We start from the raw sequence: 288,358 nt of genomic DNA, 5'->3' as shown, positions 1-288,358 counted from the left end.
TAGTTTCAAAAGAAACTCCATTTCCCCAAATTCTAATTGTTAGAGAAAAGCCAGTATTCCTCAGGAACTTGTGAAGCTGGTTCCCTTCTACCAAAGGAGCCATTTCCCTTATCACTGGCAGAAGGGACAAATGCTATCTGTGGTGCCTATTAGCATATTAAAATACATGCTGGCCCCCAGGCTCTTTCTGTATCACAAGTACCTGTCACAGATTTTAGGGTCCATGCTGGCATCCTGGCTCTGCTCAGCTCTTCTCCCCTATCCCAAATACTTCCTCTAGCCCTGGAGCTCCCCTTCCCACAGCTTCTCATTCTCCTTATAACCCTGTTATTTCATCTTTGCACTTTCTTAGTCCTTTCTTGATCTTCATCTTTCATTCTCCCCACCCCTCTCCCTCTATCTCTCTGCTCCTTCCTGCTTCTCTCACAGCCAGGACCAGTTTGCTGGCTATGTTCAGTCTACTACTTTGTCTTTGTGCTCTGGACTCTTCTGGATGTCTCTGGCTGTACTCTCCCCTATATGTACAACAAAAAAAACATCCCCCTTAACCATACCAGGGAGTTGTCATGTCATTAATTTATATAGTCATGAGGCAGATACTACATACTTCCTTTCCAAGATACTGCCAGTTGAAACAAAATGCAGGTTTTAAATCTAGGGGCATTCTCAAAAGCAGTAGATGCTGTGCAGAATATTAGAGATTTCAATCAAGACACAGACTGGGCAGTCAACCATCTCATTTGTGGGAGATGCAGTTTGATAAATAACACAGCTTGAAGGAATTAAGAAAGATACAAACAGAGAAGAGGGAGTGAATACTTACATCAATGCTGACTCCAGAAAATATTCCATCCTAAGCCTGAGAGCCTAACCGATCAATCCAGGAGGAATTTATTTATTTATGTTTTTAAGTTTTAAGATTTTAGTTTCTGAATGTCTATATATGTACACCACCAGTATTTTTAGGCCACAAAATGCAAAAATAACATCTAGTTAACTACAATTAACACCTAAAGTTTAGGTAGTTTTAACAAGTTATAATAAACAACATATTTATAATAACATTTTCACATTTAAAACAAATTTTGTATCCCAGAATACTTAGGAAGGAAATGATATCCTGAAGAATTCCACATTATAAAACACATACTTACACATCACAGATAGTAGTGAAGTCACAAACGTTTACCGGCTATCTTAAGTTTCTCCAGTCTTGATAATTATAAAGCCAAGGAATGGCCACGACCAACCTATAAAATAATCAAACAGCTACAAAGTGGTCTTCAAAAGGACTGTAAACAAAAGTGGACTGCAAAGTACACAATACGGCCTTTAAATTCAGAATGGTTTTTCACAGAGATGACACAGATGAGAACTACCTGGGAGGGGTTTATACATGATGACTCTGCTGAGGATCAGTGCCTGTCCAGAATTTAGTAGACCCCAACAGCTGGAAGGAGCCCAGTAAAGGCTAGAAGAGGAACCCTCAGCCCTTCCGGAATCTCAGGCTCCCTGTACAATAGAGTCAAAGCTGTGGGTCCTGGATAAGAGACACCAGAAGTTTACCATTCTACTTAAGAAGGACAGGGAGCAAAGTATGCAGAAGAGGCTTCAATAAAATGACCCACCATTAACTAAACACATTGTTTTAGTTAGGGTTTCTATTGTTGTGAAGAGATACCATGATCATGGCAACTCTTATAAGAAAAACATTTAATTGGGGCACTCCTTTACAGTTTCAGAGGTTCAGTTCATTATCATGGGGGGGCATGGTGACATGCTGGACAAGCAGCTGAGAGTCCTACATCTTGCAGGCAACAAGAAGTTGACAGAGACTAGGAGGTATCCTGAGTATAGGAAATCTCAAAGCCCAGCCCTACAGTGACATACTTCCTCCAACAAGGGCATACCTCCTAATAATGCCACTCCCTTTGGGGGTCACTTTCTTTCAAACCACCACATACATCAACAAGAAACTTGTAGTAACAAGCCTTGGGAAAGGACAAGTTCCCAGAATGACTTGAATATGACTTCCTATGAGAGAGAACTAAACAATTAAATCAGAGCTGAGAGGCTTCAGCTGGAATTTTAAAGAAAGCAGGGCCCAACCATTCCTTGTACAAAACAAAGACACTTTAAATACAGACATGCAGATAGACTGAAAGTCAAAGGACATAAGAGCATTAGTTGCTAGCTAGAAAACCCCACACAGCTGAATAGTAGGCAAAACAGCTTTCAGCACAAAAATATTACTAGTCATAAGGAGGGGACTTCCTAATTATAAAAAGGTCAAACCTTCTTAGTTATAAACAAAGATGCATTTATATGTGTATATGTATACATGTGTGTATACATATACACATATTATATATATGCACATATATTCTCCCTAATATGAGAATAACAAAAAATACATAGTACAGAAAAGAAGAGAAGTGTAGGGAGAAATAGAAAATCCAGTATTGAAGACTTTAATATTCCAGTTTCTTGTAGGTGTGTAGCCCATGGGCTGCATATATTCCAGGACAGTTAGGAACTCAAGCCCCACAAAATCATAAACCTATTGCAAACATTTTATTATTATTGTTTTTGGTAACTTTATTCCATGCTTTTCCCATGTAACCTTTGCAGACCACAACTTATCTTATGATGTTAAAAAGTTGGGTCGGTCTGCAAGAAGGAGTAGTCAAAAGGTCAATAAAAAAAAGTAGAACTCAAACAATAAAGTAGTTGGATAACCCAACACAAGTAGAAGGGAATGAAATAGATTAAAGCAGAAGATAAAGAGTATAAAAAATTGAAAACTTAATGAAATCAAAACTTGGCTACTGAGAAGATCACCACAAGGAGCTACTAAAGCTGGCACAAGATAAAACAGATCGTCTATATACCTTGATTTTTTATTTTAAAGTATTTAAAATTATTTTATTTAGCCTGGTGGTGGTGGTAGTGCATACCTTTAATCCTAGCACTTGGGAGGCAGAGGCAGGCAGATATTTGTTGAGTTAAAAGCCAGCCTGGTCTACAAAGTTAGTTTTAGGATGGCCAAGGCTACACAAAGAAATCCTGTCTCAATGCACACTCCCCCCAAAGAGATTTTATTTCTTTATTTGTGTGTATATCTGCATTAATGTGTGAATACCTCTGTGAGCTCCTGTGCACCCCATTACACTCACAGAGGCTAAGACACTGTTGGATCCCCAGGGCTGTAGTTCTAGACCTGTTTGGATGGGCTGAGTAGTTTGTTTTTGTTTGTTTGTTTTGTTTTGTCAACTAGACACAAGGTAGAGTCTTCTGGGAAGAGGAAACCTCTGCTCCTATCAGATTGCCTGAAGGCAAGTCTGTACAGAACATTTTCTGATTAATGGTTGATGTAGGAGGCCCAACCCACTATGGGTAGTGTCACCTCTGGGCAGGTTGTCCTGTGGATTTATAAAAGCAGGCTGAAGAAGCCATGATGATCAAATCAGTAAGAAGCACTCTTCCATGGTCCCTGCTTCAGTTCCTGACTTTTGGTTCCTGCCTTGAACTCAAGGGCTAGTGATAGACTGGGATTGGGATGTATAAGCCAAACAAATCCCTTTTCTCCCCAAGTTGCTTTGGGTAATGGTGTTTTTTTTTTTTTTTTTTTTTTTTTTTTTGCACATCAATATAAAGCAAAGTAAGAGAATGGGACAGACACCAGCTTGTTATGTGGGTGCTGGGATTTCAAACTCCAGTATCTATTGTGCAGCAAATGCTTTCAACTGCTCCAGGCCAGATACTAATCTGAATAAAATGGTGTATCATTCTTGTTGGGCTGCTCACAACTGCCTGTAACTCCAGCTCAAAGGTCCCAACACTCTCATCTGATCTCCGCAGGCACCAGCACACATATCTACCCCAATGTGTATGTACATAGAATTAACAATAAATCTTGTTTGGCTAAGGGTTGCCTTGTTCTTAGGTAAATTGTAGCATTGGAATTATTGAAAAGAATTGTCCCACAGGTGGTCCACCCACAGGCTATACTACAACTTTCCATTTTGATCTATTTATTTATTCATTTACTTCCGTGGCCAGCTCAGTGCTACATTCAATAAGAAACCAAAATTCTCCAAACCCAACACTATCCACTGTACTTTTTACATGTTCCTCACCTCTTATAGCTGACAATTTTATTCATTTTAAAATATCTTGTTAAAACATAAAAAACTTAAAAATAAATTATCCACAGTGAAAAACCCAAAAGAAATGTCTTAACTACTTACTAATATTTACTAAGTATTCAGAAGTTAATATTCATAATTCTTCAAAAACTCTTGAAAAAATAGAAAACAAGGGAACAAATCCTGAGTAATTTTTTGAGGTCATTTTAATCCTGATTCCATTATCAGATAAAGATATATAAAAAAGGAAACTCTGGATTAATATTTTTCATTAACATAGGTAGGAAAATCTTCAAGACAATATTTACAAATGAGACCAATCATCTAAAAAGAAAAAACACATTATGAAAGAAAATATATACTATTAACACGTGGAGTTTTACTCAGAGATCCATGTTTGGTTTAATATCTGAAATTGAATTAAATATTAGTAGAATAAAAACAAGTGATATGATCACTTTAACACATGCATAAAAACATTTCACAAAACTAACACATTTTTAAATGATTGAAACATCCACAAACGTAGGATAGAGAAAGATTTCCTCAGTTGATAAAGGATACTCAGAACCCACATCTTACTAATGACAAGAGGCTGGATACCTGTCTGTTGAGATCAGGAACAATTCAAGGATGTCTGCTTTTCCCCGATCTATTCAGCCTGGCCTGGAAATCCTAGCCACAGCACTGAGGCAAGAAATAGAAAGAAAAGACATCCACACTTAAAAATAAATCTATTTTTAACAATATCTATTTGCAGAAGACATGATCCTGACTCAGAAAAAGTCCAGGAAAAGTCATTAAGTCATTATTAGAAGCAGTAAATATGATAATGAAATGGCAGGATAATAACCCATATGTAAGAAGATAATGTTTTTCTATGTACTTTCAGTAATCGACCTGACAATGAAATTAATAAGAGAATTATTCCATTAATAATTCAGCTTACAAATTTCGCTATGCTGTGTGGGACACCTTTCCAGAAAAACTACAGAAATTGACTAAGATCAGTCAAAATTAGGAGATACCATTTCCAGAATTGGCTATGATAAAAAAGACAGAGGATAACAAACAATAACAAGTTCATGGCAGGGCCTCAAAAATTAAATAGAATTTGTTATATGATTTAGCACGTTAAATGGTAAAACAATCCCAAATGAGCTGGAAAGGGAGAAACAGAAGTGTGAAAAACACAAATGTGGAAGAAAGAGGAATAAAATGACAGCTCCAAGTGGAAGTGCAAACTTGATAATTGCATTAAGTGTTTTTGTTCAAAACATACTAAATAATGAGTTAAGGGGAAATGTCACCATAAATCAGATTGATGTCATCTATAAAACTGTTATCTCAAATGCAATGATAAGGGTAAGTTAATATAGAGACATAAAAATAGTTACATGAAAACACAATCTTAGATAGATACATGTAATGGCCACATCACCAGCAGATGCAAATTTCACAGCTAAAGAAAATATCGTGGAGAAAAAGAATCAGCAACAACCACAATTTAAATCATAAGTATGGAAAGCTACTAACATGAGAGGAGAAATAGGCTAATATACAAATATAGATGGAGTATCGGATACTCCTTTCTCTAGCCTGCTGTTAGTTAATTTTATTGTGACTGTTGAGCAGGAGACTGGACAGAGACCACTCAAGGAGGAGCTAATCTTGGCTCCCACTTCCACAGGGTCCAGTCCTTCATGATGAGACCATCCCACAGAGCAGCACAGTTCACTAGAACCCCACTGGCTTTCTCTTTCTTACCTTTTTTAAAAAAAATTATTTATTAGTTCTAGCTAGGGAACAAGCTTGTTTCAAGTCCCTTCTCCCTCTCCCTCCCTATACCCCCATCCCTCCTCCCCCACCCCCAGCCTACCCCCACCCCATCCACCCACCACTCCCCAGGCAGGGTAGGGCCCTCAACGGGGGCTCTGCAAAGTCCACCAAATCTTCCTGTGCTGGTCCTGGGCCCTTCCCCATGTGTCCAGGGCCAGAGTGTAACCCTTCACGTGGGATGGGCTCTCAAAGTCCCTTCTTGCACCAGGGAAAAATACTAATCCACCACCAGAGGCTCCCTGGAGTGCAGAGGCCTCCTTATTGACATCCATGTTCAGGGGTCTGGATCAGTCTTGTACTGGCCTCCCTGACAGCATCTGGTGTCCATGTGCTCTCCCTTGTTCAGGCCAACTGTTCCTGTGCGTTTCTCCAACCTGGTACAGGCACCTTCATTCTTCATTCCTCCCTCTCTTCAACTAAATTCCCGATTTCGGCTCAGTGTATATCTGTGGATGTCTGTCTCTGCTTACATCAGCCACTGGGTGAGGGCTCTAGGATGGCATAAAGAGAAGTCATCAATCTCGATTTACGAGAAGGGCTTTTAGGTTATCCTCTCCACCATTGCCTGGATTTTCAGATGGTGTCATCCTTGTAGGTCTCTGGAGATCTTCCTGGTTCCAGATCTCTTCTCAGACCTATAGTGGCTCCCTCTGATATGGTATCTCTCATCCTGCTCTCTTTCCTCTATTCTTCCCCCAACTCAATATTTCTGCCCCTCCATTTCCTCTCCTCTACTCCTCTTCTCTTGCTCTTATTGTAGCAGCTCCTTCCCCCCTACCCTCATGTTCCCAATTAGTTCAGGAGTTCATGCCACTTCCATTCCTGGGGACCATTTATCCCTTAGAGTCCTTCATGTTTCCTAGTTTCTTTGGTGAAGAGGATTATAGGCTGGTAATCCTTTGCTCTATGTCTAAAATTCATATATGAGTGAGTACATACCATGTTTGTCTTTTTGTGACTGGGTTACCTCACTCAGGATGGTTTCCTCTAGTTCCATCCATTTGCCTGCGAATTTCAAGATTCCATTGCTTTTTTCTGCTGAGTAGTACTCCATTGTATAAATGTACCACATTTTCTCAATCCATTCTTCAGTTGAGGGGCATCTAGGTTGCTTCCAGGTTCTGGCTATTACAAACAATGCTGCTATGAACATGGTTGAACATATGTCCTTGTTGTATGAACATGCACTATTTGGGTATATACCCAAGAGAGGAATGGCTGGATCTTGAGGTAGACTGATTCCCATTTTTCTGAGCAATGCCATACTGATTTCCAGAGTGGTCTTACAAGTTTGCACTCCCACCAGCAATGGAGGAGTGTTCCTTTTTCTCCACATCCTCTCCAGCATAGATTGTCATTGGTATTTTTTATTTTAGCCATTCTGACAGGTGTGAGGTGGTATCTCAGAGTTGTTTTGAGTTGCATTTCTCTGATGGCCAAGATTTTGAGCACTTTCTTAAGTGTCTTTCAGCCATTTCAGATTCCTCTGTTGAGAATTCTCTATTTAGTTCTGCACCCCACTTTTTAATTTCATTGTTTGGTGTTTTGGTGCTAGCTTCTTGAGCTCCTTATATATTTTGGAAATCAGTTCTCTGTCAGATGTGGGATTGGTGAAGATCTTTTCCCATTCTGTGAGTGGTCGTTTTGTCCTACTGACTGTTTCCTTTGCCTTGCAGAAGCTTCTCAGTTTTAGGAGGTCCCATTTATTAATTGCAGACCTCATTGTCTGTGCCACTGGCGTAATGTTCAGGAAGCAGTCTCCTGTGTCAATTTGTTCAAGGGTAATTCCCACTTTCTCTTCTAGAAGATTCAATGTGGCTGGATTTATGCTAAGATTTTTGATCTACTTGCACTTAAGTTTTGTGCATGGTGACAGGTATGGATCTATCTGCAATTTTCTGCCTGTCCGAATCCAATTGTACCAGCACCATTTGTTGAAGATGCTATCTTTTTTCCATTGTATAGATTTAGCACCTTTGTCAAAAATAAGGTATTCGTAGGTGCGTGGGTCAATATCAGGGTTTTCAATTCGATTCCATTGGTCTATCTGTCTATTTTTGTGCCAATACCAAGCTGTTTTCAGAACTATGGCTCTATAGTAGAGCTTGAAGTCGGGGATGGTGATGCCTCCAGAAGATCCTTTATTGTAAAGAGTTGTTTTGGCTATCCTGGGTTTTTTATTTTTCCATATAAAGTTGAGTATTGTTCTTTCAATGTCTGTGAAAAACTGTGTTGGGATTTTGATGGGGATTGCATTGAATCTGTAGATTGCTTTTGGCAGGATTGCCATTTTTACTATGTTAATTCTACCTATCCAAGAGCATGGGAGATCTTTCCATTTTCTGGTATCTTCTTTAATTTCTTTCTTTAAAGTCTCAAAGTTCTTATTGTACAGGTCTTTCACTTTTTTGGTTAGTGTTACCCCAAGATATTTTATGTTGCTTGTGGATATTGTGAAAGGTGATGTTTCCCTGATTTCTTTCTCATTGGACTTATCATCTGTATATAGTAGGTCTACTGATTTTTTTGAGTTAATTTTGTATCCTGCAATCTTGCTGAAGGTGTTTATCAGCCGTAGGAGTTCCCTGGTAGAGTTTTTTGGGTCACTAATGTAGACTATCATGTCGTCTGCAAATAGTGAAAGTTTTACTTCATCCTTTCCAATTTGTATCCCTTTGATCCCCTTTTCTTGTCTTATTGCTATAGCCAGAACTTCAAGTACAATATTGAAGAGATATGGAGAAAGTGGACAGCCTTGTCTTGTTCCTGATTTTAGAGGAAATGCTTTGAGTTTCTCTCCATTTAGTTTGATGTTGGCTATTGGTTTAGTGTATATTGCATTTATCATGTTTAGATATGTTCCTGTTATTCCTGTTTTCTCCAAGATCTTTATCATGAAGGGATGTTGGATTTTGTCAAAGGCTTTTTCAGCGTCTAGTGAGATGATCGTGTGGTTTTTCTTTTTCAGTGTGTTTATATGGTGGATTACATTGATGGATTTTTGCATGTTGAACCATCCTTGCATCCCTGGGATGAAGCCGACTTGATCATGGTGGATGATTTTTCTGATAAGTTCTTGGATTTGGTTGGCCAATATTTTATTGAGTATTTTAGCATTGATGTTCATGAGGGATATCGGTCTGTAGTTCTCTTAGTCTTATCTTTGTGTGGATTGGGTATCAAAGTGATTGTAGCCTCGTAGAAAAAGTTTGGCAATATCCCATCTGCTTCTATTGTGCGAAACAGTTTGAGGAGTACTGGAATTAGCTCTTGTTTGAATTTCTGGTAGAATTCTGCAGTGAAGCCATCTAGCCCTGGGCTTTTTTTGGTTGGGAGGCTTTTGATGACTGCTTCTATTTCATTAGGGGTTATAGGTAGATTTAAACTGTTTATCTGATCTTGATTTAATTTTGGTAAGTGATATTTATCAGAAAGCTGTCCATTTCCTTTAGATTTTCCAATTTTGTGGAGTACAGGTTTTCAAAGTATGACCTAAAGATTCTCTGGATTTCCTCAGTGTCCGTTGTTATATCCCCCTTTTCATTTCTGATTTTGTTAATTAGCATGCTCTCTCTCTGCCTTTTGGTTAGTTTGGCTAGAGGTTTGTCTATCTTATTGATCTTCTCAAAGAACCAACTCTTTGTTTCATTGATTCTTTGTACTGTTTTCCTAGTTTCTACTTTGTTGATCTCGGCTCTCAAGTTGATTATTTCCTGGCATCTACTCCTCCTTGGTGTGTTTGCTTCTTTTTGCTCTAAAGCTTTCAGTTGTTCTGTCAATTTTCTAATGTGACTTTCTTCCAGTTTCTTAATGTGGGCACTTAGTGCTATGAACTTCCCTCTTAGCACTGCTTTCAGAGTGTCCCATAAGTTTGGGAATGTTGTGTCTACATTCCCATTAAATTCTAGGAAGTCTTTAATTTCTTTTTTTTATTTCTTCCTCAACCCAGGAATGTTGCAATTGGGTGTTATTCATTTTCCACGCAAATGTAGGTTTTCTGCAATTCGTATTGCTGTTGAATTCTAGCTTTAATGCATGGTCTGATAAGATACAGGGGGTTATTTCAATTCTTTTGTAACTGTGGAGGTTTGCTTTGCTGCCAACTATGTGGTCAGTTTTTGAGAAGGTTCCATGTGGCGCTGAGAAGAAGGTATATTCTTTTGTGTTTGGATGGAATGTTCTATAGATATCTGTTAAACCCAGTTGTGTCATAACTTCTGTCAGATCCTTTGTTTCTTTGTTAAGTTTCTGTCTAGTGGTCCTGTCCAGTGGTGTAAGGGGGGTGTTGAAGTCTCCTACTATAAGTGTGTGTGGTTTTATGTGTGGTTTGAGCTTTAGTAATGTTTCTTTTACAAATGTGGGTGCTATCATATTAGGGGCATAGATGTTCAGGATTGAGACTTCATCTTGATGGACTTTTCCTGTGATGAGTATGAAATGCACTTCTTCATCTCCTTTGATTGCTTTCAGTTTAAAGTCTAATTTGTTAGATATTAGGATTGCTACCCCAGCTTGTTTCTTGAGCCCATTTGATTGGAAAATTTTTTCCCATCCTTTTACTCTGAGGTATCGCCTGTCTTTGAAGTTGAGGTGTGTTTCTTGTAAACAGCAGAAGGATGGATTCTGTCTTCGTATCCATTCTGTTAGCCTATATCTTTTTATGGGTAGGTTAAGACCATTGACATTTAGGGATATTAATGTCTATAGTTCATTGGTTCTTCTTTGTTTTGGATTTATTGTTGGTGGTGTCATTGTGGGTGGATTTCGCCCTCCTGTTTCTTTTTGTGTTTGGTAAAATTAGATTATCTATTGCCAGTGTTTTTGTGAGTGTAGTTATATTCGTTGGGTTGGAGTTTTCCTTCCAGAACCTTCTGTAGTGCTGGATTTGTGGATATGTATTGCTTAAATCTGTTTTTGTCATGGAATATCTTGTTTTCTCCATCTATAGTGATTGAAAGTTTTGCTGGGTACAGTAGTCTGGGTTGACATCCATGCTCCCTTAGTGCTTGTAGGGTATCTATCCAAGACCTTCTGGCTTTCAGAGTTTCCATTGAGAAGTCGGGAGTGATTCTGATAGGTCTGTCTTTATATGTTACTTGGCCTTTTTCCTTTGCTGCTCTTGATATTTTCTCTTTATTCTGTAGATTTGGTGTTTTGATTATTATGTGTCGGGGGGACTTCTTTTTGTGGTCCAGTCCGTAAGCTATAAGCTTCTTGTACTTTCATAGGCATATCCTTCTGTAGGTTGGGGAAGTTTTCTTCTATGATTTTTGTTGAATATGTTTCCTGTATCTTTGAGCAGTGTTTCTTCACCTTCTTCTACACCTATTATTCTTAGGTTTGGCCTTTTTACAGTGTCCCATATTTCCTGGATATTTTGTGTTAGGGATTTGTTGGACTTGAGGTTTTCTTTGGTTGATGAATGTGTATCCTCTAGCGAGTCTTCAGTAGCTGAGATTCTCTCTTCCATCTCTTGAATTCTATTGGTTATACTCACATCTTTAGTTCCTGATCGTTTATTCAGCCTTTCCATTTCCAGCATGGTCTCATTCTGTGTTTTCTTTATTGTGTCTATTTCAGCTTTCATGCTTTGAACTGTTTCAAGAGCTTCCTTCACTTGTTTGGATGTTTTTTCTTGGCTTTCTTTAGATTCTTTAAGAGATTTATTTATTTCTTGAATTTTTTGGTTTGTCTTTTCCTCCATTTTGTTTAATTTTTTGTTTGCTTTTTCTTCTATTTCTTTAAGGGATTTTCTTGTTTCCTCTTTAAAGGTCTCTATCATCTTGCTGAGATAATTTTTGAGGTCCATCTCATCTTCATGCATTATGTTGGGCTTTTCAGATCTTGCTGGAGTGGAGTCCCTAGATTCTGGTGGTGTCATATTGATCTTTCTGTTGTTGAGTGAAATCTTATTCTGTCTTCTTCCCATATCTCCTTTTAGTGGGTGCAGGTGGGGTCTCTCTATCTCTTCTTGTGACCCAGTGGTGTGTGGGGGCCAGGAATTCAATGTCCACAACTCTGGATGGTCTTGACTCTCCTGGTAGTCTCCTCACTAGTTCCTGGGTCAGTTGGCAGAATGGAAGAGTGGGGTGCTAGCAGATTCAGGGAGCAGGGAGCTCCTCCCTGCCTGGGTGTGTCTACCCCAAGCTGGCAGGGGCAGGTGGGGGTGGGGGTGGGGAGTGGGTTCTGGGTGAGTGAAGTTTTGGGCGGGAGTTGGGTAAGGGCAGAGACTCACCTAGTTCCTGGGTGGGTAGCAGAAAGGATTGAAGAGTGGAGTGCTAGCAGATTCAGGGAGCAGGGAGCTCCTCCCTACCTGGGCATGTCTACTCCAAGGTGGGGGGTGGGGGTGGTCGGGGTGAGTGATGTTTTGGGTGGGAGTTGAGACAGGGTAGAGACTCACTCACCTAGTTCCTGGGTCGGTCGGCGGAATGGAAGAGTGGGGCAACTTTTTTTTTTCTTCATTCAGGCATCCAGCCCAGCTGGTCGTATTCCCCTATCATTTAAACTCCGGAAACCTGCCAACCTACTTTTCAAAGGTATGCACACTAATCTAGATAAGGACAAATATAGTCGACAATGAAGACTAGCTGCCACAAAGTCTATCCCTTGTTAATTTGACACTCAAATACTTCACTTTAGATAATAAGTGGACAAGGCACTTCCTACCTATGGCCCACCAAAAGCTCATGTCAGTTTCACAATGAAAAATGCATTCAGTCTTTGTCCATGAATGCTCAACAACTTAACTCGTTCAACATTGCTCAAAGGTATGAATTCAAAGGATCACCCGAGACTCAACAAACTTTTTAAAACTGAAAATAGATTCTTCTCTCATATAATTCATGCAGACCACAGTTGCTCTTCTTTCCATTCCTCCCAACCTCCTCTATCACTCAAATCCACTTCCCCTCTGTCTCCCATCAGAAAAGAGCAGGTCTCCAAGAGACAACAAATAAACACAATAAAATAAAATAAAATACAGTAAGACAAGGCAAAACCCTCACACCAAAGCTGGACAAAGTAACCCAAGTGGAGGAAAAGAGCCCCAAGAGTTTCCATATTTAGGAGTCTGACAAGAACACTAAACTAAGAGCCATGATTATATACAGAAGACCTGGTGCAGACCCATGCAGGCAGGCCCCGTACTTGCCCTTTTAGTCTCTGTGAGCCCATGTGCACCCAGCTTGGTTGATTCATTGGACCATGTGCTTCTGGTGTCCTCCAGCCCCTCTGACTACTACAATCTTTCTGGGCCCTCTTCCATGGAATTTTCCAAGCTTCTAGGGCTGGGAACCAGTGGAGACATCCAATTTAGAATCTCTCTGCATGAGGTCTGGCTGTAGGTCTCTGCTCCTACTCCCATCTGCAGCTAGAGGAAGCCTCTCTGATAATGACTGGACATGGCACCGAATCAGTGGAGACATCCAATTTAGACTCTCTCTTCATGAGTTCTGGCTGTAGGTCTCTGCAGCTACTCCCATCTGCAGCCTGAGGAAGCCTCTCTGATAATGACTGGACAAGGCACCAATCTATGTGTACAGAAGAATATCATTAGAAATCATTTCATTGACTTCTTTAAAGATCAATCCTGTTTGTCTCTGTCCTAGTCTCTGGGCTATCTAGTCTGTGGTTTCTGGCCATCAAGCAAGTGTAGGACTTGGACTCCCTTTTACAGCATGGGCCTCAAGGTAAACCACACATTTGTTGGCCACTCCCACAAGTTCTGTGACACTACTGTCCTAGCACATCCTGCAAGCAGGACATATTGTTGATCAAAGGTTTTGTGGCTGGATTGGTGTCCATGTTTCTCTTTCAGTACCATGCAGGGTACCTTCTTGCACCAAAGAGATTAGAATGTAGGAGTGAAGGCTCCATGCAGGCACCATCTCAACCTTTCCATGTTCAATGAGCTGTGTGGATGTTGTTCTAAGCAATAGGGTTCCACTGCAAGTTTTCAGAGAGCAATCCTCTGTCCCAGCATCAGCTTGGGTTGTTTGGGGATGTCCGAAGGACAAGAATGCAACTGAATGCAACACAGTACCACTACAGGAAGCCTTGCCTGGCTATAAGACAAGGCCAGTTGAGACTCCATATTCCCCATTATTAGGAGTCCTCACCACGATCATCCTCATAGATTCCAGGAAGGTTCCACTGCACTAGGTTTACATCCCTCAAATGCCCCCTTATCCCAGATGTCTCTCCCTGCACTCTCTCCCTCTCCCCAACTCCCCTACCCCATCTGATTCTTCATACCCCTATCTTCACCCACCTCCAGTCCCCTTCCCAGGGAAATCCATGTGTCTCCCCAAGACCCCTCCTTTTTATCTAACCTCTCTGGGTCTAGGGATTGTTATCATTTACTTAAAGACTAATGTCATCAATACATACCATATTTGCCTTTCTTGGTGTGGGTTACATCACTCAGGATTTTTTTCTAGTTTCATTCATTTGCTTTCAAATCTCCTGATGTCATTGTTTTTAACAGCTGAGTAATAATCCATTGTTTAAATGTACCACATTTTCTTGATTCATTCTTCTATTGAGGGGAATCTGAGTTGTATCCAGTTTTTGGCTGTTATGAATAGACCCAGAATGAGCATGGTTGAGCAAGTGTCCTTGTGGTAGAATGGAACATCCTTTAGGCATATGCCCAAGAGTGGTACAGCTGGGTCTTAAATTAGATTGATTTCCAATTTTCTGAGAAACTGCCATATTTATTACCATAGTAACTATACAAGCTTGAACTTGAACTAGAATTGGAAGAGTATTCCCACCCTTGACAGCATGAGCTGTTATTTGTAGTATTGACTTTAACCATTCTGACAGGTGTAAGATGAAATCTCAAAGCAGTTTTGATATTAATTTCTCTAATGGCTAAAAATGTTGAAAATTTCTTTAAGTATTTCTCAACATTTGAGATTCCTCTGCTGAGAATTCTCTGTATAGATCTGTACCCCATTTTTTAAATTGGATTATTTGGTTTGTTGATGTCTAGCTTCTTGAGTTCTTTATATATATTTGGATATTAGCCCTTTGTCAGATGTGGAGTCGGTGAAAATCTTTTCCCATTCTGTGGACTGGCTTTTTGTGTTATTGATGGTGTCCTTTACTTTACAGAAGCTTTTTCCATTTCATGAAGTCCCATTTATTAATTGTCAGTCTGAACTATCAGTGCTCTGTTCATCAAGTTGTCTCCTGTGCTAATGTGGTTAAGATTATTTCCCTCTTCTTCTTCTTCTTCTTCTTCTTCTTCTTCTTCTTCTTCTTCTTCTTCTTCTTCTTCTTCTTCTTCTTCTTCTTCTTCTTCTTTTGAGACAGGGTTTCTCTCCAGGCTGGTCTCGAACTCACAGAGATCTGCCTGCCTCTGCCTCCTGAGTGCTGGGATTAAAGGCATGAGTCACCAACATCTGGCTCCCACTTTCTCTTCTGTCAGGTTCAGTGTATCTTGTTTTATTTTTTTTTATTTAGGTTTTTTGAGACAGGGTTTCTCTGTATTGTTTTGGATCCTGTCCTGGAACTCACTCTGTAGACCAGGCTAGCCTCGAACTCACAGAGATCTGCCTGCCTCTGCCTTCTGAGTACTGGGATTAAAGGCAAGCACCACCAACACGTGTTTTATGTTGAGTTCTTTGATCCACTTAGTTTCGATAAGAGTTTGTCTATCTTGCTGATCTTCTCAAAGAACCAACTCTTTGTTTTTATTGATTATTGTATTGTTCTCTTTTTTCTATTTTATTGATTTCAGCCCTCAGTTTGATTATTGCTTTCTGTCTACTCCTCATAGGTGTATTTGCTTCCTTTTGTTCAAGAGCTATCAGATGTACTATTAAGTTGCAATTTCTTTACAAAGGCACTTAGAGCTATTAACTTTCCTCTTGGCACTGCTTTCATTGTGTTCTATAAGTTTGCTTATGTTGTGCATCCTTTTTCACTAAATTCTAGGAAGTATTTGCTTTCTTTATTCCTTCCTTGACCCAGTTGTAATTCAGTAGAGGGCTGTTCAGTTTCCATGAGTTTGTAAACTTTCTGTTGCTGACATCTAGCTTTAATTCATGGTAGCCCGGTAAGACTCAAGGAGTTATTTCAATTTTCTTGTATCTGTTGAGACTTGTTTTGTGTCTGAATATGTGGTCAGTTTTGGAGAAAGTTCCATGAAGTGCTGAGAAGAAAGTGTATCCTTTTTGTGTTTGGGTGAAATGTTCTATAAACGTTTGTTAGGATCATTTGATTTATAACATCTGTTAAATTGCTTCTTAGATCACTGTGCTTAGAATATCTTTTTCCAGCCTTTCTCCTTATGGTAATGTCTATCGTTGATGTGTAGGTGTGCTTCTTGAAAGAAACTGGAGGATGGATCCTGCTTCTGCATCCATTAAGTTAGTGTCTTTTTACTAGGGAATTAAGACCATTGATATTGAGAGATATCAATGACCAATGATTATTGATTCCTGTGACAAAAATACCTGACAGAAATAACTCAAGGAAGGATGGGTTGACTTTAGTTCATGGTTTCAGAGGATTTAAGTCTGTGTAGTGAGCAGAAAACTGTGACAATTGGAGCATGTGGCAGTGGACAGTTGTTCATATTGTAACAAAAAGGAAGTGGAGAGAATGAACCAGGAATTTCCTAGGGATATAAGTCTTCACTGGTGCATACCTTAGTTACCTAGTTCCTCCAGCTAAGGCTCCACCTCCACCTCCAAATAGTGACACCAGCTGGGGCTTAGGCATTCAGAAAACAAGCCAGTTGGTGCAGGCACTTCAGATCCAAATCATAGTTTTGTTTTGCTCTGTCGTTTTAGACATGTTAGCATTAAGTAGCCTCGATTAGCCTGGGACTTACTGTGTACACTAGGGTAGTCTTGAACTTACAGAGATATACCTGCTTTTGCATCCCAAGTGCTGGGGTCAGAGGTGTGCATCACTGTCTTCAGGCTTGTGTGCGATGAATATATGTAAAATCAAGTTAAAATGTTTTTCTTTACTTTTGAGAATTTCCTACATGCATACAATGAAATATGATCATGTTTATCCCCATTTCTCCTTCTAATTCTCCCTGCATTGCCAGAAGCATGCTCTGCCAACTTTATGTCTTTTTAAAAATAAAGTCCAGTTAGTACTGTCAACATGTGCATGGGTGTGGCCATCCACTGGAGCATGGGGAACCTATCAGTGGCCACACCCTCCAAACAGAACAATCTTTCCTTATTATTATTGATAATCAAATGTCAGCAGCTCCTCAGTAAAGCCCCCCCCCCCATCAACGCTGTAAACTTGATTGGCCTTGTCTTGTACAGGTAATCCCAGCTGCTGGGAGTTTATGAGTGTAATAGCCATGTCTTGCTCTCAAGACATCATTTCCCAGCACCTCTCCCCACTTCTCTGGCTCATACATTTCTTCTGTCTCCTTTTCCATTACAGAGAAAGATGTTCATATAAATGTTCCATTTAGTCCTGAGCACTGTCCCTTATTCTCAGCACTTTAACCATTTCCACGTCTCTACAGGTACTGCTTGCTGCAACAAACAAACAAACAACAAAACAAACAAACAAACAAACAAACAAAACAAAAAGCTTCACCAATCAAGTTTGAGATCAGCCCAGCTCCATGGGTATAAGCATAGATACCTACAAGCACTCGGAGAACATGACCATTTAGTTAATAACAATGGTAGGTTCTGTGGGTCTGTAACCTCCCTAAAGGGCCTTTGACTAAGACTACCATGTTAGGCATGACGTTTTCTCCTGTGGAGTATATCTCAAATCTAATCACAAAGCAGTTAGTTGCCCTCTAGCAGTTATGCCACTATCACCATTGGGCACATCTTTTCTGGCATGTCAGTATTGCAGCATGCAGAGACCAGTGGCGAGCAGCAGGGAGGAAGATGCCTTTTCAGTTTAAGATTGATTTGTTTACTCCCTGAAGCCCAAGTGCTTGATATCTTCAGCAATAGGGTCTTATAATATATTTGTAGTGGGTAACAAGGGCAATAGGAATAGTCAATTGTTTTGGAGACCTGTTGAGGCTCCCTGACCAACAGCCCACGGGGAGGTTTCTCATGCCTTACACTGATATGGTCATTTAATAGCCCATGTTTTCTGGGAGTGAAATTGTTATCCCATGCAGGACAATTCTGCCCAAGCTCTTTCTCTTAAGCTGGTATTTTGAAAAATGGTTACTAACAAATTGGTTTCCAAAGAGCTTTTTCGTGCACTCTTAACCTACCCACTACCAATTTTTTCCCCATCCCCCAGCCTCCAACCCCGTACTTGCAGCTACAAAAAAATTCCACTACACAGTGCTTAAGTGCTGATTACAGTCAACATGCTGGATCTGTCTTGGAACTTGGTCCTGCTCTTTAATTGAAACTTAAAACCCCTCTACCCTCATGTAGACGTTAACCACTGTTCTACTTTCTACCTCACAGGGCTCCATTTTTACATTCCTTGTCTGAGTGAGATCAGGCCGGGATTTTCTTTGTCTATTTGGTTTTTTACACTTAACATAGTGGTCTTCAAGTTTGTCTACAGCATTGTAAATGATGGAATTTTCTCCTTAAGCTTGAGTACTGTTATATTGTGTATATATACACCTCCCTTTTTTCTTTATCTTATTCTTTTTGTTCATCTGCTTGGCTTTGAGGCTGGGGATTGAACCCAGAGTCTTATACACACTACACAAGTACTGTTCCACTGAGCTACCTTGCATTCTTCAATATTTCTTTATCCATTTATCTCTTGATGGATGCTTAATTGGATGCTTAATTCCATATCTTGCTGTGATGAATAATGCTTCCATGAATGTAAGAGTGCAGAAACTACTTCCACATTGATTTCATTTGGTTTGAATATATACTCAGAAAAGGAACTGCTGGATCATGTGATAATACCATTTCATTTTTTTGCTGAAAACTCCATTTTCTTCATACTGTATCTACTTATTTATGTTCTCACCAAGAGTACATAAGGATTTCCTTTACTCTATACCCTTGTCAGTTTCTACCATCTTCTATCTTCTTGATAAAATTCCATTCTAGGAAACTTGAGATGACATCCTATCTTAATATTCACTCTTGAGTTGTGTGAGTTCATTATTTGGACATTAATTCTGTATCAGATGTATGATTTGCAATTATTTCCCCTATGTCATAGGTTATCTCGCCTTACTCTGTTGTTTATTTTGTTATGCTTAAGCTTTTCAGTTGGATATAATTCTTTGTCTATTTTTGCTTTTCTTCCTGTGCTTTTGGGGATATGTCCAACATTTTTGTTGCTGTTGAGATCACAGCTAAGAAACTTTTTTGCTAAAATAGCAATTTTACATTCTGAAATCTTACATTTGAATCTTTAGCTAACTTTGAGCTGATTTTCCTTTAATGGGGTAAATAAAATTTTAATTTCACTTTTTTTTCATGTTACCAACATTCATTCTTGGTTAAAAATTCTAGTGAACTTGAAATAAAGGAGATGCTGTCCCAGTTAATACAGGCCTTCTGTAATCTGAAGCTAATATTGTACTCACTAGTATTAGAGTGAAACCTACCCAGTGACTTAACAAGCAAAACTACACACTCTTCCTGCTGCCATTTATCTTCATCCTGGAATCCTAGCCATCAATAACAAGGACATACATGGCAGGAAGGAGGAAATGTCCCCTTTTTTGCAGATGACAGAATTTCCAATATAAAATATTCCCAGGTATAGGGGTTTGAATGAGATGTCCCTCAAAGTCTGGCATTTGAGTACTTGGTCCCCAGTGGATGATCTGTTTAGGGAGGCATAGGAGGTGTGGCCTTGCTGGAGGAAGTGTGTCACTTAGGGTAGGCTTTGTGGTTTCAAAAGTCTCTTGCCAACTCTAGTTTGCTCTCAGCTTCCTGTTTGTAGTTTGTGATGTGAACCCTCATCTGCTGACACTCTTCTTTGATGTGATTGATGGTGATGAACTTTATGTCTCTGAAACCAGAAGCCCCAGATAAAACCCTTACTTCTATTAATGGCCTTTATCACAGCAATAAAGACCCCCTGGGACTTCAGGGAATGGGGATATTGTTTATTTATAGAGTACTTGCCTTTCATGAAGGAAGCTTGGTTTGAAATTATATTTACATTCACACACACACACACATACACATATATATATATTTCAAGAGAACTATGCATTATGATAACAAAAGTTCATAAAGTAAACACACAGAAGAATAACTGTTCCATATAAAGACAATGTAAAATTTGATAGTAATTGTTTTGCTAAAAATGCAAATTTTTTAATATAAAGATGAATATCAATGAACTTGAGATAATTGCTGCGATTTATATAATGCTGATAAAGGAAATTTAAGGATATATAAATCACAAAGAGATAGGGCTAAATATGTGTGTTAGAATACTCAGCATGGCAAAATTGTCAATTGACCCTTAATCTACTGATAGCACACCTGCACAGAGTTCTCAAAAGAAGAAATAAAAATAGCTAATATGTTTAAAAATAAAAAGTTCAACCTTCTCTCAAGCAGGGAAGTGCAAGTTAAAACTACTTTTGCTATTTTATCTCACTCCAGCCAGAGGTACTATGAAGAGGAAAACTGGTGTGGTTGGGGAGGGGGACAGGTGGGGAGACAGATAAGAGTAGAGCAGGAGAGTGGAAAGTCATAAATAATCCTAAGGATATTTGAACATGACATAGAGAAACCTATTAGTTTCTAAACTTTCTTAAAAAACATTTATGGAAAATATAGTTTAACTAGAATTACCCTGCTCAGGGGAAAACGCTTCCTCAAGAAGCCATAGACCATCAAACAAAAGCCCAGTGCCAAGTGTAGGATATCCACTTCGACCTGTAGGTCCAAGATATCTCCCAAACAACACAGGCTGTTCCCGATTCTCTTGGGTGATTGTGGAACTCGAAGGTAGGAGTACTGCTGAAGACATCATACATGTTGCATACAGGACTTGGAGAGATGAGTAGATCTGGAAGATTGCTCCCTAGTGCCTAGCTCTCACACAGTTGGAAGATGTTATGTAGACCACCAGAGAAGAGAAGTCATCAACACTTCATCTCAGCTCTGAATTCTGACTATGGCAGCAAAAAAAAAAACCAAAAAAACAAAAAACAAACAAACAAAAAACCCAACAACATCAACCAAACAAACCAAAACAACCCACTCAAAAAACCCCTACATTTAATTGAACAACAAATCAGCACATTTTCCCTTTGTGAAGGCCACTGTTGCTACAATGAAAAGGCTTCATGCCAGAAGAAAGTATTGTCAAGTTGTATATGCTAAACTTATAATGAAAACATAGAAGAACTCTCAAACTGGATGGTAGGAAGAAGAGTCCAGTTAATACACAAGTGACTAATTTGAACAGACATTCTTCAGTGAGAATGGGGAGAAAGAGATATTCAACAACTGGAGTCCTTAGGTGGATTCATTTGTGGAATCCTTAGAATTGCTTGGAGCCCTGGGAAACTCTGAGAGCTGGGGCAGATGCCTGGGATCTAGGACTCACATTTATCAGTTATGGTGTTTAAAGAAGCTCAGTTCTTTTGAGATGGTTTGGTAGTGGTTTCTGAGAGTATATGCTTTATAACCCAGCAGTCCCATGTCTTGGGTATTTACTTTGGATAACTGAAACAGTCACAGAATCATATCTGCTGCTGTTCACAACTGTATTCATAATTGCCTAAACTGATAGCAACTGAAATATCTTCTTCAGGAATACATTTGATTCATTGATACAGTGGAATACTATTTACCAACAAAAATGGGTTTATTAGAAATGTGTAGATAAACACTGACAGAGAAGCTAGGAAACAAGGAGGACCCTAAGAGAGACACACATAGACAAGATCTCCTAAGCTATTGGGGATCATGGGGGAAAGGGAGAGGGAGTTAGAAGAAAGAGAAGGGGAGAAAGGGAGGGGAGAGGAGGATATGAGGGAACAGGAAGATCTAGTCAGGGGAGGAATGGAGGAGATCCAGAAAAGGGATACCGTCATAGAGGGAGCCATTATAGGTTTAAAGAGAATTCTGACACTAGGGAAATGTACAGAGATCTACAAGGTTGACCCCAACAAACAATCTAATAGTCGAAGGCTACCTTAAAAGCCCTTCTCCGATAATGAGATTGATGACTACCTTATTTGTCATCCTAGAGCCTTCATCCAGTAGCTGATGAAAGCAGAAGCAGAGACCCACAGCTAAACACTGGGCTGAACTCTGGAATCCAGTTCCAGAGAGGGGGGAGTGATAAGCAAAGGGAACAAGACCAGGCTGGAGAAACCCACAGAAACAGCTGACCTGAACAAGGGGTTGCTCATGGAGCCCAGACTGATAGCTGTGAAACCAGCATAGGACTATTCCAGACTCCCTGAAGGAGGAAGTCAGTTTGGAGGTCTGGACAATCTATGGGGTCACTGATAGTAGATCAGTATTTACTCCTAGTACACAAATGGACTATGGGAGCCCTCTCCACTTAGAGGGATACTCTCTCAGCCTAGACATACTGGGGAGGGTATAGGCCCTACTCCAAATCATATGACAGACTTTGAAGATTCCTCCATGGAAGGCCATACCCTTCCTGGGGAGCAGAAAGGTAATGGGATACAGGGTGGGGGGCAGGGGAGGAGGGGAGGGAGAGGGAACTGAAATTGACATGTAAAAGAAGCTTGTTTCTAATTTAAATAAAAAATAAACTACAAAAAGAGAAAAATGTGTAGATCTAACTGGTGGATCTTGAAAGCATTAAGCTGAGTAAGACCATCTGAAAAAGTTGCATGGTGCTGTTTTCATTTGTATGACATGGTTGAAGAGATAAAGTAATTGCACAGGGAAGTAGAGGGCTGCTGTGACAAATACCTTCAAACCTGGGAATGGCTATTCCATTTTCTTGTCTGGAGAGAGGTTTATGTGCTGACCAAGGAAAAGGTATTACCAAGAGATAAGAAGACCACACAAAGACACTGGCAGGCTTTATCTGGACAAAGTTACATAGTATAGGAAGTCCTTCACACCATGGCACTGTCCAGAGGTTGTGATGTAGGCTCCCTCAGAAGTCGGGCATGAGGGAACTCATGAGGGAAACAGATGCATGTGTTGAGATGTCCCTTATGAGTATAGGAGATTGTCTAGTCAGAAGGTTCTGGAAGCTACCAGCAGCTTAAAGTCTTCATGCTTTCAGTCCTTCTCTTATCCACAGCTAGCAATTAGCTCATCAGCACTATATATAATTTCACGGGATTATGCAAAGAAGACAGGTCCGAAAGTAGCTAACAGTCTTACTATTGGGGTTCTTTTTAAAAATGACTGGTTCTATGAATGTTTGAGTTCACTGCTGGCAGACTTTTTGGTTAATGGGAAACTAAATAACCTGGGGGCCGATATAGAGAGATGTCTCTGACTCGATTATATAACAATTAGGCAATTAGTAGAGCCTGCAAGACATTTAAATACATCATAGAAAAAAAACTTATTGCCTTAAGGGGGCTGAGTAGAAATAAGAAGGTGAAGAGATCTCAGGTGGGAACTCAGATGTGAATGGGGACTATGTTGAAAACTGAAGGGATTTATATACTTGAGGAACTGTTATATGGTAGCAGAAAACTTAGCTATATTATATTCCACACTAATGAGGAGAGCAGGAAGTGAGGAAATGGAATCTATAACTAAAGAGAATCTCAAGGAAGGCATGGAAGATGTGGTCCCCTTTGCCCTTTCCTTTTCTCATTCTTGCTCTTAGGGAAGACATAATTTGAAGAAGGAACTGTTAGCCAAAAAGACTTCAGTACTTGATGGTTTGAGAGGCACTTGCCTATCTGGACTGCAAAGTGTACTAAGATGAGTAGATTCACTTTTGGGCAACTATTCTCTCTAGAAAAAAAGCCTAAGGATATAACTGGAAAAAAAAAAAAGAAAAACCTTTCTCAAGCAATTAAGCTTGTGACTTAAAGGTCAACTCAGCAATCTAGGTAGATATCTGGAATAGAGATACAGTGATCCAGAAAAGCTCTGTGAAGGATTTTGTCTAATGCCATGTACCCCTGTGATATATTTCACAAGAGTTTTGATAATATTGCATCATATGGAACACCAATAGTTGGAACTTCAAAATATAAGGGACAAAATGTGAGAATGAGGCTGAGGCCTCAAAACTACTCAGGCAAGAGACTGTAAGCAATGTTCCCCAGGAGAGAAAACGAATAATGTCTCCAACATGGCACATCACAGGTGAGGGAGGGGCTATGCACAGCTCTCAGTTGGCCTGGGATCGAGATGCAGAAACTTACTCACAGGCAAACTAATGGAATTCCTGCTGTGCTTTTCAAACTTACTTGGAAAAGGTAACACCTTTATTCCCTTCAATTTCTCTCTTTTTGAAAGAGACTTTCTCCCCTGACTATATCTAATGTCTGTATCTGTTTTTGCCACCAAAATTAGGAAGAGTCATTTGTTTTCTCAGTTTTTGTGTACATACATGGAGATCAAGTTTGTCTCAAAATGGATCACACCCAGCATCTAACCCATACCTGGCTCACATAATAAAGTTGAGTTATTTTTCAGCTGATGATATTTGCTTAAAGCTTTGTACCTAGAAATTGCTACTGTACTGATATGAAACTTGGGAGCTGCTAGGGTGGTAGTAATATGATTTCCCAAGTATGACAGATAAGAAAGGATAGATAACAGAGGGTGGACTCAAATGAGTTGAACAGGGTGATTATCCAAATATTTGCCTACATTCCAGTTCCCAGAAATAGAAGCCATATAATGACTTGTGGTGATACATTGTTTATGATCTAATAAAGCCACTGAAGATGAGAATGCAAAGCTAGCAACACCAGTTAGCAGTGATGTCACACACCTTTCTTTAATCCTAGGACTCAGGGGACAAAGGCAGATAGATGGATCTCTGTGAGTTCAAGGCCACCCAGAGCTACATGAGAGTGAATCAGTCTAAAACAGAAACAGAGCTCATGCCTTTAATCCCAGCACTAAAGAGGTGTATAAGATAGGAGCAGGGCATTCAGTATTCAGTCATCTTGCAATTAGTCTCCAGCCACATTGAGGTTAGGATCGCCCCAGCCCTGGTAGAGGTAAGAGTTCTCTGATAGCTTGCCTGCTTTGCTTTTCTGATCTTCAGTTTGAACCCCAATATCTATCTCTGTATCTGTGCAGCCATGACTTAATTTGGAAAATGTGTTTTGGCTGATACAATTAAGGATCAACATGAAATGCATGAATTAATAAATGTCAACAAGAAACATCCTAAAGAAGACACAGGAGAATGACTCGTACAAAGATGAGAAGAACTGTACATTAGGACAAAGGTAGAAACAGGAGCCACAGGAACAGGCTAAGCAATCCCTGGAGTCCAGAGGGCAAAGCAAGGCAGGATGCTCTTCTGGAGCTTTCGGGGAGATCTTTTTTTTTTTTTAATCATTTTTTAATTTGTATTAGAAACAAGATTGATTTACATGACAATCCCAGGTCCCTTCTCCCTCCCTACTGCCCCTACCACCTCCCCCCAAATAAAACCCTACCTATCACATACCCTTTCTTCTATTCTTCATCAGGGAGATCTTTGTGATGTAACTGTAGATGCTGTTCTTTAAGGTTCTTTAAGGTCTAAAGTGTCTGATCATTTGTTAAGGTAGCTCTCAAAAGCAAGCATATCTTCTGTGCTGTAGACTTAGCATTCTGAAAGGGGGGCTAACACCAGCACAAGCTACAGTTGGTTTCTTGTGCAGACTTGACAGCTTGAGAGTCTTGATTTTGAAGTGACTGAAGTGTAGAAAATACAGCCCCAAGCTTATCAAACTCCATAACTCCCACGAATAAACTTGTAGGAAAAGCTTAAGGTTGTGTATCCCATATAATTGTGCACCATACAGAATAATTCCTCTGCAAATACATCTTGCCGTGAACCTCTTTCCTATCTGTCGGGAGTGAGGTTATTTCCACAATGCAGCATAGTTATAGTATCCAGACAGGACACAAGGGGAAAAGAGAAACCTTTCTGTGCAGACTTTATCTGTGAAATGGGAAGGCACTAATATGTTCGTGCAATTGTTTCCATGAGACCCAACATGACTATATGAATGAGTTTTTTTCCCCCCTGAGACAGGGTTTCTCTGTGTGGCCCTGGCTGTCCTGGAACTCACTATGTAGACCAAGCTGGCCTCAAACTCAGAGGTCTGCCTGCCTCTGCCTCTGGAGTACTGGGATTAAAGGTGTCACAGTCTGTGGTGAATGAGTTTTTCAGGCTGTAAAGTATTGTAATACCAGGGTAGCTTAAAACTACAGCTTTTTTTAAAAAGTGATTTAAAGCTGAAATACTACAGCTTTATGCACTAAATAAATGTATTTTTCTAACTATTATTTCCTGCTCCTTCAGACTCATATATTCAACCACTGAGTCAACTATTCTAATACCTTATCAAGTTCCACAATTTGAATTACATGATCATCCCAGGTCATCATTCCCATCCAGGCTGGACAGTTTGTGTTTGAATTTTGGCATTATTAAATGGAGGAAACTACATTTGGAATGCAGAGAATATGTAGGGTTTTTTTCCCCCTCCAGAGATGAAAACATTCCGGTTACATACCAGTCCTATCCAGATATTTTGATATTTTTCTTATTGTTAAAGGTTGGCCTGGGATTTTTGTTGTTTTTGTTTTGATAAAGCAAACAATTTAGTCATGCTGACTTTGTTTTAGAACCTGTCTGTATTGAAAAACAAAAAGACAAACCCCCAAACAAAACAAAACAACAATAATAAAAAAAATCCACCTACACTGTACAAAAAAAAAAACTCTGTTTAAACCAGAATAAATATTGGAAAAGTAATTCCTGATATTAAATTTTTCTTTTTTAACCTGAATCTAGATGTGCCAACTGTAGCCCTCTTGCTAATTAACTTCAATCAAATGAAAATTTGATTTTAGCAAGAAATGTCAGACAGAATAAGGTAGGAAAAATATGTTACCCCTCAATCTTCCTGCTGTAGCTCTTAGCTCCAAAAACAATGGAATGAAAGGCTATGTAAATTTGTTCATGCAAAACAATTACTTCTCATATCTGACTCATTACCATATAGTCATGTTAACTCATGATAGATTCATTTCCTTTATTTGCTTTCTCTGAAGGGTTTTTTTTTTTTTACTTTACTGTTTACTGCTTGTCCAATATTTTGTTTTTCCGACTATTCTTTGTTCAAACTGCAAAAATCTGAAATAAAAATATAATATAGAAGTATAGGCATCAGCTAACATTTTCTATGGCATATGGTACTTCAGATGCCATATGTACCAGTGTTTAGTGATTCTGGCAAAGAGGCGTAGAATGGTGAAATCCAACTGCCAGGATTGCTGAAAACAAATATGTAAATGCTCCAGGGCTTTTGTTATTCATAACATACCTCTAGCATAGCACATACAATATGCTGTTCATTCTGCAACTAGTGCAACTTAGAAACCACATTTTCCTTTCTCATTTTTTAAAAGGCTTATCCAAGTTTGTGTGCTCCGCTGCCTCTGACCTTAAGCTCCACGGCTGAACTCTGTATTTCATGAAGTTTGTGCTAATGAGTGAGGCTAGGGTAACATATCCACTATCCTTTCTCAAGGGCGCTTTTTTATTTTTTCAAATTAAAATCCATGCTTTTCTGGAGGCCTCTTTTGTGAAACAAAGAAAATGCACTAGGCATGTTCTCTAGATAACACACAGTCTAGAGGCACAAGCAGACCCCACCAGGACATACTAATCTGAGAAAAAGACAAGGTTTCTTTGCTGTGGGGCTGGGGTCTCCCTAGTGTTGGAGTTCTATAGGGTATGGTGTCTGAGAATGGGGGTCTCTGATATAATGACTTTGATATGAGAAATAATGGTCATTTTAACGGCTTTCATGCTACTATGAGCATTCGAGCCAATGTATAAAACTCAGAATGTAGAGCTAATTACAATTTGGGGAGGAAAAGCTAACCTTGTTTTGTTTAATTTTTCTCTGCTACTTTGAACGTAGCTGATGGAGAATAGACCTCAGCTCTGGTTTCTGTTTCGTAGACAGACAGTCCTCACAAAGTGGAAAGGACAGCAGGGGTACTCAGAGGTCATTATTTTCCACTTGTCATCACACAAGCTGTTTAACCTCTTTGAGCCTGTTTCCATATGTGTGATGAGGATAATATCTTCCCTGGGGATATTACTGTGAGGATAATATGCTATAATCGTTGTGAAAGTGCACTTATCTGGCATTATTATTATTAAAAAGAAAGCATCTGTAGACTTTCTGGTAGTCTGGAGACGTAAGGAGGCTTGTGGTATTTATCCCTGAGTGTTTTTCTCTACTCACAAAAACATCCAAGGGATATTGGAAATTGTGAAGTCCTAGGGAGGCAGTCAGTAAGGAGATGGATTTAAAGGAAACTGCATTTCCATAATTCTAAAATTATCTACTATAAGAAATCCATTTGACTTTCCTTAGTTGCTTTGAAAAATCTCCCTCTTTCCCTCCTTCCCTCCCTCCCTCTCTCTTTTCCTCCCTCCCTCTGTCTCTCTCTCCATCCTTTTGCCCTCCCCTTCCTTCTCCCCTTCTTTCAATTTACTGCAGTTAATGAAGAACTAGAACAGCAGTCTGATTCTATTTCTGTCTATCGTCTTCCTTTTTAAAAATTAATCTCAACGATTAAATTTTATTTTGCATGTGATCTGGAAGTATTTGTCAAATGTGAACTTCTCAGACATTCGTTTCATGTTAGGGCTATTGAACCATGGACCACCTGGTATTCTGTGGCCATAGCAGTGATCATCTGAGGGGGACTGCAAAGGGGAGTGAGAATCCAGTCTGCAGGGACAGTATCTCCTGGAGTTCATGTGAGATCTTGAACAGATAATAGGAACATTTAGGAAAAATGATACATAGTACACTAACTACTTTTCTCATTGCTAAAACAACACAGGGAAGGACTTGTTTTATGGTTGGGAAGTGCAGACCAGCTCTGTGGGGAAGGCATGACACACTGAGCACCCCAGCTGGAGTTGTAACTGAGCTGGTCTGGTCCAGCTGCTCTGGTCGGAAGGTAGAGGTAAATGCTGGCCCTCCACTCTCCTTCCATTTTATTTAACTTGGAGCTGCAGTCATTGAAAGGTGTGATCTACATTCAGGGTGAATCTTCTCATCTCGGTTAAATCTTTCTCGAAATGCCTTTATAGCATACCCTGAGGTTTTTCTCCTGGGTGATTATAAACCTCCCAGGGCTGGAAATTGAGAAGAACCATCATGCTTATGAAAAAGTCTGAAAGCTATTCCAAAGGGAAGATAAGGTAAAAAAAAATTAGGGTACTCTATTATAAGGTACCTTCCATTAGAAATGCTATTAAAGTTTCCCAGGTATACATACTTTCATTGCCAGTGATTGGAGTCGGGGGGATAAGTCTTTTTTCTTTTTCCTTATCTTTTTCTTTTTGTGTTTTCAAGACAGGATTTCTCTGCCTAGCCTTCCTGTCCTGGAACTCACCCCTTAGATCACACTGGCCTTGAACTCACAGAGGTCTGCTCGTCTCTGCCTCCCAAGTGCTGGGATTAAAGCCATCCACTACTACTGGCCAGCCAAGTCTTTACTTTAATGTAGGAAAAAATGGAAGGATTGATTCTTTGGGATAGTTTAGGGTGTGGATCTGGCTTTTTAAAACTCTGTGTTTTTTTTTTTTTTTTTTTTGAGACAAGGTCTCACTATGAAGTGCAGGCTGGTCAGGAGCTCTTAGTCTCTGCTTCAGCACAGGAACAGGTATGTACCACCATGCCCAGTGAGGGCTTTAGATGACTATAGCAAATGTAGATGAAAATTGTTATGGGGGACTCTATGGAAAAGTTCTTACCTGGGGTCTTTGGTCTTTGAAACTCTATTAGGTATTAATAATTTTTCCTTCCATGGTTACAGACAATACTGATAAATTCTGATTTTCTTAAGCAAGGAAGTTCAAGGTTGCTGAGCAGTTTCTTGTAGTGTACTATCACTGAACTGGAAAAAAAAGTGAATAAAAATATTCTCATGGAATCTCATTTTGTTCAGGAATTATATGCCATGAACATTTTGATACGTTTCAATCCACATATTAAATAGGGTAAAACTTGTCTTTGAATGTCAAGCAAGACAAAGGAAGTTGTAGATGAGTTGTATGTACAGGAAGCTGTAGCCACGCCTTCTTAGGGGCTGGCTACAGGTGTGCCTGACCAGGCTTGTGAGGGCGTGGTCAGAGTGACATAGTGTGACTGCATTTGCTCTTTCGGTTTCTCTTTTCGGCTTGCATACAGGCTGCTGCCACAACGGCTGGCTAGGTAGCTCTGTAAGTAAGGCTTTTCCCTATTAAATACCCTTATATTTCTATCTGACTCCGTATTGGTAATTTCCCACTATATCTGGTTGTCAGAAGCGGGATATTGGAAACCTACACCCCATTTGGGACAGGCTGTGGGTTCCATCGGGGCCCGAGACCTAGGCCCGGAAAGCGCCCTCTCTCCACAGGCATTCCCGGCTAGCAGCCAACCCACTGCAGCTGAGCTACTCAGAACCATCCACCCAGGTCAGAGACAGTTTCTAGCTGCCTAGAGTCGAGGTAGGCCTCGGCTTTCAGCAGAGGCTTCCCCTGGCCGCTGCTTCAGGAAAGCCGCATCTGTTTCAGTGGTTGCGGCCGCAAGGCCGTATACTCTCTAAGATAAGCGCAGCTGCTTTTGTGACCTCTCTCCACCGCTGACCGACTGCTGTCAAACGCCTCAGAATAACTGAGCGCCTGTGCTACCTGCTGGTCAAATATATTTACTGCATCTGGAGTAGAAATCAGGTAAATTATGGCGGAATATTTATCATTTGCTAAAATTGGTAATATTTTTGCTTATTACATGAATTCACTGTTTGAGGAGGATGTTAATGTGCCAATTACTGGCCTATATGTCATAATGACAGTTAGCTTGCTGGTACAAATAGTATTACTAGCCAGAGGACTCAGGAATAGGGATAAGGATAACCTCACCACCTACTTACAGGAAATAACAGCTTTACGATTAGGTCAGACCACAATTGTGCAGCAAGTGGAACAGAAATTGGATGATAAGCTTGGCTCTGTGTCCAATACACTAAAGACAGAGCTGTCTGATGAGATGCAGCGTATTTATGATAAGATAAACACAGAGAGATCCTCCATGTCTAAGGCCTTAGAAGCTAGGCTGTCAGAAGACCATGACCAGCTAAAGAATATCTGTAGCCAGCTAGAATCTCAGATAGGCAATGTTACCCAGCAACTAGATACAACAGTGCAAAATACCCAGCATAGGGTTGAAGAATTGGACAATGCCATTCAATCAGTTATTGAAGCATCCAAGGTAGCAGATCAGAAATTTGAGTCTAGATTTGAATGTTTGGAAGATAATTTACAGTACAGGGCTGACAGATTACATAGATCCATACGGTCAATTGCTGAGGACTCAAAATCAGCAAATCATGACCTGGAATCTAGACTCCAATACCTAGAAGGCAGTTTCCATGCCATCCAGATGCTGCCTAGGGATGATCGTATTAAAGACCTAGAAAAACATGTAGATGAGCAGTTAGAGCAATTTACAGATTCACTAACATGCTTGGAATCTTTTATGATTAAGGAGATTGAAACTTTTCAAAAGGATATCATTGCTAGGCTTAAAGATCATTGGGATGCCTCAGAAGCAGAATCACTCCAATCCCAGGCACCTACTCCACCTAGGTATCATGACTATTCTTCTAAGGTTGTTATTCGTACCATTAGTGAACCCAGCTACCATGATAGAAAAGCCAGCTTCTAAGAAACACCCTCATGGACAGATGGCTTATGAATGGCAACCTATACAGCTGAAGGATCTTAAGAATATTAAAGAATCAGTTGTCTCATATGGTCTCCATAGCCCATACATAAAACAGCTATTACATTCATGGGCAACCTTTAACAGGGTGACACCCACAGATTGGGAATGATTGGTAGCAACTGTACTTGAGAATTCATGCCAAATCCAGTGGAAGGCATTAGTAAGGGAAGAGGCAAAGCTCCTCGAGCGTCAGGGCATAAAGGAAGGTTTTGAAGCCCCTCTAGATAAGCTTCTGGGTCAGGGTATTTATGCTGACCCATAGGTTCAGGCTGAATATGATGACGATATACTGTCTCTATGCAGGAAAGCAGCATTAAATGCCTGGGATAAGGTTCATGAGCCAGGAGAACGCCTAGAAGCTTATACCAGAATAGAACAGAGACCTACAGAACAGTTCCAGGACTTCTTACAAAGGTTAACTAGGGCAGTAGAATTACAGGTAACAGATCCAGAAGTGAGACAATCAATTATATATACAATAGCTTATGAAAAAGCAAACCCTATATGCAAAAGAATACTTTTACCTTTAAAGATCAGATCAGCTCCGCTAGAAGAATGTATGCAGCCAACATTAACTATAATGTGCAAGATACTGGACCTTGGGTAGGAGAAGCCATCTCCAAAGGTTTAAAACGACAACAGGAAATTAAAAGGTCTAGAGGTGAGGATGTAAGGGCTTGGTATGGAGAAGCACCTTACAGAGGTCAACATAGATACCAAGAGGCTAGAGGTTACTACTACTATGAACCAGAACCTTGGGTAGGAAGAGCCTTCCCCTGGAGACCACGAAGGCTCCAGGAACCTAGATGTTTCAACTGTGGTAAAATGGGACATACTAAGAGAAATTGTAGACAAATGAATTCTAACAATGCCTCATATGGAAGGCCACTGCCTTCTGGATTGTGTAGAAGATGTGGTAAGGGCAGACACTGGACCAATGAATGTAGATCGACCAGGGACATACAAGGAAACCCCTTAAGGTCAGGAAACCCCGAGCGGGGGGGCCTCAAGAAGGTCCCCACATGGAGATAGGTCAGGTCATTCCCAATAGCAGTGGAAGACAATCTCTCACAGGAACAATAGATAGTTCTTTGCCTATTGTGAAAAATGATACTACTCTAGATGGTAGTTTGAATAGTGCTGAAGAATCAAGTGTGAATGGACAAAATGAGAAACACATATTTTGGCAAGCTTCTATTAATGATAAAAGGCCTCAGTTGAAAGTGAAATTAATAATAAAGTTATTCCTGGCTTAGTGGACACTGGGGTGGATGTAACTATTATTACTCAAAAGTCTTGGCCTCAGAAATGGCCTCTTAGAGAGGCAAATGTACAATTTTGAGGAATTGGAACTCTAGAGTTCAACAGACTGTTAACTCGGTGGTCTGCATTGGACGGGAAGGACAGAAAGGGATACTGAAACCATACGTGGCAGATATAGCTATAAATCTCTGGGGTCATGATCTCTTACAGCAATGGAATACTCAGATTAATATTCCTCCAGTGTCAGATACAAATTATGTACAGTCTTTAGATAGTAGAAAAGATCTGGTAAGACACTATGGAAAACGGTTACCAACCTTCCAGGCTGTACAGCAACTAGGTACAAATGATGGACCTTCAGAGGAGCCAAAGACCCTGCCATTGAAGTGGCTTACAGATGAACCAGTTTGGGTAGGACAATGGCCAATGACCTCTGAGAATCTAGAGGCTTTAGAAAAGTTAGTACAGGAACAGCTAGATGCTGGACATATAGAGGAATCTACCAGTCCTTGGAATTATCTTGTATTTGTTATAAAAAAGAAGTCAGGTAAGTGGAGAATGCTGACAGACCTGAGAGCTATAAATAAGGTAATTCAACCAATGGGCTCGCTGCAACCTGGAATGCCATTACCTTCCTTAATACCTAAAGGATGGCCTATCATAGTCATTGATCTAAAAGACTGTTTCTTCATAATACTGTTACAGGAAAATGATAGAGAAAAATTTGCATTTACTGTACCAACTCTTAATAATTCACAGCCAGTTAGGAGATATCAGTGGAGAGTTTTGCCACAAGGAATGCTAAATAGTCCTACTTTGTGTCAGCACTTTGTACAGCAACCTTTGGGAATAATTCGTAAGAAATTTTCACAATCTCTTGTTTATCATTACATGGATGATATTCTTTTATCAGATTCTAATAAGGAAACTTTGGAATGTATGTTTGAAATGGTGAAGGAAGTTCTGCCTCGTTGGGGATTACAGATTGCCCCAGAAAAGATACAAAGAGGAGATTCTATTAACTATTTAGGTTACAAGATAGACTTACAGAGAATCAGACCTCAAAAGGTACAAATTAGGAGAGATCGGTATCAAACTCTTAATTCTCTTCAGAAATTATTAGGGGAAATTTCTCAATTACAGATGATTATTGGTGTAGAAGGACATGACTTAAAGCATTTAAAAATGGCCCTTAAAGGTGATAAGGACCTAAACAGTCTGAGAATATTATTTGCTGAGGCAGAAAAAGAGTTACAATGGGTAGAAAACAGAATATAGGATGCACACGTAGATCGGATGAACCTTGATTTAGACTGTATTCTGGTTATCTTGCCATCCAGAGAATACCCTTCTGGAATTCTGATGCAAAGGGAAGACACTATATTGGAATGGATATTTCTGCCACATAAATAGAATAAAAAATTAAAGACATATATAGAAAAGATTTCTGATTTGATTTTAAAGGGTAAATTAAGACTTTGTCAGCTGACTGGAAAAGATCCAGCAGAAATTATAGTACCTTTAACTAATGAAGAAATTTCCTCCTTGTGGAAGGATAATGAATATTGGCAAATAGCTCTTACTGACTTTTTGGGAACAATTAGCAACAACTATCCCAAAACTGACAGAATTAAATTCATAAAAAAGACAGTCTGGATTCTTCCACATATTGTAAGACAAACTCCCATTTCTGGAGTTCTTACCTTCTACACTGATGCCAACAAATCAGGTAAGGCAGGTTATAAAGCAGGTGAGGTAAGTAAAGTAGTTCAAAGTCCATATACATCTGTACAGAAGGCAGAATTGTATGCAATTCTCATGGTACTTAATGATTTTACAGAACCTCTTAACATAGTTACTGATTCCCAATATGGAGAGAGAGTCGTGTTACACATTGAGACTGCAGAATTTGTTCCTGATAATACAGAATTAACTTCTCTGTTTTCATAATTACAGGAAACTATCAGAAACAGAAGTAATCCTATATATACTACACATATCAGATCCCATACGGGTCTGCCTGGCCCACTAGCACAAGGCAATGATGAGATTGATCGTTTATTAATTGGAAGTGTGCTAGAAGCCTCAGAATTTCATAAGAAACATCATGTAAATAGCAAAGGTTTGAAAAAGGACTTCTCCATCACTTGGCAACAAGCCAAGGAGATAGTGAAAAACTGTCCTACTTGTTCCTTTTATAATCAAACTCCATTGCCAGCAGGTTGTAATCCTAAGGGCATTCAGAGAAATGAGGTTTGGCAGATGTATGTCTTTCACTTTGCAGAGTTTGGAAACTTGAAATATGTGCATCATACTATAGACATTCTCACGGTTCCAATGGGCTACTGCTCTTAACTCTGAAAAAGCTGATCTGTTATTACACACCTTCTATAGGTGATGGAAGTTATAGATATACCTGCACAAATAAAAACTGACAATGCTCCAGCATATGTCTCTACAAAATTGGAACAATTTTTCAAATATTATAACATAAAGCATGTTACCGGTATACCACACAATCCTACAGGACAAGCAGTGGTTGAGAGATCTAATAGAACACTTAAGGAGATGCTCAACAAACAAGCTTGGAAGACTAAACCCCCCAAACATAGGTTGCATAATGCTTTATTAACACTAAACTTTCTTAATGCCAATGAAAAAGGACAAACAACTGCAGAAAGACACTGGACTATGGAAAAAACTGCTGGACTCAATCAGCCGGTATACTTCAAAGATGTACTAACCTATGTTTGGAAACCAGGACATGTGTTATGTTGGGGTAGGGGTTTTGCATTGGTTTCTACAGGAGAAGAAAAACTTTGGATACCATCAAAGTTGGTCAAGATTCGAGTGGAAAAGGAAAAACCTCTCGACGAGGACAAATGACAGGTATTCTACTAAGGTATATCTTATAAACTAAATAGAAACCTCCCAAAGGAAAGGGAAGTGTTTTGCTTTTATCTTCACAGGAAAACTCATCTCCAGAAGGCAAAGGACACAGCATGGGTAGATGCTTAAGAAGAAAAAGGTAGCTATAACTATCAAACAAAAGGAATGTGCCATACGGAAACTTCACAGCTGTCTCTCAGAGAACTCTATCTCTCTTCATTTCCTAGTCCCTATTCAATTAAACCAATGTGGATTTAGAGGTGGATTTGGCTTTCCTCCTCTAAAATCCAAGCACGTTATTTAAATAAACTTTAGTGTTTCTGTATTGTATCAAGAAGCCAATTGATGTAATACAGAATAAAAGAAGAATTTGGGGACTGTCTTTGTCTTTTCTTGGATCTTTCTCTCAAGGTGTACACCCTCTCATAATTGTTATGCTCTTATGGTTGAATTCCCCAGCATGTGTACATACACAAGCAAACATTTCTCTGCTAACTGTTTATGTTTGAATCCAACACAGCCAATGAAGACCTGCCTGACAGCAATCCCTGGACACCCTGGAAAGAAAATGGGCCACACTTCCTCGACTGCACTGGATCCAACTTGCTCCATTTCAACTGACACTCCGGCCAGAGGTTCGGGTACTGACTTCAATCAAGTTGAGGATTTCAAGTGAGATCTTCAATCAAGTGAATCCCATCTAACATGGACTGGATACTAACATTTTCTTCCTACAAGACCCCACATGACTATCATCGTCCCATTTCAGCAGGAAGTAACTTGGACAATGCTACTCCCCCTTTCCCCGTTGTTGTCACTTAGGATAGTGTATATACCTAGTTAGGGAGCTTCCTATTGTTTATGGTTGGGATTGGAAGGAGGTGTTCAGGCTTGGACACCTCTTTCAGATGACTTTAGGGTTTAGTTAAAATAGATAGTTAGGATGTGACATAAGCAGATTGTTGTATCTTCTTATATTTTACCTTTATGATTGTTAATTTTGGATACTTTAAACTGTTAAGTTTTAATCTTCTTTTAGACTAAAAGGGGAATTGTAGGGGAAGCTGTATCCACGCCTTCTTAGGGGCTGGCTACAGGTGTGCCTGACCAGGCTTGTGAGGGCATGGTCAGAGTGACATAGTGTGACTGCGTTTGCTCTTTCGGTTTCTCTTTTTGGCTTGCATACAGGCTGCTGCCACGCCGGCTGGCTAGGTCGCTCTGTAAGTAAGGCTTTTCCCTATTAACTACCCTTATATTTCTACCTGACTCCGTATTGGTAATTTCCCACTATAGTTGTACAACAGGTAGATAGTGGCAAATACTTCCTGGAAAAATAGTGTCTGTATGAACATTCATGTGCAGCAGACCAGGGAATCAGTAGTTAAGAATTACCCTACATGGGCTCCAGGATCTGAGAAATTATAGTCATGTAGGGACCACTAACATTTGTAAACCTCTAAACAGACTTTTCACTGATGTGTTTTCGGGCTACTGGATAGAGCAGAAAGTTGATACCCTGATTTTACCATTGATCTGAATGTAGTTAGATGATCTAGTAGAGAAGTCTGCCAACCAGGAAGAATATTAACAGCAGCGACAAAAGCTTTTGAAATAGTTTGCCTCTGACGTCAGAAGGACCCAAGGCAGTTCAGAGGACACCAGGACACACATGATCCAATGTAATTCTCATATTCCCATTCAGGATGAATGGCCTCTTCTCTTCCAGCATTGATGCCACCTTGGAAGGCAGAGGCAGACTGGGCCACTGTGCCTATTTCTCAGGTAAAGAATAAAGCCTTGAGGAGAAGTACAAAGTAACCTCATGAATGACACTGACTACAGTTTGAAAAATTCAGACAGGGCAGAGAAAAGTACCTCCAGATGAAATAGGGCTCCAAGAACAATAGAGAACATCAAGGCAGTCATATTGATTGAATAGATCAATGAAGTGAATAATCTATTAAAACTTAGAACCAATTTCTATAAGAGGCATGGAGGACAAAATATAAATATCACACAGTTTCAATTTTCAAGAACTTTCAATTTAATGAAGAAGGAAAAAGAAATATTAAAAGACCACTCAAGGCTCATTCATGGTGTGAGGGAAAAGACTCATTCATAGTTGTAGAGAAAGGGATTCACTTTTCTTGGGTTTCCAGATGATCTCATAGATTTATCTTAAGTTTGGTCTTGAGAGTTGCTAATATCCTAAATAAGGAAAAGCATAATTAGGGGAGACAGTATTAGGCTTATGTAAATAGCACAAAAATATCACACTGGCAAGAACAGAGCATAAAAATTTGGGATCTATAGAAAGAATGGGTCATAACAAAGATGAACCTTAGAGATGAATTTAAAATAGAGATCTCTAGAACTAAGAATTACAATTACTGAATTTTATGTCTACTACAAATAATAAGAAAATCATGGACATTTGAATTCTTGTGCTGAACCAACTAATTTATGTAAAGTATAATTTAATTTAAGAGAAAATACTGGGCACTTTCCAATGACACATGTTGATTCGTTTGTACATCTAAAATCTGAATTTACCCTCATTGTCTTATGCATTCAATTACTTTGCCCTATAATTCCCACCTCAACAGATGTCTTCATAGCTTGTCTTCATGCCAGTGTGGCATAGATGGGTCAGGGATTTAAGAGCAAGTAACTTCACCACAATACCCTATGAATGACTCTAGGGGATTGACAGTAGCGGCATTTCTTGGATACCAAATTTGCAGGGTAGTGGTTTCACTCCTCACTGATTTTTCTCATTCATGAACTGACCAAATGAAGTGAATTTGCTGATAAAATCTGATGAGAGCAAAATATAAAGATGGGCAATTGTGTTTCTCCTTCAGATGTAAAGAGAAGTGGATTGAATAAACCTTTTGGTCATCTCCTAGAATAAAAAGTTATTACTACCTTTACATTTTAAAATATATTCTTTTCCACATTGACTATTTCTATTCTTGTGGAATACATTTTGGGGCATACAGACCTAGTGTGTATCTTAAATATAGTTGAGTTCTGTGGTAAGGAGGAAGACTGGTAGAACCATTCCATCAATATGGCATATTTCTAAGAAAAATTACTTATTATCGTATAGCAGCTAAGCATAAATGTTGCAAAATTGTTTAAGAAAGTATATAAACCCATCCATGTATATATCTTTTATAGAATTAAATATATGTGTCTAGTACAGGAAATGTAGCCAACTGCACAGGGCCAGGAAGTCATGGATCTTGGAGGAACACTTAGAACCCTCACTTCAGTAAACCAGCATAATCCCTAAATACACTCTAAATATTTGTACTTATACCCACAGATAGATGCAATTCTCATCTCTCATCAGTCATACTTCTCTTTGCAGCAGACCCAGACCATTACAGAAAACCACAACCAATCAAAATGCAGAGTTGCAGAGTCCAACTGATACATCTACAACACACCCCTTCAGCTAAGGCCCAGGAATCATCGTGGAACAAAGAGTAGAAAGGTTGCATGAGTCAGAGGATCAGGCATTTTCCTGTGAGATTTTAGCTCCTAGAAATGTCAGAGAAGCTACACTCATGAAGTCTTACCACCACGGCCACATAAACATGACCTGAACAGGGATAACACCCATAGACATGCAGACATGGAAGAGGAAAGCTCATGAGGCCTCAACCCTACTACACAAAGAACTACAAGCAACTAAGGAATGCTGAAAGCACTAGAAATAGTCTTCCCCAGGGAAGAGCACACCAACTGGTTATCCAATACCAAATGGTCAGTCCTGAAAACATAATACATACAAGTAACATCATACAATCAGAGCAGGTTGTATCTATGTGCTTAGGAATTAATATATGTATACACATAACAACAACAACAACAACAACAACAACAACAACTCATGAAAGGGCTGTACATTAGAAAGAGAGCAAGGAGTGGGTATTTGGGAGGATTTTTGAGAGGAAAAAGAAAGGGGAAATGATGTAATTTTTTATGATCTTAAAGAATAAAAAATTAAATATATATGTTTATACCCACAAATGCTTTAGAATAAAGGGACAAATCCTTTTTATCAAGAATTTGCCAACAGAATAAGCAATCTTGGCAACAGCACGGAGCCTGCCAAGTCCTGTCAGAAAGCTCTTGTGGCTCAATGCAATTTTGAGCTGGTGAAGAACCAGTAAAATAACCCCTTCACTCAAATTCCTATGATTCCCTGCAGGAAGCTTTCACTGCAGTCATCACTGTGCAAAAACAACCCAATGTAACATATAGGCACAGAGAGAAGGCACATGAGAGCAAGTGTCTGTTCTCACGTCTGTGCATATGTGTATAGGAGAACTGCTGACATTTTCTCCCACGAAGGGCATATAAGGAATTGGGACCAGAAGTCTGATCAAATCATAATGACTTCTTTCACTCTGTAGAGTTTTAAAATTTACTGTAGATAATAACGATTTTCTTTTAGCTTATATTCATGGATTTCAAAAATCTACATCCAGTAAGACAATATCCCATAGGACAGTACTTTTCAAATGATAGACTTGATCCATTAGGAAGTTAAGAACTTGACTTAGAGGGTATGACCAGTATTTTGTGAAATTGACTAGTAAAGGGAACTATAAGAGTGCATGGCAGGTTAAAAAAAAATCGTTATCTTTTGTTAAGTCATGGGCACATATGTATGCATGTGTGTGACTGTGAGCTTTGCTTTAAAATGTGGATTGTAATAAAAATAGACGCTTACTAATGTAGAATTGATCTCTTATTTTATGTTCAGTATGATAGTCTCATAATGTAGATAGTGAGCTTCCAGAAGACAAGTATGGATATAAATTATCTTTATACCCACACAGTCCCAGGAACTCCATGCACTTAGTGAAATATTGCTAGAAAGCTACCTATCAAATATCAAGAACTCCCAATGCCCCTTCATTTAAAAGGGTATAAAGGTGGCAGTCGGCACTGAATTGGCACTTATTCTTTTTCTAAGTGTTTCCCATCAATGGTCTCATCGATAATTCAGAACTACTGTGGGAAGGAAGTATACAGAATATTGCAACTTTAATAAATTTAATTATCTACTAATGTGCTTCACAATTTAGTGGCACACAAGACATTATTTAAGTTGATCTCAGATTTGTGTTTGGGGAGAAGCCAGGTATTGAGAGGCGAGGCACCTAGAGTTTTGAATACTTTTTTGGGGGAGGGGGAACAGAATATGAAATGAATAAAAATTAGAAGCAATAGTGCATATTTATTAGTAAAATGATATTCAAAAAAGTACAAGATTTAAAAAGTTGACAGATAACACAAACATGAAATCTCAAAAATGTGTAACTTAGTTTCAAAACTAGTGCTTGGTCTCTAGATATTATATTTTATTCATTTTACTTTCTCATATTTGGTTTCATTTCTTCATGACCCTATGGATAATGTAGGGTCATTTTATTTATTTTTAATCTATTATATGTGTATAACTAGATGTAGGGATCAGATGTCAACTTTTTGGCGTCATTTCTTGCCTAATACCTTATTGAGGTGGAGTCTTTACTTTTATTTTTAAAAACTTTATTCATTTTATGTGTGTGGATGTTTTGGCTGCATGTATACCTGTCCACCATGTGCATGCCAGGTGCCTTCAGAGACCAGAAGGGGCACTGAATCCCACTGAAACTGGAGTTACAAATGGCTATGAGCTGCTTATGGGTGCTGGGAATCAAAGCCAGGTCCTTTGGAAGAGCAGCCAGTGCTCTTAACCACTTATCCTTCTCTTGAGGCCTGGAAAGGATCTTCCTTGCTTTCATTGTTACACTACATATCTCAGGCTACCTAGCTGGACAATTCTTCTGCCTTTGCTCCAGTCTCACTACAGGAGTACTGGGGTTACAGATGCACACTATTTCATCTGGATTTTTATGAGGGCTCCAGGTATTGAAGTCAGATCATTAGACTTGTGCCCAAATGCCTTTTCCTGCAGAGCCCTCTTACTGACCCAAGAATCATTCTAATAGAGGAAACAAAATACTTCATTGAGAGAGATTTACCTACTGAGAATAATTGACATCTGTTTGCTGTTTTGGTTATATATTTTTCCTGTGTGTGGTTTTATGTATCTGAGATTTTGTAGTTTCCCACAGACTAGCTTCCTGGCCAATTTTATATTTTAATTTTTCTTTCTGTTCTCTGATCTACAGTGTTAAATCCCACAGGGACAGGCTCATTTCCTGCTATAAACTCTAGCATTGTGTTTTCAGATCACAGTCTCAAGTATGTCAGCATATTGAAATATGATGACATGGGAAGGCACCCTTGAACGTATGAAGTCTAAATTAACAGAACTGTACCAGGAGCATAAACATCTCAGCAAAGTCAAACTGAATCTATCTCCATTCAAAAAATGCCATACTCCAAAAGGCCAACAATTGTACCAACCATGGAAGTTCCAGGGAAGGATGGAAGGCTTGGAGTGGAAAGAGGCAGAATAATAATCATTTGTACTTATAATACCTTATTTTCACTATATATATTATATAATATATATATATATATATATATATGTATACACACACATACACACACACACACACACACACACACACACACACACACACAGTGGTTTGAAAGGAAATGACCCCCAAAATGAGTGGTGCTACTAGGAGCTGTGGTTTTATTGAAGTAGATGTGGTCTTGTTGTAGGAAGTGTGTCACTGTGGAGATGGGCTTGAGGTCTCATACATACTCAAGATACTGCCCAGTGAGATAGATCACTTCCTGTTGCCTGCAAGATGTAAGACTCTCAGCTACTTCTCCAGCACTATGTCTGGCTGCATGCTGCCATGTCCCACCATGACAATAATGGACTGGACCTCTGAAGTGTAAGTGAGCCAGCACACAAGTGTTTTTTGATAGGGAATGTACTCTGTATGTTTATCTTATTGATTGTTAAATAAAATACTGTTTGGCCAATGAGACAGCAAGTTAGACGGGACTAGGAGTCAAAGTGGATTCTGGGAAATGTAGTAAAGAAGTGGTGATCCGGGGAGGAAGTGACATAGCAAGGAGACTCATATTTAAGCAAAGGAGAAACAGGAAGGGCCCTCTTTTCCCCTCCGATTCTGCTCCAGCCGCACAATATGATCCACTGGCAAGGAGGGATGCCAATAAGGCATCCGATAAGATAAGTCTTATAAAATATATAGATGTATGATAATTAAGACTGAGCTAGTAGATGAGAATCCTAGTCATTGGCCAAACAGCATTGTACCTAATATGTCTCTGTATTATTTTGTCCATCCACGCATCGGGAGAACTCAGGCAGCTGGCAGAGTCCACCCACTTGGCAGTTGGGCTCGGGTGGCTTTTGGCAGAAAGATTTATCGTAACAGTTTTTATTTATAAGAGTTGCCATTGTCATGGTGCCTCTTCAAAGTAACAGAAACTCTAACTAAGACAGAAATTGGTACCAGAAGTGGGGAATTACAGTGATAGGCCTGACCATGCTTTTATTTGGAGGAATTTGGACTTTTGGAAGTTTGGGTTAGGAAAGCAGTGGAATGCTTTAAGCACTGCTTAATGGACCACACTAATGGAAGCACAGAAGACAGTGTTGTTAATAGTTATTTGAAGCCTGGGGGGCTTACTCAAGAGGTTTCAGAGTAGAAGAAATTTAGTTTGTTGCCAAGAGATCATTCTTATCATATTTTGGCAAAGAAAGTAGCTGCCTTCTGCTTTTGTCTAAAGAGTCTGTCTAGAGTTAAAGTGCAGAGTTTTGGATTAATTATTTTGGCAGAGGAAATTTCAAAACACCCAGTATAGACTCTGTTGTGTGGTTACTGGTATTAACTCTAATGAAGATCTATAATGAAAAAGATCTATAATTTACAAAATGTAAATTTTGAGGAAAGAGCACCAAGAAGTGGAATGGAGCTAAGTCCTGTGTTCCAGGAAATAAATGGATTAAGAAATGAAATAAAGGGAGTGGTGACCTCAGGGCAAGATCCCATCCAGCTAAGTGTCCAACTTGTGAAAGGGAATTACAAAAAATGCTTAGAGCAGGTTTAGGCCTGAGGCTGGAGGATCTCTGACTTTGAGGGCAGCCTGATCTACAGAGCAAGTTTCAGGACAGTCAAACTTGGGCAGTGAAAGACACAAAGCTGGTAAGGATGAAATGGGCATGCTCTAATCCCAGCAAACAGCAGAACTTGCCAGCTTTGGCCACCACATGATTTTGAAGAAAGGGGCTATGGAATTTTCCCCTGGGACTAAGAAAAACCACTGATGCTAGGGTGTGCCCCTGAATGGAGCCCTAGAGAGACTAATGCATGAATCTCTGAAGTTGAAGCCTGGGTTGTCTTGGAGAACCTAAGATGTTCGAGATGACAGAGTTGTGGGATACCTGCCAAGGAAAGCTGTTAACAGGAAATGGAACCAGCGCAAGAGAGAGAAGTCTGTAATGGCCAACAAAGCTGAATGGAGTTGGAGATCTGAAGAGTGTTTTGATATCAGACATGGAGTTGTGGAGTTTGGAGTTTTCCCAGCTGGTTTTTGGTCTTGCTTTGGTCCAGTATTTCCTCACTGTGCTCCCTTCCCTACGCTTTGGAATGATAATGGATATCCTGTGACATTAAATGTTGGAAGTATGTGATTTAGTTTTTAATTTTGATTTTACAGATTATACTTAAGGGATTGCATGAATCTCAAAAGAGACTTTCAACCTTGTACTTATAAACATTGTTAAGACTGTTATATACTATAGGGACTTTTGAAGTTTGACTGAATGCATTTTTGCATTATGATATGGCTACAAGCTTTTGGGGTCCAGAGAGCAGAATGTGGTGGTTTGAAAGAAAATGGCCCCCAAAGTCAGTGGAACTATAGGAGATATAGCTTTGTTAAAGTGGGTGTGGCCTTGTTAGATGAAGTGTGTCACTGTGGGAGCAAGTTTTGAGATCTTTTTCCTCAAGCTTCACTCAGTGTAACACTCAGACCACTTCTTGTTGCCTATAAGATGTAGGACTCTCAGCTACTTTTCCAGTTCCATGTCTACCTGCACAATACCATGTCCCACTATGATGCTAATGGATGAACCTCTGAACTGTAAGCAAGCCAAGCATAATTTAAAGTCTTCCCTTATCAGAGTTGCTGTGATTATAGCTTCTCTTCACAACAATAGAAACCCTAACTCTCTCTCTCTCTCTCTCTCTCTCTATATATATATATATATATATATATATATATATATGAATATATTTTCTGTACTTCACTTGGGTGCAATGAATGCAGTTTATGCGCATGAGGACCATTGAAGCTTAATATGAATTAACATAACTGTCAATGTATTTCTTCTCTTGCTACAGTAATGGAAAATTCATTCTTTCAGTGACTTGTGTATTATTAGTTGTCTTGGTTCCTTTTCTCACTATTGTGACAAAATATTCTGACAACAATGACTTGAGGAAGGAAGAGTTTCTCTGGCTGATGATTTATGGTAGATCATGGCAGTGAAGTCAAAGCTGAAAGAGCTTGAAGCATGTAGTCATATTGCATCTGTAATCAGGAAAAGAAAGACATGAATGCTTATTGTCAGACACTTTCTCCTTTTTATGTGGTACAGGATCCCAGCCCAGGCACAGTGCCACCCACACTAGGCAAGTCCTAATCCAATTGACATAAACAAGATCACTTCTTATAGGAACAATAGAGGTTGCAGTTCTACATCTCATCAAGGGACAATTGATATTACTCATTATATTAGTTATGTGGATGTATGACTGCTATATTCTTGTTGGCTTTGTTTGTTTGAAAAAGAGTCTCACTATGTAGGCCAAGTTGACCTGGTGTTTGCTATGTAGACCCCATTGACCTTGAATTCCAAGCGATCTTCCTGCCTCAGCCTTCCTAGTGCTAGGATTATAGGCATGCATCACCATGCTGGGCTTGTCCTGTCCCTCTTATGTTGTGAAAGGAAAGAGTCTGTGTCTACTGGGGTTTACATGGTTATTAATGACTTAGCCTCTTTAGCATAAGGATTATGACTGTAATAGTTATTTGTTCATTAAATGAGAGTAGCACATTCTTCAATATTATGGTTTAGACCTGAAGTTTCCCCCTCAAAAGGTGTATGTTAAGGCTTGGCCTCCAGCTGTTATGCAGCAGAGAAGTGGCTGAACCATGAAAGAGCAGCTGCATGTCAACTAACCCATTGATGAGCACATATTGAATCGGCACTTAGGAAGTGGCTGAGAAGACTAAACTGATACTCCTTACATAAAATGTTCATTTCTTGGGGTGAAAACTCAACAAATGTCAGTTGTTAACTCCTGTTATCACTGTAGAAATTGTCCCAACAGTAAACAATACAAGAAACAGTGTTGGGAGCAGAGGGCCTTGCACTCACAGAGAAGCACTAGGGAAACAGGAAATGTTAAATAGGAATAGTAATCTCTTCGAGAAAAGGTGTATGAACTGCTTTCCACCCAGAAGGCTGTAATGGATATGGTCAATAACACAGCTGACCTCTGCATTGTCTGTGTAGCCAGGGGCTCCCTCAGGCTCACACAAACAGGACTGGAGATGTTTAATAGACTAGGTGACTTCTACCCTATCTGTATGACTGAGACCACACAAGATCCTCCCTCATGGCTTTAAAAATAACACGTGTAGCCTATTTGTAGCCCCATCTTCATGGAAGAAATGGCATGTACTTTGAGAAGAGTTTCCATGTAATTATGCTTTATTGTACACACAGGATTATGTTATAGAGGGGAACTGTTTCCCCCCAAATTGTTCTGTACTTAAATATGCCTAAAATAAACTGCCCAGTGTCAGACTCTTGAAGTTTAAACCAACACTGGCTCCTGAGTGTTGAACCAGATTTCCCTCTTGCCTCATGTAGGTAGCTACTCTGCCAACCCTTGTGCTTGCAGATACCTCCATAAACCATTAGAAACCTTTGGCTACCTGATCATTCATAAAGAACTACTAACATTTTGGCTTTTGGAAATTTCAAATAGAAAGATTTGGTGGCAAGTTACCAAAAACAGGCTATAAATTGTGTTACACCATCCACAAACGTATTTGTTTACATAAAACAAAATAGATTGTGATACAATGTTTCTGATTCCACTTTTCTATGATTTGTATTCAGTTTCTCATTGCCTTCCCAGGAAGAGAATGTGACAGGCAGAGCTCATAATCCATTTACATTAACAACAACCAAGAAGAGAGCACTTCCTTAAAAGTGTTTCTAGGTGCACTCGAGAGCCTGGGTTCAAAGTGAGACCTTGTCTCAAAAATAAAAATAATTTAGAGGTAATGTTCAATTTACCATTAAAAAGATTTACCTATTTTAGTTCATGGGTGGTTTTGCTTCTCTCTCTCTCTCTCTCTCTCTCTCTCTCTCTCTCTCTCTCTCTCTCTCTCTCCCCCTCTACCCCTGTGTGTGCCTAGTGCCTGTGGAGGCTGGAAGAGGGAGTCATACCCCCTTGAACTTGAGTTACAAATGGTTGTGAGCCATTATGTGGGTGCTGGGAACCAAACCCAGCTCCTCTGCAAGAGCAGCGAGTGCTCTTACCTACTCATTCATTTCTCAAGTTCCATCTTCATGTTATTATTTTGCATTTCCATAGTTCGATTTTCAACACAGTGGCACTCATATTTTCTTATTTACACATTTACCTCATAGTTTTTTTTTCCTTTTCAGACTTCTCTGTGTAGTTCTGGCTGCCCTGAATCTCATTTTATAGATCAGGCTGTCCTTGACCTCACAGAGATCCTCCTGCCTCTGCTTCCTGAGTGCTGAGATTAAAGGCTTTGTGTCACTATGCCTGGTTTACTTCAGAATTTTATTAGATGTCAGATACTATGAATTTACTTTGTTGATAGCACATTTACTCAATTACATTTATTAAGTTTTAATATTTGTAGGCACAAAGAACATATTAGTCTAGGACTAATTGATTCCTGTTGTCTTCATGATGTATTTGTGAAACTTCTACCTGATGTTCGACCTTACGTTGTTAGATCTTCCCATCCCAACTGACTGATGGAGAGTTAAACTGTCCCTAGCTTTCTGTGGGCTCAGAAAACATTTTTTTGGCATTAGTATTTTCTTACTTTTTGTAACTTCCTTACACATTTGTGGATAAGCACTCAGTTAAAGACTCAGTAGTGTCTGTCTGCAGATCATGAGAACTCTCTTACTGAGATTCCGGAATTCATTCCCTTGCCTGTCAGATTACACCCATCTGGAGCTCCAGTTTCCATCTTCTCCCAGGATTCTGGGCAATGTCCCCTGCTCCCCAAGTGCAAGGTGGCCTTCTAGAATAGCCAATGGAAGTTACATCTGATGGAACATGTGGTCAGGCCTGAGCATGGGCCAGTCACCGTGAGCATCCATGTAGATGTAGACATCTTGAGTCTTGAGTCTTGACATCACTGTCAGTCCCCAGGAGTCCCAACAGCGGCATTGCTTCATCTCCATTACTTTCAGGAGGGCTTTGGACTCTCAACTGATTTTTTACATGATAAACTCTTAAATCTCATGTGAAAGAGAAGGACTAAGAAGTTGTCACCTTACAACCATTCTTGGTGCCTGACTGACACATAACAATCTAATCTCCATCAGCTGCTCATCCTTGGTGATGGACTGTGTCAGAGTCAGGATAAGAAAGCTTTTAACTTCCCTTCCTCTTACTTGTGTATCTTAACATTTGTTCCTTTGCAGAAAACATAACTTTGACATGTTTACTTAGTGTTCATGGGGGAGGATTATGGAGACATCAATCAGGAGGAGAGTGAGGAAGTGAGAGGAGAAGGGGAAGCAGGGAAGCATGAAAAGGAGAGGATATATTTTATCATTCTACTTATGGTATGAAAATGAATAGGATGTAATCACTGGGGTTCTTCCATCTAAGAAAGAGGGAAGTGTGTGTGTGTGTGTGTGTGTGTGTGTGTGTGTGTGTGTGTGTGTGTGTGTGTGTGTGTATCCTACCCAGTAGTCTTTGGTTGAGCATTGACCTTGTAGGCATTTGTTTTCAAGGACCCCTCCCCTCATCTGCACTGGATGGAAGGAGAGCAAGGTTGGTAGGCAGCGAATGCTATCAGGAAAAGATGGGAAGATGCTTCAGTTGGAAGCCAGGCTAGCAGGAACAAATGGTTGGGGCTAGAGGGCTATGGCTGTAGTATTGGTGGCAATCTGCCACAGTCCCTTTGTGGCACCACTTAGATGCATTCCTGACCTGTGATGAGTTTACTCTGCTCTGTTATGTATTCTTCAAATGTTTGGTTCTGGTTATAGTGCTGGATAAATAAAATATTAACTACCCCCCCCAAAAAAAAACCCAAACCCAACCCACCCACTGAATGTGAGCAAGTTAGTGGAACAAAGGATGGACCCTGTTCTTGTTGTTAGTGCTGTTATTATGAGTGAAACTGGTCATCTTTCCCACTGTTGCAAATCTTAATTGCTCTTTACCCATAGCTAGCACCTCTGCTGTTCTAGGTTTCCTACTCTCCTGTGTCTCTCAAACCTTCCCTAAAAGTTTTTTTTTTTTTTTTATTTGAGTCCTTATTTACTGTGGCCTTGTCTAGCTGAAGCTTTTGCAATTTTCAGGCTTTTTTCCATTTGTGGTTATCTGAGTCACACCTGTTCCAGGTACTTCTCTAAAAGCACTTAAGTCAGCAAATACAACTAACTGATAATGATCCAAAGGCAGCAACATTGCCTTTGGCTGATACAATCAGAGAGCAACTGCAACTTCATTTTATCGGAAAACTTATGATGCTTCCTGTAAACACACCTTGATGTCAGTTTTGAGCAATGAGAACTGACTCAAGGAACCTTGATGAAGAATCCTGACTTTTCACTATGCCATCTGATACCAACCTTCTACTTACTTTTGGTCTTTTCTGGTTATGTGTGTGGTATGGTACCCATAAGTCTTCCCCATCTAGTTTGCTTCTTGGGCCTTCAAGATTAGCAGTTGCCATATACCTCCAAGGGTGAAGACTGCTTGTCATTCCAGCTGTTACCCATAGTGCTTCAAGTGCTATGACTAGTCATTTCTTATTTTTAAATTCCACCTTTTCTACTGAAACCAGGTATCTTGCCTCTTATAGGAATTGTTTATGTTGCAGTCTGACTTAGAGAGGGCAGATACCTGTACACGCTGACTTGTCTCCTTCCTTAATAAAAGGAGTTTATTTGGATATTTCCTGAGGGACATAATTAGTGGGTTTTCTGGTAACATCTTCCACATCTATTTTAACAAAAGCCTCTGAATCCATCATCAATACACTATCTACCATGGCCATTTTTAGGCATTTCTACTTCACTTAACACAGCACCCCATAACCTCCCTGCTTCTAGAATTATCATAGCAACAACGTGAGACTAGCTCAGCTATGTGGGTTCCGAAGCATGGGAGAATGTTTGAAGTTTACTGATCAACAGATTAACAAGTCACTTAATATCTGCCTCTCTCCCCACTAATCTATACCTCAGATTCATTCTTGGTCGTGGCTGTTTAAATTCTGTGACATTAGCAGTTCTGAAAGTATGGTTGTTGGACCAGACCAACTGCCTGAGGCTTGTTAGAAATGCAAGTTCCAAGGTTTTGTCCTTTAACGGAAGATCTCAAAGTGTGGACCTGTCCATTTGTGATGTGACAAATATTCCAGGTGATACAGATACATGGTAAAGTTTGAAAACCACCTACACAGATGCTATGAGCCAGGGTGGAGTGCAGATGTTGAAGGGGTCAGATGTTGTCTTGTAAGCAAACTGTTTCAGATGCAACTTTTTCATGGTCCAAGATTATGATCTTCCACCATGTAGGATGGAGGGACTTTTTCATAGATCAGGTTATCATCTTCCACCATGGAGGACAGAGCTGGTTCTGCTATGTAAGGAGTTTCAGGAGATTATTGGTTCAATATTTAATGTGAACACACCTAGTCATTCTTAGTCTAGATTTTAGAAGGAATCCTTTTCCTACCAGGATCACAACTTTGGCAGAGGGAATTTCCAATTTTACACATTCAGCCTTATCAGCTGTTACATTCACAACATGACCTATAGCCTGACTAATGTTGGTTGTCTGTCTTTTGGCTGTGGAGGATGAGGAGGTCTTTAAACATGGGGGTATAATGGACCAATGGCACTGAGATTTGAGTTGATAAGAACTGTTGGACCCTTGTCCCATTGGGGTCTGCTGACCATATCGTGACTAGGAGCTTACTTCTTGTTTCCCTCCTTCCGATAAGGCCTGAATGCAAGTTCCTATTATCTGCCCATCCTTATTGTCGGGTGGGGGGGGGGCTGGGAACATGAACTTGCAATCTAGGTAGTTTTCCACTGTGCCTGCTGACTGATATATAAGCCTTCCCTCCTTTGCAATAAACGGCATTCTCCTTGTCTTTATTGAATCCTCAGATCCCTCACCTGAATCTGTGAGAAGTGTTGTAGTGCTGGCACTATAAACAACCTGAAATGACTTCATGATTTTGTTATTTTTTCATGTCAGTGGCAAAGTAATTTGATGCCATTGTTGATACGATTATCTCCTTGCCTCTTCAGTCCTCTAAGTGATGACACACCCTGCATTCTTTTCCTTCTACATTTGTACCAGTTCACCACAGTTAAGGCTCTACCAGAATCTACCTTCCTGTTGTTGTCGTCTTGGTCTGAATTCCTCTAGAATAACATTCTAACACAATAGTTCTCAACCTGTGAATAATAACACCTTTGGCAAACCTCTGCCTCCAAAAATATTTACATCATGATTTGTAATAGTAGCAAAATACAATGAAAATCATTTTATGGGTGGGGTCACCACAGCATGAAGAACTGTATTAAAGGGTCACAGTATTAGGAAGGTTGGGAACCACTGCTCTAGAAGAACATTCTAACATCGGAATTCAATTGCAAGTAAGTTAAGCAACTTCATGTCACACGAACCAGTGGTTTTGTGGATCATTTGATATGGAACTTAATTTTCCCCCTACTAACTATAATATGAAGCAGCAAGAACAGAGGTGATCCCACAGCAATGTTTGTCATAGAAAGTAGATAAAATGACATCACTTAGCCACACACACAACCACATGCCGACGCATATGGCAGTGAATATGTTTTTATTGCAACTTCTGCTTCTATAATGCTGTCTCCTTTCAAAGTATAGAATGAGTAGTGAAGTGGTGGTTGGTAGAGGAGATAATAGAAGTCATGGGAAATGCAAATATTTGTCTAGATTTGAGGAAGGTCTGTGGATTTTCCAATACCAACGATCAGTGTTAGAGTTAGGAAAGTTCCAGAGAATTTTCTCTCTACTTAAAAGTAGTTATGTTGTGTGTGGTGGAAAATGCCAGCAATGTCAGTAATCTAGGCACTGGATGGCCTGGGATGGTATGATTGCCAAGAGTTCAAGGCCAACCAGGACACGTAGTGAGACATTTTCTCAACGCACCCCTGTTCACTGTTGGTGGAACTGTGCAGCTGTCATTGTGGCTGTTCCTCAAAAAACTAAAACTAGAGCTTCCATGATGAAGCTTCATCACCCCTAGGCATAAATCCCAAGACCTTTAAGGCCTGCCAGAGGGTACTGCTCTATCCACTTTGTGGCTTCATTACTCACACTAGCTATGATGTGGGATCAGCTTACAGGTCCTCCAACAGATGAATGGATAAAGAAATGTAGCACATACACACACTGGAATTCTATTCAGCTGTAAAGAAAAAGGAAATGATGGCATTTGCAGAAAAACGGATGAACTGGATGTGGATTTGCTAAGCAAAATAAGACAGATACAGAAAGATGAGTTCTGGCCTTCTTTCTCTGGAATTCAGGTCCTAGATTTACACACATACATGGTACAGGCTATGAAAACAGACCATGTTAAACTGGGCCGAGGAAAAGGGATAATAGAATGTTTGTAACATGGAAGTAGAAGGGGGCCTTATGTGTGTGTTGGGGGACCAGGCGAAGTCACAGAGGACCAGGGGAAGCTGGGTGGAGGAAGAACAACAGGGGCAAAACATGTATGAAAATGCATGGTTAAACCCACTACTTTGAATGTAGTTAAAAACAAAACTAATAAAAAATATGTGGAAATATAAGAAAAAAAACAAATAAAAAGGTAAAAGCCCCAAGCAAGCAAACAATACCAAAATGGTTCTAAGTAGGCAGGCATGTAGAAAGTGGAGTGTCTGAATAATTGGAAACCAAGAAGCTGATAATCAAAGTTGAGAAAACAACAACAGGAATGCACAATTTTATGAGAAACAGGAGGTTCTCATAAAGATTGCTCAACAATGTTTATTGACCTGGCATAAGTTTTACAATTTTGTTGTCATGGTCACTTGGACTAAGTCAAGAAGCTTTTTATTTCCTCATTAGGAAACTCAGAACAGTTAGGCTCACTTGCTAGACTACATTTCATGTGGTAGGCATTGTTTGTGAATTGCAAAACATCATTTAAAAAGTAGGATAAAACATCATGTCAAATGATGTAGATTAAAATGTCAATTTGAGACTTGACCCTAAAAACTAAAAGTCATCTCACACCATTCTCAAACATTTAGGATTCAGGAGCTACTAGCATTCTCTCCTAAAACATGACCAGTATGTGCATCCCTGAAGGCCAGACTTCCTCCTCCTCCCCTTCTTCTTTTGTATCATTTTCAACTGAAAAGAAACATAACTCCTCAGAGAGCAAGTGTTTCACTATCTTTTTTTAAATAGATTTTATTTAAATTAAAACAATCTTATTTTACATATCAATCCCAGTTCCCTCTCCCTCCCATCCTCCCATGCCCTCCACTGACCCCCTCATCCCATCCTTCATCTACTCCCCAGGGAGGGTGAGGCCTTCCATGAGGGATCATCAAAAATAAATCTGTCAAGTCATTTGGGGCAGGGCAAAGGCCCTCCCCTGTGTATCTAGGCTAAGAGAGTATCCCTCCATGGGGAATGGGTTCCCAAAGCCCATTTATGCACTAGTGATACATCTTGGTTCCACTGCCAAAGGTCCCATAGACTGCCCAGTGCTCCTAGCTGACACCCACGTTCAGGGGGCCTGGTTTGGTACTATCTTGGTTCCCCAGCTGTCAGACTGGAGTCCATGAGTTCCACTTGTTCAGATCAGCTGTTTCTGTGGGTTTCCCCAGCGTCTTGACCCCTTTGTTCATCACTCTTCCCTCTCTGAAACTGAATTCCAGGAGTTTGGCTCAGTGCTTGGATGTGGATCTCTACTTCTGCTTCCATCAGCTACTGGATGAAGGCTCTAGGATGGCATTTAAGGTAGTCATCATTCTCATTATAGGGGAAGGGCATTTAAGATAGCCTCTCCACTATTCTTTAGGGTCCTAGTTGGGGTCATCCTTGTGGGTTTCTGTGCAATTCCCTAGTGTCAGATCATCAGTGTCTATTGATGGGTCTCTTTTCTTGCTCTCCTCTATTCCTCTGCCCACTCAATCTTCCTGATCCCTCATATTCTCCTCCCCCTTCTTCTCCCCTCCTCTTTCTCCTACCTCTCTTCCCCTCCCCCATGCTCCCCATTTGTTCAGGGGCTTTGGTCCCTTTCACCTTCACTGGGGGATCGAGTATGCCTCTCTTACGGTCCTCCTTGTTGAATTTGGAAAAAAGTTAAGATGTGGGAGAAGCATACCATTTTCAACAAAAGCAAGCAGTTTTAGGAATGTCAGGAGGAAAAACCCAATAAAGGTTCTATATAGCAAAAGATCCATCCACTATTAAAATTGGGAAAAACCTAGGCAGCAAAATGAAATAATTATTGCTCATTGATGTGAATTGAATGTGGAAAAGTCTGAGTTCATAATGACACATCAACAAGAAAAATGTATGTATATAAGTTTTTAAGACAAAAAATAAAAGGACTGTAACAGAATAGACATACTAGCTTCCTTCTTTATTGGTGTGTATTACTTGTCCAAAATAATGAGGTTCTTTGTGACATTCTCATACATGTATGCAATGTACCTGATTCTATTCACCTCTCATGACTTTTCCTTTCTTCGTTTGGCCTGCCTTATCTCTGTATTATTCTTAATATTAAACTCTCCTTTCTCTTTATTTTGTGTGAATAAGTATGTTGCCTGCATGTCTGTCTGTGCACCTCATCCGTGGCTAGTGGCTAGGTACTCAGAAGAAGGGCACCAGATCCCCTGGAATGTAAATTGCAAACAATTATAAGCTCTTATGTGGGTTCTGGAGATCAAAAGTATGTTCTCGGGAAAAGCAGCCAGTGTTCCAGGCCCTGTCATGTCTTTTACAAACTATCTCTAGCTTCCTCCATGTACGAGAGAAAATGTGTGATATTTATCTTTCTGAATCTGGCTCATTTAGCTTAGTATGATGATCCATTTCATTTTCAGTGACATTTTTGTTTCCTTCATGGTTGAATAACATACACACACATCACACATATACATATTTCATCATTTTTCTATTGATGGGCACCTAGGCTGATAGCAGCAGCATTTGGGTATTGTGAATATTGCTGCAATAAACATGGGTGTGCACGCATCCACCTTGTGTGATGATGATTTTGACTCATTTAGGTGTCTATCAATAGTAGGATAGCAAGGGCATATGGCAACTCCATTTGTCGTTTCTTGAGAAACTTTCATGCTGATTTCCCCAATGGCATGACTAATTAAAAACAATAGTGATACTTTTAAAGAAGATAAAAATCAGAAAAAGTTTTGTGGTTCCTGTTAAGCATATTTTATTTATAAATTGTGGCTATATTAATTTCTCTTTGATAGAGCAAATGAATAGTATAAATAAGAGTGAATAAAACAAATGGTTTCTGAAAAAGCAGCCATGTACAGAGAGAAAGCCATGGCCAGTGCTGGTGGTCACCCCTTGAAGGCAGCCATAGCCACAAACGGTAACAAAGTAGAAGAGACTCCAACTGGGCAAACTGAGGTAGATTAGTCAAATATATTTTGAATAGTATTTTACAATTCACTCTTTGAGAATTTGATTGAGACAAATTGATGAGAGAGAATTGAGAATGAATGTATACAATGCATTTTTATCACAACCACCCACCGTTTTTCCTTTCTAACTTCTCCAGACCTATACCCCTCTATGTAACCCTTCCAATTTCATGACCCCCTTTTAAATCTTATTGATTCAATATGGTTCATTCTTTTTTTCTAAAGAGATGGGGCGTCTAGGTCTACCAATTATAATAAGATGTAAAGATGATGTCAATTCATCTCCAACTGCTGTAGACTACTCTTTTTTTCCTCATACCCATGTCCTCATGTGTTCTCTCCCCTTGAATTAGGGCTGGGTCTAATTTTTAACTGAAGAATGAGGGAGTAGTGGCATCATTTGCTAGAGTTTGGTGTGGAGAAGTTATGGGTTCCATGTTCTAATGCACTTTTCTGAGTTTATTCACTTCTTTGCACTCATGGCTCATTCTGTGAGCACCCCTGAAGTCCTGTGGCAGAGAGTCAAGGTTGGTTCCTGGTTGAAGAATGGAGACCTGTTCCCTGTAGACAGAGGAACTCAGTTCTGCAAACAGAGGCCACGAGCTCACCCAGGAGCCCTTGTGCTGAGTGTCTGTGTGAATGGTAACTTGATGAAGAATGGAGAGAAACCTCAAATTCAGCTAAGCTCTGCCATGGTTCTGAACACACATAAATTGTGAGACAATGAATAGTTTTATTTAAAGCCACTAGCCTCCGGGTCAATTTGTAGCAGTAGCAGTGACAGCACATCATTGATGATAATGCCAGGGAAATGAAACTGAGTGTGTCTTTGTCCCTCAGCCCAATCAGGACTCTAAGGCAGGCAACACAGAATTCTCTACTATTCATTTACATTTATTAATGTTGCTGCCAGAAAGGTATGAGTGCTAAGCTCATTGCAATTCATATTTATAAACAAAATACATAACAGGATGAAAATAGAAACAAGATAGGAAAAAGATCAATCAGTGAATATAAACTCCAGAAATGTTTGATTTTTCTATAATTGCAATAATAAATATAAATTATTGTTATTTTGTTCATATACTTTGCCTAACTTTTCCTTTTAGATTTATTTTCTTTTTATTTATGTGTATATGAGGGATGCCTGAGGAGGCCAGAAGAAAACACTGGAACTGACGTTACCGGCCATTGTAAACCACTCAAAATAGGTGGTAATAGCTGGGTTTTAGTCCTATGCAAGAGCAGCAAGTGTTTTTCTTTTCTTTTTGAGAGACTTTTTCTCTGTGTAGCCTTGGATGTCCTGGAACTTGCTCTGTAGATCAGACTGTCCTCTATCTCACAGAGATTCACCTACCTCTGCTGATATTAAAACCCTGGGTTACCACAGCCTGACTGTAAGCAAGTTTTTTGTTTGTTTGTTTGCTTGTTTTGTATTTTTTATTTTTTAAAACAGTCTTTTTTAAAATTTTACATGCCAATTCCAGTTCTCCCTCCCTCCCCTCATCCTGCTCTTCCCACCTTCCCACCATCTTACCCTTCCCCATCCACGCCTCAGAGAGGATGAGGCCTTCCATGGGGAGCCAACAGAGTCATGTCAGACTTGGTCCTGAGGCAGGACCAAGGCCAAACAAGTGTTTTTAACTGGCAAGCCACTTAAGGCATTTAGACACTAGAGCATTAGAAAATTATAATATAAAAATTTATAAACTTAAATTGAATTTTAAGATAATTTAAACACATTTGTAGTCAATTTCCAAATGCTTAGGGAAATGTTGATTTATTATGTAAATACAGCATGCATGATTACAGTAATGATAATTTTTAATGCCTAAAGGTCTTTTACATATTTAATAGTTTCATTAGGTAAATAGATTGAACATTAGGGATTTTATTCTTGATTTATGAACACTCCTTGGGCAATACGATGTATCAGCCCTGAGTGTTTACTCTGAGAGAGACACACAGGTTTTACTGCCGGGGAACTGTCCAGGCATCTTTTCTCCATCATAAAAGAGACTAACTTCTAATTTGTGTGTGTGTGTGTGTGTGTGTGTGTGTGTGTGTGTGTGTGTGTGTGTGTGAGAGAGAGAGAGAGAGAGAGAGAGAGAGAGAGAGAGCATTCTAGTATGAACATGTGTGTGTGTGTGTGTGTGTGTGTGTGTGTGTGAGAGAGAGAGAGAGAGAGAGAGAGAGAGAGAGAGCATTCTAGTATGAACATGTGTGTGTGTGTGTGTGTGTGTGTGTGTGTGCTTTCATGGAGGCCAGAGAACATCTCTTGTTTTGTTTTTCTAGAACTCTCTACCTTGTTTTTTTGAGACAGAGTCTCTCACTGGCCAGGAGCTCACAAAGCAAGCTTGTCTTGCTATCTAGCCCAGTAATCTGTCCAACTCAGCTTCCAGAGTAACTGAAACCACAGGCAGACAATACCATGCCTGGTTTTCTTCTAGTTTGATTTTGAGAGTGTTCCTGTAGAGTTCAGGCTGGTCTGGGACTTACTATCTTCCTGTCTCTGTTTCCTGAATACTAGGATTACAAGTGTCTACACTCACACCCAACCTTCTAGTCACATTGAATGTTCTATTTTCATTTCCAAATAGTAACTTAGATTCTTTTTTTTTTTCGAGACAGGGTTTCTTTGTGCAGCTTTAGAGCCTATCCTGGCACTTGCTCTGGAGAACAGGCTGGCCTTGAACTCACAGAGATCCGCCTGCCTCTGCCTCCCAAGTGCTGGGATTAAAGGCATGCGCCACCAACGCCCGCTAGTAACTTAGATTCTAAAGCAATTCCTAAATTATCTTTTAAATTGAAGTATAGTTCCACTGACAAATAAAACATATATTCAATGTATGAAGAATAATGACATATGTGTATGTAGGTATTATGTAGTTTATTATTACCATGATCAAGATAATCAAATTTATCATAACACACAGTTATTCAAACAGAAAAAGATAAGTGGGGGAGGAGTATGGGGACCAAATTATCTTTTAATACTGATTGAAAATAGATAATATTAACTACTAACCAGAAATAGAGGGTGAGTTTCTTGTATTGGGGGTGTTTTCCCACTAGCTACCACCACTGGTGACTGAAACTCACTCACTGGAGATCTGCAGAACAGTGCAGGATGGTTGCTTCTTGAAAGGATGGGGAACCAAGCGTTTTATCTCATGATTCTTTTTTCCCCCAAGACAGGGTTTCTCTGTGTGGCTTTGTAGACCAGGCTGTCCTTGAACTCACAGAGATCCAACTGCATCTGCCTCTCTAGTGTTGGGATTAAAAGCGTGCCCCACCACTGCACAGCTTCGTGATTCTTTTTCAGTGGTTGAAAGTTGCCCTTGAGACTCATACTTCTGGTCCTCCCTGTTTGTGAGGAAGTGCCTACTCCAACTGAAAGAACCCAGAGTAAATTTTTCTCGGATGCCATTAGGCAGATAATAGTGTTCTGTACTTTTGATTTCATGTCATAGTAAATTCCACAGTGACTGAAAGTGCTTGGCACCCTCTCAGGGAAGAGAAGTAGAAAATGACTGGAGTTGTGGGAGGCTGTGCTAATTCAGACAGCACCAGAGTTTCAGCAATTGCTGCCCGACATGGTGGGAGTCTACAGCTGGCTTTCCCACAACTCTGAGGCTCATTCTACACAGAGGGAGTCTGACTGGTGGGATGTACATGTCCTTACTCCTAGACAGGAAGGAATGACATTTGATGGCTGAATTTGGAAGGAGAAACTAGACAGCTCCAGACCACTCACTCATTTCTATTCAGTTCCAGTTGCATGGTGAGCACACACACATTCTGACACCAGCATCCCCAGGTAAGTGATGCACTCAGGATGCCTAGGCTGGTTCATCAGTCAGTTGTGACAGAATGAGTCCGCAGAAGGACAGCTCCTGGTCTGTAAGCCAGCCTAAATCATAAAGGAATACCTTAGTAACTGTCTCCTTAATTCCTCTGCTTTCTTCTTAATTAGTCCAAAATAAAGTTATGGGGGCAGAATGGTGTTATGCCTACCACAAATGGCTCTGCCTTTAAGCCACAGGAACCATATTTTAAATTTACTCATAAATTTTTCATTTTTGAATACAGTTACTTATAAATGAAGACTAGTTTAATGTTGTGTCATTTCTTGTCATATACAAAGTCCCTCTTCTTCAGGTCTGTCCATTTTACCACACCAGCTATGTATTCCCACAACTTTGATGACAGTTTAGTATCATCTTTATCACTTTTTCTGATTTCACTTCTTCACCAAACTGTTCTTAATGAGCAAAAATTATTTTTTCTTTTGTTTGATAATAGCAGAACATGGTTATCATTGTTAAATGCTATTGCCACAATTTTCCACTTTTTAAATAGAGGTGAAATTAACAGTTCAATAAGTGTGTTGGTGAATATGAAGGGCAGGTAGTGTGCAAGCTTGGGTCCTTTTAAGACAGAGCTTGAAGCCTTGATATAGTGGGGAGGGCCTTGGTCCTGTCTCACAGTAAAGTGCAAGAGTTCCTTGACTCCCCACAGGAAGCCTTACCCTTCTAAGGAGTGGATAGGAGGTGAGGTGGGGGGAAGGAGGGGGTGGCAGGAGGAGGAGAGGGAGTGGAACTGGGATTTGTATGTAAAATGAGAAAAGATTGCTTTTAAAATAATAAAAATTGTAAAAAAAAGAGAGACAAAGACTGTGGTTTATGTCTGTTTATTTGGTGGTGATGAGAAATAGTGCTTAGGGTAAAAATTAGGAAGATGAGGTGAGAACGGAGCAAAAGTATATGGAGTGAGATGGTGAGATGGTACATAGACACGAAACTCAATCCTGTCATGGATGCTCTGGGGACTATTGAGGAATGACCTTGCAAAAAACTTTCCAAAGGGCCAAGACTCCGAGGCTCAATGTTGTATGCCACTGACGCCTTTTGATTTGTGGAGTTCTTGCTTTAGGAGAGTTGGGGCTTGCTGGATGAAGAGGTTTGCAGCTGGCATGACATCTTCCATAGCAGCTGCTGCTAAAACCCAAATGAGGAACTGAAAAGCTATGCCACAGGGTTCAACAGATTTCTGTTTGAAGTATGAACCAAGGAATGTCTAAAGCACAGCCATTGGCTATATATGTCCATGCCACTAATAAGTGTCTCAACTATTGACCTGATATCTTAGGTTTTTTTTTTCTTGTTGTTGGGATAAACTACTTTAAGGAAAGCAACTTAGGAAAGAAAGGGTTTAATTTGGCTCAGAAATCGAGCTTACAGTCCATTCTAATAGAGAAATGACAGCAGCAGGAGAGTGAGAGAACTGGTCACTTTCCATCCATAACCAAGAGCAGAGACCAATGAATTAATTCATGCACAATGGTACAAACTCTGTGGAAAAGAAAGTGTTCACAATGGAATTCCCAAGTTCCCACTGATCCTAAACTCTTCTAGAAAAACAAGTGCTGAGCCAGTAAAGGTAAACTGTGGGAAACATCATGAAACTGAATTAGTGGACAGAATTAAAAGTGATCCTTAGAGATAAAGTAAGGATCCTATGCATTTGGAAAGAAAACAATCCAAACTATGCCTTCAATACATGGGCTCAGAGCTATTAATTCCAATTCAGAAACTATAGACTCCTCTCTGAGGACAGTGATGAGTCCAGTGATGAGGCAGATGGAGTTCTGGTAACCACGAGGAAGGGAATGAAACAAAGTATAACACAAAATCCTCATGAAGAAAATCATAGTTCAGATATGTTATTATTTATGGTCTGGTCATAGTATTTAAGAAAACAATGGAAAATAATGTTTTTAAAGAGTAAGAAATCTGCTAGAAAATGAAAGATACAAGAAGAGTAGCAATGCTGCCATATAGAATGAAAAGATTTAAACTCCAATATGCAATGGTGAAATTTGAAAGGAAACAGAGCTCAAGCCTTAAATATGAAAGGAAGAGGCAGGACAAAAACCAAACTAAAGCAATTTTAAATTGTTAGGTACAGCACAGACTGGATTTGTGAAACTCATTTATTGAAGAAACAATATTTGATGAAAAATAAAAATCCTCCCAAAATATAATAAACCTAAAGTATACACTAAAGTGGTTATTCAAAGGAAAACAATACTACAGATTTATTTTTAAGTCTCTGAGCTTGCTATCAGTTTTGTGTTACCTGAACAGAATATTACAGACTGGGAAACTTATAAGAAAATTTATAACTCATAGATCCTGAGGCTGGAATTTTAATATCAAGGCTTTGGCATTTGGTGAGTGTGTATGTATGAGGGCCAGCAGAACAACAAGCCAAATGAGGTAAGAAGCAAGTTCAGTTCAACATAACTCAGTAGCAGGTGTTGGCTCAAACTTCAAAGTTTGACACCATGCTGTTTATTTTAGTCATATTTAAGTACACTACAATTTGGAAACAAATTTCCTGGTATAGAACCATCCTGTGTGCACAATGAGGCATAATTGCATTGAAGCTGCTCTCACAGTACATTACTTCTTCCGTGAAGATGGGCTCTATAGGTAGGTTACATGTGTTATTTTAAGGGTCCTGGGAATGATCTGGTATGGTCTCAGTTACACAGGTAGTGCAGAGGTCACCTAGATTATTAACCACCTCCAGTCTTGTTTGTGGGATCCTGGGAGTACCCTTGGCCATACAGATAGCACAGAGGTCATCTAGACTATTAGCCATCTCTGGTCCTGCTTGTGAGAACCTGGGGGAGCCAGATATGGCTTGGACCTACAGATAGCATAGGGATCACTTAGGCTACTTGCCACCTTCATTCCCAAACTCCTGGGTACAAAACATGTTATATATCTCTTCCTTTGAAGAGACAACCCTAAGTGCTTAACCCTGGTTTCCCACTATAGTGCTTATCTGTGAGCACAAGGACCTTTGTGCCCCTTTTTTATTGTGCCCTCCCATGATGGAAGGCTCAATGATAAGAAAGCAAATGAGCAGTGGGGATGAACTTGCTTTCGTAACAGGCTCAATTTCATGATTACCAACCCACTCTTGTGATAATAGCATGAATCTCTTCATAGGGCAGAGACAGGGTTGCCTCCTGAGATTGGGACTGGTAGAAGTGAAATAGAAATAAAAGAAAGTAGAGACCAACTTCCACACTAGCAGAGTTTGTTCTTTAATCAGAATAGCTGAAGGATTCGATTCCAGTCTCTCTGCAGAAATGTGGCACAGGGGGCTTGGGCTTTTTAGGGCAGAAAGGATAACTTTTGTGATGGAAGATTCCAACTGTAAGAGAGTTCTCCTGTAATCTCAATGCAATCTAAAGTGGCGAATCCTGGCAGAGGTGGGCGAGTTGACCGTCTCCTCAGAAGCTCCCCAGATTCTAACAGCCTACTTGTGTTATCAGTCAAGTTAACTTCCCTTTGTGGAGTTTTTCAGCTCAGGGGAGGCTTTTAGATCCTCAGTCCTCTACTTTCACCTAGTCCCTCCTCCTAACACACTGGCATAGAGAACTAAATTTCCAGCACATGAGTTCTGGGGCACAAATGCATCTGTATGCATTCTTACTTATCCTTCTAACTCCATGGAAAAAATAAGCAGCTCTTTAGGACCAGCAGTTTTATTAGCTGAGAAAGTGAAAAAATGGAGATGAATAATTAGTACACAAGTTTCTCCAACATCTGTCACATCATACTGTTTAGTTACTATTGAGACAAGACAGTGAACATCCAACAGATTTGAGCTCTGTAAAACATAGAAACATTTCTCAATATTTTCTTTCTTAAGCAAACCACTTAATTCTAGTCTAGAGGAGACTAGCCAATATCAGCTAAATTTCAGCTGAAAACAACCTGGAAACTGAAAATTTACTATGTGAGTTCATTTGCTTGAAATAGCTAGACCACACTTTAACCATTTCAATACTCTTGATATTCAGTAGCTAAACAAAGAGAACTTCAGGGTAGAATTATTCAACTAAAAAGTGATTGACTAGCACTTGATGTTACTCAACAGTTATCTGAAAATGATTACTTTGGCAGCCATGCAAAAATGCAGTCTGCTTAGTTGGAAACTCCCTTTAGTTCAAGCCATGTATATGATATAAGGCCTACTGTGTGCCCAGAGTCATTTGTTAGAACATCAATAAAATTGAGATCTGGGGACCTTAGTTCATGTCCTATTTTTACATTTGCCGATGGTGTGACTATGAGCTTAGTTTGGGCTTACCTTCTCTTAGTCTCAGTTCATTCTTAGAGAGCAGATCTTTCATAGTGACTATATGTGAGAACTAAATCATATGGGTGACAATAGCATTATGAAAATCATCTGTGGCTACCAGGTATGGAGATTACTACTTTTGGTCACTGTCCTTTGGATCACTGGTTGACCAGGCTGCTTCCTTCCATGTGGACATCTGTAACATAAGTAATAAAAGACCTTGAGACTGATATCAGGGTTCAAGCTTCAAGCTGATGATCGAGAAGCAAAGCAGCCAGCCAATACCTCTTACCTGAAACAGATATAAAACAGGATACTAAGTAAGAATGATATTGTTATTTTATTGTGGAAGATTACTTACACGGAAGACCCGGGTTAGTTTTGGTAGCCTTTCGAGACCGTACCAGAACCCTGAAAGAGGCCGAGCTCCTCCTTCCCAGCTCTTTTATCCCATACCTTCTACATACCTGTGACCATGCCTAGGCAAGAGTGGTTAGCACTACAGGTATGTGGGAATTCTCCCTACACTTACCTACCTCAGGCTGAAAGGGCTGATCCTGTCTCCACGAACTCTCCACCAAGCCTCAGATTGCTGCCTCTTCTCAGCCTGGCTGGAGAGAGTCAATCTCCACATGAGACACTGCTTTTCATACCTCCCTAGTGTTGGGATTAAAGATGTGTGATTCCAAATGCTGAGATAATATGTGTGAGCTGTTTCTCTTTAGGACTGGGTCAATTTCATGTAGCACAGTGTGGCCTTGAATCAACAGAGATCCATCTCCCTTTACCTGCCAATTGGTGGGATTAAAGGTGTGTACCACCACCACCCAGCTTCTATAACTAACTAGTGTGGCTGGCTTTGCTTTCTGTACCCTCAGGCAAGCTTTAATAAATCATAAATAATGTATCACCACAGACATCCTCACAGACTAGCTCTGTGCACCTTCCCTAAATGAGAAGTAAATTAATGCAAGAAGGCTCTGGTGGTATTAGCTACTTCATGTAAGGAATTGAATTACTCAAACCAGACAGTGGTGGCACACACCTTTAATCCCAGCACTTGGGAGGCAGAGACAGGTGGACCTCTGTGAATTCAAGGCCAGCCTGCTCTAGAAAGTGAGTTCCAGGACAGTCAGTGCTACAAAGAGAAAACCTGTCTTGGGAGAAGAAAAAAAGTGGAAAAAAAAAGGTTTGAATTACTCATCAATCACAAGGATTGAAGGAACGGACATTTACAGAGGAAAAATAAGTCCTAATATATAAAAGAAAAAAAAAACATGAGAGAAGTCTCAGTAGCTGACATAAAGGATAACAGGCATGAAAGAAGAAAGAGGCAAGGAATTAGAGAAAATTAACAATTAGAAGATGAAAGGTAAATCAAGAAAACCCCAAATGTAACCAATAGTAGGGTTTTAGGGGGAAACCCAGTAGGATGAAATTAATGAAGGTATCTGGGCCAAAGGCAGTGCACAGAACAGGAAGCTTGCCTGCCTGGTATAGCTGTCCCTATTGCCAAACCGCACTTTAAACTCCTTTATTTTGCCTTGGATATTACACCTATGAACTTGGTTTTACTGATAGACATTCTGTGTCTCAAGACAAGATCTAGAGAAGCAGTGTAGATAATAGCTCTCAGATCTATTGGTTCTGCCTTTCCAATCTAGAGAAGCAGTTTGGATAGTAACTCAGATCTATTGGTTCTGCCTTTCTAATGAGAGAAATCTTGAAGAAAATGATGCCCGTGTGCCCTGATTACAGAATGAGGTAAGATAAATAACAGACTTGTTAATAGCGATTTGGGGTGGACTTACATTTTCACAGTCCATTTTCTCGCTCTCACTCTCTCACTCTCTCAAGCCCGAATTCCTGCTTATACATCCTCACAACACACACCCACACCCACGCACGCCTGTCAAACTTTCTCTACCCAGATGGATAAAACGGACTGGAGTTGGGTGCACCAATGCTTCTTTTATATTCAGTATTCACAGCCTCAGAGTCAGACAAATGAGAAGAAAAGGAAAAAGCACAGTTAGAGAAAATTCAAGAGACACCACAGCCTTCCTTTTCTTCTGCTGTGAGTCGTATTAGCCTACCTAGGCACGGTGTTCTCAGTCATGAAGAACAGTTCTACCAGCATACAGAGGGTTACAATAGGATGGTCTAGGGGGAAACAAACAAGAGCTTTTCTTGCTTTTTATCATCTCCCAATGGAGATATTTAAAACATGTCTCCCTACCCTCAAGCATGGTTATTTTCAGTTGCTGGATTATATATGGACTTGGCTATAGCCAGCAAAACTATAAAGCCACACTTATGAATTGTATCCTTTGTTAATTTGCAATTTTAATTGATTTTAAATTAATCTTGGACTTGCTGGAAAGGGGACAGTTAGATCTGGTGAACAAGTGGAATGGGGGAGGGCTTAAGAGAGAATGGGACTGATTGCTTTACAGAGAATAAGTTTGTAAATTCTATGGAATGTTCTTGGTAACCCCAAAGGAAGAGCATCATGTCAGAAAACAATTAAGTGCAGCATAGTAACGATGTTCTCATTTCTTTATTTACACATTCAAAACGAGAAAGGTTGTACCTTCCAATCTTCCTAAATACCCAGGGCAGAAGGTACATGGTTGGTGGTGGTACTATGTGTCATTGCTTTTTTTTTTTTTTTTTAACAATTCAGGTATTATTCCATAATGCAAAACAGAATTGATTAGGCACTTATCCTGGTCCCAAACCTCCCTTCTTAAGAAAACAAACAAACAACCCTCCCCCCAAGTTCTATTCTTCTTTTGTAGGACTTGCCTGCATCTGGATGACTTTCCAGTGACGCCGCGCCCCCCCCCCACTCCCCAGTCTCAAGCATTCCAGAAGCCTGGTTTTAATCCAGTGAGGAAGAAAGTGATTTGGAAATGTGTTATGGAGTCTCAGAACTCTTTTCTCCTCCAGTTAACTGTGGTTCTGTTATGAAATGAAACCAAGGAATGCAGGTCCATGGTTGGAACTTTTAATTTGTTTTTTTTTTTTTTTCTCAGCTTTTCTCTACTACTCCAGCCCTGTGCCAAGGGGAGCTGTTTGCAAGCATTCCAGAGCCCTCATTTTAACCAGTCTCTACAGGCAGGAAGCCTTGAAGGAATGACCTGAATTGGATTGAAATTGGTTCTATCTCCATTGCTTTTTAGATAATTATAGGTACCTGACTCAATCAGAAGCATGGGCTTAGGCTGAGCTGGGCAGCTGGTCAAAGCTTGCTTGTCCATGATTTCCTGGCTTTTGCTCTTTTTTAAAATTCATTACAGAAGAAACATTCTACTGTGGTAACATATGATGAAAGTGACACTGATTGGAAATGTAAATATATGCAGGGTGTTAGAAACCCACAGCATTTTGTATGCAGAAATGCTTTTTAAAAGTATATACTATCTTTGAAATTTAATTGACAGAATGAAATAATAACCATTCTACCCCATTTTTTAAAAATATTCATTGGAAAAGTATGTTCACTCAGGACATAATTTTTTTTTGACTTGTAAGAAAATAGTGGGCCTTTTATACTTTAATACTTGGCAACAAAATGGAGCTAGTTAGAAAATTGATTGGCATTAGTCAAATTGTGAAAAATTGTTGATATTTGATCATTTAACCTTTATAGATGATATTCTGGTTCAGTCTAAAACACATGGCTTTTCTAAAGAGACACCATCTCCTTCAACAAAGATACCCCAAAATAGCAATTTTCATGTTTTATCTATTTTTAACAGCATTTGAAGATTTTCAAAGCTCCAAATAAACTGTGCTTTCAGTTTCTCGGTACTGTTTCTCACATGAGGGAGCATTGGAAAACCACATGAATTTAACACGTTAGTGTATATTAGTGTCTTTACCATTTTTAAGGTCTATATTATGCTGATAACCATTCAGTTAGCTAGGACAATTTAGTAAGCACACACTTGAGTATCTATCACCACAATTAAAATATAAAATATTTCTTCCATCAGAGCTTATGTCTCTTTTTAGCAACAGCTGACATTCCTGTGAAACCATTGATCTGATTTCTATCAATGAATTAACTCCTCCTTGTTAATGTATATAAATGGAATTATATAGTAGGCAAACTTTGTCCAGACTTCCACCAATGGCATGAGACCCATCCTTATTAATATATCAGTAATTTATTTTTTTGCTATCTTATAGTATTCCACAATATGCATATATAATACATTTCAGTTTTTTCATTAATCATTAGTCCACATAGGTTGTTATTAGTTTGGAGTTATTATGAATAAGCTGCTCTGTGCTTATACATACTACCTACATATAAATCCCATGTTTCCTTTCTCTTGGAATGTACATAGGCATGGCATTACTTGATCATATAGCAATTGTTATGTTTAACTTTTACTAAATTATCAAATTGCCTTTTGTAGTACTAATATTTTGATTTTAGTTTCATGGTCTTTGTATTAATTTTCTTGCTGCTGCAGTGAATTACTATGTATTTACTGTCTCAACACACAACTATTGTGAGTCTGGGAGATCAGAAGCGCCAAGGAATGAATTTACTAAGAGGCCTGGCTCCTATGGAGCCTCTGAGGGAAGATTCCTTTTCCTTCTCTCAGTTCCAAAATGGCTACTGTGCCCACTCATGACCCCCCCCCCCCCGTCCATATGTGTGATGTGTGGATATGTGCAAGTGTCCTTGTGTATACATGCAGAGTCTGGAGGGGAAAATTGGATATCTTCCACTATAGCTCTCTTTTATTCCTTTGAGACAGAGTGTCTAACTGAATCAGAAGCCAGCTGTTGAGCTAGGTTGGCTGACCAGGGAACTCCCAGAACCAGTCTGCCTCTGCCTTTCTAGTTCAGGAGTTGTAGCTTTTGACCGTCTTCCCCAGTTCTCTATCACCTTTTATAAGGATTCTCATTACCTGAGAACTACATGTTTAGTCTCATATCTCAAGATCTTTATAGTTTTTGTTTGCTGGTGACATGGTCTAGTTGTGTAGATGAGGCTGGCCTCAAAATCATGATCCTCCAGCTTCAACTTGGTGATCACATATATCTCAGTAGACTTATTACATGTACGGGTATCCTTTTTACATATAAGGTAAGAGTTACAAGTTTTGGTGAACAGGACATATTTAGATTAATCATTTCAGCTACCACAGTCTCTGATTTTCTATCCAAAGGATTTCAACTAGAATGATTAACCTAGCCCAAACTCAAGGGTGCATGCTATCAGTAGCTATTATTAACTCATGGCCATTATATGCTGGATAATGTGCTAAGGATTTTTGTACATATTTTAATCTTCATAGCCATCTTATCACAAAAGTAAAAATGAGACAGCCGGGCAGACATTTGTACAGGCCACAGCATGATAATTTGTGATTTAAGTCTATTGTAGTTTTCTTCAATAACCATGCTATTAAGCAATGGTCTTTATTGCACTTTTGCAGGTTTCTTTAATCCAATTTATCTACATCTCACATAGATGCATTTAAGAATTATATAGAGCAGCATTTACTTATATTCTTCCTTATATAAAACATAGTAGACATCATCAGGAAAGGAAAATAAACAAAAGTCAGTTATGTAGACAGTGAGACTAGACAAGGCAAAGAGTTAAAATAACACAATATGTAAGAAGGTAATGCCACAAAAGGAGCAGAGGCAATCAACAGACTTCAGAAGAAAGAGATCACTTTTAGTTTTATGTGAGGTGTTGGTGAAGGGTGTTGCAAGTACACATGAAAGCATGGTGTTAATTAGGAAGGAGCTCATGGGGTAGGTTGAATTTTTGAGATGAATGTTTTATTTTAGATCTACTGAATATAAATCCAGATGCATTTGTAAAAGGTAATCCTGCTTTATCAGTCTTATCCACTGCAACAATTTGATTTATCTTTAGTATAATCTAAGCGGGACACCATACTGGTTAGAAATACATTAAATTTTATTCATTGTAGTGAGATTATATGTCAGGAGTTTCCCTATGTAGGCTGTGGGTCATTGCATTAAGATGACCATGCAAGGGTGCTTAGTAGGACCTACATTCAATTCTTGAATTTTGGCTCCTAAACAATAAGTTTTGATGAATTTAATATTAATTTAATAATATGCTTACTGCATGCCAGATATAGTCCTGAAAAATACATGCATGTTTACTTAGTTATTAGAACCCTTTGAGACTATGTTAACTATGACTGATTTGTATCAGAAACTGAGTACTTCAACGCCAGTGTTTTTGTTTTATACAACATTTGTGGGAAAAAAGTTAAACTCAAATGTGTTGATGGGAAGAAAACAATTTGAGAGGTTATTAGTGGAGGTTTAGTGGGTGCCAGGAAGGATCTTGCTTATTTACATTCCATGCAGTCTTACTTCTCAAAGGGAAAGCAAAGGAGAGCCTAGTTAAGGATTTTAGAACCCCAGGGAAATGGAATTGTCATGGACATCCGTAGGTGTAGCATCCAAATTAGGTCCTCAAGCCCAACTAAGTGGTAGGTTAACCATGGCCAAAGAAGTATCTGCTAACCAGTTTAAGGACAGCCTTTCACAGCCCTGTGCATCTTAGTAGGGTGACAAGTAACTTTACACCATAATGGGGTGACAAGTTACTTCACACAGGGCTGCTGGCTTTCAAAGTGGTGGCCCTAGGCCACTATAGGGTGTGGCTGCATGTCAGGACAGATACCAAGAAGCAGAATTGTACTCATTGATCAAGAGAACCAAACAGTATTAGCCAATGTGGACCAAAGATGACACATTTCATATCCATTATCTGACCCTGGAGACAGCGAGCAACACAGAATTGTCCTCAGTAAGGAGAAAGGGGAAGAGCATGAAATAATAGATTTCTAAACCAAAAGAGACTGAGGCATATCTAGACCAGGTTGAGATGCTTTGAACTAATGAGTTGAAGCTTCTACTAGAATAAATATAGCAATTTAAAACTAACAGTTAATGGAAAACCAAAGTCACTACATCACAGCAAAGTTGACATTTGTATTTCATCAAAGAAAAAGAAAAGAAAAGCACAATAAGGAAGCTCATGTGATTACGAGGCTTGATGAAGAATATGTATTGTGTCAAAAATATCTTCCCACATGATTGTAGAGTCTTTCTTCTTGGGATCAAGAACATAGACTATGTAGGATATTTGTATAGAGATTAATGTAAGAGGATAATTTGCTTTAAGATCATTGAGAAATTAAAGTGGTCATGTGTGTGAAATTATGGGAAATCCTGTAGCTTACATGTAAAATCTATTGTTTTCATTTTTTTTTTAAAAATGACAACACCATGGTTTTTGGCAAAAGCAAGGCATCTAGACTGTAGTTCATTTCACTGTGTTGAATCTTCTTGTCCTGCTCCCACTGATGAAAATGACAGAGTCAGATGTTGAAGGAGTGTACACAGGTTCATCAGCCTTCAAGCCACCTTCAGCTAGATAGTAGGCATCTGACTAGCTGTTAATAACAGTTTCAATGTGTGGGTGTCAGTGGGCTATATTTTCTAAAGTTTATTATTTTGGCAGTTTAATGTGAGATATTTTAGAGGGGAGGGGAGGTGACAATGTAGATTACCTAGATTCCATTTCTTGTTGGTTGTAATCAAGTCTGTCACTCATCTGTTTGAACTGCTGAAGTCCTTAAGGAGCCTGACTGTAGACGCCTCCTGCTAAGTGGAAAAACGTCTCTACTTCCTCTTAACAAATCAGTGTAAACATGTCAACACATAATGGGATTCGGCACACTTCGGAATATCTGAATATCTGATGAGATCTTTTCATTAGAACTGTCCTGTGGGTTTAATAGAACTAGGTGGCTCTTAGTTTAATCTCAGGTGCCTGAGACAGGTATTCAGTGCTAATGCTAAAATGTGGAGAGATCTCTTTGGGAAGAAGTGTATGGAGCACAGTTAAACACATAATTTTGAGTCTGTTCCAGATCCCAGTGTTTTAAAATAGGATGTCCTGCTGTTAGGATGGTGACTGAATATTCTAAAGCAGACTAAATCCAGCATAAAATGTAGTTAGATTTCTTTCTATCCATGTTTGCATCACATTTGTGTGAGTTGTGAAGAGGTTTGTTTGGCTGAATTCTCTTTAGCACATTCTCAGTGAGATGGTAACATTCAGCATCTCTGAAGAACGCATTGCCTGTCTCTACTCAGTGTTTTCCTAGTGATTGGATGTTGTAGGAGTTAGCAGAAACTGTAAAATGTTGGTGATATAAGAAATGTAATGATTACTGTTATTATTCTAATTATAAAAATAAGTATTTCAACTAACAACCACAGTGATGCTTGCTAAGCACTGAAGTTCTGAAATTGTCCACAAAACTTTCCACACAACACAACACTCCTGAGAGGTAGGCAAGTCAGTTTTCCTCATTATGAAGATGAGGAGAGCAGGCATGGAGGGGAGACTTGACTGCTTGCTCCAGGCCACAGCCAGTGAATGTTGAAGCTGTCCTGTGAGCAGTCCCTGGAGTTCTGCATGTCCACTCAATCACTGGGTGAATTCCAGTCACTTTCTTTAGTCTCTAGTTGGTTTTTTTTGTTTTTGTTTTTTTTGTTTGGTTTTGTGCTTTTGTGTAACACAAAAAAATAAAAGACTCAGAGACAGATATTGGGGTTCAAGCTTCAAAGCTGAAGATCAGAAAAGCAAAGCAGCGGGCCACTAGGTCTTACCTCTTTGCTCTCCTAAACGTGACTGGAGAATTCTGAGACTCATTGTCTTCCTATCCTCAATATGGCTGGAGAATCCTGAGACTGAATGCTATCTCTGAGACCTTGCTCCTATCTTATATACCTCCCTAATGCTAGGATTAAAGGCTTTGATCCCAGGTACTGTTACTCTTCACTGTTGTGTAGGCCATGGTGGTTTTAAACTAACAGAGATCTGTCTACCTCTTAATCCTGAGTCCTGGGATTAAAGATGTGTGCCTGGCTTCTTTGGTTTGTGGATGTCTTTGTTTTCTGAATCCTCATGCAAGCTTTAATAAATCAAAAATAATATATCACCACATTTCTGTTTTTGGTCCCCCCCCTTTTCTCCATTCATCTCCCTGATTCTCTTTCTTACTCTTCCTTTCTCTTTTCCTGTGTGATTACTGACTTTCTTGGTTCTTGTTGGCATCTCTTTCTTTTCTTCCTCCTTTTCTTTCCCCTTTTCCATGTTCTTTTTTTCTATTTATAGTTACATTCCCCAAGTCTTTTCAATGTAGAACATGTATTACCTAATCAAGGTAAGTGTCTGTATGTCAAGTTTTGATTAGAGACCCTGAACAAAGGCATGGGTTAGACTTGCAGGTTGTAATGGCGTAAGGTCATAGAGGAAGTTCTTCTACCAACAGGAGATTTATTTGAAAGTATTCCTGGCAGAGTCTCCCCAGGTATCCACTGTTCTCATCTCAAGTGCTTTTTGTTCTTCCTTGTTTTGTTTCCCAGGGGAGTTAGTGGCAGGTGCTGGGGGAGAGGAACAGACTGGTGAAAAGTAGAGAAGTGATTCACTAACCTTCAGGAGGTTTGTAATGTGGAGACTAGGAAGTGACTCACTGAAAGGCAACCCCAGGGAAAATATCTACCATGAAAGAAGGAATAAGTAGTTGAATGTTGGGTAAGTTTTAAAACAAGGCCTCCAGCAGATAGGTTTCCTTGGGGTTTTGATCTAGGCATAAAGGAGGGTTCTGCTGTTTTCAAATAGCTCCCTGTTCAAACCAGAGGTTTGTAAATAACCCTTTCTGTATTAAAAAAGTAAAAACATTTAAGGAAGCATAAGCCACTAATATGCAACAGTAACTTTTATTGTTTTCTCTTCATTATACCCCCATCAAACAGACACAAATATTATCTGAATTTTTCAACTGATAAAATTGAGTTGATTCTCCTATTAAGGATATGGCAGAGCCATCACTTTCCAGAGTCCACCAACCCAACCACTTTGCACCATGGCCTCCCATTATCCAAAACTGCTAATGTCTTACTGATGGCGTGTGTAAGAGTTGTACTATGTATTATTTTCTTCTCACTGAAAAACCCCATTGAAAGAATGTGCAGCTGCTGACTAGAAGAGAAAAACAGTGACAGTGATGATTGAAATGCAAGCAAAGAGTTGGACTTTAAAAATAACATTTAATAATAAAATGTCTTCAGGACTTGCTGTGTGGTGGAAGCTTTATAGGTAAACATCTGCACATATGTAATTATTATGTAGACATTTTATGAAATGCTCACAGGAATGTTGTAGATGTCTGTGTATGAAGAAGTATGCACAAAGGTATCATACAGCCTCAAATTGATCCAGGACAGACCCAAGGACCATAAGTACACCATACTGGGGGGAATTAAAATATTTTCCTCATGATCATTTGGTATAAAGCTATCTCTGTGTCAATGCATCCAACTGAACATTTTTGAGTCTTCAGATCATGATTTGCATTTTTAACAGTTACAGTCTTGATGATCTGTATCCTTCTTAAACACCATTATTGAGAATCACAAGGTCAAGCCTAGATCAGGAGGTGTGATGGAGAAATCTCTACATTTCACCAGAAAGGTCTTAAAAGTAAAATTTAGGCAGCCTAAGTCACTGAAGTCCCTCCTACTGCTCATGCTTGTATAGTGTAAGTGCCTGAGCAGGGCTGTGGGCTGAGAGTCAGGTAGACTGCTTTGTGGAAAGTGGGAAGGGCAACACAGAGCAGCATAGTAGATGAGTCTTCTGGAGAGGAAAGATGTTAGAAGTAGAAAAGCTTTAAAGCTTAGAAAGAAAAAAGCCTGGATTTTGGAGGATAGGAGCTGGTGGTAGATGTGGCTATAGGATCATGATGGTTTCTATCCAAGTCACATCTTCATGTCTTTATCTGGTGCCAAAGATGAAAATACCTTACATTCCCAAAGACCTAGAGGATGACAAGTCAGACACAAAATGTTAAGATAAGCTGGATGTGGAAACAAGGAGCTGGTAGAAGTGGAGTGCTAAAGCAATCATGTTCATGAAATGAAACTGCATTTTGAAGAACAGTAGAATACAAGATTGGGAAGAAGGGAGATAGGAGCTTCAGGCAAGAGAATTGTGAACATCAATACTAGAATTTAAAGTTTAAGTTCTAGATAGTAAATAGTCATTGAAGATTTGGGTCAGGTGATGGGAAGGGGGATAGAAGCACTATATTAAAATGTTAGAAAAATGTCAATGATGGTTGAAGATAGTCCACCCCAAACTTCTCCAGTCATGCCTGAACTAAAAACACTGGAGAGTGTCTCTAACTCAGAGAAAATTGCAAATCATCTTTGGAGAAGGCTACCACTGTTAGGGCTTGAATTATCTCTATATAATTATCTCTATAATGTTTACGTACAATTTTAGTCTTGAAGTCCAACTTAGAGGGGAGTAAGAGAAACGGATATCCCAATCAAAACTGAAAGTATAAGAGAGTCAAGATCGTCACAGTAACTTTCTCACCACTGTACTTAATGAATTAACATAAATAAAAGTATTTGAGGGAGCAGCTCTATTTTTGAGCATATAGGAAACTGTTGAAAGGAAATATAAAGGAAATTCAAAAATCCACAGAGGCAATTAGTGCAGGTAATTTCTCAAATAGTGTATTGAGAAAATAAAAGAACTAGAAAATGGTTTAGAGGAGAAAGATCCAGACAGGGCATAGGCAACAAAGCATGGAGACACTAATGCATAGAAGGGACACTGAGGAAACTCTCAAATAGGAATTATCAGAGACCAATGAAGGAGGAAAGAGAGAGAATTGAGAAGGATGGACAGAAGTAATGGTAGAAGACCACACAGCAGCTTCAGACTAATGGAAGAAAATGACTGCCTACGTGAAGTTTGACATGGAGGCAACTGTCATATACCCTAGGGAGAAGTCAGATTGTCTTTAAAGATAACTATAAACAGAGAATTTATGTAGCTCCACACTTAAGAAAATTCACAAATGTGTTCTTCTAGCTGAAGGCATATGACACCAGACATAATTTTAGAGCAGCAAAAAGTAAGTGTGTGTGTGTGTGTGTGTGTGAGTGTGTGTGTGTGTGTGTGTGTGTATCTCTGTCTCAGTATGTAAATAAACATTGAGTATAAACTAAAATCCTCTCATGTTCATACCCTCTGTCACCTATTTTCTTCTTTAGAGCTTTCTATAATGCTGTGGGAACCTGTTGCGTGTCCCTTAAACATGGTGATATTAACAGGTACATCCTTAATCAGTGGACTTGCCCTAAGGGTAAATCCTCTACTCCCTGCTGTTCAGGATGTGGTTGTGCTGTCTGCACACAGCTTTGAAATTCAGGAGGAGTCAAGTTCCTGTCATCTACAATAGCTGCCTAGATTATGACACCTTCTGTTGGTTTTCTACTTCACACTCATTCCCACTTCCAGAAATCGCCTGACGTATCACCTACCTCAATTGAAGGCCTTATCCCATGCTATGCTTTCAAAGCAAGGTAGTTAGTTACCTTCAGTATGAGCTTGAGAATGCACAACTAAATTCATGTAGCTAACGGGGGCTAACTGCTGTGTCCTCAGCTCTGTATTAGAGGTGCTGCTAGAAATGAGGGAACAAAGAAAGCATACTCCTTCCTTGTCAAACCCGGCCGGGTACCATATGTATCACAATCAAGTCCCCAGAGACTTCCATACTGCATCTGAACTACCATATGGAGAAACACAGTGGGTAGGATGGGGAGAAGACTGGAGAGAAAGATCTACAGATTACACCTTGAGGGACCAGAGTTGGTTCCTGATACAAAGAACAACAGGAAGCTGGGATAAAAGAGACACAGTTCCAATTTGTCAAGAGTTGAAGACTGAGTTATTTAGCTTTTTTTTTTTTTTTTATAAAGCAAAACCACTGAAATGGTAAAGAGAGGGCAATATTTATTGCCCTGATTTGATCATTATACCCTTCATTCATTCTCATCATGTTCCTGTACATCATGCATTTGTACAATTACAAAAGAGTAAGACTTGGTGGAGGGCATCCAAACTCAAGGTTTTCTTCATCATTATATTTTACAATGATCGAGCCCAGTTAATTAGTAATTATTTTCCAGGTGTGGTGCTGCATGCCTGTAATCTTCACAATCAGAGATTGGCGGTGGATTACTAATGTCAGGCCAGGCTGGACTATATAGTGAGACCCTGCTTCAGACAGTCCTCAGTTCCCCCCCTCCCAAAAAAGCAATAAATAATGGTGACCAACGTACATGTTGGAATTTAAGTCTTGGTTGTTCTACTTACTTGCATTATTGAATAAGAATATTGGTCTCACAGGATTACCATTCAATATAAACATAGAATTTTAAGTGAAATGAACATTTTAAATTTTGAGGCAAATGCAAGCAAGAATATTTAAGATGATCTTGAATTGTCCACGTTCTGTTCTTTCTCCCACCATGAATGATATCATTTAGGTCTAAGCACCCAACAACCAGGAACTTAGTTATTTTAACACCTTTTAAGGTTTATATCAGTGTGTGTGTATGAGTGTGTGTGTGTGTGTGTGTGTGTGTGTGTGTGCTCATGTATGAGCACATGTAAGTGTGTGTCTGTGTGTATGGAGGCCTGAGGTTACAACAGGTGACTTCCTTTCTCACTCTCCAGCTTAGTTTTGGAGGCAAGGCTCCTCACTAACCTTAAAGCTCACTGATTCAGCTAGGCTGGCTGGCTGCAAGGCCCAGGGATCCTCTGCTCTCCAGCACTGGGATTACAGGTGTGTACCACTGCATCTGGCTTTGACATGGCTGTTTGGGATTGAACTCAGGCCTATAGACATCCTTGTATGGCGAGACTTTTCCTAACTGAGCCATCTCCCCAGTCCTCCACATCAGATATCTACAGCAGCTGAGTCACATAAGCTGTGCTGAGATTTGATTGATAATGACATTGCAAGTGTAAGTATGTGTAAGACAAGGAGTGGGCCTTTCAGAAATTAGCATTTAACTGTATTTGAAGTTGTCAAAAGCGATGGGGAGCCTATGATCAGCTGATGTTAGATACACTGGCTATGGCACTATGCACATTTTCTTCCTTTTTTTCCCTGTGTGCTTGAGAATACAAAATTAAAAAATAGAAACGACATCCATGTGAGCCATTGTCCTCAGCACCAGTCAGCAAGCAAACGAGTATTTCCTGGGCTTAATGTGACAACAAATGACACGTCCAGAACAGGTTGTGTGTGTGCTTTAGCAAAACAAAATTAAGAGTCATTCTAGGGAAGGACATTGCCACAGCTTTGGCATAATTAGAAATCATCATAATCAAATACAGGAAATTGGCACATCTGCTTTTCAGGCTGTTGATCCAACTGTGAGGCTGCCTGCACACTGGCAGGAACAGCTCTGATGCAGCTCGGTGTGCTCTGCAAAGCTGTCTTTGCATAAATATTTACATAATTTTCTCCAAACACCACTCTAAGCAGTTGTTTTTTATCACATCTTCCTCCCTTGGGTTGTTACTTCTTCCCATGCCTGCTCCTGGTGAAGGAACGATCACTTGTGAGTCTCAGGATCCCTCTGTTCATTTTCAAGAGAACTTCAGAGGGGGAAAAAAACCCTTCAATTGGGAGTGTAATAGAATAGCAAGGAGAGGAACAGAACTTCCTCAGGAAGCTGTTAGCATCTTTTTTCTAGAAATGCACCAATGAAAATACATCCACCTTAGGTAAGGGGAAGGTAAGGCAGCGAGACAGAGAAGATGGAGAAGGAGTGCACCCTGGGGTCTGATAGAAAGGAAGAGGGGGAAGTCAAGTCAGGTGAGTTGGAATGGAATGGTTTGAAGGAATGGTTCCCACTCCAACCATTGTCTCCATTTACTGAAGGAGCATGGGGTGGAGGAGCTTTCTCCCTTCTGGTCAGTGAATAATTCCGCTTGTTTCTTGCTCACTAAAGTGATCCAAAGCAGTTTTCACAGTCTACTTTACATTGCTGGGACAATAGAGTATTTTTATATGATACATATTTTATACTTTAGAAGTCAAATTTAGCAAAAATCTTGTATCTTTTCTATTCTCCAAGCTTGTTTTGTTTATGATGTGTCCAGACAGCTTATGCTTGGTATTGTAACTTCGGTAAGTGCAACTGAACCACAAGAGGCACTGTACTTAATGGTATTCCAAATATTTCTAGGGTGTGTCTTCAGTGTGGAGTGTGTGGATTTTCTCCTTTTTAATCTGCTCTGTCATTGTTGATGGTTTTTGTCACATACCTTTGGGATTTGTGTTTTTCAGGGTGGTATGGGATTCATTGCTGTAACCAAATAATCAGTTGTTTACACAGGGAAGGTATGCCCATTAATCCTTTCAGAAGGCTTAGAAGGAGGCATCTTTTCAATATAACAAGAGAAAGAAATCTCAGTGGCTAATGCACATGATAGAAGTTTGACTCCAGGAAGTGAACTTATCCCTCCTTCGAAGTTCATTAACATACAAATTAGGAAGTACTGATAGATGCCAGTTATATGTGGTTAGCTGTATGTATACACAAAAGCTAGATTCTAAGTGACTGTCAGTGTAAAGTGCTACCAGAAAACATTTAGTGAACTTTATATCATTTGACTTCAAAGTACACACCTTCTGTTATGGTAGGCATAGCTTATCGGAAGACTCTCCAAATGATTCAAAAGGCCAACTTGCCTTCTTTCCATCCTGACGCCCACACAGCATCAGCATTTGCTCTCTAGTTGTTTCCTTGTGGGCCCCAAGTTTCTGCTTTCACTCTAAAAATTATAACATGCAAGATAAAGCCTCAGAACCAGGCAGTTCATTGGCTCCTTGTTCTCTTATATTCTCTCTTTCTGTAGGAATTGTTTTACACCCCCATGCCCATCTCTAAATTTCCAATTTCAGAGTTAACTACTATGGCTATCTAGTAATGAGAGGGGTTAATCAAGTTTTTATTTATTTTGCTTATGAGAGATTTGGGGAAGTTCGTAACTCAAAACGATGTGATGAGTCAGTCATTTGGGAACAAAACCATACGCACTGTGTTTGATTCATAGTAATCCCATACTGAAGACTCATTCTGTCACTAGAACTTGAGATTTTACATGGAATGGATATTATTGTGTGTGATGCACATATGTACTTCTAATACATTTTTTAAAAACAGTTTTGGCAAAGATTGTGTGTGTGTGTGTGTGTGTGTGTGTGTGTGTGTGTGTGTGTGTGTGTGTGTTTGCAGATCACTCCTGCTCTCCCATCCATGTGTCACTAGGGTAAGTAGTTACTTTCCTGGGAAAACATACCCATATGTTAGAAAGTTTAAAGCCAGCTTTTAACTTGTAGCTTTGATGACTGAGTTTCTTGCGTTTTGTGGGGGCGGGGCTTGCATTTAGGTAGGATAATTCTTTTAACCCCACATGCCTTATCATTTTTTCCAGCTCCCTGTTATTGCCATCTGTAGCTTTACTTGAAGTTCATCTTGGGGTAACACATACCTCTGAGAAGCAGTGTTGTGGTTTAAGATCTCTTCAGTAGAGGTCAGCTCTGTGTCCAGAATCTCAGACTCTCATCTGGAAAGTGAGGGAACTGGAGTAGGGGAAAGTTTAGATAGCATTTGTTGAACAATTATTATGTTGCAGGAACTGCCGACGGTTCTGGGGAGGGAAACGAAACAGATTCTCAGTTGCAAAATATGGTGTTGGAAGAGGAGTGAACTCATCAGGGATTCCAATAAGTTATGGAAAGTCACTACTAGGAAATGCATAGACCACTACACCATAATAGTAACTATACTGCATAGGGAGTGTTTGTCTTCCTCCAAGGGAAGCTGGGGAAGGCTTCATTGAGTACTTTATGCTAAGGATGAATGCAGAAAAGTAGCTATAAATACACTTCATCCCTTCCCCTCCAGCTTTATAGGAGCCAAGTACCCCAATCCTATAGCCCTCCTCACTTCTGCAGCTCAGTAGAGCTGTGGCATACCTGAGGACTGGAGAAGCCATGCCAAAGCCGCAAAGTATAGTGGAACTGCCTTCATTCAGATTCAGTAGCTACATGTAACCATGGGTGGCATGTTCCTGGAGCATTTATGCTGCCTGGACAGCAACTTATCACCCATTATTCCTTGCAACTGTGGCATCATTTATACCCTGGATCCTGCTTCCTGATCTGTGGGAAGATGTTGAAGAAGGAGTTGATTAAATCTGGAGTGAAAATCCTTAGTCTGAATTACTCTCACCGAACTTGTAAGTTCTATGTGACCTGTTGTGGGATTTCAGGTCCCTTAATATACAAGGGTATGTATCAAGGGCAGCAGCACCATAGAAGGGAGCAGAACAAGGGAGCCACTATCAAGATGACTCTGGATGACACCTGCATGGAAAAGTGTGAGACAGCATCCTGTGGCTAGATGACAAGAACAGTTTTAAGGTAGTGGGAGCGGGAAGACTCACATGACCCAGGGCTTAGTTCCCTTCAGGTGGAGGGGCAAAGTGCTGACTTCCTGGTGAAGAGCAAGGAAAATGGTGGCTCCATGGGCAACAAAAAGGGTGAGAACCTTGCAAGGGCTCCTGTGACTCCTAGCTATGCCAGAAAAGGTACCCAGGATTGGAGTTCTGAGTGGACAAAGTGTAGACATGGTGTTTGCACCTTTCATCCACAAGGTAGCTGATATGCTGAGTTAAGAAGGCCCTGGGAGAAAAATGGAAGAATGTCAAGTTTGTCAGCAGAATCTAGAATCCTAAGGGAGCTTATGGTTTGGTGAGTCCTAGAGACCAGTCACAGGATCATGGTGGCTGTGGTGATCGAAGCATTGACATTCTTCCAGTGGAGAAGGTCTTCCTTTCTCAGATAACGATGAACAACTGGGCGATGCAACAAAGCTGAAGATTCCTGTTACCTTCTGTACACAGACATTGCTGAATGCAATCAAAAGACCCTGTCCTGCCAGGGCTGAGGCCAGTGCTGCAACCAATGTAGTCCTAGATGCAGCTGCCTGTAATAAGCTGGAGAAACAGCCCAAGTGGACTTACACTCTGAAGGCTGTTTGAGTATAGGAACTGGTTGCCCCTGAGGCACAGGCTGGCATCTACTACTCCATGAGAAACTCTGCCACTTGGTGCCCATTCCCAGTGACCCCCCCAGAAGCCACAACTTGGTGGCTCTATGGAAGATTCCTTCAAGTGCTTCAGTGAAGCTGGGATGATCCTCATAGAGTCTGGCAGATATGTTCCCCATGTGGCTAGATACCACCTACATGGTTCCATCATTTCTGTGACACCGAATCTCCTGAGCACAGACAGCTTGTCATACCCACTAGTACTATGGCATCTTCTCTGTGCTGTGTAAGGTCCTACCCAAAGAAGCCTGGGTAGAGGATGTAGACCTTGGGATGAACTTGACCATGAATATTGGCAAGTTCCAAGGCTTTCAAAAAGGGAGAGGTGGTCATTGTGCTTACTGGGTGGTGTTTTGACTCTCTTTTCGTTACACCAAGAGTGTAGTGCCATGGTGGTCTCCTGGAGACTTTCTTCCAGCCCTTGTCTCATCCCCTTCTTCAACCCATCAATGCACCAGAAAAATACTTGAGACTAGTGCTCGCTGGCACTGGTGAGCTGGAACATCAGGAAGATTAATGCCTCTGTGAAACAGTGCACAACCCAGCTGCCCATTGCGGATCTACTCAAACCAGGGATGAAAGAGAAACACAGGACTGGAGGCCCTCTCATTTTATCCAAGGTCAACAATAGCTCTGTACTTTGTTCCTACAGAAGATGATGCCCAGGGTGCTGTAAGTCCTAGCCTGGAGTCAGGAGACAGCTGGCAAGAATTGGGGCTTAGGGAGTGGGGTTGAAGTTCCAATGTAGATGGCCTTCGTATCTTACCCACCCTTGCTTCCCTAAGTGTCTGACCTCTCTTCCTTTTCCTGGTGCATGATGTTCTTCCGTTCCTACCCTCCACTCAGCAGTCTTTACAAACTCTACCCCCCCCCATTTTCCCCTACTACTACAGCCATCTCTAGGGTCATTACCATAGAAGCTACCTGTATGTAAATAGACAACAGCTGAAGAAAAAAAAAAGTAAGGAAGAGGTGAAGAAGTATTAAGATAAACCTCTCATAATGGTATAAAAGTCATTTAACTGCATTTATAAGCAACTGAGAGAATAAGTTTACTTCTCTTTCAAAAATGTGGAACCTTGGGTTTGGTCAAAGTTTTCTTCTTCGTCATAGCTGTCTTATTCTTCCTCTTCCTCTTTTTCTTTTTCTTTTTCATTTTCTTTTCTTTTTCTTTTCTTCTTCTTCTTCTCCTCCTCCTCCTCCTCCTCCTCCTTCTCCTCCTCCTTCTTTTTTTCCTCAGAGGAATATTGGTAATTAAACTCAACAGCTCAAGTAATAGAACCTATAGGCTGTAAAGCAAAACCTGCATGTTTGTCCAGCCTCCTATTGTTTTGCTGTACATGTCCCTGACATAGGTATCTAACAGTTCACTGCCAAGTTCTTACAAGTGTTTCCTGTTGAGTCTGCACTAACTGCAGTTTCAGCTCCTTAGTTTGGTGGTGGCTTAGGTGTCTTTGGTTCTATTGTCACATGAGGATGGACAAAGGTATATTTCCATTATATTTTATATTCAAGGACCCAGAGATAAAATTATAGAAAGGAACAATTGTAGAAATAAGAAGAGTAGGTTTTGTGCATCTCTGACTTTGTTCTGTTTCAGATTCCCTGGTTAGTGACTTCACCTTTGGGCTACTGATGAATATGTTTTAAATATGTAAAATCAGATATATTCTTTTTTTGCTTACTTGAAGATACATTGCAATGCTGATTGTATGCCTGTATTCATATTTTAATTTAATTAAGAAATGAATGTCCCTAAATTTCTATAACAGGAATTAATAAAAGACTCAGAGACAAATATTGGGATTCAAGCTGAAGATCAGAGAAGCAAAGCAGCTAGCCACTAGCTCTCACCTCTAGCTCAGACTGAAAGGGCTGATCCAGGCCCAAAATCTTCACCAAGCCTCAAACTGCTGCCTCCCTTTAGTGTGGCTGGACAACAAATGATTCTATTGATTTCTTTTTTGTTTGTTTGTTTACATTTCTTTTTTTCCCTTTTTTTGAATTAGAAACAAGGTTGTTTTACATATCAATTCTTCCTCCTGTCTTTTATACCCTTCTGGGATTAAAGGTGTGAACTCTAATTCCCTTTTAGACTGATTTAATCTTGTGTAGATCTGGGTGACCTTGGACTCACAGAGATCTGTCTATCTTTTAATCCTGACTCCCAGGATTAAAGGTGTATACCACTACCTTCTAGCTTCTGACTGCTGGGATTAAAGGTGTGTGTGTGCCTGGTTCCTATGGCTTGTGGCTGACTTTGCTTTCTGAATCCTCTGGCAAGCTTTAATAAATCACAAATAATACATCACTACAAATTTCCCTTTTTCCCTGTAATATTTTTTTCTCTTCACCCCAGAACTTTATCAGTATTTATGTTACTTTAGTTGGCTAATGTAATAGTGACTGAGTTCAGAACTCAGCATAACTTTTAGTTAATCATGCATTCACTTTGTCAAATTTGCAAGTTATTTGACCTCAGGACAGTAATAGTACAACTTTCCATTATCATCTTGCTTTATTTGTAAAACAGAGATGAGATTGTAGTGTAGATTTAGAGAGACAGGGTGTAGGCTAAGCCCAGAAAGTGTCCACTTTATATCAGTTACTATCATTGTCATGACTTGTAAAAAGTTAAATTTTCTCAGTAAAAGTAAATGGTCATAATGTTCTCCAGAAACTCTGCTTGCAGCAATGTCTGTCAAAGCAAATGAAAACATTTCCTTTTTTAATATTTGCAGAATAGTACCAACCAGTTTGGATTTGATATTCCCGTCGCTGTTTGTGGGAAACGGCTTTAGGTCTCAGGTCCTGGCTGCCAGATGAATGATGCAAAGAGTCAATTTTATAGAAGGGGTCCCCTCACGGTTCCTGGGAGTGTCCGGAATGCAAGGAAGGCTCTGTGTGTCATGGCTGCAAACCTCTCGCCCTGCCAGGAATGATGTTATCTGAATCGCTTGGCACAGTCTGGTCATCCCACCCACTGGCAGCAGAACTATGAAACTGTCAGACAGAAGCAAGCAGCCAGGGCCAGGTGCAGAGCTCCCTGGGGCTTATGCGAGAAGGTATAGCACCAGTGCAGAAAGGCAAACAACAAAGGCGTTTGTACAGGGATGTGCCACACTTAAAGTTTAAATATCAGAGTCTAGTCGGAAAAGCTTAGATGAGATATTAATGAAACTTCTTTTCAATTTTAGACTCCTTCCTTCTGAATTCACCCTCTGCCTCTTCCCTCTCCTAGACTAAGGTGGGCTGGTACACCCCATGAAAGCAGGTGATACCAAAGATCAGCTCAAGCCTTATTTCTCCACTCCTCCCCAAATATCTGAGGCTCCTCTGGTACAAGCCCTCTAGCTGTAGTGAGTATATGGGGAAAGAGAATAGGGAGTTGAAGTTTGGCTGAAATTGTTTTTATATCATAGGGACTCTCAACTCTACTAGAAATTTAGCAGTCTGGGCACATATACAATATTAAATTCCTGAGTATCTTGTTTGGTGAGATTCAAATATGAAACATGCACACTTACACATTCTTCCCCCCCCCTTGTCTTGAACTTCCATATTCTGTCTACTATAGATGGGCTGTGTCTCCCTACACTTTGTATGTTGAAATTCCCATCTCCAATGTCATGAATGGTATGGGGAGGTGGGTCTTTGGGGGTATTTATATTACAAGGGGCAGCTGTTGTGAATACATTTTTGTCTTTAAGGGAAAGGCCCCACAAAGCCCTCTCCTCTCTGTTGTCACATGAAAAAGCAGAAGCAGCAAGTGACACCTGGCCAGATACTAAATCTAGTGCCATGTTTGTCACTTCTCAGCCTGCAGAATGATAATAAATTTCTGTTGTATATAAGCTACTTGGTCCATAGCATTCAGTGCTGTTAGCATCCAAAATGGGATAAAGCAACAGTTTTCTATCTAAAGTAGAAACTAACTGGAACACTCCTTAAAAAGACTCATATTCGGTGATGCTCATGAACAAAGAAGTACAAGAAAATTTCTTGTGGGGATTTGCTGCCAATCATCTTTCCGCCAATATTGAAAGCCACAACCTTAAATTGCTCATGCTGAACTGAATTAAACTTCTGAGGGACAGATCTTTGTGCTCGTTCATTCAACAAACATTTGTCGAGCACCAATTATGGGTCAGGCAGCATGCCTGCCATGAGGAGTTATTGCCAAGAAACATGTATGGACTAAGAAGAGGTTTTTCCCTGTCAGACACAAGTTAAGATTCTCCGTGGAAGAATGCTGATGGGCAAGCAGTGCTTATAAGTGATTCTTTCATGAGGTTATTTAATTATAGATTTAACTGGAGTTGGATAATCTGTAATTTCCTCTCCCAATCAACAGACTCTGTCCCTAAATAGCTCTGGAGGCCGCCAGCAAGCTGAGAGAGCTGTGGGTAAGTGGGTTTTTATCGGTTGATCTGGCTTGTTAATTCAAAGGATAAGACCTCACCCCTCAGTTTCTGACTTAACATTCCAGTACATTTTGGGACCCACTGATAATTTTGGAAGCTGTCAAGCAGATGGACAAATGATAACGGACTTAACAGGTCCAGGGAGCTAAAACTCAAGCTACCAATAAGCAAATTAAAACTGTGCTGAGTTTTGGAGCTGCTTGGAAACAGAAGAACCAACCATTTTGGAAGTTGAGGAGGCAGGTGGGAAGCAGAAGGGCGTGGCTTCTGAAGGTGAGGAGGAGGGCTGGAAGCAGAAGGGAAGAGAGAAGGAAACCACCCTTCTATTCCTTATCCTCCTTTTTTCCAGACAGAAACCCTGAGCTTATCTGCTCAAACTAAAGAAACAGCTACTCTTGTAACCTGGAACTACATTCTTGGTTGATTTTGATTGTTATAAAAGGCGACATATTTAAGCAATTAGTATATGCTTAAAGTTTTCAGTGTCCTCCAAAGGCCTCTAAAGTGATGATTTGGTGTTTCGGGGAAGTGGTAAAACCTTCAAGGAATTTAGCTTCTCTGTTTTCAGGGAATTGGGATGCATTCCTTAAGGGTCTGTAGAACCCATCCCCTTCTTTTTTTTTTTCCATCCCTTTTGATTCCTGCCATACACATTCTGTGGTGTGCATTCCCCACAGCAGCAGATGGATCTCTCTAGTCATGGGGTGGCATCTCTAAAATTGTGAGCCAGATCAAACCCTTTCTACTCATAAGTCAGTCATCTCAAACATTTGTTATAGTTAATGGAAAGCCGAATAATGTATACTCAGTCAACCAAATTACTTATGTTATGAGGACACTTTTCTTTCTCCCCTTCCTTGGTCCCTCCCTCCTTTTCAGTGTTGAGCATTTGGATAAAGGCCTCAGTTATGCTAGGCAACCATTCTATCACCAAGATTTCTGTTTGGCCCCAATATGGCAGTGCATTTTGAATTGGGGTGACTAAATGAACTCAGAATAAGGAGAGAAATAAATACTTGGCTTTGAATAAACACACATGATTTGTATATGTGTGGGTGTGAGTATAATGTATCTGTGGGGATCCTCAGATAAAGTTCACATGAGGAGCAAACACAATAAAGCTTCTGAGGAGCAGAGATGTTTGCCTTTTACATTCATGATAAATTAATAGATTAAAATAAGTAATGCCAGTCCTACCGAGAAATAAGAAAAAAATTTTACTAAGTAATCCTTTGTTGACTCATTTCAATTCTCTTGTGAAATAGGTGTCATATAAATAAGTCCAAAGGATTTAGTGAGTATCTACAATGTGCCAAACATTGGCTAGGCACTAAGTTCAGTTACAAATCTGCATGATTGTCACATTTGATTAAAGCGCTTTCACATATGCTCTTCCATATGATTTTCATAATTGCCCTGCATAACCGGTACATTAGCATTTTAGAGTTGGTCTTGTTAGGAGGTAAGAAATGAGGAAAAAGTTGTAAAAGAGAAGCAAGGCACAGTAGTTAACAAGGCATTAGCATAGCTATAGAAGCAAGGCAGAGGTAATGATTTGGTTCTAGGGAACTTTTTACAACTCATTGTGGGGATATTTAAATTTAATTTTCAATAAGAAATATGGAACAAAGAAACCAAATTTCTGGTGTTACTTGGTTCATATATCTTTTCTGTAAAGAAATTAAAAGCTTCTGGGGAAATTGAAACTTGTTGGCAGAAGTGCATTTGGGACACAGTTTTGGGATAATTTTACCAGTGGATGTCATCAATTTATACATGATGACCCTCAATACCTTCTACCTCTTCCTTGCTAGGCAGATGGCTGGCCAGGGCAGCTGACTGAGGGACTTTCATTCTTGGGTCATTCTGTAACTAATCTGGTAGAGTTGTTTAAGTTAATGCAGACCATCTGCTGACACTCTTTTTAAAAATATTGCAGTATTTTAAGTTCTTACTTTGAGAGCTTCACACATGTGTACATTGTGTTTTGATCATATCTACCCAATTTCCATCTTCCAGCTCCTCTAGAAGTGGATTCTTTTGACACATTCTTTCTCCAATTTTCATACTTTGTTTCTCAATTGTATTGGGCCTATCTAGTATCATGCACATGGTGAATGGGCATGGGGCCATTCACTGGAGCATAGGCAACCTACCAGTGGCCACGCCACTAAGAAACAATGATGCTCCCTCCCCTGCAGCCATCAATTGCCAACAGGTCCTCAACCTCATGAACTCTTCTCCATCTATACTGGCACTTTGATTGACTTGACCTTTCGTAGGTCTTTTACAAGTAACCATGTGTGCACCAATCATGTCATGTCGGGAAGACAGCATTCACAGCACTCCTCTCTATCCTCTGGCTCTTATACTCTTCCCATTCCTTTCATCAGTATGTTCATTGGGCTTTGGGGTGGTGGTTTCTACAAATGTCCCATTTAGGTCTGAGCATTCACAGACAAGTAGTCTCAACACTTTGACCAATCATGAGTCTCTGCATAACCCCTGCCCACTGTAAAACGTTTTGTTGATAGAGGTTGAGAACAGCACAACATTATGGGTATAAACGTAAATATTTAGGGAGTAAGACAACATGACCGTTTAGTAAAATAATAATACTAGGTCACCCCGAAGACCAACCACATCCTGATCCATGGGCTTTGATTAGGACTATATTACCAGGAATGAATTCTTCCCTGTGGAATAGGCCTCCAATCCAATCTGAAAGCAGTTATTTCTCCCTCTAACAGTTATGCCACTATTGCACCAGCAGGCATGCCTTACCTGGCCAATTGTTATTATAGCATGTAGGGTTCAAGACTGAGTAAGACCACTGATGTGCTGGCACTTAATCTTCAGCTTTACTGCAGATGCTCAGGTAGAAGCTTTCTCCTTCACCAAATCACATTCCAGCCATATTTTCTTGGTATTATAGATTTCAAAGTAAGACCTGAAGGCAATTTCTTCAGGGATTAGAAAATTACTATGACTAATGTTGTCATACAGTTTTCTAATATTCTTTTCAGCTTTTTGATTTTAGATTTCTGAAGCAGGATCTTGTTACACAGGCCAGCCTGCCCTAAAATTCTATCTAGCCCTGACTGACCCCAGACTTGTGATCTTAAACTTTGGAGCACATGACCTCATCTAACTAGGCTTCTAGGATCCTTAGAAGTGCATTTTAGAAGTGCAAAATAATTAAAATAAACTTTATTCCATTTGAGAAAAATGAAGCTAAAGGCTTTTAGTTCTAATTAAACAAACACTGCATTAGAGGCTGTGTCAGAATATGGAGTGCACTGTCTATGGTATTTAGGATGTTGTGTGTACATTTAAGATACTATCAAAATCTTTTAATTACTACACTTATGTTAAATGCTTTATTTGTCTTAGCTCATGAAGTGTCACTTCAACAAAACCAAAAGAATTAAAAAAAATCCACATGCTTACAAAGCAGAAAATAGCAAAATGTGGGAAAAAAGTCATCTTTGCAAGGAAAGGGCAGCAGAAACATATGGACCCAAAGTGAATTAAAATAAGGTTTCTGCGTAGACTGGATACGGTGGCAGACAGTGTGCCAGAGGCCAGACAGAAGGCCCTCCAGGCCCCAGGCTGCGTTCTTACTTCTGCTCTGCTGAAGACTTTATCCAACGCTGTTTGGTGATAACACTTGTTATACAGCCTCTACATCCTCAGATGCTGAGTTGTGCTGTAATAGACTTCATCCAGGAAACCTAAAGGCCAGCCATATTTCATTATTTTTTTTAAGTCTCAGTGATTTTAAACGGCCATCTGCACATGTCTGGAAGCACATTTTTATTTGGGTTATAATTTGATAACGTACAGACAATCTAGTTGTCTTCAATCCTCTAATTTGTCTGTTTCTTTTAAAAGTTCATAGAAATTTTTTTGTGTTGTTTTAATTTTTAATTCCCATTTTATTCAATGAAATAGGACCATATCCATTTTAATTAAAATGAGAATAATTTGTTACATAAAGCAACAGAGAATATATTTATTGAAAAAATATGACTATTTTCATAGTGAATTTTTATTAAGTAGCCTTTCTGTGAATACATACCTATGAGACTGTGTGTAAACATTCTATATGGAAAGTTCTGTGCATCAGTTGTGGTAACATATGCTTATTATGCTAGCATATGAGGCAGGAGAGTTAGTTATGAGTTCAAATACCTCCTAAAGCAGGAAGCTTTGAGATCACACTTTTAAAGGTAATGATGAAGCAGAGAGAGTGAACTGGAATTACGGTGAGTGTATGAACTCTCAAAGCCCAGCCCTACTGATGTACTTTCTCCAACAATACCATACTACCTCCAAAACAGTATTACCACCTGGGAAACGAGTGTTCAAACCCTGAGCCTGTGGGGGACATTTCTGATTCAAGCCACCACTGACAGTGCCAGTCACCGAACCTGGAGCTCATGGGTGAAGCTCATGGGTTTGGCTAGACTGGCTAACCAATGAGCTCCAGGGAACCACCTGTGTCTTCCATCCCACCTCTCCTCTCCAGTGCTGGAATTACAGATGTGTGCTACCATACCAGGCTTTTATGTGGTTACTGAAGCATGGAACTTGGGCAGTGATGTATGTGCACCCAGAACTTTAATAAATGAGCCATCTTCCCAGTCTCCCTAGTAAGTGTGTGTAGCATGGTAAAAGACCCAGAGATTGGGATTTAAGCTTCAAGCTGAAGATCAGAAAAGCAAAGCAGCCGGCCACTAGCTATACCTCTACCTCAGCTCAGACCAAAGGGGTAGTCATCAAACTACTCCAATTTACTGCTCCTCAGATTCACTTAGACTGCTATGCCCTCCTCAATGTGGTTAGAGACTAATGTCTTCCTATCCTCAACATGTCTGGAGAATGAATGCCAGCTCTGAGACCCTGTTCCTGTCTTACATACCTCTCATGAGTCCCAGGATTAAAGGTGCGTGATCCCAGGTGCTGAGCTCATCTTTGTGTTTCTCTTTAGAACTGGATCAATCTCGAGTAGTCTTGGGTGGCTCAGAGAGATCCATCTGCCTTTGTCTCCTGAGTCCTGGGATTAAAGGTGTTTACCACCACTGCCTGATCTCTATAGCTTGAGACTGACTTTGCTTTTTTAATCCCTAGGCAAGCTTTAATAAATCATAAATAACATATCACTACAAGCATGTGTGTGTGTGTGTGTGTGTGTGTAATGTCATGCTGTTTTCTCTTTAAAAAGAATAGAGAACATTTTTATTTGTTAAGTCTATTATGTTTACTTTATAATAATAATGAAAATTAAGGTTATTTATTATGATATTTCCATAAATATATCCATTATCTATAAACCCTCCTTTCCTTTTCTACTTCGTCCCTAGTTACACCCACTCCCTTCTAGTCTTATCTCTTTTCTCCTTCTAGTTTATAGTAATCACTCTCCTACTTGAGGATTTCTGTTTGTTTACATGTTTGAGAGGAAAGATGTGATACTTTTCTTTCTACATGGGAGTTAAGTTCACTTAGCATGATGTCTTCCAGTTCTGTACATCTTTGCAAATAATAGGATTTCATTACATTTTATAACCATACATTTATTCATTGTATATGTGTGTGATCATTTCTTTGCTTATATGAGGACTTAGGCTGATCTCCTACCTTAGCTATTGTGAACAGTACTGCAGTAAACATGGAGATGCTGCTGTTTTCTTGTGTCTGTAGACTTCATTTGCACAAGAGATATTTCCAGAAGCAGGATAACTGGGTTACACTGTAGTTTTCTCCTTATTATGTTATGGAGGGGGACTCTCAGACTGACTTCTATTGAGGCTGTACTTACCAGCAGTGTATAGGGGTCCTTTCTCTTTGCATGCTCACCAATATTTGTTATTTCATCTTCTAAATTGTAACCATTCCATGGCTTCAGAGATTAAGAGCATGTACTAATTTTGCAGAGGACCTGAGTTTGCTTCCCAAAACCCATGTTGGGCAGCTCCTGGGGATCTGGCAACCTTTTCTTGCGTTCGTGGTTCCCAGCATCCTTGCGACACACACGCACACACACAGGAATAAAAATAAATCTTAAGAAATAACTCTTCTAAGTGTGATGTAGTGGTCATAATTCATTGTAACTTTGATTTTCATTTTCTCAGTGGGTAATGTTATAGGGCATTTTTCATATATTTATTGACCACTCCTATTTCTTCTTTGAGAAATGTCTATTCAGATTATTTACCAACACTTAAATTGAATTTCTTGGCTTTTTGTTGTAGAGTTTTTTGAGTTCTTTATACAGTCTGGATATTCACCCTCTTAGATGAATAGCTGACCATTATTTCCTGTAATTCCACTTGGCTGTCCATGTTTGCCCTTGTCTGCTTTTGGATTCCTAATGTCATTGGTATATTGATTGGCATTTCATTGAGCTGATAGATTGCTTTGGATAGTATGAAAATTTTAACGTTACATTTTTTGTTTATGTGGGATGTCTTTTTGTCTTTTGGTGTCTCCTTTAATTTCATTTTTCAGTCTTTTGTAATTTTTACTGTAGAGTGCTTTCACCTCTTTAGCTAAGGTGTGTGTGTGCTACTCTAGGTTTCAATGTTTTCTATATTTCTTTCTCATCAGATTTATTATTGGTTTATAGAAAAGCTATTGATCTTTGTATTTTGGCATTAGATCATGCTGTTTTATTGAGTTGATTTGTCAGTCTAATAGTCTTTCTGTGGATTAGGTTTTTATTTGTGTTGAATAATAACATCGGCTAATAAGGGTAATTTGTTTTGAAGCAGATTCTTACCATGTATTCCAGCCTGAGCTTGAATTCAGGATCCTCTGTCTACTTGCTCCTAACTGCTAGAATTACAGACACTTGCCACCTTGACTGACTTACAAATATAACTGGATGTTCCTCATTTTGTGACTTTCATTTTATTTCTTTTTTTTGGGGGGGGGGTTCGAGACAGGGTTTCTCTGTGGCTTTGGAGGCTGTCTTGGAACTTGCTCTTCTAGACCAGGCTGGTCTCAAACTTACAGAGATCCACCTGCCTCTGCCTCCCAAGTGCTGGTATTAAAGATGTGTGCCACCACCACATGGCTCATCTTATTTCTTTTTATGGCCTAATTGCTGTGGGTAAAATTTATCATACTATCCCAAGCGATGGTGATGAAAGAGGGTACTCCATCTTATTTTTGGTCTTAGATGAAATGTGACAGTGTTTTCCCATTCAGCACTATGTTAGTTGTTGGTCTATCATATACAGTTTTGTTTGTTTGTTTGTTTGTTTTTTGTTTTTTTATCTAGAGGAAAGACCTTCCTATACCTCATTTGTTCAGGGCTTTTATTTGAAGTGATATTTCATTTTATCTAATGGAAAATTTACAACTATTGAGATGATAGTTTTCTTTCGAGATGATCATCTTATTTGAGACAGGGTCTCACTGTGAAGCCCCCATTTAACTTGGAACTTACTGTATAGACTAGGCTGGCTTTAGACTCATAGAGATCTGCCTGTCTCTATTATCCAATTCCAATTTGGGTATTAAAGGTGTGACTCACCATGCCTGGACTTAGAGAATGATTTTATTTTTCAGTTCTATGATGTATATTTTGTGTGTTTGTTGAACCATCCTTGCATTCCTGGAATGAAACCAGTATACTCACTGTGTATGATCTTTATGAGGTGTTGTGAATTCAGTTTCCTCATATTTCATTAACGACCTTACATCTGTGCATCTGTGTTGATCACAGGTACTGGTGCACAGTCTTCCTTTTTAAAAATAATTTCCTTGTCAGATTTTGATAACAGTTAACAATTGTCTCTTAGAATGAGTTTGGAGGATCCAACTCTTTTTCATTCTACAGAATAGTCTGATACCTATGGGATTTATTCTTTAAAAGGTTGGCAAAATTCACTGGTGAAGTTGTTCAGTCCTAGGCTTGCCTTTGCTGGGAGACATTTTTATTACTGATTTGATTTCAGTATTTGGTGTTGGTCTAATAATCAGTAATAAATATTAAGAATGCTTTACATTATCCTGGTTCTATTTTGGTTATTCATATATATTCAGAAATTTGTCCATGTCTTCAATATTTTTCCATGTTTTAGCATACTGTCAAACAAAAATAATTCATAATTGTCCTTTGAATTTCTGTTGTGTCAGTCATAATGCCTCTTTTTTGTCTCTAATTGCATTTATTAAGGTATGTCCTACCCCAATCCTTTAAGTTTGGCTAAATGTTTGTGGGGTTTTTTTTGTTTGTTTATCATATCAATGAAACAATTCTGGGCTAGTGAGATGACTCATTGGGTAGTGACATCTGCTGCCAAGTCTGGGGACCTCAGTGTGATGTCCTGTACCAAAAAAGTGGAAGAAAAGTACAGATTCCCAAAAGCTGTTCTCTGGCCTCCACACATGTACATATGCATGCATGCATGTGCTTGTGTGTGCATGCACACACACAGAGACACACACACAATTACACAGACACACCCCCACACAAACACACAGGCACACAGACAGGCAAGACAGACAGACACACACACACTGACACAGTCCAGCGCCCATGATTGCCCCAGGGTAGAAAAGAGAAATGTCTCCAGCTAGTGAAGGCTAGGAAAAATTCTTATCTGAGGGCTAGACTTTTTCTGTCTGAGAGGAAAATGAGGAAACACAGATGCTTTCTGGTGGTAACTTTCTCTGTATTTCATCTTGAGAAAATGCTCTCTGAAAAATTTCTGGCCCCACACAGCTACATTCTTTACATATAGCTACATGTCTCTCTTTACTTACATACCTCTCTCATCTACATTGCCATACATCTCCACACACAGCTACATCTATTTTCAGAAAGCTACATATCTTTCTTTTACATGCATTTCTCTTCTAAGTCTCTTTTTCTATACAACTTCGTCTTCCTTGCTTCCACAAGTTACAAATCTCCACACAGCCACAGCTAAACCTCATTTACATAGCTCTCTCAGCATAGAGCACTTCATAGAGTTCCTAGGCACAGCTCTTCTAGGTATTAGCAGCTCTTTCACACAGCTCCCTCTCTCTCTTCTCTCTCTCTCTCTCCCTCTCTCTCTCTCTCTCTCTCTCTCTCTCTCTCTCTCTCTCTCTCTCTCTCTCTCTCTCTCTCTCTCTCTCCCTCTCTCTCTCTCTCTCTCTCTCTCTCTCTCTCTCTCTCTCACACACACACACACACAATTCTTCTACATCATTTACCCATTCTCCACTCACTCACTCACTCTTTCACCCACCCACTTCTTCACACTTCTCTCATGCTTCTTCTTCATCTCTCACTCAGCACACACACTTACTGCACTCATGTTCTGCACAGTTCTTATTCTAGTAGCTCTGCTCATAGCTCAGTGAGGCTTCCTCCTCTCCACTTCTGCTCCTTTTGCAGATAAATTCTGGACAATTATATGCTATATTTTCAAGACCTGACCCATTCACATATCACAAGTCACACACAGTTTCTCTCAGAGTGGTCACATTGACAGGCCAGTGAGTAACAACTGGCCGTGCATGTAGCCTAAATGGTTGGGGTTCCCAGACAGAAAATGATATTGGAAGTTAAGACTTAACAATTACAATTTATTAACTGGATCTTGAGTAGTAGGGAGTACAAGCAGAAAATCTATTGCTGCAGAAGTTATGTCTGCTAAGTTGCTTCAAGCTCTGACTTTGAACCAACAAAACACCTGGGAAAATGCTTTTGTCTCTAGGGGTGACCAGATATTTGTCTCCAGGGGAAACAGCCTGCATTGAATTTGTTCTGGAGTCTAAAATTACACTGTCTGTGTAAAAGGCTGTCTTTGAGAATTCTCCTATGTCAGTCAGAGTAATGCAGTACTGTTTCTAGTCATCAGAATTACACAATTAAGTAGAAATCATCTTCCTGATCATCCATAGCTATATGTGTACTCAATAGATGGAATATTTTCACAAGAGAAACACACAATTAGTGGGAATACCACCAAACTATTCTTAGGAAAGAAATGAAGTGACTCATGACAGAAATAACAGACAGAGACAACTATCTACAACCAGTGATCCCATGGCCTTTCCAGGTGGTGCTCCCCATCACTTGTCTGGTGGGTTATCCTGCTGAATACTAGTTGTCACCTGCTGTATACTCACATGGCTCTCTGCAACACACACACACACACACACACACACACACACACACACACACACACACACACACACACATTCACACACACACTGTAATACAATTAAAAATAAAGAAACAATTTTTATGGTGCAAGCCTTACCTGACACTGTTTAATAAGGTCAAGAATCTGAGACTAGATAGGTCTCATATAGACATTCGTAGATAGTTTGCCCCAGACAACTGAAGCTGTTGGACTTCCTGGGACAGCCTTACTATGTTCCTTTAGTCAAGGTATAACAATTATAGACTCCTTTCCTTACCTTAATAATGACAGGCATCCATGCCTAGCTCTGGGAGAGGGGTGACGGGAGTTACGTGTGTAACTGCCTTCATTCCTGGAACCCTTACGCAATCATACAAGCCTGGATATTCCTCAGTTCTAGAAACTTGGGATTCCCATTTCCCATTTCATAGGGGTAACATTGCATTCATTTCATGCCACAACACTCTGCTCTCAGCAGTTTTGTGTCATTTACTCATGAGCCATGTTTGACTCATGAGAGGCAGTTACCCACTGAGTCACTGCTGTAGAAAGCCCCTGGAGTCTTAGAGCCAATGATATGCAGCCGTTTCTAACTTCCCAGAACAGTCCAAACATGTGCAATGCATCTCTTGTCATTACTGTATTTGCCTGGTGACAGTATGGGGGAAGGGTTGTGGAAGATGAAGTGGCTTCCTTTTCCAGTGTGAGGATACTTACTGTGTGGATTTCTGAATGCTTGTTTAGTTAGGCTGCAAGGCAGTTGTGCTTGTGAGACTTCCTGGCCTGGGTTGCTATTATCCTTGTCAATAAGATTTGCTGGTACTCTCTCTTCACTTTTGATGGAATGGAAACTCCTCCCCCACTCCTCAGCTGTGCAGCCAGGGTCACAGGTGTTAAGATATGTTTTGCTCTCTTACTATATTTTCATCTTTAGTCTGTAGACTTCACAAGTTTTAAGTTTCTTTTCTGTTGAGTTCAGTGCCCCCTTAAAGCCACTCACCTTAGTGTGTGACAGTATGCTTGTTGTTTTGCATATTTGTGGAGGAGCGAGTACCTGATGGGCCATAATCTTGTTCTTGCAGAAGTTCTTTAACTTTCTCAACTCCTTTAATTTGCCTTCTTTCTTTGTGTGTGTTTGTGTGTTGTGTGTGTGTCATGCACATGCAGCATGAGTGTGCAGGTCCATGTGCCTTCCTTGCATGTACATATGGAGGCCAGAGCAAGATTTACTGCTGCTTTTTTTCTACTGCTGTCTGCATTGAGACAGTCTCTTACTGAAGTGGGAGCTCACCATTTTGTCTTGGATGTCTTTTGGGATCTACCCTTTCTCAAGTTTCTGATGTGAAGGTTATAAGCATGTGCAGCCATGTCTAGCTTTTTATATGAGTAGTAGGGATTTGAATTCAAGGAGATAGACTACCCAGGGAGATAGTCCCTAGTTTTTAGAGGTACTGTAAAGCAAAAAGAACACACACACACACACACACACACACACACACACACACACACCCTTGGAGAGAATGGGTCATAAGATATTATACACAGCCCATATGCCAAGAAATCATTTTCTGGTTTCTGTGGGCCCACCATCACTATGTAAGTCACATAGTGACAGATATTGAGTCCTCTGAGAACAGAAACTTAGAGATTGATCCAAAGAAAGACTAACAGCATCTTGTTCAGAAATGATTTAAAGAGCAAGATAGCACCATTCACATAAAAGCTACTGAAACCAGAGCCCCTAAGAGGGGAAAACCAAAAGAAACAGTTAAGCTGAACAAAAGACAACGACTCAAGACATAGGATCAATGAGTTGGCTCACTGTGTAAAGGCACTTGCTTTACTCCAAGCAACCGGGGTTCAATCCCTGGAACCCTTATACAGGTGGAAGCAGAGAACTGACTCCACAGAGTTGTCCTCTGACCTCAACGTGCAGGCCATGGCAGGTGTGCTCCCCATATCATGCTATGTACATTTTCATAACAGCAGCAACAACAATAAATAGTAAATGAAATTCAAGGGACAAATAAAAAGAAAGGAAGTCCTCTTCCTAATGCCTGTTCTAAGGCATGGGGACATGATTAATCCATATACATGTACATAGAGACATATGTGTTAAACACACGTGTGATGTCTGATATTAGTAAATAAGCAAACTCAGGAAGAGAGAAGGAAAGAGATAGGGAGGAAGAATACCACAAAAACAAACCTAAACTTTCCCCTGAGTCTTTAGAATAAAAAAATGGAGATATGGCTCAGAGGTTAAGAGCATTGCTTGCTCTAGCAAAAAATGGTAAGTGTAGACAGTCACAGAGTAGCTCATAACTTTTAGCAAGGGTGTGACTGTGACTGTTTTAAAATGCCTCTGTAAAAATTATTTTTTTTGTACTCTCATGTACATTTTTACCCTGACCACTAACTTTCTTCTTAAACCACAAGGACTCAAAAAGCTGCCGTTGCCTGTTTCCCTGCAGAAGCAGCTTTCAACTTAAGTCCCAGCACACAGTGATGTATAGAGATTGTTGAAGTGTTATTATCTTCTACATGAATACTGTAAGAAAAGTCAGCAGTTAAAAGGGATGATGCGTGCCTTAAGTCAGCATCAGGGAAAAGAGAAATTGCTGTTTGATCTCAGGAGCTTGTTACTGAATTAGGTTACCATTTAATACCAATGCAATATGAAATTTTATATGAAGCCCCTCTGCTTTGACTGTCAGTTCAGGTTGGGAAACTCTTCTGATAGAAGTCAAGGAATAGATGAACAATGGAGTGTCGATTTAGCTTTTTCTTGTTTTTTCTGACTGCCTCATGATTCGTCTTGTACAAGATGAATGAGCAAAAACAAGCATTAAATCAAAGACCAGAATTTGAAGAGTTTAAAAACCACCTCAAGGTATATGGCAATATTCTTTGTATATTAGTGTTTTTGTATACTCCGCTCCCTTGGTTTGTATTCCATATTTGTGTTACAGAAGGAAAATCATTAATGAATGACTTTAAAGTGCAAATTTGCAAGGTCAAATTCAGAAACAGAAGGTTGTTGATTGAACCTGCACTGAATAATTGCTCCTTAGCAGTTTGCTAGATTATCAATCAAAATATTGACTAATTTTTTTATGAATTACAAAAGTCATTTTCTGTCTTTGTCTAATTAAGCTTAATGAGAGTGAAAACCCTTTTGGAGAGAGGAGATGGGGATATACTAAGTATAAGCAATCTACATTATTTTAGTCTGTGGAACTGAGGGGTCCCAAAGAGCTTGACCACAATAGAAAGCAGAGCTTTCTGAACGTGATCTTGTCCTTGCCCCATTGACTCTATGGGGGACCCTCCTGAGGTCTCTTCCAAGTCCCTCATCTCTAGAAATGTCTTCTCACTCCTAAGCTGGGGCCCAGTCATAGTTTGGTTTCCTGAGCATTCCTTGAAACTTAAGATGTAATCATGGATGACCCTTTGATCTACAGAGTTCAATATAACAGAGTCCTTTTCCAGGAAATTTGAATTTGAGACATGCTCTTTCCAGACAAGCCACCAGAACCCAGAGGCTTTACCATTTTGTTTCCAGTAGACATATTGTGGCCTAATGATATGTTTCCTTTTGTTTTAACCCAGTCCTCAGTTTCTGTTTCTAAAACCAAGTCCAGCCAGGCATTGGTGGCACACACCTTTAATCCCAGCACTCGGAAGGCAAAGGCAGGCGGATCACTGTGAGTTCGAGGCCAACCTGGTTTACAGAGCGAGTTCCAGGACAACCTCCAAAGCAATAAAGAGAAACCCTGTCTCAAAAAAAAAGCAAAAACAAAAACAAACAAAAATAACAAACCCAAATCTATTTCCTCCTCTGGTTAAAACCCGTGGCTTGAATTTGGTTTTTTCCTGTCAATATCTTCAAGATGCTTTCCCGTGGGAAGTTCCCACGTGCTGTTCCCCCAGCCTACCCACTAGCAGCTCATGTGACTGCCTGGCTTTTCCCAGGCAGAGCTCACGGTAGACCACAGGCATTTGTTTCTCTGAGGCATAGAAATACCATTGTCTTCCTTGCTCATGAAAATGTCATTCTGATTTTACTGTTAAATTTTCAGTTTTTAATCAATCTTGGCTTTCATATTTCCCTAAATATGAATAACATGGATTTTATCTGTTTTAAAAAGCATTGCAAGGGCTCCAGAACTTCATCTTTCCTTTCCAATTTGTCTTGCTGTAACAATCGGACAATTCTTGAAAAAGCCATGCTGTCTCACCTCTCTCCTGCTTAAGCTTTTATTCTTTTTCTTTTCTTTCTGTTTTGGCTCCACAAATGTGTTTAAATATTCAAAGCTGTGGGTGGTATGAATTCTGGATCAGTCTTTCTGCGGTTGGTCTAGCACACAAGCAACCATAATATGTATGGGCACAGCTGTATTCAATACAAAACTGTATGGCAAGCAGGAGCCGTAAAAAGCCTTCCACCAGCTGGGCCTTGCTCAGCTCAGCAGCTTTAGTTTTCAGACCATCCCCCTTCAAACCCCCCCCCAAGAATTCTGAGATCAATTTCTCTCTAGTCTATTAGGTATTCTACATTCACTATTCTACATTCTGTCCCCCCAAACTAGGGGTGACATGCTGTTATTTCTTTAAATACATTTCCATAGGGTGGTAAATCCACATAGCTTTATTAATCTATGTTGTCATTTTGTTTGTTAAAATTATCATGAAGATTTACTAGAGAGAGATTGATAAAAAAAATCAACAATAAAACAGTTCAGTCCAGGTGTAGTGAGTAGGTCAGCTCCATAGTCTGGGCTGAATATTTGGAACATTGAAATGGAGGGTTCACTTGAGTATAGGAGTTGGAGACCAGCCGAGGCCACATAGTGAGATCTGATCTAGAATCAGCAATCCTCCCCCATCTAACAATTCAAAGGTTACGATATAGGGAATACTATGAGACAGGCAGAAAGTAGCAAAATGACTACATCATCTTAAGTTTTTATTTTATTTTACTTACTTTTTGATGACTTCATATATGAGCATTGCCTCTACATCACCCTGTCCCTCCCTATCCTGCCTTCAACTCTTCTGTATTTTCACCATGACACCCATGATCTCTTCCTTATTACATATATGTGTGTATGTGCACATGCTTATATAACTTAGTCCACTTAGCTTTGCATGTATGTGTATATGCTCATGGATGACCACTTGGGATTAGACAATGCACATAGGAGACTGTCCCTGGAAGAGACTTATTAGCTCTCTGTGAGCAGTCACTGACCACCTGTAGCTCTTCATCTAGTTGTGGGACCATGATGAATTTCCCCTGGCCACACTTGCATGTCCGTTGTTGTCATTTTGCTGATTCTGTGAATCTTCAGATAATAGCACAGCTCTCACGTCTCATCAAAGAATCCTCTTTTTGGAACAGATGGAGATTGTCACAGAGACCCACAAACAGTCAAAATGACAAGATCAAGTGACTGTGTGGTGCCTTCCTCTAACTGATACAAGTCCACTGCAATACCTACATCCAAGTTTTGGGAAAAGAAAATCACTGAAGAGAGGGTGGGAAGACTGTAAGACCTAGAAGAGCAAGGCATCTGCTGTGAAATGGTGTCTGCTATATATGACAGGGAAGCTGCACCAATGAGCTCTTGACAATAAGGACTTTAAAAAATACATACATATGCTCGCTCTTTTTCTAGTTCCAACCAGTGATGCCATCTCATCCTCACTTCATCCTCAGAGAGAAGATGCTGCTCTTTTTATTCCCTTCATCTGTGCCAAACTTAAAACCACTACCCAGTTTTAAATATGGAGATTAGCCCCTGGTCCTCCCAATGCCTTGAACTGTGAATAAGTTCTCCCTCATTGGAATCCTACTATATTTATCACACCATTTTAATCTTGGTCTACTTACTTTTTATTAGCTTGGTAATGACAACATCCAACCAGGGTATCTGTCTTAATAGACTTTATCTGTTCCTAACAGCACAGGTCAGTTTACTAAGAGTAGGAATTAAGTGATTGATTAATGAGTTAAAAAATTGTAAAAATTTATAAAATGATGCTTCCCTTATTTGATAAGGAAGTGTTTATTCTGTGTTAGGATCAGGGCCAAAGGCAAATCTCTGCTGTACTGATTTTCAAAAATGTCTTCATTCATGAGTGGTTTAGTGTTCCTGAACTTGCACTGAGGGTTTTGTTAGCCAATTTAGCTACATATGAAACCTATTGGCCATTTGGGAATTGACAACTTTCCTACTGCTCCTTCAAACAACTTCCCAGGGAAACTGGGATGTCTAATCTACACGCCATATGTGCTGTTAACATAAAGTTGGATATGCGTTAATCAAGTGGTTTCCATGAGAAACACACGGCCTTCAAACCATGGGAATAAAATCTCTTTAATTGTACTTCTTACAGTAGTCACTCCAAAGAACAAAATCACATTTCAAACTTTTCATTTTAAAAAAGGCAGTTAAATATCCAAAGCTGAAATATCTTGGAGCAGAAACACTGTGGCTGTTAAAAAAATGTTAAATAAACAAGTTTAGAAACAAGTAAAAAGAGGGTTTGTGTCTTTCATGTCCTCCAAAGCCTTGAGCTAGTGCTTAGCCTCACAGAGAGCTTGTATGTCTGTAGTGTGTGAAAACCGTGTAGACAGGGATAGAAGATGTCCCTTCCCCATGGGAACAAGAGCACATAACCATGAATTCCCTTAACTTGATGCATTGATGAGATCATCTTTTACTAGCTACTTTTCCCAACACTAAACTGCTCTTATTATTTGTTTCACTGGAGGAAACAGTATTGGACACTGTTAATCTGGAATACCTAAATCCTTGGGTCATCACCACCACCACCATGGGGTGAGCAGGCACAAGCTGTATCACTACATCTCACCTAGGAACAGGGGCCTACAGGGCCTCTGAGCCCAAGAGACATGTGGTTGCCTGGGTACTTCTTGTAGTTGCCGGGTTGCTTCTTGTGGGTTAGAAGCCTAAAGGCGAGAAACTATGGTCAAGAGTCGAATCCTCACTTAAGGGAAAATGGCCAGAGGTGTAGAAATAGTGGCTTACAGATTTTGTTGGTGTTGGATGTAGGACTCCAGCAATCCTTTAGTAGGAAATGTGACTGGTTCTAGGGTTTGATGATCCCAGCATGCCTCAGGACATCAGGAGGGGCCTGTCAATCTTATGACATCAATGTCATGATTCTGTGTGAGTGAGACATTGGCAGGTTTAGTTCACAGAAGGCAGGACAAACATGCCATGCAGACAGAGCTTAAGTGGGAAGTTTTATTGGAGGAAAGGAAGGGAGTGGAGAAAGGCAAGTCAGAGAGGGGAGAGAGAAAGGAGGAAGAGGAAGAGAAGGGAGTAAGCAGAGTTCTGCCTTTTAAAGGCACGACACAGCACGCACAACACCCCATGCGTGCAGGGGTGTTGTACTCTGCCAGGTCCCCAAAAAGGTAGGGCCAGGTGTGCCTGGATGATAACATTCCTCCTTTTTTTGTTTATTAAAAAAGTGAGCAGTTAGGTGTCACAGGTTAGGGGAATGAGGGCATCAAGTTCTCCAGACTACTTCCTGCTGATCTGGGGGCATCAACCATCTTTGGGGACCTGAGAAAACTGGAGAGATGGCCACTTCCTGGAGTAGCTGGTTGCCTCACCACAGTCCAAGCTCTATGGAATCTTCTGGTGCCTCTTGGACCTGGTGAGATGCTGACAGAGCAGAAGACATGGTTAAGTTTGGGGATTTTTTTTTTTTCTCTTAGGTCCTGGTAATTAAGGGAGGGGAGTGTCAAGACCTGGGAAAGGTGGGAAGCTGCTTAGGTGCTGGCAACTGAGGGAGGAGCGCATCTGACCTATTCAAGGTGAATCTGAGTTGACTTCCTGGAACTTACAAGAATTCCTTGAGTTTGCAAAAAGATGTGAGTTTTAGATGCATTAGCAGACATGGTGGCAGGAGCATGGCAGCAGGCAGGTGTGCTGCTGCAAAAGTAGCTGAGAGCTGTATCCTGATCTGCAAGCAGAGAGAGAGAGAGAGAGAGAGAGAGAGAGAGAGAGAGAGAGAGAGAGAGAGAGAGAGAGAGATTGCATCTTGCATCTGGTGTGGGCTTTTGAAACCTCAAGGCACACCTCCAACACATTTCCTAAAACAAGGCCACACATTCTAGTCCTTCTAATCCTTTTCAAATAGTGCCACTGCCTGGTGATCAAGCATTCAAATGTATGAGCCTATGGGATCATTCTTATTCAAACCACCACATTCCACCCCTGGTCTCCAATAGGCTTCTGGCCATATCATGAAGCTAAATGCATGTAGTCCAATTTCAAAAGGCCCAAGGTCTTCCAGTCTCCAGACTATTTGAAAGCTCAGATTTCAAAGTTTTCTATGAGACTCAAAGCAATCTCTTAACTATACCTCCCCCATAAAATCCAAAAGTAAATTATATACTTCCTACATACAATGATACAAATATTAACCTAACTCCACATGGGAGAAAATGCTTGACCAAAACAAGAGTGAAAGTCAGCAGGGGCAGACTTAATTCTTTAAGTCTGATGTCAAAGGGCTTAAACTTTGATGACTACAGCAGACTTTTCTCTCTTTGGTTGGTTCCACTCCCTCTGTTCAGCTCTCATTAAGCACCATATACCCCTGGAACGTCTAGCATCTTGGGGTCTTTTGGCACATTCAGGCTTTGTTTTCACAGCTTCGCACAATGGTCTCTCTGGGCCTCTTTTCAGAGATTCTTGTACAATATGCCTGGCTTCAATGGCTTTCCTTAAGCTCAGAGGATAATTACACAGTCCCTTGACTCCTGTGTCCTTCATAACTCTAAAGCAATAACCATGTAGCTTAACCTGCTAAGTTCTGCTGCCCGATTGGTTTGGAACATGCCTCCCCACCCCCCACCCCCCATACCTGCTTGGTTTCAAATATGGCCCCTTCTTGAATTACATTTCCACAGGGTTTGATTTGCTGGTGCTTTCTGGGAGGAGGAAATGAAAGGTTCAGGCATTATGCTGGCCTGCCCCTGTTACCTGGTGGAATCCACTCAAGCAATACCCTGGTCAGCCCAAGGTTCCATGGGAAAGAAGTCTGCACGCAGGTGCAGAGGACCCCTTTAAAAGATAGGCCCCTGCACCTTTACGCTCTCTCTGCCCCTTTACTCTCGCTCGCTCCCCCCTCGTCTCTCTCTCTCTCTCTCTCTCTCTCTCTCCCCCTGTCTCTCTCTCTCTGTGTCTCCCCCGTTTCTCTGTTCCCCGCTCTGTCTCTCTATGGCGACCGGCCATGGCGGTCAGCCATTACCCTGTTCCTCTTCTTAGTCTCCCCATTCTACCGGGCCTTATAATAAACTTATAGTCTTATGTCTGTCTCAATATTTCTCTTTTCTTCTTCTTAAACAAAACAATAACAGGAAATATACTGGGGCCTTTTCCTTTCACAAGCTGCAGGATTCACTGGATGGTGTATTGCTATGAGGGAACCACTCCTTTTACTCCATTGCTCTTTTTAAGTTTTCAGTATAAATCATTGCTCCAACCTTACATTTTCTGGTTCTTTTATCCTTAAACTGTATAGTTTGTATTTCTTTTTTCCTTTCTTACTCTTTCATTCATTTACTTTATTTTTTGAGACAGGGTCTCACTATGTTGCTATGGCTGCCTGGAACTCACTTGTAGACCAAGCTCATATGTTTGAACCCTTAATCCTGACTCGATGGAACTGTTTGGGAAGGATTAGGAAGTATGGCTTTGTTGGAGGAAGTGTGTCCATGGGGGTTGACTTTAATATTTCAAAAACCTATGCCATGCTCTCTCTCTCTCTCTCTCTCTCTCTCTCTCTCTCTCTCTCTCTCTCTCTGTGTGTGTGTGTACCTTCCAAGCTCTGAGTTAAATGCTTATACCACCACACCCAGCTATTCTCTGCCAATGAAATTAATCTAAAACTTTTCAAGTTGGCCTCACATAGAATCTTAGGAAAAGGCAAAAAAGGGTCACTTTTTTGTGCCAAAATATCACAAGAATGATCTGTAACCCAGTTAATAATATTGTTCCCTTTTGAAACCTCTTGGGCTGGAACTCAACAGTACATATATAGCTCTTGACACTATTGTCATCCATAACTAGGATGGCCACTAAGCCTTACAGAACGTCATTCAACCACTTTCTTACTTCCCAAGTTTTCTACCTTTCTCCAAAAAGCAGCATGGCCAGGCCTATCATAGCAATACCTCACTCCTGATATCAACTTTTGTATTAGTTACTTTTCTATTGCCATGGCAAAGCACCTCAGCCACAGTAACTTATAAAAGAAAATATTTAATTAAGTACTTGCTTACAGTTTCAGAGGTGAGTCCATGACCTCCAAATATGGCAGCAGTCAAGTATACATGTCAGTGAAGCAGTAGCTATGAGCTTACATTTGCCCCACAACAAACATACACACACACACACAGAGAGAGAGAGAGAGAGAGAGAGAGAGAGAGAGAGAGAGAGAGAGAGAGAGCATGACATAGGTTTTTGAAATATTAAAGTCAACCCCCAGGGACACACTTCCTCCAACAAAGTCATACTTCCTAATCCTTCCCACACAATTCCAGTGAGTGGGGACTAAGGGTTCAAACATATGAGCCTATGGGGACCATTTTCTTTTTTTTATTTTGTAAATTTTTATTTAAATTAGAAACAATCTTGTTTTACATATCATTCCCAGTTCCCTCTCCCTCCGGTCCTCCCATGGGGGAGATTTTCATTCAAATAATTACACTCAGTTTAGTAAATTCTTTTTAAAACATCTGTAATGACAACTTTTATCCTCCAGAAATTAGTAAGGAGTTATCATTATATTAAGTGGCTAGTAAGTAATAACACAAAAATAAATCAGAAGTACTATGGCTGAAATTAATGATATTAAAGGAGAAATAATGATCAGTGTTATTGAGAAATCAAGAATTTTATTTTATTTTTTTTGTGGAGGAAAAGAGGACATTTGAAGGGAGCTTAATGGATAATTGGTATTTTGGTAATATTAATTATATTTGGCTATATTTTTAAATTTCATAAAATTATTCAAGTTTGTAATATTTTTGGGTTTAAAAGCATTGCATTGATATAGAGTTCCTGTACACTATTGACATCTGATGTATAGAACTTGTTATATTTATATTGTAAAATACAGATAAATAAAACAAATACACACACGCACATATCTGTCAGTAGGCAGTAGTCTGATTTTGTGAATGTGAATGTGGAGGTCAGAAGTTGACATTAGGTGACTTCTTCAATTGCTTTGCACCTTAAATTTTGATACAGGGTCTGTCACTATACCTGAAGAACACTGATTGGCTAGACGAGCTGCCTATAACTAGCTATCTTCTTAGTTTCCAAAAGTAGAAAGTTCATTTTGGTACAAGACACTAATATTAATAGTGTTAGGCACTAATTAGGAAAATTATTTCACTCAATTTCTACCATATTTCTTAGTAACAGCTATTTTCTGTTTTGGGATAAAACATAGGCTACAGTATTTAATCTATTTCATTATCATTGCTCCTTAGTCTCTTCTTCCATATAAACTTTGATATGATCTTAAATTTACTAAAGAGTTGCAAATACAAAAAGAATGAGTTGTTTTCATCACAAGCCACCATATCCAAGCACTTTGGTGTTGTTTTCTTAACTATAGGTGTTCTCCAACATGGATAAAAAGTTTTTCTAGTCATTCCAACAAAGCCCTTTAGAGCACAATGATTCACTTGAAAACCACGTATTTCACATGATTGCTACACCTCTTTAGTCTTTTATGTATAATGATTTATCAGTCTTTTCTGGATACATTTCAAGAATCCAGCCTAGAGAGGTTGTACAAAGTCCATTGATTTGGGGTTGTATAATGCTTGTTCATGATTAGATCCTGATTATATGTCTAACACAGGAGTATTACCAAGTAGGACAGCATTCTTTTTGTTACATACAATGAAAAACACAATTTAGTTTATTTTGTGTGTATGTATGTGTGTTCATGCGTGTGCACATGCACGTGCATGACAGATGTTGACATTAAGTGTCTTCCTCAATTGCTTTTCATCTTATTTGTTTAAATATGCTTTTAATTGAAATAGAATACAAAACTTTCCTCCTCTCTTTTCTGCCTCCAGCCCCCCACCCCCCTGGCTGGCTACCCATTCTTGAACCCTTCATTTGTGCCCCATCACTTTCAAGTTCACACACACACACACACACACACACACACACACACACACACACACCCTGTTGAGTCCATCTTATTTTTTGAGAGAAGGTATCTCACTGAACCTCTAGCACACTGACCAGACTGCTGGCTCAGGCATCCTGTTTCTTCCTCCCAGCACTGAGCCTACAGGTGTGTGCAGCTGAACTTGTGTTTTACTTGTCAGCAGGTGGTCAAATTCAGGTCCTCACACTTTATTGACTCAGCCATTTTCTCAGTCCCATGCCTTAGTTTTGTGTCTTTGCTGCTGATGTTAACTTTGATAACTTGATTGAGAAAATGTCTGAGTGATTTATCTAATGTGAATTTACTTCTTTTTTGTCATGTATAAATATTTTGTGATCACTTCTATAAATTCTGCTTCTCTTATACATATTAATATATTTATTTATATTAGCATGAGCTCATGATCTCTTATTTTCTCTAATAAGTTATAATGTTTTACCATTGTTCAGTTAAACAGTTTTTTATTTAGCACTAGATTACACAGGGGGTTATAATTTTTAAAAATTTATTTTTATTTATAAGGAGATGTCTCATTTTCTACATCAAAATACAATCATGCTGACCCCTCCCCATCCCCTCAGAGAAAACAACTGGAAGATGGGATGCACAGAGTGGGGAAGCTACTACTGCAGTGGGAAAGTTACACACAGCACAGAGACGAAACAGCAGACATGGTGGAGGCACACAGAATATAGCTAAAGGCTCATGCCTGGAAGGAGTAGGAATGAAAGAAACATTACCAAATGTGCCACAAGATCACACAGAAAAGGCAGAGCTCAGTCAAAAGCTTGGGGATTGAACAGAATTTAAAACTTCAACAAACCCAAGGGCATGTCTTCACCGTCTTCACACCCAGCCTCATGGTCTAGGAGGCCTTCTGGCTGCTGCACCTGGTTCCCCTCTCTCCTCTCTTCCTTCATTTCCCATTTCCTCACATTGCTCAGGGTCATGTCCACTCTGGACTTTCCCAAATGTCCCTGCCTCTGGTTGTGGTCTCCCACATATCTATACTAAGGCTTCTTCTCCACCAGAGTGGGGAGGGGATGGCTTCAGAAGATTGGGCTATAAACAAGCCTGTAGAACATTTTCTTAATTAGTGATTGATGGGAGAGGGCCCAGCCCATTGTGCTCGTGGTGCTGGGTGCTATAAGACAGCAGGTTGAGCAAGACATGAGGAGCAAGACAGTAAACAGAACCCCTCCATGGTCTCTGCATCAGTTCCTGACTCCAGGCTCCTGCCCTGCTTGAGTTTCTGTTCTGACTTTCTTCTATGATGAGCAATGATTTGGAAGTTAAGACAAATAAATCCTTTACTCCCCAAGTTGCTTTGGTCACCGCAATAGTAACTCTAACTAGGACAGGGTATAACCATCTTAGATTAGGTTTTTTAAAAAGTCAGCATGCTTTGAGTGAAAGGGAGCCAAGTTCTTCCATATTTCAATAATTTGTTAGTTTTATTGTTGGATAATAGTGTATGCTGTGAATATACCACAGTTCAACCATTTATCTATGGATCTGAATGCAAATACACCTCTAAAAATTTATATGTTGGAACTTAAATGCTTAGGTGGTGATATTCAGAAAGGGGACCTTTGGAAGGTGAGTGGGCCATGAGGATTTTGCCCTCCTGAGGGACATCAGAGCCCTTTTACAAAGGTTGTAGGCCATGAGTTCAGTCCTTTAGACCCTTCTACCTTCTTCTATGTGAGGATGTTGCAAAAGAGGTCAAACTTGAAGTACAAACGTTCCTCAGACTCTGTCCTGATCCTGCTTCACAGGGTTTGAGTCACTGCAAACTGCAAAGCAGACTTTCACACACGAAGGTCTTCCTCATCTTCCAAGGCTCAGACACTTCAGTGCTCCTCTTAACTTTAGGCTTATATTTTGATTCATGAAGAGATACCATTGTCTTAGGTGGATGTCATTTTGTTTTTATAATTAACAGGTTTTACTATTAATTCTAAGCCACCTCTCTTTTTTCTCTGCTCAGTCTCAGATGGCCTGCTCTGCACTGTTATACCTCCTCTCCATGACCCTTTGGTTGACCTGGCCTAGTGGTTTTTGACTGAATTATTCAGCACAGGAATGGAAGGGAAGAAAAGGAGAGATAGTGTTGACACATGGAAATGGATATTATAAAATGAGGTATGACTGGAAGACTCAATCATGCCTGTGAGTGGAGCAGAAAGGTCATCGTTTTTTCTGGTGCATACAGTAGATAAGGAACTACATTTAACAGAGGTGAGAATACAGAGTTAAGTTATGATGCTGTTGCTGTGAGTCATGAATTGATTGGAAATGAGATTCCATTGGCAGTAAGTATTTGCATAGCTTTCACAACTGGCTTTATATTTGAGAAAAATAAACACATTGAAGGGTATAGGAAGCACAAAGAGATGGAATACTATTAGAATAACTCCACTGAAAACTGAGAAACTGACCTGGGATAGGGCCAGTAGAGCAAGCACAGTAGAACTGATATACTCATATGATTTTCTCTTCCACCGTGTCGGCGAAACCCTGAGCTGACACGAGATGACTTTTATCAAAGTAGATTCAGGGCATTGGCTTGTTGTGCTGTTCTGGATGCTGTAGTTGTAGATGTGGTTGTAGTTGCACCATCTGGATTTGTGCTTCAGGCCTGGGGCTGTACCCTCACTCTAGGAAGCTGCCAGTGACAGATCACGGCTGAGCTCTTCATGACTGTGCCTAGCCAAAGGATGCTTCCTTTCCAGAGCTTATGCCTGTATTTGAAGGGCAGTCCATATTTGATTACTTTTCTATGAAGGAACACAAAAACCAAGCCCTTGCCTCTCTTCTCAGGTCAGAAAAACTATGAATGGCCATTTCAGCTCCAGAGTTATTTTTGAGGATGGCTGAGGCTTCATCTGCAATCATGTCCTGCTTGGGACCATTCCTGTCTCTATCTTCTCATAGGCTCTGATCCTGAGAGGATGCCCTAAGTCACCTCCTGTGTGCAGTCTTGGTTTCATGCCTCTTTCTAGGGATGAGGGTTTTAAGCATATAGTCCCAAATACAGATGTTGAGAATCCTCTTCTAATTATAGACTGAAATCTTTTGTTGTCATACACAGAGAATTTAATTTACAGGTAAGTACAACTCCCCATACCACTCTCAGGAACTGGTTTAGACATAGGGGAAATTTAGTTCTTTTATGACCATGTCTGGTAAAAGCTAAAATAGACTTTGTCACCTGTAGGCAGTAAAGATTTATCTTCCTCCTCTGAATCACTTTAGATACCATATAATGAATCACTTCCCATGTGATGTATATATGAATCACTCTAGTACTAGACATCCAGGAGAGTCACGTCCATCATTATGGATACCAGGCAAAGAAGCGTACTTGTAAGTAATACAGATTTTGATTTTTTTTAGACCTCAAAGATGTTTTAAAATGTTTTCCTATAGCATTACTTATTTGCTTATTGTTTTTTTGGTAAAAGGAAAAGAGAAATAAATTAATTTTATGCAAATTTCTTGAGATCAGAGTATGTAGTATTTTCATTTATTTTTAAATTATATGCACATATGGGTATTTGTGTGTGGGTACGAACATGTGAAGGTTGCTCACAGGTGCCAGAAGAGGACATTGGATACCCTGGAGCTGAGTTACAGGAAGTTGTGAGCCTCCTGATACAGGTGCTGGGAATGGAGACCTGGTCCTCTGCAAGTGGACCTTAGCCATTATGCTCTTAGCCATTGAGCCAACTCTTCACTCATGCATTTTTGCTTAAGATGTTGCAAGATACATAGTAGGTATCAATAAATGTCTGTTAACAAAGATCAGTACATAAATAGTAATATAAGATGGAACATGAGTCCACAGGAGAGCTATAGGCAGTAGAAGTGATCTACATATAGTAGGGGCCAATAAAAACCAATAAGCACCAGATATAAACTCACATTATTCTATCTAAATTTAATTGGGGTTAAATGTGTTGGATTTTTTTTACACTTTTTAAATTTTTTTATAATAAGGCAATATATTCAAACATTGAGTTTGAAATTTGGTTTAAAACAAATGATAAGTTTCAAAGGAGAACATGGATGGATTGCTGAGAACAATACTTCAACATAAGCTCAAATAATTAGATAGATGATTAGTATTTTAATTTAAATTATAGGAATTCATTCTAATTAGTTCCCTTCTCTACATACATACATGCATACATACATACATGTGTGTGTCTTCATCTCTTCCTTCTTCCTTCCCTTCCTCTCCCTCCACCTCAGTCCCTGAAATTATGAGTCCCTTTTCCTATTCTTAGGGGAAAGAAAAGTTAGTTTGGATAGGCGTAGAAGAGGGAAGTGATGCTCTTATCTCAGCCCTACATGGCCTAGAGAAATTCCCAAGTGTGTTCTGGCTTTCATTCTCCTTCATTATTGCTTGTGAAAAGCATGGCCAGCAGCAGCATTTGCCAGGGACACTCCCAGGGAGTGACTGACCTAGTTTTAGCTCTAGCCCATGTCCTTGGACTCCCCACAGTCGGCAGTGAATCAGGACAGCTGGTTACCCTAATAACCAAAGACCTGTCTACAAATATTTGCTACATGGAAGCGATTTGATTGACTATTGATCTGTGCTGGGTGAGGTCATTTCCTAGTTTTCTGTAGGTCTTACACGAACAAGCAAGTGGAATACAAGACACTCCCTAGAACTATGCTGAGCTTGTCACCTACACAGACAAACCAAGGAGCCATGAGTGACATAGTTTAGTGTGTCAGTTACTTTTATTAGCTTTGTAATCAGGAAAGTGCTGAATACGTAATGTGTATTTTTCTATAATTTGTTAATTCTATAAAAGAAAACAGATCCCTAGACCAGTTTGCAAAGTCCACATTATGAGCAAGCAACAATTTAAGAAGCTAGGGGCAAAGGGAATCAAATTAACATGAGTTCAAGTTCCTTGTCAAGGGTAACATCCTGTACCATATCTCTTCAAATTGCTTCCACAGGTTTCTTTCTTTTTTTTTTTTTGCCAGACTTGATTCACATCAGATTTTATTAGGTTATATATACTGGTATGGTATTAGTTGGTAAAAGCACTTAAAGTGTAATTCTCCTTTGATTCAAATTAAAATTGAAAATGGGGACCCAAGTGCAAGTCTCACAAAAGGCATTTGCTATCAGAATTCTGTGCATTAACAGTTCTTAGAACATCATAGGTACTCAATAAATATTCCTTAAAGAGACCATCTCTTATCCTCAAAGAGCTGACATTGACATATCTGGCTATAAATGGAAATTATCATAAATAAAAGATTAAGTATAGGTGGTGACAGACAAAACACACCAAAGAGCTGCCTGTAAATGCCACAGGAACTTCATGTTATTAAGCACTGGAATTAGGAAATGGTACTTCATATTAGTCAGTAATTGTGTACCAGCAACACTGAAAGCTCTAAAAGGTGCTTTGTCAAATACAGGAACAAATGCCACAGTTGGATGTGGTAGAGAGAAGAGAGGAGAGGAGAGGAGAGGAGAGGAGTGGAGAGGAGAAGAGAGGAGAGGAGAAGGAGAGGAGAGGAGAGGAGAGGAGAGGAGAGGAGAGGAGAGGAGAGGAGAGGAGAGGAGAGGAGAGGAGAGAAAGAGAACAATCAGTCAGTAGAAATTTGCACACAAATTTCAGCTCCTGTAGGACTTTGGGGAGAGCAGACAAGCTAACCCCCAAAAGAAGTCTTATTGTCATTTCCTTAAATTTGATCTTTTATCCATACATAAAATTGTACATATTAATGTAAACATTGTGCAATGCTTACAAGTTGCCCATATTTATCCCATCAAGTATTCAGCATTTTCAAGGTGACATTCTTGATAATTGGGACTCAATGAGAGTGGGACAAGATATTTTGAGGTGTACTTTCCCATTACTAGTGATCACTGTCCATTTGTTTTTTCTTGATTGGGTGAGATGCAAAATAAAAGCCTAGTGCCAGGTGTGGGGTAGTCTACCTTTAAGTTGTTGGTCAAAGGTGTGTCTTAAAGACCCCTAAATTAATACCACTGCCTTTGTTCTTGGGTGCCTACCCAAACCTGATATTAAGACCCCATTTCTGAAGACACCACACATTTTGTACACTGGACTTGAGGAATCTATTTGGAACTGACCTGGAATCTCCCTGAAGACTAGCTCTCATAGTCTTAGAAATTATTATGTGTGCTATCAAAGGAGAGAAGCAATCAATAGCTCACCTACCAGTGAGTCCTACAAACCACAACAATGACTAGCATGACAAGATACGCCCATGTCTATAATAATGGCACAAATGATATGGGGTAACAACTATTTTCTGATTGGGCTTAAGGCTCAGTCCACAGAAAGAAACATATCTGATACTGTAAGTCCTGGCAAGAACTCCTTCAATGCTCACAGGAATGAATCCACTCCTCTGAAATGAGTAAGTGGAGACATACAAATCACACCCTTCCTCAACGCTCAGGGACAATCCATAAAGGGTGGGGGTTTGGAGAGAGGGTGAGGGAACAGATCAGAAAAGCTAGAGGCCAGGGAGGACCTCTCAGAGCTAAGCATTGTCTTCTGGACATGACAGGATTGCTGTACTAATGAACTTGCAGCAGCTATGGCTGCCTGCACAAGACCCACACAAGATCAAGCCGGTCAACATGTGAGCATGGTGTGGGAAAAGTTTCATGAGTTCTCACCCTGGAACCCTGGAGCTATGCACTCTCAATGGCTCCTGGGGGTTGGAACTTTCTTTGAGAATGTAATTCTTAGTAGGTCAAACCTACTCCTGTGGACAGTCCCATTCCCGGGAGCATAAAGGGCAGCTCAAATCGGAGTCTATGGGTTATTGAGAAAAGAAAAAAAAGGGACACAAAGTTGAGGAGTATGTAGGGAGGTAAGGATCGATCTAAGAGGAGCTGGGGGAGGTGTTGGGGTGAATATGATCAATATACATGGCATGAAACACTCGAGGAATTAATAAGAAATGAAAAAACAATTTTTTTTGAAAGATTGTGCTACGAGTGCCATATAGTGTTAACCAGAGGATCATTTCAATGTAACATCTGAAGAAAATGAGGCCCTTTTTCATCGAAACTGGTTTGCAAGTTGGATTTCTATAGCATATACTGTTCTCTGGCTCAACTTTAGTTACTCAGTTACTCAGTTATAGGAAATTAAATAAAAGACGACTACGGACAAGCACAATGCTGAAAAGTATGAACTTTGGCTTGCATCTCAGTTTCATATCAGACCTGAGCCGTATTTGCATACACTTTTTTAGAAGTAGGCATGATTGTGTGATGTCAGTGCCGGAAGCCTAGGATATAGAGGAAGTCCCCTTTCTGAAACACTAGGGCCTGTGTGATGGATGAAGGGTTCAGAGGGATGAGGCATAAGGCCATCACTTCCCAGGAGACAGCTGGTTTCGGGTCTCTAAACCACACGGAGGGCTGTTCCAGCACAGCTGGAGAAACCAGCCCTGGGCAGGCTTGCAGAAGAGTTGGGTATGTTTAGTTTCTAGAGGACATTTGTTTTTTTTTTTCGAACTCTTCTCTCTCTCTGCTGAAATCTGGCAGGCGTTAGTCATCCGCTGCTCAGCACGAACCCACAAGTGTGCTCGTCTGGCTCTGCGGGCTTCCTCCCGGAGCCCCGCCCTCTTGCTCGCACTGCCTCTAGAGAGAGCCTGGGGTGCCCTGGGGTCTTCGGGCGCTCAGCATCCCCGGCTGCACAGGATAAACCCTGGGCTCTGTGCAAGTGCCTGGCGCAGGAAAGAAAGTTGTAAAGTGCCGCGAGGAGTTGGGCGGTCCGAGGAAGGGAGGCGGAAGGGGAGGACTCGGCTGAGTTCCCGCGGCGATTGTGGTGTCCCGCAGCTCACCACAGCAGCTAGACGTCAGCTCTCCGGTCCGGGATAGGCGCTAGAGACTCGACCGGAGGTCGGGAGGAACTTATCCAGCGAGTTGTAGCCTCGGGCCTTATTGTCTGCAGCTACTCTCCGAAATCCGGAGGGGGAGGACTGCATCGCGCGCCCACTGGGATTTGTCCAGAGTTCCGGCGGCAGCTGTGACGGCCGCAGAGACTCCCTTTGTCCTCCCAGGACCTCCCTCTCTCTTATTCTTGGTGGCAGCTGTAGGGTGGCGCTGAGCCTGAATCGTTAGTCCCAATCTCTCTCAGCCTCTGACCCGGGGGTGAGTCCCTGGTGACTCCGCCTCTTCGCATCTCTGCTCTCCCGATCCAGGAGCCCAGACCCCGGAGCTCCGAGCCCTGAGCCCAAGGGGCTGTGAATCAGAGGGAGCTGCGGGGCCCCGGCCGCAGGATGGTGGCGGGTCAGTCCCGGGCGCGCAGCCCTGGGAGCTGGCTGATCCCTGGCCTTTGGCTGCTGGCTGTGGGCGGTCCGGGGTCGTTGCTGCACGCCCAGGAGCAACCCTCTTGCAAAAAAGCCTTCGATCTGTACTTCGTTCTGGACAAGTGAGTGAAGGGGTCAGGGTCTCCTGTGAGGGCAACGTTGGGTCATCTGGGACTTAAATTGAGAGGTGTTTGGGTTCTGGCGAAGGGCAGTGGGAACTCTCACTAGGTTGCCCTGTTGCTATTTCCTTTCAAAAAGCAAGCACTTTGGCTGGATAGGGATGGTGGGATCCAGGGGTTACTTGGCTCTCCACAGTTTAATTTAGTCCAGGGGTCTTTTGGGAAATTTGTGTGGCCACCTGCAGCATGTTTCATCCCAGGAACGTTTTCTGTCTCCTCGGTTCCTTTATTACACTCCCCCTCTCCGCCTTTAGGATCTCTAAAGTTTGCCCAATTTTGTCCTGATCATAGCGCTTTCATGGGAGCCAAGAAAAAGGCCTTAATATACTCAATGTGGTTTGCATTTCCTGAGAAATGAGCGCTTGTGTTTTTATTTTGAAAAGCCGGGTCTCACTTTAAGCAATTCGCAAGCGAGCAGCCCCTAGAGAAGTGTGGCTTGCTTGCTAAAGTTTCTTCTTGGAAGGAAACATGTACTTCACTTTTGAAGAGGGGGCCAGGACCCCGCCCCCAGCCTCATGGAACAGAAATGAAGAAATGTTTGCCGTTTAGCCCCATGTTTTGTTTTTCTGATCGGTTTATCTTCATTTTTCAGGTCTGGGAGTGTGGCAAATAACTGGATTGAAATTTATAATTTTGTTCACCAACTTACAGAAAGATTTGTGAGGTATGTATCCCCACTTCATTCTTCTTGACATTAGAGAGGAAACTGACGAAGGGGCCAGGTGTCCTGAAATGTTGAATTGTAAGTGTCTCGAGGTGGCCCTTGTCCACATGTTCTGTGGGGTCTTTCAACTGTGCCTTGAAGGTTCACTTCATCTGGCTCCCAGAAACTTGGCCCAGGCAGTGGGGAAACATCTCCAAATACAACCCTTAATGTCTTTTCCTTTTCCAATTTTCATCTGTTTTGAGTTTGAGTTATGCTTTCTCATAATTTATCACATTAAAAAATAAATTTTATGCTAATAGTATCCATACTATTATTTTCAATTCCACACACTTAGCCCTGTAAACATCCACATTAAAGAAGAAAAAGAAAGTGTTGGAAAACTTTAAATGAACATGTGTTAATAACCCACTAACAGAAAAAAGCACTTATGTGTGGTGTGTGTGTGTTTAAAAAAATGAGTTGTATTTACACAATGTGTGGGTGTGTGGCTGGTATAAAATTTGACTGTTCTATATATGCAGGAGGTTTTAGTAGCAAACACGGTTTTGCTTGCCTATAAAAAGCATGGCTGCTAGGAAATCCAGCTTAGTCTCTTATTTAGAAGTAACTAGGAATTAGTGGCATCTTCTATTCAAAAATAACCCTTGGGAACCATGTTTTTTGTGACTCCCCCTCCTTGTTTTTTTGGAAGAAAAAAATGCCAGGAACAAGTGCAAGTTTATCAGGATAATGGAAAGGGACATGAATAGGAGCTGTGTCATCAAATATTGCCTCCTTCAGTCTTGTTAGCCCAAATGTTTTCTGTAAAACAGGCTTAGATGATCAAAACATTTTGAAAGTCATGTTGCAAGTAACTTCAAACAATCTGTAGAGGCCTAGGCAATCCCTGCTTTCAGTTATTGGCAAGCAGTAAAGCTATTCCTATAAAAATGTATGCCTGTCCATGTTCAATCATCAGTCGCCTGTCTCAGGAGCCAAAGAGAGCAAGAACTCTAGTTCCTGGACAGGCTCTGAGGTAAAACAGTGTAGGAGAGAAAAATAAACAATACCTCCACATACACATTTATAATTGTCAAAGTAAAATAGACAGTTGTTTGTTTATAGATTTTCAATTCGATCCTAGAATGTGCTGGGAGTGCCATACAGTGTTAATCAGAGGCATTGGATCATTTCAATGTAACATCTGAAGAAAATGAGGCCCTTTTTCATCGAATCTGGTTTGCAAGTTGGATTTCTATAGCATATACTGTTCTCTGGCTCAACTTTAGTTACTAATTAGATGTTATAGGAAATGAATAAAAGATGACTACCGACAAGCACAATGCTGAAAGTATGACCTTCGGCTTGTGTCTTGGTTCCATATATTTAGCTTAAGACCTAAGCAGTATTTGCATACACTTTTGTAGAAACAGGAATGGTTGTGTGATGTCAGTGCCTGAAGCCTAGGATATAGATTGGAAAGTTGAAAAGGCCAAATAAAAACAGTGATTTCTTAAAGCTGTAAGTACTCTTGCTTTAGGGTGAGTTTTGTTTGCACTCTAATTAAGACTGGCCCTTAACTCAGACTGGCTTCTCTTCAGCTCCAAGTAATTCATATCAGTTACCCCATAGGGCGTGGCCTCCTGCAAAGAGCTGAAGATCGAAGGAAGGAACATTTTCCTAAGGAAGGATTTTGCAGCAGCCTAGAATCCTTCCAGGTATTCTCTTCCTAGATGTAAACCCCAGGAGGCCATGGATGAGCATTCTGAGGGCTGAGAATCACTGACTACAGAAAAAGAAATGCAGCTCAGATAGCAAGGCCACCCAGCAGAGTTAGTGGATCTACTTAGAGAGTTCCATTTAAGGGAAGCGGGGTCTATTGAGTGAGACTCATTTTAACCGAGACTCCTTGGCTCTGCCTCTGCCTCATTGTACCAATATTTCTTTTAAAAATGTTTTAACTGCCTCTTTCCTTGTTTTGCAGCCCCGAAATGAGATTGTCCTTCATTGTGTTTTCTTCTCAAGCAACCATTATTTTGCCATTAACTGGAGACAGGTTAGTGCATTATCATTTCAATGCAGGCTTTTAGTAGAGATGAATCATAGAGGCATGATTGATATTGCCATGTGATGGTTCAGGCCTCTTAGTGGGACCCAGCGAATGCACAGACAATTCAGTGCTCCGCAGTAATAGAAGGGGGAGGCAGTATGAGTAATATACAGTAGATCATCTGAAAATCAATATTATTTATATTGGTTGCAGAATAGAGCTCAGGTCCCTGTCTCAGTTGTGTATTCACCATTTGCCACCTTTCTTCCTCTGTTACTGTGAACAGCTGTACATTTTTCTTAGTGAGACGCAGTCTATGAGTCTAACAGGAATTCGGAGAAAGAAGAGAGATGGGTATATTTGGGTAATTTATTAGGTTCATCAGATATTCCAGATTTCCAGTCCTGTGAAGTTCAGTGATGATGAACATATTTAACTTTACACACACACACACACACACACACACACACACACACACACACACACACACTGCTACCCCTCAGTGCTTTGAAAAGGAGTGGCTTCCCTGTTCAGTGTCATAGTCTTTCTTGTGGCCATTTCTATGCTGTTTGATCTTATCATGGCACTTTGGAATTAGCCATTCACATATCTAAATTATGGTTGCTTTTCCTGGGTTTATTACTGCTTACTAGACCATGAATTCTATAGTCAGAAATGGGATGCTATTCTTCAGTTTTGCTTCATTTCATCCAACATGAAGTGTGTAAAAACCTTGTTTAGTGGATTCTTGTTGAATGAGTGAATGAGATGACATCATTTTGGAATCATGTCTTCCTGGCTTATAGTTTTAAAGCAAGGGTGATTCTGTACTTTGGCTTGAAGGATGTGTAGAGTTTTGAAAACTGATTGTGAAATAGTTTTTAGTTTTGTAAAGCTCAGTTAATATGTACTAACACCTATTTCTTGAGCTTTCAATTTTGAAAGATCAAAAAAAGCACAACATTTAAAAGAGCTCAAGGAAATAACTTGCTTACAGTTCATTGACTTGGTTTGGAAAATTATACATATTGTAGTGTGTGTGAGTGTGTGTGTGTGTGTGTGTGTGTGTGTGTGTGTGTGTGTGTGTGTGTTTACATGTAACTCTTGTGTTAAATTTTCCTTTTCTTGGAGAGGAAACCCTCTCTATGTTGTGAGTCCAACCCAGGACTTCACAGACTCCATTTGTGCTTCACCTTTGTAAGTTAATGTATACATATGATTGTCAGCAATTGCAGTTCCTTATAGCCCATTGTTATAAAGATTTTTAGGTTTGTGAAAAGGAGATATCTCTACTGACCAGTTTAATTTGCAAAGAGTCAGGTTTAGATCTGGCATGTCAAGGAAGAAGAACTCAGATTTAATATTTATGAATATATATATATATATTATATATATATATATATATATATATATATGGCAAAGCACTTAGCACAGTGCCAGGCATGTTGAAGACTTAGTAATTGACAGCTACATAGACTGTGCCAGGGTTTCTGCTAGGCACTTTGCATATGGGTCCTCCATCATTCTGAAGAAAAAACATAGTCACTGGTCGTCCAGCTTGATAATGTTTAGACATGTGTAGAGGGGATTTAAATCTTTTATCTAAGCTCCAGATACATTGTTTGTCAGTGGTTAAATCCAATGCAGGAGTGACTGAAATAGGTAGGAGAAGGGACTCTCAAGAGCCAACATAACAACACACTTCAGAGTTACTATACTAAATCTACTTGAGTTCGAATCCTGACCCTCCAGTTTACTAGTTGAATGACCAAGGATAAGTTGCTTAATACTAAGCTCCTTATGACTCATTTTTTCTCACCTACTTGATGATGGTAATGAGAACAAAAGTAACTCCTGCCTTATAAGATAGTTGCAAGAATTGAAGGTAACAAATATGAGAAAGGATACCATATGTTAATATTCATGAGATAAGAGCTTTGGAGCTGGGGAGAAGGCTCCATCAGTAAAACACATGTATGTAAGCTCAAGGACCTGAGTTCATCCCTAGATACTGTGTAGAAAATGCTGGCTATGGTGATGTGCACTTCAGTGCCAGCAGTGTAGAGGCAGAGACAGCACGTTTTCTGGGCTTGCTGGATAGCAAGGCAAGCCTAGCCTGATCGGCAAGCTTCTCACGAACAAGAGATCCTGTCTCAAAAACAGAAAGAAAAACAGTGAATTTCTTCAGAGGCATGACACCCATGGTTGTCCTCTGGCTTCTACATACACATCCATTATTCTCCCCTGGCTTCCACATACATGTGTACACATAGAGACGGATATATTACTCTGTCAGTTTTTCTGTCTCTAGAACACAGATGTACAATCTGCCATGTTTTCTTAGAGTTATTTTGAAGATCCAAATAAGACAATAGGCAGAAGAATGCCTTATATGTCATAGGATACTCTCCAGTAAAAGGGGCTACTTTCTTCTAAGTTGCTAATTTACTAGTTCTATTAATTGAATTGGTATCAACTTTCTATGATTTTCTGTCTTTGGATATAGGTTCACTCCACAATTTTAAATTTAGAGAAACAGTTTGCTTGTTGAGATAGAAGATCAGTGGGCAACTGTTTCCAAGACTCATGTGGATCTTAGTATTAAAACTAGAAACTGGAGCACTCACTGTTTATAAACTTTCCCAAGGGTGTGTGTGTGTGTGTGTGTGTGTGTGTGTGTGTGCCTCTCTCTCTCTCTCTCTCTCTCTCTCTCTCTCTCTCTCTCTATGTGTGTGTGTGTGTGTGTGCATGTACAAATAGATCTAAGTGCATGATCTGAAAGGCAATAGTTAAGCAAAAATAAAAGTAAAGAGAGTTTCACAATTTTGGTTGTATTACTCATAGTTTTCAGTACTTTGACAAATACAAGAAGTAGTTCTTTCATGTTTCTCAGTGGTTGCTAAACAGATGAAGCAAGATGGGAAGGCAGTGAGTACTGACATCATGGCTGTGTCTTCTGTTATGATTTTAGCATGATGTCCAGTGTCATGGAAATTTCCCAAATAATAATTATAGCAGACAATTTTTCAGTTATACATTTTATATACTCATTTCTTATTTTTTTATTACATTAGATACATTACTCTGTTCCCATGACTTTTGTTTCCCATACACCTGCTAGGCCATTCACCCACTTACCTACCTACCTGCCTGTTTCCTTTATATGTGGGATTCCGAGTTCACCTAGATAGTGATATAATATGTGTGTGTGTGGCGGGGGTGGGGGGGGGAGCGGGGCAGATAGATAGATAGATAGATAGATAGATAGATAGATAGTCAGGGCATGATTATATACATAAATAACCAAGAACTGTGTTAGAGGGTCAGGGGAGGAGCAATATTCAGTATGTAAATATGTAGCCTCTAAGAATATGGAATCAGAATGAATTTTGAGGATATTGCTAGTTACTATGTCACATAACTGGGAATAGTGATTTTTACCCAGTTCTGCTCATCAGTTTTTTAATTCTGTGATAATGATTTAGATTAAAACATTTGCTGAACAAATGCTATGTGCCAGATAGTCTTTAAAGTGTTATTTCTGCACAGCTTCTGTTAACTCTAAGTAATAGGTATTGTAACCACCTGTACTTTGAGATGGGTCATTTATCTGGTCTAAGGACTCCCAGTAGTATGTGCCAAAGAGTGTGTGATTTTTTAATTTTGGTAGATTATGTCATTCTCACACCTAAAATAGTCTAATCACCTAGAATAGAAATAAATGTCTCCCAGTGTTCTCTCAAACAATCCCCTCCCCAATCATCCCCTTGCACTCCATAATCCTCCCCCTAGTCATCCCCTTGCACTCCATGGTCCTCTCCCCCCCGACCCCAGTCATCCCCTTGCATTCCATGGACCTTTTCCCATCCCACGAACAAGCCAAGCTTATTTGCACATTAGACCCTTTCTTCCTTCTCTAACCCAGATCTTCTCTGAGGTCTTGTTCTTGTTGTCTTCCTTTCCTGGGCTGGGGATGTAGCTCAGTGGTAGATTGTTCATGAGTATGATTCTGGATTTGACCTAATATCAAAAAACAAATGAATAAGTGAACAAGCAAGCAGAACCTCAAACCAACCAACCAACCAATCAACCAACCAACCAACCAACTAAATAAAAGCTCACCGCTCACACAACTTCAGAGAAGCTTTGCCTTGCCTCCAAGTCTAAGGTATCCTTCCCCTTCCCCAGTATCACCAAAACCACTGTTAAGCTGTTATGTTTAAGATACTTAATTAACTAGTTAATTAGTTAATTAATTGCATCTTCTTGAGCCCAGAGTATATGGAAATACAGGGTCCTGGTTTGTCTTGTTGGCTCATATACGCAGGCCTGGAACAGAACCTCTACATGGTGGAAGCTCAACAAATCCTTGTTTAATGACAGAATTCCTCCAATGCCAGCACCTCAGTGAGTGGCTTAGAGCCACTGTAATAAAGTGAACTCTGGTTATGTCAGCAATATAAATCTTGCCAATGTAATGTAAATACTCACTTGTGTCTGCTACATTTCCCATTCCTGTTCTTACACGGCAGTTTTAAATATTCTCACCTTCCTTTTCAATATCTGTATTTGCCTTAAGTTTGGAAGTCTTGTCTACCCCAAGTGGTCTTTAGTTTTTGAACACAAGATGACTTAGGAAAAATAGCCCCTGTGTGAAATTGTAGAGATGATAGAGGTCAGTTAATTAACTTTATAGAATACTCATTTTTTTTTTTTTGTTTCAATGAGTTTCTTCTAATTCCTTAAAAACAGAATTAAATATTTACTTGTGGGGAAGTTGTTCTGGATACACAGTTGATAACTCATCAATTAGCACATATTTTTTGTGTGTGTGGAAGAAATTGTCAATATCTCTAAAAGTAAAAAAGTCTCAAATAAAAAATTTCACCTTTTGCACTGGCCCAGCAAAGACAGATATAGATACAAAAATCAGACACTAAATAATTATTTGTTATAATGAGAAAGTATACCCAATCTATATGGTCATCAATTGATGATATTTTAAAAGTTACTATATATGTGTAGGATGAAATACTATGAAATTGAGTAAATCAAAATACTTCTATAAAATATCTATACAACATAGTATATGAAAAATTAAGTTGCAGAACACTTAACATGAATTTTTTGTAAAAGAGAAATAAAACAGAATTTTTAAAGACATTGTTATGTATTCAAAAACACATGGAGTGGCAGGCCGGAAGATAAATGAAAAACTGTTAATGGTTCTATTGTGGGCAGGAGACTGAATATGGGGAGAATCATCATTTATTTTGACCTTCATATATTCAACAGAATATGTCTGTAGAAAAGCTTTTAATCCCAGCACTCAGGAGGCAGAGGCAGGCAGATCTCTGTGAGTTCAAAGCCAGCCTGGTCTACAGAGTGAGTTCCAGGTTAGGTTCCAAAGTCTCGAAAAATAAAAAAAACAATTTAAGTGCATTGGTGTTTTGTCTGCATATATGTCTGTGTGAGCACATCAGATTCCCTGGAACTGGAGTTAGACTTGTGAGCTGCTGTGTGGGTGCTGGGGATTGAACCCAGGCTCTCTGGAAGAGCAGCCAGTGTTCTTAACCACTGAGTCATCTCTCCAGTGCCAGAGAAGCTTTGAAAATGCTGAATTAAAGAAACATTACTGACTTCTGTAGCCAAGGGTTATAGACTTGGGATCAGAATGGAACTGAGGGATGGAAAAGTAGCATTGAGATGAAGAACAGATTTGTTTGGAAGATTGGCCCTTGGGTCAAGTGGACACAGGAGCGCCGTAGTATATGGATGACATTTGGGTGTAACCTAACTTCTTGAGCCCAAGTCCATAGCTGCATAGAAGGATCTGACTGTCCTCACGACAGAGAAATGAATGATGAGGTGACTGAGAGCTTGCCTGAGAAGGACTAGTTAAGGATTTAACATACACTGTGTGAACCGAAATGTTTGTGTCTCTGTTTTTCTCTCTTTGTTCCTATCACCTGTCTGTAATTATGTATCTTTAGTTCCCCTGCATATCTTCATAGATTTTTCTTTTTCTTTATGCTTTAATGATTAGCGAGGAAGAGGGCTAAGGTGGAAATGGAGTTGAAGATTTTCCCAGTTTCATCCTGTGCCAGGTTGCTTAAAGAAGGTCAAAGATTTCAAGTTGTCCCGCTCACAGAGGCTCAGGCCAGCAGGCAGACTCACCCTGGTGTGACACCAAGCATGAACACTTCAGTGTGCTGTGCTGACTCAGGCTGCCTGTGTTTCTCTTGTGTAATTTTCAAATGAATCAATGTGTCATAGTTTGGAAATGCCGCCATCTTCTGCATTACTCTGTTCTTAAAAATCAGTGAACTGGGGAGATGAAGTGACCATACTTGGCTTGATTTTTCTTTTCCTTTCCTTTTCTTTTTTAAGCTCTACTAGGGAAATCTGTTTAGAAAAGTCTGCTTTGGATAGGTACTTGCCTTCTGGGTGGGTCTGGTCATGGCAGATACTTGGTTCTGATGATGGATATACTAATAGTTACTTTGCTTTATGAACTTGTCGTAGAGAATCAAGTATACATTTATTCATGCCTGTGGGACAAATCTGAACACAAAGACATGGTAAAATGCATGAGCCACTTGCAGTAGTTCAGTAGGGTGGTGAGTGAGGAAATGAAGTGATAATACAAAAACATGCAGCAGGGATGAACTTGAAGGGCAGACCAAATTGGAGAAAGCTTCGATTAATTCAGAGTAACAGGGGACTGGGTGAGCAGTTATTTCCAGGTCTAGGGCACATCTTGGATTTATTGGTCTAGATTCTGTACCAGGAATGTAGGCCTTAGAATGGTATTTTAAGTAAGCAATTGGCAAGATTTTATATAAATTATAGTGAGAGCCTACCATGTCCTAAGATAATAAATAGATTGTAACACACACACACACACACACACACACACACACACACACACACACACACTCATGTTCTTTGAAAAATCTATGTAAGGCCAGGGACTGGCTGACCGCAGTGTGCAGCAGACCTGAGTATGAAGTACCGTCAGCTCCAGTTCCAGGCCCATGACTTAGCCAGGCTTGGAAGCTTCCCCTATCATGTATAACACTGTGATGACCCAGAGACTACTGTGCTGGAGTGAAGCCCAGCCTGCCTATAAGGAGTAGAACCAGGTATAGGCCGAGCTGAGTTCTGGGCCAGTACCAGCTTTAGCACTCGTTCTACCTTGCCAACTCTGTGAGTGAGGCCATCTCAACCTTCCTAGTTACTCCAGCTTCTTCAGTGGCCACATGTGAGCATGGTGAGAAGTGATCACATCTTTATATTTTTGGGAGGATGGGTAGTTTCAAATGCAGCATTAGAAAACCCACAAGGAAAGTGTGACCAGAGTAGGAGATGAAAGTCCTTGTGAAGACTGCCGGAGGCAGGTATACCCAAGAACCATAAGGAGTGTTTCTAAGAATTGGGACTGGTCTACAAAAATTTCCTGCTTCCACATTAACGTGCCCATTGCTATTGCTACAGTTCCAGTCTTGTGTATGCAGCCATTTCTAGGACAGTTTCATAGCACATTTCTTAGTATTATGGCTCTATTAATCTTCCACCCCTTCTTCCTCAACATAAACAACTTCTTTGATGAGGGCTGAGAGCTACACTTACCTGTGGGTATAAAGATGAGTTTTAGAATGTACTTAGGTATTATGCTGATCTAGCAAAGTGGTGGTTGTAGATTCTTTTCTAAGGTCCATTTCCTCACTGGTTCCTGGAAGATGGCTAGATTTCCAGCACCAGGCATGATTTCCCTCCTGTTGAGTGGGCCTATGTCCACTTAGACAGCTGTTGGTTGCATCCAGCATGTGAGGACCACTCATTGCAACATTATTTCTTGCCATGCTGGTAGTTGTGTAGTTCACAGGTGTATTGCAACTGGGTGGAACTGTTAAGTTGCTTCACTCCTGAGGCAACTTGCATAGTCTTTTGTAGAAACATGAAAGCTAGACTGCGAAAAAGAAGTGTTTGGGTCATCTCCAGCTTCTGTGTACTGAGTGTATGTGGTGTTCACCTTTAACCCTGAGAGGCAACCAAGGGTTGCATAAATAATCTATATTGTTTTGGGAATTACAAAAGCAGGTTTTTGGTGCTTGTTACTAGGGTTTCTGTTAGTCTATGTTTCTTGTGAGGCGTATTGTTAGCCCAAGTGACTTAACTTTCTTTCAGATTATATATACATATACACACATATATTTATATATTGCATATGATTTTAGATGAATGTAAGATAATGTGATTCCTTGAGGTGAAACAACCTTGGTGTTATTTGTTCTTTGTCCATCCTTCTCCTTCTGTTTTGACATCCCTTCACCAAGTTATTTAGTTTTTCAGTTCATGCCACCTGCATCATGCTATTCCCTTCCCAAGTCACACAATTGGCTCTTTATGCCTTTCTGGTTTCTGCATTTACTTCATGTTTTGTACTAACTTAGACAGATTTGAAACTAAGAACTGCAGATGAGAGAGAACACGAAGCATTTGTCTTTCTGAGTTTGGGTTATCTCACTCAATATGATCTTTTCTAGGTCCATCATCACTATTACTTATATTTGGTACTCTGGTCAATTTTATGTGAGTCTCTGCATCAACCATTACCCACTGACAAAAGAATCTCTGACCAAAGTTGAGATCAGTTCAATGGATATACTCATGAATACTTAGAATGTCTTTGACATCATGACCATTCAGCAAAACAACAGTTGGTTCTTCTAGTTCCTAAGATCTCTCCAGCTATAAGCTTTTGACAAGGCTTACATTATCAGACATTAAATCTTGTGAAACAGGCCTCAGAGCCAATCAGGTAGTAGTTTATTAATCCATAGCCATCATGCCACTATTGCACCAGTGGTTTTTACCATCTAGCTTAGGTGAGCAACCAAGAGCCATGGTGATAACATGGACAGTTTTGGTGTCTCTGACTAGTAACTCTCTACATATGACTTTGTTCTCTTATTAGTTATTAACCCTTCTCTTATTCCTCATTGTCTTTTGTGTAAAGCTTTCTTAACAGTACAACATTCTTCTTTGCTACTTTATGTTTTTACTGTTTCTTTCTTTCCTTGGGCTATAATAGACAGGCTCATTTTCTTTTTCCTTCTTGGGTTTGGATAGTGCTGTTAAATTCAAGCTCCCAAGGACTTATGCACGAAGAATGTAGCTAGTGTAAGTGAAGATGTGGAGTTTTATATTTGCAAGAGATTAATGCAATTTCATAAGGTATTTTCAAATTTGTACATTTTGAAGTTGTTTATATTTACTGCCCAAGAGAATATAGCACACATTGTGCATAGTATTTGTAGTTTGTAGACTTACACAAAGCTTACAAATTCTTCTTTGTGTGTTCCAAGGAACTAGTAAAAGCTGAGAGTGGGTATTAAGTGAGGAATGCAGACTGTGATGAACTAGACTGATTATTCATACTCAAGTTCTCTACTGTGGATAGAAGGAGGAGCAGAAATACACTGAATAAATATTAACAGTTAGGGACTGTGAACATGTATGCATCACTGAATGCGCCACATGCAATATCTCCCTTAATTTCGAACCAACTTCATTACGTCACTGACTTTATACCTATTTTCACATGGTGAGGATACAGGACCAGGAAGACTACATAGCCTGCTGTGAGTTATAAGAGCAGTCCACACAAGAGCTGTCAATGAAGGCCAATGTCTCATGTTTAACCTCTGTCTTCTGGTGTTTGTTGTTTGGTTCAGACAGCAATGATGAAAGATCCAAGGGTTGACTATCAGATGACCTTGTTCTGTCCCTGACAGGAACCATATGACAAAAAGAATAGTGGCCCTCAACACACATGGAGCAAGAACATTGAACTGTAGACTCATTTGCTTTTCACATGGCCCTGGGGCAGTCTTATCACTATTACCTTAATTCTTATAAGAGGCAGCTAGCTGAAGGCTATAAGTGTGAGATAACTGTCTCAGGTTCAAAGGCTTTGAGGCCACATCGGACCTGTCAGCTTACTCATTATGTTCCCAGGAATTCAGCCTGAGTCACCGTTTGCAGGTTTTCTAGAAGAACACCACAGCAGTCTAAAGGAGAAGTGTGACCACTTCTGCTTCGGGCACTACTCCTTCCTCATCTCTCTGGTTAATACATTGTGTTGAAGCCCTTGAGATGTCCTGAATGCTCAGTGCTGCTGAATGATGCCCTAGATATGCTTAAAATTATCTCTAGAATTAGTGAAAACAGACATCAAGGCAGAAATTGCTATTTGCCTTTCATTGGTATAGAAACTGGGTTCAGGAAATTTAAGTCATGACTTACAGGTATACAGTGTACCATTCACAGAACAAGGGTTTCAATTCATCTTTGATTCACTCCAACCCCTGGGTCATCCTACTTCATTAGATAGCTTTCTATAACAACTTGCCCTCAGTATCTGTGGAGGGATTGCTTCCAGTACCACTGTCACATACCAAAACCCACACATGCTCAAATTCTTAGATAGAACTGTAGTATTTGCATGCATCCCACACTCAACGTCCTGAATGCTTTAACTATCTGTACATTACTGAACGTAACTGATGTATATATGTCCTATGCAAATAATTGTTACCCTGAACTACAGTAGTTTAGGGACTAATGACAAGAACAAATGCCTGTACCTGCCCAGTAAAGATGGGTTTGTAGAACTGGGCATGGTGGTGGATATTGATGTAAAGCACCCAGAGGCTAAGGCAGGAGGATCATGAGTTTGATGCCAGGTTGGGATGTGAGACTGTGTCTCAAAACATTATTCAAAGAAATAATCCAATCTGCAGTTGGTTGAATTTGCTTTGTGGTACCTGTGAATTAGTCATAGTTCTTATCTTACCTTGCCCTGGCTAAATCTTTGATATAGCCCTTCTCATTTTTCTTTTACTTCCCTATTTATCTCTACTTCCTCTTTTGTCTCTGTTTCCTCTTTTGATCCTCTACTGTGTGAGCTCTGCTTAGAATCGGGAAGAGAGTAAACTATATAAACAGAATTACACTAACAGAGAAATGGCTGATATTAATGAGAGTGTCCTGTGATTGTCCTGTTGTGCACTTAGTGTGCGTTGTTAATTCTCGTAAAGGCTCCATATAGCAAATGCTTTGTAGATGAGGAAAAAGGGTTGATTTTAAAATTAATTGATGTCCTTATCAGCCTAAAGCCATCTTAATACAAGACATTCCAGAAACTCTAGCTATGGCTTAAGATAATGTCCTATTTAGTCCAGATCCCTTCAGTAGAACTGACTGGCAAACTTGGTAGGGGAAAGAGCTCTCCAAGAACATGGACTGTTTTAAAATTAGGTAAGGCAAGAGGTTCTTAACACAATGCAGAGATACCCTTTTCTTTCTCCACCCCCCTCTCCCCTTCTCTTCCCCTCCTTTCCCCCTTCCTTCCTTCCCAGAAGAGACATTGAGTGACACTGCTAGACCTCAGTGTTTCATACAGGACTCAGTATGTAGCTTCCCCCTCTGTCTTCCCCTCCCCCTCCCTTCCTCTTCTTCCCTCCATTTTTTTTTTCTTGTTGATCATGGGGTTTTGTTCTCTGGTTCCTAATTAAAAAAAATGTGCTTAATGAATGGGTTTATTTGTTTTAATTCCCTTTCCAAAACCTACTTGAGGCTTCTTAGGACTTAATAACATGAATAAAATATGAAAAAGTAGTTAAGATTTTAGAGGAAGATTAAACGAGTGGCTAGCTATAGGAATTTAGCAGAATTTTGTGACTAAGACATTTTCTATCCACTTCTTGGCAGTCAGGGCAAGATAAAAAGCTGACATAGGAGCTCCTAGATGCTGTTCTTTTTTAATCAGAGACAGAAAAACAGTGGACCTGAGAAAAAGGAGAGGAACTGGGATGAGTAGAAGGAGGGAAAACTGTAATGAAGATATATATGTATATGTTATGAGAAAAGAATCTATTTTCAATATATGGAAAAAAGGAAAAAGAGGAATAGACATTTGGAATTTATAACAAAGTTGACATAGTTGTAAAAAGTAGAAAAGAGGAAGTGCTTAGCAAGTACTGAGAGGTGGCTATAGCCCTTCAACTGTGAGGCTTCCTGGGGGTTATATGTGATAGCGGTATCCTTGGCAACAGCTTCAAACAAACACTTATGTGGTTTCAGTATTACCCTTCCTTGTAGTTGAAGACACAGCCTTAAAGACAAGCCCAGTGAAGCAGGCTTTCAAGATGACATGAAATTGAGCATCTCTTAGCAGACCTACCATTTCTCATCCTTGCTTTTCTTCTCATTTCTACACCCTCTCCTTTAGAGACCTCTGCCACAGCACTGTGTGATGTGAGAATTCCATCCTTTATCTACAGCATCATTCACTTCTCATTTGTTGACTGAGAAACTTAGAACTTTTACTTGATGGAAGCCCCTTGAGATCTGCCCTGTCTTAGTCTGGGTTCCAGTTTCCCTAAACTGACACTGACTAAGAAGAGCCTGACAGCTTGGATACTTACTGTCACAGGTGGCACACACTTGCCTCATATGTGTGCCCATATGACTGGCTCTGGGCAAGGAACACTTTCTCTCTATGTCTCTGTGACACAAAAAACAATGGACCACTGTGTAGTATGCAGGAGCAGGCATGTGGTAGGCACATTTAGGGATAGAAAACCTTGACGTGTTCTCGTACCCTAAGTGAAGTAGCAGTGGCTGGAAAAGACTGTGAATCCCACAATGATGGGTTCGTTCCTTCTACTCAGGCTTGCTCATGTTTCTGGCTCTTACATGCAGTGGTGAGTGGGTCTGAGCCAATGGGAGGGCTATTTTTACCACACAGATTCTGTTTGTATAAGCTTGCACATCAGTTGTCTCTCTCCTTCTTGACAGCAAACATTAATGCTTGAGGACACACTGCCACTCATTTTGAGGAAATACCAAGTATTTGATATTTATCTGCATTCCGGCAAAATCAGTTTCAAGTTGTTTCCATAGATGTCAAACATAAATATTTACACAAAACAAGCTTATACATTATGGTATTTACTCTGTCATCTGTGGAGCTATGACTATTTCCTATGGAAGATTGAAAGTTTTGTTGAGCAATTATTTTGTAGTAGGCACCAGGTTCAGAGCACAAGGCTACACCAGCAACAGGAGACACTGCATCTATTGTAAATCTCTAATCTGAGAAGTGAAAAGTTTCAATTGAATTATTTAGGTAAGTAATATGTTACAAGGAACTATGTCTTATAGTAAAATTTGAATATAGATATGACTAGGAGTTAAGAGTTTAGTGAAAGGCTAAGAGTAGATAGATTTTTAAACCAAGCATCAAAGGAGTCAGGCGGCCTTGTTTGGAAAATGTATTGAAACAGGAAACATGGTGAGGTTTATTTATACCTTTAAATTTGTGCTGTGTTTTCTAGAAGATTCATGAAATGGAGATTGGATATCTTTGAAAAAAATTTCATAATGCTATTAAGATTTAATCAATGAGTTACTTTTAAAATGTATGAAACATGGTGCATGGCTCATTGAAACATTCTGGTATATTTCTTATTAATTTTATGTGTCATAACTACATGTTACACACACAAGTACATACATATAATCTACACGTGAAATTCTTTGTAAGACTCCAGAATGCTCTTTGAAATTAGGATGATATTATTTTTATAATTTAACGCCTTTGTTTGTCATCTGCAGTGGTGAGAACATTATTTATGTTTTCTTTAAAGGACATTAATTCTCCTGATAGTTTCAGATTTACATTTAAAAGGATTCTTTTGCTTTTAATGAAAACTAAGAATTAAAAAATATTTTATGAATATCTTTTATAAACCTTTAAAATTAACAATTCAAACTAGGTGTGGTTGACACACACTTGTGATTCCTGTACCCAGGAAATTAAGACAGAGGGGTACCTAGTTCAAGACCAACCTAGACTGCATAACAAACAAACCCACTTGCCGGGCGTTGGTGGTGCATGCCTTTAATCCCAGCACTCGGGAGGCAGAGGCAGGTGGATCTCTGTGAGTTCGAGGCCAGCCTGGTCTCCAGAGTGAGTGCCAGGATAGACTCCAAAGCTACACAGAGAAACCCTGTCTTGAAAAACCAAAAAAAAAAAAAAAAAAAAAAAAAACAGACCCACCGAACATAAAACAAAAACCTTCAAAAGTTGAATATATTTTGGACTGTTTTTGCAACATTATTTTATCTCTGGATTCTTAGTTTTCTTTTTTTTTTTAAAGGAGATTTTGATACTTGTATTTAAAACTCTAAAATTTGGATTTTCTTTTACTCATCCATATGAAATAGTTTTTAGTAACATTGCAGAATACTCCAATTAGCTATTTCCACTGGTTCAATAAATCAGTTATGATGACAAAGACTGTGCCAGACTTGGTGATGTAAGTCTTTAATCCAAGCACTCTAGAGGCAGAAGCAGGTGGGTCTCTGTGAGTTTGAGGCCAGCATGTTCTACACAAGAAATTCTAGGTCTGCCAGAGCCACATAGTGAGACCATGTCTTAAGAAGAGGAGGCTCAGAGAAGACGAAAAGATGCTTCTTTCCTTTTTGTCTTTCTTATTCACATTGTCTTAACAAGAGTTCATTGCCCTCTTGTCCATTCATCCATTTATCTATCCATTCATCCACCCACCCATCTATTCACTTATTCATTGATTCACTCACCAATTTTGTATTAAGTTCCTACTATATTGAAGAGAATATGCTGGAGTCTGAATGTGTGAATAGGCCCTCCAAAAGTGAAGTCCAGAGACCTAAGACTTGGTGAGACTGGAGCAGGAAATGTCCCTTTCTGTGTGCAAGGTTTAATATTAGTCTGTAAGAGTTTGTAAGAGTCTGTAAGTCAGCAAGGCAATGCTCACTTTTAGGGAGGTCTTTGAGAGTTTCTAGAGCCTTGCAGGGAGGCTGAGATACTTCATTTTTGCACTTGTTTGTATGAGAGGAAGCACACTGGACTTCTTAGCACCTAATAAAGCAAGTGTGATCAAAGGCATCTGTTCATGGTTCAAAGTGTAAATTCTATACTTCAATTCTAGGAAGTGTCTTTACAATGGTTTTACCACATGCTATTAACATTACAATGGTTTTACCATATGCTATTAACATGTTAGAAAGTATGAGAAGCGGTTTGTCCTTGAAGCCCACATCCTTTCCTCTTCTTTTTCTTACTAGTGGGGATTTTAAGTTATTTAGGAAATCTTTATTATGGTATTTGCTCAATCTTCTTTTTCTTTTTTCAGATACAAAATTGGTAAAGGACTGGAAGATTTAAAAGCTGTTAAGCCAGTTGGAGAGACATATATCCATGAAGGACTAAAGCTTGTAAGTCATTTTATATTTGTAGCTATGGGAGAGAGTGGCTTCTTATTGTATAAGGAAAATTCCTTTTTGTGTTTATGTCTATTTTTCCAATAGTTTAGCCATCCCAGACATGAGACTTGGAGAAAACACCACTTATTGTGACTGTTGATAGGCAAAGTTTGTGTGTATTTTGTCTTTTAACAAATCTTCTGCTTCCCTCCGGGGTTATGGTCAGGTAAATCAATCATAGGTATAAAAACTTGTATCATAGGAACTCAAATATATATATGCATATATATATATACATATATATATATGCATAATATTTGCACTAACACAAATACCTGGTTTTATCAAGTAGTGCATATAAATATGTATGTATTATTTTGTAATCCTTAATACTTTATTTTGTCAGACCTACAAATTCAGCCCTATAGATCATGTTGATTAAAAGTTAAAACTAGCCGTTAGGTGGTGGCGCATGTCTTTAATCTCAGCACTGGGGAGGCAGAGGCAGGTGGATCTCTGTGAGTTTGAAATCAACCTTGTCTTCAAGAGCTAGTTTCAGGACAGGCTCCAAAGCTATAAAGAGAAACCCTGTCTCAAAAAAATAAAAATAAGAGCAAAAATAAAAGTTAAAACTAGGCTGGGTGGTAGTGGTGCATGCCTTTAATCCCAGCACTCAGGAAACAGAGGAGGCCAGTGAGTTCCAGGACAGCCAGGACAATACAGTCCAGTTCCAGGACAATACAGAGAAACCTTATCTTCATCCCCCATCCAAAGTTAAAATTAACTGGTTAGTTGTATAATTATTCTTCATTTTCAGGCAAATGAACAAATTCAAAGTGCAGGAGGCTTGAAAACCTCCAGTATCATAATTGCCTTGACAGATGGAAAACTGGATGGCCTGGTACCATCATATGCAGAGAACGAGGTGAGTGCAGAGTGGAAGATGTTTACACCCACATTGTACTCAGCTGTATGTGCGCATATAGCTCATGTGAATCTCTCAATCCCCCCTCCCTCTCCTACTTTTGTTTCTTCATAGGCAAAGAAGTCCAGGACACTTGGCGCGAGTGTGTATTGCGTTGGAGTCCTTGATTTTGAACAAGCTCAGGTGAGTTACACCAGATCTGTAAACTGTAATTTACCAACTTGCCTTAAAAATAGTTAAAATAGCTCTTCTGTTGTGATTTATAAAGGTTTTGCCTAAAATGATGTATGTTTTGAGCTCTCCTAAAATGTCAGAATGTTTATAGGTCTTGTTATAGAAAATGAAACTCAAAATAAATTTCTTGAATATTTATTTGGTGTGGGTTTTAAAAGAAGATAAATGTTTAGATTAATGCTGTGTAAAATGTCCCTTTACCTTAATTGGCAAGACTATGAGGACAGTTATATCTAGAAGTCTTATTTGCAGGAACTTGAAAAACCGCATTTGGAGATCTTTAAGATTGTCTTTATAGATATATCTGTTTTCATGAAGTTTTCTCACAAACCACTTTACATTTAAATTTTTATGTGAGTAATGGCTAAATTCCATAATCTCCTGCCATTCACAGCAGTTAGACCACCTCTATATTGCTTTGACTTTGTAGCCAGTGATCTTAGTTTTTTCATGGTAGTATCCTAGGAGGGAAATTGAGCTCCTCACCATCAGTCCTTGGCCTTGAATTTTAGTTGTATTTTATGGTTATATAACACTCTTCCCTGTGCATATGTGTGTGTGTGTGTGTGTGTGTGTGTGTGTGTGTGTGTGTGTGAGAGAGAGAGAGAGAGAGAGAGAGAGAGAGAGAGAGAGAGTATTTGACCATTAAAACAATGTACAATATCACCCAGTGAATGAGTCATAGGCAGTAACTTTTCAGAAAAATGCAAGCCAAGTAGTTTTCCATGTGAGTTTATAAAGGGCTGTGTGTCTCAACCTCCCCTTAAGCTTTCCTCTTCTTTCTAAAGCTGGAAAGAATTGCTGATTCCAAGGACCAAGTTTTCCCTGTCAAAGGTGGATTTCAGGCTCTTAAAGGGATCATCAATTCTGTGAGTATGCCTCTGGGACCCGCAGGACTGACAACTTTATATGCAGTAGTTAGAGAAAGGAGAGTGAGCTTTGTGTGTGGCTGCCAACATGATGTAATTCTAAGACCCAGACTCCTTTGTCCATGAGCTTTGACACCATTTTCTACATGTGCTCTCCGATCCTGGGCTGGTGATGTCTAGTTTGAGATTTTCGAAAGCTGTCTTCGACAACTCCACCCTTTCAGCATGGAGTTAACCATCTCATACCTTGAGAGTCTCTCCAGGCTTTATAGGAGAAACATAAAAAAAAAAAATTGATTGGAATGTGTGATGGCTGCCTCCTCCAAGCCTGCTTTCGGATTAGTCAGGCAACTTGATCCAGCGGCTGAAGATTTGACAGCAGTTGTTCTTCCCATTTAAATGATTAATAGTTTCCCTGGAGCACATAACATTTCTGTTTGGGATTCAGCAGCGACTTCCCTGGTGATTGTTAGACTCTGGGCTCTCCTGAGCAGGGTCTGGCGGGGAAGGCGAGGAATGAAATTTGGAGTGGAGTTCCTGGCTCTTGCTGTAGAGGTTTATGTTTCATTTTACTGCCTTTTGCTAGAAGCACTAGGAACAGTTGCTATTAAGTATTTATGATATTTGGTAAACATCACCCTAGACTGCAAGTGAGTATATATTCTCTAAGTAAAATCTTTTCCCTTAATCTTTAGGCATTTATAAAAGGGAGAAGTTTCTCACTGCCAGCATTAGGCTCTGGCGTTTTAAAGTTCTCTTTAAAGATCATGTTCCTCTGACAGACAGAGTGAGATTTATTGGCTTTGGTTTTACAAAAATGAATGGTAGTTTTAGAGAAGACATATAATTTCGTTCAGTCACATCTAGTGGACATCCTAAATGTAAATGCAGAATAGAACAGAGATTAAGTCATTGCAGGATTTTAGTAGATTATTAGTTTTGGTTTTTTTTAGTGGCGAATTGCCTCGTGAAAAATAGTTAAGTTTTATGGCTAAGTTCAGGGCAAATAACAATATGATATAAATTTTAAAATCTGAGGGGAGGGATGAATAGTTGAGTCCCAATAAACTGGTCAGTGGTGTGCATTTCTGATAGATTTTTATTGGGCTTAGGGATGTGCATATAGAGACCTCTCTGGGTTATGTTCTTCAATTTTGCTGTTGTTGTTGTTCTGTGCATATGAAGCTTAATTCAGAATCTTCTAGATGACAGCCTACTTTCCCAAACTATGGTTGTGGGATAGAAATACAGTTATTGTTCTCTTCAGGGAAACTTTAGGTTGTGACTTAGGTATACTGGCACCTGTCAGCATTGAAACTCTTGGTGAATGTTAGCTTGAATAAGATATGTCAAAAGAATCAGGAGAATACTAGAAGGAGTAACATACTTCAGGCACAAATTTTTCAAAACCACTTGCATTTCATCTGGATGGTGCACAATGTCATTAGCACAGTTCGGCTCCAGCTCTTTTGTCACCCTTAGGGAACAGGCCTCTTGGGAAATCCTGCAGGGTGGACAGGTTGGAGATTTACAGCCATCTCAACTCAGTAATGTCTGGAGTGTTTATCCATATGATGATAGCTTGGGGTTTCGTCTCTTCTTCATAGAAATAAGATGCAATTCAACTACTTCATCCCCCTTTTTTTAGGACAGAAGTTGCTCAGTCTCCAAGAATATACAAGACCTTTATTTTCCCTTAAACTTGAATTGTAACAGGGCAGTGACAAGTGGAGTAGGTGTAATCATAAACCAAGCTTGACTAGAATGGCCTGAGCTCAGTGATTTAAAGAATAAATGTTTATTATGAAGATGTACACATACTTGGACAGGTTTCATTTCATAAATGAAATGGAAGGGCAGGGGTGCTGGACTTGAAAATTTTTGGTGGGAAGCTAGGAGCTAAGATCAATAATCCTATAAGATACAGCAATTGATCCATCTGTGAGGAAATCTATAGGGAAATGTGTGTGCCAAAGTCTTAGGGATAACAGGATGTAACTGTAAGGGGATCAAATTCAGTAAGTGAGTCATAGCAAGGATTTCTAGATGGTGTGATAATCAATGTCAAGTGTTTGGCCACACACTACTTCCAAATCTTCAGGTCATGGGATCAAAACTCAGTCCCCAAATGAGTAATGGGATCTGAATTTGCTATGTCAAAAGTTATGTAAAATTTCAGGACCCCATATTCACAAAAAGATGACAATTTCTTTTGAGAGAACCCCCTTTTCCAGTGCTACTCAGAGCCAGTTATCAAAAGGGAAGATTTACCCAAAGAATCATAGTTCCTTAAGGCAGGGGATTTTTCACTTGTTCAGCATAAAACTAAGTCAAGGACCTAAGTGGGGAAGCACCCAGAAGGTTGTCTTCCCTAGTCAGAATGAAGTCAGAAGAGTGAACCTTCAGCTATATAATCCTTAATTCATGCTGTGAAGACTCCTAGGCATAGGGGCAGTACTAGAGCTGTTGTTATATTATCTGTGATAGACTGATAATAAAACAGTGAACTTGGATAGTGCAAAAGTTACCAAAGCCTGAGAGGACCCTGGATCATAGGACTAAAGGAGCAAAAAGGGAGAGTCAAATGTAACATCTGTAACATTGGCATTTGGCTCCTAATATAGATAGCTAGCTGAAGGCAGAGTGAAAACTATACAGAGTGGACAGAAGTTTACTGGGCAAAACATAAGAGTTCAGCTGAGAGAGGGGAATTCAACTGACTTTGAGGAAAAAAAATCCCGATGGGGATGTCCCTTAGAAAACTGGAGGACAAGTTAAATGTTAAGGTTGGAAATTTTTAAAATTGAGTCATTACACTTCCTTTTGTTATTTCTCTCACTTTTTGAGGGCAAGCACAAACATATATTTCTATTTTTTCCAAACTTCAGATTATTTTTTTTAAAATTGTAGTTGTTAAAATTATTTTTGGTTCCCTGATGAAATGATTACAAGATTTATATTTGAAAATGAAGTTGTATGTGAACTACTAAAAGTCAGACTGACTTGTGAGTACCCCGTGGCTCATGGTCACTGATTCATTACACAATGCTGTGGAAGAAAAGATAAAAACAAAACAAACCCACAGATTCCTGAACAGTCTAGAAAGAGCAAAAATAAAAATGCTCTGTGGAAACTCCCTTGCTTTTTATTTTTCAAAACAGGACTATGGATGTTTCACTACTTGGAATTATTTATAAAGCTTTTGTTTTTAGTAAGAGTATCTTGGAAAAGCTTAAGCAGAAAGCTTCATCATGAAGCTGGCTTCATAGACCAGCGGTGATGCAAAACTTAAGAACACTGCATTCAGGGTGACTGTGGTTAATGAGAATTTTGTTATGGTAGAAAAAGATCTACCATAAATCTCAGGTGCATAAACAGGAAGGGAATGACCCAAGGCAGTGTGTATTCAGCAATAGATAGTTTCTGGGAGGAACTATACAGCATAGATTTCAAAAGTCACTTTGTCCATAGTGTTGGCAATATGAACTTTGTCATCTGCAGCTAAATAGTTCCTCCTTATGTTCATTGTTGTTTCATTTGAAAAAAAAATCTGAGTGGGTGTAAAAAAGAGGAGATACTCATTTCTCTCTTGGCAAAGGGAGAAGCTGGAGCCTAATAACTGTCCACCATAGTGACTTTAGTGAGCATCTTAGCTGGGGAAACCTGTATTTGTAAAATCATGCTTAGCGAAAAGCTCAAAATTTGAGCAACTGTAAAGATGTAGTCTTAAGGAGAAAAGAAACCAAACTGCAAGATTTATTCAAACCTGGAGTCAGTTTTTACGGTGCTGTCTAGAAGCTGAATGATAATCATGGATTAGAACACAGACTCCCTTTTCTTTGTATCTAAAGTCACAAATTTCCTCAGTTTTTACTATACTTAAGCAATTAAGATAAGAACAAAAAAATCTTGTAATTAGTATACCAAACTACAATTACCTGTCAATAAAAAGGGAGAAACCACTTAATAATGAAGAGCTATACACATTGGCCGTGATGGAATTCACAGGCAATTTGAAATAGGGGTTTGCTCCCTCCCTCTCTCTCTCTCTCTCTCTCTCTCTCTCTCTCTCTCTCCCTCCCTCCCTCCCTCCCTTCCTTCCTTCCTTTCTCTCTTCTTTCTTTCTTTCTTTCTTTCTTTCTTTCTTTCTTTCTTTCTGAAATGCTAAATAAAGCAAGACAAATAAAATAGTGTCCTAAATATGCATCAGCATAAAACCACTAAGCAGTCTAACCCTTATTTTGAGCATCTATTGCTTCCATTTACCAGCCTCTGCCAATGCATGCCTATTCCCTTTTCGAACTCTAAGAGCAATTTCCTCCAAGGACCACAGATGCAGCATAACCTCAAATAACCCCAGTTATTGAAGAATTTACAGCCTACAGAGAAACAGACTCCTTGCTAATCTAGATAGTTATACGGTATTTGAACATTCAGAGTTAACTTTGAGTTCTCATAACTTTGACTTCACCCTGTTATTCATGCTGTACTCCAATAAAACTATTTGGATCACAGGTGATAAGAATTCATTTACTGCAAGTGTAAGAGTGAAGCAAATATTAATCTGTAAAACTGGGTAATCCAGAAAAGGAAGCTGCCTGAGGATAGCTGGATCCAGATTGGTGAATGTTGCTTATGGCTTTATTTCTTTATTCTCCCCTGCATAGAGGATGGGTAGAGGATAGGGCTTGCATAAGGCTGCAATGATTGTCTGTAGTCAGCAAGTCCATTGGAAAGTAACTACTACTGACAGCATTCAGACCACAGGTCTTGGGTCAGAGATCTATCCTAGTCAGTGAGGAATGATATTATGTCAGTATCATTTAGGCCTCTTGGAGTAGTATTCACCTTTGTATCCATGGCCTGAGGTTCAGGTCAATAGGGAGCTGTCATGATCAGTAGCCTCACAAGGGCTATTTGGAATAGGAGACACTGTCTTCAGCAGAGAAGAGGCTTTACCCACAGAAAAATAAGATAAAAAGATGTTCTTGGGGAGAAAGGAATCAGTAAATAGTACAACCTTCCGTAATAATTGAACACATTCAAACTGCTCACAAATACTCTAAACAGGACAACACATTCATTCTAAATTCTCTTTACTTAAAGATGAAAATGGAGTTCAACTGATCACTTTATTAACCAAACCTATGATTTGACATTTAATACACACATTTGACATTTTCATTAAGAAATACTTTGGTTGGAATTATAGCTTAAAGAAATCAAATCCACTTTGAATTATTAAATCCAGCTTTATGATATTCTGTGAGAAAACTAAACTCATGGCATTAGGTAATCCAAAAAAAATGCCAACATTTTATTTGTTAACACTAACCTGTAAGGGCTAGCTAGGTTTTTGTTGTAGTTTGTGTTCATGTGTGTGGATAAACATGTGCTTGTAGAAGTCAGAAGACAACATGAGTGTTGTTTATCACCTCCTTTGTGTTTGACCTTTGTTGATCACCTCCTTTGTGTTCTTATTGGCCTAGAACTTTAAATAAACTAGGATTCATGGTCAGTGAACTCCAGGGATCCACTATTTCTGCCTCCCATCTCACTGTCTTCAGGATTTAAAACACCTGCCACTGGGGCTCTGGGAGTCAACTCAGAGTCTTAAGCTTACAACCCCCCGACCCCACTCAGGCCACAGACCTATCAGTTCTTGATAGCAGATTGAGTTGATTAGAAAGTCAGGAAAAAGGCAGAGAAAATGGCTAAAATATATGATTGATGGATGTACAACGGAGTATAAACTATAGTGCCAAAGTGTGTGATTTCGTGGTTATATCTTGTCTCCCCCCAAAATCTTGATTATTTTTTTCGCGCGCGCGCGTGTGTGTGTGTGTGTGTGTGTGTGTGTGTGTGTGTGTGTGTGTGTGTGTGTGTGTGTTGTGCATGTATGTATTTGTGTGTCCCCCATGTACATGTATTTGTGTGCGTGTGTGGGTGTATGTATGTATGTCTGTGTGCATGAGTGTGTGTCTCTTTGTGTGTGCATGTGTGTGAGTGTATGTTGTGGTGCTGGAGGTTTTTTAAACCAACCCCTCTCAAGCTTAATAGCAAGTGGACTGTGCACCCATGGCTTTATCCTGATTTCTAAAAGTCGTTCTTACTGAATACTCAGTCCAACACTCTTCTGTCTACTGACTACTCAGCTCAACACTCTCCTGTCTACTAAGTACTCAGTTCTACACTCTACTCTGTTCTGGTTACAAGGATGTATTTGCACCTCACCCCCAGACTTGTCAAATCATTGTTTCTAAGGTTTATTTACTTGAGAAATAGAACTAATCATATGACTCTTCTATCATTGTCTTGTAGAAAAAACATTTTATTTACCAGCCCATATTTGTGCAAAATCAGATGGAACAAATATAGATATCATTTTCAGTGAATAAGACATGAAAATGGGCAATTCTGGGTACTAGGAAATAATTTATGTACCACTGTGAAAAATGAGCTGACTGGGTTGCTGAGTGGCTGGTCCCATAGGTCTTCTCTCCTTTTCCTTTTCTTATTTACTTTCTCTGCCTGCCAGCCTCTCCTATTTCTCTCTCCTGCCTAGCTTTTGGCCATTTGGCTCTTTATTAGACCAATCGGGTGCTTTTGACAGGCAAAGTAGCATAGCTTTACAGAGTTAAACAAATGCAACATAAAAGAATGCAACTTGTCTTTGCATCATTAAACAAACATTCCACAGTATAGGCAAATGTAACACATCTTAAGCTAATATTCCACATCTCTAAATCATTCAAAGCATGGGATTGTAAATAGCATCACTTTTAATTAAAACATTACCTCAGAGGAAAAATATGTGGTAGGGATACTCAGCAACCGTAGAGAAAGCATTAATCACATACCTGGATCCTAAAAGGCACAAGGGATAAAGGAAAGAGTGTGAGTGACATTGTTCCAGTTGTGTGACTGCTTGCTTTATGTACATGGATTGCTCGATCCCAAAGCTCTGTTATTGGGACTTTAAAACTAATACCATTCAGTGATTTTTTTTCTTCTTACAAAATATAAAGTTTGAATCTTTTGTATTTGGGAGCCATTCCTATAACTTCCATCTGCTCAGTGAGTCAGAAGATTAAAATGCTTGCTTTTAGAAACTCTTATTACCCTTATTAGTATTTGCTGGCATGCTGTGTGCCAATATCACAAGGAGTTTTTCTGTGTCAAGGACATGGCTATAATAGTGGTCAATTATCTGTGATAATCCTGTCAATGGGTTCTACACAAATAATCAAGATAATTATTTAGGAGGTTTAATAGAAGTATAAACATGGTGGAGGAGGTAGGTAAAGTGAATTTAAATCTAAGGAAACTATTTTGGAGGAAAAACTTCATTATTTGGAAATGATATTTAAAAATGTAGACATGGAAAAATGGCTCAATTAAGATGGTTAAGAGCGCTTGCTGCTCTTTGAGAGATTAGAATTTGGTTCTTGGCACCCATAGTTGGCAGCTCACTGTTGCTGGTAACTCCAAATCCAGGGGATCTGATGCCCTCTTCTGGCCTCTAAGGGTACCCATGTTTGTGTGCACATACATATACCTGCAGCACAAATTAGTGGTTCTTAATAATGAAAACTTGAGGGCCGGGCATTGGTGGTGCACACCTTTAATCCCAGCACTTGGGAGGCAGAGGCAGGCGGATCTCTGTGAGTTCGAGGCCAGCCTGGTCTCCAGAGCGAGTGCCAGGATAGGCTACACAGAGAAACCCTGCCTCGAAAAACAACAACAAAATAATAATGATGAAAACTTGGAGTGAGCTATCAGGGGGTGAAAGGTGAAGGATCAGAGAAGCAGAGTGGCCAGCCACTAGAGTTCACTGCATCCTCAGGCTGACTGCTCAGACTGCACCGATTCTCAGATTGCTTCCTCAGACTGCTGCCTCAGGCTACTGCCTCAGGCTGCTGCCTAGACTGCCCTATATTCCTCTCTCTGCCCAGTCCTATACTTACCTGCCTCCACCTCCTTAGTTCTGGGATTAAAGGTGTGTCGCTCCAAGTGCTGGGATCACCTTTGTGTGAGCTCTGTTTCTCTTTTAGACTGGATCAATTTCATGTAGCCCAGGGTGGCCTTGAACTAACAGAGATTCATCTGCCTCTGTCTCCCGAGTATTGGGATTAAAGGTGTGTGCCACCTCCTCCTGGCTTTTGTGGCTATGCACTCTCATCTTCAGGCAAGCTTTATTTGTTAGATCATAAACAAAATATCAACACACACACACACACACACACACACACACACACACACACACACACACACGTTATGAAAATTAACTCAGGAATCTGGGGTTGATGGTACTTACCTATATTCCCAGAACTTGAGGGTTGGTCTAGAACACTCAGCAGCTCAAGGTCATTCTTGGCTCTATATCCTAACTTGCGCTATATAAGACCCTGTCTCAAAACAAACAAAACAAACAGCAACACACAGCAACAAAACAATATCCCCCAAAATACCACCATAGAAAGCCATGCAAATAGAATTTAGTATTCCTTTTCTCTTTTATACACCCTACATTAAAAACTCTCTTTAAAAGATAGTATTGGACTAAATTTATGTTTTTAATGTTGTTACTTAATTCTTTTTTTGTTTTTATCATCTTGTGTTTGGCTCCCTGCCTCATGAGTGCTACTGATGAAAAATTTGAATACAGACAAATTTTTATTGTGTCTGACTTAAAATGATTTGATTAATTCAAGTAGCTCAACATTAAACTCTGTGCTGGCTAGTTATATACCAGCTTGGTACAAAGTAGAGTCACCTGGGAAGAGGTACCTTAACTGAGAACTGTTTCCATCAGACTGGCCTGCTGAAAGTCTGCAAGGCATTTTCTTGATTAATGATTGATGTGGGAGGGCTCAGCCCATCGTGGGTGATGCCACTCCTGGGCAGGTGTTCGTGTCTGGGTTATATGAAAGAAGCTGAGTTAGCTGTGCAAAGGAAGCCAGGGTCTCTGGTCTTCTTCAGGCATCCAGGTTCCTGCCATGACTTCCCTTCATGATGGACTGATTGTAAGGTATATGATGAAATAAACCTTTTCCTGAAAAAGTTACTTTTGGTCAGTTTTTATTACAGCAACAGAAAGCAAACTAGGAAATGGTATTCATTTACTTGCCTTTTAGCCAAGAGGCCTGTGTTTGGTATTGGGAAAGTCCTTGGACTACATGCCAGCCCTATATTTGCTTTTCAATCAAATTTACTAATATTAGTTGAGCAAGTGATATTTATGTTCCATATACTTTTTATATTAGGTTGCAGTTTAAACATATGGTAATTCTATTCATTTAAAATTATCTACTACATTTTTATGGAATAGGCTATTTGGAATTAAGGAAAATACATGGACTTTTAAATCTGTCTTGGCTTAAATTGGTCATCAAGAGTTTGTGATTTTGTTTTTTCCAAGCTGAATATTTGATATTTAAATCTTAATGCTCTGAGCCACGTCTTATACTGTTGTCATAAGCTTTGAAGACAATATAGGTTGTAAACAATCTTTTGATTTCATTGCTCCATTTAGTGCATTCCAAGTTAAACTTTTATCATGTGTGTATCCCAAGTATAACTTTTCACCAAATAGCCCTATGTTGTACTAAATTCCAGAAAAACTCCCTTAACTACATCATATGTAGTTTTCAGTTTATGAGATGACTTTTAATCTGTATGTGACACCCTACTAGATACTACAACACACCTCTAATAGGTAGACTTGTTCAGGAAGTTGTATGATCTCAATTAAAAATATACAAAACTTCATATACATGAGACATGCTTTAAATGCATCATAAAATCTATTTTTTTCAGCAAGTGATGGTTCCTTGACAGCAGTGTCATTGTTTTTGGTTACTAATCAGCAACTATAAAGCCCTGAGTGTCAAATGAAGACAGCATAATGCACTCACTGTAGACAGAGGAATTCCTGGAATAGCTGGGCCTGACTTAGACCTGGTTCCCATCCACCAATTATGTGCCAGTTCTGCTTGCAGAGGGCATGTCTAACCCTTGTTAGCTAGTGAAGAACCTGCTCTCTTTTCAAAGTCTGCAACCTGACACTTCATGAGACAGAGGAGATTTAATCCAAATTAATTTGGAACATGCCTATAGTACCCAGGGAGAAACACCATTTTGATACTGCATTTGAGCTGGGCTACAGAGAAGGGACAACAGTGACATCTACTTTCATCTCAGGCCAAACATCTGTGCCCTCAAGGAGGCCAGCAGGCAGCTGCTACAGCTGCCTCTCCATACTACACCCAGCCTTGTTGCTAACCCAGAATAGAGACTAGACAGCCTTCTCTTGTTCTTCCTTTTGCCCTCGTCAAATAGAGAAATTCCATAAAATCAGCATTTACAACTTCACAAGCTCCTCAGAGTATTCTGAACTGTGAAAATTGTAGGGCACATGAGCCAGTCAAAGATGGCACTGAGGGGAAGTCAGATGGGCTAGTCCTGAGTTGTTTACAAAAAAGATGATTGGTTGCCTTCATGGAACCAGATGAGGTCACTGCATGAAAGGCTCTAGGTAAAGCATAGGGTGCTTACAGTGCTTGATAGGCTGGCCTTTAAAACCATTGGCTGGCCATTTTCCTACTCTGTGGTTTTTTGCTTTAAAAGATGCTTGCTGTGGGACAATAAACAAGTTCCTGCTTGACTAGACTCCCTGCTGTGTCTGATTTTCTTCAGGATTCTGGTAGGCTGAGGAAACTGCAAGCAGCACGCTTACCCTTCCTCAGACCCAACTCAGCCTTCTGTGGTTGGGCTAAGACTTGCACTAATGATATATTGATTTTTAGTGAAACTAGTTAGAAGCAACATAAAATCAGCAATTACTATTTGTAAGGGATACTGGGATTAGTTCGGCAGCAACTTCTTATTTATTTACTTATTTATTTATTTATTTGTTACACCCTACAACTCAGAAAAGATGATGTATTTGGGCTTTGATTTTTTTTTTATGTTACTAGAAAAATCAATCTTTTTGTTGTTATACACTGTACAGGAGCTAGTCAAACAAATCTTACACAGGAGGGAGTTTCAACAAAGGTACTTAAACTTGACCAGCAGTTTGGAATAATATACAGGAACATAGAATTTTTGCAAAATCCTACTTGTCAATCTATTTTCCATTGTATTTCTTCACAAGATTATAAACACGAGACTTATAAATGGTGATGTGTGTACAAATAGTGACTCCTCATGACCTCTGCCTCCTGGAATTTCACATCTTCATGGTCCACTCAACCTGCATCCTGTGGGAGCAGCAGATATAGATTAAAAGGGCCTTAGAGGCTGTGTAGTTCACAAAGGAAGAAGGAAAGAAACTAAGAGAAAGAACAATGAAAGACCAGCCCTCAGCAGGACACTTATCACACACACAGGCGTGCATGCTTGTGCACGTACGTGCGCTCATGTGTATACACACACACACACACACACACACACACACACACAATACATGCACAAGCATACACACATGCACACATGTACACAGACACATACATACACACAGAGATACATACACACAGAGAGAGAATACACACAGAGATACATACACACACAAGCACACACACACACACAAATACACACACAAGCACACACACATGCACACATGTACACACACATATACACAGACACATACATACACAGAGAGATACATACACACAGAGAGAGACTTATACACACAAACAGATACACACACACACACACACACACACACACACACACACACACACACCCCTAAGTCTGTCCTTGAGAGAATGTATGGTATTTATCTCCCAACCTCCAATCCACTCCTCTTCCATTTCTGTTTAGGAAAGGGAATGTCTCCCATGAGTATCAACAAAACATGGCCTATACTTTCCCATGTATTAAGGCTGGGCAAGGGATTTTAGGCCTGCACAGGTTTCAGGGGCCTATGCTAGAGGTTGTAGTTCAAGTTTCTTTTCACCAGGGTCACAAGCCTTACCCTTTGGAGATACCTGCATTCCTTCCTCTCTCCTCAGCAGGCATCCCTATGCTTGCAGTGTGTTATATTAATCTCCTGTGCTTTTGTCTACACTCTTTAGGTATCCTTTCCATAGTCTTGTAATTTCTTGGCTCTCTTCTTCTCTTTCTCTCTTTGGAGAAAGCCTGGTGTTTTTCTTGTTTTAATTCTTTACTAGTTCATGAAGCAGCAACTTCTAGGTGATCATCTTACCTGGAAGATCTCCATTTTAACATCTTGAGTTTCTCACTTGATACCATTGTAGAGAAGATTGCATGAACTATTGTGCTGCAGTGGTAATTATCATTTACAGTATTACATGTAAACTACATTATAACATAAATCAGTTAATTTAAATTAAAAAATCAATTCATCTCGTTTCCTGCTTAGTATAGAAATGGCAAATTCTAGACGTGGAAAGCAAATCTACAAGTCATTTTTATTTCTACACCCATAGTAACTCTCTTGTCATTCTCATCCACTCACCCTCTTCTCTGATTATTTTTCATTTGGAAGTAATTTTGGTGAACTTTGTTCCAAATTATATTACCCTGTGTTTCTAAAATTCATAATTTGTAGAAGAGATAAGTGCTTTTTCTTACAAACTGCCTTGACTTATCTGAACCCTATTGTGATTGTTGGTTTGATGATTAGAGAAACATTTTTGATGCTACCTCGGATTCATTTTTTTCCAACGTAAGCAGCCAATAGTTGCATTGCACGTATAAAACAGTATGTTCATAGTGAAGTGGGCTCTGCTATGTAATCTGCTGAAGTTTTTCAAAAAGCATCTTCTTATACATGAAGTTCCACTCTCAAAACAAAGTTCAGGTTTGGGAGAAGGAACATAATGCCAAGTAAATCCAACTGGAATATGTCCCATGGTGATGCCGACTTCATGACTCACAAAGTTTAAAAACTTTCTCCCATTAGCCTAAACTACATCAATCATGCCTGTTTTCATTAGTTGGAAAGTTTTAAGTTTAGTCTTAACCCACAAAACTCTTCTACCCTGTTTTCTGTATTGTCTTGTTGCCCAGATTCCGTGGAAATATTTAAACATGTTGTTGGCTTGAAATCCCACCCTCCATGAGGCTATATTAGCTTTTATCATTGGTCCCAGTTTTGTTATCCACAAGTTTTTTTCTTCTTTCCAAATGTAAGATCTTACTAGATTTGTTTCCTAGACCCTGAAGACTCACTCTGGTAAGCTGAAAGTTGTGTTCATTTGGAAAAAACTTTCAAAAGTTTAAATAATGCCTCCTGATTGTTCAGATGTGCATTCAGCAGGGAAAGGCCCATGATATTATAGGTGATTTCAGATTCTGAGTGTCTGTATTTCTGCTGTAACTGAGAAGCACAGGAAATGTTTTTAGTTTTTGCATCAGGACTTCCATCCTGTCTAGTTACAAGCAGGGGATATGAAAACCACTGCACTCATCTGTCTTCAACTTTCATCAGGAGAGGAATGCTGCTCCAGGGCCATCTGGACTTTGTCTGACCTCAACAATGCTGTGCATTGGAGTTCTAAAAATAGAGACAGAACCGTGGTGACCATGAAGCACAGCTTTCTTCATCCTTGTTTTTCACTTGTGGCCATGTGCCTTGTGTTGTGGCTTCTGTGCCTTGTATGGTGGCTTCTGTGACTCAGAGAACGTTAAGTTGGGCTGTTCTGCTTGAGGGCCTTGTGCATGCTTGAACACAGACTGTTTTTGAGAGCAATGTTTGGCTTTCCCAAGGAGTCTGCTTTCTGCGAGCGTGACACTTGATACACACGAGGAAGATTTGCACCTTTAGGAATTAAGCCTGGGAGATGGATTAGGAATACACTGTCCAGTAAAGGAGCTGTTGTATATTGGTAATCTTCCAAGTTCGAAACAAAAAACATGACAAAGCAATATTAAGTGGGAAGTTTGATTTGCTGTCTTGCTTTTGCCAGACAAGGAAATGCTAGCATTGGTTTTGATATCAGAAATTTTCATTATCTGTTCACACCCAAGGTCACACCACTTTGAAGCAATGTTCATCTTTTTTCTGTTGGTCTAGGTTTACTCTGATCAAATATGGATTTTTACAATGTACAATGCTATATTATACCTTGGGGTAACGTGTTTCCAAAGACATTCATAGCTCTGCATGTAATGGTGAATTGCGTTTTCTCTGACATCTTTTGCAATAGGGAGATGACCTCAAGACTGTTCATAAACATAGAATTCACGTTACAATTAGTATTATAGCCAAGCCTTATTTATTTATTTATTAATCTTTTTTTTTCAGATATTAGCTCAATCATGTACTGAAATCCTGGAATTGAGTCCTTCAAGTGTCTGTGTTGGGGGTAAGTGTTTAGAATTTAAAAATACCATGTTAGAAATTGTTTTTTTCCCCCTAGCTAAAATATATGATTCAAAACTCATATTGGAAGGGGAATAGCAAAATTAACTTTTTTGGCATCTTTTTTGTGTAAGAATTTTTAAATAATTCCTTGAAATATTTCCATTTTAAATTCAAATTTTTTAAGATTCCAATGTTATTTTAAATAATGAGCATATTGTGTGACAGGCTTTTAGAATGTTCTGTATATTTAGTTCATGTTTGAGACCTTTTCTATGGCAAATAAAATTAGATATAGAATCCTTTGTCTGACTGGGTGATCAGGTATTGGAAGGCACAGAGCTGTGTGCTTGATGACTTGGCCATGTCATCATATCCGCCAGCTCCAGGAACACAGGGAAGTGACTTAGGGCTACAGTGCAGGAAGGAAGCAGGTGGCATCGTCAGCTGTTCATCAAGGCAGGCTCAGGTCCCCACCTCCTAGGCATCCTTGCCCAGACAGTGTGTTTCTCCCTGGCCCATTTTCTTCTTCAAGATTGACCCAGAGTTCATTTTAGCACAACTTTCTTAGAAAAGGAAAAAGGTTGAGTCCTGGATGAGAAGGAGAATATATCCTGTATTTGCTACAGAGTATCACGGTTATTGGACAGGTTCTTGCTCTCTGCATCCTCTAGCTCCCTAAAAAATGGTCATGGAGATGCTGAGCAGGAAGAGTACACAAGGACATTCCAGAGCAGCAGGATCTCTTCTAACTGTAGTGATCATTAGTTTCCTACAAAGACAAAAGACAAATCAGTGGAAACTCCATTAGAACAGCAGCTTTTCTTTGTTAGGTTCCAAATTTGTGCACCTTTCTGACTGTGTCCTTTGAATATACAGTTTTACCTAATTACTGTAACAAACACTTGGAAGTTTTATCATCCCCAGTCTGCAGATGGAGAAAGTGAGGCATAGACAGATTTGGTATTTGTCACTAATCAATGTCCTTTAGGTCCTTACCCGTCGGACACCAGTGCCCATGTTCTCACTGAATTACATTTCAGGTTTTATATGTACATTATTAGAACTTACAAGGAAGCCTCCTTGATTCAGTGAATGGAGAGTGGCTGGTAGGTTTTATTTTGGTAGCTGATGACAGTATGTATGTGGGACGATGGCAGGAGGGAGGGGTTTGAGAGGATAGAGGGTATTAGTGTGAATTAAAATGAATGGAATCTTTACATAAAAGACCATTTAGACAACACAAGTGACCTCCCCTTGATTTTTAAACCTCAACAAAATCTGAGCTATATTTTTGTAATAATGTACTGAAAAATAACAACCAAACTAAAACAAACAAACAAAAAACCCCCCAGAACTTAGCTCAACCAGTCAAAAGCAACCAATATACTTACAATACATTTAGAATATTAAAGTAGGAACTTTCCCAAAAGACAGATCTATGCTGTGGATCTGTCTCTGGGTCTCTCTCTGTGTGTGTATACTTGAATTATTTGTATGTTCTTTCTAGAAAAATCTTGGCTGATTTTTTTTTTGGTGGCCCTCCCAAACTATCCTTACATCAGAGCTGCCCAATTCCTAAATTGTAATTTGATCAGATCAAATCTCTAACATATCTTTTGCTTCAGTTTGTCTTTGTGGCAAGAGACCATCACTGTTGGGATGGCTAACATATTCTTTTGTAGTCAAGCAGCAAGTATTCTCAGCCTATCAAGAGATTTGTTCTGTCAACTTGTCTTCTGGCATATTCTTTCATTCTCCAACATTTATTGCCTATTCTTACATTGTTGATAGGGAGACAATAAATCAGCTTCCTCTAGTCACTGTAACAGTTGTCAGTAATCCAAATGATTGAACCTCTGTTGGATTTTAAGCTTGTATGCAACAGAAGATGAAACAGGTTGACACATTTTCTTTATTTACTACCTGAATTTTATGCCTAGGTGTGGAAAGAGAGAGAGAACATTCTTTTTAGAAAAAAAGCTCTAAGAATAGAATTCTGGGAATTGAGATAAGCCAGCTAATTATTAGTATAATTTAATTCTAATACCTCGGTTACTATGGGAAAGCACTTTAATAAAGATCAAGTAACAGGTCTGTGTGACAGTGAATGTTGTCTCCAATATACCCACCGAGACAATCTAAAGAAGCAGTCTTGGCTGGAGTTGCATCTTCACAGTTATCGGTCAAAAGGATAGAATGAAGAAATGTATTCTAAACCTCTTGATACCTTGGTTGTTTTTAGTAAAACACTGATTACAGTGCTTGCCTTTCTTTTTATCTCTAGAGAAATTTCAAGTTGTCCTGAGTGGAAGAGCGGTCACATCCAACAGTCATGATGGCAGTGTTCTCTGCACATTCACTGTGAACAGCACATATTCAAAGAGTGAGTCTCCATAAATGCCATGTCACATAAATTCTTTACCACACATAATCTTGAGTATTTTTTTGTTTAAAAAGTATTTATTTTTATTTTATGTATATGAGTGTTTTGCCTGCACATATGTTTGTGCCTAGTGAGTGCCTGATGCCTGCAGAGGCTGGAAGACACTGGAGCCTCTCAAACTGGAGTTATAGATGGTTGTGAGCTGCCATGTCGGTGCTGGGATCAAAACCTAGGTCCCCTGGAAGAGCAGCAAGTGCTCTTAATCATTGAGCCATCTATGCATCTTGGGATATTTTCTCTTCCTTCCTTCCTTCCTTCCTTCCTTCCTTCCTTCCTTCCTTCCTTTCTTTTCTTCCTTCCTTCTTTAAATTAAAATCTTCCATGATACAGTTTTTCTTCAGAGAAGAAATTAAGAAACTATAATAATACAAAGAGTAGTATTATATAGTAGTGACAGTGTTTGTTCACTACTTCATAAACACTAGAGTCTGTCCTAAGGAACCTCCATGTTCAGAAGATGGTTTGTGGTGGGTAAAAGATTCTTCTTTGGTGAAACAGCGAATGACAGTTAGAGCTGAAAGTTGAAGCACCTGCATCTAGGTTTTGGACTATGACATCAGTTGTGTGATCAAATTGTCTTCTGTCCAGGGTTACATTTTTCAACTCTTGCCTTAAAATGTAATTGTATTGGACTGCTTAACTACCTGTTGCCTTAGCATTATTGTTTTTGCCATCTCTTTTCTATACTTCATGTCCAATAACTTTTCAGTTTCTTGAATTTCTTTTATTATTGTTTGGTTTTGTTTTTGTGCTGTTGGCCTTTAAGGCCTTCAGTGTTCACCAGAATTGAGTTGGATGACAATCATCACATCAGTAGATTTTGGTTTCCTGAGTGTGTTGGTCTGCTAGTAAAACATTCTTTTCTGTGAATGGGTATTTTGGCCTTTAAAATTTATGAGCTCTGATTTAACTGTTTTTAGGGAGATTCAGCTGTAACTTAGCTGTTTCCCTGAAGGCATTGAACCATCTGGTTAGTATAGGTTTGGCAACTTGTGTGCTTATTGAATTAAAGTGTTGAAAAATCTCAGCATGGTTAATATGGTTACTATTTTCTCTTCTCTGTATCAGGAACACCATTTGTTTGGGCAAAATGATATTGTTTGTTTGTTGGTGTTGTTGTTGTTTGTTTTTAGATTCCACATATTTTCTTTATTGACCAAGCACAATTTTTAAAAATTAAAACACTTATTTTTCATTTTACATACCAACGCCAATTCTCCCTCCCTCCCTTTCTCAGGCCTCCCGCTTCCCACCCTTCCCACTCCTCTCCATCCTCACCTCAAAGGGGTGAGGCCTTGCTTGGGGTGCTCAGAAAGTTTGGCATACCAAGTTGAAGCAGGACCAACCCCCACCCCACATATCAAGGTTGAGCAAGGTATCTCACTAGAGGGAATGGGCTTCAAAATGCAGCTCATGCCCTTGGGGATAGGTCCTGGTGCTACTGACAGGGTCCCCCCCGCTGCCCCCAACAGATCAAATCACATAACTGTCACCCACATTTGGAGGGCCTATTTTGGTCCCATGAAGGTTTCCCAGCTGTCAGTCCACAGTCTGCGAGCTCCCACCAGCTCAGGTCAGCTGTCTGTGGTTTTCCCCATCATGGTCTTGACTTTCCTTGCTCATATGATCCCTCCTCCCTCTCTTCAGCTGAACTCCAGGAGCTCAGCCGAGTGCCTGACTGCTGCCATCAGTTATTGGATGTAGGTTCATGTTCATAATATATAGCACAGTTGATCAGGGAAGACTAATTGTATTTCTATTCAATAGTTATTTGTACGTAAGTGCTAGATTTATATGACTTCTTTGGATCTCATATTTGGGTTGATTATAATATGCACACCAATAAGATTCACTTTATTGAAAACTCTCAAATGGATGGAGGTGAAATTGTATTTTCATTACTCACATTCTGAGATGATCTTTTTGCTTATGTAAATTTTGTCAGTAGTCCCATTGCTAGATGAATTTTCACACATACTGTTAAAGCTCCAAGGGTTTTTAAGCACCCAGCTTGTTAGCATGTACTTATATGGTATAGAGATAGCTATCTTGTCAACTTAGGCACTAGTCTTCCATTTTCCATCCATTCTAAATTCTGTTTCTTAGAAACAATATCTAATTTATCCTTGAAAGCCTTAGATATTTGAAACGTTCCAGAGAAAAAGTTGCATCTACAATGTGTACTATTAACTCAGATAAAAAAACCATAACTTACTATTTAGCATATCTTTGTGTCAACGTTTTATAACTCTTCATTTCTCAAATCTCCTTTATTTTGTTTGACTCTTTAGCTAGACTTTAAAAAAATACTGTTGGCCATTCTCACATTCCCCACTGAATTCTTACTGTGGAATGCTTGCGTTTTAAAAAATGAGACTATGTTAGGGTATACAACTCTTTATTAACTAAATGACATTTTGTTTTTTAGGTGAAAAACCAGTACTCGTTCAGCACAGTTCCATACTTTGTCCTGCACCTGTCCTGAACAGAGCTGGAGAGTAAGTAATTCAAAAGCAACTCAACAGCAGTATTCTACTGCTCTGCTCTGCTCTGCTCTGCTCTGTTCTTCTCTCTTCTTCCCTCCCCTCCCCTCCCCTCCCCTCATCTTCCCTCCCCTTCCCTCCCTTCTCCTCTCCTCTCCCCTTCCCTCCCTTCTCATCTCTCCCCTTTCCTCCCCTCTCTTCTTCATCTCTCTCTCTGTCCTCACTCCTAATAAAAGCCTTTCTGCACTGATTTAAAACAAATGACAACCAAACCAAATCAAAACAAAACAATGCAATGAATTACTATAACATGAAAATTACACACTGTTAGTTTTGTTTGTTTATTTTGTTTTTTGAGAACAAGGTGTTATGTAGCCCAGGGCCACCTCAAATTTACTAAGTAGCTGAGGGTGGCTTTGAACTCCTGGTCCTCCTGCCTTTACATTCCAGTGCTGAGATTGCAAGTGTGCACCCACCAAACCATGCTGATTGTTAAATTTATTATGAACAATTTTTACTGTATTGTGTGGGTCTCTGTAGCCACCATGGCCAGCAGAATAAGGATCCGTGAGAGACAAGCAGGCAGTTGGGTTCAACACAACTATGTAGCTCATGCTGGTTTAAACTTTAGTAGTCTGACTTTGAGTGGCCTATTTTAGGCACATTAAGCACAGCACAATTTGGAGAATACTTTCCCTATGATAATTATTCGGTCCCATGTGCACAAGAAACCTTATGTTGATACTCTTTGTAAAGTAGATGTGACACCTTCCATAAAGCTCACAATAAGGGTCTTAGGGGAGAATATGGTGTAGCCTTAGCCATACTGGTAGGATATTAACTGGGTCTGATCCCAACTTTCTGGGAGGATAACAGGTTATGCATCACTTCCTTTGAAGGAACAACCTTGTGTGTTTAAGATTCCTATTTCCCCTAGTGCTTATCTGTGAGCACAAAAGCCTCAATACCTCCTGCACTGCACAGAGTGAACATCAAATTATAAATTACTACTGAAACTGTAATCTCAGTAGGTTGAAGATGTTAATGTTTACTTTAACTTGTTGGTGGGTATTGATTAAGAATAATCTAAAATTGCATGGGTGAGTTTGGGAATTATTGTTATAGCTTACAGGTCACCAGAGCCACACACATTATTTTGAGCTTTCAAGTACTGAATGGATACACTCATGCACACACACAGCGTTCCAAACTAAGGTTTTCAACATTTGCTATGAAATTTAATAAATATTAAAGATAAAAGCAAGTACAATGTGGCTCATGGTGCATATGACTTAGCATACGTTTTCATTCATCTTTTACTTTAATTGACTTCCCATTTCAGTTAATTCTACATTCGTTATTTTTTGTGTGACTGTAAACCATGATGATAATTGGTTAAAAGAAATTTTTAGTTCAGGAGAAGAGCTTTTATTTGAATTATCAACGCACAAGTAATTTTAATAATAACTTAGTATTTCTATCTGATTTTTTCATATTTTTAAAAATCAGCAAATAATAATTACAAAAACTTGAGATGTTGTCTACTTTGATAGCAATGACTGCAATAGTTCAGAATGCTGATCCAACTGATGGAATTACTTAATACTGATTTTTTTCACAGAGCCTAAAAATATTAAACCCCAAAAGCTATCATCTCAATTCAAAATTAGTGTTCACACATGAAGATTATATTTTCCTCCATGGAATCAAAGAGAATGATTTTTGTATTTTGCAATCAGCATGAGTACTTGGTTTTTGTGAAAGTGTCAGTGTTTAACATATTTGGAAGTTATTGAACAACATTTGTGATCATGCAAATAAAATCAAGCATGGGCTTACTAGGAATATGTTCCTCATTTCACACGAAGGTAAAGGAGAGCTGGCAGTATCCCCTAAAGTTCTACAGGAACCAAACCCTCCCTTCATCAGACCTCATCTCCTCATTGCTTCTCTGCTCAGCTATGGCCACACTACCCCTCTTCCTGTCTCTTAACCCATCAGCATACAGGCCCATCAGTCCTGTCTTCCTTGCTGGTCCCTCTGCCTGGAATGATGCTTTCTTGTCTCCCTAAGTCTTGCTCAAATGTCACCCTCCAATAAATAAAAACCCTTCCTAGCCACTCTTTCTGATTAAGCGACCTCCTTATTCCCTTCACCTTTTGATTTTTCTCCCAGACCCTTGCTGTTTATTGTTGCTCCTTTCTATAAAATGAATGCTGTAAGTCCTGTTTCTTGTAGACACCCTTGAGTTTACCTAGTGCCCACCATAGTGGAAATTCACTAAACATTTCATGGTTGAAAGGTGGTTTTCTCAAATAGTTTTGTTTACCAATACATATAAAAATTTGATAAACTTGATTTTTGTTCAGAGGCTAGGAAAAATGGTCAGAATTTTATTTTAGGGTGACATACCATTGACAAGAACAGAAAATCATGACACTTTTAAATAAGTGAATGATTAAAGAGGACAATTTAATTTACTCTCTCATGTAATCATAAAATGAAGTGACATGCATATTTATATTTATAAGTACATATAAAATATGCCAGATGTCAGTTAAATTTAAAAAAATTACTTTTACTTTTCTTAATCTCTGTATGTGTGGGTGTGCTTTGCGGGCATGTCATGTGCTCCTGCCATGGTATATAGGGAAGTCACAGAACAGCTTACAGTTTTCCTTCCATCATGTGCTCTCAGGGATCAAACTCTCAGCAGGTTCTTTTACCTGCTATCTCCTAGGCCTCACTATTTTTCTTTCTCCTTTTGAATAGTGAACCATAGCAACTAGTGTCCTTCTTGAATACTTTGCAGATAGCATAAATACTTCAGATATGCAATTTTTATAAAACAGTGGTAAATATTGGGTATGAAAAACCATCATTAATTTAGCCTTTGAAATTAATATTTTACTTACAGGTACAGAACATTTGGGGATGGAGATATGTCTTTTATATCATTTCATTTTATTTTGGTATCAGATTCTAGCTAACCATGGAGGCAAACTTTTAGGGATTATTGTGACTATCCTGGGTGCCAGGGAGCATCATTATTGGCTCTTCTTAGTATGTTGTACATAATTTAGACTGTTTGATTTGCCTTGACTTCTCTTCAGATATTTTTTGTAGGTGACCGGCTCTTCTGAGATTGAATTAAAACCAACAGAACTGAAACAGTTTAGCCTTGTAAGGCTACTGATGCTTAATATGTTTGCCTAATTACCTTTTGGCTAAGAATTCAAACCCATTAAATAGCTAGTTAGTCTGTGTTTCAAATAAACACATCTGGCCCATCAGTGGAGGAAGGCTTCACTGTGTGAAGGTGACAGATGTGGTGATGGGTCCCCCTGTTCTGTCACCTAAATAATTAACACTGTGCTGGTGAAGTAGTCCTAGACAGACAGATGCACGGTCTCAGAGCTGGTACACAGACATGGGCCTCTGCTCATTAGTCTGCTCTATTAGTTCTTCTCTCATCTTTGTGTTGCTTTTCTGTTTTTAAATGTGCTTGTGGATTTTGATTTAAATGAGGGACAAGGTGGTGGATGTTTACTGGAAGGTGGGACTAAGAACTTGCATAAGAATAGCTAAAATGTCTTATATTCAAATACCAATGATACAAAGTAACAAAAGTTACAAAGACTTGAATGTGGGAAAGGAATTTGTAGCATTGAGGTATATGTGTGGGATAAGATGAGACTCATCAGAATGCATTATATGTAAATATGGAACTGTCAAGTAGCAAATTAATAAACAAGTTTCAGAACAAAGAAATTAAAAATGTCTGTGTAGGTCCTATCAAGGAATAGCCAGGCTAAGCAGACATAGAATGGTGCTTTGAGCAACTTTCTTTGAAAAGAGATCAATGTTTACTAAATTTACTTGATACTGGTTTTTGCCTAAGATGAAAAAAATTCATCGGACTCATGAAAGAAATTAAGGGTGGATGTAGCTATCCTTCTCATTGGCCAGGCTTTCCTTTTGAAACTTCATATACCTATGAACATTGTCTTAGCAAAGATTTTGGTAGATTATTTTGTGTCAGTTGCTCATTTGTAGCGAGATGCCTTCTTTGAGTTTAAATAGGATGGCCTCCTAAGAGTTCTTTGATTGATCTTTGTTCCAGGGTAGCAGACTCCAGGTATGTTATGTGGTCATCACACGTGCTTGCAATACAGAGCTAGTTCTCTGACCCTTGTTCTGTGAGACAGTGATAATAGCACAGCTGCTCTGGGGGTATTTGAGACCTCAAACCTGTAATTTGACAAAAAGAACAGAAAAAATTGGGTAAACATACATAAACACATTGTGAAGAAAGAAAAACAGAATGGAACATAGCAGAGCCTCAATCTACAGCTTGCTCGATAGAGATGACTTAAGGAGGCATATGGTATAGTTAAATGTGCTTTCAAAAACATTGGCCAGAATCTTCTGGCAAATATGAAATAAATATCTAAATGAGATGAAAGTGATAGCATTAGTTCTTTTCAAAGGCAGTGTGGGAAGCCACAGACAGGTTATGTGGAGTTAGACATGGTGGATGTGGGTGATTTCAAGAACCTGATACAGGATCTCTGGGACATCCGAGGAGGGTTTTGGAATGAGAGCTGGACTTGGTAACTGATTAAAAAAATTTTCCTGAACATTGTTATTTTTCAATAGTAAGCCTAATTTATTTTGTCTGGCATCCAATTGACTAATTGCAATTTTTTTCCTGAGTTGGCTGAATTTTGCTTTTTACCAAGCTTTTCTCTCTTTTGCAAAAAATATACACACGTGTGTGTGTGTGTGTGTGTGTGTGTGTGTGTGTGTGTGTGTGTGTGTGTGTCCATATCTGTGCAGTCCCTAGATCCTTTGTGTTGCCATCAGGTGATACAAACATTATTGATTCAATATGTTCTTTCTTGTAAGGAATGAGACTTGATGATTTAATTTGCAATCCTGGGTACCAGGATGTCAGTTATGCCTTTATTAGAATTATACCCATTAGAATCTTAATGAAATAAGTTAAAGCTGAAGACCTACTCTGTTACTTTAATCCTCTCCCATCATGAAACATGCACCATTTTTTCTTTTTTTATTTAAATTAACAACAAGCTTCTTTTACATGCCAATCCCAATTCTCTCCCTCCCCTCTTCCCCTGCCCCCCACCGACCCCCTATCCCAAACCCTTTCTGCTCCCCAGGGAGGGTGAGGCCTTCTATGAGGATCTTCAAAGTCTGTCACATCATTTGGAGCAGGGCCTAGACCCTCCCCAGTGTGTCCAGGTTGAGAGAGTATCCCTCTATGAAAAGAGTGTTCCCAAAGTTCATTTGTGTACTAGGGGTAAATACTGATCCACTACCAGTGGCCCCATGGATTGCCCAGACCTCCAAACTGACTTCTTCCTTCAGGGTGTCTGGAATAGTCCTATGCTGGTTTCCCAGCTATCAGTCTGGGGTCCATGAGCAACCCCTTGTTCAGTTCAGCTGTTTCTGTGGGTTTCTCCAGCCTGGTCTTGACCCCTTTGCTCATCACTCCTCCCTCTCTGCAACTGGATTCCAGAGTTCAGCTCAGTGTTTAGTGTCTTCGTGTGCAAATATGCACCATTTTTTCATACTGTGTTCTGATTATACCAATCAGCATGTCATTTCACTTGCTCAGCCCTGTATCTCCTTCCTGAGTATCTGGACCTGTTGCTAGTGCAACCCTGGAGGCATTTACAGTACCTTTAGATATGATTTCCACATGGCTCTGAATATGCACTGTTTCTCCTTTCAGCTGTCAGCCTTGCCAGCCGTGGTTTTTGTTTTGGTTATATACATGTATCATAAAAAGAAATTTAAATAAAGGATTCCTTTAATATCTTTAAAGAACACACATAGACAAAGAATTGATTTACCTCTGTATCCACAGATAGAAGTGCCTTCTTTGAACTACTCACAAATCTGAAACCTCTCTTTTCAACTTAAAATCTTTATCCTTCACAAAACTAACCCAAAGAACACTCTGCCGAGTGTTAAATAATAGTGCTTGCTTTCAAAATATCTGAAGTCACCACAATTTTAGTAACTTTTTGAGTGGTTGTGAGTTTAATTTTCAGTATGTGCATATTGGAGATAAATTATTTAGTGCTTCCAGAAAATGTCTTTAACAGTTTGATTTACTTTTAAAAATCTTCTTTAACGGATCATAAAACGGAAATCTTTTACAGAATATACATTTATATATAAAGTTGGGAGCAAATGCACACATTTCAAGTAGGTCACCATGACTTTGAGCAAAGAGCTCTCCCTCCTCCTATTTTGGAGTATTCATGTATCTGTAGATGTATTAAAGCACTGTGACTATGAGGACTAATTGATCTTATTTAGTCAATAATATGGCTGAGCACAATTTAGTAATTTCTCTTGTAGAAAAAAATTAGTGTGCTTGAATTTAGCTTTATCAGCTACTGAGTACAGGGAATCATGAACATATACTTCAAAAATCTTCATATTGTGATACGTTGTAAAGGTTTCTTTTGTCTTTTTACTTTGAACAACTGTTTTAAGGGTGGTGCTTATAGGATGTTAGGATGTCTAGAAGAAGGGCTAAGCACTCTAGTTCTGTTTATGGCTAAAAGAGTCAAACAAGTTGTATTTTCAACCTTGTCTTCCTGCATCATCTGCAAGATGGCCACTCCTAGAACATCTCTGTATTTTCAGGACTTCATGGTTTCAATCTTTCTTCAGATGTTGCATCAGGTTCCTGTTGTTCTTTGAGTCTCTTAACTGTCAATTTTCATCATGATTGGATACCTGACCTATAAACTCATCTTCTCAAAGGCTTTCTTTCTCGATGACCAATTCCAAGTCTCCAGGCAAGATCCCACCTTCCCCTGTAGTTCTATTTCCCATAATCCACTTTTCAATATCCGCCTGACTTTTCTGCAGGAAAGTTAAATTTGGAGGCTACAAAGAACTCATCCTTGGTCCTTCTCCTGTGATTCCCAACACAAGACCATGAATCAACTGCTAACAGAGAAACATGGAAATTATCTTCTGTCTTCTTTGCTTCATATATCCTGTGAATGTCTGTGGCCTTTTAATTATGGCTTAAGATTTCGCAATTTTTTATTTCTGGAAGTCTTTGTTGCCACTATTTTAGTTCAGTTTTCCTTTGGATTTTTTTCTGAAGCAGAGTTGGACTTTTGTAACTGGTCTTTGTACTCTAGAAATATCTTCTTCAGGTGCATGCTTTACACTTAGCAACATATATAATATATATATTATATGTATTATTTCAGAGGCACTCAGACTTTCTAGCACCATATTGGCTCTTTTGATCAACCCTCCTCCCTCTCCACAACTGGATTCTAGGAGTATGGTTCAGTGCTTAGCTGTGGGTACCTGTTTCTGCTTCCATCAGCTACTGGATGAAGGCTCTAGGGATGGTAACCAAGGTAGTCATCAGTGTCATTATAGGGGAAGGGCAACAAGGCAGCCTCTCAACCACTTCCTAGATTCTTATGAAAGACCCCCAAAGAGGTACTTTCGTAGAAGGAGACCCCTACCCAAGAATCAGCGAGACCACGAACTTGGATGCAAATAGCAAGAGGCTTTATTGGATACATGGGTACCCGGGGCGACTTAGCTTCTGTGAGGCCAAGCGCGCCGAGCCAAGGGAGAGGGGTCCTTATATAGCAAAAAGTGCAAGCGAGAAGCAGGGATTCTATTGGATAATTCAAATGAGACGCAGTACAGAGCTATTCCCATTGGTCAATGTAAATGAGGCGCTACTCAGGGTTATTCAAATGAGGCGAAGTATAGAGTCATTCAAATGAGGTGAAATACAGAGTCATTCAAATGAGGCAAAGTACAGAGTCATTTCTATTGGATGGTTCAAATGAGGCACAGAGCCATTCCAGACCAGCATATTCTCAAGGTCTGGTGTCTGGTACAACAGACTCAATTCCCCCCTCCGAGTCCAGATGGCTGACCGAGTGTTCCCCATCGGGTGGGGGCTCGGGGGCAGGGCCCCAGGCCGGCTCACTTGGTGTTCGCTCTCGTGCCGGCCCACCTGGTGCTCGCCCTCGGGCCAGGCGTGCGGCGTGCAGCGGGGGAAGTGGAGGCCGGCGGGTGTGGGGATCGGGGAAGCCGCCGACCGGAGGAGGAGGCAAACTTGAGAAAGAAAGGGCTAAGGGGCAGGGGTCTTTCACTTATTGGGGTCATCCCTGTGGATACCCTAATACTTCCCCTGTGCCAGACCTCTCTCCAAACCTGTACTGTCTCCCTCTATCAAGGCATCTCCTTTCTTGCCCTCCTCTATTCCTCCCCTCTCAGTCTACTTGTTCTCCTACCCTCTCCCTTCTCCCATTCTCTCCTCTTTCCACTCCCCAACCCTGTGCTCCCAATTTGCTTGTCCCCCTCCCGTTCTTTGAGAGACTATGCAGTCTTCTTTTGGGGTCCTCCTTGTTTCCTAGCTCCTCTGGCAGTGTGAATTGTAGGCTGGTAATCCTTTGCTCTATGTCTAAAAATCATATATGAGTGAGTACATACCATGTTTGTCTTTTTGTGACTGGGTTACCTCACTCAGGGTGTTTTCCTCTAGTTCCATCCATTTGCCTGCGTATTTCAAGATTCCATTTTTTTTTTCTGCTGAGTAATAATCCATTGTGCAAATGTACCACATTTTCTCTATCCATTCTTCAGTTGAGGTAATAGCCAGGTTCTGACTATTATAAATAGTGCTGCTATGAACATCGTTGAACATATTTCCTTATTGTATGAATATGCATTCTTTGGATATATGCCCAAGAGAGGAATTGTTGGATCTCGAGGTGGACTGATTCCCATTTTCCTGAGAAACCACCATACTGATTTCCAAAGTGATTGTACAAGTTTGCACTCCTATCAACAATAGAGGAGTGTTCCTCTTTCTCCACATCCTCTCCAATATAGACTGTCATTGGTGTTTTTGATTCTAGCCATTCTGACAGGAGTAAGATGGTATCTCAGAGTTGTTTTGATTTGCATTTCCCTGATGGCTAAGGATGTTGAACACTTTCTTATGTGTCTTTTAGCCACTTTAGATAGATTCCTCTGTTGATAATTCTCTATTTCGCTCTGCACTCCACCTTTTAGTTGCATTGTTTGGTGTTTTGGTTCTTTTTTCCATTGTATAACTTTTGCTTCTTTGTCAAAAATCAGGTGTTCGTAGGTGTGTGGGTTAATATCAGGGTTTTCAATTTGATTCCATTGGTCTACCTGTCTACTTTTGTGCCAATACCAAGCTGTTTTCAGGACTATGGCTTTATAATAGAGCTTGAAGTCAGGGATGGTGATGCCTCCAGAAGTTTGTTTATTGTACAGGGTTGTTTTGGCTATCCTGGGTTTTTTGTTTTTCCATAAGAAGTCGAATACTGTTCTTTCAATGCCTGTAAAGAATTGTGTTGGGATTTTGATGGGGATTGCATGCTTTTGGCAAGATTGCCATTTTTACTATGTTCATCCTACCCATCCAAGAGCATGGGAGATCTTTCCATTTTCTGGAATCTTTAATTTTTTCTTTTTTTCTTTCTTCCTTCCTTCCTTTCTTTCATTATTATTATTATTATTATTATTATTATTATTATTATTTTGGTTTTTCAAGACAGGGTTTCTCTGTGTAGCTTTGGAACCTATCCTGACAGTCGCTCTGGAGACCAGGCTGGCCTCGAACTCACAGAGATCCGCCTGTCTCTGCCTACCAAGTGCTAGGATTAAAGGTGTGCGCCACCAACACCTGGCTAAGTTACCAGACAATATTTATGTTAGCATTAGGCATTCCCTGTCATGATCTTGACCCCCTTAATCATAGAATCTCACATCCCTCTCTTTATCTGGACTCCTGGAGCTCAGCCCAGTGCTTGGCTGTGGATCTTTGTATCTGCTTCCATCAGTTATTGCATGATGGCTCTCTTATGACAATTAGGTTAGTCACCAGTTTGATTACGGAAGGCCAGTTCAGGCACCCTCTCCACTATTGCTAGGGGTCTTAGCTGGGGTCATCCTTATGGGTTCCTGGAAGTTTCTCTGGCACGAGGTCTGAAAGTCCTTCTAATAATTCACTGGCTATAACAAATCTTCACAGAGGTCCTGAGTTTCACACACGTGAAAAATGTCTATGTATTTTGTGAAGTTCCCTTCCTGGAGCAACTCTGGCATATGTATAATTTGCATACCTTTACAGGCTGGGAATGGAATATTAATACTAGGTTGACATAAGCCCAAGCTCAGGATTCTAGATTGCCCAATGAAGGTCATAAATATGCCTGCTTTTGCAAGTTGTGTTTACATTTGGACAAATAAAGATGAACTGTCTTATTGCCTCCTATTTGTGTCTGGAATTAAGTACACAATATTTATTTATTATGTTTCAGTCCATAATTAAATCTCATAACCAAGAATCTGGATTCCATTGTTAGAGGCATTCTAACCAGGAGTAGGATTTATATAGGGATAGGAATGAGCAGTGTATTGGAATTAAGAGAAAGGACTGAAAATGTGACAGAAAACATTTACTATGTAGATTGCAGTCTTTTGACAAACAAAGCTCCCTGGCTTTAGGCTGGAGGATGGCCTTTAACTACCTTTGTGCTTGAGGCAGTCATTGGATTAGTGACAGTGCCATACCATACCAGGAATTTAAGGACTCTCTCTAAAGGAACAATAGAATTCAAAAGCAGAAGCAGCTGTGTTCTTCATGTTTGGAAGACTTCTAGAAGACTTTTCCAAATATTATACGTATTCATAAATCTATACTCAAGAATAAATATCTTGTTTTAGAGAAATGGTGCTGGAGTTAACCCTGAAAAATATGATTATAGAAAAATCTGGATAAGTAATCCTTGGGTAATGTATATGAGATAAATTTAAATAAAAGTCCCTAAAATATGTGTGGAGGACTAGGGGGATGGTATGCTAGAGAAGTGAAGTTTCCTGGGTTACAAAGTCAGAGAGGTCTAATCTTTTGGTGAGGTGCCTTCTGAAAATTCAGTTTCTTGACTTGCAGAATGGAAACAATGCCAGTGGATTACTGTGAGAATTGAATGAGATGTATTAATGTTTCTGGCTAATGGGAAGAACTCAGTTTATTAGTATTGTTATTGATTATACTGCCTGGATGTTGCTACCAATATTTGCATTTTATTGTTTCAATGAAGACCATGTGTAAAAAGAAGCTTTGGGTAGATAGATTTTCATTCTGTGCATGGCTTGTTTCACTTTTACTCAACACTGGTCATATTATACTAGAATGTTTTTTGAGGAAAAATAATTATTTTTTATAACTAAGCTCTCAGCACGTGTTTCTTCTACAGGAAGGTGTGACCTTAATTTTCAAACTTCATCTTGTGTTCTTATTTCACTTCACTAAGTGCTAAAATTGTGAATGCTTCTGCTGGACTCTAATGCTGAATTATAAACAACTCCAGCTGGTTTCTACTGACCTATTAAAGTGGAGTGAGTGAGATTACCCTGACAAGAATATATTGGTATAAATAAAAATCACCTTTTCTCCAAATAGAAGAACCATGTCCGCCCTATCATATGACTGCACACATGAAAGTAGGAGAATTGAGAATTAGGAAAGATTCTTTTGGAATCTGTTACGCTTAGTCATGAAAACAAAAGAAAACAAACACCAAGTTTTGCAGAATAAGGAATTTGGTCTAACTTAAAAAAAAATAGGCCACTTGGCATTCTCTTTTGAAATAGTGCAAAACTTAATTAAATTCAAATGTCCCCTTCTTTTCTGGTTTTAACTAAACTGTTTTCTTCTTAAGGAAGGGTTTTTTGAAGTGGGCATGTTAGAAGAAAGACTTTAACAGGAGTAATTAAGAGTTATGGATAAGATCTTGACTTCAGCAACAGTTGCTTTCTCTCTGTCTCTGTGCCTGTGTGGATCGGAAGCAAGTTGTCATGTTGAGGGAAGGTGTACCATAAGGACTTTCATTTTATTTCCTCTTGCCTTGGTGGATGACGGAAAGGGTTAGAAATCAGGTAGAAGCCTAAATTCAATATTTGTGCCAAAGCAATTAATTAGCATTTAGTTTCCTGGATGCCAGCAGTAAGACTGTGAAAGCTCTGATTGCTTTAAAAAGCTGTGGCAAGCTGGGTGTTGGTGGCTCAAGCCTTTAATCCCAGCACTCGAGAGGCAGAGGCAGGTGGATCTCTGTGAGTTTGAGGCCAGCCTGGTCTACAGAGTGAGTTCCAGGACAACCTCTAAAACAATACAGAGGAAAACCTGTCTCAAAAAACCAATCAAACAATCAAACAAACAAACAAACAAACAAAAAACAAAAAAAAGAAACCTGTGGTAAAGATTAAGTTGACTTTTAATTGTTGCTTCTTTACTCTTTTTGTAGAACTCTTGAAGTTTCAATCAGCTTTAATGATGGGAAGTCTGCTGTCTCAAGATCTTTAACAGTCACAGCTACAGAATGTGTGAGTAGAAAGTTAATTACCTTCAGAAATAGTGTTATCATGAGATAATAACCTAGGGAGTCTCTGTACTATTTATTACAACAAGGAAGCCACAGATTAAGCGCAACAATGCGGCAAGGAAACATTTGTATAGAATTTATTTCATTTTATTTCTGTTTTTATCTCTTTTAAAGGATTTATAAGTACTATACATTAAATTTTAATATTTATAAAATCCCACAGTCATATTTTAGATCAACATAAAGTAAGAGAATAGAAACAAAGCATTCTTTCTTAGGAGATTAAATATGGAAATGTTTTTTATTATGAAGATTAGAATTTAATATCTAGGATGTTGATCAGATTTTGAAATCATTAGTGCACCTATTAGTGCAAGGTGATGTCATCACTTTGTCCACATAGATGCTGTCTATGCTTTCTAATGTAACTAAGAAATCTCATTCTGAGAGTGTGGTAATAGCTAAGTTTGAAACTATATTTCCGTTGAGTTATTTTTTTGCATCATCTAAAATACAGTGCTTTAAAACATAAACTCCATTGGTGGACTTTGCAGAGCCCCCATTGAGGGCCCTACCCGGCCTGGGGAGTGGTGGGTGGATGGAGTGGGGGGTGGGCTGGGGGTGGGGGAGGAGGGTTGGGGGTGAGGGGGAGAGAGGGAGAAGGGACTTACATATGAAACAAGCTTGTTCCCTAACTAGAACTAATAAATAAATTAAAAAAACCATAAACTCCATAGAGACAGTTTCTTTTTCACTATAGTTAATTTTGTGTATTGACATAAAGTTTTGATGTTAGATTGTTGAACATGAAAACAGGATGCTCTAAAATAGATTTTCTACATGGCTATTATTTATATGCACACACACATGTATATGCATACACACACACACACACACACACACACACACACACACACACACAGGCAAATAAAGGGAAAACAAAAAATCCTCTTTTCCTCTAAAATACAAGAATAGCAACTTAACATTTTCTTATATTGTGTTTTTTAATGTATTTTTATCAATTAATACGGGAGACATAAAATATCATCTCTGCAGAAATACCCTGGTTCTCACTGTAAGACAATGTTGCAGGGAAAAATGAAGCCTCCACATGGCCTTTTGAGTCTTTTGGACTCTCTGGATAATTTTAATTACCATTTCTTTCTGTTTCGTAAATAGCATTTTTTTTTCACAACTGATAGGCTTTGTGGATGTTGTAATTTTTGGTTTTCTGGTTTCTCAGGATGTGGTTGATTGAGGTTACAAATATTTGTGCTGAGTAGTTAGTTGCTTAGCGCTTAGCACACTGAAAAGACACTGCCTGCATCCTTTTTCTCCTTCCTCCCCTCGCCCTCCCACAGAAGACTCTTTCTTCCCAGCAGGCAGGAAAACAGGTCTTCATTTCTGCCCTATAGCCAAGAACTAGCTCCATGTGCAGGGACACTAAGGTGGAATGACTCACCCGGTGCTCACAGATATTAAATATATAAGGCCATTTTATCTGAGCCTGTTGAGTTCTCAGAAGAGTTATGTTACTGGCAGTTGTTGAAGGATAAAATGTTAAAAAAGAACATGAGGTGTGTCAGATGTGGGGACAGTTGGAGATGGAAATACTAAACCTTAAATAGGGGTCCACAACTCTTGTTGAGAAGGTGAGATTTGAGCCAAGGCTTGAAAGATGAGTCCTCAAGAGCACGTGTTGTAAGAAGGTCCTGTGCAGACAGTGTGGGCAGTTCCTAAAGAAGTCAGTGAATGATGCCTGGGTGAAGACATGCCTGGAAAATTGGGGTCTTGGTCCAGAAGAAACAGTGGTGGACAGGGCGCAGGACATTTGATGCTGTGTGAGCCACTGTAAGGACTTGGGATTTTTTTCCAGTTAGAGGAAGAAGTGCTACACACTTAATGCTTAACAGGCTTTCCCTGGCCACTGTGCAGAAATGGACAAAAATAAAAATACCGACACCAATTCTGTTAGCATTTCTGCCATCTAAGAAGCACGGAAAGAAAGCAGTCCCTTTGCGGTGACAGTGGAGATGATTAAGAAGAGGTTTAATTTCAATATATTTTTAGGTTACAGCTCTTAATCTAAGTAGCTTAATTGTAATTCCTGAGACTAAGAGAGAGATCTAGAATATTTAGAATACTTCCTCCCCACCCCCTTTATCCTTGAGGACCCAGAAGGATGACTAGTTATAGTGGAGTATGAGGAGTTCCCTGTTGAGCGATAGGTGTGTTTGAGTGGCAATGGTCCCTCACTGGCAGAGTTATGGAATCCCCTGGCTATACAAGAGTTAGTGCTTTGCAGGGTGATTTTAGGATTCTTCAGCAATGCAAATCCCACATAATTTTTGTCAGAGAACCTGAACTTTGGCTTCTTGAGCGTCTTTGTGTGTCACCCATTATCTTTCTACTTTCCAACCATGGTGGCTTCTCTCTTTTTTAAAGGCCTTTCGATATGCCTACATACTGCCCTCCCCGCCTTTTACCTTTCCTGGAGGATTACCTGCCAGATTTCCCATGCTTCTGTTGACTTTTCTTCCTCAGTTCTCACATGTGTCATGATTGGTTCCAGCTCCATCTGTGTTACCCATGGGCTAAATGGGGATGTGTCTGATATGTGGCCCTGGCACCCATTTAACAGTCCAGTATATAGTAGTGGCTCTTCAAGTATGGTTTAGATGAATGGAAAAAAAACATTTTTAGATTTAGGTCATATATATTGAATTCATTTAGTTCAAGACAAAAAATGGCATTTATGCATTGAATATTTATGAGGATTTTTCATCCGGAGGTCTGTTTAAAGAGAGAGAATTTCTGAGTAAAAGTGAGAAACTATTGGTTTGTGATCATGACGAAAATATAGGAGTAATTAGACTTGGTGTCATATTCTTCCTCATCTGGCTTCTAGGTCTACCCTGTGTTGCCCATTCTTAGGAATGTGGCTTCCATGTGTGGCTTCTTCTTAATCTGTTCATGAAATAAGCAAACAATGAAATTATTTCCTTTTCCTCTCTGACTGTTCTATGCTCTGATGATAATCTCCGACTACAAAAACAAAGGAAATGGGAAAGCTGGGACTCCTATACAATGAACTGAGCTAGTGTCTAGGATGAGGATGGACAGACATGCAGAGCAAGGTCGGATAGCCTTAAGTCATTGCATTCCCCGATCCTATTTCCATCATGCGTGGCTGAGACATGTATTCTAGTTTAAAGTTTTGGAGATAGTCTTTGGAATCAGTAGTGATACCAGTGTCACCATACTAAATGTTTATTTCCATTGTGGGGAAGCTTTGTTTTTTGTCACCTTTACTAATAGAGGCAATTAATTTTGAGGGAAAAATTTAAGACTTTAAAGTGCCCATCTACTTAATATTCCAATAATCTGCACGGGTTTATGAGTTTCTTGCTCATTGCACATGCATAGAAAGAATAAACTGGCCACTCAGTTTTAGCAGATTCATGGCCTCTAGTCGAACTTCCTGCTTTGTGAAAACAGGGTGTAAATGCTAAGAAAGGGGTGAATCGGATATTTGCAGACCTCTTTGTGAGTTGCTTGCTATTTCTGTGAGTTGCTGGGTCTAGGTGGGGGTGGGGATTATTTCCACAAGACCCCGCAGTTGAAGGTGAGGCCAAGAATGCATGTGATTCTCTTGGTGTATGCTGTAATTTCTCTTGTCATTCTAGGACATGCTTTGCCTGTATGCTCCTGTCTGCCTACTTTTGTACTTATTGTAACTGCACCTGAGAGTGACATGATTCCTTTTGTGTGCATGGCTTGTGAGAAAAGGTCATGAGCTTCCCGTGTTTCCCTGACTCATACACTGATTGTCTTCTGCTAGCTTGAAGAAGACAATACTTACACATTTGTCTAAAATTTACCAGAAGGTATTTCTTTCTCTTTGTTTTTCTTCTCTGAGTCCCTTCTCTTCTAAAACAAACAAAACCTGCAAACTACATCCAACTGAAACAGTTTCCCTGGGAATCCCAAAGAAGCTGGGCTTTGGCAGAAACACAAGTCTCCTCTAAACTCAGTGAAAAAGTCAGTGTCTATGCCCTTTTTGATAGCTGTGTCATAGTGGAGCCTTAATTGCTCTGGAGTTCATTTCCTTGGTACGTAGTTTGTAAACATTAAGCATGGAGTAACAAGTAGTAAACTGATGGGAATTGGCCTTTGGTTTCCTGGGAGACATACATTCATGACAGAAAAATGGAATTAAATTATCCAAAGCTCATGGTTAATTCCATTGTAAAGATGCTTCAATTAAAATCTAGAGAAATTCTATCTAAATGTGTTGCATAATCCATTTTGCAGCTATGGAATCCTAGGCAGGGTTGCTACTGGAAGAACTTAGCCTTAGATTATATGAGAGGCCAAAAGGGTGGATCAGTGATTTCTGCAGTGAAGGTTATAGGCAGCTCTCAGAGCAGGTGCCTAAAGGGTGGAGGAGCCTGCCAGTTACACAGTGAAGGTCTTGCCGGAGTCACAGGTGAACCATGACCAGAAGTGAAGGACTCATTAGGCTGCATTTCCATTGAGGCATACAAAGAAACATCCATTGTGTTTTCCTTATCCACACCAGTGGTTTGTATCTTCTTCACACTCCAAGTGTGTAATTGCTGCTGCATCATCATAAAATCTGGGGAAGTTCTGCCTGGAAGACACTGAGCTTTAACCAACATAATTTTTGCTTAAGCACAAAAGTCCCTAAGGGACCATCTGTTTAATCCTCAAAAAATTGTGGTTCTCACAGTCTTTTAAGACACATTTAAATCAGTCTGTAGCATGTTGGAAGACGCTGTATTATTGACCATCTTAACACAACCTGGTGTACATTAAGTGAAATCAAAAGGAATTAATACAATTTAAAAGAATGTAACATAATTTTGTTCTGAAACAGTTTTGCCTTTGTGCTCATTCCTCCCCCCTTCCTTAAAAGAATAAATACCATGTGGGATTTGACCTTAAACTTTACTCTGTTTATTTTTCCCTCTACAGTCTAACGGGATCGCAGCAATCATAGCTATTTTGGTGTTGTTGCTGCTCTTGGGCATCGCTTTGATGTGGTGGTTTTGGCCCCTTTGCTGTAAAGTGGTAAGGAGAACTTTCAACTGTGCTCTTCCTTGTGTGTGTGTGTGTGTGTGTGTGTGTGTGTGTGTGTGTGTGTGTGTGTTTTATTCCCCAAGACTAGGTTTCTCTGTGTAGCTTTGTAGACCAGACTGGCCTCGAACTCACAGAGATCCGCCTGCTTCTGTCTCCCAAATTCTGGGACTAAAGGAGTGTGCCACCACCCCTGGCCTTCCTTATGTTTCAAAGCAGTAAGATACAAAGTAAGGTCTGGAGTGTGGACCTATGCCTGGGCAAGGGGATGCATACCTTTCTGAAACTCAGGGCAGAGTCCATCACTTTCAGTTTAAAGAAGCCACCCTCATTTCTTGCTGTGTGACCTCTTTTATCCATCCTCAGAGCCAGTCCCACTCTGCCGTATATCCTTGACCATTCATCTGTACTTACATATCTCTCTGGCTGAATCCAAGTGGGGAGGGCTGCCCAGTGTTAAAGACCTATATATCCCAGTTGGACCCATTTGGATACTACAGGATCGTCTTCCATCTCAGGGTTGTTAATCATCACATCTCCAAAATCCCTTCACCTTGTTAAGTACTTTATTCACAGTATCAGAGAATCGAGTCACAGACAGTGCATAATAACTTATATACATTAGCATATTTCACTTAATCCCCTTTTATCTGGAGTGTATAGAAAAGATTATCCCGGGAAATCATTCAGTGTGTTCCTGTCACTTGTTTTGAGAGTGTTATTCATGTAAGCACACTTTCTTCATCTCATGGGAGTGTCATGACATAGTAGACTACCTCCCCACCCTACCCCCTTCACCTTTGTTACCTGATTTCAACTTGCCAAGGTATCAGGCCATGCTTTGTGTTCCATCTACATTTCTTATTAGCTGTACCACAGTCTGCTGTCATGAGGGAGACTTCTAGTCCTTCATCCCAGGGTAGTTAGTTGGCTCCAGAGGAAGCACAGCATTAACTCTGACAACAGGAGAGATGAAGCTCTTCCTGTCCCTTTGCTGAACTCATCAAGTTCCTGCCACCGAAGTTTATGCTCAAATAATTTCCTGGTAGAATCTTGATTATCTTAGATATGGCTATTTTGGGGGTGGATGGCATTTTTGAGTCTCAAATTAAAAAGCAAAAAGGTGCTCTAATGTGATTTGTGCTCCTTGCATTTTTAATTTAAATTTTACAGTGGCGAGTTTCCTCCGAAAGCTCCCTTCATTAGTTTTATAATTTCATTTACTGTTGGTCACGGTGTGCAAATGTGTCAAAGAGCGTGCTTGTTCCCTTAAAGATACATTAAAAAAAAAAAAAACCAACTGAAATGGACCACTTTTAGGTAGTTGCTATATATTGTGAAATGTAGGTTTAGAATATCATCTTGGATACTATAGAGGAGGTCCCACCATCAGCTGGTGAGAACAGGTCCATCCTCACCCGAGGCTTCCCCGATAATGAACCATGAAACTATTATGCAAGGCATTGAGAAGTCCATCAAGTTATTGTGGGATTTCAGAAAGAGTCCCAAGCTTCAAAAATAGCTTGATCGCTCATTAGTTCTGAAGTTTGTTTAGCAGAGGCAGCTACTTTCTTCTTATAGCACAGAATGAGAAGCTGCAAGTCCTGAAGGTGAACTTATAGTCACATCTAGGTGAACTGTAGCAAATGTGTCCTAAGGGAGGCTGAAAAACCAGGGTAAGGCACAGACAAAATTCTTCATTCACCTTTGGCAGATAAGTGTTGATCATGTAGAAGGTGGCAGCTACTGTACACTGAACTGGTGAATCAGACATACCTACAGTATGATATAAAATTTCATATTTTAATATGGAAACAAAGAAATGTGGGCTAGAAGTGTAAATAAAGATCTCTAAGTACCTAATAGCAATATAGGAAGAACATTTTTCAGAGGAACCTGACTGAGCCTATGATCTCAAATGTGTTTTCAATAATAAAGAAAATGTGCAGTTGATGAAGGACATTTCAGTGTGTGTGTGTGTGTGTGTGTGTGTGTGTGTGTGTGTGTGTGTGTGTGTGTGTATTTTGTGGTGTGCTTTGAAAAGTGCTGGGCTGAGACCCAGTGTGGAAGACAGTTTGGGTTTTGACCAGACCCTCATGCAGAAGGGTCTTCTATGTCTTCTAGAAAGTTTGCATTCACCTGAGAATGGGAAGTAACTGGAGAGAGTCAAGGGTCTTTGAAGAATGAATGATTTAGACTCTTGTGATAGGGAGATCGTCTAGAATAATTCAGATGGGACCCACAAATAACCATAATTCTTATGAGGGAAATTGGACCACAGAAAGGGAGAAGGCAATGCAATGGAGACACACTGGAATGGTGCAGGCCTCAAGACAGGAATGCTGGTGTGATCAGAGGCTGGGAAGGCAAGGAGCAGTACCCACCACAGGCTGCGGAAGGAAGCAACTAGCTAACGGCTAACTTTAACCTCCATGAGACTTAATTCAGGCTCCTGACTTCTGGAAGTAACTTAGAACAAATTTCCATTGTTTTAAGATACAAATTTCCATTGTTTTTGATGATTTTTTTGTTGCAAAAATAAGAAAATAGTTATATTTTTAGGCTCATTCTGATATTTCCAAGTTGCAAATGACTGGTTAGGGTTATTGATTTTGGGAAAGCAGGAGAGATGGCTCAGGACTAAAGACACTTGCCACCAAGCCTCATGATCAGAGTTCAATGTCTGTAACCCATCATGTGGAAAGACACATATGGCTCCCAAAAGTCGTTCTTTGACCTTCTTATTTGCATTATGGTATAAAATAAATAGATGGATGTAATACAGTTGAACAAAATAGAATAACCTGGTTTTGATTTGTAATGGATAACTGTCAAGAGCATTGTGTAGTACTTCATGTATTGAATGGGACCAATTTACTGTCTCAGAGTGAGATTAAAGCAGGATCAGATGATAATTCTTAGAAACGTCCTAGGCATGTCTATTACCAGCATCATTTGACATCACAGGTCTGTGGACAGATTTCTCAGGTTGATATTACTTGCAAGAATTGTCCCGCCTGGCTTCATGCAAAAGCAGCTGTGGAGCTGTAGACCCTTCTGAAGGCTAGAGATTAGCAATTTGTCCTACAGTGAGCAAGAGGCCACCAGATATTTAGCTAGATACTGTATCTGTGAATGTAGCATGTATCTGGTTAGCTGTATCAGTCTTAGCCCAGGACTCAAGGAACAAATGAAAGCTAGGAGCTTTACTTCTTAACTATTTTATACTGATCCTAGTAAAAACGCACAGTGCAAAATAGTACATTTTTTTTGGTGATGTGTGAGTATGAGTGTATTAAGTAAGCATTTAGCACGATTATTTATTTAAAATCTATCTTCTAGTATAGCCCAGAAAGTTTCTGAAAACAGGCACTGTTACTTATTGTAAATCTTCCCAGTGGTATAAACGCATAGACAAATAACAACGTGAATGTTGCCCTGTAAATACTTCTTCCCCGGACATCTTCCTCAACTATGTCATCCCAAACATTGACAGATGTGGCGTCTTTGTCCACCCACAATCAGCTTTCAAATAGAGCACTCTGCTGCTCATTGTAACAAAAGTTCTGTTGGCTGTGGAAACATAGTGTGCTCAATGGAATTTGATTAAGCAGGGTGCCTGGTTCTTTTAACTGAAAACTTGTTACTTATAAATGCATACACAGTAGAAAGTACACATTTTTTACTCCCATAGAATCAGAGTTCTTCTTTATTAACTAATTATTTTCCAGCTCAATCATAGTTTCCCCCCTCTGCTCTTCTCAGTCCCTCCCCCTCACTGCCCTTCTGCCCCAACTCACATCCACTCCTCCTCCTTTCTCTTCACAGCAACTGTTTTTCTTTAACAAGGACATGGACACCTCTTTCCCTTTTGCTTTTGACTAAAAGAAGGAAGACACAAGGGATTAAAGCAAAGCTTCCTATGTATGGAGTTATGAATAAGCTACCAGAAAATATAGATATTTTCATTACTGTTTAGCTTAGAGGCTACACTATTTATGGCAGTTTTGTTCGACTAAACGGGACAGCAGAAATGACACCCACATAATCACATCATTTGGGATAGCTAGACACTCCACAGAATTACAGATGTAAGGCTCATGAGGTGGCCTACAGAGGCTTTCTGGTTGGCTGTCAACGAGAGTGGTACAGAGCTACAAATATCGTTGATTATGCAGGGAAAGATGACTCCCATGTTGCTCTAGTGTCCTCAGCCAAAGTTCTCCACCCTCAAGGAAGCACAGTGAAGTTCATTGTGTCTTTAGTGTATTTAGGATGTTACAGAAAGATGTTGTGATTCTTAAATTAGAAAGCAACTTAAGTGTTGCCTTTTTAAAAACCCAGTTTGCTTATAAGACAAAATTCATGGGGATGTTTCCAACCAGAGCTCTATAGAATAATTTTCTTTGCCAGCAGCAGCTGTGCTGTTCCTTTTACATAGTAATAATGCTTCTATATTGCACTTGATTTTTATTGTTGAGGAGGGCTCCTGGTACCCTTATTGAATTACTTTCAGAGAGGCCCGATTTTGGGGGGGAATGCACAATAAAACAGAAGTAATTTAAATTTTAATATGCCTTCCTTGCACAATTAATTAAAATGATTTATGTTTGGTTGCCTCATTGAAATACAGTGTGATAGATGCTTGGATGTATTGCTTCCGTGGTGATAATTTCCAACAACATCATTTAGGACACAGGGTACCAGATTCTTCCTAGCCTACAACAGCAGCACCTTTAACTCCTGTCAGGATATGCCTTCATACTGTTCTTTCCACATCCCATTTGACCTTGTATTTATTGTGTAGATTTCTGGCTTCTTGTTTATTTGTTCAAGGTAAAATTCCCTGAACACTGGTGAACTTCCTAAGGAGGGAGTAAAAGAAGGCCAAGATAACTGGCCTTATTTTCCAAGTTCAACTGTAGGATTCAGAACAGGACTTTCGAGTCCAAATCTAAAGGAACTTAGGGCTTATGCACTCCAGAAGAGAGGTACTGTCTTTGATCTATGGTTTTGTCAAGGAGAAAAGAGAAAATGGAAGGAAGACCCACATGTATTTTTAAAAATTTCCCTAAGCAGGGTGTTTCTCCAGTGTCTGTGGGTTTGTAGCCCTTAGATGACTTTCCTTTAGTTACTGGCAAAATTACTTCTGAAATACTACTTATCTACAGTCATTATACTGTATCTTTCTTTTTATTTTGTAAAATCCAAAGCAGTTCAATGTTGACAGTTCTTTCACTTTTTTTTTCTGAATATCAGAACATATGATTGCATCAAGCTGGCTGCAGGCTTCAGTGCTGGCATTTTCTGTCGCAAAGAATGCCCACATCACTCGAACATTTGAAAAGTGTTAATGAGCAGATCAAAAGGACTGTTGCCTGAAGCAGCTAACTTTCTCTTTCTCTTTTTCTTTTTTTTTTAATTTTTAAGAAATCGGCTCTCCTCCAAACTGAAATCTTCATTCTAGCAGCTAAGTAGATGAGATGTAATTCCTACACCCACCCTGATGATGATAATAACAAACGGAAAAAAATTTGGAGAAGACTCAAACTCTCCATATGGTTCATAAAGTGGTGAAAGTGTTTTCCAGAATTTTCAATACAGAGCTGAAGGATGCTAAGTGAAAAAAAAAATCCTGGCAACTAGGCAATATTATGCCTTTTAAAACCTGCAAATTCTTATGAAATATGGTGCACATGAATGCAGCCTTCTCTGGAGTGAATGTGCTCTTGCACTATTTAATATAAGAACAAGATTCTCATGACTGTTATTTTTAATGCACTTGACAACACTAAGATCCCTTCTCCCCCCACACTGATTTTACTGGCATGCAGGCATGCTGCTTCCACACAGTCCCCCTCCTTCCCCCTTTTTTTTTGGCTTTAGGGACAAGTGGTATCACATTATTTTCTTTCCATTTTGTTACTTTTGAGGCCACATGGTAATATGTATAAGAATATTTTCAAATGTAAGAAGAAAACTAGTTCATTTCCTGTCCTGAAATTTCTAAGTAAGTGATGTTGGGCATAATATTGGATGTGCACTGCTTCTCTGAAATGGTATAAAAGCCCATGTCAAGCATATACTTTATATAACTCTAATTTTCTATCATCTATGATTACATTCATCCATCCATCCCAATAACAACTGCTTGGCAACCAGATGATCTTCCAAAGGCTTTTCATTGTCAGTTCAACCTTTATTTTAAAAGTATCTATCTCATTCAATGGCATTAAACTCAAGGTTTGGAATTAGATTGTTCTAAGTGATGGATTTGGATTTTAATTCTGTCTTTTATCTTCATATGTACTTGGAGAGCTGTGTAATTAGAGGTTGTTCGGATTCTTTTTGCTGTGCTTAAAATGGACATCAGCATACTAATCTTACAGGGCTATGAAAATAAAAGAGGACAGTGTGTCTGCCACATGGCAACACAAGTGAAGGACAGTTACTGTCACTAAGAAGAACACAGTCCAACCTCAGTTCTGAGTCCTGTCCTAGGGATTCCTGTCATTTGTTGTGATGGAGGTTGTGTCTCTTATCTCAGTAGACTGGCATTCCATAGAGGTAGAACAATAAGGCTTTCTTTTCTTTTTTTTAAAAATTTTTATTTAAATTTGAAACAAGCTTCTTTTACATATCAATCCCAGTACCCTCTCCCACCTCTCCTCCCCTGCCCCCTGCCCCCTGACCCCTATTCCGTCTCCTTTCTGCTACCCAGGGAGGGTGAGACCTTCCATGGGGGATCTTCAAAGTCTGCCATATCATTTGGAGCAGAGCCTAGGCCCTCCCTCATGTGTCTAGGTTGAGAGAGTATCCCTCTATGTGGAGTGGGATCCCAAAGTCCATTCACATACTAGGGATAAATACTAATTCACTGCCAGTGGCCCCATAGATTAACCAGACCTCCAAACTGGCATCCTCGTTCAGGGGATCTGGAACAGTACTATGCTGGTTTCCCAGCTCTCAGTTTGGGGTCCATGAGCTCTCCCTTGTTCAGGTCAGCAGTTTCTGTGGGTTTCTCCAGCCTGGTCTTGACCTCTTTGCTCATCAGTCCTCCCTCTCTGCAACTGGATTTCATAGGTCAGCTCAGTGTTTAGCTGTGGGTGTCTGCTTCTGCTTCCATCAGTTACTGGATGAAGGCTCTAGGATGGCATATAAGGTAGTCATCAATCTCATTATCGGGGAAGGGCTTTTAAGGTAGCCTCTCCATTATTGCTTAGCTTGTTAGTTGGCATCAACCTTGTAGATCTCTGGATATTTCCCTAGTGCCAGATATCTATTTAAACCTATAATGGCTCCCTTTATTATTGTACCTTTTTTCTTGCTCTCCTCTATTCTTCCCCTGACTCTATCTTCCTGTTCTCTCCTGTCCAGTATAACATATTCAACAAAATCATTGAAGGCTTTATTTTCATTGTTAACTGCATATACCTCCAGACTTCAAAATATCTTTAAATTTATAAAAGGTCATGAACATAGTTAATTTAATATTAACTGAAAAAAATTACCTCTGAAAGATTCTTTATTGAATTATATGAATAGAAGGCACAGGCACACACATGTCCATATGCAATTGTGGAAAAGCATAGAAACAAAAGAAAACTATCAGAAACATTGTGTTGTATGTATTTTATTATCTGATTAGGCTTTTCATGTGTGGAGGACCTAATATTAATCCAACTTATTTCCTAGATGTAGAAAATTGAGATGATCTTTCCAATTGCTGTTAAATTGACCCAGTTCTCTGAATTCATGGGTTGACAGAGAAAACTGATTTTTTCATTTTCATTGAAATTAGCAATATTTTACTATTATAGAATTCTTACTGTGCTATTTTCACATTTTCATCAATATTTTACTTACTAGCTTGGAGCTTGATCATCACCCAAAATACTATTGGTCCATATATTTGAAGGGAGTAGGAGGATTATCCATCTTATTGGAGTTAGATACATATAGAGAGAATGTTGGAGGAGAGCTGTGTAGAAACTGATAATCTATTACACTGAGGCATCTGACAATGACAACAGAGCAGCTGGAGCATGTAGAGGTACCCCAAAGAAGCTTGATGTCTCCACATTACAGATTATGCTAAGAAAAGGCTTTCCAGGAAAATGAAAACACACAAAGGTACTCCCTGTCCTGTGTGAGTCTGACAGAAGTAACTACATAAAGATTTTAAATATATGTTTATTTTATGTGAGTGTGTGTGTGTGTGTGTGTGTGTGTGTGTGTGTGTGTGTGTGTTGTGTGTGTGTGTGTGCCTGAGTTTATGTTTGTGTGCCACATGATATAGGAGTCCAGAGGAGTCAAACGAGGGCATTGGCTCCCCTGGAACGGGTGTTATGGGTGGTTGCAAGCTACCATGTGAGTTCTGGCAAATGAATCTGGGGTTTCTGCAAGAGCAGTAATTGCTCTTAACTCCTGAGCCAATTTCTGCTGCCTTACAGAAGGATCTCAGATTGAAACTTAATTTTCCTCTATTAGCTCTCACAGAGATGGTCCATATGAAACAAAAAGGAAGAATTCTTGGAGGGAGTGTGCAGTAATAACCAGGATGATATGACAAAGAAAAATGCTAGAGATTCTATTCATATTATTTTTTATTTATCTATGTAAGATGTACACGTTATAAGAGTAAATTTGAAATCTTTGTTACAAAGTAAAAGTGATCTCCAGATATGTTCATGCTCTGTGGAAAAGAATGGTGTATTTTTATATTTCTCTAGTAAGAGAACACATGTAAGATGTAAGAGAGACATAAATTCCAAAGTCCTTACAATAAAATTCAATGATTTCTTGATTTGAACTGTGAGAATTGGAACGTTGAGTCCATTTTGACTGGGGAAGTGATTGATTAAGCTTATAGTAGAAGAATACTGACCCAATTACACAAGTTAAAATAAAGATTCAAGGCCAGGCCATGGTGGCTAATGCCTTTAATCCCAGCACTCAGGAGGCAGAGAAGTTCAAGGCCAGCCTGGTCTACAGAGTTCCAGGGCAGACTGCAAAGCCACACAGAGAAATCCTGTCTTGAAACTGCCCCCCTCACTAAAAATATAAACAAAGACTCGCTAAAGGTAGTGAAATAAGCTATATTTCTTTTCTTTTTTTTTTTTTTACCACAAGGATTGCATGTAACCGTAAATGGAGTTCTAAAACAAACAAACAAAAAACCAGAGTCACATATAGAGGAAAATGCTGAGAGATCAGAGAGAAGGAGCAAGCCACTGCCACCTTTACCACATTAGCTTTCCAGCAGAAAAGAGAGCGAGTTCCTGTTTTTTTCCAGCTTATATCCTCTTCATCCCAGCCACCTCACCTCCTGTCTGTCTGTACAGACCTCTGTGGTTAGCTAGTGGCAAGTTCTATCCTCTGATCTTTGGACAAGCTTTATTTGTACAAGCAAGATATCACCACATGTAACCACTGGTGAAAGATGAAATGATAGACTATCAATAGCATGGATATTAGTATCATTATTTTCCATTTTTGTTCTTTTATTGTTTGAGCATTTTACACATGCATATAATATGTTCTGATCAAATCTACCACTCCTGATCGCTCCCCTCAAATTTCTCTTCTATCACTCTCACCATTTTCCCCTACTAACCTCATTTGCTCTTTTTTGAAACCCATCAATTAAAATGCTGAGAAGAAGCAAGGAATCAGGAGGTCCCAACTGCTTTGTCCAAACACCATTGAGTTTAACTGCTGAACTGTATTTAAAAAATATTATTTTGGGTTAAGGCAACTGTAGTCAGGATATTGACTAATGAATATATATTAAAGAAAATGAACAAAATAACCCAGGTAACTCACAACAATTTTATTAAAATACCTTTAGTTCCCAAATATAATCTCAATAGAAAGGTAGTATTTAGTGTAGCCTCCAAAACCAAGAATTTATCTTCATTAGGAAGAAAAAGTCTCTCTCTCTCTCTCTCTCTCTCTCTCTCTCTCTCTCTCTCTCTCTCTCTCTCTCTCTCTGTGTGTGTGTGTGTGTGTGTGTGTGTGTGTAAAAGCTCACATTTTCCAGATTCCTGGATCAGGGCTGAAGAGTGGAAACTGTAAGACAGAGAAGCTTTAGTTTCAGTTTTGGGGAGGGGGGCTTTTAAATGATGAGTTCCTTGCCAGTCAAATGATGCTCTATCAAATGGTGAATTTCTCTATTGCAGTAGTCCAGACATATTGGAACCACTACTAGGTGGGGAAGTTTTAGAATATTGAAGTTTTAGTTGTGCCTACCTTGCATGAGTTGGGAAATGTTTTTGACATCTTTAAAGTTCATAGAACTCTAAGTCCTTGACTTTGGGCTGTGATAGTGGGAATGGAATAAAAAATAATCCTTTCTTATTTCTTTACCTTTCCTTTTTCTGTAGTTCCTCCCTCCTACCCTCTTTCCCTCCTGTTTTCCTTCTTCCTTCCCCCTTTCCTCCTTGTTTTCTTCCCTCTTCCCAGCCATTTCACCTTTTTCTCTTCCCAGCTTCCCATTTTCCCTCCTGCCTTACATCATAGAAAGCATATTTTATACCAGACCCACTCTGCTAAACAGTGGAAGACACAGTGAAGGCAATGCCCATGTGAAATGTATATTGACACTTGCAAGGGGATTTGTTTTAAAAGCTAGATAAAATAATAATAAAGAACTCTATAAGTGTTGGGAAGAGGAGAGAGGCATCTGTAAATATCACAGAAATTATAATCTGCTTTGGGAAGACAGAAATTCATGGCAGGGGAGGGGGAGAAGTTAGAGAAAAATGTCAAAGAATCCCTTGGTTCAGGAAAGAATATGGAGAAGTTGTTTAGAAAAAACAGACATTATGGGTTATGCCAGCATTTGTAGTCTGTGTCCGAAAAGAGTGAACTACTAGAACATTGAAAAGAAAGGTGGGATTGGCTTTGAACTTACTGAGTGAAATGCTGATATGGATTTCACTGGATATGTAGTTTAGTAATGATACAAAGTATTCCTTTCTAAATTAATGGGATATATAGTTCATAACCTTAAGTCACCTTCATTTGACTACATTTTGTTTTAAATATTAATCCCTTATCTCTAGAGTTACCACAGTAGCCATTTTTTTTTTTTACACATTCTTACTTTTTCTTATGTTATGGAAGTTTTTCATCTTACTCTGTTTTATTTTGGGGCAGGTTATCAAGGATCCTCCTCCACCACCTTCTGCACCAAAAGAGGTAAGTGAATGCCCAGTAAAGTGATATGGAGTTGTTTTAGTTTCATATGTAATTATCATTCCAAAATTAGACCAATCCTATTTATATTATATCTAAGTATCTCCTTTTTACTTTGTGAAAACCAACTGACACTTTTTATGTTATGATTTATTTTATGGAGTAGAGGAATGAGCCCTTCAGTGGTAGAATGAGCCCTTCATTAGTAGACTGGGTACAGGATCAAAAGTACATAGAGATTTAATATATTTCATAATAATATATTAATAGTTCTGATGACACTCATCAGAATTGTTGAAATATCCAAGCTGACAGTTCAAAGATGCCATTACTTTCTTCAAAGTGATAATTTGCTATTATATTTCTCTGTTAGCTAGCATCATACTAGCAACATAAAGTAAGGAATGTGCTGGTATTGTGCATTTTTAGAGCTTCTTTAATATGAATTTCACACTTCAAGGATATTGACACGTGAAATAATTGTTACAGTGTTGCCCTAAGTTGAATAATCTTTTCAAGTTTAAATTGATGAATATGCTTGGTTAAAGACACACTACTCACAGTTAAAATAAGCAACTTCTGTTTGCCTAGGCCTGATGTAGGGAGAATCTGCTAAAGGGAAGGTGTCTTACCCTCTGCAGAACTGCATTTGAAATTGATGTATGTGATTATAAATACACCCATATATCCCATGTATAATTTTTACATTTTCTCATAACAATGGAATTATTTAAAACATCTCAATGTGATTCAGCTCTGACCAGACAACATTTTTAAAAATTAATTAAATCCACTTTTTAAAACTGTATCTTTATAGGAGGAGGAAGAAGAGCCTTTGCCCAACAAGAAATGGCCGACTGTGGATGCGTCCTATTATGGTGGTCGAGGAGTTGGAGGAATTAAAAGAATGGAGGTTGGTCTCCTAAAGAAATAGAAAGTGCTAATGTAAAATGTGTATTTGTAGGGTTATTGAGCCACAGACACTGTGCTTTCTATAATCCCACCCCTCTTAGGTCAGCACTGGGTCTTCTCTGGGGGCTCATTTCTGTAGAATCATCCTAGCCATGTCAGAGCTGGCAAAGAATAATGCCTTTATCAGTCAAAAGACTACATTGAGAAGATTTCTGGAACCTAAGGATAAAAATAATTATGGGTTTCCCCACTCGTTTGGAAAAAGTTACTACATCAACTTTAAGAATGCTGGTCACTCACAGTTGCAACAATGCTGTTCTTTGAAAAGGCCCAATAGTTAGTTACTATTTGATGGGCAAACTTTTAAATATTCAACAGCATGGATAGGACTTTATCACAAATATAGAAGAGGCACATTTAAAGATATCAACAGCTTTTACTTGCCACTTAGCAACTATTAGTTGCTGCTACTAGTTAATGCTACTATCAATTACTATGTTGAACTAATTTTTGTTAGTCTAGTAATCCACAGATTGAGATTCTTTCCAAAGGAAGCAGCAACATGAACCCATGAATGGATTCTGGTAAAAAGGAATATGATTTTATGTATCAGTCAGGTTTTGTTACAAATATTTTAGATAAACCAACTTACAAAAAAGGAATTTTATTTTGGCTTGGGGTGTTAACCTGTGGTTTGTAAGCCTTCTTGGTTTGGGGTCTGTGTCCAGGCAGAACATCGTTCCAGGGAGCATTTGGGAGCACACACTGACTACCATGGGCAGGTGGGAGCAAACCAGGAGAAAGAACAGCTTGGTATGCTGTCTAGAAGCAGAGCCTACAAAGGTCTAACTCTTAGACCTACCCCCGGGTCTCACCTTTTACAGGTGCTCTCACCTTCCAAAAGAGCCACACCCATGACCAACACTTTAATACATGGGCTCTCAGGGAGCATTCCATATCCAAACTGCAGCAGTTTCTCTAGAAAGCACGTGGATTTTATGCCCAGTAGCCTGTAATTCAAACTTCAAGAGTCCTCGGATTGCAGCATGTGAAATTGCATCACCTGCTCATCCATTTTAGTTGAAGAAAAATTTTGAAAAAGAATGAGTCAACCTCCATTGAGTCTATGTCCATTAATCTTGGAAAGTTTTGTCTACATTACTGGAATATTCTATTGATATGATGGTAAATGGGATGATAATGGATCTTAAAATGACAAAGAAAGCAGAGATACTTATACAAGGAAGAAATTCAGTATAGAAATATACGAAATAAGACTGAGTTGAGAATTAAGTGATACTAAAATTTCTCTACTGTGAATTTATAACTGGAGTGGCAAAATCATCCACAATGCTTTTATAAGCTCATCTCTAATACATGCAAAGCTAGAGAAAGTAAATGAATTATAGACAATCTGAGGTCATCAGAATTGGAGAACAAGCCTTCAGAGCTAAGGCTAGATTAAGTCACAATGGATACTTTTCTTTGGATTTTACAAAGCTCACTCTTTTAATTTAAATATTTATTTAAACTGCCCTCTGATGGAGTTTGCAGAAAGCAGGAGCAGAGCTTTTAATAACAGCTGCTATCATAACAGATCCACTACAACTCCTAATAACTTCACACGGGTGTTTTTGCCAATTTCTCGTGAAACAAATTTTTAAAAATTCTGAAATTGCTCCTTTATTATATAGACTCTGAGTTATCCAAATATGCTCTAGAAATTGTGAAACTCATTGTTGATAATGAAAACCATGTGGAATTGGAAGAATTCAGCTCTGAAGCTTGTACTTACCCATTGTTTCCCCATAATGAAATAAAGCTAGGGACAAACTCCAATGAGACTTTCTTTAGTTGTCTATTTTTGTTCTTCTCTCTTCCAACCTTTTAGGGCATCTCAATGTGATCAACTCAAAACGTTAACACACACACACACACACACACACACACACACACACACACACACACACACTTAATTCCTTTGTAGAGTTGCAAGAAACTTCTACAAGGTATCTTCTAGTTTTAGTCCTTGAGATTAAGTGAGACTTGTATTTGGTGAAGGTTGATAACTAGGAAGTTTTTCATGAAATAAAGACAGAAAACTTATTAAACTCCTTAGGCCTCCATGACTGAGGGCCACATGTATAATCCTTAGAGCCTGGGAATGTCACCTTGGATCAGAACTCTAGTTCAACCAGCTTTCACTTAAAATCTGAGAATGGTTCCAGTGATATTTGTCTAATTATCATGATCTCTATGGTTTCAACTGTGAAGGTCGGGCTGAGGAGCTATTTGTTTTCAAAATCTACCCTTTCTGAATGGATCTAAAGTGTATCTGTTTACTGCTTTACTTGGAATTATTTCTCTGAGTTGTGGCATCCATGTGTTTATTAAACCATCTGTCTCTTTTGTTTTGTTCCCTAAAATTGAGATGTTTCAGCTGCAAGAAGTGTATACTCATCTTAGCGTTTTAAATTCAATTAGTATGTCTAAAGATTTCATTCTTGGCTTATCTAGGCCAAGACTGTGATCTGAAAAAAAGATGTTTATCTTTCCTTCCTTCCTTCCTTCCTACCTACCTTCCTTCCTTCCTTTCTTTCTTGCTTTCTTTCTCTCTTCCTAGATAGCCCAGCTATCTAGCCTTAAAGGTTTAATATGTTTCAAACAAATTTAACAGCCTCACAAAGAACACTCTAGCCATTGATCAAATTGAAAGATACAGATTACTTCAATGACTAAGCAGGGTCCACTTGAAATTGAAAACTATTCTAAAATTGTAGTAAAAATATGTGTGTGTGTGTGTGTGTGTGTGTGTGTGTGTGTGTAGAACTATCAAAATAGCTTCGTCCAAATGCTTGCACCATTATTTCTATGAAATGTAACCATCCGTCTTCCTGCTTAACAATCCAGGTCAGTGGCTTTAAACTTTTTCCTTCGCTGAGATGACATATGGTGCGTTGTAGCATATCTTGAACTGGTTTTTACATAATCTACGTATAACACAAATTGTCTCCGTATTTGAAATAATGGAGAAACCATTACAAACCATTAGATTTGCGTGGCATCATATTTACAAAGAGTTATTCTGCATTTGGGTTATGATGAGGAAACCAAGATCCCTGGATTGTCCTGTCAAGACAAGTCTATTCTAATAGGCCAGCTCCAGATCCCTGTGAGAGAGACCTTGTCTCAAAACACATGATGAAGGGCACCTGAAGAATGACATCTGAAGTTGACCTGTGGCCTCCACACACATATGAATCCAAACACACATGGACATTTACATATACACCCATACATATACACACAGGCAAATCAACAATGAGTGGAAAGGAACCCATTAAAATGCAGAAGAAAAGGAGCTGGATGTCAGTATGGCAATTCATCTTCTTACGCTGGACTGATGACTCAAAGGCCTGTGGGTCACCTAACAGCCTGCTCCTGCAGGACATTTTGTCTGACAGCAGTGTCTCCTTCATTTTAAAGGTCCGCTGGGGAGATAAAGGATCTACTGAGGAAGGTGCAAGGCTAGAGAAAGCAAAAAATGCTGTGGTGATGATCCCCGAAGAAGAGACACCCGTCCCACCGAGACCACCTCGACCCAAACCCACACACCAGACCCCTCAGACAAAGTGGTACACGCCAATTAAGGTACTTGCCTGCATTTTGTGTGATATATCTTAAATCTAGCTTTTACAGTCTCTCCTGACCTCAAGGAAGACTAAGGCAGATCAAATAGCAGGTACTCATTTTGTGCTCTAGCAACTGCTTATTTTCTTAGCATTAAGAACCTTCGAGATTTTGTATTTACTAACTTACTAAATGATGAAATGAAGTTACACAATTTCATAAATCTAATATCTCTTTAGGGTCGTCTGGATGCACTCTGGGCCTTGATCTTGAAGCAGTATGACCGGGTGTCCTTGATGAGACCCCAGGAAGGAGATGAGGTTTGTGTATGGGTATTTGTTGAGAAAGGTGATGGGGGCCATATAATGAAAGTAGGGAAATATTAATGAAAAATATTTAAAACTTCCTATTAGCATGCAGGATGGAATCAATACAGTTCATGTTCTTGTTACACAGGTATTTGTAAATTTTGTTTTTTAAAATGCATTTTCAAGCCAATTCCATACCAGTGCCTTTCCGGATAATTAATTAAAATCATAAGCATGCCCATTGCTTTAGCATTTGACTTTGAAGACAAGTGTTGTGAATTATTTTCTTTTGGAAGAAACAGACTGGGAATTAGCATCTGAAGTCTTTCCTCTAGCACTTAGCAGCAATGAGATCTAGGGAAAATACCTCAGAGATGCTGTCTTTCAGTATAAAGTGTTACCTGCCTTCAGTGGTTGCCACAGTCTAGTGTCTGAAATATGTCAAGGTGTCCTTAAGGCTTGAAGCAGCAAAGAAGTCCATGGTAGTGGTATTTAGAGCCACATAATTACAGATGTACGGTATGTGTGGCTTTCCTCACCAAGGAGTCTGTCTAAAGCTCTTGCTTTAGGATTTAGAAATCCATTTAGGATCATTCTGTTATTAATATTTTTCTAATATTTTACACCATTACCCTAGTGTAGCAATTTTAGAGAAATTGTTCAAAGTATGCAACAGTGGCAGGTTTGGTTGAGAGACTGGGTGCTGTTCATGATGCTAGGCTGCTTTTATGTTGTGAGCAAAGCCCTTTTTCTCCTTGAAGGAGTGAACACCATACACATCTGCTTCGGAGGACTCTGCCTTCACTTAGGTCTGACATGCTACTCCTTAAAGCTATGATGTCATTAGTCAAGTTAGTATGTATGTTATGAAGCCAAGATACTATGAATTTAGTATTAGGTGGTCTTAGTTGGTGTTTAAGAGTTTAAACAGATTTAAAATTTTTATGTCTAACAACTTAGGAACATTTCAGAGACATCCAAATTCAGCTAGTTAGGGTATACAACTTCAGAAATATTGCTGAATCTCCTAACATGATGTCAGGACCCAGAGGGGGATGGGTATTGAGTGAATAGTGAGATATTGGGGGGGGGTTTCCAATTCTCTTCCTAAAATTTTGTATTCTCTTTTAACTGTTATGAAAAAGGATCTCTGCAAAATTTACGCCCCTAAAATTCACCAATACTTGCTTAAACCGAGTTAAACATTAAAACTCTAAATTACGAATACATACTTCATATAAATATGAACTGTATATATGTAATATGAGATCTTCATTTTCATCTGATTATCAGTTTGCTCTAAAAATTTGCTTTCCGGTGAAGTATTCCACTAAATATTAGAAAGCCTATGAAATAGTGTGTTGTCAGCATAGAGAAGCATGGTAAACTCTTATTGAAATAGTTTGTCTACGATATAAAATAGCTCATTGCAACAAATGTTATCTGTTATTAAGGTCAGGTCCTTTAAAAAATTTTGAAATTTATCAATGTGAATTGGTGTCATTAGTAGTTTTATTTTCCTTTGTCTTCTGTGGTCATCAACCTTTTTTGTATGCAGGAATATAGGCAAACACAATCTTTAGTTTGGTTTGTGCTCTGTGAAGTATTTGTGTTGGTACAGAAGTGTTAGTACGTGATTGTGAAACAGTTTGCTCATTTTAGGCATTAGGAAGGCTCGGAAAAGCCAGCATTTAGATGGGGGTGTTCGTTTACATTGTCAGGGCATAAATAATCCGTTTTCATCTGTATACCAGACAGTCACATCCTCTGAGGGTGGAGGAGGAGGAGGCTGGCTTTAAGCTGCATGACAGCTAATAAACCACAGTCGTTCTCAGGGCCTGGCTCATGGGCTCCAAGGAACACAACCCCTGCCTACCCAGCAGCTTGTTTTGTGCTTTGGAAAACAGCCTTGTCATTTATGTAGGAACAGTTTCCTGCAGATTCCGCCTCCCGAGAGCTCAGCCTAGTAAACAAACCTGCGACCACAGTACTGAAGCTGCCTGCCATGAGTCCCGCAGGTGGGGCAGCGAGTCCTTCCTGGCCCATTTGGAGTCGAAGCTGTGCTGGGGCGCAGAGGCCGCGGTGCTCCCGGGCTGAGCTCTGCGCGCTCCAAAGTCCTTGATGCCGAGGCTGAAGTTGGTGCGAGCCTTATCAAAGCGGCCGCGGGGGCGGGCGGGCTCCCAGCGCGCGGCTGCGGGCGAGCGCGGGCTTTGATGCGGGCGGCAGGTCCTGGGAGTCGCGGGTTTGGCGGCCAGGTGCGCGCTAGCAGGTTGTCCCGACATCTGCTGGCAGCCGTGGCGGCGGATTGTCAGCCGAGGTAGTTGAGAGCGGCAGGACCGTTTTGGTCTCGCTCGCGCTGCCTGGAGGCCTGAAACTCCAAAGGTAGGAGTGGGGTGGACACAGCTGCGCTCCCAAACTTGCCGGAGGCACAAATAGGAGATCTAATGCAGTTTGACTCCACGGCGGTGGGGGGACAGGACAGAGAGCCACTTCAGAGACAACTTACTGCTGCAACATCTGCCGCCAAGTTTCCAGGGAGTGACAGGGGACAGCAGGTACAGATCGAAGTCTCTGCACAAACAACCTCCATTACGCCCTGGACTCTTTTGAAGGGTCTCCATCAAACAGGCCTGAGTCCACAGCAGGAGTTTGTTTGGTTTTCAAAGCCGTGTTTTGTGTGTGCATGTGTGTTTCCCCCCTCAATAACAAGGTAATTTATAAATGATGCATTACCATGCGTCCTCCTTTTTTTTTTTTTTTTTCTATGAAAAGAGAGTTGAGAAGCAGAAAGGCAAAGAAAGAAGAAAGCACAGGACTAGTTTGGAGTTGTTCCACAAACCAAGTAAATCCCCGAGGACCTTCTTGACAGTGTTCGAGGTTATGTTAACCTTCAAATGGTTCCTCATTCACCAGTGAGCAGACATCAACTTACAGCTGCTACAGAAGACTCCCAGAACATGCCTGAAATACATGGACTTATACTCATTGCTATTCCAAGCTCTTTTTTTTTTCTATTTTTTAATTTAAATTCTTTAATTACTACTCATATTTACATATCCACCCCCCCACTCCCTTGCCCTCCCATCCTCCCATGTTCCCCACCAATCCCCCCCACCCATTCCCCTTCTCCCCAGGGATAGTGAGGCCCTCCACCAGGGACCTTCAAAGTCTGTCATATGTTTTGGGGAAGGGCCTAGGCCCTTCTTGCTGTATCTGGGATGCAATAGTATCCCTCCATAAGGTATGGGCTTCCAAAGTCCATTTGTGCTCTAGGGTTAAACACTGGCTCCACTGTTAGAGGTCCTAACTCAGAGTTTCTTACCTTTGCGGATATGAAATTTAAGGTTCTTTTATCAAATGAAATAGCATCCTCCTGCCCCCAGTAAAACAAAAATCTAGGAAATTAAATTCGCTTCAGTTTGTTTCTTAATTACTCAGAACTCCATGCCTGTAGTGTCTCAAATTAAACAGACATTTTTCTCTTGGAGGGAGAACACCCTTTTCTATTATCTACAATTAGCTGGAAGAAAATCCATCAATTTGGCTTTTATCAAAAATGATACAAAAAGCTCATAACTGTTCACAGGTGTATAAACGGCAATGGGATGGGTTAAAATGCTAGCCTGGCAAGTAGGAGTCCCAGGCTATTGTAAGAGAATAAATACTTCAGTCTTGTGAATTACCCCACCACCCAGGAAGCAGCTGTATGGTCATCTTGAGATGATGAGAGCTGCCTATGCAAACGTGTGCTTCGGAGCAGCAGGGTCTGGGGATGGAAGCTGGAGCTGGCGGCCTCATCAGTCGGCAGTGATGCAAGCAGCATAGTAGAAGTTTTAGGTGAAGGCAGACCCAGTATGTGGAGAACACATAAATTTTACTGATGTGCTTTGCATTCTTTGAGACGTTTTAGAAGTTTATAGCAAAACAAGACAAGATGCATCAAGATCATCGGGAGCCCTAACTCCTTTAGGAGGTGCTGAAGAGCTTCGTGGGCCGAAGCCCACCTCCAGTTTATTTCCTAGTTAGCGATTTATGTCACTCCCCTGTTAACCCTGCTTCTGAATTCTCATGCTCAAGCAATCAGGTCTACTCTTCTTGAATCGCTGCTTCTTCAATGACTCCAGCCTGCCAAGGGGCAGGGTGAGCTTATGAGTCATGTGATATTGACACAGTTCAGCCACTCCATTCTCAAACTGACCAACTCCTCCTCATTGGGACTTCCTGCCCGCTGCTTCTGTTGTCGACCACCACATTTGCAGTGTCAACTCTGTGGGTTCTGGAGAAGCTTGATCTTTTCATCAAATGGTTCTATATTTTTTAATGTTTTCAGTGCCTGGATGTATACTGCTAATGACTGCAACTAACTACAACTTACAACCTATAGGTGACACATATTTAACTGGTAAAATGTCCACTAGAACAACCCATGACAGGAACATGCCATTATTTCGGCAACCCCACAGGCTGCTGCTGGGGGTGCATGTCTGCATAGATGGGCATTTGATTACACTGTGGTTGTATAAATGTACTCAGTAGTACAGAACACATTTGCTTATCAACTAATGTCTTGTACACTGGAAATTAATATTCACAGAGTGTCTTTCAGTTCTACTTCTTAACTTAAATAAAACCACCTCTTAATTATGTAATAAACAGGTATATGTTAATTTATTCTGATTTCTTGTGAGATGCAGGATATGTAAAATTTAATTACTTAAATTACAAAGCTAGATGAATTTTTTTAAAAGTCCTGTAAATAGTATTTGGACTCCTAATGAACATTTTAATAGTTAATAAAGAAAATTATGTATTAGAATAAACACCTCTTTTTCCATTAATGCACCACTTTTAGAAAGATAATTTTTTTCTTCATGTAAAAGCTTTGGCAGGCACAGTGAAAGAATATTTTTCAAAAAGGCAAGAGGTGGCTTTCCTCAAGGAAGAGAGCACCAATAGGCTGTCCAGTGCCAAACAGCCATGAAAATATGCATACAAGTAACATTATTTGGACTAGGCAGGTTATATTTAGGAATATGTATGCATATACCTGTATTCATGCAATAGCATAAATAAACAAAGAAGCCATAATTTAGAAAAGAGTTAGGAGGGATATGGATGGGTTTGAAAGGGAAGGGAGAAATGTAATTCTATTGCAATATCCAAAATAAAACAAAAAGGTTAAAAAAAGGCCAAAAGTTGACGTCAGTTTTCCAGAGCTGAACACACTGTTTTTATAACCTGAGTGTGTGCGTAGATGGGAGTGTCTTGGGAGCATCCACATAGTCATCCGTCCCGGAAGAGAGATGACCTCAGTTATGCTTTAATATTTTCCTTGCCTGTTTCTTTTGAGTACTTTATATGTAAACAGTATCTATTTATTTTATGTGTATGTGTGTGTGTGTGTGTGTGCGTGTGCGTGTGCGTGTGCGTGTGCGTGTGCGTGTGCGTGTGCGTGTGTGTGTGTGTGTGTGTGTGCGCGCGCGCGCGCGCCTGAGTGTATGTATGTACATCCCCTGCAGGTGCCTGTGGAGACTAGAAGAAAATCATTAGATCTCCTGGGACTAGAGTTGCAGGCAATTGTGAGCCACCACGTGGATGCTGGGAACCAGACCAGGCTCCTCTGCAAGAGCAGAAAATGCTTTTAACCGCTGATCCATCTCTCTAGTCCCATTTAATCTTAATGTAATGTTCATTATAAAGGAGAAAATACATCTCTAATAAATCACTTCACAGATTTTTATTACAAAATTGTAGTTTTCGTTATGTTAAATGTTTATTTTTTAATTTGGAGCTCAGGGTGCACTCTAAGAAGAAAGAAAATAACATTTTGAAATAACTGATTATTTAAAAAAATATGCTATGATCATGCCTTAAGGTCTACCAGATGCCCATTTACAAGTTTAATGCAGAAATTTTCACAACTCAGAAAAGGAAATTGATTTGAGTAGGAAGTTTTTATTGCTTCATCAGTTTCTCTTTCCCAAAGACAGTCTTGCTGTGTAGCTGTGGACTGGCTTGTAGTCACTGTAGAGGTCTTGAGCTTCAATCTCCTGAGTGATGGATTACAAGTGTGTGCCAGCATGCTTGGGTGTCCTGTGATCCTTAAAAGCATTTAAACACCTTCTAGAAGCAATACTTTAGGGACAGAGGCTTGTTTACTTTGCTAAATACTTTAACAAGTATTTCTTTTATTTCTTTTATTTTTAAAATTACAATAACCTTCCCCTCCTTCCCATCCCTCACTCCAACCCCCCCACATATGCCTAATCCACGACCTCGATTTCATTGTTACATACATTTGTGTATGTTTATACATATATATTACAAATTATAAGTCTGTTCAGTTTGTGTAATATTACTGGTATGTATGTTTTAGGACTGCCCATTTGCTATCAATGTGTTTTTCCCTTCCACTCCTTAGGTGCCTAAGTTCTTTGCTAGATATATTTTATTTCACTTTTACTTACAAATAAAACCTAGGATCTCTCATAATATGTACAGATAATCTATAAGTAATTCATCTTATAAAATGCCTTCACATTTACATTTCCACTATTTTTACTTTGAATAAAATTACAATGTCTAATAATTGAGTATTTTGAAACTGATGATTTTCAGATGTAAAATAAGTATGATTTACTTTTTAAGCTGAAAAGAAAGCAAATACACATATACACACATTAGCACCCTTCCATTTGTTTACATTTTTTTCTGGCCTTGCAATAATAATTATCTCCTCTTAATGGATTATGTGAAATTATTTTTATTTCTCCTTACATTTTTCAAAAACAATGATATTGGCTAGTTTATTCAAATTCAATTCAAATTAATTTTATCTTCTAATGTACATCATATATTTCTGTTCACAGATCTGTTCACATCAATACTTGCGGAGAATAAACTTTAGATTCTCATGATATTTCTCAGCAAGTTGGTTAATGTACTGAAAGCTAAATATGCATCTATCTTACGTACATATATCTCATAGACATACATGTACACTCACATGAGATTTATACTTCATAATTTGGTTGATTACTAAGCATATTTTGTTTTAAATATAAATTACAGATTTGAAACAGGCTTTTTAAATAAAGCCGTTTCCTTCTTAAAATCCATGTTTTTCTAACACATTTCATGGCATTAATGATTTTCTAACAGTTTATTCTGAATTCGGTGTATTTTATGTCATACATTTAGAGTCTTCCCAAAGGAGGACCAGGCACACAAGTAAATCCCCTTTATATTTAATCGCCTAACAGAGATGCTAAGTCTGCGGAGTACGGCGGTACAATATTCATATTGCCTGTTTATGTATGTAGCATAGTGATAAGAATTCTAGAGTAAAAGGTGCTTTTTCCTGCAGTATTCCTCTTTCATTGCAGCCCCACCTTATTCTTAACCCCAGTGTGTCTATAAGTCCTAATCCTTAGTCTGTTTCTCTGGTATCTCACCCTTCTCTGGAGAGCACAGAGAAGCCCGGTGATCTGTTATCACCATTAGGCACACCTTTCTCAGACAGTTCTACCCTCCCTCCTGACTTCCACCTGCATGTCTGGGAGCTTATGTGATTTTCCACTTGGATGCCTGGTTGTATCCACATTCCCTGTGTGTAACTGGACTTAACTATATGACTCATGGAGGCTTTCAGGTTTAATTGTATAATTCTCTCAATCATTTGCCCTGTCCTTTAAGATACATATAAGGAGAGACCCAGTAGACATGAACATGCCTAAATGGTTCTTACAGCTTTGTAAGAAGCTTCAAGATTTTTCACATTCTACATCTGGGCACAGTATCCTAGCTGTTGCATGTATGAGATCAATTCAATTCACAGAATTCTGTAAACAAATGTCCCTACTGTAATTTATAAAAATGAATGACGTGTTAGATCCTAGGGGTATGTGAGAGAAATGTCACTTGACTTTGTAAATTTAAGTGTTAATATGGTCATTACTTTATATTTTACTATCCCACACTTTACTGAAAATAAGCTGCTGAGAACATGAAGACAAAGCAATTCTAATATTTGACAAGTGTGAGTAATTCCCTATTAAGGCATGGTAGGGAATAGTGGTACATAAAATGTTATTTTATGGAGCTAAGATTTGTCGGTTTTTCATGGTTATCAATTTTAACTTATAATGAACTAAATTAAGCATTTTTTGAGTTACACAAGTATGACACAATAATTTCCCTTTAGGCTGAATTCTGCATAGAAGAAGGTTAGTTATTCTCATAAATTTATTTTATTAGAGCATGTTTTTTCTTAAAGTAGCATTTCCCCCATTTTTTCTTCTAAAAAAGTATTTGATCTTTGCTTCCTATTTGATCCAAGAAAAGTTTTTAGTGTTTGGCATTCTTCTAGATACATATTAGTCCCTGCCAAACCATGTAGGTTCTTGTCAATCATGCGTCGCCTAGTCACTCACCCAGCTGGCTGGCATGTAGCTTATGTTAGCTCCGGGTCTCATTGTTCTAGTTTACAGAAATACTGGCTCTTCATGGTGAGAAAGCTGACAGTCTAATTCAGATCCTACTGTCTGGAAAAATGTGTGATGGCTTAAGCTGTCCTCTGAATACAGATTTATGAACTAGCCCTAGATCCTAACTAGATTAGTGCCTTTTCTATTAACTGCTAAGTAAGGCAGCTGTCTGAGCTGCTGGTTGTAAATTCGCTCGTGTCTATTTTGCTAACTGTGCTGCAAAAAGCTGCAGATAACAGGATCCAAGTTTCTGGACCTCTGTTCTCACAAAATGAGCCTGGAAGGAATGATGGGAAAGCAAGCAAGTGTCACACTGACTGGGGAAAGGGGCATGGTTTCTGTCATTAATCCTAATTATTTGCCAAGAATTTTAAATCTAAATTATTAATACTGATGATATTAAAGGCCTTAATTTGCCATACTTTGATATCAAACGGTGTTTTATGAGATAAGAATTTTTGGAGGCAGAGAAGTGTGTGTGTGCTGGATGTAAATATTTTCATTTGTATCTTTCAAGTATTTCCTTGTGTTAATAGTCAGGCCTTCACCTTTGACAGCTGCTATAAGCATGCAGAAACAATGGACAAGTAACAATAAATCCATATAAAATCTCCAGATACAGTTTAGCAATAAGTCAGAATAATGTTACCTGAGTACAAAATACTTCACTGAAGGGGAGATGTCAGGTATGGAATGACATAGAAGAATAACAAGCAGAGCTAGAATGAGGAACAGAAGAAAAAGGAGAGAGAACAAAGAAGATGAAGAAACAAAATATTATCTCCCTGAACAAAACTCAATAAATAGGAACATGAAATATTTGTTTAGGTAATACACAACAAAATATGAATTTTTAATGATTGCTGTTCTGATCACTTTGAAGTAAACAGATTAACCCATCTATTCTTAAAATCCCTTCTCTCTCCCTTTTCATGCTTCCCATTAACTTCCTTTCCCTCTTAAGTCTGTGGCAGTGTTCTGCATTGCTTTTCAATGGAAAGTTGTAACTACTTCTATTACTTATGGGTATTTTTGTCTGCCAAAACTGGCTTAAAAATCTTCAAGGGGAAAATCTTTTAAAAATAGATAAGTCTCAGAACTTCTGAAATAAGTTTTCAGGATTATATTCTGTGTTTGCCATGTATTTGTCTAAAAAAAATCAGTAGCAAAATATGTAATGTATGGAATTATTGTAGCTTCTCTATGTAGATCTTGAGTTGACAGCAGTGGCCTAAACTTCAGTAGTAAGATTTAATCAGGGGACTGGATATTATTGATCATCAGATTTAGAACCACACATTTGTAGTTGGTTTTCCTTTCTCTCTACTCTTTGGGGGGCCCACCACCCAGCTCCCACATAAATCACACATAGAGGCTTATTCTTTCTTATAATTGCCCAACCTTAGCTTGGCTTGTTTCTAGCCAGCTTTCCTTAACTTAAATTATCCCCTTTACTTTTTGCCACTGGGCTTTTTACCTTTCCCCATTTCTGTATCTTTCACTCTGACTCTTACTCTCTATCTGGATGTATAGCTGGATGGCTGGCCCCTGATGTCTTCCTCGCTCTCTTGCTTTTTTCAAATTTATTTTTTCTATTGTTCTCTTGCTTTTTTTTCCCTCCTTCTATTTATTCTCTCTACCTGCCAGCCCCACCTAATCTTTCTCCTGCCTTGCTATTGGCCGTTTAGCTCTTTATTAGACCAATCAGTTGTTTTAGACAGGCAAAATAACACAGCTTCACAGAGTTAAACAAATGTAACATAAAAGAATACAACACATCTTTGCATCACCAAATAAATGTTCTACAGCAGAAATGAATGTAACACACCTTAAAATAATACTTCACAAAACACATTAGACTTTGTGATATGTGCTATTCTTTGCATTGTTGTCTTACCTTTTATGTGTTGCTTTACATAGTACATAGGAAAAATATAGAGATGAAATACTCTATTAACCAACTTACTTAAGTTGTACATACAAACTATCGCAGATGTAAAGTCTGCTGATGTCACCAGTTTAGATTTTAATTCATAGGCCCTAAAAAGCCCATGGAAATTTTGAATGGTCAGTAATAACACAACACAAAGGTCAGGACTATGCTCTTGGCAGCCTCTCAGATTGTGGTCAGTAGAGAAAATGTTTTTCTGTGTGGCCTAGACTCTATTGATGTTTCTGCTTCTCTTTTATAGTCTTTCATTATGGGTCACTAACGGATTTGCATGAAGTTTGTGTTCAATAGCTCTTCTGGGTTAAGACCAGCAGATTTTTGTGTAGAAGAACAGTCTCTGGATATAAATGGTTCTTTTTAGAGCAGCAGGTTTGCTTTATTAACCTGGAATGGTGTGGATCCTTGTGTAGTATGTTTCTCTCTCTTTTTTTTTTTGAGGACTCTTTTCTTGCTTCTTGGGAATATTTAGGTAGATCATCGGGGCTCAGAGTTTCAGAATTTGTAATGCTTGTGTGCATCTGTGTATGGGTGCATGTGTGTTGGGTATCTACTAGTGTAGGGAAAACAGGTGTTGCAACTATTGAGGGAATTTATGGTCTTCTTTTCATAGGATGGATCTAGAACCCCAATTCAGTCAGCAGCCCGTGAGTGTCTATTACATCTTTGGTTATCTGATTTATGCCTTAACTGTTTCAGAGTTAGACATCATATCAGTCTCAGATGAAATTAATGAGACCCAGTTTAGTACATTCTTCAACATCTCACTGTTAGAGAGCAGTTGGGCCTAGACTCAAATTCTGGCTTTTAGATTTCTAGTTCAATGAACGTGACCTGCTTCCACACTGTCTTTTTGTTGTTGTTGTTTTATAATTCAGGCTAGCTTTGAACTTGTGGCAATCTGCCTGTCTTGGCCACTACATCTGGTTCCATGCTATCATTTTGCAATAAATTTTATATTTTAGGAAACCGGCTAAAAAAGAAGATAAATTATACAGGTATGGAGGTGCTTTTAAATTTTTGGTTTTAAATTTGATTCTCTCGGCAGCTACATCATCATTATTGACAGATTGCTTTTGTTGTGTATTCAGCATGCATACATACATTTTTATGCATGCATGCATAAAAATATTACTCTATGATAACATACATTGTATGTTTTTAATTTGTGTTCATCAATTAATAAAATTTGATGTATCAGAGTGGTAATGAATTTCCACAGAAAGTTCATAGGCTGCAGGGTAAGGAATAATTGAACCAAAATGGAACTCATCAGTTGTTCGATATAACTCTTTCACCCACAGTTTTAATTCTATGCCCCTGTAGAAGAGAATGAGCAGGTGCAAAGGAGATATCAATAGGTAGTGTATCCAGGACTCACAAGCTATTGTCCAGTGGGAGAAGACTGTGAGTTAGGCAAGAGGACTGTTGGATGAAGGTACAGTTAATGCAGCTTGCAATCAGAAAGGCTACTTCAGGGGAGCCCAGGGGTATGGCATTTCTACACTGTCATTGATTTGTGTCAATATAACACAGTTTTTCTCATGTCTCAATTTTTCATTTGTGTAGATTCTGAAAAGATACCCAAAATACTTTTGGGTATGAGTTCATCTAAACAAGGCAGCTCTATGAAGAAGGGCCCTTTACTTTTTACTCACCGGATGTCTCTGGACCCTGCCCATCACCCCCTCAGAGAAAAGGCTTTTATAAGAGAATTTATGTTGGCAAACTCTAACTTACTATTAACAAATACATTTTTACGCAACACGTACTCAGCAAAAAGACATTTCCTAGGCTATCCATGATTAAGAAAAAACATAAACATGTAAGCCTGAAAAATGGCAAGCATTCTTCATAACATGCTGACAACTGCTCAAGTGGCTGTCGCAAAGCCATGGTTCTAGCTCCATAGTGGCCTTTTTTTCCTGCTGCCGTTATGCTTTACATTAATTTGAAAATAGCTGCATATGGAAGGATGCAAAGGGGATGAAGATTTAAGACATCTATATAGCTAATTGCCTACTAGTGTTCTATTTTTATAACTTCTCAGTTTCTTTATGACTTTTCCTCAAAAAGAGAATTTAATATATGATAGTGGATTATTGCCATGGTCATTTTGGTAAGCTACAGTTTGCTACCGTGTGGCACAACCAAACAGTACAAGCTTTCCTTTTATTTAATAGTTGCTCACAGAAGAGCACTAATGTGTCCCTGTCACTAAATATATAGAGATACATGGAGCAGTTCTCCCATTGGGTCACACTAAAATTGATTTTTCAAGCAAGGCTAACAATACTAGACACATGTTAAATGAAAACCAATCACTTTGATTTAAATTAGATAAATACACTTCTATTAAGTGGTCTTTCTCCACACAGCTCACTGAATGGCAGATAACACCCATCTAGCCTTTGACCTCTAGCCCCAGGTTTCAACAAACCTCTAAGGAGAATGGCTTGCTTGCAATTTTCTTCTTGTGACACACTTTACTTACTCTTGATCAGTTAGTGCATTTTAGGTTGTTTATGAGTAGAAAAATACTAATTAACTATACTCTTCTAGGCACTTCATACATCAAATACATTTAGTGCTTCATTAAGACTGGAATACAAAGTCAGCTTTATTAAGATAAAACTTTAGTTTTAAATATGCCATGGGAGGCCAATGACTTCCAGTGTTGGTACTGTTAGTATTCAGGCATCTGTGCTGGCCTGTCTGTGGGGTTCTGACAGGATATGCCCTCAGCTGCTGCCACTGTGCCTATTCACCTTGTTCCCTTTTAAAAGGGCCCTTCCCACCCCCTGTACCCCATCTCTTCTCTCTCTCCCTCTCTTTGTCTGTGTCCCTCCCTCTCTCTCTCTCTCTGCCCCTCTTTCCTCTCTCCTGCTGCTCCTGTCCCTTTCCCAAATAAAAATCCCTCTGCTTGAATCCTGTCCTGTGGTGTCTTTCTCTCTGTGAGCTGCTTTTCTTAAATTACAACAGGAACTCTTTCAGAACCTGGGGTTTGAGGAGACACTTTGAAAGACTTTCATGGCATGGCACCATAATGCTAATATTGTTGATGTTATGATTTTTCTGAAAAAATGCATTTGTACTGAATAATAGATTCCCTGCTCCAAGGATGTTTATTTGGGTATTTCTTTTCTAAGCACAACAGTATTAGTTTTTCAATAGCGATAGTCAGACACTCTGCTTAATGGCAGACATGAAAAAATATTAAAGTCAAGCATGATGCTCACCTCTGTATTTCCAGAACTAAGGGCCTGATTACAGAGTGAGTGTCTCCCACACCAAGGCAGAGGCTGGTGAGAAGGTTCAGTGGTTAGGAGTACTAGCTACTCTTAGAGGACTCAAATTCTCTCAGTACCACATGACAGTTCATAACCCACGGCTCTCTGTAACTAGGTCCAGGGAATCTAACACCCTTTGCTGGCTTCTGTGGGCACCAGGCATTTAAGTGATGCACAAATAGATACTCAGGCAAATACTTTTACATTAAAAAAGACAGCCAAAAGAAAAAAAAATGTTGTCTATATTTTAAATGTAAGTTATTTATTTGTAGTAAATACTTTCCCTATTCAGTTACAAATGTTTGTTACTTTGTTTCTACAGACTCATTTCAGTCTCCTCTTTTCTGTTTTGAGGCAAAATGTTTCCCAATAAAATCAGAGAAAGGAGCTACAAGTTGCCACTTAATGCATCTAAAGAGAAGCTAAGTTTTTTTTTTCTTTTAAATTTAAAGAAGACTGGATAACTCATACCTGCTAGAAGTTTAGTATTGTTCTACTGTGGTAGTCAAGAGGTTAATAGGTCTTGAAAAACTGTAATCCAGCAGGGTATGGTGACTGGCAATTGAAACCCCAGCATTTTGGAGGTTAAGAGAGAATTGACATGAGTTTGAGGCTAGCAAGGGCTACATAGCAGGTTACAGGCCAGCTTGAGCTACACAGTGAGAGTCTTTTATAAGCAAGCAAGCAAACAAGTGAAAACAAACAAACAAAATCCTCAGAACCCAAACAGAAAAATATAAAACTAAAAAACCCCAAAAGATTTAATCCAGAGTAAGAAAGGCAATTGGCAAATAAAACAAAAATAAAACTATTTATACAACCAAGATGTATTCTAATTTCTAATTAAATTTCTCACTACTTTATGCCCTAGAAATCTATTATAGTACTGCCAGTCAAAATGTATTTTGAAAATAATAATTTTGCTTCATACTCATTTTAGTAATATACACATGAATTGACTAATATATATAACATATTTATATATACTTACATATGTGACAACTTCACAATTGTAGTTTTCTACAAATTAATTGATGGCTTTACCTTATATGTTAGAATTAGGACATGAGAGGCATAGCAATATAATAAAATTAGCCATTTTTTTCTTGAGCAACCACTATTTTCAGGCAATGTTCAAGACCCCAAAATATTTAGTATGTGTTCATCAACATGTTTGCAACCTACTCAGAGGATCAGAAGTTGGCAGGTGGCTAGTAAAAAATGATCAGTTCAAATATCAGCTCAAGACAGAGGAAGGGTCTGTGGAAAGGATTGCCCGTTTAGTAGTGGATGGTCTAGATATAATGGTCTCTGTGTTAAGGCAAAACACTCCACGTGTGGAGCATGAGGTGAAGTGGAAGCTGAGGGAACAACACAGAACAGAGGCAATTCTGAAGGAGTGGACCAGGTGTAGAAGGCGGGAAAGCTTGGCTCAGTTATTTGGAGCCTTGGACCCATGGGTGGGAGATAACAAGGGAAACTCTTTGAAGTCTTGTGCAGGGCCTAATGTGCTAATCTATTAGACTAACCAGTGAATGGCTGACAAGTATCTTACTGTTTGGTTTCTTAAACGTTGGGATGAAGAAAACCCATGTCTCTCAGACAGAAGAGATTTTAATTAGTGTCTTCTAATTTTGTAGTTGGGCTTCATGGAAATGAAGATAAGAGCAGAAGGAAGCAGGAGCTCATGGAACTACCCAGTTAGGGCTCCTGGGGACATGGCCTCTCTTCCCTCCAGAACAGTTAATCTTTTACAGACTGAAGAGGGTCCTGGATGAGGGCTGAGAGTGTATAAACTCTCAGAAGCAATTATGTTTATAAAAGTTGGTATTAAAGGGCAGCATTTGATTTCTAAGGGCAACAGTGTGCACAGTAACTTTTGGAATGAGGATCAGGAAGGAGGGAGGACATAAGAAAGGAATTCAGGGCTACATTCCTCCCACTGTTTCCAAGATCGAAGACTGTTGAATCTTGGGGGGTTACCATTTAATTAAAAGGAATTTGAGTGAGACTGAGCAAAATAATGAATGCTAAGTGAGAAATAGAATTTTTTTGTATGTGTATATGTGTTGATGTGTGTGTGTATGTATGTATATATGTGTATCTCTCTCTCTCTCTCTCTCTCTCTCTCTCTCTCTCTCTCTCTGTGTGTGTGTGTGTGTGTGTGTGTGTGTGTGTGTGTGCCAACACATACTACTGATATGTTCTCATGAATATGGAGGCCAGAGGCCTATTTTAAGTTGTTCCTCTATTTCCACATTATTTTTGAGAGTGAACCTGGAGCTCACTAATTTAACAAGACTAGCTGTCCATCAAGTGCAGGTCCTTCCTTCTGCCTCCCCAGCACTGGGGTGACAGGTGCACCACCATGACTCTGCTCCACTTCTTATGAAGTCACATGTGGGATTAGTATTCAGGTCTGCAAGCTTGTGTAGCAAGCACTTTACCAACTGAGCAGCCTCCTAGGCAGGACTAGAAGTGTTTTATTTTATTTCTGCAGTTTAATGGAAACAGTGAAATTCAGATACCACTGACAGAACATTATGTTTGCAAATGTTTTATAACCATCAGCTATGCACTTCGCTTTAAACAGTGAGAGATGACAATTTATCAATTATCATATTTTCAGCAAAATTTCAAGAATGGCACAGGTTTACTAACAGAAAGCAATTTAAGCCTCACTTTGGCCAACATTCCCAGGAAAGAACTTGGCTTAGGAAGACTTGAAATTTATTTCACACTTGCATGATGCTTATTCCCTTTCTCAATGGATCCTCCTGAGAGGAGGATCATGCACATGGGAGTTTAATAATGACCCAAAAGCCAGCAAGTGGTGAAGGCTACACTCAGAGTTCCTGGATAGTGAAATTCTCCTTTATGTTGGATTTAATAACAATATACCAAGGAGCAAGGTCTTGAGGCATTGAGGACTCTGATTTTATGTCTGTTTCTATGCACAGCATTTGCTATTTATATTTTCAAAATGCACTGCATTAGACTGAATTTTCCCAGGAAGCACTCTGTAAGGCTTGTCATAGCATGGTCACCAACCTCAGACTATGACAGCTCTACAGTTGAAGCCAGCTCTTTTCATCATTAATGACTTGCATTTGACCCTGTATGCTGGTCATCTTTGTACACATATATTCATTAGAAAAATTACTACCTGTCACTGTCTATTTAATAGACAGCCCCTAGTCATTCCAGATAAGTAACTATCATGGAATAATGCACCAAGCCCATGTGGTCTGCTCATCTCATCCTGTTTGTGGGCACTTGTATCTGCCTTCTTCCTGTCTTTTCCATGATGTTAAAATACATTTCACAGTCAAACTGATGAATTTTCATCATGCCACCTCCTACCAAGAATATCCTTCTTAGTTTTAAAGTCATAGCCTGGCATTTATTAAGGTGCAGTATTTTCTGAACATAAAGCATGGCTAGTGGATTTAAAGTCTGCACTGGACAGCTAGAGGAGAACTCAGAGAAGCAACAATAGTGCTGACTCAGGGAACGAGGGAATCCAGATAATAAATCATGCCCGCAGAACCTTATAATGCCTACATCAAACCTTTGCTTTAGTTCAAACATCTCTCCTTCATCCCCTCCCCTCCTTTACCCTCTATTCCCCTAATCTCTCCACCTCTCCCTTCATTACTTCTCTCTTGCAGTTACTGATTTACTGATTTTAATCTTGAATTAGAGTTGTCATGATAGTGTATATTTAAATTGAATACATTTAGCAGTTTCTTTGTCTCAGCTGTCGGCATTTGAAACATCTCTGACTCTTATCTTTTGTGTTTTGCTTAAGACCCTTTCTGTAGACATGTGTTTTCCTCCCCCTTTTTCGAGACTTATTTAAACTTAAGCAAACAAACATGTGGTTAGTTGGTGTGTGTGTGTGTGTGTGTGTGTGTGTGTGTGTGCTACCATGTTCCCAGGTGCCACAGTGTGCATGTGGAGGGCAGAGGACAACTTCTGGGAGCTTTCTCTCTCCTTCAGTCATGTGGGCTCTAGGGATTGAACTCAGGTCTTCAGGCTTGGCAGCCAGCATCTTTGGCCTCTGAGCCATCTTACAGGGCCCAAGACAACAAATCTAAAGTGAACTTCTGGATTTTTATGTTTTAATTTCACACTTTAAGAAAACAAAATGTCATGCCTGAAATTTGGAGCAACATGTGTTTTGCATGTGCCATGGTTGTCAAAAGCTCCGAGTCAAATGTTGCCTTTCTAATTTAGTGGTGATTAGCCCGGAGCTCCTCACAGCCTTTACTTTAAAAACAGACTTTTTCAATCAAATCTTCATGTGAACCCCAGAACAGAGGCAGCATTTCAAATTCTCCTCAGTTTTCTCAAGGATACCACATGGCTAGTATAAGGCCTGCTTGAGAAGATAGTTTCTGCACAAACTAGCCATCTTTGAACATTGGACTTCGTACACTCAGGAACCTGGTTTAGAAAGGCTGATGGGGACAAAATCAATTTTCTACCACATTCTTTCTGACATTACATTTATAAATTGATAAAAAGATTCAGTTTTGTAATATAGAAATGAATGTCATCAAGTGGTCATTTCTTATTTTTAGTTCCTACATTACTATCCAATCACAAAATGATTTCTATGAAGCTAAAATTATTTTCCTTAAATAACTATTTTCTATAAAAGTATTTTTTATGTCAGTAGCAAATAGGGCATCAGTCTTTTAACTTATACTTACTCATACCTGTATACTCCTATCAAACTTCTGAATGCATTATGCTTGGGAGAGATTCTCTTTCCGAGTTTTGTAGTATTTTCAGTCAAAGTTCTTAAAAGCCAATCCTGGTTATTGTGCATGCCTGGACATCCCCCATGCATTGTATCACCACTCAGAAATGACCTTGTTAGGTGAGGGGGGTAGCAAGAGAGACATGCCGGGCCTCATGAGAGCAAGTGGAGCCAAGCGTATCAGGAGAAGACACTAAAGATTTATTGTCTGTGGCAAAAGAAACACAGATCTCTGCTTGTGCAGTAACTGTTTCTGACACCACCCATGGCAAAGGGTGAGTGGAGGCTATGGGCTAGAAAATGTTCTTTTGGGGCATAATAATAAATGTTCTCATTTGGTTTTGTGTATATTGAGCACGTCTTAAAGTTTAGTCTTTGTAACACGTAGAGCGCAAATGATGATCTTATCAAGTTTTTGTTACAAAGGGAACCTTGCTGCCCAGTTGGCTACCATGTTAGCTCCATTAAACTAGAATTTATGAGCAGATCATTCTGTTTCTAAGAGGAGACAGCAACATACAAAGCAGTATAATTTTCCCCAGTCTCATATTTTACTTGTAAGAACATCTTTCCCCTTTTCATAGCAGCTAGTTTAGAAAAGAAAAATGTGTATGATTCAGTTAGCCTCAAATCTGAAGGAGAGAGGTAGTTCCAATGCAAGACTTAGAAACCTGGAGTGGTGGGCTGGCTGTGCAGTGTGTCTAAGGGCACCCCTGTCTCACTGGGAAATGTAGATTTTGAGTCATAGGTACAGTGGGGTTTGTACTTGCTTCTGACCAAAAGCAGCTCCTCTCTCTCTCTCTCTCTCTCTCTCTCTCTCTCTCTCTCTCTCTCTCTCTCTCTCTCTCTCTTTCTCCCTCTCTGTCTCTCACACACAGAAGAGATTCATAGCAATTTGCATTATTACCTCCATGGGTACTTGTGTAAGAAAAATAAAACATTTATGTTATGTGCAGACATTAAGGATCTAGAATATAAAATACATTAAGGATTTAGAATATTAAATATAAACACAATTGCACTATGATATATATCTTTCCCTGTTTTCAGGTGGTGGTAAACACCTTTAAAAATGCACAAATCGAATGGGGGAAAACAAACCAATGCATAGGGAACTGCTTTCATTCACGACCTATTTCATTTGCTTATTTATTTTTGAAGTTGGACACTTCATTAGCAATATAAGAAAACTAAATGCCCTCTATTTTCAACAGAATCAGACTTAATAGATTCAAGGAACAGCCTCTTTACAGGCCTATGACCATGTTAAAAAAATCTGTTTCACTGTGTTGCTGTATGTGGATTCTCGGCCTGATTGTATAGTCTCTGTGCTGTGAACAAATTCCCCACCTCCCCCAAATATATTTTCTCTTTTTTAATGTTTAAAATGAGATGCTTATTTTATCTCACAGGGTTATCTCACAGGGTTAGTGGAAGATTAAATGAAATGGAAAGGTTGTAGTGCTGTGACTCCAGCTTGGGAAGTTTTAATTTTAAATACAGACTTGATATTTTTAGTAGCAAACTCTCATTATGCTTCTTTTCATTATCTTTAAATTTGGCATCTCTGTTTCTCAGCTTTACACCTTGCATTTCATATTTTCCACTGTGCTTTCGCCTTTATTCTTTTCCTCTTTTCAGATAATTTAAAGATTGTGCAGTGGTCATATCTAAGGTATGCACTTACGTATAGAACAATCATGTTAATGTATGGCATATGTATTACTGTCGGCCAAAACAAATCTGACTTAGGTGCTGTTGGTTCAGCCCAGCCCATTTTGTCTGCATGGGATCTCTTCACTCATTACATCTCAAATTAGGTGGGATGCCTAAATGTGCTGGGAGAAGATGCCAGATGAACACAACAAGAGAAATCTGAGCAGCTGGAACACTGAGATAAATAACAAAAAACTAAGTATTTTCTTCCAACCAACACTGAGGATTCCAAATCAGAGAACAATGTGTTCATTAGGAAAGAAAACTTAAAATCGATTTCCCAGCTTTATTTTGTGTTATATAAACAACCAGCTTCACTGTTTGTTGAGGACTAAATGAGTTAACACACACGAATCTCTGAGAATATTGCCGGGCTTGGAGTAAATGCTCACTCAGTGATTGTAGCCTTGTCATCCTATAGTGGTAACACATTGACAGTCCATGCCTCTCTTCCTAGAGAAAGCGGATGCTGATTTACATGCATCTTTGGAGGCTGAAGTGATGCATGGGGTTTCTGCAGAGTCAAGTCAAATATTGATATCATCTAAAGAAGCATTGGGAATGCATACTCTTAAAGGTGGAATGTCTACCCTGGTCATATTTTTGCTGAATACTTAGTCTACTGAGTGGTCTGTGTCAGTTTGAAGACCTCTGCAGATTTGCTTTCATTGTTGCCTCTGTGGGCAGTCCTTGGTAGGAGAATGTGGCAGGGAGTGAGAGGCACACTGCTCCTCACTAAGCTTCTCTAGTGTGAAAGAATCTATTTGCAGTAAATAGTTTGAAAGTGAGCCTAGATTGAGCAAACATGCTTTAAATCAACGTGCGTATGTTTCTAATATATTTATACTTGATTATTAGAGTACACAGAATAGGATATTGTGAGATCACTGGTTAAGGAGAGTGTAATTTTTCATTCAATTTCTCCATCTTGCTGTTGGCAGTTGCTCCTCAGGCTCCAGGGATAAAACACTGAATTATAACAGAGAATCAGAAGGGCAGGAGGGTCTGCCAGAAGTGGTGGACATGCTTAATGTATTTAAAGGATTAATGGACTATTGAAATTAAAACCTCCAGAAACAGCGTGCAATACTAACTCACTAATGCATGCATGACAACCACAAGGGCTACATCAGCAGCCTGTGTCTTACTTCTTTCTGTATTGGAAGGGTCACAGGATTTTTCTTAGATTGGGAAGGCTGAAACAATCCTTTGTTTCCCCCCACAAATTAGAATGTACACTAAAGTACAAGATCTCATGTTCACATTCTTACTTCCAAGCAGGGCAGTGCAGTGTGGCAGAACATCACTTTTTTTGGTGAGGTTCCAGAGTATGATACTCCTACTATAGCAGTTTCAAATGGTCTCATAATTTAATGTTTTTTTTTTAATGGGGTAGCGGTGCCAATTATTTCTATATGTAATGCAATATATTAGCATCTACAGATAGCAAAGTAGCAGAATTTAAGGTAATATACCACTTTTCCAGTATTATTTAAAATTTTCTGTAAGGCCAGAGTTAGAAATTGAGAGTTTGATATGAAAATGCAGAAGCATTCTGAATACATTAATCTGGCTGGAATTCTAGAGTACCCTCCTTCCCTGTTTTTTGTTTGTTTTGTTTTGTTTTTTGTCAACAGTACCGTGTTGACAAAAATATTCTCTAGAGCAGCTATTCTCAACCTTCCTAATGCTGAGATCCCTTTTTTTCCTTTTCTTTCTTTCTTTTTCTTTTTTTTTTTTTAGAAGCCTACACTGTTGGATCCTTTCAATATACACATGGACTTTGTTTAAGTAGATTAACCTCTTGGGTCTTTTATTTCCTTTCTTGCAATGGCTTTGTAAGGCTCTGCCTAGCTAAGCCACTTCCTGTCAGGTGACTTCAGCCCTTAATAAGTTTCAGAATTCAGCCTCTGGGTACTCACATTTCAGATACTTTACTTTCATCTCCTAAGTTAGAATGTTCTTTGACCAACAAGGTCCAAAACTGACTTAATCATTTTTCCCCCCAGATTTTGTTTTATTTGAATTAGAAACAAGATTGTTTTACATGACAATCCCAGTTCCCTTCTCCCACCCGTCCTCCTCTACCCCCCCCAACTAAAACCCTACCTATCACATATCCTTTCTGCTCTCCCTGGATGGTGAGGCCTTCCATCGGGTGTCATTAGAGTCTATCATATCGTTTGAGATAGGGCCTAAGCTCACCCCCGTGTGTCTTGGCTCAGGGAGTAGTCCTCTATGTGGAATGGGCTCCCAAAGTCCACACGTATGCTAGGGATAAGTTCTGAACCACTACAGCAGGTCCTGTAGATTTCCGAGGTTTCCTCACTGAAACCCATGTTCCTGGGGTCTGGATCAGTCCCATGCTGGTATCCCAGCTCTCAGTCTGGGGAGCAAGAGTTACCCGATGTTGAGGTCAGCTGTTTCTGTGGGTTTCACCAGCCTGGTCTGGACCCCTTTGCCCTTCATTCATCCTCCACTGTATCTGGATTCCAGTTCGGTTCAGTGGTTAGTTTTGGTTGTCTGGTTCTACTTCCACCAGCTGCTGGATGAGGGCTATGGGTGGCATATAAGTCAGTCATCAATCTCATTATCAAGGGACAGAATTTAAGGTAGCCTCTCCTCAGTTGCTTAGATTGTTAGATCTCTATTGTAGTATCTCCATTCTTGTTATCTTCTATTCTTCGCCTCATGTCCTCTGCATCCCTCCTCTTCTTCCCTTCTCATTCTCCTAACTCCCTCCCCCCCTCTTCCCATGCTCCCAATTTGCTCAGAGGATCTTGACCCTTTCCCCTTCTCCAGGGGACAATGTATGTCTCTCTTAGGGTCCTCCTTGTTTACTAGCATCTATGGCAGTGTGTATTGTAGGCTGGTAATCCTTTACTCTATGTCTAAAATCCACATATGAGTGAGTGGATATCATATTTTTCTTTTTGTGATTGGGTTACCTCGCTCAGAATGTTTCTTCTAGCTCCATCCATTTCCCTGTAAATTTCAAGATTCCATTGCCTTTTCCATTGAGTGGTATTCCATTGTGGAAATGTACTACATTTTCTCTATCCATTCTTCAGTTGAGGGGCATCTACGCTGCTTCCAGTTTCTGGCTATTACAAATAGTGCTGCTATGAACATCGTTGAACAGTTGTACTTGTATGAATGTGCTTCTTTTGGGTATATGCCTAAGAGTGGAAATGCTGGATCTTGTGGTAGACTGATTCCCATTTTCTTGAGGAGTCGCCATACTGATTTCCAAAGTGGCTGTACAAGTTGGCACTCCCACCAGCAGTGGAGAAGTGTTCCCTTTCTCCACATCCTCTCCAGCATAAAATGTCATTGGTGTTTTTGATTTTGGCCATTCTGACAGGATTAAGATGGTATCTCATAGTTGTTTTGATTTGCATTTCCCTGATGGCTAAGGATGTTGAACACTTTCTTATGTGTCTTTCAGCCATTTTAGATTCTTCTGTTGAGAATTGTTTATTTAGTTTTGTACTCCACTTTTTAATTGGATTGTTTGGTGTTTTGGAGACTAGCTTCTTGAGTTCTTTGTATATTTTGGAGATTAGACACCTGTCAGATGTGGTGTTGGTGAATATTTTTTCCCAGTCTGTGGGCTGCCCTTTTGTCTTGCTGACTGTGTCCTTTGCCTTACAGAAGCTTCTCAGTTTCAGGAGGTCCCATTTATCAATTGCTGATCTCAGTGTCTGTGGTACTGGTGTAATGTTCAGAAAGCGGTCTCCTGTACCAATTAACTCAAGGGTATTTCCCACTTTGTCTTCTAATAGGTTTAGTGTTGCTGGTTTTATGTTGAGGTCTTTGATCCATTTTGACTTAAATTTTGTGCATGACAATAAGCTTGGATCTATCTGCAGTCTTCTACATGTCCTCATCCAGTTATGCCAGCACCATTTGTTGAAGATGTTCTCTTTGTTCCATCGTACGAATTTGGATTGTTTGTCAAAAATCAGGTGATCTTAGGTATGTGGGTTAATATCAAGGTTTTCAACTCTATTCCATTGGTTCACCTGTCTATTTTTGTGCCAATACTAAGCTCTTTTCAGGACTATAGCTGTGTAATAGAGCTTGAAGTCATGGATGGTGATGCCTCCAGAAGTTCCTTTATTGTACAGGGCTGTTTTGGCTATCCTGGGTCTTTTGTTTCTCGATTGAGAATTGTTCTTTCAAGGTCTATGAAGAATTGTGTTGGGATTTTGATGGGGATTGCATTGAATCTGTAGATTCCTTTTGGCAAGATTGCCGTTTTTACTATGTTGATCTTACCTATCCAAGAGCATGGGAGATCTTTCCATTTTCTGGTATCTTCTTTAATTTCTTTCTTTAGAGACTCAAAATTCTTATGGTACAGGTCTTTCACTTTTTTGCTTAGTGTTACCCCAAGGTATTTTGTGTTGTTTGTGGCAATTGTAAAGGGTGATGTTTCTCTGATTTCTTTCTCCACCAATGTGTCAACGGTATATAGTAGGGCTATGGATTTTTTTTGGGTTAATCTTGTATCCTGCCACTTTGCTGAAGGTGTTTATCAGCTGTAGGAATTCCCTTGTTGAGGTTTTCGGGTCACTTATGTAAACTATATCATCTGCAAATAGTGAGAGTTTGACTTCTTCCTTTCTTATTTGTTCTCCGTTGGTCTCCTTTTGTTTTCTTATTGCTCTAGCTAGAAGTTCAAGGACAATATTGAAGAGATATGGAGAAAGTTGGCAGCCTTGTCTTGTCTCTGATTTTAGGGGAATTGCATTGAATTTCTCTCCATTTAATTTGATGTTGGCTGTTGGCTTGCTATATATTGCTTTTATTATGCTGATGTATGTTCCTGGTATCCCTGATTTCTCCAAGACCTTTATCATGAAGGGGTTGCTGAGACCCTTTAATACAGTTCCTACTTCACAACTTCTACAATTATGCTACTTCAAAACTGTAATCTTGATTGTCATGAATTGTAATATAAATATCTGATAAGCAGGGTGTCTGATGTACAGCACCCTAAGGAGTCGTGACCCACAGGATGGCATCTGCTGCTCTAGAGGATTCTGTGTTGTACTTTGGATGGGCAGCAGCCTCCAGTAGGTTCTACCTTAGGAATTCAAACAAGGATCAATGTATCTAGTGTCAGAAAATTCAGGTTGTGTTCTATCCATGTGACAACATCTGTCTAAATGATTACTTGTAAGGTATATAAATTTCATGATATAGTCATTTAGGATAAATACGTAGATGATACCATAACCAGATAACAAAATGGTATTTCTTGTTTTTAATTTACATCCAATGCATTTTGTGTACTGTTAGGTGATTTTAAAAAAGCCACAGTGTCCTGTACATAATTGATGCACAATGTGTGCTTTATCATTCTCGTTGTTATTTCATGACATAGAGCATTTCATAGCTTCTTTATTTCTAATTTACATAACAAATCAAATCTATTCTTTGAGAAAGGAAGTGTTTTTGTTTAGTTTTGTTTTTGAGAAAGGAAGTGTTTTTATAAGAATAGATTCAAATTACAAATTAGAGTTGGAAAAACTGGACCAGGTGAGTGGTGTGAAAAGTTGCTTCCAAAGAGACAGGTTTCCATGCAGTGAGACTTTCAGTACAGTTGGTTAGAAGCCAGCTGGGTGAGCCTGTGCATGGTGAGCTATAGCAAGCCGTCTTCCAGAGAGCTAGCTGCCTCTGACTAGTTTCCTGCTGATTTGGATGATAATACAAGATTGGTTTGCAAGGAACTTACAACCAAATCTGGATCTTTTGAGATTTCCCTGTGATGAGTAATGCCCCAATAAGAACATAAATGGTTTACTGGATTTTCTTAATGTTGCTATTGTGACTTGAGTGATTGGTCCTTTTTCTTTATTTTTTGAGGTTATAATATAATTACATATTTTCCCCTTCCTTCTTTCCTTCAAACCCTCCTTTGCTGGATCTGGCCACCTTTGCTCTCCTTTGATCTTTGTTTAATGTCATGCCCTCTTACTTAATAGCTGTTACACACACACATACACACACAATACACACACACACACCCTAGAGAGAGAGGGCGGGGGAGGGGAAAGCACTCAATCTATATAACATTACTTGTATTATGTTTTCAGGGCTGGCCATCTGGTATTGGATAATCAGTCAGTGTGCTCTTCCTAGGGGAGACTGTTTCTCTTGTTGTTAGCATGCCTTAACTGCCTATAGTTCTTTGTCTAGGATTGAAACCTCAGGAGCTTTCCTCTATCTACCTTAGCATGTCTATTGGTGTTATCCTTGTTCAGATTATGTTTAGGCAGTCATGCTGGTGACACTTAATGGGTGTAACTTCACTGGCATTTCCAGGAGAAGTTATCTTACAGCAACTTCGTGATCCTCTCATTCTTATGATCCTTCTGTCCCCTCTTCTGTGACGATCCCTGAACCTTAGGGCCAAGAGTTGTGCTGTAAATTTATCGGTGAAGACTGAGCTCCATAACTATGCATTTTGGTTGGTTGTATTTTCCTGTAATGGTCTCTGTCTGTTGCATAGATATGTTTCTTGGATGAGAGGTGAAGACTATATTTATGTGGGTATAAGGACAGAATGTGATTAGGGATTGTGCTACTTAAGTGGAGTTTGTAGGTTCTTCTCCAAGACTCATGATTTCACTATTGCTGGGTGGTTGGCTAGATTTCCAGTACTAGGAAATTACCTTTCTTATTGGTCAGGTTATATGTCCAACTAAAGAGCTGTTAATTACCACCAATGTGTGCATGCTGATATTGCACCCTTAGGGTTATCATGTCCTGCTGGTCCTTGTGGCTCATAGGCATCATAGGTGGCAGGACTGTTGGTTGCTTCCACACTTTGGAAACTTGCTTGGTGCCTTCTTGTATCATGAAAGCTAATCATTGGGGAGGAAGATCAGGCCAGATCCAGCTTGGGTCCTCTGGACCCTGTATATGAAGTGCATGGTGTCTTCAAAATAAGGATGTACCTTCAGTGCTTGGGGGTAACCAAGGGCAATAGTAACAATCTATAATGTTTTGGGAATCTGTTGGTCAAGTCATTACCAGTGATTCAAAAGAAGGTTTTTCATGCCAGATTTTTTTTTTAAATAGTCTGTGGCTCTTGAGGAGAAAGAAATGTCAGCCCAGACTGGAACTACAGATAGATGGAAAGATAGATAGATAGATGATTTTTTTATGACTTTTCTAGATAGTCTTGTTACTATTTTTACCCTTGTTTCTCCTTCTTCTGCATTTATTTCTCTCACTCTCTCTAATTAAAACCCCTCTGTTTTCTCCACTTCCCCCTTCAGCTCACTCATAACCTGCTATTCTCCTCTCCATTGTTTACCCTGCCCCATAGTGGTTTCTTTTTACTCCTCCAGGTTATATACTCACATTTGAAGATTTGGAGCTAGGAGACTCAAATGTGGGGTGACATGTGACATTTGTGTTTCTGGGTCAATTCCTTCACTCAATATGATCTTTTCTGTTTGTATCCATTTACCTGCAAAGTGAATGGCTTCATTTTTCTTTACAGCTGAACAGTATTCCATAGCACTCATGTGCCACATTTTCTTTATTCATTTATCAGTTGAAGCACACTGAGGTTGAGAATATCTTCATCAGATTACATTTAAAACTCTAAACACAAAGAGTCAGATAAACAAAAATCCCAACAAATGACCAATTCAAAAATGGTCCTGGGATCTGAACAGAGTTTTCAGAGTAAGGAATTAAAATAGTTAAGAGATATCACCAAGTGTTCACTATCCCTAGCAATTAGGGAAATGCAAGTGAAAACAACTTTGAGATATCATCTTACCCCAGTCAGAACAGCAAAGACCAATAAAACAATGGAGAACAAATGCTTGAGGGATGTGGGAAAAAGGATTCCTTGTTCACGTTCGGTGGTATTGCAAACTGGTGCACCCATTCTGGAAATCGAGTGTTTTCTTTTGTGTGTGTGTGTTCTATGTGTAATAATATGTGGCAATCACTTTTTCTCATTACAAAATAAAAAATATTTTTTAGGTGGTAAGCACTTCAAAGAAAACAAATTAAGTAAAATGATAGGGAACAAACATCTGGGAACATTTATAGATATCTAGGTGCATATCTGAATATGCTCAGGGAATGGCCCAAATCATATTATCTTTATTTAATAGTTTTTCTTGTTAGCAAACACCTGCTCATGACACCAGCTACTATGAAAGCTGAGGCAGGAGGATGGTGAATTTGAATCCAGTATGAGCTTTGCTCAAAATGTGTGTTTTGTATGTGGACCTTGTTATTTCTAAGGATAGATCATTTATCTAAACCAGCGCATTTGTGGCAAATATGTGGAATGTGCTCATTTACTTGAGTCTTTCTAGTGTTGCTCTGGGAACAAACAGTGAGCCCTCACTGCTGCAGCATTAACCTTGCCAATCACAGACTTCCTGTAAGTGCACTGTAGTTACTTGGAACCTTTTCTGGCTTGGCGTTGGCATTCTTTTGCTAGATTACATTTATGCATTAGTGCCATCTGTGCCTGCTGCACCTTCTGTGAGTTAGCCCTGTCCAAATGACTGGCATTTATCTGGAAACAGAGGAGAGAGAGTGAGAGAGCAAGCGGGAGAGCGAGCAGGCAAGCAGGGAAGAGCAAGAGGCAGTGAGCAAGAGAGAGAAAGGGAAAAAGCAGGAGAGAGAGTGAGGGGGGAGAGAGAAAGAGCCAGAGATCAGGAAAGGTAGCGGGTGAGCAGGGGAGAGAAAGAGGGAGTGAACGGGGGTGCATTTTACTCACTGTTGGAGCAAGTGGAATTTTGTAAGAGAGACATAAAGCCATTTCTATTGACTTACTGACTCTTAGAAAATTAAATATAATAATAATAATAATAATAATAATAATAATAATAATAATTTATTTTTAGTTTCTGAAATTCAAAAGAGCTTACAACTCAGTGTCTAAATAAAGATATACAACAAAGCACACATTTGCTAGATTTTTGAGTTGAGAAAAATTATGTATGATTTGAATATGAGGGTACGTCTCATGTGATAGTGAATATACATAATATGGAGTTTGGTGTGGCTGAGTAGATATGGTAGATACTTGAACTGGGTTCTATTTTGATCAATGTGTTGAAGTGTAGACTTAATTTTACAATTTTATTTAGGAAACGATAGCTCTATATTCGACATATAAATCAGATTGCTGAATTATTCCATACACTCTCTCCAAGATGTTATTATTTTAAGCCATATGGTATTGCCACAGTTCTCATACCTCCAACACACCCTAAGCTGTGAGTGGAAATAGATGAATCGTTTTCTCATTGGTAAAAATAGATGTCGAAAAGTTTCAGCTCATTTACGCTGTTTATTTTTAAATTATACCTATTTTCAGATGCTTGATCATGTGGTTTCCATTCTTGGGGCAGATTAGACATGGTGAACTAGACCAGGGTCATGGAGGCCTCCTAGTGATAGATACAACACAGTGGGGAGAAGTGGCAGCCTGGAGACAGATGAAGGATAGAATAGAAGCATGGCAGTTCAGGGTTGTTCATGGGGAGAAGCAGCTCCCCGAGGACACTCCTCAACTGTGGACAGCAGTCACAGTAAGTGCCCACAATTACAGCCTCCTGGAGCCCAAGGGCTCATGCACACAGCTCAGTTTAGGAAGAAGGAAGTATGATTGTGTTCTTGAAAAGATTCAAAAATGGAAAGCATATGAAGTCTTAGATTCTAATGAGTACAACTGTTCTGTGTGCTACCTGGTGCTGTACTTTAGACTCAGAGTAATTTAGACTGGGTCTCACTATGTAGCACTGGCTAGCCTAGAACAGACCAGACTAGACTCAAACTTGTGTTGATCCTCCTGCAGCTGTCTCTCAAAGTGCTGAGATTATAGGATTGTATAACACTGCCCACCCTCAAATTTTACTTGAAAATGATGTAAAATATTAATTCTTCTTTACTGTTTTCTGTATATGCAGTATTGTCAACTTGGAAATGTCTTGAGAACCACAGCACTATTCCTCGGTTAGTGTGAAGAAGAGGCCAGAGAACTGCTTAAAGATCCTAGATCCATCTTGGGGGTAGGGGGTGTGAGTGGGGGTGGGAACGAGGGTGGAAGTCAGTGGGTGAATCTACTTCGTTAATGGCTAAGCACAGCAGTATTCTTTCACTATCAAGTGTTGGGGTCTTAACTGATTATTTTTCTTGATGACCAAGTCTGTGAGCCCAATTCTGTGTTCATCTTCATCTGCCAGATGGTTGGGAATGACAAGAACTCTCTCAGCACCTAGGATGGGTAGAAAACCAGCCCACCACCCCCTCACTCAACTGTTAGGGTAATTGCTCTGGTTTGAATTACTGATTTTCCAGCTATTATGCAGAGTTAATAGTTTTCCAAGTCCGTTAAGCATCCTATCGAGATTGAGTCAGTAGTATTTCTACCATACTATTCTTAGTTAACTTTTGAAATGGTATGTATCTTCTTGAATATATATGATACATATTAAGCAACACTTTGTGTATCATTATTGGTTTTGTAACAGTAAAGTGAATCAGCTGCATTACAAATAAAACAACCATCTATAAATAATCATGTGGTAATTTATAATGGAAGGCCATCATATCTTTAAACAGCTAGTTTGAGGGGAGTTAATTTCAGGAAAGTTTTATTGATAATTTTTAGAATGCAAGTCTAATTATCTATATGGAAATTTTTTCTTTTTACTCAAGCTTTTTATTAAATTCCTAATTTATTATGTATTTTTCATTTTATTCCTTGCCAATTTCATGTATTTTCACTTTGCATTGTGTTGTATCACCCCCTCTTTGATGAATTGTTTCTTCATAACCATACCTTAAGCTCACCTCATCACTGAATTCTATAAATCACATTGCAGTTACTTAAGTTATATACAATATAACCCTTTTTATTTTGTTAAGTTATGTATAACATAATAGTTATTATGCTAATCATTTTAAGTGTACAGTTCAGTATCATCGAATCCATCCACATTATTTTACAACCGTTACTTTTATCCATCCCCAGAAGTTTTATGATTAACCCAAACTGAAGTTTCATACCACTAAAGAATAGTCCTTTGCCTCCTCCCTAATTCCCAGTAATTATTCTGTTATTATCTGTTCTTGTAAATGTGGGAGTTTTAGGTTTCATCCACTTGTGGAATCATGCAGTATCCCTCTTTTGTGACTCGTTATTTCAGTTGACATATAATTCCTTGCAAGTGGAACAATGCTGTAGCCTGCAATGTTAGAATTTTATTTCCCTTTTTGAAGTTAAATTTTTATTTTTAGAATATCATACATACATACATACTATATTTAATATCCTTTCTTTCCCTTCCTCTTCCTATCAAATCCTAGTGTGTCCCTCCCACTCTCTCAAAGTATTGACATCTTTACTATTATGGTTACACACACACACACACACACACACACACTTGTTGAGTTCATTTAGTGTTGCTCATCTATTTATATGTTTAATTACCTGGGTTCATATAAAACATCAGGAGGCTAACTCCTATAGAAGACCCAATCTCCTCCTCTCAGCAATAATTGACTGCCTGTAGTGGTAGGGAATTGTCAGGTTTCTTTGGTTCACGTTGGCATCTCACCTGGTCTTATCATTATGTGGCCCTTTCTTGGAAAACCATATTGTTGAGATTTTATGGATGCAGCATCCCTGCACATGCCTAGAAGGCACTAGCAGCAGACATTTAGTTTTCCAGCTCTTGGAACCTTCCCAACCCCCATCTTCCATGTAGGAGTTGTTTGCATTATAGATACATGGTTTGGGGTCGGGCACCCTGTAGTCGGTTGTTTGAATTTTGAACAGTTGTGAATGTCTGCAATAGTTTCCACTTGTTGAAAAAGAGGAAGTTTGCTGATGAGAAGTGAGAGCTACATTCATCTCTGAGAATAAAAGATACATATTTAGAATGGGAATTATATTGATTTGGGAAAATGGCAATAATAGGCTAGCCTTTTCAGGATGGATAGAATAGTCCACTGAATTCATGTATCTAGTTTAAACCCTGCTTTATCCCTGAATAGACACTCCAGCTTGGCTTTTTACCTTTTGCCTCTTGTGAGTAATGCTGCCATGGAACCCAGGTCTTCTAGAGCCATATCAGAAAGGCCATTTCTGGCTCATACTGAAATTCTGTGCTTATTATTTTTTTTGAGGAACCATCATGCTGTTTTCCAGAAAGACCACATAATTTTCTGTTTCTCTTAGACATTCATAAGGATTTGAGTTTTCTACATCTACTCCAAACTGTTATTTTTTATTCACTTTTTAAAATTACAATAGCCATCCCAAGGGGTAAGTAATAGGATAATGTTGCTTTAAAACTTCTATTTCTCCCTTACTTTTTATTTATAAGTAATTTATAATTCTTATTTTAATCCCTTTCTTCTGTATTTTTCAGTTATACAGTGATTTTTACACATACACAGTGAAATAATTACTAAAATTGAATAAACATAACCACCCTCTTCCATAGCTAACTTTCTTCATGTGTGTGTGAGAGACAATGGGACCAGGCCTACTTTTAGCTCGTATTTCATATGCAATATGAATTACTAACTACAGCCTTCACACTGTGTGTCTTGAAACAACTTTTGCACTGCAAACTTTTAGCCTTTGACCACCTACTTTTCCATTTTCCCTCTGTCTTTCTCTTCTTGGTCACCATCACTCAACCACTTTGTTTATCTGACTTTTAAGAAAATATTTTGCATGTGTGATCATAGTATGCTTTTCTTCCGGTATTTGGCTTCTTTGACTTTTCACAGTGTTATCCTGATTCAATTATGTTGCACATGACAGGATATCCTTTTTGAATGCTGAATAGCATTCCTTTGTGTATACCATGTGTTCTTTCCTTTAAAATTGTGTTCTCCTTAAAAGTATAAGTCATCTAAAATACTTCTTACTTTTCTTTTATTCATTGGTAGACACAGGTTGTTTCTGTACTTTGGCCATTGGGTATTTCTGTACCCATGACAGTCAGACATTTGGATTGGCATAGAAATACAGATACAAAGACTTTATGTTGAGTGAGATTTAGTAACTTCAAAACAGATTTTCTATATAAGAAATGTAATCAGACTTCTTAGTTCATTTAAAAATATCTATAGACTTGTTATGTGCAGCTGTCTCATTTGATGAAATTGATGTATTTTTGCAATGAAATATGTACTTTAGCATGCAAGTCTTTACAGAGTCTTATAAGTTCTCCTCTCCCCTTCCACCTTAAAGTCAAAACTCATTATTTATGGCAATTAATACTCTCCCCGACTTGTTAGGTCACATGATTGTCTATATGAGTAGTTTACATGTAGTTTGTGAGATGTTGGGTTTAGAACTAAGAACTCTTGAGATCTAGTTTGGCATATTAGTAATATGATAGAATCAATTATTTTGGATAGAAGTGGTTTGTATTTGTATATTTTGGTAAAATGAAAATTCTTGTTAGTCCCTTAACTAAATCCCCATTAAAATGTCACATAACCATCATTCTTAAGATGTTGTATGCAAATTCTCATCTTGAAGTATTTGTTGCTTCACTGAGTTGTGTAGCAAGCTGCATTGATCCCGCAATCTTGACTGTTGTATGCAGCCATTGTTTGAAATATTAATTTTTAACTCCTCCAAGATAAAAAATAAATCATAGGACATTGAAGCCATTTATTTAAGGGCATTTTGATTGGTAATACTTCCTAAGCCCATTTGCTCTCATGCAGAAATTGTTTTTCCTGATATAAGTGAAGAGCAGTAACAGAAAAAAAAACTCCTTTAAAAATTCTCTTTGTCTGGAGAATTGCTGAATGATACTGAATTATATATCAGACTCTGGTTCCTTGGGGCTCTTCTGATGCAAAGGCCTGGTGGACATAGTTGCAATGAGGCTACATGCCAGCTGCTGCAGTTACTCAGTGGGTGGTTTATAAAGATCTATTTTTGATACTTATCAATGGAAACTGACCCTAGTCATACACAAAAGTCTGATGTAATCTTTTTGATTGTGAGGATGAATTTCATGTCCCCTGAAAACAGGTGTTAGTTGTAGACATTTTGAATTCCTAGAAGGTGATGAAATTATAGAAACGCATCGTGCTCCTACTGCTGCTTAGTTTTATTGATAGGCATGATTTGAGATTACTATAAAAGTAATAGATTTGCACAACGTTATCTTTTAAACCAATATTTGTGCCTGGAATTCAGATTTGCTTTTTCTTATTTCCATATGCTCTGTTTTAAACATATGTTAAGATGTTATTTAAAACTAGAAGTACCAAAAAAACCCCACATAAAATATGTTTTCTTCATTATCAGAAGCTTCAGTGCCATCATCATTTGGAATGGGAAAAAGAGAACACAAGTTATGTCTGCAAAACAGGTTTTAATAGCACCAGATAGAATGAACAGCTGGCTGCCATTCCACCAGGTGCATTGGTGTTGCCAGCAGAGCCTATAGGAAAATGCTGATACAATTGTCTGTTCTTGGGGTGTGCCAACACCATAATGTTCCCTGAGTGTTTTCCAAGTTCCAAAGATTAGTGTTGATGTTGCTGGAAGAATAAGATTTAAAAAACATACAAACATTTCAATCTGAAATGTTTGCTGTTGTTGTTGAATTTCCTTGCGGGTGCTATTGAAATAAAACTACAACTACGTCATTGTCATTTCACACAGCCTTTCCCTCTGTTGTGCTAGGCTGTTGTGATTGGGTTTGCACAGGAATTTCTGTGGCATTGTAGTTATATATGGCTTCTTCTTTATTTGCTTCATTCATCAAAGGGATATTTTCAAGGAAAACTCCCGCCCACCCCCCTCCCCCGTGTGTGTGTGTGTGTGTGTGTGTGTGTGTGTGTGTGTGTGTGTGTGTGTGTGTGCGTACACATTTGCATGTCTGTTGAGGCACAGGTAAATCTTGGGGTGTCTTTTCTCAGGAACTGTGAACCATAAAACAAGACAGGGTCTCTCACTAACCCAGGGCTCACGAATGATTAGGCCAGGAGAGTTGAACAGTGAGTGAGTGGCCAGGACCCACTCGTGTAGCCCTCTCCAGGATTGTTACTGTAAATGCATATGACCAGGCCAGCCTTTCGTTTTAACGTGGATTTTTGGACTCAAATTCAGATTGCCATGCTTGTACAAGCACTAAACCATCTTCCCAACTCTTCAAATGATAAGGCTTTGAAATTCAATTCAAAGAACACTGGGTTTTATATTGTTATCACTATTCTTATTATCAATGTTGTTATTTATTGCAATTGCAGCTTTCTACTATTTTATGTTCCTAACTTCAAAGAGTGTCTGTATTCTGTTCTTACACAGAATTATTAATTACCTCAGTTGTTCACCCCAAGAAGAATGGCTGTGATAATGAAATATAGATAAGTGTTTTCCTCATTAAGTAAATAAGCAGTGGTAATTGAAATTAGTTTACTGAGTTGGGTTTCATCATTAATTTTTAACTAGTTAATTAATTTGTGTGTGTGTGTGTGTGTGTGTGTGTGTGTGTGTGTGTGTGTGTGTGTATGCACCTGGCCTTTGTGTATGTATTTGAGCATATGTATGGGAGCCTGTGACATGGCAGAAGAGGAATCTGATCCAGTGGAACTGTAGTTACAGGTGGTTGTGAGCTACCATGTGGGTGTGGGGAATAGAACCTGAGTCCTATGCAACAATTAGTCCGTCTTTCCAGCTCTGGGTTTTTGTTATTTTAGGGAACACTTATGTTCTCTTTAAAATACAAAATTAGTAGTTGAATGTGTTTGTTGGAAAATGCTTGTTTTGGAAAAATCTATAAAAAGTATTCTATATTCTCATTTTCATATTTAATGACTTGAATGAGAAATGCCTTCCTGATTCACAGCTTTGGTCCCTGGGATTTTCACAACATATACACCAAGGGTTATGCTACCCGTGTGAAGGAAAATTGTGTGATTTCTTTTCAAATACTCACTTCCCTGAGAAGAAATAACACAAACCTAGAGGGATATAAATGCTCATTTTAGCTGACACCAATCTAACATTCTACTTCCTGCTATGAACATGTGGTGGAGCCGATCAGAAGGGTCATGTTCCACTTGTGCAAACATGTTGTATTTCGAATTGAGACTTGCCATGGAGCTGGACTATCGTTCCTATTGTCTCTGTCTGTTGGTGGCTTTCAATACGAAACAGACCCAGCTTCTACCATCTGCTGTCTGTTCAGGACCGACATCAAGGTCAGCCCCTCTATGATGCCTGCTGTTGCCCAGTTTAGAATACTGCCATCCTGCAATCAAACCACTTCTCTCTTATGCCAGTCCTTGTGTTAGGCACTGGAAACAGGACATCTAGGCCATCTGAATATGCATGTGACAAAAGAAAGCAGGAAGACTCCTGCTGGTGAGGTGGTAGCTGCTGCTGATTAATTACAAGTCAGTTAGTGGCAGTGGCATGTAGTTTTGTATAGCATCGTCTTAGGTAAGTCAACCACTGTATTTTATTTTACAGCTCACTAATCACTGTGTTGTTAGACTTAAAATTTTAATATCCCTACAAATAATATTAGTTATATGTGTCAGAGAATATTGACTACATAGTTTACATTTGGCATTTCAAGCCTCTTTCTTTTTTCTTCCTTCCTTCCCTTCATTCTTCTTCCTTCCTTTCTTTTTTAATTTTTTTTGCAACAGGGTCTTTCTACATAGTCCTGGCTGTCATGTATCTCACTCTGTAAACCAGGCTGTCCTAGAACTCACAGAGATTCACCTGCCTCTGTCTCCAGAGTACTGGGATTAAAAGCGTGCACCACCATGTCCATCCAGCCTGTGACTTTACATTTTAATAATCACTCATTCACATAGTGTTTTATCAGTAGCACTACAGGGTGAACCGTGAATTAATATTGGCAAAATAGTAGTGAAAATAAAACAAACCATGCAAACAAAAAACAAAACAAAATAAAAAGATCATGGAGTTTATAGTATAAGAAATAGGATGGATGGGCTGGAAACAAATACCCAAGACTAGTTTGTTAAAAAAAAAATGGGGGCAGGGGGATGGCTCAGACTGTAAGAGCAATTGCCATGCAAGCATGAAGAATTGAGTTTATATCGCCAGGTCCCATGCACAAAGCAGGACATGGCCACCTGTCCTTGAAATCTCAGCACTGTTGGCAACAGGGAGAGGAGGGTCTCTGGGGCTTGCTAGTCACCAACCTAGCTCCAGGTTTAGTGAGAAACCCTGTATCAAGGGAATAAAGTAGTGACAGAGCAGGACACACGCATGCATACAACACACATACACACACACACACACACACACACACACACACACTCACACAGAGTGAGTTTCTCACACCTGTATACTAAAAATGAAAATGTTAAACCCATAGTAATGCCATCTAAATTTTAATTATGCTTTTTGTTTATTATCAGAGAATGTAATAAGTTAGTTAATTATATTATCACTCAAATACCACGTCTTCTTAGAATATCAGAATATATTTCTCTACACTTAGCTTATATTCATATCTATATCTCCTCTGTGCTATTATATGTCTGTCTATCTATTTATCTATCATCCATCTATCTATCATCTAGCCATCCATCCACCTGAATATCTACATATCCCATGATATGTCACCAATGTTACCCCATATTTGATTTGCAGATAGACTTGAAACCTCAAGGTCTGACTTTGTAACATGGAATTACATTGAAATATTGATCAAATGGGTGTTATATTGTCAAAGCCGATCACTTTTTGTTACTTGACTTCAATCTTTTTTTTTTGAAATTTTTGAGTTTTGTACAAATATGTACATAAATGTGACTTCCTATATTTTCAGTTTGAATCAATTGTTGTTTTGGAACAGCGTCATTTCATCTCTAGTCATATGAATATACATGTATTCTTATATAAAAGCTTAAAAGGTTGCACACACTTTTTATTTTGTTGAAACCAATTGTATCCAGATATATTTACTATTTCCATAATAATTTTAAAACTTTCTCTCTATAATTTACAGAAAACATGCAGGTTAGTGATAACTATGTTAATTAAAGTGTAATACTAATGCATATTTAGTTTCTTTCCGAACTATGAACATGAAATACCCTTTAAATGTAATTGTATACTCACTGATTGGTGAAATGACATCTGGGGCACAGTGTCTGTCATCTTTCCTTGCAACAAAGGCTTATCTTAAAAACTTATTTGACCTGTGTCTGCATATATAAGCAGCATAGTCCTCATGGTCTTCATTTGTTGTTAGCATTAAGTCAGTGTACATAAAGGATTTAAAGTATTATTCAGAGTTTTCTTCTCCATGATCTCAACTTAGCAACAAATGTTGTTATTTGTCTGTTGCTCTAAGAGTTTAGAAAGCATAAATGTAATGAGAAAATGTTTAACTCAAATTAATGTGTCATTAAAAATACATAATAATTTTTGGCCTATTAGTCTGCATATATTCAAAATTAAACAACAATTTGGGAATTTGGATTTCTAATTATTAAACTTAAAAATAAACTGCAGTTATTTAAACTTGTTTCAAGTGTAATGAAAATATTAGATACATTTGTGGTCTTATAGTTCAATTATCCTTACATATTCTATTAGACTATGTATCTTCAAGGTGTTTATTAAGACTGTGATGGATTGAAAACAAACAGAATCATAACAACTAATTTCTTTTCTTTTTCTTTCTTTCTTTTTTGTTTTTTTGAGGTAGGGTTTCTCTGTGTAGGCTTAGTCCTCCTGGAACTCACCCTATAGGCCAGGCTGGCCTCCAACTCAGAGATCTACCTGCCTCTGCCTCCCAGTGCTAGGATTAAAGGAACGAGCCACCACTGTCCAGCTTGCAACTAATTTTTAAATTAAAGCTTTAGGAATATTTTTCAAAAAATTATAAATAGAGAGACAGAAGTTTTACTGACTTAAGGTCCTCACCATCTTGCTGATGGGTTCGACTCTGTGCATCCATATGGGGTGGCTCACAGCCTGTCATTTCAGCTCCAGTCTCTGGAGGCATCTGCACTTAGGTACACACACACACACACACACACACACACACACACACACACACACACACACAGAGACACACACACAGATAATTAAAAATTAAAGTCTCTAAAAATCATTTATAATCTTTCCCAAAATAATCCCCAACTGCTCTTCAGATGGAAGCTTTAGATTTCCATTTATTTGTATAGCATTGTTTACTCTTCATTATCCATCTTTTTAAATGGTCACAGTAAAACTTCAGTATCTGTTTTTCCGTGGGAGATCCTGTTAGATAAACAGCATCAGTTCCAGGTTAGGTGGAGTTTTAGTTTTGTTACTGATAAATAACAAAATAGAGCTGATTATTCTTGGAAGAACTATTCTTGTAGAAAAAAATCAGCATTCATAAAGACCCTGGGATGAAGTTTCCCTGCTGTCCTTGTGGGAAAACATAGCAAACAGCACAGGAAGGGCAGAGTGAGTGATGAACAGAGTAGGTCATGAGGCCAGAGTGGAGAGATGCTGTCTTGTAGGGGGCAGAGACCCTTGGTCATGAGAAGCCTTGCAGCATGATTACAGATATCCTTGTGAAAAGCAAAGCAGCCTCCCTTCTCTTTAAATGCAAATTGAGACAAGATGTTAAGTAACTTATATTTAAAAAGCTCAACCATAGAAGCATGTCTACAGACCATATGAGACTAAAACATCCAAACTCTACTCATAGTAGTTAAAGCCTATTTACACTCACCTTTCCAAGATTTGGTTTACCTCAAATTGTCTTTATTTCACTTAATTTCTTGTAAATACATAAATTATAGTTAATTTTTTTCTTTTTTTATTAATTTATTTTTTTACATCCCAATCCCAGAAATTGTAGTTAATTTTTAAGAAATTAATAGTCAGGACATTCCATTGTCAGGTGTTCCCCCATTGCTTCTGAGAAAAGTCAGCTGTTATATTGTGACATTTCTCATGTTTCAGAGGTTGAGGGGAAGGAAAACAAGCATGAAAATATACCTTTATAATATATTCTTGTATGTTAAAATTTTACTGTATATTTATTGCTTTTCTATGCATTGATTCTGCTTGGCATTCAATGGGTTTCTTTGAAATTTTAAGCATAGATCATTCATTGATTTTAGTAGATCCTAAGAAACTTTTTCCCATTCATTTCATATTTATTTCTTGTAGAGAAGTGATTTCTCAGGGGACAATAGTCATGTGGCTCAGAGATCTTGCATTCTTATTTTACTTCTATTTCACCTTGGAAGGTGAAAATCAAATTTCAAAATCAGTAAGTCTTTCACTGTGTCCAGTTTACATGAACACTAGTCAAATACACTAATTTTTATTCATAGTTTCTTATTTAAAACTTATTTTTCATTTGAAATACTTGAGGTGCATGCTATCCATTGTTATCAGTAGATTTTAAAATATTTTTACCATAGCTATTATTTGCCCTTGTTTGTTAGACTGTATTTGTATATACAGAGAGAAGAAAGGCAGGAAGAAGGACAGTGACTTACAAATTCTTTAACCCTAGAATAATACACAGAATAATTTTCACAATCAGATTGTTCTCTGGCCTGCATTTATTGTAGAAGTCATTGTAGCTCACTGCTGGCTTCCCCATGAACTACAGGGCAGGGTTAAGAATTTTCACTAGTAGGTTTCCCTTCCCTTCCTCCCACTGACTTAGAGCCGGATTGTAAGCTGTTTGGGTTGAAGGGAATGTCTTTATAGTAACTACATCCTCTAATAATCTACAGTGAACTTTTTATGTTTTGAAAGGTCTGTCTCCATATGTGCCAATGTCTGCAGTCTTACATTGCACAGGGCCAGCTTCTTTAGAAGCCATGTGTGTTTAGGAAGGATCTTTTTAGTCCTCCTCATAGTTTGTGTGGTTATATCCTGGTGACTGGAGAGGAGTCTGGGTCTGATAGGGCCATGGCTCTTATTCTCTTGCCTTGTCCCCAACTCTCAGTGGGACCTTCTTTTCTTGGGAGTTCTCTGTTAAGGAAATAGGGAATAATTCAGCATCCAGCCTCCTGCTGACTAATTGCTTGCTTCATACTACAGCATTTTGGCATGTGGTAGGGTCTTTCCGGAATCGTAAATCCTGCCATGTTTTATGCTTTTGACAAATTCAAGGTTGTACTTGGTGAAACTGTTTTATTTGTAGATGTTTCTTACTATTAAATCTGCCTCCAAAGTAAAATATCTAAATGTCTGCATTTGGTATCATATAATAAAAAAAGTGTATCCCCATCTCTTCCTAAACACTTATTTTTGAGGCAATTATTACTTCTTTTGCTTTTAAAATATAGCCATATATTAATCCCAATGTATTCTCCTCTTTTTGTAACATAAAAGCTGATGTCTCCAACATAAATTAAAGGCGGGTATCTTAATAAACCCTGGCCATCTTTTCTACGATGGCCTTCTTTAGAATTATATTATTTTCCCATTGTCTGTATATTAGTTTACTCATTTCCCCCCTAATGATAGACATTTGGGTTGTTTTAAAATTTGTTTACATTTTTTGTTTTGCATTACTTTTTTGTTTTTCTCTGTCTGTCTCTCTTACATATGAGAATGCACATGTTTGTCTGTGTGCTTGTGCACATGCATGATGACAAGAGGGTGACCTTAGGTGACTTCCTCCATCACTGTCCACCTTAGTTTTGGAGACACAGTCAGTCTCTCACTGAAGCTGTAGCTCATTGTTTGACTAGACTAACTGGCTAGTGAGCTCCAGGAATCCACTTGTCTGTCTCTCCTGATGCCCCTCCCCCAGCTCTAGGGTTACAGGATGCACCAACACACCCAGGTTTTATACATGGGTCTTGGAGAGCCGAACTCAGGTCCTTATGCACTTTACCAACTGGGCCATCTCTCTATCCCCATTTTTTTGTATTCTATTGTTTTAAAAATGTCTTTTATTTTTTAAGATTACCTAAGACATAATCTGTTGTTGGAAGACATTGCTGGCTGGTAAAGGTAGAAGTCTTTCATAGCCTGGCAGCTTTCTGTAAACTCCCTCCCTTCCCAGCAAAGCATCCTGCTGTCTACCCAGGTTTATCTGGAGGATGACTCTAGGCCCAGGATGCCTGACTTATCTCAAGGGTGACCCTTGACACAGTTACCTGCAAACATTCTTCCCCTGGTGACCCACATGGTAATTAGGCAAATCATCTAGCCATTTTGAGAGAACCCTATTGCCATATACAAAGCCTTGTGATAGGAGCATGCCACTTAATGCAAATTAGGGTTTGTGGCCAGGGTCCCCAATCCTGTATATTCCTTATACAGTTGAACTGATTTATGGAAGTCTGTCTCCTGGAGGGCTGCTTCTATTCATACCCACAGCTATCCTAACCCTGTTCCTTGCTTCTGTTCCCTCCATCCTCATGTACCAATGCAGCCAATGATCTGGAGGCAGAAGCAGAGCCATATTTGTATTCTAACTAAAATCAGGGGAAGGAAAAGCATTGCTGTACTACCTATGATATAACCAATAAAATAAATATTAAGCAAAGAGTAAAATATACAGAAACCTGTTTTGACTATGTATATATGTAGTGTGTCTTTTGGGTATCTACTTCCCATTATAATTTATTATGAAGCATAGCAAGGGCTTTGCCAATAATGATTTCCAGAAAACTGTCAAAATTATATCTATATCTATACACACAAATACTCTCTCTCTCTTACACACTGTCTCTCCCTCTCTCTCACACAATCTTGTATTGCAGTTGATAACTTAGAAGCATCATTTCTTCTCTGATTATGACCCATGGTTTAGATGTTTCATTCATTGCTTACATTCCAAAACTGTCAACACATAAAATGTTTGCTAAGTAAGTATTCATATTTATAGAGCTACAAAAGATTTTTGTAGATTTCATGACAAAAATGAGGGGACAATTTCTGAAGGTAAACTTTAGGCAAACTCAGCAATTCCTTTAGTAGCATCTAATTACAGTCTCTATTAGATGGGGCAATTTATAGGGTGAACTTCAAATAGAAAAAAATGTGTAGAATTGTATTTCAGCTCAAAATCTTTCAGTTTTAAGTATATCCATCTATATATAGCTCAGATTATCTATAAATGAGAAAGGGACATATACCTTTCTTGAATTTTGTGCCACCAATTACTACTACTTCTTTGGTCTCTGTAGCAATAGTGACTTCATGAACTTTTTGACTAACCTCTAAGTCTGTGTGTCTGTGTATTTTTAGGTTTTGTACCATTTAGCATTTGAAATAGTGTTTACTATCGCACTGTGCATGGAGGTTCAGGGTGGTCTTTTTAGAAGCTGAGATAAAAATGAATCAGCTCTCTGTGTTTGAAAAGTCTCGCCTAAAGTGCGGTTGTCTGCATTGGCTTGTCAATGGATGTTTATGAGCTGAGCATAATCCTGTAACGGCAATAGCAATGAAATATGTCCTGTGCAGATAGCTAGTAAAGGGGCATTCGAGCACTGATGCTAGTGGAATTTTAATGTTTCAGAGATGGGAAACATGGTGTCTGCTCTGGTTATTGCTGCTGTTACTGACCACAATAAAAATGGGGATGAAATCAGGTTTTAAATACTGTGACAGAACCGTATCTGCACACCTCACCAGCAGCGAACATGCCAGTTTCTACTGCTATCTTGTTTTCCTCTGTTGGCTTAGCTCACTGTAGAATAGCCGTGTTTCTGATATTTTTCTTTTGGGTATCTTACTTCCCTTATTTATTGTGAAGCCCAAAAGAAGGGGCATTGTTAATAATAATTTCAAGGAAAGTGTCAATAAAACACATCACTACTAAGGAGATTTTCATGATTGCCTGAAGTATCACGAGTACAGTTAAAGCTGTCAGAGCTGACTGAGTTTAGTCTTGTTACCACTTGTTAACCGTCAGTATTCTGTTCATGGTGCCTTCTTACTTAGTAGATTCAATTTCTTATGGTAAAATTCTGTAACATAATTAAAATTTCATGGGAACTCCACATTAAAGGGAAAGTTGGGAATGTTAGTAGATTTCCAGATTTACTTTTGAGGCAGAGAATCATACACCCTAGACTGGCCTAGAACTCATGTATCTGAGGTTGACCTTGAACTCCTAATTATCCTGCTTCTACCTCCAATTTTTGGGATTGCAGCTTGTATCGCCAGCCTAGCTATCTTCCCAGATTGTGATGATTCATACCAAGTAAACTATTGCCTAGAACTCAGTAAAATCAGTTGACATCCAGCCTTGAGTCGCAGAGGATTCATTTTGTAGAATGTTACATGGAGAACAGTATGGCTTCAGCGTTTCACATGTCCAAACTTCAAGTTTATGTTATCCGTTTCTGTGTAATTCAGGTTCAATTCAAGTAAATCCTCATTTGTCATCTACATAGTATTATCTGTATTGTACACCATTAAAGGCTTCCAGAATAAAAGAGGGAAAGTAGATGAAATAGGGCCTTTTGCATAAGGGAGAGGGCAAAGAGATGCTTTGTTGGAGGACTGTGAAGGTTAAGGTGAATAGGGATATTCCTTATGATTGGGAAAAGTAAGAAGTAAGAAATTTACATTAATTTATATTTACATGACCCTGCACTACTTCTAAAGAAGTGGTGAGAAAAAACAAAGCTTCAGAAGAAAAAAATAGGGTAATGATTACTGGCCAAAATCAGGTTCCGTTACATCAGAAGATGGACTGTAATGATCACTCACTACTTTAAATCACCCTGCCCAGGCTGAGCTCCCTACACCCAAGGCAGAAAGAGAAAAAGACTAAGTTAAGTTGTGGTGTTTGTGTAGCAAGATGGAAGCAAGTGAGCTTAGCCTAAGCTTTTGCCACCTCCAAGTGAACTGATCCTTTAATATCAATATTGTAAACATAATTATCTAAAACCTAGTCTTCTCCCTATATATCCAATGGTTATACAGACTCTTTATATTATGAAAAATTATAGGGATAATATTAGAATGTTGGAGATCTATGAAGACATAAGAGCTATAAAAATAAAATTAAGGTATATGAATAGTTCATTCACCTTTTAACATAAGGTCAGATTAAATTTCTGTATTAGTAGTCATTAAACTAAAGTTTTAGTACAGACAAAATCTTATATAGCCTGGACTTAAATAATCTTTAAGATAACACACAGCAGAGCTCCTTAGGTGAGACTGGGTTTGAGTTCTTCACTTGTGCCACTCCAACCCTGGTAGCTTTGGAGGCACCAGAAGAATCCATTGTAGTTCATAAACTACAGAGTGAAAACATCATTGATTTAGAGAAATAGATGGCTAATATTTCACACAGGGTCTTCTCCTCAAAAAGAGTTTTGTAGTTGTCTATAAAGAAAGGATTTTCAAACTATTTTGCTATGTACCAAAACCATGGGTATTTTGTGTTATTAATTGAACAGAGAAACATGTGCCCTAGCTAGCAATGTGGCTAAAAAGTTTGATGTATGAAAATTGCCGATTCTCCTTTACCTGTTAAATGTGATGAACCACCGGATACATAAGCAGTATACTACACTTGGTGTCACCATGTACTTACACACATATGAACAAACATATTTAAAAATGTAGCCAACTATAACTGTTGTAATTTAAGAAAAGCAGCTGGAGAGAGAAAGACACTATTTTCCTTTATCTTTTAAAGATGCCTATTTTCTTGGCCACATGGTATTGAGTTAGGTGAATTATAATTTGTTTTCTGAATTATTGAGCAGAAATATAAATTGACATTATAGTTTCACTATTACAAAATCCCATGGTGAATATTTGAAGTCCCATCGTTAGATTAGAGTCAAAGAATAGAAGTGTTTTCAAACTGTTTTTTATTGTTGCTTGCCATATAGATTGTGCAAATTTATACTTCCACTTAAATTATATCTGAATTGTTTCCTTGCTACAGAAACTCAGTAATTATGTAATATGTCCAATATAAGGTTGCATAAAACAGTATGCTTTAAAAGGAAGGCAGTTTTACTTCTCAAAAGTTATAGCTTTTATTAGATAAATAATGATGACCTGCAAAGATGCATAAAATGATGCCAGTTATCAACATAAAAACTCCTTTCTTACATGCTAGAAAACATTTAGTTTAGGTTGCCTGTGAGTGATATTGTTTCAGAATTAATTTGCCTAATTGATTTGTTTATTGAGAAAGATCAACAACTTAATAATTGAATTATCACAATGAGTTTATAAGGCAATGTGACTTAAAATACTTAGTTATAGCCTAAAGTGAGTACTAAGTTCATGTTTGTTCTGCCTAGGTTTAGTTTCTTTAAATAGTTAACAAATTAATACTGCTAATAATTTCACGTAGAAAATGAATAAATTGAATCATATTTCTACCGAATTCAAGGAGATATACATCTTCAAAGCAAGAAAAAGAAATGTACTCATAATTCATCTTGAAAGTAATGAAGTGTTATGACATTGATTTAATTTTTATTGACAAATGTTATCACTCAGACATGGCTCAGTCATTTGTAGAGCATAAAATTCAAGCTAGTTGTATTGATGCCTAAATATGCAATATAGGTGATGCTCAATGTATCAGAACAGTATATGTGGATTTCATAAATGGGTAGAGCATGAACATAAATCTAGAAAAATAATTAGAGGAAATACCGAGTTAAAAATTCAGAAAACTGAGTAAATTATATATTCAAATTAACAAATATAATTTATGATTTATGATATCTATTATCATCTAAAACTCACACCCGACTTCTCATGTTAGGTACAAACTCATAAAATTGGTATTTGTAGAAATATTGTTGCTTCTAAAATTGTTTAGAAGACAACAACCTTGATGGACCATTGCCTTTTAGTAGAAGTTGATAGAAACCCGAGCTCTTTCCAGTCTTTATGTTTTCTGTTTTCAAAATATCTGAAATTTCTAAATTTGTTGAGCAGTTATGTTTGAAATGAAAATTAACAAAAAATAAGCTTTTATGTTCTAAGTTCTCTTCTTGCACAATATATTTTAAGTTGTTTTTAATGTCCCCATGCTTCAAATATTCCAGAGCACCCACGTTTAGGGGAGCTCCAACATGATGAGCTTTTGAGAATAGATGTAATAGCAAATGGAAAAGTCTTAATCATATGATAACTCTGGCCTCAACTGGAAGACAGCAGGCTAGCTTTCGGCCCGCATAGGACTCTGGTAGCTCAATAGCATCACACCAATGAAAGAAAGGAGAGTCTGTGTCAATAGTTGGAAATTTTATTTCCAGCTAATTCTTGGATTGTGACTAGTCTATGAATCAATATGACCACACAACGTTCATATTTAGAAGTTGGGCTGGAAAATGCTCTTTGAAAATGAATAAATCAAATAAAATAGTCTCAACTTGGGAGAAAACAGTGTCTATAGTGGTGTGAAAAATGGCTCGGGGCAACATTGGACAGGATCAAAAACAAGGCTGTGAGCTACAAAAGCCATTCATAAATACAGCAAAAGAAAGGCATCTATATCCAGTCTCTTGTTTACTTATCCTCAGTTTTTGTGACTTTTTAAATACACTCTTCATGTAAACATTTTAGAATCAACAAATAACAAAGAAAGTCCTACCATTTTATTTCATCATAAAGACATATATGGCAATGTCTTTGACAGTTTGATTTTTACGAAGGTGGTGCCACACTTCAGACAGCACTAAGAACGTTTTAGTTCCATGATGATTTTTTTTTTCCTATGTGGATTTTACCTTGTCATCAAATAAGTGAACTTTCTGTAGAAGAAAAAAAAAAGTAAAATAAAACCTGAGCCATATGGTATTGAGCCATAGAAAATGTGACTTTGTGACTCGTGTGGACATTGTTCTGAGCTTGGGCATCGTTAGCTGTGTCACGTTAAAGAAGATAGCTTTAAAGCTTCTTTTAAACAACTGCTTCAGTATTTCACTGTGGATCTCCTTCTTTCCTCAGGGCCGATGCATAAACTTCTCCAGAGTTCCCCATCAATAAAAGGAGAGCACAAACAGTGAGAAGAGAAGACGGCACATCTTCGTGATGCCGATTTCCAACAGAATGGACAGTCCAGTGCATCTCAGAAGTTCTTGGAACAGCAAGCACCCCAGTCCCTCTGTGTCAGGAAATGTTTTCTCTGCCTTCTGCTTTCTGTGCACCAAACATTTTCATACACTTCCTCTGCCATCTACATGAGAGGCGATGAAACTCGGCCATAACTCGTGATTCATGACACTGAAGATACAGCGGAATGCTAATTTGCATGCTACGGTTTATGCAGAGCTCATTTGAATGTGTAAGAGGACAAAGCAGACAGTGATGATGCAAAGATGAGACCAAAGCAAAGACTGAAAACCTACCAGCCTTGCGGCTCTGTAATGGTGAATGGTGCTTTTGACATGGATGTAGAGTGTGTGTGCTTTTGTTTGGCAAGATCTTCAGTTACATGCAGATCATGAAATTTCCTTCCAGGCTAAACAAATAAGGGAGTCAACTGCCTTGAAGCTATGTCAGATAGCTAAAGCCTTCGAAGTCCTCTATTACTTTGTGCCTTACGGGAGATTTCTGACTAGAAAATCTTGTCACTGTTACACTGAAAGTGCACACGCATGACAAAATGTAGACGAGATGCCTCAAGGTACTGGATGCAAGCAGGATTTTGCCCTTTAGTTTTCCAAGACACCTTTCTTTCATTATGCACTCGGGACAAGAGAATTAATAGAGCGTTAATTCAACAGGAAGACCGCCTCCAACCAAAGACCTGGCGTGCAGCATAAGGACTCATGATTTGAGACCTTGTCCCCAGACTGGTAGATTTCCTTTTCTCAGTGTTTACGATTTAGCAGTACGTAAAGCGTTAATATCTGTAAACACACCTAGGTGTTTGTTTGGCTTTTAATTTAAGGAAGCAGTAGCCACCAAGCTTCCGCTCAGGGTTTTTTTTTTTTTTTTTTTCCTTCGTTCAAGTCTCCAAGGGCTCTTCAGCGTCACAAGCCAGCAACTCTCTTTGCATGAAAATTTCAAAGTTTAATTAATATAATTAAAGGCAACAGCAAGCAGCAGCCTGTGAAGACTTTGCTCATCTTTTTTATGCCTTTTGACATTGAATGACCTACCACTGTATGCATGTTACTTGGGTATTGAGAAGCACCGCGCCTTGGTTGTGATTCAGCCATAGAAAAAGACTTCCTTTCTTCAGTTTATAAATTAAAATCAGGAGGGGCGCCATCGGGAAGCATCGACAATATACGTACTATAAATTTTTAGAAATATCACCATCGTGTCACATCAACGATGCCAAATTATGTTAGCGTGAGCAGAAACACGGTGGGGGAGGAAGGCGGCAGCAGCTGAAGGAAATAGCTCAGATGATCTAGTCACTTTCGATACTGTACTTCAGATGCGAAATGGATATTCGACTGGAAACCTGACAAAGCGCGCCTGCTTTGATGGGAACTGGTATAGACAATGACCAGTGGCCGGGTCAGTGGGATGTCTCTCTGTGAGCACAAAGGCTTATCAAATGACACTAAAAATAAGTTCAACAACCATCACTTTGGAAGGGAGAAGGCGAACATTTTATGTTTGGCGGGCATGTGAGTGCACAAGACGGAAAAAGCGATTTGGAGCATCCCGGTATAATTACCCACATTGTGCTCTTTATGGAAATTTCAAAGGGCTGCAGTGATACTTTTGGTCAGTGTCCAGGTTTGTGGCATTGCTCCAAGAAGCCTTACGCACACACACAAATATACAAATGCACACACATATTCTCTAGCTTGAATGTTTTTTGCTCAAGCTTATTTATATCACTGACTGGCTGGATCCAAAGTCACACTTTCACATATTAAAGAATAAATTTTTTTACCCAAGTCTTTGTTATCAGTTTCTTTAAACTCACATAGAATTTATACTCTCTTCGGTTGAATACATAACTCCTTGGTTAGTAACAAGAGAGAATTCTATTCAATTGCAAAATGTCCAGTGTTTCACAGTTTATTCACAGTTGATGTTATGGGTACAATCTATGTGTGCACGGGCAATGTGGAAGGCTGATAAGTACACCCAACTCTCTCTGTGAGTAAGTCCTTGTAGGTATTTGTCCTGTGTCTGTGTCTAGAGCAGACTTGTGGCTCCTTTCTCCAATAGGCAACTTCCTTACTGATGCAGGCATGCCTTGTCCATCAGCAATATTTTAAGAGCATCAGAAATACTACAGAAGCTCTGGATATGTTTCTTTGGTAACCACTTTAAATTTTTACAGAACCATGTAACATATTTGCACCATGAGAAATGTAAATAAACCTCTGCCTTTAAATGGCAAAATAGCTTTCTTGAGATTTGTTGCACTGGCTGGAGATGTGTAGTAAAAATACAACAAAGAGGTGTAAATGAAGAGGGTGAGTCACGAGTCTATACATAGACTGAAAAAAGTATCATTCGTAAGGTTCAAAGACAGATGGAATTTCATTGCCCTTAAAGTTATGAACCATAGTAATGTTATGCTTTAATCGTGAATCTTAACCAGAAAGGAGAAGAATTTGTTTCTAAAATTAATCTTCTTGGCAAAGGACATTGAAACTCTACATGACACTTTTCATCCATAGCAATAGCTCCCATGTGATTTATCTGGACATGATGTCAGTTGAGATCTCCTTCTTTGTACAAACAAATGAGTCTTGTCCATCATCCATTTGTGTTGCATAAGGTTGCAAAAGCAATTAAGTGGGAAATGACTCCTAACTTATGTGTCTCCTCTGCCTAGAAAGAAAGTTTTGAAGGCATCTATATATATTTCATAACAATGTCTGTTCTTTATGGATTTGATCCATAAATATTTATCTATCTGAAAACTTTGATACTTGGAATGTTTTCCATAAAGCATTTGGTGCTCCAAGAAGAAACATTTGGTGCTAAGAGTTGCAGCGCTGATGCCTTCCCCCAAGTTAATTCTATTTTAAAAAATTATATTTCCTTCCCAATGAGATGCAGAGTAAAACTCGAGAGTCTCCATTGACTAAGGAGCAGCATCTGTCATCTATGGTTAATTACTATTTTGTTAAGAGTGTGTAAGGTTTAAAACCTTATATTTCAATTTGTTGGAAAGATTTGCTTGTATTTCCAATGAACTTTGTTCTAATTATTTAAGTAACTGACAAATCATTCATTTTTTAAAAATAAATTCTTGCTGGATATGTAATATCTCTATAGACTGAACTTCATTGGGTAATACTCTCCCTTATTTACTGTTCAGAGATAGACTTATTTCTTTATTTAAGGTTGAAGCACTGTCTGTATTATGGCAAGCAAGTTAATGGAGACATTTCTGATTGATTGGCTCACCAGATGTTGGGTTTTCTGAAGACAAAATATAGTAAGGTTATAAATACAAGATTAGAAAACCTTGTAATTTCTTCCTTTGCATGTTCTGATTAACTTTTATTAGATTTTCATTCCAATTACATTAGTAAAGTGGTGGGTATATGCACTTATAGAAGATATATACATAACACACACACACACACACACACACACACACTGCTTAGAATTATTAATGCATCTTTTGTACAGTTAAGTACTAGGCTGGTGAAGTTAGAGAAGGTTTTCTGTAGTCAGTGTAGCTATAGTCAAGTCTCATTAGATTAATGTTATATCTAGTCAATTTCTATGGCATATTCTGAGAACACTTTAATTTTAGTATATTTCTATATTTACTAGAATTTTATTCCATCCATTGGGTAAAAGAAGGAATAAACTTATTGAAAACCCATAATGTAGCAGGCCTCACACTACTTTCTAAAATATATTTTTGTACTTCTGCCAGAAGAAAATTCTAATATGAAAGTACACAGGATACCATATACATTTATATATAAATCTTCCTGTTTGGATTGCTTTACTCATTAGTCAGCTAAGAAGTAGGTAAGGGATGTCCTGTGTGCAACCTAGCCTGACCAGCTGGCTGATTGGCTTGAGAAGCCAAATGTTCATCCATAGCCTGGAGATAAACTGAAATATGAAAAGCTCTTCCCAGTTCTGATGATTTAAATGGTGACATCAGAGACTTTAGTATTTACCTCAAAATTGTAATGATTGCCTTCTCCCTTGTAAAGTTTGGCAGTATAAGCTCTACAAACTGCCAATTTAGTTACAGAAAAGACACTGAACTCTAACATATAATTTGATAATTAAGTCACTATAGAGTAATTTCTTAGTTATTTATTTTTTGCAGTAGAGTTTGTCAGAGAAACTGGTACTATAGTGTCTTACAAAATTAGAAGGTGAGCAAGATGTTGGTAAATGTATTATTACAGTTCATTCTGATCTTACAGTCTCTCCAGGTATCTCAAAGTGCATATAAAAAGGAAAAAAATAAAACAAACCCTAAAATAAACAAAAAAACCCAACCTGTTCTGAAGTAGTTACGAGATAGTTTATACATTATTGAAATTTGAAATTTGAATGTTCCCCTAGTCAACACTGAACAAAAAAATGCCCACTTAATTAACTAATTAACAATAACAATGCTTGTATAGCCCATAGCACATAGACAGCAGGAACTATTTTGTTGAGTAATTTGACACAGTTTAGGAGCTGTAGTATATTTGGGCAGTTAACCTTGCAAAAACTCACCTGGTCTTAATGTAGAAGCCTATTGTAAGAATTCCATTATCTGCCTCCCACCAAAAGAAGTAAAAGAAACAAAGAAAAAATCCTAAACTTTTTCTCCTAATCCTAATCATGGTAAAGTTATTTGTATCTCCAATGTTATCTTTATAAAATTGCAAGTGTTAGTCATAATACAAAGTAAATTTTAGACACAATTAAAATGTCTATATAAGTATACTCAATTTAACTTGAAATATTAGAAAAGAAATCACAGAGTTATGCCAGTAGGCCATTAAAATTAAATGCATTGCTTTCATAAAGGAAAAAAACAAGGTGATGGCAAACAATTTAGATACAAAGGGGCTAAGCATTTTCAAAGCCATGGATAAGGGAACTCATTGCATCATGTGTTAAATAAGAAAGAAGTCTAAATCTTTTGACATGCTCATGGACTCCACCATCTGATTTGTAACAGTAATTGGGTAAAGAAAAACTCAAAATGTGAAACAAAACTGACCAGTTCTAGCAGATGATATCTATAAATGGAATTTTGACTTGATGAAATTCTGATGTGAAATGAGACAGTTACCATGATTACACAATTTCTTTTCCAGTTCTTTTACTTTTTGAAACATCTTTCAAGTCTAAAGTTTTCTGCTAATTAAACAGAGCAATGACAGACCTTCATTTTCTTTAAATACTTTGTTTGTGTGAGGCTGTCACACAGAAATAATGATTATATTTTAAACAATATGTTCAAGTGTAAAAATCTTCAACAAATTCTTACTGTTTTATGGGAGAAATTTTGAGGCATTTTGTAGCGAACATCTTGAGATTCCTCTAAGGAGAAGAATAGTCCTGAAAATTGGAAAGATTTGTAAATAACTTTAAAAAGCTACCAGGGAGTACATCATGACCTACAGTGTACTTTTTGGGATATTCAGTGGTATACAGCACAACACTAATAAGAAAGTTGTTGCAGCATCATGGTTGCCTAGCAACTAGGTGTTGCCATTGTCCAGCAACTACTAACCAGATGCATTTTGAATACTATACCAGTATTCAAAAATTTTCAAATTATTTGAAGTATTCAAAAGTTCTTATTAAAGGGAGAAAAGCTGATTCATTTAGCTTTCTGGATACACATAGTGTATTTCTCAAGTTCCTAAACTAGGCCTCATAAACAGGCCTACAGTCAGTTTTCTTTAAAAATATTTCCCATAACTTCAAAAGTCAGTTTGATAAAATTCACCTCAAGGTTATAACCACATATGTTCATAATTTCTGGCTTTGAGAACCTTTAATATCAGCTAAATTGAGCAGAGATAGTTTATTTCACTTTCCTGTGGCTAATGCAAGAACACGTTTAGAGTCTCAATACAACACAAATTTATTCCCTCCCTATTCTGAAATCGGTTTCAATGGGCTAATATTGGATTAAGGTCTCTTTATTTCCAAGCACAGCCGGGTGAAACACAGGCCAGAGCTAGGTTAAGAACCCAGCCAGCGCAGCCAGAACAAAGAGAGCGAGCCGTCCCCACGTGCAGTCCTTTAAGAAGCCCCCTTTACGTCATCTCGGCTTTCCTTCACCCCGCCCTTATGGGCGAGTCCCCAGGTCCACCTGGTACCTGCCCCAGGACTATTGGGCGGGGCTAGGGTGACTCCCTACAATTCCCCTTTTAGTCTAAGAGAGGATTAAAACTTAATAGTGTAAAATATCCAAAACTAACAATCATAAGGGTGGAATACAAGAATATACAATAATCCGCTATGATACATCCTATGTCTATTCTAGCTAAGACTTAAAGTCATGTGAAAAAAGTGTCTAACTTGAACACCTTCTTCCAATCCCAACTCTAAACAATAAGAAGGTTATTTCAAATAGATTAGTTTTTTTCTAGAAGCTTTAAAAAGACAATTCATTTCTTTTCCCTTTTCAGCTTCTGTTGCTCCCTGATATCTTTAGCTTCATCTGCCTCCAATGTGCCTCATATCAACGTCCTACAGTCATCAGCAGTTGTCTCTGATCTGTTGCCATATGAGGATCATGATGACTCTCCAGCGCCCACTCATATAATTTAGCATGAACATGTCTGTAGGCTCCCCCTTCTCCAGACAGAGTAGCAATCATGGGTTCTGGGGAGAAAGACACGAATGTTGGGAAAGGCACTATTTAGACCCCTGCAAACTTGTAAGAATCTTCTTTTTAGTAAATGTTTCCATTGAATCCACCATCATAAGAAATATACAAGTCAAGCTCATCTTTCAATGTTAAGGCCTCCCCTGTGTAAATTTATTATCATAATATGCTGCAACTGGAGTGGGGAGAGGACCTCATTCCCCCTCCTTCTCCCTCCTTGCTGATTTAAATGGCATAGCTAAGAGATAAATTTCCGGACGATGTTTGCCAGATGAAAATCTCCCTGAAGACACGGAAGCCTGTAGTCAGGGTTTTGTTTTCTCTGAATCATTTGTGCAGAAGACCATAAGTTAACTAAGCTATTCCTTGAAAACTGTCATTCAGAAAAACATTCAGGAAGGTATTTAAATATCACCAGAGACTATGGACAAAAATACAGTGATATTCTAATACTAATGTCAATAATAGACACATGGGCTTAAACAGAACTTCCTCCCACCTGCTAGCCATTTTTAATCCATAATTAAAAGTGTTTTCTTAAGGAAAGAATGTTTTTAAATCAAAGTAAACCTCACACCTATATCAATTATCATTCAAGCTGCAATTATAAAGATATCCATTGGAGTGATAAAGTCAAAATGATGAAAACAAAGGGATTAAACTCTCCAGATGGGTTTTCTCTAAGTAAAAACATTATATGTCATGAACTTTGAGATGTTTAAAAGAAATTAGTTTTTTTTCCTAGAAGCTTTAAAAAGACAATTCATTTCTTTGATACAAAAAGAATATCATTTTGATACATTCAGTAGAAGTCATTTTTGTATATTTCCAGTTTTGTATACATACATACCCCTTCCTCCAAGTACATTTTTATATTTCAAAATATTGTGAACTATTCATGATGTGAACTTTTACATGCTTTGGGATTCCCAAGACTGCCTGTATCTACAGAGTATCAGAGTTTTCAAATGTCCTTTTGCATATATTATTCATTTTTTGTTCAAAAGGTATATTCTAGATGCATACTATGTGAAGTATGCTAAATTTGCCAAGCCCTGTGGAAATGTTAATTTGTATTTTGAGAACATGGTTAGGAGGTGGAAGGATCTTCTTATGATACCCAGTAAAAATGGTTATTATAGCATGAATACTGAGTGATCCATTTAAAAAATAATGCCAATCATGTAAAGGGAGATTTAATACTCTGTGAGACCTGTTTTATGAGGCCAGGCCTAGCTAAACTCTGCACCAATCAGAGCATTCCATTTTGCTGCTACATAATTTTCATTGCACATTGAAGTCTTACTGATGAATCATGAGGCCTAAACCATTCCATTTGTTGCAAAATATTACTTTCCCTTAACTTACAGGAAAGTTAAGCCACATAAATTTAATATTCTCCAAGGGAAACAAAACAAATGCTATAAAGATTCAGCTCAGAGGCTGGCTTGACTCTTGGAAGAAAGTAAGGCTTCTGGAGCACACTGTGGTTAGGACATTTGAAGACTGTTGGTCTGACATGATTCAGAAGCAGTTAGCATTGAACAGAAAAGCTGAGAGAACCAGAGCACTGAAGAGATAATTAATCCAGAATGTTAGTTTTGATTTCCGATGAATGTGTGGTGAAGTAGCCCCTCACAATGGAAAACTGAAGAAAGATGGTCATATTTCATTTTTACCTCATTCTAGTCTGTCATCCACACTTGCCTCTCTGACCCACATAAAGTAGAGAAAGAACCTTGATACCTCAGAGAAGCCAGGGAATGGTACCTTTTGGTCTCCCCAGAACTCAGTATTTCAAGATGCCTACAGAATGGCAGGAACACTCATGGGGGTAGAGTCCTGGGAGAACAGGAGGTTAACTGGGCTTAATATCCAGAGACAAAAAGGACTAGCTTAATGTTTAAAGGACAAGAGGTCAATGAGTTTCATTTTATCATTAAGAGGAAGGAGACCAAAATTTCCCAAGACAGAATGCAGCCAGTTCTGCACTGCTGCAAAACACAGGATGAAGAGCAACCTTGGGAGCAAAGCCAGAAGGGAAAGGAAGTGTCTTGAGTTAAAGATCTTGTCTGCTTCACTAATACTGGCAGATGCCTATCTGTGCCAGTCTCAGAAGAAGACAATGGGATACTGCAGACAAGCTGATGTCTAGGGTCTGATTGTCAGATGAGGGCAGGCATAGAACAAACAAAAACTGTATCAAGAGCTTTTCAAAGAGGAAATACAGTTCAATGAGCTCACGCTAGAGGAAGGGCCTGATGGAATCTGTGCCACCAGAGAAAGTAGTATAGTGTTTACTGAAAGTGGGGGAAGCGGCAAGTGGTCTTTTCTCCTCCCAGAACCTCTCTGAGATAGAGCCCACTTAAATAAATTATATATTATCTCCCACTGTCCTCTTGAGCTAGGAATTAGCAGAGATTATCAAAACACAGTAAAATTGTATTCATTAGTTAGTATGTGATACACTCACAGTTAGGGAAAAATGTTGTTAGAGACTAAAGGAGATATTGGATAGTGATAAAATACCAATCTTTCCAAAAGATACAATGCTTTAATCATGTGCACACTCACATCAAAGTAAAAACAAACAAACAATAAAAACAAGCAACAAAAGTCCTTGAACCTCCAAACACACAAAGCACATACTGACAGAGCTATAAGAAAAATAGGAATAAATTCCCTATAATGATAGTGGCTCAAATGTGATGCCCTTGTCAGTTGCTAAAACTGTGAGAGAATTATAAAGGACATGAAAAAATCAAACAAAAGGATGTGAGCCCCCAGTCCTGTCCCACCACCCAACACCCAGAGACACCAGGAGGCAGACCCAATCATCCAGTGTCTGCTGCCATTCCTGTCTTGGACTGGCACCCACTGAAAGAGAGAGCCATCTAACATCTGCTGCCATTTGAGTCTTGGACCTACCTGCACCCACCTGCAAAGAGCCTTGGACCCATACCCACCAGAAGAGGGGGAGACACCACCTGCACCCACTGGAAGAAGCAATGGGAAGGTGACAGTATAAAAGCACATTGAACAACAGAAGGACTAATATGACACCACCAGAGTCTAGAAATTCTGCACCAGCAAGACCTTAACATCTCAACAAAGAAGAAGCAGAAGAGAACAACCTTAAAAAAACAACTTTATAAAGATGATAGAGACCCTCAAAGAGGAAATAAGAAAATCCCTTAAAGAAATGGAAGAAAAAACAAAACAATGGAAGAAATGGAGGAAAAGACAAACCAAAAATTGCAAGAAATCAATAAATCTCTTAAAGAAAGCAAGGAAAGCCAAGAAAAAAACAATCAAACAGGTGAAGGAAACAATTCAAAAAGTTCAAGACCTGAAAACTGAAATAGAAACAATAAAGAAAACATAAACTGAGGGAATGCTAGAAATAGAAAATCTGGGTAAACGATCAGGAACTAGAGATGCAAGCATAACCAACAGAATAAAAGAGAGGGAAGAGAGAATCTCAGGTGCTGAAGATAAACTAGAGGAAATAGATTCATCGACCAAAGAAAATCTTAAGTCCAATAAATCCTTTACACAAAATATCCAGGAAACATGGGACACTGTGAAAAGGCCAAACCTAAGAATAATAGGTATAGAAGGCAAAGTAGCACAGCTCAAAGGTGCAGAAAATATATTCAACAAAATCATAGAAGAAAACTTTCCCGACCTAAAGAAGGACATGCCTATGAAAGTACAAGAAGCTTACAGAACACCAAATAGACTGGACCAAAAATAAAAGTCCCCTTGCCACATAATAATCAAAACATCAAACATATAGAATAAAGAAAGAATTTTAAGGGCAGAAAAGAAAAAAGGCCAAGTAACATATATAGGCAGACCTATCAAAATTACACCTGACTTCTCAATGGAAACTCTGAAAGCCAGAAGACCCTGGCTAGATGTTCTACAAACCCTAAGAGACCATAGACGTCAGTCGAGACTACTATACCCAGAAAACCTTTCAATTACATAGATGGAAAAAACAAGATATTCCATGACAAAGCCAGTTTTAAACAATACTTATCCACAAATCCAGCCATAAAGAAAGTACTGGAAGGAAAACTCCAACTCAATGAAGTTAACTATACCCACAAAAACATAGGCAACAGATGATCCCACATTACCAAAAGCCAAAAAAGAAATGGGGGGGGGATACACACAAAGTACCACCACAAAAAACAAATAAAAAAGAATCAACAATCAATGGTCATTAATATCCCTCAATACAAACAACAGGATGTAACTGACATAGAACAGCAACTACCAGACAACCAAACGTGGTTTTGCAATGGGCAGATCACTACCATTAAATACTGAATGAGAAATTTAAGAGTACTGAAATCACACTAAGTAGGTTCCTTTATCAAATTTTTATCTTTTACTGAAAATTCATTTTAAAATATACCTCACAATAGTTTTATGTAGTTTGGTAGCTTTGTGTATGTGTGACATGTGCATGTACGCATGTGCCTACAAGTGCCTGCTCTGTGAGTTAAATTCTGCAAACAATTATAAATGTATAAATTTGCACAACCACTAGTGCAATACAAAGCAGAGGATTTCAGAAAGACTCCCTTGACATATGCCCTATATTCACATCATGCCCTTCTCATCCACACCTGACATGCATGCTTAGCCCACTGCCATAGTCATCTCTTTCTGGGAATGTAAGATAGAGGGAACCACACAGTAGGCTTTGGCTACTTTCTGTGATGCATGTTGCAACATGTGTCAACAATTCCTTTATTTTTATTACCAAGTCACATTGCACTGTACTGATGTAGCAGAAATAATTCATCTGGGTTACCTGCGTACAGGCATTTGGGTGATTTTCAGTAATTCAGTAAGAGTGTCTATGAATATTTGTATAGAGGTCTTTGGACATTTATGCATCTTTCTTGCTAAACTATATAGGGGCTATTAATGACAAGTGTGTGTTTAACTTTGTAAGGGATACACCACATATATTCCTTTAAAAGCACTGTAGAATTTTACATTTCTGTATTGACTCTTTCTGAATTTTAGCACTTCAGTGATTCTAGTTTGTCCAATAAGTTGAAAAAATTATCATGACAGGCAAGTTAGTAAAATGCATAGAAAGGAAGAACAGGAATAGTTAATGATTTCCTAAAATAGGTCTAGTACCTTAAAACTTCTCAAACATCATCTTCAAGTTCTGTCAACCAGATTCAAAGCTCTAGGGGAGAATCTGTTTCCCTGAAGTTGTTGCACTGCAGTTGCTATTCTCTTGTTGGTTGTCACCTGGGACCATCTTTAGTTACCAGGGCTATCACATCTCTGGGTCATAACTCTTCTGCCTCCAAACAGCAATGACAAGTCAGAACCTGTTTTACTTTTCTTGTCTTTATCCAACTCTTGCCCCACAAGCTTAAGAGTGTGATGGATGCATGTGTAAAAAATGGGCATGTACTCGACCCCAGATGCTGTCTGGGAGGCCAGTACAGGACTGATCCAGACCCCTGAACATGGATGTCAATGAGGAGGCTCTGCACTCCTGGGGACCCCTGGTAGTGGATTAGTATTTTTCCCTGGTATAAGAAGGGACTTTGACAGCCCATCCCACTTGAAGGAATGCACTCTTGCCCTGGACACATGGGGAAGGGCCGAGGCCCAGGCCAGGATGACGTGGTGGACTTTGGGGAGCCCTGGTTGAGGGCTCTACCCTGCCTGGGGAGTAGAGGGTGGACGGGTGGGGGGTAGGTCGGGGGTGGGGGAGGAGGGATGAGGGTGAGGGGAGGGAGAGGGAGAAGGGATTGACATGTGAAATAAGCTTGTTCCAAATTTGAACTAATAAAATAAAATAATAAAATTGGCATGTAAAAGAGTATTAATCTTAAAGAAGGTATCCTTGCCATTTGTAATAATATAAATGCAGAGAGCATTATGCCAAGTGAAATAAGCTAGTTATGCAAGGACAAGGTCTCTAGAAGAGCCATGCTCATGGAGGTCTTGGAAAATGGAATGGTAGATGCCATGGGCTGATGAGAGGGGATGAATCAGTGTGGGTCCGTTTTTAATGTATAAAAACCTCTTGTTATATGGTGTAAAAAAGTTCAGAGATCTTCTGGATAACACAGTATCCACCATCATCAATATGTTATTGTGTACCTTATAATATGTGAAATGGACTACCAGGCCTTTCCTTGCCAATATAAGGAGTAGACAATGGGATATTACAGACAAATTGGTCTCTTCAATCTGATTGGCAAATGAGGGCACCCAGGTCACAAAACTACGTAAAGGAAGCAGTGATGTGTGAGTTATTCATATCCGTGTTCTGGATTCAATTAACTATTTATATTCCTCATTTCCTCTTTATGACAAAACCAAACAAAATATGCAAAAGAACACAAGAATATTCATGGAGTGGTTGATATGTGTAACAGCTTCCTTCTCGTGGTGTTACTAGAGGAAAATAGCATTTCAAAATTCACCAAAATTAATATGTCAAATGTGTTTTTCAATCTTAATTGCACTGCAATAAAGTAAAATGTAAAAACATACCATTTTATGTAGAATAAAAGAAGGTTCAATAATGATTCTTCTTACACACAAGAACAGCTAATACAAAAGCCAGGAACAGAAAAAAATCAGAAAGGCACAGGACAAAGAAGACTGTTTCAGCTCCAAAGTGTTTTCAGAGAAATCTCCTTCGATTTCAGACTATAAGTTAATTTTGAAGAAGACAAAGGAGAAGAATAGGACCTTGCATGTGGTATTTCTTTTCTAAATAGTCATTCAGGAAAGTACAGGGAACATGCTATGCTTGTTTGATGGAGTGATATGCAATGGTTGTCTCAGCTGCTGTTGGAAACTTGTATTTGAGTATTCCCATTACTTCAACATTAATAAAATTGAATGGAATGAATCAACTTTGCCAAACTCTTCAGAAATCCAAGAGGGTAAGAACTGAAGAATGTTCTTTGGATGTAATAATTTTAAAGAGAACTTGTCAGACAACTGCAGTGAAATATGGTGTTGAGAAGGGAGATGCCCATGGCCAAAGGATGGGATGGGAGTTTGGCTGGAAATGTCAGAAATGAAAATTTGGAAGATTAAACAAGTTGTTGCTCCCTTTAAAAATGGATGAAAATGTATCTAAAGGTTGAGGCTGGGTAGGACAACTAGTACAGAGGGAAAACATATCAATGTAAAATCCCAACATGGCAAGAAAAGCCTAAGAAGGCAGATGGCAACATTGTCAAGGAAAGGACTCAGGGCTCCCTTTGTTCAGGTGAGTAGAGAATAAACAAAGTTTGAAATGTCTTCAGTAGGATACACACAGCAGGGACATCAGGAGCTCTCTCTGAAAGAAATTCATCTTCTGGGGATGGAGAAATGGCTTCATAGATAAGAACACTGACTGCTTTTTCAGGAGACCAGGTTCTATTCCCAGCACCCTCATGACACCTCACAACCATTGGTAACTCCAGTTCCAGGAATCTGATGCCCTCTTTTGGCCACTGTTGACATTAGGAACACACATGGTGCACAAAAGCACATGCAGGCAAAACACCCATACACATATAGTTAAAAAAAAAAAAATCATCGTTTGAGATGCAGACTGATGAGAATGTATAGCAAGCCTTGAAGTGATCACAGGCTTCAGGAAGGAGCAGATAAACCTGCCACTAACAACCTGCCACTGATAAATCTGAACCATGCCAGTGGCTGGGGAAGCTTCATGATTTACAAAGGCTGGCATCTCCAGATGCATAGAATTAGACTTACCTGGGGTAGACATGTTTACTGGGGGTGGGTGGGTGGGTGGGGGTCAATATCTGTGAAAGGGTGGAAATTAGTTGATGACTTCTTGTGAGGCACTGAAATACCATGAGATCATCCATGCTGCTGAAACTGTATATATCAGCCTGGGTAAAATCCCTAGAAGGGAATATGGAGGAAAGAAAACTGCTGAGAAAAATCTGTATTATAATTCATGGAGAATTGTAAAAATTAAACAAATATAGCTTATCTTCATGGGAATAGCACATATCACCTTGGTGAGCATATGTATATGTAGGAAACCCAAGATAGACACATGTCAACACTATGATATGTATAGGTGGGAAACCCAGGACAGACACATGTCAACACTATGATCTTAGCTAATAAGAGAAGAGTAAAGATGCAGAATAAATATATCAATTTCTTTCTATTTGTTCTTGAGCAGTGACTCTCAACCTCCCCTAACATTGTGAGCCTTTAATACAGTTCTTCACATTGTGGTGACCCACATCCCCAACCATAAAATTATTTTCATTGCTACTTCATAACTGTAATTTTGCTACTGTTACGATTCATTATGCAAATATTTGTGTTTTCTAATGGTCTTAAGTGACCCCTGTGAAAGGGTCATTTAACCCCCCAAAAGGTTAAAGACCCACAGGTTGAAAACCGCTGCTCTATATGTAGGTACTATTTTCTTGTTATATGTTTCTTTTTTTTCTCCTAAGGCCTCATGAATATTTTGTGTTTAGACATAGTGCCTATTTATATGAAGACAGTAATAAGACCTTACAATCTGATAATGTTAATTTAATTTCAATGTTTTGAGAACCAAGGTCTATGAATCAATAGTAAAGTGAAAAAATCAGGTCAGGAGTTAGTCATAGGCTATTTGGGTGACAACACACACTCTCTCATACAAACTCACACTCACACACACATAATACACACACACACACACACACACACACACACACACACACACACACACACCACACTCTCACACATACACCACACACACATACAGCAATATCTCCCCCACACTCACACATACACTCACACACACAGCCCACTCACACATACCACACATATTCAGACACACCCCATCACATGCACAGAAATATACACCCCACACTCACACACATAGAAATATCCAACACACTGTCACAATGCACTTACACACACTTACACCCCACTCACAATACTACACATACTAAGACACACCACACACAGAAATATCATCCCACAATCACACACATAGTCACTCACACACACTCACAATACTATCCACACATATTCATGCACACACAACTCACTCACAAACACACCCTCACACACACATTTCCACACACCACAGATATACAAACAACACACACTCTAACACATACCCTCCCACAGAAATATCCCACACACCCTCATTAACACACACACACACACACACACACACACACACACACACACACGAAAGAGAGAGAGAGAGAGAGAGAGAGAGAGAGAGAGAGAGAGAGAGAGAGAACCCCCCTCCACACACACACAAATACACAGAGGTATCCTGTCACTCAGGGTGACATAAGCATCAATGACCTCCTTACAGACAAGGCCAAGAGCATTTGTCTTTCTCTTTATCTGGAAAATCCTTCAAAGGCAAGATTGTGTCCCTTTATGCTCTGCCAGCAATCTTTGGCACATGGTGAGCTCTCAATAAATAATAATTAATTCTGTCTCTTACTAAATATTCATCGCTGTAGTCAATGAATAATAATTAAAGATAATTAAATTATGGAAAAGAATACAAAACTTAGCAAAAACAGTTATAAATGAGATTATCTGTTTGTACCTGATTACATGCAATGTAGTAGAAAACACACTGGGAGCTTGAGGTCTGCTTATTTGGCATAATTTTATTGTGCCTTTGATTTTAGTTCAGATTGTCATTAGGTCTCAGCTGTATTCATGTGTATTTGTATAAACCTACACTGCACAATATATATATATATATTATATGTTAGTACTTATTTGTGTATGTAAATATATATATAACATATATATTATATATGTTAGTACTTATTTGAGTATGTTAAATTCTTATCACCACTGAGTTTTCTCACCTTTACCTATATTTTATTAACCTTAGGCATATCTGTGTGAAATTTTATTCACTGCAGTGCGTGTGTGTGTGTGTGTGTGTGTGTGTGTGTGTGTGTGTGTGTGTGTGTGTATGAGTGTGTGGGGGGGGCACGCACAATTTGAGTGAACAGTAGTACTTTATTATTCCCTGTATCTTCCTGCACCAGACCTTCAACTATCATCATTTTCTTGTGTATTTCATAGAAAGATTACAGCACAGTGGTCCAGAGCACAAGTGCCACTACATTACTGGACCTGGAAACCCTAATAATTCCTCCAAATAGCACTTTGCACAATCTGCTTTATTCTAGCTCAGTTTGCCCATTTGTAAAATGGTGGTAAACAGATGAGGGCACTCTTTTTCTCACCTCATAAGGATATTGGGTGGTCACTTGGATATTTTTTCTACATCCAGCAAGTAGGTGTCTATGAGACACAGAGTAAATACTACCCTCGTTACCTGACATAATTACTGTTAGGTCACTATCAGTTAATTAATTTCACAGCTACTTCTAATGAGGCATTAGTAGCTTGATACATTATTTTCTTACTTTAACAAGAATCTTTGATACTTTAGTCTGAAGAAGAATTAATAGTGCAGATTCCATCCATGCCTGTATCCCAGTGTGGGGTATGGGTCACAATACAATTTTGACAAGGTTCTCCATCTCTCTCTCTCTCTCTCTCTCTCTCTCTCTCTCTCTCTCTCTCTCTCATGAAAACTTATATCGACACTTATATCGACTTTATTCTTTTATTTTTCTGTGTGCAATAATTTTAACGTACAGAGCTTGTAACCAACAGGCTGCCAGTTCCTTCTAGACAGTTTGTAGGTTCTCAATTACCTGCTGGGGCCAACAGGAATGCTTCTTGTCTCACTTTGTTTCTGAGGACACTTTATTCATGCGCTCAATGGTCATCCAATCAGAAGGAATTATGTTCTTCCTTTTCTCAAGCTTGAACCCAGAACAGCTCTCCATGTCCCCCTTCCTCACTGCCCAGCAAAGCACATTTATCCTGGCACAGAAATCTTCAGGGCATTAAACTGTAGTTATGATAGCTTTTTCACTTTTTGGGGGGCTACCACCCAGCTCCCAAATGAATCACACATTCTTATGAATTTCTGACCTTATCTTGGCTCATTTCTATCCAGCTTTTCTTAAATTATCCCGGCTACCTTTTTCCTCTGGGCTTTCATCTTTCTTACTTATGTATATCTTACTTTCCTTCTTACTCTGTGGCTGGCTGGGTGGCTAGGTGGCTGGCCCCTGATGTTCCCCTTTTCTTGTTGTCTTGTTGCTCCCTCTTTCTTATTTCTCCGATTTATTCTCTCTGCCTGCCAGCACAACCTATCCTTGCTCCTATGGGGCATTCAACTCTTTATTAGGACCACCAGGTGTTTTAGACAGGCACAGTAACACAGCTTCACAGAGTTAAACAAAAGCAACATAAACAAAAGTCACACACCTGAAAATAATATTCTACCACATTAAACTTCCTTTCAAAATCACCCACCAGGCCTCTGCCACAGTAGCCTACTGTAAGTCTTGTCTATCTCTGGGGGGGGGGGCGGGTTCCTAGACACAATAGCCAATCTATAATGGAAGGTCTCTTTTAGAAGTTCTAGGAGTTCACATTTATCTTGGCAGTTTCTCCCCACAAACTACCCAATCAAAGGATTTTGGAGCAAGTTTAATTCCACCCATCCTGGGTTCCTTCAACACCCTAGCACTAAGCTATTAATTTTTAAAAATACATTTGTTTGAGAATTTCATACATGAATATTGTATTTACACCATTCCCTCCTCTTCCTCTTCCCTCCAAATCCTCATGTGTCATCCCACAACCCATTTATTTTTTCTCAAATTCAATGCCCACGGGCAAGAGAGATGGCTCAGTGATTAAAAGCACTTGTTCTCATAGGAGACCCAGATTTGATTCCCAGCACCCACATCTGAACTCACAACCATCTGTACGTCTAGTTCCAGGGGATCTGACAGCCTCTTCTGACCCACTTAGGTATCAGAAATTTACATAGTGGACAGACATACATGCAAGCAAAATACTTAATACACATATAAAATAAATAAATCTAACTTAAATAATCCATGGGCTCTTTTTTAAAAAAATATTTAATCTATATATGTATGCATACATATAAATATTTAAATACAACTTTTCAAGTCCTTTAATATTGGTCAAATGTAATGTTTTCAGGCTAGCCACTTGGTATTGGATAACCAACTAGGGGCTCATCCTCTGGGAAAACGAACATTCCCAATTTCAAGTCATTAATTGCTATAGCTCTTCAAATAGGTATGAGACCTTGTAAGGTTTCTCACACCCATGTTGACATGTCAACTGGCACTACTATTGTTCAGGCCTTGCTTTAGCAGCCATATTGTTGAGATTTTGTGGGTGCAACTTCCCTTTAACAGGGATCTCTAGGCTGACATTCAAATTATGACGTTTTTTATTCCTGTCACTCATGTTACAGATGACAAGTAAAAAATTCGCTGTCATTTTTTTCTAAATACCTAGATAACATGATTGCCATTTTACCTTACTTTTAGGTTGTACAGACATAATAATAATAGAAATTAAAGCAGTTTCCTAAGCCCATTTGGTAAGCAGAGCATCACATTTAAATTCACATGAACCGCTATAAATCGATCTGTATTGACAGAACTACAGTCTTCTGCAAAATTTTTACTTTGCCTTTCAGTTAAAAGTCTTATCTTAGACTCTTTTTTATTTCCTTCACTGTTTTCTATAACTGCAACCGAAACAATTTTTTTTTCATGTCAGTCAAGGCCTGGATGCTCATCTGATGAACACTGATGAATGCCTGACCTTTTGGAGATGGCTGCATCGAGTAACTGAAAGGAGTGAATACCATGTGAAATACAGGCAATGATTTTATTGATAACAATTGTGATAAAGCCTGAAGGCATTTAAAAGAACAATAATATAAGAAGTAGATGCAATAGAAAGAACGAGTCCTGTAGATGACAATGGGCTGATGATAAGCACTCATTGCTATGCTTATGAGTTATTTTGTTATTTTAGCCTAATGGCCTGGAAGGTCCTTTGAATTGTCTAGATGATTTATGTTACATGGGGATAATAGTGGGCATAGTTGTTTCCATTTAACTTTACAATAAACTTCAAAGTCAAAAAACCTTTTTGGATTCTGTTAGTCTGTTCAGTGATGTGCCCTTTGGAAGGTGGGGTTTTCCTATGCATATTATACAAGAATTCTCTTTCTCCAAAGGTTAAAAACAAACAAACAAACAAACAAACAAATAAATAAATAAATAAATAAATAACTTAAAGGAAATTGATGAGACCTCTAGTGCAATGACAGTCAATTCTGGCTTTAAAACTCACCTTTGTATCCATTGCCTGAGCTATCACTAAAGATTAAAGACGGTATTCAAAGACAGCTATTCCTCATACTTCGCCTGCTCATTAAATAGCATGATAGTTTTTTATTCAATTATACATCTGCCAATAAAAAGAGTGAGCAGAGACAACATCAAGGCCATTTTTTCATTTCAATTATTGTTCCCTAGTGAATTACAAGGTTGTGGGTTTCCTATAACGATTTATATTGACCCAGTCTTCATAAATCTGGTACAGTGGAGTGAGTTGCTCAGCTATGATGTTGTAGTCATGTCTTTCTACTAACAACATCAATCACTTGCCCAAGAGGACAGAGCAGGTCAAGAGAGCTCCATCTGGGGTTCCCATAAAAAATGTCTTAAGTGAGGGCTGAGTTTCGCTTGCCTCTTGGAGGAGTCCTCCATATAGGGCTTAAAGCTCTGACTTTTGTGAGCTCAAATCAGCCAACATTAAAGTAGATGCAAAACATGCATAGGATGATTTATGCTTTTAGAAAATATATCTATAAGACATAATTTCTAAAACTTTAGACATCATTAGAATGATGTTGGATACACTAGACATGAAAAATAATAGTTCTTTATTTACTCAAGAGTTTAAAGTGTTATTTGAACTAAAATAATTTAGATTTATTTTGTCCCAAGGATGGACTGCTTCTAACTCATTTTGAAGTGAGTAATTTTCTCCTTAACTGGACCCCCCACCAAATTTGTCTCTGAAATGTTCCAAAGCAAAGACACTAAATAGGCAGGTTATGCAGGTGACCACCAACAATTTATTTGGAAAAAATGAGGCTATAACTAATATAAAGGAAATCATGGTATTTGATACCATATTTAATTAGAGAACAAACAAAACAAAACACAGGCAAGCAATAATGATAAGAAATAAGGAGCTGGAGAGATGGCTCAGCAGTTAAGAACACTGATTGCTCTTCCAGAGAACCCGTGTTCAATTCCCAGCACCCACATAGCAGTTCACAACTGTCTGTAACTCCAGTTCCATGGGATCTGGCATCCTCACACAGACATACATGGAGGCAAAACCCTACTGTATGTAAAAAATAAATAAATCTTTTAAAAAGAAACAAATGAAGTTATTGGTTTAGCAATGGTCTAATTACACCATTTCTTCTTATTATTTCAATACACAAAGAATAGATAAATATTTTTTGAAGGATTTCTAAAAGTAAATATATGTCTATTCCCAATTTGATATTTAAAGTACCTACTTACTATAGTTACAATGACTCTTATGAGCTTGACATTGGTTTATATGCACAGTAATTTATAATGGAGTGGCTGATTCATTTAGACAATAAGGCATTCTTAGCGGCTCACTGTTCTTTATGACACTACTGGCTAGTTTGTAGAGCATTTCTTATTAATTTTTTTTCCAAAAAACTTTATTTCCATCTTCTATGAAGAACAGTGTGTTCCACTTTAATTCTCAGCTAAGAGAAAACATGGAAACATTTTGTTGGGAAGAGATAAAGGCTCAAGTTCTTAGAATGTGATTTTATTCTTGATAACATTGAGCATGTTGCACATTAGGATGTACTCACATCTTTCTTTTAGTCATCTGTGAAACTTTTAGAAAAACCAACTGAAAAAAGACCTTTTATCAGACTGCTTCCTTTCATACTGATGGCAGTTTTAATCACTGTTGGTATTATTAACATGTCAGTGACACCAAGCCTATAAACTGGAAGGTCAATTAAGATGACTTGTTGAACTAAAGAAAAAGATAATGATTTTTCTCTGTTCCCTTGTGAAAAGCTCTGAGGTTTAATCTCATTCCTTCTATCAACTGGCAGCTTGTGATATTATGCATTCTCTTAGGTGTATCTGTATAATAAAGACCTTTTGAATATTACAATGGTTATAGAAACAGATTGTGTAAAAAATGATTCTCTGATTATTAAGTCATCTTGGAACCATCTGCCCTTAGACTACATTTTGCTTACATTAAAATTTAAATGAGTCTTGCATAATAAATCATTTAAAGGAATGCTGGATGACATAATTCAAGTCAACAAAACCATACTGATGCTATCAATATTTTGTATTAATATAAAGCAATATGTTAGTTAAATCACTGCAGCGATATTTAGTATTTGTTATAAAATAATGTTCCCAAACCCCCAAAGCAAAAAGAAATATGAAGAAAAGGTAACTGGTGATTTTAGGGACATTGATGTTGCATTATTCCATAGTCTGGGGACTCAGAATATAAGAAAGAAAATGTGTACTATGAGTCTTACACTGATATTTACCTTTGTCTGGCTTCCAGCTTAGACAGTAAAGCTCTGCTCCTCCACAACTTCCATGCTATGACTCACAGAGCCCTCTGAAGTCACAAGTCAGACAAATCCTTCCCTTATTTATTTTGGGTGTTTGTCACATTGACTAGAAAAGTAAGTGTACACCCTCTAAAGGGCACCCAATCATCCATGCACATCCATGATACCCAACAATCCATGTATGTCCATGGTACCCAACCATCCATGCATGCTCGTGGCAACCAACAATCCATGCATGCTTGTGACACCCATCCATTCACAAAATGGACAGAAAACTGGCTTAGTACTTAAGATACATATTCTCAAAATACTTTATTAGGTTTATTGTCTAATAATACTCAGCTTTATTGTATAATAGATGTTGCCTTGAGTGCCATCGGCATGAATGTATGGTTCAGCACCACAAGGGTGCATGGTGGTTGGATGTCATGAGCATAAATGGATGCTTGGGTGCCATGAGTATGAATGGATGGTTGGAAGTTATGGAGGAGCAGAACTTTGCCATCTAAGGTGGAATCAGGACAAAGGGAAATATCAGTGTATGACTCACTTTATCCCTTTGCTCTCTTATTTTCTGAGACTCAGGACTATGGAATAATGCAACCCTTCCTTCTTTTGAGTTGATCCTTTCTGGGAAACCCTACAGGAACACCACACATCTTCCTCAGTATTGCAGATGATTCCAAGTCTAGTTGGGTTAACAATGAAGGTAGAGACCACATTCAAGGGACAGATTTAAAACTCTTCAGCACCTGGGTGGTATTTTAAGAGAATCCACCAATAATAAGAACAGGGTTCAAGTTGGTAAACCTGCTCAATGGGAAATCACTTGTTGCCAACCCTGAAGGCCAATGTGAGTCATCAGTACTCTTGTCTCTTCAACCATCTGTGGAAGTTTGAGCTCAGCCAGCAGGGCGGACACTGTCCAGCTTTGGAGCTCATTCCTGTTGTTTTGTGGTTGCAGTTTAAGAATGAACCCTAGGCCACAGAGCTGGCCTCATATGCTCTGCTTGGTTATGTGAGGAGGGTGTTTCACCCATAGTCTCTCTGGGAAGGGTGGGGATATAATTATTTTATGATTTTGCTTGCTAATGTTAACCACATGCAGAAGGTCAGTGGTTACATTTCGGCTTTAAGTTTAGATCAAATAAATTGATAAAGTGTGAGTCTTTTTAGAGAGACCCAAAACCAAGATGCATACAGACTAAGAACCATTTTCTGGATGTACATTTATGTCTGTCTTTAAAAACATGATCTCTCTCATCTACAACCTCCCACAATGCTCTGCCTGCCAATTTTATGCACCAAGATCTCAGTTACTAGCATAATACTTCTGTTAAGCCACTGTAGTTTTACAACCAACAATGCAGTGTGTACTGTTATTATTTCTTTATTAAAATGAAGGCACAGAGATACAGAGAAGGTCATGGCTTGTCTAATGCTGAACACTGCAAGAAATGTTTGTGGAGTCTTGATCTGGGAAACCACTAAAGACCACATGCCATGATCTTTGCAGCTCCAAACTATTGGGAGGTGGTGAGACCTTCAAAAGATTTGCAGACATTTGGGTTGTTGGAAGAATATTCTTGAAGGAGATAATCTTTTCCTTTCAGTGTTCTCTGCATGGATGACGTATTTTTCTGCAACACAATTTGCAGCTATAATTTCCCACTTTATAATTGGCTCCAAAGCAGCAGACCCAGCCCATCATGGACTAACTTCCAAAATTGTGACCTCAGGTAAACCTGTTCTCATTGTAAATAAGCTATCATGGGTATTATTAATAGTGATTAAAAAGCTTATTGACACGCGTGTCAATATTTGAAAAAGGAAAAAAACTAACAAAGAGAGGTTGCTGAACCACTATGCTAAGCTAATGGCCACCAATTTCCTAATCTTTATTTTCATAAGCAAAATATTAGTGCCATGAGTCCCAGCAATCCTTCACTTGCAAATATCTAATCAATGTGTTAATATCTTATGGATTTAAAATCTCCACAACATGACAGATCAAATGGGTGATTTTCCCAGAATTTTGCAGCTATCAGTTGTGAAGATGTATGAATCTGAGGCCTTATTGATAGATTTATGGAAGTTCCCAGTTGTGGTCCTCCTATGTAAAAGACAAACAAATATTATAGATTTTCATCCATGTTAGTTTGCATGTAGAGTAACTGGTAATTCCCACATTGTTGACCTCCAGCTATCTGAGGCTATTTGGAGGGAAAATAACACTTAAATGGTGAAGACTCCTTGAGTCACAGTACATGGTGGCCACCTGATCCCTTTCTTATAAGGCTGGTGCTTTCTCCAATATAGCATGTGGGCAGCAGCTACCTCTGTTACTCCTACTGACATTGCTCAAGAATCAGTGTCTACTTGATATATGGTGGTTGTATATAGTACTTGTATAAACTTGGCACTTTCACATTTGCTTCCCTGACCATATATATCAATGCCACCAAATCTAGTTATATCCAGTTTTTCCTTCCATCTCAATGGTGTGTTTCAAAGCAGGTGTCTCATGGGTGACAATGAAGCCACTCTTTAGAAACTTCTACAGGCAAAAGGTTTTCTAATGCATCTTTGGATTTCATTACAGTATGTGATATACGTGATTAGGTTTTACTTAAAAAGTTGTTTGAGGGATAAGTAAGACATACCCCTTCCTTGAAAGGATCAGTCAGGAGACTTATTGAAGACACCTCGAAGACTTAAAAGTTCTTATGGCTAACAAACTTCTCAGTGCTAACACACCAGGCTGCCCTTCCTTTGGGCAGAGAGAGAGAGAGAGAGAGAGAGAGAGAGAGAGAGAGAGAGAGAGAGAGAGAGAGAGAGAGATTTGTGAGTCTTCCAGTGAATATGTGTCCATACCTGTTCTTGTAGACATGTGCATATGTGTATGTGGAGACTAGAGATTGACATTGGGTATCTCCCTGAATGATTCTCCACCTTATTTTATTTGACACAAAGTTGGTAATTGAATCTGGAGCTCACTAATTGACCAGTGGGAGCCAGGGCTAGAATTACAGCTGTGCCTGTCCTCCTGCTTAGCCAGGAAACATTTCACCCACTGTTCCACCTCTCCTGCGCCACTAGCAGCACTCTTAACCTTCCATTAAACTTCCTCAAACTGGAAGGTTTCCTGGTGGGTTTGAGTGCATGAATGAATAACACAGGAGAAAACCAGTAGCCAGCTGATATTCTCTGCTGTCCTTCCAAAGCTTTATGGCCCAAAATAAAGGTGCTGTGGAGGTGGAGAACCCAATTTCCATTCTAAGTTTTGCACAGTGCATTTCAGTCAATTAAATTTTCTGTTCCTAAGATACAGTTGCTTATGAAGGCAAGTTGCACCAACATTTTTGGAAACAAGAAACTTGGTCTAGAAGGACTTCTGTCCCTTGATGTTTGTGCAGGCCTCGGTGTGTCTGGTCAGTCTCTGAGAGTGTCATGAAACTGGTGTCATTTTTCCCAAGCATCAACCTCCATTACCTGGGTTCTGACTCCTCTAAGCAACATAGCAAATGCCTTGGGGGTGGGGTAGGGAACAACATGATTCTTGTTCTTTTTTGTCCTCTCTGATACATTGGAACTAGGCCATCTGGCTGCCTTTGGGGTAAATCCATTTTATAACAGGATTTTTTTTGGTGATTCAGTAATTAAACCCCCTTGGATAGGGTTCAATATGGACCTGCCTTATGCTGAATTTTGCTTTATAGCAAACTGTTAGTCACAGGTGCCAGTGAATTTATAAATGAGAACGAAAAATCTTTTTCAGCTTTTAGAATGAGCACCCTTTCCCCAAGATTTGCCACATGCCCACTATTTGTGTATGACCACCATATGTAGAGCATCAAGCATTAAGAGGTAACTTGAAACACCATTAAATTAGAACAATTTCTGAAAGGAATTTATTGATTTTGAGGAATTTACCTTGTGTTCTTAAACTCAACAAACAGTGACATAATACTAAAATATGTTTAAAAGTCAAATGATTGTTGGGTGTAGATCTGTATGTCAATAATCAAAGCTCTTGGTTATTGGGGCAGGAGCATAGAAACTTTTGATTCTTGTCTGGTCTATAATGAGATTCTGAAAAAAATTAAAATCAAATGATAAGTTATAATTTTCCTGATCTCATATAAAGAAAATTTAATGGCATGAACCATGGATTGTTAGTCAGAAAGTTGACAATTTATATTTTAGTCCTTGATTCGTGAAATTTTCTACCCCCCTCTCTCTCCCTCTCTCTCTGAAACACTTGCAACTAGAACTCTCACCACTGTAAAAACATTCAGAGTTCATAATCTATAGCATTTTCTATTTGTAACAAAATTAAGAAGTTTCAGAGCTTTTCCCCATGCCCCACAACCCAACACATGCATAGCCTCTCTCATTCACAACATCCCACAGCACAGTGTCACAACTGGTCAACATTCAGTGACATTTCCTAGAATGTCCTCTGACCTTCAATAAGTGTATGCTGTTTTGTAGCCATTGTGATAGTACTACAAAGCAATTTTCACTGTCCTAAAAATCAGTTCTGCCTTTCTATTCCCTGCACTCCTGACCTGTGGCAACTATGGAACTTCTTACCATTTCCATTGTTTTGTCTTATTAAGAATGTATTTTAATTCAGCTTGTGTAACATGTAGCCTTTAGTTGGGGTTTCTTTCACTTAGTAATATGCAGCATGCTTATAAGTCTTGTTTATGTTTCTCCATGCCTTCATAGCTGAGCTCTTTTTAATACTGGGTAAGAGTTGTTTCATTGCTAGGATACACCAGTTTATTCTTCACCAATGGAAGGGCAGTTTGCCGAGTTTTAAATTTTTCTTCTTATAAACAAAGGTGCTGTTAACACCTCTGCTCAGAGCCTGTGTCTGCACACATTCACCACTTCTTCGATGACCAGAAAACATAGGAAATGTGTATGTTTAGCTTTGTAAGAAATTGGTCAACTCTCTTCTAAACAGGTTTTGCCGTTTTGCATGCCCAACAATGAAGGAGCTCTTCTGTTGCTCAACACCCTCACTGGGAGTCATCATTGATTGGTAATTTATCTATTTTAGTAGGTGTGCAGTAGTATTCCACTGTTTCCAAATTTGCATTTTCCTCGTGACAACTTTTGTGGGACATAGCCCATTATGTCATCTCATTTGGTAAACTATTTGTTAAAGTCCTTGGCTCATTTTGAAAATAAGATTGTTATCTGTGTCTTTACTGCCTCAGAAGTTTACTGTGCATTCTGTATCTTTCACTGCTCTAGAGTTAATCAGCTTGCTATCTTCAAAACATTTTGCTAAGGTTTTGAGATTGAATGAAATCTATAAATCAAGTTGGGAGATTGACTCTTATCTTTTTCTTTCTTACTACCAGTGACCCACATTCCCAGACTTCTCTAATTTTCATCTGAGACAGGATCCTAAATTGCTTAGACTGGTATTGAGTTCATTCTGAAATCCAAGTAGTTACTGAACTTTCCAGTCTCCTGCTCTGGTTTCCCAGATATTAGGGATTGCAGTCTCTGGTTGATTTGAGTCTTTGGAATTGATGGACTTGGATGCCTCTCAGACATAAGGATTGCTTTCTTTGAAGGGCACGACTACTTGAATCCTAGAATTTTCTTTGCTTTGGCATAGAATCTCTTGCCTTTTGAACTTCTAGGAATGGCAGCTGGAGAATGACCCTCTTTAAGTCGTGATATAATATCCATGCAGGTCTAGGAATTTTCTCAAGTTTCACAAAACAAATGGAGATGCTGACCTAATTATGTCTGCTGTATTGGCAGACATAACCATACCTTCAGGACTTAATAGTTGATGAGACAACTATAGAGAATTGTGTTACATTGTTTATATATTAATTTTGTGGAGACTGAAAGGGAAAGTCAAGGGATAAGTAACATAAGGATCATTGTGGGGTCATATCTGGGACCATACTTGGGGGGAAGATTTGCTCTGCTACTATTGTCAAGTATTAATGCCTTGTCTCCATCAAAGAAAGAATCAGAGATGAGAGAATGCAAGATGAGAGATGAGAGAATGGCACACATTCAAGGGGGTGGGTGGAGACTTTTAAAGAGAGAGAGAGTTTGTGGATCTTTGAATAGGTCATTTTATTTGCAAACCTTAGTGTTGGGAGGATTAATCAGTAGCTAAGGTGTGAAATCCGAGGAATAGGTAATATTTACTCCAGAAAAGTATTAATTCCCCATTTCTCTCCTTTTTCAGGGTGGAGTGTGGTATGATACTGGGTGCATAATGAAAGTTGACAATTATGCAAGACTAATATTTGAGATGCTATTATACTGAAGCAAAACAGTCAGCACTTGTCCCTGTAGGCCACGGTGGTGTCAGCTGGCTTTGAGTTGCTTGTGTCTTTATAGTGTGAGAGGTCTCATGAATCACCGCCATAATCTTCTCTGTGTTTGCATCAGCCCCCACCCAATGGCCATGCAGTCCTCACTCTACCTAGTTAAGCTAAAGTTCACTGGGAGTAAGTCATTTTAAATTTCCTACAGATAAAACTTGTCAGAAAACATTTAATATATTTTGTGTATAGATGTTTTACTGACATGTATGTCTGTGTGCTACATGCATGCTTGATACCAGCAGAGGTCAGAAGAGGGGGTTGGGCCCCTTGGGATTGGAGTTAAAGGCAGTTGGGAGCTGCCAAATGGGTACTGGGATTCGAACCTGGGTTCTCTGTAAGAGCAGCCAGTGCTCTTAATCGCTGAGCTATCTCCAGAGCCTGACCTTTATCTTAACTGTTAGATACATAAAGAGCAAAGACACTACTTTCATGTCTGGTTACACTCAGCTCAAGAGCAAGGACTCTACTTTGATGTCTGGTTACTCTCAGCTCACCATTTAAGGTATTTTGGACACATACAATCTTCAAAACTGACTTGAAAAATATGTAGTCCTTCTCTCATAGGACAGTACTGTGCAGAGTTATGAGCAGCAATGTCAAAGTTGTGGAAGATAAACAAACGTTAGATTCTTCATGCAGGGAATCTGGGAAGTCTTAGTCTATGGAAGCAAGAACAAGGTTTCTGTTCTTTCTGAGCTTCTCTCACTTTATACTTGAATATGACATGTTTTCTCTGGTGTTTATTGTTGTTACAAGATAATAATCACAAGTCACTATATTATTCAGTTTTACCTCAAATCACTTCTTTGATTCTTAATTCTACTTTCCTTGATACTGTCCACTTCATACTTTCCAACTGGAATAAATTGGTGAAATCTAGAAGATCCTTTCCCCTACCTTAATCATAAACCTTTACTGCTTTTTATTTAAACAGATCTACAGCATTTTATTTCACAAACAAGCTAAGAAAAAAAAGAGAAAATATGGCTCATTTTTAATGTGAATATAATAAGCATTCTGAGACTTTATAAAATATTATTTAGTTTAAAATTATTTCATAAACAAGTGTTAGGAGAGTGAAACATTTCAGAAAGTAGGCAAGCTGTTAATAAGAAAGTGAATCTTATAATGACTGGTGTACATTCTTGAAGGCTTGAATTAGTGCACAGTCACAACCTTACCAGGACCATAGCATACAGACAGTGGAGTACAATAATCAAGCAATAATAAAGAAAAATAAGCTATGGGTTTTGCGTGGCAAATCACAAGACAGAAGTCATGAACCAAATACCCAAGTAACTAGCATTTACACACGATGTTTAAATCAAATCTAAGAAAAATAAATTTATTTTTAAAACAAACAAGTTTTAGTGAACTATTTATAAATAATTAAAAATATTAGTAAATGTCCTTTTCTTAAGTTATATCCTCTCTGTTATGTTAAAAGATTCTAATTAGCTGATATCCATTAAGTAACTAGCTTAACAAACTACAGAATCCCCATTTGTGCATGATGGAAGCTATGATTTCTTACAGTTTAAAGACTAACAGTGGAGATGCTCAACAGCAACTGTACCTCCAGATGATGAGATCTACAAGGGAAAAGGGCCAGTGGTGCAGTGAATGCGGCGGTGCAGTGAACACAGAGTGACTCATCCTGCTAGCCTCTCAGAGTGCACTGATGGAAAGAGCAAGCATGATGCATTTGGATGAGGAAGGGGTTAGGAGAGACTTTCCAGAGGAAGAAACATAAGAGGCAGGAAGGATTTGGTTCAGGCCAGGAATTCCTTGCTAAATAAAAGAAATATGTGAGTGCCAGGGCTGGGCAGGCAAGCCAAGGTGAGCTTACAAAGGCCCACGCCTGAAATTACTGTGGATTTGCCAATACTAGACATAGGAAGATCATGGTATTGTGGAACGTGGGTTAAACAGGGTTACAACTGAGACAGGAAGGCCACTTGAAAGGTTGTTTCAGTAGGGTATTTACCATCAAGTATGGTCCCAGGAAAGGTAGGCAGATCAATGTAGACAGGTGTCAGAAATTCAAGAAATATTTAAAAATGCAAATTAATTAAAACATAGGACAAATTTGATATGAGTAGGGGAACAAGGCAAGGAAATAGGTTGTAGGTGGTGTTTGGATCTCTGAGTTCAACAATGTGATGCTGTTATCTCCCTGTATGGAGTAGTCAAGGGAAACAAAGTGATCTGAGGGTGGGGAACTCAGTTGACATAGGTTTACTTTAGTGTTACTTTGAGAATTCCAGTGTAAATATGCACAAGTAGTTTCACATAAGGGTCAAGGGAGCCTTCCCTGCTAGAGATGTGCAGCTGGGAATGACAGTAATTGACACCACCCACCAGCATGAGTTCTTCATCCAAAAGGACTGGATTAAGACCAAGCCTGTAGTGATGATGAACCTTTTAAACAGTTGGAGAAACTAGAGATTACATAATAAACTAAAAGAAATAGCTGCTGAAGGGTGAAGGTGGACTCCTGGAGCTAAGGAAATTGAGAGAACAAACTTTAGTCATTGGCTACAGTGCTGGGAATGAAATTCATGGTTAGAAAACAGAAAAGATGACTGTATAATTCATCATTTAAAATAGTAATGATTTGAGAATGAAATGTGTTGCATGTAATGAGTGTGATAGATGAGCAGATACAATCTGAGAGAGTTTCAGACAAGTCGGGATGTCAGGCCTTCCTATCTATGCATGAGTTGTTTAGCTCCATGGTAGGAGTAATGGCTGTAGCCAGCAGGCATGGTGGGCAAAGTGAGTGGTAAAATATTAAAGTCCTTACTAGGATGCACATAGTCTCTCCAATTGTCATGTTTTTTTTTTAAGAGACTGGGAGGTAGTTAAGGATAAATAGAGAATTGGGAGAGAACATTTTGGCTAAAGAGAGTGGATGGATGCTCTATGTAAAGGAGGAGGAATTGACACAACACACACACACACACACACACACACACACACACACACACACACACGCTGGAGACAGAGAGAGAGAGAAAGAGAGAGAGAGAGAGAGAAAGAGAGAGAGAGAGAATAAATGACTGGACAGGTAGTACTTCTGGGTGTGATGAGGAAAGACGAGGATCTGTGGTGATATATTATTTATGATTTATTTAAGCTTGCCTGAGGATTCAGAAAGCAAAGTCAGCCATAAGCTACAGAAGCCAGGCACACACCTTTAATCCCAGCAGCCAGAAGATAGGAGGTGGTGATACGCACCTTTAATCCTAGAACTCAGGATTAAGAAATAGACTGAACTCTGTGAGTCTAAGGCCATCCAGATCTACACAAGAGTGAATCAGTCTAACAGATAATTATAGCTCACACTTTTAATCCCAACATTAGGGAAATATATAAGGCAGAAGCAAGGTCTCAGGGAGCATTTGTTCTCCAGCCACACTGAGGAGAGGAAGCAGTTTGAGACTTGGTGAGAACTCATGTGTGTATCAGCCCATTCAGCCTGAGGTAGAGGTAAGAAGCTAGTGACCGGCTGCTTTGCTTCCCCAATGTTCATTTTGAACCCCAATATCTGTCTCTGGGTCTTTTATTTATTCATGTTACAAGGATCATCCCATCAGAAAGGAGGACAGAACACCTTTTCTATAGTGATGGGGTGGCAGGGGGTGAAAATGTAGTCAGTGTGTGGGTGGGGGCATGTGAAGTGGTACATTTTCCCAGGACTGTATCTTTTCTCCTTTGTAAAAGGTGAGATGGGAACCTTTGGCTGAGAGTGAAGGGATTATGGAAGAAAAGCTTTGGGAAAGCAGTTAAAATGGTTAATCCGTAGAGGGAGAGATAAACTCCTTAGAAACCCACAACGGGATTTCCGGAAAAGGGTAAGGGTCAACAGAACACTATTAACTTGAAGTTATATAGAGAAAACCAGCTTGGTGTTATATTCCCATCCCATGTATTTTAGGTAGTAGGGGTTGGGTATCATTTAGATTGAGGTTACACTGGACAAGTGTGATAGAAGGAGGTAAACAACTGTGGAACAATCAGAGGTCTGATTCCAGGATGTGTTATTGTGCACTTGGGAAGTGGGGACAACTAGATACCCATAGGGGGATGGAGGATAGGAATGGAAGAGTCAGTACATTTCAAGTCACATGAGGGCCAGAAACAAGGTAGTTTACAGCACAAATGTGATAGCTTGAAGAACAGCAAAATCCCTGCAGCAAACATACATCAAGGGTGTAGAGCATGGGCTTTGTGCTTTGTCTCTATTAGAAATGACACTTATCTCACTCAGATATGTTTGTTTTATGTCTTCTCTATGTTTGCCCTGTGATTTGTGTCTTAGTGGCCTCTTGGCCCTCTTAGCTCTGTGCCTCCACTGTTTCCTAAGGAAGTCAGGAAAATCACTCTCAAACTTTTCACACAAATTCTGCTCCAGCCTACAGTTTTCTCGTGTTGGATCTTAAAAAAAAATAATCTTTCATTTTAAAATTCCAGACTGCAGAGTGGCTCTCTTCCACATAAATAACTTTCCATGCAAGTCATCAAAGTCCACTCCCATCCTGCCAGATGGTGGTGGTGATTCGAATCCGTTCATTGTTGGAAAGTACCTTGTTATCCTTAGTTCTCTCCTTTCTTCCTCCCACCTGTGTCTGTCAAACACATTTTTTGAGCTTTCTTGACAATTTGCTCCAGTGCAAAGAACTTATTGTTGATTTATGGTTGTAGGATTTTTCCAAATGTTATGGACATGCAACTTTTTACCAGAACCATATTGAGTCTCACACCCACCCCTGCTCTCTATGTCACTTTGCACTGCTAGACACAGCCGGCATTCTCAAAGCCCAGAGGTCTTGACATGATGAGATGGCCATGCCATGTTGCTATGGTGATTCTGCAGCTGGCCAAGTAGTCACTGGTTGATTTTTCCCAGCTGGAATTTTTCAACAATTACTTTGCTAAAAGTGAACTAAAACACATTTCCCTCTTCTATGAAAGCTATAGCAAAGATGGATCAATTCAGAATTGTATATTAACTCATCCTCAGGAGAAAACAGGAGAAAAATGAGAAAGTTTGTGGGTAGGGGAAGTATCTGGAATGTTCTTAAATGCAATTAATATTTTTGTGAGGTAGAATAAATAGACAATAACATTAAACTTGGCCTGTCTTTCACATAATATGTATTTAAGTACAAGTTTGGGAAAATTTAATGCATGTGTATGTATGCATAAGTATATATAAAATTATTTGGTTACAAATGGATTTGTTCCTAACTATGTTAGAGTACAAGAAATACAATAATGTGCTTTAGTTAAGACTCTGATATTTGGGTTAAGAAAACTACCTGTAAAATTACTTCTGTTTTTTTTTGTAACTCCAAAAAGTACAATGACATTAAGTTAATTGTTTTACATATTCTTCTTCCATTACTTAATTTGTTACCCAGAGTCTAGGTTACTTGTAGTAAGGTTTTTTTGTTGTTATTGTTGGAACCTAGATCAGCTCTGTTCCACTAGCCGCTTCCCAAATAACCACTTAGAGACTTATTATTATTTATAAATGCTCAGGTAGTGGCTCAGGCTTATTACTAATTAGCTCTTACAACTTAAATTAACCCATTTATATTAATCTATGTGCTGCCCAGAGGCCCGTGGCTTTTACCTCTCCTGAATGTTCCACTTTCTATCTGGCTGGCTTTTCCTCTAATTCCAATCTTCTTCCAGAATTCTTTCTACTCATAAAATCCTGCTTAACTATCAGTCAATCAGCCTTTTGTTAGCAATAAGAGTGATACATTTTCCCAGTGTACAGAAGAATTATTCCACAGTAGTTACTTGTCTCATTGCTGCTAAAAAACATCTTAAGGAGTGAGTGTTTATTTTGGCTCACAGTTGGAAGGTATAGTCCATTGCAGTGAGACAGTGTTGGTACCAGAAACCCAATGCAGATAACTTTTCATGTTGCATACACAGTCAAGAAGCAGAGAGTGATGGATGCTGGTGTTCAGTTAGTTTTTTTCTTCTTACGAAGAGCAGGGGCCAAGCCTAGAGAATCCTGCTGCTCAAGTTTAAAGTATTTCTTTCCACCTCAGACAAGTCTCACGGTCATGGCCAGAGGTAAGCCTAATTTTGAAAATCTCTCATGATTATGTCTGAAGTTTTCCTCCTAGGTGATTGTAGAACCTGTCAAGTTGATAACCAATACTAGCTTCTGTACTCAGGGACCTCACAGTCATAAAGGTTAATCTATAAATAAGATAATCAGCATGTCAGTAAGGGTCATGGACCACTCCTATAACTTACATTGCTGTTGGAAAGGGATACTCAGGATCTTCAAAAGAAAATTTCCTTACTGCCTAGAGGGCAGAATTACATACATGTACTGTTTCCTATTTTAATGAGTGGTAGATGGATATTAATATAGTAGCTATAAAATTGTTGAGTGTGGAAAAAAAGGGAGAAATGTCAAGTATCAACATGTTCTTCCAAAAGCTTAGTATTCTTCATGTTAGCTGTTTGGAGATATCTGATGAATGAAAGAAAACAGTGAATACATAAACATGTTGTTAGGTTACTGGGACACAATCAGGCCTGAAAACCTAGGGTGGATTTCTACTTGTCTCACTTAGTAGAACAAAAGGCAGATGAAAGACTTTCTTTCCCAAATTTTGAGTAAGATGGATTTTCTAGAAGGTTTGTGTGCAATCATTATCCTATTGGTTGTGAACCACTTGGCATGCCAACCTGTTGCCCTGATATAATGGGATAAGACTGTTAATCAGCAGTAGCAACACTCAAGTCAGAGTTTAATTGAAGATCAGTTAAAGCTGAATCCTTGGTGAAGTTTCTTAATATTGACACACTTTATATCTCCCCAGAATGATGCCATTGCTCATGTAGGACTAAAAACCTGTGGCTAAATATTTACTCCTCTCTGAGAAATAAGGGCAGGGCTATTTCCAACAGTGTTTTTCATGGTATTACTTGTCACATCATGTCTTTCTTTGAAATACCTAAATTGTTTCAGTGGAATATCTGTCTGTCTGTCTATCTATCTATCTATCTATCTATCTATCTATCTATCTATCTATCGTCAGTTTTAATAAGAATGCAAGGGATGGCAGCTTGGTTCTCTTCTAAACACAGGCTGAGTGTGCACCCATGTGGGCTCTCAAAGATCAATATACAAGCTAATGATTCTAGGCCAGGAAGAACCACTTCTGAATACTTTAGGCATTGGATTTTGTTTTCTTCAAAATTTCCACAGTAACTTTCTCTATCTGATGAAAATTGTAATTGGAAAAATATAACAAGTTGTGTTTTGGGGAGCTTTTTAACAATTGTAACTTTATCACTTTCACTTTTGAAACCTTACCAATTTTTTTTTTCATGGTATTTTCAGTATTTGCAAAAGGGTGGCCTCTCCCTTGCCTTAATCATGTGCCAGATTACCCGTAAACCTGGACCATATGCCACTGCAATTTGCTGATGGGCCCAAGCTGTTTTGGTAGATAAAAAATCCAAAGGGATTAGAATGTCTGAGAGTCATCATGAACACAGCAACAACAGTGAGGCAGTTACATGCTCTTCTTTCTCCCCTATCCACAAGGTAATTCTTTTTTTAAATTGAGGTTATTGATAACTGACAGCTTAATGATAACATAGGAACAAATGAAATCCACCTTTCACTCTAAATAAAGGTCTTTAGACACTTCAACCAAATTTCAGAAATAAAAATTCACATATCACAGTGGTAGAAATGTTTCCCATTTGGGATTCAGAATGATGTGGACAATAGGGTGGGGTATATTTAAAGAAAGAGTACTATAAAAAATCTTTCTTCCTTTGATCAACACAGAGTTAAGGATGCTATTTTTGTCATCCATGTTTGGATAACTACAAGGTTTTACTCTTAATAAAATGAATTTGCCTACTGTGGTGGAGCCCATCTATGTATGATTCCAACTACTTGCAGGGTTGAGACAGACGAATATGAAGTTCAAGACCAGCTGCAGCAGTGTAGCAAGACTCATCTTCAAAATAAATAAACAAATAAGTGAACTAATAAAAAGTGGCACATGTGACTTGAAATGATATAACTGACTAAATTATTGACATTAAAGTGATCTTTTGGAAGATAATAATTTACTAGACTATATTGCCCTATGCTCATACTTTTCCTTATAGTAAATGTAAAACCTTTCCCACATGAGTAAGTCATTGTGATTTATCCTTTGTGTCTAGAGAGTCATTTTCCCTTACAGTTGCCTATTTGTTTTAAACGTATAAGCTTTCTTTAAAAAGCAACACAACATGTTGCTTAAAAATACCCCAGATTCTGACATACAGAATGAGATAGATGGAGTTATTTACCATGACTACAAAACAAACAATTTATGCTTTAAGTTCTGAGTTACAAGAATTGTCTTTCTCTTACCATCTTATAGATTCTGTGCACCCTTAAGCCAATGTAAGCTTCGAAATGTCTGATTGTGTAAAAAGATATTTATGCAGTTTTGATAGTTAAATGAAACTACCATTTATTTTTTAAATATTAAAATATCTCAAGCAATAAGAGCAAAAAGATGTGGGAAGTGTGAAATAAAAAAATGTTTTCACTCATTAGAGATGACCTTACATAGTTTCAGTACTTATGAGATATCAGGGCATCTGTAACTTGTGAAAATTATTTTTATATACTATTCCCAAACATCATGTATTTTCTTCTTATTTTTGAAAACATGAATATGCAAATGTATGAAGTGAAAACTATACTTTGTATGTATTTTGATACACTAAAAGTGGTTAAATTAAGAGTTTGCAAATTCATTTGTTAAGATATCCCAACAAAGGCACTGGTGGAGATAATACCAACATTGTTTATGTCCTTGTTCCTTCAGAGGAAAGGTCACCTTTCCAGAGGCATAACAAACTGGCGCACTGGGACGGAGAGGAACATCAGTAACCTCAAACACATTTTCACTTGTGTACTGAAAGCACAGCAAAGGGAGCACAAATTCAAAGAAAAGGAGACGATGAATAGAAGATCAATGGCTTGGGTAAAAGTGTTTGTGAGACAGACATGGGAATCTGTTTCAAATCTGTTTCCACACAATCACATCAAAGGGGATCTGAGAAGCGCTCTATGAAGTATATATGTTGTGAAAACAAAGCTAGCTTTTTGGTTATGAGTAGACCAACTGTCCGGTGTGTTGGACATGCCTTCCCTCACATCTTCTTGGGTCACCTTTTTTACTCTAGCTGTTCTCACAGGAGCCAATGATGGGCACTGTTAGGACTTTTTTCTTTTTTGTAGCCATAGTACATAACCTGTGCCTTCCTGTAGTGTAGGGAGGGAAAGTACTTCTGATATTAAGTGCTTTGGAGGAATGCAAAGTAAGCGCCATCACAACAGAGGTTGTTGTTGCAGTTTTTAAAAGGGGAGGAGATCTATGAAGGCCTCACAGGAAATATAGATGTTTTTCTGCATATACTGGGCTTATCACTTAGATAAATCTATGCTAAGTTAAAAATATCTCAAGTCGGCAAGATATTTAATACACCTTTCCTACCAAACATCATGGCATGGAACATAGTATTCTGTGGAATGTTGGGATATTGCCATGTCAACCTTGTGGTTGACAAGGAACTAATGCTTTCTTCAACTACTCCACATCAGGACAGAGTATTTTACCACCCACTACTTGTCTGATAAAAGAAAAACATTCAAGATTCAAAGTGCATTGAAAGCAGACTTGAGTGTGTGAAAGCAAATGTAGAAGGAGATGCACTAGTTAGGACCAGAGTCAATAGCAGATGCAGATGCATGGGGGAGAAATCCGACTTTAGAATGTTGTAAAGACAGAACTAAGAGGCTCTACTAGCATACAAAGTGTGAAATAACTCTGAGGGTGAAGTAAAAGATGACCAAAATTTTAGTCAAGGAACAGGAAGAAAGGGACTCAAATTCCCAGGGACTGGGAAGACTGTCAGCTTGTAGGTTTTAGGATACAATGAATTTATGAAATTGATAAGGCAACAAAATAGAAATAAATATAGATTAGCAGTAGCCCAATGTGTGTGGCACCAAGGAGAATTATTGGGATTGAGTTGTGTGCATCATATAAGTCACAAACATATACAACAAGGAGGTAAGGATAAAAGAAGAGTCTGAGCTCCGGGATCCTCATTGTGTTGGAGGTTGAGGAACTAAAGAGAAAATGGCAAAGGAATGAGGGAAATGTACATTTATAATTGGGAGAATGTGAAATCTTCTCAGCCTGATTAAAAAACAAAACAATTAGGCTTCAACATTGTCAAACCCTGAAGAGAGGGGTGTGAGATGAACTTAACTTTGAGAACTAGTTATTGAATTTAGAAGAATGGGCGTTAATGTTGACCATGAAGGGTGCTCTCAGAGAGAAGAAATGGAATAAACCAGAAGAGTTACTGGGAAAGGGACAAGAATATTAAAAGAAAAAAACTTGGAAAGGGCAGGATGGAGAAATATTGGTAGAGACTGTGGAAATGCATAGATGAGACAATGTCAACCAAAGAATTCTTGCTTACAATGGAACAGATGACATCAAGCATGCAAGCTATCAGAAACTGATAAAGAGGGGAAAGGTGTTGGTAATACAAGAGATGAGAAAGATCTGAAAGATGCTGACCTTGAAAATATAAGAGCTATAAAGGCCACAGTAAAAAGACCCAGGGTAGAACCCTTGGTACAAATTGTTGAGAGGAAAAGAAAGAAGGAAGAGTATATGACATGGGTACACAACTATGGTTACAGGTAGAGATCAAGACTGAGGAGAATGTTTTCGCATTATTTTAATTTATCCTGTGAAATGAGAATTGAGGTCAACAGGAAAAGGGGAGAAGTTTCATGTGTGATGTTAGAGAAGGTTTGGAATGTCTGAGAAATGTGAGAGGTTGTATTATCCCTTGTTGCTGTGACAAAACACCTGAGAGAAAGAACTTAAGGGAAGAAGATGTTATTTTGACTTATTCTCAGAAGGGACAGGCCATCATGGTGTCATGATAACATGTGACAGAGATATCATTGAGGCAGGATCAGGAAGAGGAGATTATATTGAAACTGCAGGTAGGTGTCATCAATAACCCTAGTGAGCTATGCCTACTAGAACCTGTTAGAACAATTCTGGTGGCTGAGGCCACACAAGTTTGTGTTTCACATCCCTTCTGGGATTATTTCCCATTCAAATATAGTAGAATATGACTCAGGACATGGTGGGGAAAGACATTACCAAAGGTTCCTGAATGACAGTGGGGCTCATATCTTTAAAGATGTGTGCTTTTCCTAGAAAAGTTCAGCTGGAACTGGGTTACCCAATGGAGTGAGTTGAATGACCAGATTGGATTCAAAATAGATAGATACCCGATTTCTTTCAATCAATGCTCTCATCTGACTTTAGGCTTTCTATTAAAGGCACCTACCTTAAGAGATCTATAATTTTGTTTCTTTTCTTCAGCTCACTGTCCAAATACATTCATTATCTAAGCAGGGACTCCCCATAAGCCCTACCCCGCCTCCCAAACCCACTGCCACAGATGGTGAGTACACGAGCTGACACTGCAGAAAAAAAAAATAGCAGGGAACGGTAAGGAAAGCAGGCTAGGGACAGAATAATGAAGTTCTAGAAATGTGTATTACAGAATAGCATCCCTAATTAAATGAAGGGCCATGGGTTTCTTATGTCATGACAAGTTTCTCCCAACTGCAAGGGCTTTTCTGATCTTACTTTCTGATCTTACTGAAGAAACCATGGTTAAAGAGTATTACTGCTAATTACATTTGAGCCTACTGGTGTTCTTTCCACAAAGGGACCCTTGGAATAATACATGTGTTATACAATAATTTATTTTCCAAGCAAATGGTACTGGGGATGAGTAGTTATGAATAAAAACATAAGGTTTTCTCATTTGTCCAAAATGAAGGATAATCTAAGTAGAGGTAGACTCGTGGAAAGAGTCACTGATGAAAAGCTATCACATAAATAATAGACTCTTGACCACAAATTGAACATGGGAAGGCAGAGGACAGAGTCTTTATGCCACCATGACATTTTCTTCTTGAACTTCTGGCAGGAAGTGTGGAAGTTTTGTGGACTCTCCCTGCAGCTAGAATTAGATAATGAGTAGGGCGAAGGCTATGGCCCCTTGAAAACTACATTAATTATGAAAAATAGTTAGTTCATCTATGATCTGGCTGTAGGCTAGGCACTTATCTGGGCTGTTGGCTGCTACATTCACATGCAACCTCTTTGGATAACTGGACTCCTTCCATAGCAGTAGCTTTTCCAGAGCAGATGCCCTGAAAGAAGCAGGTGGAAACTGACTAGCTTCACTTGACCTGGCCTTGTGAGTCTTGCAGCCTTGCTTCCATCCAACACTGTTGGTAAAACCAGTAGAAAGGCTTCCCAGATCCAAGGAGATGGGCCAAAGGTGATTGATTCTTCCTCGAAAGATGTATCAGAACTTTAGGCTATTGTAAAAGAAACACTTCTCACATTGCAATGGGATGACTTACTACACCTGTCCATTTTGACACCCTCTCTTGAAGTTCATTTTATGACTTCAAACTTTAAAACATGGGTGTGAAACCTACTAGCAGCATAGACTTCAGAAGGTGACACAATACATTTATGCCTCATATGTGTTTTTGGGAAAGTAGGACTGCAATAATGCCTACTTCATAGGATTGTTAATGAGGAATAGAAAAGATAGACTTACATGGTGCTTGATCCTTACACCACACACTCAGAACATATGAACTGTTAGTTTTAGCAATGTTACATAGATTCTAGTGGAGGGCCTCTAATGGAACAGTATGACGATGGCTTATTAAGTCCTACATATGAGGAAAAGTTGTATACATGCTAAAATGTTTTCCCAAGTTTTTGAGATATTCCTTCAGGCTTCTGTTTGCACGATAGCTTTGCAGATTAGAAAACTGAGCCTCAAAAGTATCACTGTATGCTTTCCCATTGAAAAATGGGAACTTGGAAATTATCAAGTGGTTTGTTAATGGTTTTTCAAAAATCCTTCCTCTAAGGGTCAACAAACTCTACCTCAGTGTTAATTTTGTAAAAAACAAAATTGTTCTTTATTTGTAATTGCCTGTGCTGACTTTTCTTGGCAGTTGAATGACTGTGAAAGAAACTGGGTCACCTACAAAGCTTGAAAGAGTCACCCTCTGAGCCTTTATGAGAAAAGTTTGCTAACTCTCTGTCTAAAGCATAACATGTCCTAAGTAGGAACCTTCAGAGTGAGTGGTAACAGTAGTGTACAATGGAAATCTGCAATAGAAGCAATGATACCCTCAAAGCTCACACTTCTCTAGGCACCACAAGGGCAGTTCCTATCCCTCGTTTCTTGCCTCCAGAGATCTTCTCCAAGACAAGACAAAATACATGAACTGCACTCAGATTTAAACATTAATTTTGGGATGTTTGCCAGACCAGATGGCTGGAAAAACCAGCTAAATACCATTGATTTATTTCTTGCCCTTTGTGAAGCAACATTAGAGACAATGGACCTTATCAGAACAAATGAGAACAAACAGCAGAATGCAGATCAGAGGAGAATTAAGAACAAATGCTATTAAATTCTATTATGCTATAATTAATTCCTGTATGTAGAAAAAGCATCAGTTATTAGCAAACTGTGAACCATACCAACCAAGCTCTAGCTGTTGGCAGCTGGGTAAGGAAGGCCCTTGGTCATCTCATGGATGTCGCTGTTCCTCAGGTAGTAATTTGACCACAATTTTTAATACCTTGAGAATGCTCTAGTGCAACTTCAATAGAGCACCCATCAAGTATTTAGTGCTATTAGAGGCTCAGGATTCGAGAAAGTAACACTTGATTCCAGAAATAATATTGCTACAGAATGATTATTTCTGCCCTATAGCTACAACAGTGGTTATTTCACTCACCAGAAACACAGACCCTACTGATAATGTGATCAAAGATCCAAGGACCTTTTTTTTTTTTTTTTTTTTTTTTTTAAACGGGGAAAAGCAAAGCAAATATGATTGAAAAGTTCCTGAGGCTTTTGACTGCCTGTATATTATACATGGAAGTCTACACAGGGGTACAATTCCTCTCCAGAATCTCTGTGGCATGCCCAGGGAATAAGCAGAAGAATAAGTGGGTGCATATGAACTTGGATGCATACAAATGTTTGCATATTATATATCCTTGGGAAGACAGGTAGGGCTTCACAGAGAAGTTGTCTTAGCTTCCTCGGGAGATTAGGGTAGAAAAATATTTTCAGGTTAAGAAGAACATCTTATGTGAAGGTAATGGGAAGTGATTTGACAGGGGGATTTAGGAAGGCAAGGATACACATTTAGAGGAGAAGGGTGGAGAAGAGCTGGCAAGAGATTAGAAACCAGACAATAGAATCCTTTATTCATTACATCAGAGTATACCATGCCTTTTGGATGAGGGATCACACGTGATAAAGGGGATGCCCACTACTGGTTGTATCATTTGTCATAGAATTCTTAAGGACACACATATATACTTAACACCAGGTTGTTAAATGCTTACTTTATTTCTTTGAGTTTTATTCACATTTTAGAATGTTAAGTGTATACCACTACACAAATACATTCACACACCTACTCATATATCATAGAATTTAATTTAAATTTCTTCATCTTTGTTTTATGTGTGTGTGTATCTTATGTAATTGTGTTATGTAATTCAGCATACCACGTGTATGCAGTCAGTGCTTGTGTTGAATTCTCTTGGAACTCCTATTATAGACATCCATTGAATGTCATTTAGATACTTGGAACTGAACCTAAGTCCTTTTCAAGATCAGTAAGTACCCTTAACCACTGATCCATCTCTCCTGCCTCTCAGTTTACTTTTGTAGTAGTATTTTTTATTCATAGAACTGAGACCAAGAGAGTGACAAGTTAGATCCAGTCCACACTCTCCATCCTGTCTCGGTCTCCAGGCTCTATGCATTTCTTCTTGGGCTTGCACTACCTTAGTTTTCTCTGAGCCTCATTGATTATTTCTGGCTCACATGGAAACATTCCATATTATCAATTAAAATACAGTTTTATAAAGTTCAGGAGGCAATAGAGTCTACTTTTCTCAGTGTTCCTTCACTCTTCCCAAGCCTTACTTCTGCTCTTATTATGGTAAAGGGAACATTGGAGGAAAGATTGGAGCTGAGATTGACCAAAAAATCGGACACCTGTGAAGGATTAGAAAGACTCAGACCTGCCTGGCAAAGTGCTGAGAATAACCTCTCAATAGAGAGACTGAGGTGTGGATCAAATGACACAGTGCCATACAGTAAAATTAGTGACACATTAGAAATTTTGTTTTTCACAAGTCTCCAGGGGTCATAGGAATATTCAATGCCATGGCTGCTACATGCATGGAAGGCAATGCTGGCTGAGACATGGAGAACATCAGCACCTTTTGCAAACTGAGTTGCTTCTATGTCAAATGTGGCTTGAAATTCTTTCACCTAGTTTTGCTTCTTGGCCTAATAGACTATTTCTAAAAGGGTGTGCAAACTTTAAACTTAATTAGTAGTTCTATTGTGAAATGCATGCCCACTAAGGACTAGATCCCATGGTGACAGGACAGGATGTAGAAAATAGTGCTGTGTTAATTTTGGCTGGATAAGATTCAGAACACTAAACCATGGGGTCTGAGGATGTCATAACAAGATGTGACACCTCCATATCAGATGAGCTTCTTGGGGACATTTAAAATCCAATGGGTGAAGAAAAGGCAGTGATGACAAAAGATGTCAAAGGAAGAAGGCTTCAGTAGGTAAAAGCTTGGTCATACCTACTCTAAGGGCCTGCCCTGATCCCGTTACAAAATTTATTACTGTTGAAATAATTTATGTCATTAATTCCAAAGGGCTGACTGTTGCATAGATGTTTGCCTACTTTGTGGAGGAGACTGCTCAGCATGCTCTCCTCAAACCAGACACAGCTCTGCTTACATGGAGTTTCTATGACCTCTGTGACCTGCTTCCTATCTCACAGTCCAATTGCTCAATATTGCATCATCTCTTTGGATCATAGCCAGTGAAGAGGAAGCGGCTGGGAAGGCATGATCTCTGTAGATCACCAAAGAGCCTACTGAGGTTCTGAAAATTTCCCTTTATAGAGAAGACTTGAAGACCTTGAGGCACTTTTGTCATACATGAAGGCCATGTGAAGAGAGAGAAATGTAATGCAAGTTTGAGTAGCATGGGCATTTCACAAGGCAAGAGACATTTGCAATAATGCTTCAAGTTCAGCACATGTTTTAGCATCTGGTAAGGCAATGACAAGCATGCCCACTAAAGCTTGCAAACATTTGTTCTTGGTATAATGAGGCATAAACTTCAGCAGAAAATACAGTTCCATTTTAAACATTTAAGTTTGCATGTTAGGGTGTGATGTCACTACTCACATTATAACTTGTTCCAACACTTTGGAACTACTGAGAGATCTTTAACAATGAACTGAAATTAGTTTAGAATATCAACTGATATTATTTAGTCTTGTTGGAAAGAACACAATCACTATCACACACCCCAGAGAAATACAAAGCAATTGCTGTTGAATCATATTTCTTTAAATGCATTTCATTACTCTCCTGTGATTTACAAGCTGGGCATTACTTTGGAAGTTTATAATCTCTCAGTGACTAAGTATTTGCACTTAGAAAACAGAGATGATACCAGAATCTAACTCACACAATTGTGTGAAATTAAATAGAATAATATATGTAAAGCACCAAGCAAAATCTTTATGGCATAGAAAGTGTTCAATAGTGCTATAGCTATAATAATTTTCAGTATTATCATTATTCACTTAGTTTAGGACTCTTCTAATGGATACAGATACACCAATAATAAAGTGATAAGTTATACATTTAAGGGTAGGATAAATTTCTTATTAATAATTTTCATAGATCTGAGTAGTGTCTAATTTGTACTAAACATTTTGCATGCTACAAATTTCCTCAGTAAAGAAATCACACATTGATGGAGTTTTTCTGGAAAATTGTCTGAAACCTTAAAAATCTCCAAGCGTATTAATACTGACTTAATTTAACAACTCTGATGACATCAGTGCTTACAATTTGTTGATAGTGATTTTTGCCTCATATATTTTGTCTAATTGTAATCTGACATGCCAAGCCTTTGAGGTTTTGAAACTTGTTTATCAGAAACAGAGCTATGTCACACAGAGGAAGTTGTCAACAACATCTGTGAACCCCAAACACATATTGTTTGTTGTTGTAGGGCACCCTACAAAGAGAATTGGGTAGATGCTCAAACTTTGTTGAAAAATGTTCAGAGATTAGGAGAAAGTGTTTTTGAAAAGTGGGAAAAAATGTGTCATTGCCTCAATGTGCCACAAATGAAGACTTCATATGCCAAAAGGCCAGCTAGCCATTGTGTTTGGACCTTTGTGTGTCCTCTAATGACATAGATGGGAGTGTCTGGCTGAAAACCTTCCAGACTTGACTGCATCATGTTCTGGATTCTTTAAACCTATGTGTTAGGATAGTTTCCAGGCTTGAGTCAGAAGTAATGAGAGTGCATACCACATTGGTTTTCTAAAGGCTTCAAGTATTGTCTGGTAGGTTGAAAGTCTCTAAATAATAAACAAGGAAAGTTTCTAGTATCTCCATGCAGAAACATAATACCTTAAGACCAATATAGCTTGCACATTCTGCAAATTCTTCTCTCTTCCTTCTCATGACTTTAGGTGTTCCAGTTTCCATGTTTCAGACTCTGAAGGCAGGGGCTAAGACAATTTGTACATATGAAGTATTACATGAAGTGTCACTGGAAAGGTAGACCTGGGAAGGATTTAAACAGGAAATAGAAAAAGCAGATATAAGGGTGAATTCCCGAGTTGACCAGAGAGTGTTCAACCATGTGATTTTTTTCAGAGAAGTCTTATGGTATGTGTTTCAGAACTGATTAACCACACAGCAACAGAAATGAGAGAGTACCCTAGAGTGACTGTCTACAACCAGTTGGGGAAAACCCTACTGATATTTTTGCTTTTGCACTTCTGATTTATCTGTAGGTTTTTACTGACTTCCCATACAGCTGTATCAAAGCAAAGACAAAACACACAGGAAGAAACTGAGGGATGTGTATCCCAGTGTCATTTTGCAGCATTGGGAATTCTATTGAAATCTTCAAAGAACTAGAGCATCCTGGAACAAGAGAAGGAGAACTATGAGGTTAGTCCAGTGCTGCATCCTCTTTGCCCAACATTCAACCCTCTCACTTCTCAGTTTCTCTCTCTCTCATCACATAGCCCCCTTCATAATGGTCCCTGAGTTTGGAAGCTTGGAATAAAAGAGAGAGCTAGTTGAGTGATCTCTACTCCTTGCTGTTATAAATATTTCCCCATCCATTGTCCACTTTAAATTACTTCTGTACTTGGTCACTCTATGGCCTAGTTGGTGAAGTGACCACAGCACTTTAATCTTAGAAGTTTGAAGCCCTCAGTACCCTTGGTGTTTATGGGCTGTGGTTGCTACAGATGTTTATTTTGCTGTCCCTGAGTGTAGAAGAATCACTGTAAGACATGCCAGCACCTATTTTTCTCCAGATATTTTTCTTCCTTGACACCCCTTTATGTGTCAGCTTTGGGTGAGTCACTTGACATCCTGCCCACCTGTGCTACAGAAAACAGCAGCCCACCCTTCCAACTGAAAGAAAATATTTCCGAGGCCCTCAACATGAACAGGACCCTCCCTCTTCCAGCTAAACCCCCAAGCTACTCATTTCCCTAGTTCTTAACTCAATAAATACATATCAACATAAAATGCTCACTTCTATAGTTTTGGGTTAGGGAGCAACAACTGGAGTCAGTTACTACATACCAGGAGCTCTCTTCTATGCACTCCTACACTGAACTCCTTTGTTCAACAATAATACAAAGTGTTATTTTCATTTCAGAGATGAGGAAGTGGAGGTCATGTTTGTTACCTCCCTCCCAATGCCACATAGGTAAAAAGAGAAGGGTTGCAATGTAAGACCAAGGCTGCTTAGCCAACTGGAGCCTGGGACATAAGCTCACTGAAACTTTTTGAGTCATGACCACTCTTCAAGTACAAAACAAGTTGGTGGTACGTGTGATATTAACTAATTGATATTAACTGATTCAAAGAGACTCACATTTGAACAAAAGAGTTAAAGCACTTTCTAGAGTTCAGCCTGTACTGGCTGGAAATGAAAATTAAAAAAAATAAAATGGCTGAGAGGTCTCTAGAGAAACAAATTTAACTATTACCATATGAATGTTGCCTGAACAGCATTGATGCCAAATTGCTGATAAAAAGGTATTGGAAATAATTTGTAACAAATTTTATAAAGATGTTTTGGCACAAAAATGAAGAATAATTTCATTTTGAAATACTGAAAATCTGAGTGAAAATATAACTAGTATCTGTAAAAAGTAAGCAGTTACAACTTTTTGCTTTAAATTTTGCTTTAAATGACCTTTGATGAAATTCTCATTCTTTAATATGCCATTGCCCATTTAACCTAACATTAATACAAAAGAAATTGCTTTATTTGCTTTTCATACATGTTTTGGATGTATCGTCAAAACTGAAATATCTGATAAACTGTTGTATAATATGCTAAGGCTGACTTAAGAGTATGTTTGTTCATACATGACAGAAACATTGTTTGTTCTGATTGAGTATATGGTTTATAACTTATTTTTGCTAACTAAAAACATTCTCCACCTTATGCTTTTCTCTTACAAGTTTTTAATTTATGATCTCTAAATACTGGACAATTATTTCATCCCTGGTAATGCCTCTCTCTCTCTCTGATTATTCTTACATTAATTCTGTATCATCAGGAATAAATTTACATCATTAGGGGTTCTATGCTTCAGACCTTTGTAATATTTTGCATTTATGGAATAAGTTCAGAGCTTCAGGTACATTTATTAAGATTTGATGTTTTGGATATGTGATTTTCAAATACCAGTGTATGTATGAATCTTCCAGACAATGCACAATAAAGTCGGTCTCCTGGGTCAGGCTACAGAGTAGAGTCTTAGAATCTAAGGAGGAAGACTGTTGTTCTATATGCTATCTGACTGTCATGTTTGGACATACTGTCATGGATATTATCTGAGCAATTTCTTTAGGTGACATTAGACTGTAAAACATGATTTACCATGAATTAATAAATGTACCTATCTCATCTACATATATTTTCTTAAAATTAAAAAAGTGCTATACTTTAAAGAAGTATTATTCAAAATAAAATTCTAAAAATACATAAGAAACAGTCCCATGCCCTACAGCATATGAAATAACACTCAAGAAAATCGACTAAAATTTGGCAAGGTGAGTGAGCTTCACAGCATCTGGCCCCAGACTTACCCCTGTTTTGCTCTGCCATTTTAGTAGATACAAACTCTACTATAGACTTGTGCATCCAAGAACACTGGGCTCCTTTGCCCCACAAATACAACTCAGACTGTTATTACCATGTCAAAACAGGCCTTAGCTCTTCTAAGTTGCCCCCACTTCCTGTAATGTAAAGACTGGGTAAGTATCACTGAGGAAAGAGATCACTCTTCCTATGAAGCCTTCTCCACAAAACCAAAGGCTCTGCTCTCTTGGGTATGCCATTGCTGAAAACACTGGACCTACTCTTCTCTTAGAGATGCCAGAATGAAAGGTAAACCAAGATAGGTCCCATATATTAGATACATTCAGGGGGTGAACACTATTGTCAATTCCCAGCTTCAGATTTCTGTGGTGGACAGGGTGGGATAGTAGGCTCTGAAAGAGTTTATCCTAAAATAAGAGCATCTTCACTGCATAGTAGACTGTGGAATAATGCAAGTCTAACAGACCATGATAACAGCAATCATTGGAAACATTGGGAAACTAGTAGATTTCCTGAGGATATAAACTAAACTGTTGACTGGCTAATTTG

General features: G+C 39.0%; 1 protein-coding gene across 4 annotated transcripts; it reads left to right on the top strand.

The window, feature by feature from the left end:
- The first annotated feature begins 116,411 nt into the window (after positions 1 to 116,411).
- Antxr2 (ANTXR cell adhesion molecule 2) lies at positions 116,412 to 287,618 on the top strand. 4 transcript variants are annotated; one of them, XM_027387666.2, is made up of 17 exons: positions 116,412 to 117,523; positions 118,173 to 118,244; positions 120,211 to 120,282; positions 135,525 to 135,606; positions 136,412 to 136,519; positions 136,634 to 136,702; positions 137,542 to 137,622; positions 151,898 to 151,958; positions 154,242 to 154,340; positions 156,829 to 156,898; positions 169,249 to 169,327; positions 174,325 to 174,420; positions 185,587 to 185,628; positions 186,443 to 186,538; positions 190,024 to 190,188; positions 190,407 to 190,487; positions 285,468 to 287,618. In XM_027387666.2, exons 1-17 carry the CDS (start codon positions 117,372 to 117,374, stop codon positions 285,528 to 285,530), a joined length of 1,488 nt encoding a protein of 495 aa, XP_027243467.1. In that variant the 5' UTR covers positions 116,412 to 117,371; the 3' UTR covers positions 285,531 to 287,618. The 4 variants fall into 4 exon arrangements, with proteins under 4 accessions (XP_027243467.1, XP_027243468.1, XP_027243469.1 ...); XM_027387667.2 differs by lacking the exon at positions 285,468 to 287,618 and adding an exon at positions 220,643 to 220,708; XM_027387668.2 differs by lacking the exon at positions 285,468 to 287,618 and adding an exon at positions 238,624 to 241,864 and having other exon boundaries at positions 116,413 to 117,523.
- Positions 287,619 to 288,358: the final 740 nt, after the last annotated feature.

Source organism: Cricetulus griseus (assembly GCF_003668045.3).
Source record: "Cricetulus griseus strain 17A/GY chromosome 1 unlocalized genomic scaffold, alternate assembly CriGri-PICRH-1.0 chr1_1, whole genome shotgun sequence".
Taxonomy (NCBI): domain Eukaryota; kingdom Metazoa; phylum Chordata; class Mammalia; order Rodentia; family Cricetidae; genus Cricetulus; species Cricetulus griseus.
This window is presented reverse-complemented; position numbering and strand designations above follow the sequence as displayed.

Excerpts from the sequence above, each read along its gene's own strand:
- Antxr2 (XM_027387665.2), top strand. The coding sequence starts at position 117,372 with ATGGTGGCGGGTCAGTCCCGGGCGCGCAGCCCTGGGAGCTGGCTGATC. Across the intron at positions 117,524-118,172 it reads CTGTACTTCGTTCTGGACAA|GTCTGGGAGTGTGGCAAATA; the intron begins GTGAGTGAAGGG and ends TTCATTTTTCAG. Across the intron at positions 137,623-151,897 it reads TTAAAGGGATCATCAATTCT|ATATTAGCTCAATCATGTAC; the intron begins GTGAGTATGCCT and ends TTTTTTTTTCAG.